General features: G+C 45.8%; 1 protein-coding gene and 1 non-coding gene across 2 annotated transcripts; both read right to left on the reverse strand.

The window, feature by feature from the left end:
• Positions 1-47,706: 47,706 nt before the first annotated feature.
• On the reverse strand, positions 47,707-238,192 carry LOC115088564 (putative nuclease HARBI1). The gene is made up of 4 exons (XM_029596821.1): positions 238,145-238,192; positions 48,466-49,120; positions 48,127-48,320; positions 47,707-47,763 (listed from the first exon to the last, which is right to left on the reverse strand). Exons 1-4 carry the CDS (start codon positions 238,190-238,192, stop codon positions 47,707-47,709), a joined length of 954 nt encoding a protein of 317 aa, XP_029452681.1.
• On the reverse strand, positions 138,308-138,379 carry TRNAY-GUA. The gene has a single exon. It is a non-coding gene; the product is annotated as a tRNA-Tyr (tRNA).
• Positions 238,193-288,358: the final 50,166 nt, after the last annotated feature.

Below are 288,358 nucleotides of genomic sequence, written 5' to 3' on the forward strand. Positions count from 1 at the left end.
CCACTGACAGCAGGATTTTTTGTTTTCTCTTGAGCCCTTGGCTCGCGGTATGACTTAACGCCAGCTCCGGGGCTGGTGTGAAGTTTGCCACTTTAACGAGTGTGAGTTGGGTGCTGGGGTTTTTTTCTGTATTGGGGGCAATAACTAATAGCTTCATCTACATGGCATTTACATGTGATGAGCGCTATTAGCTACACACTTGTTTCAGCACGCGTTTTTGACCTGCTAACTGCATTGGGAGTTATTCTAACACATCCAAAATGCATGTCCAACCACACATGAAGCTGTGTGCTTGGCTGAGCACACTATATTACATCGGCCTGAGAGGGAGTAGATACTGGGGAAGTGGCTGGGGGAGTGGGCAAACAACTGGGGAGAGAAATGCTGGGGGAGGTGGGCAAGTGGCAGGAGGAGTGGATGCTGGAGAAGGAGGGGGAAAAATCAGGAGATAGTTGCTGGAGAAGGGAAAGGAAAGAGAGAGGGGCCATACAGTGGGGAGAAGCAAAAAGCAAAAGGGGGTGATTGGTGGGAGGCAGATGATGGAGGAAGGGGGAAAACAACAGGGGGACAGATGGTAGGGAAAGAGGGTAACAGGCAGGGTGCAGATGCTGGGGAAGAAAGGTGAGGCAGGGGTTAGATGCTGAGGAAAGTGGGAAAGCAGGGGGATAAATGCTGAATGGAAGGGGGAAAGAGGCAGAAGGATAGATGCTGGGAGAGAGGAGTAAGAATGGATGCTGAGGAAGAGAAATGAAGGATTGATGGACACAAGGGGAAAAATGAGAGACAAATGGCTGAGGGATGATGTAGAGGCAGAGCAAATGGGAGATAAAGGAATGGAAGGGTAGGAGGGAGAATAATAACTTGAAGGAAGAGACATGAGTTCAAGATGAGGAGATGGACGCTGGGGAAGAGTCAAGGAGGAGATGGGGAAAAGGAAGAGAAATGGAATGTTGATGGAGGTAAGGGGTAAGAAATGTGAAGGAATAGGGAAGGAGAGATGATAGGGATGAGGTGGAGGGGAAGGGAGACTGTTATAATTAGTGAGGTTTGGGTGGATCCTTTGACCCTGTGGCAGCTGACCACGCCCACAGGGGGCAGTCCCATGAGGGGCCACAGGTCAGGCTCAGCTGAGGACACACAAACACAGAGAGATTGATCTTTATTTAAACAATGTTGTGTAGCCACCAGAGGTGGCAGTGATGAGTAGTTGAAGTAGCCTGGCTGGACTAGTATCCCTCAGGCACTGGAACAGCGACTCCTCCGGTAGCAGTGCTGTAGTAGAAAGAACTGAGAATAACGAGTACAGTGGAATATGAACAAAACCCCAGTATGGAGAACCCCAGGATAGGGAGAGCAGGCCCTCGAGGAGCGAGTACCTGATCCCTGAGAGTTGAGAGGCTTGAAGGTGATGTACTCACACAGCGGTTCCACGTAGGAGATGGCACTAAGGCTGGAACGGAGGCAGGCCCTCGAGGAACGAGTACCTGGTTCCAGGGAAAGCTCTGAGGTGGAGATGGTAGTACTCACTGGTGTTGAAGATAGCGAATCCTTCCAGGCAGAAGAGAAGGTAGGAGCAGGCAGCGAATCAGGGAACATGGGCCCTCGAGGAGCGAGTACCGGTTTCCTGATAGTGACCTGAAAAGCAAGTGAGGCCCCCGAGGAGCGGGTACCCCGTTAGCGTTAAGAGTCCAATGAAGATTGGAGGCAGAGTAGCTGGGTACGGAGAGTGAATCCCATCCATAGAATCCCCTTGCTAACTCAAAGGCTAGCAAACATCGTAGGCTTTAAATATCCGGGCAGCGTGAAGTCATCACAGGGGGGACGCCCCTGAGGTTCGCACCAAGTAGGAAATAAGAGTGAGGGTCATGCAGCGCGTGCGCCCTAAGGTACAGATGGAGCATGGCAGGAGGCAGCGCCCAAGCCGGTCCGGGGACGTTGGAGAAGACAGCAGACAGACGCCGCGGCAGCCAGGCGTCCATTAACAGCAAGAGGAGGAGCAAAAGGAGAGAGGTAGGAGGAGAGCAGCCGTCAGGAAGGGATGGTTGCAACAGAGACAAAGTAAAGGAATGCAAGTATAGGAGGGAGGAAAATGTGTTATGTTTGCTGGTTGTGGCGGCTTACTGCAACTGGCTGAACTCACCACAGTCTTCCCCGATGCTTCTGGGCTGATGACTGTACAGCTTCCCTGGGCACACACGTGTGCTGCATGGCGCCTCTTGAAGGCCATGCTGCGGGAATCCCCTCAGTGGGTGCCTCCTGATGGTGTCATGCAGCTGGGTATTTATACCAGCCTTAACTGCTCTTCCTTGCCTCAGCAATGGATCCCCTGCATTGCGGCTGTGCCTCGTCCAGCCTTGTCTCCTACAGCCTTGCCTCATCCAGCCTTGTTTCATCCAGCTTTCTAGCCTTCCCTCACCCTGTCTTGTCTTGTTCCTGCTCCTGTCCTGTCTTTGTTTCCTTGCCTTGTCTCTCTACCTTGTCCTCGGAGTCTTGTCTTGCTTTGTTTGTATTGTCCTGTCTTGTTCTTTCATGTCTTTTCTGTCTTGACCTGTCTCTTTGGTTCCGACCTTAGCATTGGACTCGACCATCCCTTGTTTGTCGCCTGGACCTGACCTTGCCTTGAATCTAGGGCTGTTTCTGGACTCTGTCTTAAATTACTCTGGGAACTACTTAAGTCCTGTCAGCTCCCAGAACCCAAGGGCTCAACCTAGGTCAAGCAGTCCTATTACACAAGGGTGTTGGGCACCCTTGGAGATTCTTAGGGCTTACACACCCCTTCCCCTCCTAATTAATTTTCAGGCCCAAGGGTGCCCCCCCCCTCCCAGCCCTGAAATTTTAATAATTAAACTCAGCAATCATTAAGACTCCACCATCACCCATCCCAGAGCAATCCTCTAAAAACACATAAGTGGACATCAGGGAGCCAATATTGAAAAACCTGGAAAATGGATAATCTGACTAAAGTTAGCCCTTTCTCGGGCTTCCCTCCCTCCCCACCCAGCATCTGCATGCAGTGGTCGACACTCAGAGCCTCCTAAGAGACTTAGTCTGGGGGACATTTTACAATACAAAGTTGTGCATATACTGAGCAAAGAAAAGAGAGATGTAACACAGGGGTCGGGAACCTTTTTGGCTGAGAGAGCCATAAACGCCACATATTTTATTATTTATTTATTTATTTAAAAGCTCTTCTATACCATCGTTAAGTTAGATAACTGTCACAACGGTTTACAGCAAGGCACGATAATGAATAAAGTAAGTGGTATAGATTACAATTAATCAGCTGCCATCATAGTGCGGTAACAATTCACTTCAATAAACTATGTGTGTACATTAAGCTTGTCTGTAGGGAGCATATTAGACGGAAAGAATTTAACCTTAATATGCATTTGTAGGTTACAAATAACAATTTCCAGTTTGGTGCATCCTAATCAATCCTAATCAATTTTAAAATGTAATTCCGTGAGAGCCATACTAACTACAACCCCCCCACCCTCCTGAACCCCCCCAAGACCTACCAAATTAATTTACTACAACCCCCCCCACCCTCCTAACCCCCCCAAGACCTGCCAAAAGTCCCTGGTGGTCCAGCAGGGGTCCAGGGCTCGCAGACAAATCTTTAATAAAAAAGTAAAAATCTAACAAAACCCCCCACCCTCCTGACACCTCCCCAAGACCTCCAAAATTAATTTACTACCACCCTCCTGACGCCCCCAAGACCTCCAAATTTAATGTACTACCACTCTCCTGACACCCCCAAGACCTGCCAAAAGTCCCTGGTGGTCCAGCGGGGGTCCAGGAGCGGTCCGGGAGCGATCTCCTGGACTTGGGCTGTCAGCTGCCAGTAGTCAAAATGGCGCCGACGGCCCTTTGCCCTCACTATGTCACTGGGGTCAACCAATGGCAGTGGTAGCCCCTGTGACATAGTAAGGGCAAAGGGCGTCGGCTGCCAGTAATCAAAATGGTGTTGACGGCCCTTTGCCCTTACTATGTCACAGGGGCTACCACTGCCATTGGTCGACCCCAGTGACATAGTGAGGGCAAAGGGCCATCGGCCCCATTTTGACTACTGGCAGCTGACAGCCCAAGTCCAGGAGATCGCTCCCGAACCGCTCCTGGACCCCCGCTGGACCACCAGGGACTTTTGGCAGGTCTTGGGGGGTCAGGAGGGTGGGGGGTTGTAGTAAATTAATTTTGGAGGTCTTGGGGGGGGGCGTCAAGAGGGTGGGGGATTTTGTTAGATTTTTACTTTTTTATTAAAGATTTGTCTGCGATCCAGATGCAGCCATCAAAAGAGCCACATCTGGCTCGCGAGCCATAGGTTCCTGACCCCTGATGTAACAGATGTTAACTGATAGATTGATGCCACCTAGTGGCAGAGTTATATATTTCACTGTTTTCCACTTCCTGTTATTACTTTAACCTTGTGTATTGCTTGCTAGGTAACATATTACATCTGTTAACGAGCGGCCTTCAGGTGTCTTTATTTCTACTTATGAAACACTGCTCCTCAAGGCTTTCGGGCTCAAGGAAACAAGATCCAAAAACTTCGAAAGAGCAGCACCTGATCAGTGGAACACCCCCCACCCCCACAAGACACTAAGCAGTACTGCTGCCATCTAAAAACCTGGCTCTTCAGTCAGCCCAGCCACGGACTAAACATTTCATCCCTTGATCACTCATGTTAAGTCGTAGGCTGACAGACTTCAGACAGGCAGTGCTCTACACCTCTTATAAGCACTGAACAAAAAACTCCACCCCTATATATTGAGTCTTCATTCAGTGAAGCAGTTTGAAGGGCCTTCAACTGATTTTTTAAATCTATTTTTTTTTTATTTTAATTGTCTCCTTGAATTAATAATATTTTAACTGGTCTATCAAGTAAAACTTACCCTTCCTGTTACCTTTTTTCCCTATTTACTTTAAACGTGATAACGGAGTAGGGTAGATAATGGGGAGGAGCCGACTGTCATGGTACATGTAGGTACCAATGACACAGAAAGGAGCAGGAGGGAGGTTAAATTTAGGCTCTTAGGTAGGAAACTGAAATCCAGAAGCTTCAGGGTCGCATTCTCAGAAAATTTCCCCATTCCATGTGCAGGCCCCCCAGAGGCAGGCTGAGCTCCAGAGTCTCAATGCGTGGAAGAGGCGATGGTGCAGGGATTTATTGGGAAGCGGGGAACATTCTGGGGAAGGGGGAGCCCATTTAAACAGTATGGGCTCCACCTTAACTAGAATGAAACCAGGCTGCCAGCACTAACCTTTAATAAGGAGATAGAGCAGCTTTTGAACTAGATGTTGGGGGAAAGCTGAGAGTCGCTCAGAAGCGCATGGTTCAGGATGATGTATCTTTGAAGGATACTAATAAAACAGGGAAGTTATAGCATCCTGATAGAGAGGCTGCAATAAATATTAAAGCAGCCCAGGTGCCTTTAAGTAAAGAGCAGAACGATTCTAAATTATACTTGTCAACAAAAAACATACTTTGAAATGTCTGTTAGAAATCTAAAAAATAAGATGGGAGAGTTAGAATGTATAGCATTGAATGAAGAGGTAGATATAACTGGCATCTCAGAGACCTGGTGAAAGGAGGATAACCAATAAAACACTGTCATACCAGGGTACAAATTATATCGCAATGATACGTGGATCAAACTAGTGGAGGGGTGGCGCTATATGCTAAAGAGGGCATAGAGTCAAACGGGGTCAAAGTTCTTCAGGAAACAAAATGCACTGTAGAAGGGAATAGAATAACAGTGGGGGTATTCTACCATCCACCTGGCCAGAGTGAGCAGGCAGATGATGAAATGGTAACAGAAATTAGGGAAGCTTACAAAATTACTTATACCGTAATAGTGGGTGATTTCAATTATCCCAGTATTGACTGGGTAAATGTCCCATCAGGACATGCTAAGGAGGTAAAGTTTATAAATTAAATAAATAACTGCTTCATGGAGCAGCTGGTACAAGAACTGACAATGGTGGGAGAGGGCAAAAGCTTTCATTGCCAAGACTCTCTCAGCCTGCAACTGCTTCTTTTTCTTTTTTTTTTTTTAAAGTCCATGCCAACCAAGCCTACTGGACTGAAGGTTCTCTACTGAGGGAGAGACCAAACAGTATCACTTCAGGAGGCAAGTGATGCTGTATAATCATTTTGTATTCTGGTTATCTTCTGCTCTGTTTTTTTTTTTTTTTTACAAGCAATCCCCAGTAGAGATGTGCATGTCCACCATATGCTAGAGACGGAGAATACTGGTGGGCTGATGTCGAGGTCGGACTATATATCCGTGACGTCAGCTTCTTACTCCCTCTCCATCTGCTGGCAGAGGTGCAAAACCTATTGATGGGGATTAGCCTGCCTGAATGCAGAGGAAACATACTGTCTGAAACAATCTGTGAAAGTGTTATTTGTAATCTACACAAATCTGCTGACTTTTAGGGGGTCAAATAGTTTTGCAGGCCACTGTATTTAGAAATGATCTAGAGATGGGAACAATGAGTGAGGTGATCAAATTTGCTGATGATACAAAATTATCTAAAGCCATTAAATCACAAGAGGTTTGTGAGAGATTGCAGGAGAACCTTGTGAGACTGGGCATCCAAATGGCAGATGACATTTAATGTGGACAAGTGCAAAATGATGCACATAGGAAATAGCAACCTAAATTATAGCTACACAATGCAAGGCTCCACATTAGGAGTCACCATCCAGGAAAAGGATCTAAGGGCCAGATTTTAAATGCCCTGCGCGCCTATTTTGCATAGGCCGCCGGTGCGCGCACAGCCCCGGGACTTACGCACGTCCCGGGGCTTCGTAAAAGGGGCGGGAGAGGGGGCGTGTCCGGGGGTCAGGGGGCGATTCGGGGCGGGACCGGGGGCGTGGCGCCAGCCTGGGAGCGTGGTCGAGGCCTCTGGACCAGCCCCCGGGTCAGGTGATGGCGCGCCAGCAGCCTGCTGGCGCGCACAGATTTATATCTGCTTTCAGCAGGCGTAAATCTGCCAACAAAAGGTAGGGGAGGTTTAGACAGGGTCGGGGGGGGGGGGTGGGTTAGGTAGGGGAAGGGAGGAGAAGGTGCAGGGGAGTGGAGCGGAGCTCAAAGGAAACAGGCAGCGCGCGCCGGACTCGGCGCGCGCAGGTTGCACAAATGTGCACCCCCTTGTGCGCGCTGACCCCGGATTTTATAAGATACACGCGGGTGCGCGCATATCTTATAAAATCCAGCGTACTTTTGTTCGCGCCTGATGCGCGAACAAAAGTACGCGCTCGCGCAAATTTATAAAATCTGCCTCCCCGTGTGATTGGGGATAAATGTTGAAATCCTCTGCTCAATTGGCCTAATTTTAAAAGGCCACACATAAAAAATGGGTTACATGCGTGGCCGGGCCTTGTGCGTGTGTTGCGTTCGTGCCTATTCTTGCCCTCACTCCACCCTCTCTACCTTGTGGCGACTCCCTTCGGCTCTAACGGACAGATGTGGTCATGGCTTCTCTTCGCCATTTTCTTCCTGGAATCCCCAGGCTGGCATGATGCTATGGATTCGCCATGTTCCTGATGATGTAAGGGTGCGCGCGTGCGCTCCAGACTTTGTACCAGCAAGGGCGCGAACCTCGGGGGCGTCCCCCCGTAGTGACGTCATCCGCTTCCAACATAAAAGGTCTTTGATTGCTAATTCAATTTGAGTTAGCAAGGACTAGGGTAGGAACCCCTTCCTCGCAACTCTCGGGGAATCCTTTCTCTGCTGCTCTGCCTCTACAGACTCACCTAGGGGTACCTGCTCCTCGGGGGCCCCGCTCTTTCTCTTCTTGATTTCAGGTTGTTGGAAGGGATCCGGTACTTGCTCCTCGAGGGCCTACGTTCCCGAATACTCAGAAGACTCTTATTGCCTGGAGGCGATCGCAGGCGTGAACACAGTGAGTCCTATTGCAGACAGGAACCGGTACTCGCTCCACGAGGGCCCATGTTCCTAATTTCTAAGACTCCCTTCAGTCTAAGTCATTATCGCAGGTACGGAGATCGTGAGTTACCATTGCAGATTGCAGATAGGAATCGGTACTCTCTCCACGAGGGTCTATGATCCTAATACCTTTCTCAGACTCTCTTCTTCCTCAGAAAATATCGCATACTTATATCTTATGGATTATTATTACAGATTTACAGATAGGAACCGGCACTCGCTCCATGAGGGCCTATGTTCCTAAATCTCTCCTAGCTTCTCTTCTATTCCAGAAGCCATCCCATACACAGTTATTGTGAGTTCTATTTCAGACTGCCTATAGGAACCAGTATTCACCTGTGGCTCCTGTTCCTGAATACTGAAGACTCTCTGTTGCATAAGAAGACATTACAGATATCTACAAGTGTGAGTGTATCATCTACCACTGGTTGTATGTCCAGCATACCCTGTCTACTCACTACCTATAGTCTCTCCTTACAGCTTAGCAACTCAGAGATTGTGATTCCAGTATCTGAGGGACTTCAGCCCTGCCGAGCACATCAGCTCACTGCTGCCACCTCTGGTGGTTCTTCTTCCAGTCTAATAAAGAACTATCTGTGTTTGTCTCCATACTCCAGCCTAGCTGGTGGTCCCTCTCAGGATCTCCACTTGAGGGCGCTGTCATCTGCCATCGGCCCAGGGATTCACTATTTCTACTAAGTGTTACTCCTTACACTAATAGAGCGGTATCATCATCTGCCACTCTGTGGGAGCCAACCCACATCAGACCATATCAGATAGCCTACTCCCCGTGAGGATCATACAGGTTGCTGGCTCCTCTTTCTACAGGAACAAAGCATAATACTTTACCAACTCCTCCCTTCTGGGGGAGCAGAGCACTAACAGATTGCTAACCTCTCCTCCTACAGGAGCCAAGCCTATCAGATCACTCACTCTGCCCTCCTGGCGGGGTGAGCGCTAACAGATTGCTAACTCCGCCCTCCTGGCGGGGTGAGCGCTAACAGCGTGCCACGTGCATTTTAGAATGGGCCTGGCCATGCGTGTAACCCCTGTTATGTGCCAAAATGCTTGGCCCTGCAAAAGGGGCAGGGTGTGGGCATGATCTGGGTGGGGAGGGACGGGGCAAGGGGTGGGCCGGGATAGCACATTTAGCCGCTGTCCCAAAGAAGCGTGCGCCGGCTGGCTGCCGCCACGCGGAGATTACTTCTGCTACTGGGGAGCAGTATTAAAATAAAAAAATTAGGGATAAGTAGGGTTAGGTTAGGGGTCAGATAGGAGAGAGGAAGAGGTAGGAATGGTAGGGTTAGGGATACGAACGTTCCCTCCCAGTCCTGTTTTATTCTCCATTTCTTTTCTAATAATTCCTAGCATCCTATTTGCTTTCTTGGCTGCCACCGCACACACTGGGGGTCAATTTTAAAAGGAGCAAGCACATGTCCATGTGCGCACGGTTCCCGGAGCACGCGCATGGACGCGCCAATTGTATAACATGTGCACGTCGGCGGGAGGGAACTGGAGAGGCCCAATTGCATCACTGCGCGTAATTTTCTAATATCTCCCCCCCTGCATGTGGAGCAGGCCACCCGCCCACACATGCATGCGCGAACATGAAAATCTGGAACGCATGTGTGCGCGGGACCCGTATTTTATAACATGTCTGCGCCGACGCGCACATGTTATAAAATTGGTGCGTCCATGTGCGCGCTCCGGGAATCGCGCACACATGGACTTGCACTTGCTCCTTTTAAAATTGACCCCAGTGTGCGGAGGCAGCCAAGAAAGCAAATAGGATGCTAGGAATTATTAGAAAAGAAATGGAGAATAAAACAGAGAATATCATAATGCCTCTGTTTCGCTCCATTGTGAGACCATACCGTGAGCATTGTATGCAATTCTGGTCACTGCATCTCAATTTAGAGGAATTAGAAAAGGTACAGAAAAGGGAGACCAAAAATCATAAAAGTGATGGAACGATTCCCCTATGAGGAAAGGTTAAAGAGGTTAGGGCTCTTCAGCCTGGAGAAGAGATAACAGAAGGGAGATTTGATAGAGGTCTATAAAATAATGAATGGAGTAGAACAAGTAAACGTTAATCAGTTGTTTACTCTTTCAAAAAGTTCAAAAACTAAGGAATAGATAATGAAATTACTAGGTAATATATGTAAGACAAATAGGAAAAATATTTATTTATGCATTACACAGAAACATGGAAGTGAAGTGATGGCAGGAAAGGACCTTATGGCCCATCCAGTCTGCCCAGCAAGCTCTCATAGTTACCCGTTTCCCAAACTTATCACTTACTTAGTCCACCAAGGTCAGGGCTCTTGTTGGTTGCTGTTTGAGTCCAATTTCCTTCCCCCCCGCTCCCCTCCCCTGTTGAAGCAGATAGCAATGTTGGCGTTGCATCAGAAGCGTAGTTTCAGGCTTTTTGGTTAAAGGTAGTAACCGCCTCTCTCAGTATTATATAATTAAACTCTGGAATTTGTTGCCAGTAGATGTGATAACAGCTGTTAGTGCAGCTGGGTTTAAAATGGTTTGGACAAGTTCCTGGAAGAAAAATCCATAAATCATTATTAAGGTGAACTTGGGGAAATCCACTACTTATCCCTGAGATAAGCAGCAGCATGGAAGCTATTGACCTTTTGGGATCCTGTCAGGTACTTGTGACCTAGATTTGAAACAGGGTACTGGGCTTGATGGTTCTTTGATCTGATCCACTCTGGCAAATCTTATGTTCTTATGGAGTAATATTTAAAACTACTGTTAATATTTTGATCCAGCATGTAAAATATACCCTTTCATTTTCCTGTAATCCATGTGGATGCTTAGACATGAAAAGTGGAATAGAAATCCAAAATTGAATTAAATTTGCTTCTCCGTTGATGTGTGTTTGTGTCTCTTATTTTAAATCTAACTCTCTGTACTTCCATCCATCCATCCCATCCATTACAGTGACATTAGCTGAGTGCCTCAGACCATGGTGCTTTCTGGAACTTAGTATGGCGGCATTCTAAATCTCACCACTAGGTGTCAGTGTTGTTGCAAGGGCTGGGATTTCCTTCACATCTCTCTCCTGCCCCCAGGGTCTGTGAGTGCTGCCTCTGCAGCTTCCTCAGCTTCAGCCTATCTGGGGAGTAGAAGCCTGGCCTGGGATCTTCCCTATCGTGGCTGCAGGAGACACACTTTTCTTTCAAAGGTGCTTTTTGTATTTAAATGAACAATGATAAAAACAGATGGAGTGTGTTTAGAAGAATCCATGAATGATATGTGGCAGTGGGTTATTTCTCAAATTTTATTTTGATAATTTTAAGGTCTGTGGCTCCTGCCTGAGATGATTTCATAGCAACAAGAAGGGCAAGAGAATAGGTGCATGTAGAAATAGCTCATAAAACAAAACAATGAAATCACTCAACTTAAATATAAACAAAGAGGCATGAAATTAAAAGCAGGAGAAAAACAACCCAGAAAGCCATCTACACTGTAAAAAGACGTTCTCTGAGAAAGTCATAAAATATAATAGTATTTTTTTTTCTTCAGTTTGAGCTAGAGCATGGTTACAGGCTTGCTACGGGATTACCATAATAAAACAACGAGATGGAACAGTATTTATTTCTCTGGAGCACAGGGGCTGATGGGGTTTCCAAGAACAATGAGGGCGGGGTTAAGAGTGAGGATACCAGCAGGCTCCCTGTCAGCTGGGGAGGCTGTAAACCAGCCCTGGTTCCCCCTCCCCCTCCCCCACCCTACTAATAAAGCATAGGATAGGTGCAGAATACGAAGATGCAGGTGTTGTACGTACATGCGGTTAGGGAACAGTGACCACTGGTGGGCTCTTTGCTGCAGTGTGGAGTTCCCAGAATTCTTCCTGCTCTCCCCCACTTCCCTTAGGGTAAACAACTTCAGTCTTGAGGTCTTGTCTGAGCACCATCAATTCATAACAGCCAGGACCGACAAATATTGTGGGTTTTGTTTTTCTTTTATCAAAAGGTTTTGTTATAGAAAACTGTAACAGATGTAAAACTGACTGTCCAAGTGATAACTTGGAAAAAGAATGGTAGGGAGTAAGGGGGAGGCGACTGGAGACTAGAACACCATTTCTCATATAAGCAAGATGTGTTAGAAAAGGGGGCCGGGACATGCTCAGTATTAAGGAGAGCCTGCATAAATTTAGGTATTCCTCAAAATTATAAAAACAAAAATAGCTTAAAGCAATCCCTTCCAAACTCCTAGATAAGCAGAATGATTCCAAAAGCTTGGTGAGTCTCACTATGGTGCTGTTAAGTTCAGAGGCTCGGGTCCTGCAGGCCACTTTCTCCTGTATATCTTTCCCTTCATCTCAAATTAGATTGGAAATTGCTGGGGGACAGAGTGGTCATATCATCATGTTCTTTTAAATAATAAATCACACGGATGTGGACATCACTGTGTGAAAGTAAATATTATATATTTAAGTACACTAAATATATTGATTGAATTACTTCCTTACACCTTGATAGAATGGAGAGATTGAACCACATCTGCCCCAGTATTAAAGTGTCTCCATGCACCCAGCTAAAGCTCTGTCGTTTTTATTAAGTATATTTCCCACAGGGCAGAGATCTCGGGTAGGTCCTTTTTTCATTTTGACTGAAAGGATGGTCCACTCTTGGTTTTAATCTACTGCATGCATGAACTGCTTGTTCTGCTTTGTTGGGGGGTGAATGTGGGAGGAGGAGGGGGGAGAAAGGAAGAAGATCCCTTCTATCTTTCTGAGTATTATTTTTTTTTTTGCCCTTAACCTTTTTGACCACCTTTTTTTCCTCTTATTTACCTTTCTAACAGGCATTGCTAAGCACCTAACAGATTTGGGGCATGTGTCAACCAGCCCTTCCTTCACCCCAAGATTTTGATAATTAAACTTAATCACAATTGGCAACTTCCCCCTGCCCCACTCCAAGAACATGCTTTTTAATATTACATTTCTTTTCTACTTTCCCATGCAGCTTTCACCAGGGATTCAGCCTACATCACCTATGACAGGGAAACCAAACCACCCTGTTAGTTCAATCCCAACGGGAGCCCAATGGCTCTCTCCACAACCATGTCTTACCACCAAACTCCGTCCATGCAGATAAGATTCACTGACTGTTACAAACATTTCGCACCATTGTTGCATGGTGCTGGGCATACATGTCTGTGGCATTTGTAGACAGAAGGACCTTCAGTGCAACAAAAAAAAAACCCTGGCTAGTTTCAACTGTCTAGTAAAACTACCACTAAAATTATTCAGGAGCATCAATCAGTCCTTCTATGTGTGAGTGAAGTCTGGGGTCTATACAGGATTGGCCAGAATCTCAAAATAAACCCTGCACCTCAAGTTCTACAGCATCTCCAACAAAGAGTGCAGAGCAGAACAAGGACATTTCTTTTTATCAATCATCACATAAATAATCAAATTCTGGTGTCAACTCAGTAACAGCAACATAGGCTCCCTTCACTACCAGAAACATTATGAAATAATACAAAACCCTGCAAAAAATGTACTTAGACCTATAGCAAACTTGCCATATCATAACATGCTAACTGCCAAACTCAAACAGTAACAACCCTACTCATTAAAAGGCGACACTATAAATAATGAACGAGGCTCTAAAACACCATCACATTTAGAAAATGTCAGGCTTCTATGGATTCTTACATAGAAACTATCTCACCTTAGACACACATGCAGAACACAGACAGACCCTCACCAAATGCAGAATAAAGAGACCATAAAATATAAATAGAAATGTGCAAAGATCGAACTGGAAACCGCAACAGGTCAGACTCTGTATACAGTGCAACAGTGGAAAAATGGAAACATTACCATTCCTCAAAAAATATCAAACAATAAAATCAAGAAATATATGTAGCCCCTCTGCCAGCTGTGAGCTTGTAAAACAGGAGTCACACATGGTCCCAGGGAATAATCCTCTCTCTGTCCCATAGCTACAGGGGGTTGGATTCTTCTAAAGGGGGAGAGGAGTACTGCAAGGTCCAGATGTAGGATGACTATCTCTCTCTTAAGGAGTTTAGCTTCACTGTATGATGGAGGGATGTGAATGCCAAATAAATGCTATGGACTTTCAGGATGGTATCCAATCAAAACTTTATTGTTAAAATTCTTCAAAGCAATTTTATGGCACTATACACAGCAGTTCTTGACACAGTCAATTATTATCTCAATTCTCCAATTCTCTTTTATCTGTGTGTAACGGCTGGGCTGGTTTATCCCAAATAGTGGATCACTGATGGTAAACTTCCCTTGATAGTGTGGAATTTAGAGTAAGAAAAACCTTTTTCTTTGGGTCCTTAGAGGTCTCTATATTTGATGGATTGGCTATATGGAGAAGCACAATGGAAACATTTTAGATTTTGTAGAGCTTAGCAAGCATGTTGTGTTCTGAGTTGCTGTTATCTCAAGAAGTGAATGTACTGTCAGATTTTGTTTGGGCACATTGTAGTCAAAATATGGAGCGGGCTATATGCTGATTCAAAAGATGGGTTGTGCAATATTGCATCTGGCTTTGCAACTGACACCTAGCATGATATAATTGATGACACCTAGTATGTAAGAAAAATGAGTATGGTTTCAGTATTTGGACTTGGTAACAATGGGACAATAAATGATTGGCAGCAGACCCTAAATTAGGTCTGTAATTGGAAAAATTATGTGACAATAAGAATAATGATGTGATGTAAGGATGCTTGTCATCAGGGAATGAAGCATTGATTGGTTACATGCCCTGTTAATGAACGATATTAGAGATGAGCCCTGGGGGCTAAGAGGTTCAGATCGGATGGTTAGAGCAACTATGCCATAGCCATGTAGAATTTTATCTCTAATAAAGACAATGAAAGATGAAGTGTTATATTTTTTTTAAGTAGAATAACTATTAGTGAGTAGAAAATAAGATATGGAAAATAAGAGTTGCTTGGTGGAGATGTTTAAACTACCAGGCACTCCGGCAGCTGTGATTAGGCTGGGAGATTTTTTTTCTTTGTTTGGATTGTATATCCAACAATATTGAAAATAATCTTTGCAGCTGTTTGATTCACTTATCTATGTTACAAGTATCTCTCAAAGACAGGATAACTTTAAAACATGTGCAAGCACGTCCATACACACAACTATATGGATGCTCACGTGCACATGCACATGTATGTTATATCATGCACGCAAATGCACACACACACACTATATAATATTCATAAATCTACCCAAAAACATGTTCACTTATCAAAAAATGCGTGGCATGTATTTTAAACATAGCCGCATAAATTTTGATTTATCTGGCTAAGTGGTGACAAATATCATGTTAAGCAATGCTATGGTGACTTATGCAGCTAAGTAGAGCTGTTTAAGATTTATCCAGCTAAGTAAGATAGCCAGATAAGTAAAAGAAAAGTGCTACATAGGTGGATATGTAAGACAGATGGATAACTAGCATTTGAAGACTTATCTTACTTATCCGGCTATGTAGCACTTTTTAAGACTTATCTGGCTACATGGTGGCTTTGCCGCCACATAGGTGGATAAGTAAAAAATTATCCAGATAAGTGGCAGACATCTGTGATACATGTGTATTTGTGCTCCTAATTTTAATCATTTACACCAGGAAATTTAACTTGCATATTTTCCTTAGCACTTGGGTTTATGTGTGTAAATTATCAAATTTTATAATATGCATGCGTAAAGGAAATTACTGGTTAAACCAAATTAGTCCACCAGTTTAATCAGTCTATCTCTAGGTCATCAAGACTCCCCTGGTTCTTCAGCATACACTTCCCCCAATTTATCAAGACTCCTTACCCAGTCAGTATTTGTCTATAAAGACTATTTTGATTTACACCTGATAATTAGCCTAGACCTTGGCATTGGGACCAGGCCTTGAAATCTAGATTTTGTGTAGGCCTAAGCCGAAGTCGCAGTGACTTATCATGGCTTAGTCCTACCCAAGGCCTTGGTCTTGGCTTGAGCCTAGGCCTCGCTACAGGATCCCCCTCGGCCCAGGTAAATGGGAGCCGGGGAAGATCCTGGCCCCAACATTTTTGCAGGTGGGAGGGATGGGTGGTGGTGATGGGTGGCCTCAGAACACCCGTTTTTTTTAAATGCGTTTTTGGGGTGGTTTTTTTTTAAATGTTTATTTGTTTTTATAAACTAAAGAAAAATAAATAAACATTAAACGAAATGAAATTTGTGAAAAAAAACCCGCCCCCAATAGCGAAATTAAAAAACGAAAATAAATTTTTACCCCTGTGCATCCCTAATGAAATGTAGCTAGTTAGTAACTCTAAGAACCATGTCCCTCCCATCATAAATTTAAAAAATAAATAAAGTACTGCAATTTGCAATCAGAGAAGTCTTCTCCTAGCATAACAGGAAAAAGAACAAACATTTCCTGTGACAGAAAGAAAAAAGGAAGAGAAAACTTAACCATTAGAAGAAACATGAACCGGAAACTTGTCTTCCTCCTCTACATAAAGCTCCTTCTGACTCCTAATTCTATGGTTATCTAACAAACAAAATCTGTCAAAATAAGTAATTAGTGCTGAGAGAGTCTGGGGGTCTTTTAGTGCTGTGCTCAGCTGTCAGGATTTAGGGCTTTACTCCACACTGCAAGTTCTAATGTTTTGCAGTAAACACCTCTGGAAATGTCTTAATTGCAAAGTCAGCTAAAGGTTGCCCGCAAGCAATGCAGCATCTGTAGGCTGTAGCCCATGTGCCTCAGAACTAAGAAATGTATTTCTTAAATAGATTTCACTGCCTCTTTACTTTTTTTTCTCCTGAATTTAGTGCCAGACTGTCAGCATGGGAAACTGAAGGTCTCCATTTACCCAGTGGCAGCCGCAATGAAAGCTTCCCTCACACACACACAAGCAAAGGCATACACACCCCACCCCCATCCCCACATACCAGCACAGTAATATTTATAGTATCATAGAAGGGGACAGCAGAAAATGACCAAATGGCCCAGTCAGTCTGCCCAGTTAATCCTGTCTCCATTAAGGGTCTGTAAGGATCTACTGATAGATTTCCCTCCAGCCATACATCCTTACAATGGTGCTGTGAGCTGTTTTGGACTATCTGCCCAGTCCTCCTACTCAGTGCCCCTTGCTTCCCCCCCTGGTGGCCATTTTGTTTCCTCTTTGGATTTATATTTATACTGAGACAGGTTCATCAGTCAGTTGCCAGAGCTTGGTGCTACCGCTGGTCCTTGTACTCTGGCTCCATTCCTGTAATTGGAAGACTGCTTCATTTTCGAATTCCACTTTCTACACTTCTGCTTGCACTCCTTCCTGTGTTCGTGGACTCCTGGGTTTACCTGTTCCTTGTTCTGTTTCTGGCATCTCACTATTTGTCTGTGTCGGGGTTTCCCTCCTGTTTCCTATGCCTTATTTATTTATTTTATTTATTTATTTTGTGTTTTTCCATACCGTCATTCGCGATCTCACCAACCACCAACACCAGAAAGCTCAATCCAAAGGGAAGGTGGTTGGTCTAGGTGAAGGTCCCTCTACCATCGATAGCCTGGATTTTATTCTCTTGACATTAGAATCCTCATTTTTTGGGCAATTCATGGACAACAATTGTCACATCAAATTCTGTCCAACATTGACCCCACCATGTTGGCCACATGCCTGACAGCCCAGGATAAGGTTTAAGGTTTATTGTTATTTATATACCGTTGTCTCAGCATAGCCTTCACAGTGGTTTACAATTCAAATAATTATACAATAAAATACAAACAATAATAAGGATAAAACAATAAATATACAGTCAAATTACAAGCGATTATAAAATAAAACAGAGTTAAAAGAAAAAGTAACTAAAACCTATTAGCTATTAAAATCTATAAAATATCTATAAATATTAAACCAATAAGATACTAAAAACATAACCTTACGTTTCCAGTATTAAAGGTTTAAAATGAAGCATCCTATAGGTGTTAGGTTTATACGCATGCCTGTTTCTCATTTTCAGTATAGGCCGAATTAAATAGCCATGTTTTTAGTTCTGCTTTAAATTTGCTTTTTTCCTGTTGCATCCTTAGTTGAGCTGGAAGTGTATTCCACAATTTCGCTCCTGCTATCAACAAGCATCTGGAGCAGCTGAACCAACATCTGTTAAGCCTTCAGAAGCAGGTCAGTGCACTTACTCGAAACCTTCTTCCCAGGCCCCTGGATCACGGTGCTTTTCAATATATATATAAATGATCTGGAAAGGAATAGGGCGAGTGAGGTTATCAAATTTGCGGATGATAAGAACATAAGAACATGCCATACTGGGTCAGACCAAGGGTCCATCAAGCCCAGCATCCTGTTTCCAACAGAGGCCAAACCAGGCCACAAGAACCTGGCAGTACCCCGAAAACTAAGTCTATGCCATGTTACTGTTGTTAGTAATAGCAGTGGCTATTTTCTAAGTCAACTTAATTAGTACTAGCAGGTAATGGACTTCTCCTCCAAGAACTTATCCAATCCTGTTTTAAACACAGCTATACTAACCACCAATTATTCAGAGTGGTTAAATCACAAGCGGATTGTGATACATTACAGGAGCACCTTGTAAGACTGGAAGATTGGGCTTCCAAATGGCAGATGAAATTTAGTGTGGGAAAGTGCAAGGTGTTGCATATAAGGAAAAACAACCCTTGCTGTAGTTACACAATGTTGGGTTCCATATTGGGAGCTACTACCCAGGAAAAAGATCTAGGCATCATAATAGATAATACTTTAAAATCGTCGGCTCAGTGTGCTGCAGCAGTTGAAAAAGCAAACAGAATATTAAGAATTATTAGGAAGGGAATGGTTAATAAATGCAAAATGTCATAATGCCTCTATATTGCTCCATGGTGAGACCGCACCTTGAATTCTGTGTACAATTCTGGTTGCCGCATCTCAAAAAAGATATAGTTGCGATGGAGAAGGTACAGAGAAGGGCAACCAAAATGATAAAGGGGATGGAACAGCTCCCCTATGAGGAAAGGCTGAAGAGGTTATGGCTGTTCAGCTTGGAGAAGAGACGGCTGAGGGGGGATATGATAGAGGTCTTTAAGATCATGAGAGGTCTTGAACGAGCAGATGTGAATCGGCTATTTACACTTTCGAATAATAGAAGGACCAGGGGGCATTCCAAGAAGTTAGCAAGTAGCACATTTAAGACTAATCGGAGAAAATTCTTTTTCACTCAACGCACAATAAAGCTCTGGAATTTGTTGCCAGAGGATGTGGTTAGTGCAGTTAGTGTAGCTGGGTTCAAAAAAGGTTTGGATAAGTTCTTGGAGGAAAAGTCAATTAACTGCTATTAATCAAGTTTACTTAGGGAATAGCCACTGCTATTAATTGCATCAGTAGCATGGGTTCTTCTTAGTGTTTGGGTAATTGCCAGGTTCTTGTGGCCTGGGTTTGGCCTCTGTTGGAAACAGGATGCTGGGCTTGATGGACCCTTGGTCTGACCCAGCATGGCAATTTATTATGTTCTTATGTTCTTAAGGGGCTCCTTCTACTCCTATACCTCTTGAAGCTACAGAGGGAGCCTGGGTGAAAACCTCTTTGCATTTTTCTGGAGATCCAAAAGTCTGTTGGAGCTTTCTGAATCAGTGCTTTATAATCTTTATGCTGCAGGTAAGTTCAAGGTGGCATATATAATTTTGCTACTGACTGGGGAGGCTCTGGCCTGGGCCTCCCCACTCTGGGAAAAACAAAACCCCTTGACTACAGAGTGCGATGTCTTTGTCTCAATTTCAAATGCATTTTTGATGATTATAGTTGCCTGATTTAAGCCCCTACCTCCCTTTTCCACTTGAAGCAAAGGACCTGAACTGTAGGGCAGTACGCTGTATTGTTTTGCATGGTTGCCATAGTGAAAGGCTGGAATGATGAGGCTTTTGTCGCAGCCTTCTGGAATGGACTGATGGATCATTTTAAGGATGAATTATCTTCCTGGAATTCGCCTTCTAACCTGGATTCTTTGGTCTCCTTGTATCTATGCCTGGATGCCCATATTTGTGACGACAATTAGAGCTCCAGCCCTCCACCATGCGCGCGACACTTCATACAGTTCTGCAGGCCAGTCCGATTCCCCTACTCGAGGAGCCTATAGAACTGGGCTGTATTGGCTTTCTTCTTTCCCAAATGGAGAAAGCCCGCAGGAAGCACCTGGGGCTTTGCCTTTATAATGCTGATCCTGGACACTTTGTTAGAATTTGGCCACGGAAGCCTAGATCTGGTCACTATCCATCACTGGTCTCATTGGAGCAGATTCCACTGAACCTTGTTGAGGTATCCCTCAGTCATGTAGCTCAGCGTCTCTCGGTCTCTCTGTGCTGGCCAGCAGAATCAGCAGAGACTTTCGCCCTCATCAGCTCTGGAGCAGCAGGCAATTTAATTAGTCTGGATTTTGTCCGCCTACATGGAATTCTTATCCAACCTAATCCAGCACCAATCTCTGTCATCAACATTGATGGGTGGCCCCTGAACCAGGAAGGGGTACAATAAACCACAGTAGACTGGGTGTGTGGCACTCTTCCAAGGCTAGCTTGACTGCTAGCAACTCGAGGTCACTGATGGTATAATTCTTCTCTGCTGGAGAGAATTTATTTGAAAAATAGGAGTAAGTCCCAGGAATACCATTGGGGTTACGCTGTAGAAGGACAGTGCCTACCCCAAAGGCATCTGCTTCCAGAATGAATGGTTGAGATGGATCTGGATGATGTAAGCAGTTATCAAACATGAACTCCTCCTTCAGCTGAGCAAAGGCCTGAATAGTATCTGAGGTCCCATTCTTGGTGTCTGAATTCTTTCTTGTGAGGGCTATGAGTGGGGCTGACAAGGTGAAGTACACAGGGATAAATTGCCTGTAGTAGTTTGTGAATCCCGGGAAGCATTGTAGTGCCTTGGAAGTGTCCAGCCTTGCCTTCCAATCCCACCTTGTCCAGCCTTGCCTTTCAGTCCAGTCTCATACAGCCTTGCCTTCCAGCTTAGCCTTGTCTTCCTTATTCATTTGTCCAGTATCCACTGTGTGTCCATGTCCATCCTTGGCCTGATGCTCCGGATCTTGAATTCTTACTTGGACCTGATGATGATTACCTACTGCCTGGACTTGACCTTGTGCTTGGATTTGACCTTGATTGTCTGCCACCTGGACCTGACCCCTTGCTTGGCTCTAACTATTCTTGCCTGCTGCCTGCCCCAACCTTAGCCGTTCTCTGACTCTCTTAAGTCTGCTGTTTACACAGTCTTTGGTGTGTTTCTGGATTCTTTGTAAGTTGAATTGGTTACCTGTGTCTGAACGCATCGAATTTAAAATCAGCATGACGGTGTTTAAACTTCTTAATGCAGATACTTCTCATTGGTCAAATGCATTGTTATGCATTTACAAACCCACTAGAGGTCTTAGATCATCTCAACTAAATTTCGGGCCGATACAGTACAGTGCACTCCGGTGGAGCGCACTGTTAGCCCGCGTTTGAATGCGCGTTTTCGATGCGCTATCTTTACCCCTTATTCAGTAAGGGGTCAAAAACACGTGTCCAACCCACCCCCCTCCCGAAACTAATAGCGCCCGCAACATGCAAATGCATGTTGATGGCCCTATTAGTTATTTCCGCACGATTCGGTAAGTAAAATGGGATATTCAGTGGGACAGGCCCGGCAGAGCTTAATCTGTCGGCGGCTGTAAATGAGAAAAGGCCAGGAAGAAGAGAGGTGGGTCGCCAGCGGAGCTCAACCCGCCAGCATCCAAAAATGAGGAAAGGCTCTGGCACTTTTCCCTGTTAGCTGTATGCATGTGCTCACAGGTATCTGGCACTCTCTTCTCAATAGCAAGAGGGCTGGCTGGGCCGAAGGAAAGAACAGCCCGCGGGTCCATGGTGGAGCTCATTCCACCATGGTGTGAACTTAAGGGAGCAGAAGGCTGACAGGGCCATGGTGGAGCTCATCCCATCCCACCACAGCTCAAAGTGAAAAAGAGGATGGAAGTGGATCTCATCCTACCGTGGCCTTGGGAAATATTAGAACATATTTTAATTACTGGATTTTTTTTTATGCATCAGATGTTTTGAAATATTTTATTGTGTTGAGGAAATTTTTTATATTCTATTTGTTAACTGGTTTGAAATATTTATTCTTTTTATGACTATGATTTTACTATTATGATTGATGTTTTATATTTCTTGATTTTATTATTTAATGTTTTATGAAGAATGGTAATGTTTCTGTTTTTCCATTGTTGATCTGCTTATAGAGGCTGGCTTGTTGTGGGTTCCAGTTCAGTTCTTCTCAGCATGTTTCTATATATACTTTCTTGTATCTTTATTCTGTATTTGGTCAGGATCTGTCTGTGTTCTCCATGTGTGACCACGTCAGGGCCGGGCTCATTTTTCAAAATGGCGTTGAGCTGACCTTGCCCCAGCCATGTGACTGGTGTTAAGATCCGGGCATCGGATCGCGGCCAAGTGGGGGACCTTTTTTTTGTGTTTTATAATCGTGGGGGGGGGGGGGGGTTGCCATCATTATCACTTGGGGGCTGGGGGCCGTCGCAGTCCCTTGGGGGGGGGGGGGGTTCGGGAACAGGGCCACATTTTACTTTTGTGCTTTGGGGAGAGGGGGAAGGGGAGGCCCGGGCCATTGCCGTATAAGTCTTTTTCTTATTTTTTTACATTTTGGAGGAGTCGGAGCTGCCTCGATTGGCGGCCCCGGGATGAGACGGGGGGGGGGGGGGGGGGGGGGGGGTCAGCACTGATCCCCACCCAGCTTCCCCATTTGCAGCGATTCCCTTTTTCCCTGCTGATTTAAATGTGCGGCAGAAGCCTTGGGACCCACATCAGGGTCCCGGCCCACCCGCCGCACATTTAACACATTTCAAATAGGTGCTGTTATTTTATTGCTGCTGATCACCTTCTTGGTCAGCTGCGATAAAATATTTACATTAAATTGATTAGTAATGACCTTCGTTGCATGCATTAGCGTTATCCATGCATATCGCATACCAAGAAGGTCATTGGAATAGGGGAGTGCATCTGAGCGGGGAGATGCAAAATATTGTGTATATCACCCGATATAACATCCGTTAGAGCACTACCGCAGCTTGATGAGTCACCCCCTTAGATGGCTTTGAATATGGAACTCCAAAGGCTAGGTGTGATCCTCAAGGCTGAGCTAGCTGTCTCCAAGCATTCATTTACACAACTGAGAAATCTCTGCCAGCTCCGCTCACTCTTTGGACGGGCTGATTTCACATCAGCTATCCATTTCCGTATTGATTATTGTAATGCACTTTACATAGGATTTCCTGAAGAAATTACCCAGTAACTATAATTAATCCATAATGTGGCAGCTCATCTGTTAGCAGGCTCTAGATTCGGGGATAATATTACACTGATCCAAAGGGACTAACCATACAATAGCTTCTGACTGTTTTCAGTATACAATCTGAGGGGCCGAGCGCACTGTTTAACCCGCTGTCAGACGCGGGTTAAATAGGCGTTAATCCACCCCCTAATGCAATAGGGGGATTAGTGCCTATTTAACACGCGTCCGACGTGGAGTGAATGAGTTAGCGCTCGTCACATGCAAATGCGGCTATTACTCATTCATTCCAAATGCAAAAAAATAAATGTGCGGTCTCAGACACACATTTATCGCTCAGATATTAACGCCTGCCTGGAGCAGGCATTAATAGCCGAGTGCACTGAAAAAAAGTACAGAAAAGCAGAAAAAACTGCTTTTCTGTACTTTTTTTAAAGTTAAAAAACAAAAAGAAAAAAAAAACTCTGCCGGCCGCTTTGAAGACCGACGCAGATATGCTCGGCATCGGTTTTCATAACCGGCTGACTGCAGTTATGAAAACCACGCTGAGTTTATCAGCATCAGTGTTCATAACCAGCAGACCGCTGGTAACCACGGGGTCGCATTAGCAAGGAGGCGCTAGGGTTGCTAGTGCAACCCCCTAATTTATTTATTATTGGCTAATTTGTTTATTATTCCACTAAGAAAGCAAATTTTATTGCATCGGCCCGTGAGATCCTATCAGTCCTTAAAGCTTGCTGTTACCTTGGCCCTTGATACCTTAAGGACCAGGCAGTTATTGTCTTAGGTTCCAGCCTGGTCTCTGAGATTAGAGTCTGAAGCTCTTCTTTGTGTTCCTTCTCGGAGAGAAATACAATTAATGACGCAACACGCATGGGGTTTCTCTGATAAAACTTCATGCTTTTGATACTAGTTACCGAGAGATTTTTATTTAACAGTAAAATTGACTTTTAGACATTTACTTAAAACTTGGCTATTTCAGCAGGCTTTTATCTTATTGTGAATGTCTTTTATTTGGTTTTATTATTTATTCTGATTAATTTTTAATGATGCTTTTAATAATTATTTGTGTTTTAATGTTCTGAAGATTTGAGTACTGTCATTGGATGATTGATTCTTGCTTTCAGGATTTTATTGTTCTGTAAGGTTTTAGATTATTTACGAGTATTACTGTATATACAGTATGTATTATTTTAATGTATTCTTTTGTTGAGCTTACACTGGAAAGGCAAGTAATAAATCAAATAAAGTAAGAAGAGTGGGCTGTTTACAACACTGCAGCCTTCCAACCCTTTTCCTATCACAGTCATAGAATATGGCAGCTAATAAGAACCATTATGCCATCCAACCTTCCCCACCTCCATCCCAGTGCAATGCGACAGACCTAGCTGATTCCCCAGCCTCACAGTGTGAGTGTGTGTGTATGTGTGTGCGCATGTGTGTGAACATAAGAAGTGCCATACTGAGTCAGACCAAGGGCCATTGAACCCAAAGTCCTATCTCTGATAGTGGCCAGTCTGGGTTACAAGTACCCGACAGATGCCAAAAAGTATGTGTATTACTTCTCTCTCACTCCTAGGGATAGTAATAGCTTTCTTTAGTCTATTAATTTATATATTCTGCTTTTTCAGCACTTCAGAGTGGATTACATTCAGGTACTATAGGTATTTCCCTAGCCCCCAGAGGGTTTACAGTCTAAGGCCTATATTTATTTACTAAGCCACGTTATGGCTATAAAATGTATTAAACAGCATTTATCGTGCAATATGGCCATATTGTGGGGATATCACGTGATATTCACGATATTGTGTGATTTTTAGATCTCAAATACACCCCTATTTCTATGCATGAATTTTGCAAAATCATGCAAAGCAGCTAACGCATAACTAATTCTATGCAAATAAAATAATGCAGCTTACTTAGGGAAAGTCAGCCCTGTTATTTTATCATGTTGGAAGGACGTATAGATGTTTTACCATGGGAACATTAGGATGTTAGCGCTGATCCCAATGATCCCTCGGTAAAATTTAAACATCGAGGCCCAAATTACACCCCTCCAACTAGTAAAAATGCCCCCTGGGGGGGGGGTGTCTATCGAGACCCCTACTTAACTCCCCACTGCCTGTCAAGGCATCACAGACCCTCAAAATAAAAAAATAAACGCACAAAGTTGCATGGTGATGCCCCGCCCCTTCACAAACCCCTCCCCTTTGTCAGAGATCCTTTCCCAAGCCCAACAAATTACCTTCCCATAAACCCCCCTGGCTTCTGCCCCCTCTAGTCTCCCCCTTCCCAAAATTCATATAATCACTGGTGCCTAGTGAACTCCCCCTCTCCGTCTCCCTCCTTACATAAAAAGTGGGCCTGCTGGTCTAGGAGAACCCCACAGGTTCCCCCCTACCTATAAGAAGGCTCATTGGTGGTATGGGGTCAGCCCGGAGTGCCCCCTAGTTCTGGGCTGGGCAAACACCATCTTCCAAAATGGCATCAACCGGCCTTTGGCCCTATTACAGGATAATACTGTCTTATGGACTTTTTCCTCTAGGAACTTGTCCAAACCTCTTTTAAACTCTGATATTCTAGTCGCCTTGACCACAAACACTTCCAACGGATTTTCCAGTGGGTTGTGCGCTGAGGGGTAGATTTTATAAACTTACACGCACGCGCGTACTTTTGTTCGCACACCAGGCGCGAACAAGATATGTGCACCCCCTTGCGCGCTCCGAGCCCTATGCGCGCTGCCCATTCCCTCCCCCCCCCCCCCCCCCCCCGCACCTTCCCCTCCCTTCCCCTACCTAACCCACCCCCCGGCCCTATCTAAACCCCCCCCTACCGTTGTCGGCAGAGTTACGCCTGCCCGAAGCAGGCATAACTCTGCGAGTGTCAGCGGGCTGCTGGCGCACCATCACCCGACCCGGGGGCTGGTCCGGAGGCCTCGACCACGCCCCCGGGCCGGCGTCACGCCTCCGACACGCCTCCCGCCCCGAAATTCGCGCTGCCCACCCAGCACGCCCCCGACATGCCCCCCTTGCGAATCCCGGGGACTTACGCACATCCCGGGGCTTGCGCGCGCCGCCGAGCCTATGCAAAATAGGTTCGGCACGCGCAGGGGGCTTTTAAAAGGGTTACGCGCATAAGTTATGCGCGTAACCCTTTTAAAATCCGGCCCTGAGTGCAAAAATACTTTCGATGATTGGTTTTAAATATACTGATTATTAGTTTTATGGAGTGTCCCCTTATTTTAGTATTATTTGAAAGGGTAAATAACCATCCTTTCTTTACCCATTCCACCCCATGCATGATTTTATAAACTTCTATCATGTTGCGTCTCAACCATTTCTTTTCCAAGCTGAAGAGCTCTAACCTGTTTAGCCTCTCATCATAGGGGAGCCATTCCATCCCCTTTGTCATTATGTTACCCTCCTCTGCACCTTTTCTAGTTCCACTAAGGGTTTGTTTTTATTGAGAAGGGCGACCAGAATTGCACACAAGAAGTCTGATTTTCAAAAAGCATTTACTTGAGTAAAACTGGGATTTATTTGAGTAAATGCACTTTACTCAAGTAAGTGGGCTTTTGAAAATTGCTACAATAGTAGTTACATTTACGCGTGTAACCCCTTTTGAAAATTACCCCCCCCCCCCCGTGTGTTTCACCATTTTGTTTTGGATCATTCCTAACATTCCATTGGCTTTTTTGACTGCTGCTGCACACTGAGCTGGGGATTTCAGTGTTTCATCCACAAGGACTCCTAGATCTTTTTTCCTGGATGGTGATTCCAAATGCAAAACCCAGCACTTTGTACTTGTATTTGGGATTATTTTCCCTATGTGCAGCACTTTGCACTTTTCCAGATTCAATTTCATCTTCCATTCAGATGTCCAGTTGCTTAGTCTCACAAGGACCTTCTATAGTTCCTCACAATTCACTGATGTTTTAACTTTGAATAATTTTGCATCATAATTTTATGTCATCTGCAGATTTGATTACCTCACTCGTTCCCTTTTCCAGGTCATTTACAAACACGTTAAACAGCACAAGTCCCAGTCCAGATCCCATCTCCATCTGAAAAACTGGCTATTTAATCCTGCCCTTTATTTCCTAAGTTTTAACCAGTTAGCAATCCACAATAAATTAAAATTCAGGAAATAGACAGTAGAACTACATGGTCAGTTTTCCAAATGGAGAAAGGTCATTAGTGGAATGCCACAGGAATCGGTACTGGGACTTGTGCTGCTTAAGCTTCTCTCATTCACACACACACATACACACAGCACACAATCCCACCACTGCACAGGCGTAGGTGTAGTGTGTAGTTTGATTATGTAATTTGTGGTAACAAGAGATAGGGAAGTCAGACTGGTTAAAATGTTGTAAACTTTAAGGTTCCCTGAGCAGGGGTAAAGATAACTTTCAAGACCCTTTGCATTGAAAACATTCAAATCCCAGTTCAAATTAACTGTGTACAGCAGTGATAATAATAGCACTGACAAGTGTTAGTGTTATGGGTCCCGGCCGAGGCAGACAGGGGCGGATTGTGGGAAAATAGTGGCCCGGGGGATTTTTCTCCATACTGGCCCATGGGTACCAAATTACACATACAATTTGGTGAGTCACCAAATACAGAATAAAGGGATCATAAAATATACACAGAAATGCACAGACAAACTGAACTGGAAATCTCAACAAGTTAGACTGTATGTAATGCAGCAATGGAAAAACAGAAAATACCATCATTCCTCATAAAACATCAAACAATAAAATCAAGAACTATAAAACATGAATCACAATTGTTGTGTTCTGTGGCTGTGGACGGCCACAGCCGCGGTCCCCTACCTCACCCACGGTGGCGACCCGCCGCGGCAGCTTCAAGGGAAGCTGCTGAGTCCATGCCCGTCGCTCTGGCGCGGGCCCTGAGGATGGCCGCCGGGTGAGGAGCCGTCCCTGCTCCTCCCTCGCGGCATCAGGCAGCCTTTCCTCTGCGAGAAAATCCAAGATGGCCACTGCCATCTTAGGCATGAGGCCACGCCTCCTTGCTAGATTTAAAGGGACCTTGTCCCTTTAATTACCTACAGCTGTTTCCAATGAGCCAGAGTACAGGAAGTATTTAAGGAGGCTTCCTCTGCTCATTCCTTGACTTGGCAACGTCCTTCCAGCTTTGTTTGAGTCTGATTGCTTCGGTGAGTCTTCTTGTGTTTCGGACTCTTGCTTCTTGGTTCCTGTCTCGTCTTAGTGATTCCTGGTTCCTAACTTCAGATTGGCAAGCGGTGATTCCTGGTGTGTGACTTCGGACTGGCAAGCGGTGATTCCTGGTGTGTGACTTCAGATTGGCAAGCGGTGATTCCTGGTGTGTGACTTCGAACTGGCAAGCGGTGATTCCTAGTGTGTGACTTCGGACTGGCAAGCGGTGATTCCTGGTGTGTGACTTCAGATTGGCAAGCGGTGATTCCTGGTGTGTGACTTCGAACTGGCAAGCGGTGATTCCTGGTGTGTGACTTCGGACTGGCAAGCGGGGATACCTTGGTGTGTGACCTCGGACTGGTAAGTGACGACCCTCTGGCACTTGACCTTGAACTTCTTCTTGACTACCGTCTCCAAGGGCCCGCCTAAGTCCCAGCGGCCCGGGTCCCTACGGGTTCCTCCTGGGGGTACTGGGGGCTTCCAGGGGTGAAGCTCCAGTCAGCCCTTGCACCGATCTCTCGACTCCTTGACCTTTCAAAGGTCCACCTAAGTCCCAGCGGTCCGGGTCCCTACGGGCTCCTTCTGGGGGGACCGCAGGCTTCCAATGGCAAAGACACAGTTCCTCTCCTTGATGTCACGACTCTTCATCCGCCTCCACAGTCGCCTCAGTCTCAAGTGCCAAGGGTCAGCTGGTCGCATCTTCTGCTCTGCCTTGCCACCCGATGGGAGAACCTACGGATCCACCTCCTCAGGTATACCATCCTCCCGCCGGTCCAAGGGTTCACAAGCCTGAGCATAACAATAGGAAAATCATACTAAAAATATATATTTCAAAACTGCTGATGAATAGAACCTCCAGTAATTTAACTCCCTAACACCAATAAAATATTTCAAAAACAGCAGACATCAAATAATATTCAATAATTAAAACTAATAAGGATAGAAAAAAATCCCCAGTTCTCCATACCTGGGAACTTTTAATTCCAGTCACCTTGAGATGGTCATGAATTAGTTGTTCTCTAGCACACATCACCCTCATATGCTCACTCATGCATACACACAGTCTCCCTCTCTCACGGATGTGCTTGCTTGCTCTGACACAGATGCTTACTAACACACATGCTGTCACTCATGGCCTTATGCATGCTTTCACACACATGCTGACTCATTCAGTCTCCCTCACACACATGCTCACTGACACATTTGCCCTGTCACACTCCCACATGTTCAGTGGCACACAAACTCTGACTCATCCATCCAGTCACGCTCATACACATGTTCAGACTTATGCACACTCAGACATGCTGTCATTCTCTCCCTTGCACACATGCTCACTGACACACTTGCACTCTTAACGCTCACACATGCTGACATACATACCCTCACTGCCTCATACATTCAGTCATGCTCACTTATGTTTGCTTTTCTCCCCCTCTGTCTGTGAATAAGTAAAAAAACATTTTTACTTACATTGGTGGTCAGGGAAAATCCAGGCAGGGCCCAAGAGAGGAGAGTCTGTGGGCTTTAGAGCAGTGGTTCTCAACCTTTTTTCTGTCGGGATACACCTGACAGATGGTTCTGATATGCATGACACACTGAACACATGATCATCATAGGGCTAAATGTAAAAGTACAGTTTGCATCCACAGGAACCCCCCTGACCCACAATTATGGGTGTAAAGCAGAATTATGACATTCCCCGTATAACTCACCTTACAAAAAATATATTCTGGTTCTAGTGTCATCTCAGTAACAGCAACACAAACTACCATTCTCAATAGCCCTACTTATGAAAAGACAGCAGTTTATCACTAATGCATGTCCTCTTGAGAAAATACAACAAATAAGACTGATACTGTAAAATACCTCACCTTGGTCACATACACAGAACTGACCTAACATACTACCAGGATCTGCAGTAATGTACATAAACTAATCCGCACACAGTTACACCTGTAATATGGAATGCACTCAAACAGGAGCAACCCTACCTATGAAAAGGCAACACTACAAATATTAAATCAGGCCCTAAAAACCAATACACCTCCTATTAGGAAAACAGAACTAGCCAAGCAGCAGTAGATCCCAACACAGAAATAATTGTATAACTAAACTAATAAGCAGAATAAATGTTTCACAACAACTATGAACAGAATAATATCCAACAATTAAAAACTCATAAAAATTATTTAAAATTCTCCAATCACCAATAAAATATTTCAAAACTCCTCTTCCATGCAGGCCCTAGCACACACCAGAAGCAACAGTAGTGGCTGAAGCTCTGTACTCATGGTGCTCTTCTTTAGGGCACACAACCAATCTCTCTGTCTCTAACACACACACATACCAGTTACACCCCCATGACCAGTTTCTGTCTTTCACACACCAATCATCTCCTGACCAGTCTTTCTCTTACATATACACCAGTCACCTTCCCAATCAGTCTCTCTCTCTCAAGCACACACACACACACATACAGGCTTCCTACTCGCATGTTCTATCTTACATATACAGGCTTCTCACACATACATTCTCACACATATATTCTCTCACTTACAGATGGGCTAGCTGGCTGTCTCTCTCTCATTTCCTTGCCCCCCCCCCGCCCCGAGCACAAATGGTAGCTGCAGCAGCCTCCCCCTCTAGTCCCTGCATGCCAAGAAAGAAGATTCCTATCGGCCACAGGAGGCTAATTCTGCTGACTCATGTGCCGATTTCTGGCTGCTTCTGATTTTGCTTCGGGTCCACGCTACTGCTCAGGGCCGCCGCGGCCGCCGCTATTTTTTCGTGCAGCATGGCTCTTTCTTCTTCCCGCGCACCCCACTGCGCATCACTTCCTGTTCCGGGCCAGGGGGGCAGGTGCAGGAAGAAGAAAAGGCCCAGTCGCAGTTGCCAGCCTCCACTAACACTGCTGCTGTTCCCATCCGGGCTTGAACGTGCTGATAACCCGGGTGGCAATGGCAGCAGTGGAAGATTGTTCCTCTAGCTCGGTGAGGGAAGAGGGAGGAAGAGCAGCGGGAGACCGATAGCACATGACACACCGGTTGAGAAGCGCTGCTTTAGAGGGAGGGGGTGGCCATTTGGTGTGGGAAGGCCCGAGGTCTATTAAGCCACGTGAGCCCTGAAGCTGTTTGGTTTTATATGTATTTTTGCTGTGGCTTGAGAAAGAAAGGAGCCTGCCGCAGAGGAAAGCTGTGGGAGCTGGGAGGCAGGCATTTAGCCCGTGGTGAGGCAGCAGCAGCAGGAAGTGTGCTGGCTGCCTCCCGCCGGCAAAAATGCAAGCGGGGCAGGCACGAATGGAGGCGGCGGGGCCTCAGTGATGATGGGGCACGGGAGAAGTGCGGCAAAAAGGCCCATGAAACCAGGGCTGGTGCCGCGGAGAAAATACAAAAGCAGCACTTAAGCGGATGGCTGCTGTTGGTTACTGCGACCAACACCTATCACATGATTGGGGTGACCGGCCCACTGGGGCTTGCCCGAAGCCCCGATAAGCCAATCCGCCCCTGGCGGCAGACCACGACCGGCCCCCCCTCCCTTCCCGCTGCGAGCCGGCATTCCTCCCGGTTGGTGCGGTGCTCCCCGCTCCGAGGTCGACCGACTGCGGCCTCCCATGCGGCTTGAACGCCACCATCCTGCTCTCTGCGGAGCTCTCCCTAGGCTCCGCCTCTTAAAGGGACCGCGGCGGGAAACTTTGGCCCAGCCCCGACCGATAACATCAGGACTGAGGGGTATTTAAACCCTGCCTCAGTCCTCAGTTCTTTGCCTTAGCAACAGGTTGACTCCTCAGAGTGCTAATTGCTGCGTTCCTTTGCCTCCTGGTTCCTGTCTGCAGTTCCTGATCCAGTTCCTGATCCAGCTCCTGATCCAACTCCTAGCCCGTGCTCCTTTCCTCGTACTCCAGTTCCTGAGTTCCTCTTCGGCTTGATCTCCCGATACCGATCCCTGGCTTGCTTCTCGTCTTCGCTCATCTGCTGCCTGTCTCGACCCCTGGTCTGGTTTCCTCGTCTCTACTTGCCTGCTGCCTGCCCCGGACCCTCGGATCGGACTCTCGTTCTGCTTCTCTGCTACCAGCCCAGACCTGGACTCCTGAACTTGTCTTCGTCTTTCTGCTCCTGCTTCGCCGCGGCAACCCGCACCTAAGACCTGCCGGCCCCAGTACCCAAGGGCTCAACCTGCGGGGAACAAGGGCTGGCATTGGTGAAGCTCCAGCTGGGTTGACCTCACCTTCACCACCTACCAGCGACGGAAGCCACTGAGGGCCATCCCTCTGTGGTGGCGCTAACATCTGTCCCGGTCCAAGGGTCCACAACCATAACAGTTAGAGTCACTATGCAGTAAAATACGCTGGAAGCTTTGGTGGTTTTCAACAGTATTTTTACTGATATGTTGTAAAACAATGAAAAGTGACTTCTCAAAGTCTTATTAAAGTTAAGATGGTAAAGCCAACTGTTTTGGTTTTTAATCTGATGGTTCTCCCATCCCACTGGTATAGGGCAAGTTAATGCTTTCCCTATCAATGATGGTGAAATATTAATGGTGAAGTCCATTTTACACAGTCATATATCTCCTACCTCCTCCATATAATATTCTCCTCTAAACTCATGTCCTCCTCACAGTACCTGACTGGCACCAGTTATTCTCCTTTTTCCCCGTTTAGTATCAAAGTGATACTCCTGTTACTCCTCTTTTCCAGCTCTTCAGTAGATGTTCAGGTGCCCTGTTAGGGTCCATTCCAACTCCTTTCTCCCTTCTCTCCTCCTCCCCTGGATGGCTATAAGTCATCCCCTATAGATGCTCACGATGCACAGGTTCATTTCAATGAAAAGACCTCTCCCTTTGATGTTAAAGCAGCAGAGAAAACAAATTAATTGAGTCCCTAGGTAATGAGTACTCAGAAATCAAAAAGCCAATTGAAAAATTGGAAGAGAGGATGGGGAAGGTGGAAAGAAACTCCCACATCCAAAATAAAAAACTCCATGGAGGCATCAAATTTAAACCACAGGGAAAATCAGAGGACAGCTACGGCATGGTGCCTCGGGAACAGGAAACAGAAGAATCCACACCCTAAGATGGTGGTCTGGTTTCATACTCTCTTCCAAATGGGGAACTACCTACCCACACTATTACTTTGCTTCCTCCATACACAAAAGGTACATCCTGAATAGTTCCAAGTAGGAATCTAACCATAGATGGAGGTGATGCCCGTTCCCAAAGATAACATATTCCTATCACTAAACTGAAAATAAAATGCTTTTTTTTCTACTTCTGTTGTCTGGACATTATAGGCCCTAACCTAACATCCACCTTCCACAAGAACGATAACAGGAATTTGGCAGACCAAACATAACATCACCCCCCACTCCCTCTTTATATTTTCTTTTATCTTTTATTAAAATTTGTTAATCGCTTTTGCTATGCGCACTAAGGGGGTCATTTTGTAAGGCTTATCACATGCGATAGCTTGCTAGGGGTGGAGTCCGGGCAGCGAGGGGAGGAGTCGGGCGGACTCTGCAATGTCTTTGCTGGCAGCGATAAGATAAGACACGTTATCATGCCAGTAGTGTGCCCAATAGCGCCACCTTTCACGTGGCGCTATTGGGTGCGAAAGCCAGCAACGATAACACCGCGGTGGTGTGATAGCTGCTGGCTTTTGCAGCCCACCCCCCGCCCTCGCAGGATTCACCATACTGCAAAAGAATGGTGAATCCAGGCCTAAGCGAGGTACTACAGAAATGAAATCACAGGCTCACTCTGGGGCTGATGTAATAAGGCATGCTAATGTTAGTGCAAGTTTTTACTTCTGTTTAACCTGCATTTTTCAGCAGTAAGTTATCACTGGTATTTAACGGGGGTTTTAACCTAAAAAATGTGCGTTAAAACAGGAGTAAAAACCAACATTAAAGGAAAGGCTTACACGAGGACTTGGAACTTGGAAGGACTCAGACGAGGACTTGGAACTTGAATGAGATGAGACAAGGATTCTTGGAACTTGGACGAGAACACTTGGAACTTGGAAGGAGCGAGGACAAAGACTTCAGGATACTCGGAGACTTAGACAGGCACTGCCCCTCAGGGCACCCTACACAACCGACGTGGGCTGGTCGTGGACCACCCTGTCCCACTGTGCGCCTTACACAACCTAAGGAGGCTGGTCGCAGACCATGTGGAGAGTGGAACATGCACAGGACTGAGGCTCAGGATGAAGGAGGAATCCAGGCAGTGCTCGGAGACAGATCCAACTGGAAGAGGGCTCCAGCCACCAGAGATGGGCAGCGGATCGATACAGATTTACTCCCAGGAAAGATCAGCTGGAGATGAGGTCCGGGGCGAGGCAAAGCTGAACCCAGAGCTAGGAACTGATGGTACTTCAGGATCAGGATTTGATGAAGAACATCAGGATCGAGACTTGGAACTCGGAACATCAAGATCATGACTTAGAACTCGGGGCATAGAACATCAGGACTGGAACGTAGGACATCAGATACAAAAGGACACTGGTACCTTGGGACATCCAGACATTTGGATATCTATGGCATCTGGACATCAGGGACCTCTAGAGAGGAGACCACAGGGACGTCTGGAATATGACGGATGAAGACATCAAAGGACAGAGACTTCTGGACATCTGAAGACAAGGAGAGCTGGATGTCTGGAAACACGGAGATGGGATCCGACGAGAGACCAGAACGTGGAACGAAGACGACGAAGGAGGTTCAGGAACCATGGACGAAGACAAGGAGTACCAATGAGGAACAGAGTGCCTTGAAGAAGTGAAGAGGGATCACAGAGGAGTCCTGGAATGAAGAGCTGGAAATTAAGATCCAGGAGTAGTCCGACTCCATGACCAACTCCTTGCAAAGGTGAAGACTGAGTGAAGGAAGGCCGTCTTTATAGGGCTGTAGAGGAAATGACTAAAGGACGTCAGCAGGAGGAGTCTAGGAAGACAGCTCACTGCTGGCCCTTTAAATGAAGAGAGGAGGCGCGGCCGTGTGCCTAGGAAAAGGCAGGACCTTGGAGAGCGACATCCTACTGCAGGAAGAGGAAGAAGGACTTGACGTCAGTAGCTCCCTGCCGCGAAGAACGAAGATGATGGTGGCTCCCAGGCCGCATGAAGAGGAGCTCTGGAGAGGCCTCCAGGCTGCGGAAGAGGACCCGGTCGATGGTGGCCTCCGGGCTGTGGAAGAGGAGCTCAGGGTGACCTCCAGGCCTAGCCGCAGGGAGATGGCGGTGTTCAGCGGCTACCTCCAGGCCGCGGAAGGAGGAGTGGTGGCGACGGCTCCCAGGTCGCATGGGAGGCCTGGCTGGCGGCAGCTTGTGCCACGTGGAGGTGCGCTGTTGGCGGCGGCCTCCTGGCCATGAAGAAGACGGAGAAGTCAGTGGCAGCATCCTGCCATGGGAAGCAGCGAAACTGGCGGCGGCCTCCAAGCTGCGAGGGAACTTCGGCTTTGGAAGGCTGGCAGCGGAGAGGTAAGAGGCTGCTTGTGAGACTAGCTCACAAGCAGAATCATAACAGCAATCCCCACCCCATGCACTGATATAAGTCGGGGTGCTTTTAAGTCTAACATTCAACAGCTTGTAGACTTTAGAGATGAGTCCCCTAGATTTAAATGGGGCAGAGCAAAAGCCCTCGAACAGAGATTTTTCCAAGTATAAATGATCTTTTATGTTGTTGCTCATACAAAAATGATGCACCTGTTGATATGCTAGGAACTGAGGTTGATAATTGATGTATCGAACATAGGGACTCAAAGGACAATATAGTATCACCCCCCCCCCCCCCCCCCCAAATTTGTTCACAGCGACTCAGGCCTCGAGATCTCCATGCTGGGAAGGAGAGTGCCGAAGTGCTAAGTAAAAAGGTGTTTTTATGAAATAGATTTGTCAGATGGTAGAAGGCCTTATTGCCTAATTTCCCCTTCCATTTTTTCCAAATATTCAATGTATTTCTCGTAGTTGGAAGCATGTGGTGGCATGCCCTCCATGTCTTCCTGGCTTGCCAGGAAGACATGGAGGGCATGCCACCACATGCTTCTAAAGGCATCTCGGGCATTTGTGATTGCTCTATGATTGCCCAATGTTTTACCTCCTCGACATTATGCCACACTATCAAGGCTGTCATCTGGGCCGCTACATATTCATTCACATTTCTGGTGGCCATGTTATACTATTTCTGTGCCCTCAGTATGGAAATGTCTAGCTGCTTCTTTCACACTTGGTCACAGAAATAGAATTATTCTGGCCCACAGAAATGTGAGTTTACGCCACCTCGGATCCAGAAGCTTAATTTCCAGTGTAAGCTCTCAGGGCGGGCACCTGCAGCTGAACAGTACACTGGCACTTTGCATCCCAACTTTGACCTATTCTAACTTTAGATGCCCATCTCAGGGAGCTTACACTTTGTTCAGCTAGCTGCAAGTGCCCACTCCAAAAGAGCAAAATCTTGCATCCAAGGCCATTTTGACAAGGAATGGCAAGTAAAATAAAAGAATAGGCTCGCTGGGAAATAAAAGAAAAGCTCTATGTGACGTCATCTACATCTAGATGAGCAAAGCATGGGCTGGCTGGGTGGGCACCAACAGCTGAACAGTGCACACTTTAGCACTACGTGTACATGTGCTGTCCAGCCGTTCAGGAAAAGAAAGGAAACCTGTGACCGGTGCCTGCCTCAGAGAGCTCACACTGGAAATTTAACTTCTGGGTCTGAGGTGGGATAAACTCACATTTCTGGTGGTCAATATTGTCTAATGTTGTACCCAGTGTGGTACTCCACCAGAAACCCAGGAAAGACTGAAATTTCCAATGTAAGTTCTCTTGTGCCAGAACTACAGCTGAACAATGTGTAAACTCTCTGGGACAAGCACTTACCGCTGAACAATACGCCAAAGTCAGGATGCTCAACAATAAAGGGCATACTGTTCAGCTGCAGGTGCTTTCTCCAGAGAGCTTATGTTTTGCTAAGCGCTAGGTGCAGGCCCCAGAGAGCTTACACTAGAAATGGAATGTCTGAGGTGGAGTTAATTCACAATTCTGGTGGCCAATGTCACCCTATTGCTGTGCCCAGTGTGGCAGAAACAGCTAGACAGTGCCACATGGGCACAGCAATTGAGTATCATGGCAAGCCAGAAATATGAATTAAGTTTTATTCCACCTCAAGCCAAGGAGTTAAAAAAAACACAGCAGTAAGGAGGTAAGTGCTTGATGTTGGAAGGAATGTGGCCAAAATGGCCTTGCCTGAGAGACTGGCACGGCCATCCCGACTTGGGCTCCGTCTCGCATATATGGCCATTTGGGCAAGGCATGCCAAGTGAGATCATAGGATAAGCTCTCTGGAATAGGCAACTACAGCCATTAGGGATACACTTTGTAACAGCAGATGATTCACTACTTTCAAGCTGTAGGTGCCCTCTCTGGAGAGTTACGCTTTGATTTCACTTGGCATGCCTTGCCCACATGGCCTTGCATGTGAGATTGTACCCAAGTCGGGATTCCCAGTGCCAATCTCGCATGCAAGGCCATTTTGGTCACACTCCTTCCAACCTTAAGCATTTACCTCCTTACTCTTGTTTTAAAGCACTGTTCTGCATTAGTTCTGCGGATTTTTCAGGTTAACTCAGATTTTAGCACTTTTTTTCATTTAGCACGCTTTTTTACTCCTGTTTGATTAGCATCCCATTAGCTTACTGTATCCCACAAGAACCTCTGTTTTTAACGTGCGCATTAAATAAATCCCGTACTAAAATGTAACTCTGATTTCAATGCGGGTTTTGTTACAGTGGCCTCAATAAGAATTCACTAGAAAGCACAGCGAGAGCAGGAAGAAGCAAATCTCCTCTTTAGAAAAAATAGTTGATCTTCTGTCAAAATTCAGTACAAGTCCTTTGCAACAGAAGATGACTCACTTACTCCCTTCAGAAGCTGAAACCACTGCTAAAAGACTTTCAGTAATCCTGTCGCCCTTACCAGATTCTCCATGATCCTCCCAGGGGCCTCGGAGAAGATTATGGTGCTCTCTCCCTCCACACTGGAACACTTTGGATTCAGTCCTACACCTTGATTTAAGCTAAGTCTCCTCCCCCCCCCCCCCCCCCCCCCACTCTGCCCCCTACTGCACCACCTTGTACTCTCTTACATGAGCAGGAGTGACATCACCAAATCTTAAAGGTACAACTTTCCATTCACTCTTGCACGCTGACTCACGACACGGACTCCATGGTCAATATAGTCACATAGGCCGAGACAAAGCAAGGACTATTTGGGACCAGTGTTACCTGTGTAAAGGCTGTCTCTGCCTCACTAAAGAGTAAAAACATTCTCTCGCTCAGAGAGTGGTGCATTCCTGGACAGCCCTGCTGGAGGTGGAGGGAGTGTGTTTCTGCTAGTAGTGTGATGCAAAGATCCTTTTGAGATAGTGACTAGATCTTTCCCAGGAGAGGAGCAAAGGAGTTCCCCCTAGTAGTTGAAGGGAGAGAAAGAGATCTTTTCCTGATGGCAGAAAGGAAAGGAAACAGAAAGTTTGTTTTCCCTGAATGGAGAAAGAGGATCTGGAAGGGCAGGGTCAATACAAGGGTATTAGGTGCCTTATGTGAATCCGGTTTGTTTATTTAATTTATATGTATGTTTATTTGATTTATATTTATATCTCCTTGAGACCGTCTTCGCCGCACCCTCCCGCTATACACTACCTCCTCTGCCGGGGCTCAAACGACCCAGTCAGGGCGTGAGCCGGCTCCCTTCGACAGAATTAGTGAGTCGTGCAGAGGAGGCGTTTCTCCCGGCAACAACTGAGAAACAAGGGAGAGAAGGAAAGAAGACGGAGAACCAGCTATTGTGTATTTCCCTGTTTTATAGTAACTGCTACGTTTTTCGTTCCGCACCTGTTAATGTTTTTATTGTATCTTCTTTTTACACCCCTTTGTTAATTGTAAACCGGCATGATGTGATACCTATCGCAAATGCCGGTATAGAAAAACACAAAATAAAATAAAATAAATAAATATTCTGCTTTTTAGTTACTTCAAAGCGGATTACATTCAGGTTCTGTAGGTATTTCTCTGTCCCCAGTGGGCTCACAATCTAGCGGGCCGATACAGTAAGGACGCGTAAAAAAAAGCGTGGCAGTGCCGGGCGCCCTCGCATTTGATGCGCGCACATTTTGGTTCACAAGCCGCTCGATTCAGTATTCAAATTAGACGCAAATCCAAGCGGCGGTAAACGAGCGTCCAAGGCGCGCCTATGAAGCGGTAGGCATTCGCAATACATTTTACTGTATAGAGCGGTATACAGCGCCTATACAGTATCCAGGGTGCACATACCTGTCATTTCAAATGTCATTTCAAATGTCATTCCAGCAGGTAAGTGGATGGTTCTTTTCTACAGAGACCCCTCATGGACACTGGGGCCGCAGCCCTGAGCATCCGGTCGTCCTTGATCGGAAGCAACCCCCAACCTTCCACGTTCTGGCGCTTAAGGACATGCAAGGACGTCTGGGCGTCTGTGAAGAGAGACGGGAACGCTGCCTTCCAACATCCATGGCTGCTGCCTTGAGCGCCTGGCCAGACGTCCAAGTACGGGGCCTCCGAGCATGGACGCCTGAAAAGAGACGGGAACGCTGCCTTCCAACGTCCATGGCTGCTGCCTTGAGCGCCCGGCCGGACGTCCAAGGTCGGGGCCTCCGAGCATGGATGCCCGAAAAGAGACGGGAACGCTGCCTTCCAACGTCCATGGCTGCTGCCTTGAGCGCCCTGCCGGACGTCCAAGGTCGGGGCCTCTGAGCATGGACACCTGCAAAGAGACGGGAACGTTGCCTTCCAACGCCCATGGCTGCTGCCTTGAGCACCCGGCCAGACGTCAAAGTACGGGGCCTCCGAGCATGGACGCCCGAAAAGAGACGGGAACGCTGCCTTCCAACGTCCATGGCTGCTGCCTTGAGCACCCGCCCGGACATCCAAGGCCGGGGCTTCCGTTCATGGATGTTGATGGACATTCCTGCCTCTTTCTGGACGTCTATGACTGAAAGGGCCCACTGTCTTTACAGAAGTCTGCAAGCTCTGCATGTGCTCCTCTTCTGTTTGGTTGATTTTCCCTTTGGATTCCATTTGTTATACTCTGCATGTGCTCCTCTTCTGTTTGGTAGATTTTCCCTTTGTATTCCATGTGCTCCTCTTCTGTTTGGGTGATTTTCCCTTTTAATTCCATGTGCTCTTCTTCTGTTTGGTTGATTCTCCCTTTGTATTCCATGTGCTCCTCTTCTGTTTGGTTGATTCTCCCTTTGTATTCCGTCTGTATGCTCTGCATGTGCTCCTCATCCTTGGCAGTCATTCTGTTCTTGATTATTGCCACAGAAGTTTATCGCCACAGTTTATTGCCACAGAAGTTTAATGCAATAAATTTTTGAAATGAAACTTGTACCAATTTTTAAACTCAAAGATAAATATAACTATTTTAACTATTTTCAAAAGGTTGGAAAATTATATACAATTTTTGTATATGAGGGCATGGGGAAATTGACCGGCTAAGTGAGCAGTTAGAGTGGAATCACTTCTCCACAGGATGAACACAATGAACAGATGCTCCAGGAAATGAGTTTCATGCGAGCTGACATCAATGCTGGGATGTCTTCTCAAACGATTTTGATTAGAGAAATGATGACAGAATTGATCAATGCCATTCGAGATGTCGCCTCGGCCTTTCGTTCCATTAACCTGCCTTAAATTTTTTAGATAAAAGTTTGTTTGGTTCATTGCCTGACATATCATTTTAATGTGTCATCCCACCCCTCATTTCATGTAAAAAATATTTTTAAAAAATGTCAATAAAGCAACTCAGTCGATATTCAATATTCAAAGTGAAAACAAATATATTCTCAAACTATTTACAAAAACACGTCTCTGTATTATTTACAACTGTTGCCAGACATTGCCAAGCATTTTTTTTTACATTTATATATATATATATATATATTTACATATGGGATGGGATGGGAATGGGAAAGTAAAGGGAAGGGAAGGGACCACGCCATGGGGGAAGAGGAGGCTCATCATCATTGATGTTGCTCTGACAGTGGCCGTCCCGCAGGAGCCTGCGCCATGACCAGCAAGGATTGTGCTCCGGCCATCGTGCGCAGGAGTTCGATGATCTCCTGCTGGCCATGGCGCAGGTCGTGCAGGATGGTCACCGCCTGCACGGTCAGTCCCACCAGATCATTCAGGCTGTTGGACACCTGGCGCTGGAGAGACAGCACAGCATCCAGACGTGCCTCAAGGGCAGGGGGCACTTCCCTGGCTGCTGTGCTGGCCCCCCCCTGGATGATCTGGAGAGACCGGGTTGACAACATCAATAATGATGTCGTCCTCATCCCCCATGGCTGGTGGGGCAGGAGAGATGGGGGCAGGAGAGACAGCGGGGGGGGGGGGGGGGCGGAATCATTGGCGCTGGAAGGGTAGGAGAGATGGGGGGGGTGGAGAGACAGGGGGTGGAGAGACGGGGAGGGGGTGGGAAAATCATTATTGGTGGCTCGCCCCCCATGGCTGGTCGGGCCGGAGAGAAGGGCGGTGGGAGAATTATATGCGCCGGCTGATTGCGTTCCTCCTCTTCCGATGTATCTGAAAAGATAAAAAGCAAAAGCGTTACTGCTGTCGCACACGCAAAGATACAGAATGGTAGGAAGGAGAACTTTCTTATATCCATTTTAAACAAGACATCCCCTCTTGCATTACCATAAGCATGACATTTAAAATTCAAATGTGAGCGGGGTGCCAAATGGCATAAAACATCCATATACTTTTACATGGACTAAACTATTATAGGCTCACCTCGGTGTTCTGGTGCCGGGGAAGGCGGAGGAGCAGATTCAGAGGTGGTCTCTGAAAACAGAAATAGGAAAGTTTCACTGCCAACCATGCAAAGATTCAGAATGGTACAAATGATACATTTCTTATAGCCATTGTTACAGAACACCTCGCCACTTGCATGTTAACCATGACATTTCAATTGCTGACAGCACATACCTTCTGCCGCTCTGCGGTGGGCCCGCAGGTCCCGCAGGTAGCCAGGATCCTCCCGCCTAATCCTTCTTGCCCTCTTTATCAATGCCTCAACCTGGTGAGAATAAAACACAAATAGGAAAGATAAGTTAATATAAAAGCTTGACTTTGATTTACAGGCTAAAAGCTAGTCTAACCAAACATGTCACAGTGTATCTTTGCTGACCCCTAGCAATACAGAACATGAACAAATTACATTTTACTTGTTTTCTCCCTGTTACCAAACAAATATAAGCTGTGTCATTCCTTATAAGCAACATATACCTGAACTTGACAAACCACAACAGAGGCCTAAGAACTTACCTCCCTTGGGAAGGACGACTGGCCATTGAATTCCGCCCTGAGCGCCCGCCAGGCCTCGTCGGCCGGATCCTGGTCCCGCGGACGCCCAGGGCGAAAGTAAAGATGTCGTTCGTCCACCACGATTAAAGTGGCCAGCATCCGGACGTCCCCCTCCGTGAAATTCGGCAGTCTGCCACGCGGCATCTTCATACACCTGCTAAAGAAAAAAAATGGCCGTCCGGGTGTTGCGTGCCATGTGCAAGCGCCCTGACACCTGCTCCCTGCATTCCTTGAGGCATCCCTTTGGTTCCGCCATGTGCGTACTGCTACCCACTTTTCTGGGCGCTGAAGGCTGAAGCCTAGAATTAGGTATCCCTTTGGTTCCGCCATATGCGTACTACTACCCACTTTTCTGGGCGCTGAAGGCTGAAGCCTAGAATTAGGTATCCCTTTGGTTCCGCCATATGCGTACTGCTACCCACTTTTCTGGGCGCTGAAGGCTGAAGCCTAGAATTAAGGCGTCCCTATGGTTCCGCCATTTCCCTACAGCTACCAACTTTTCTGTTCACTTAGGCTCGGGCGCTCAAGGATCAAGCCTAGAATTGGGCATCCCTTTGGTTCCGCCATGTGCGTACTGCAACAAACTTTTCAGGTGCTCAAGGCTGAAGCCTAGAATTAAGGCGTCCCTATGGTTCTGCCATTTCCCTACAGCTACCAACTTTTCTGTTCGCTTAGGCTCGGGCGCTCAAGGATCAAGCCTAGAATTGGGCATCCCTTTGGTTCCGCCATGTGCGAACTGCAACAAACTTTTCAGGCGCTCAAGTCTGAAGCCTAGAATTAAGGCGTCCCTATGGTTCCGCCATTTCCCTACAGCTACCAACTTTTCTATTCGCTTAGGCTCAGGCGCTCAAGGATCAAGCCTAGAATTGGGCATCCCTCTGGTTCCGCCATGGACGTACTGCAACAAACTTTTCAGGCGCTCAAGGTGGTGGCCCCTCCGCCGCAGGCCATGGACGTTGGAAAGTTACATGGCCGGCAAATATGGACGTTCCCGCCTTTTCTTGCCACCCTCCATGTCTGTATTGCTAGCAACATTTCTCGGCGCTCAAGGCTGAAGCCTAGAATTAAGCGTTCCTTCGGTTCCGCCATGTCCTTGCTTCTACAAACATTTCTGGCGCTCAAGGCTGAAGCCTAGAATTAGGCGTCCCTTCGGTTCCGCCATGTCCCTACTGCTACAAATTTTTCAGGCGCTCAAGGCTGAACATGGATGTTCCCACCTTTTTTCCCGCCTTTTTGGAGCTGCTGTTTCCCATTTGTGACATCATCACAGCGTCATAATCCTACCATGGACTTGTATAGAAGTCGCTTCTCTGAATGAAAAAGTCCCTTTCAAATTCGTTTTGGCCTAGGACAGACCGTGTACAACGGATCCTTCGGATATCTATTGGGAGATCGGCAAGGCTTTCAGTAGGTAGGCATAGCAATGCACGCTTCTTTCTTTCCAACAGGTACCACAAGACCACCAGGATTCATGGACGCTGAGGCCACCACGCTATCCACTTTCGAACGTTCAACCAACCTTTCCAGCGCTCAAGGCAGCCAATCTTCCAACCTTTGTGATAGTCCGGAAAAGTTGGTAAGCTAGACCATCATGTACGCTCAAGCCTAGAATTAGGCGTCCCTTGGGTTACTCCATGTCCTGATGCTACTGACTTTTCTGTGCGCTTAGGCTAGGGCGCTCAAGGATCAAGCCTAGAATTGGGCGTCCCTTTGGTTCCGCCACAGGCCACAGACATCGGAAGGTTACATGGCTGGCGAACATGGACATTCCCGCCTATTTCTCGCTACCCTTTATGGCCTCGACATCCATGGTGGCAGATCTGTTTTTAATTTTCCTGTTTGCAATATATGTTCCACTCTTCTTTCCAGTAATTATTTTTTTGATGTTCATGATTTTCACTGTGACTGTTAGCTGTAGATGTGCCCCTCTTCTTAGCGGTTATTCTGTTTTTGATGTTTATTATTTTCACTGATATCTGTAGATGTGACCCTCTTCTTAGCGGTTATTCCGTTTTTGATGTTTATTATTTTCACTGTAATCTGTATATGTGACCCTCTTCTTTGCGGTTATTCTGTTTTTGATGTTCCTGATTGTCACTGTGACTGTTGGCTGTATATGTGCCCCTCTTCTTCCAGGGTTTAGACTCTTGGCTGTATGCTCTCCATATTCCCCTGTTCCTTTCCTGTCATTCTTTTGTTAATTTTCATCACAGTCATTAACCCCTTTTCCCCTTTTTATTTTCTCCAATTCAGACAATGATGCCCGGAAAACATTGATTGCACGGGTAGAGGTGGAATCCGGAGACCGGCAATCAGTACTGGAAGGCACTTCAGGCTTTTGCTTGATGCTGTACATGGGCCTCTATAGTTTCTAGTATATTTTATTTATACAGATTTTGTTAATTTCCATCATGCTGTCTTCCCATTCATTAATCAACGGTTATTTTTTTTACCGTTCAGGTATTAATATGCCGGCAAAACGCACAATCGCTGAGGTTGAGGAGCATGCCGTTGAGCATGAACAACAGGAAGGCACAACCGCAAGCCAGCCATTCAAAACGCGAACCCATAACACTCGCTTTACGGTTGAAGAGAATGAATTATTGTGCCGTGCCGTCTGCGAGAAATATAAAGTTCTTTTCCAGTCCATATATATATCTTTTTTATTTTGTTTTGTCCTCCGGATTGAAAATTTGGCTACACTTAACACATGATTCCATGAGCCAAATGTTTGGAGTATGATGACGGAACTGGTATAAAGTCCGATGCACTCCTCCTAGCTTATAGAATGACTGCAACCTTTTTCTCTATCTTTATCCACAGATAGAGTGGATGATGGCGATGTTACCAGTGAGGAATCCATTCCCACGCCAGATGATTTCATGTTCCCGATGTCGAGCGCTGACTCCCCCTGCCAACACATGTCAACAGATGTGTCTTCTATCAGCCAACCACCAGAAGCATCGGTACCCCTGGCACAGGAGGATTCAGCACCCCTGGAAACATTTCTTGATTTGCAACCATCTCAGCTACAGACTGACGCTCCACCAGTACTGGAAATGGTGTCAGTAGCGCAGGACCTAGAACTGGCACTTTTTGCCTGAGCGAGCAATTTTTGAGTGGAATAACCTTGCTGCAGGATCAACATAATGAACTCCTCCTCCAGGAAGTGCGGTTGATGCGATCTGACCTCAACGCTGGGATGACTGCTCAAGCAAATGCGATTCGAGAAATGATGGTGGAATTGATCTGCGCAATTTGAGAAAATGCCTCAACTTATCATTCCGTTAACCAATCGTAAAATTTTCAATAAAAGTTCTTTTTGGCAATTTACCTACGTATCGTTTAATGTCACATCCCGCACTGAATATGTCCAAAAAAAGGTTAAGTAATCAAAGTTGACAATATTACAACATAGCAGAACAGCTATTTTTTTTAATAGTTATAGATTTATACATAGGGAATAGGATTGGGTACGGCAAGGGAAGAGACCATGCAGTACGGGGGGGGATAAGAGCATCATCGTAATTGCGGTTTGGCAGTGACGAGACCAGGTTGATAACGTTAATGTCGATGTCACCCCATCCCCTATGTCAGGTATGAAGGTACAGATGGGGGCAGTAGAGACGGGGGTGGGGGGGGAATCCTTGGCACTGGAGGGGTGCTCCACATGCAAGAGTATAAAATACAAGGAAAGACAAGAATGTTGTATACAATGGGTAGACACACTTTATTGATGTTATACTTCACGAAATGTAAATGGAACCTTAAAAAACAGAACACAATTAATTAGTTATTGCTGGGAAAAGCTTTGATATCACTGGGCAACAAATTTTCACAAAAGTCATGTTACGGAAATGAAATTAGTCAATTCTTATAAATTTCCATGTGCTAAACATGAATGTGACTGTGAAAATGCAAAATTGGCTCTAGTTTTTTTGTAATATGCAATAATATAATTACATCTTGAACTGTATGCCAATAGTAGGAGACCTACGGTTAACACCGTTTGAAAAATGAAGTAATAAACTATGTCTTAGATTTCTTTGCTTGTCTCTTGTACACCTGTTCGGGAGCATCTCTGAGGAGTGTCCAGCATGAATATTTCAAATGCTCACCCTTTCTGACTGGGCTTCAAATAGTACATTGCTGACGTCAGCTTACTCGGCAGCAGCATGGCAGTAGAACTGCATTGCATCAGAAAATGATGTAATAAACTCTGGATGATGTGTGCATGATGGTATTATGCAATATGATGCAATATTACATCGTTCTAGGCTTATTTACAGTCCTACTGGATAAATTTACATGACTAAACATAGAAAGTGAACTATATTAAATATCTTCAAAACGAGAGCCAATAAAAACTTTTCATGGTCATATTCGTGTTCAGCACATCAATATACTACAGAGTAGGACCTTTTTAGGTCAGTAACACTTTCATTGTTGCCCAGTGTATTCATACAAGAAAAGAAAAATGTCGGTTAAATGTTTATAAACTTTATATCGATTTAACACTTCAAGGAATATAAATGCAACCATAAAAAAATGAAGACAATAAATATTTTGGTTGCGGGAAAAGGCCTAGATGTTCATACCAGAAGAAAGAAAGAATTTTAGGTTACAATGGGTTGACAAAGTTTTTAGATTTTATACTTCAAGAAATCCCATAAAAAACAGAAGACAATGAATAATATTTTGCTTGCTGGAAAAGGCCTAGATGTTCATACAAGAGGAAAGAAAGAAAATTAGGTTACAATGGGTTGACAAAGTTTTTACATTTTATACTTCAAGAAATACTATAAAAAAAACAGAAGACAATGAAAACGTTTGTGATTGTAAAGGGTTTGATGAGGGGTCATCTTGCTGGGAAATGTTCTGAGGGGTGGATTGTTAGATGGATGCACCTCAGCTTCTGAAACAAAAACAAGACAAGAGTAAATAGGCCGTACAGGCAGAGAAATGATTAATATCTAGAATTAATCAGAGCGATGAACTATAATGAAAGCGCCATATCAGTATGGGGACCTGGAGACAGGAGTGGTGTTATAAGACAGAATAAGAGCAGTTAGGAAAATGAATGTATGACATTTAATAACTTACAAGTGAAATAACTTTCGATGATCCTTCGTCGGACTTCATGACCCCGTGCAGTGTTGTCCGCTTCAGCTGCCGGTTCCACAGGCGGATCTGGTGGCAAGTTTTCGACTACCTCTGCATCCACACCATATCTTTGACAAATGTTGTGTAGCATGCAGCAGGCAATAATTATGCTCACCACCTTTTCTGCACTGTACTGTAGGGCTTCCCCTGAGCGAGCCAGACATCGGAAACGCCCCTTCAGAACTCCAAAAGTGTGCTCAATCACGTTTCTGGTGCTGCCATGAGCCTCATTGTAGCGTTTTTCGGCTGCTGTGCGCGGGGACTGGAGTGGTGTTAGCAACCAGGGCTTACAGCCATAGCCGCCATCACCTACAGGATCAATAATCCGGAATGCATCAAAAACAACTTTGCAGTGCCTAACATCATAAACATTATTGTATACCGAACATCCCGAACATCCCCAGACCTGAACACATGATAGATAGAATCACAGGCAGTAGCCATTGTCACTTACCAAGTAGCCAACCTTCACCATACTTTCCCTCTGGGAATTGGGTCCCCAGAGCTGAATGTGCGAGAATGTAGGTGTCATGGCAGTTCCCAGGATACTTCGCTACATTTAGAATCTGAAGGTGTGCATCGCAAACGACTTGCACATTCATCGAATGGAAGTGCTTGCGATTCCAGAACGCACTCTCTTCCTCCGACCTGGGGGTAAACGCAATATGAGTGCAGTCGATAGCACCCAACACGTTCGGCATCCCCACAATACCCATGAACCCACTGCAGATCTGTTGCAGCTCCGCTGGATCCGTAGGATAGACGATGTACTTCCTCATCCGCTTCATGATGGCCTTCAACACCTGTGACACATGCCATGAAATGGAGGCCTGTGTCATACCTGCAACTACACTCACGGGGTTTTGAAAACTTCCGATACCAAAAAAATTTAAGGCACAGAGAAGTTTTGTCAATCCTGGCATAGCATGGTGGCGATTGGCCAGGAGGTCTAGGTCGCAGCGCAGATCTTCATAGAAGAATAAGACTGCCCGTGAGTTCAGCCGGTAGGTTCGGAGAACATCTCGCTTACACATGCCAGAGTTGTCCGTGTGCGAATGAAACGTCCTGGCTTGCCGATGGCCTGGCCAGCCGATGGCACGGTGCTCTGCCTGCATGGAATACAATAGAGGCAAACACAAGAAATTCAAATTAATTGATGAACACATATAAATCGTTTAACAGCACATACATGGATATGCAACACTGTGGATTCTCGTGTGCACATAGATTTACTAGCAGGGCTAATAGAAAAAATTTCCCAGTACATACATGGATCTGCAACACTGTGGATTCTCAAGTTTGTATTCTTAAATGAGCTATGCGTTCTTAAGCATAACAAGCCCTTAATCCTAAATTTATTTTTATCAACAACACAATCATGTACATATGTTATTTCCTATAACCTATTGTTATATCCTATAACCTTTTGTTCCATGTACTACTGTTATAATATGTAATAATTGTTTTTTGGTTACCATGTTATAATGTAAAATAGGGCGGATCCCGCCCTATTCTCTTGGTTATCTGGAAACCGATGTGATATCTCGATTGAATGTCGGTATATAAAAGAAATAAATAATAATAATAATAATATTACTATTCATAAATGAGCTATGCGTACTTATTTAAGCGTTTACTACAATCAGCAGCCTCAGGGATGCCTAATTCTAGATGCAGGAGGAATGTTCCGTATAGGCATTCGCTGTCCCTCCCCCCCGCGAGCCTCAGGACGCCTAGCAGACGCCGGATGAAGGCCTGACGCGGCTCCCATCTCTCCGGCGTCCGTAGAGGCATCAATGTCCGGAGCCTCAGAGACACCCAGAGATGGATGGTACAGTTGAACCCAAACAGAACACATACCTCCTCCGGTCTTGCTGCTGGGTTCTCCAGTTGGCTGGATTCTCCTTGCTGCTGGGCTCCCCTGTTGCCCTCTCCAATTTGCCGAGCATTTCGAGCATTTCTCATTCGAGTATTTGTCATTCTGCTTCTCAACCGAATGAAAAATAGCGCCAGAGCTAATATCTGCATGTTGTCCATGGCGCTGTCCGGTACGAAGCTGACTGAACACCACACTAACGCCAGGGTCAGGGTAGGTGGTAAATATTGAGGTTAAAGACGCGGTAAATAAGTGGGTTAAAAAGGCGATAATTTGGGCGCACGTTACTGTATCGGGGGGAATAGCTAATCCGATCATTAACATATCATATACATGCGGCGGGCGGTAATGGATACGCGTCTTTTTCGGCGAGCGCTAAGGACGCGTAAAAGCCGATACTGAATCGCGGGTCCGTCTTACGCGCTCAAAACGTGCGTCCAAAGCGGGTTAAAAAATGGGCAACCACGGCCGCGCTTTACTGTATCGGCCCATAAATTTGTACCTGAGGCAATAGAAGGTGAATTGGCTTATCTAAGATCAGCCTTGCACTTCCCCCTTCCCCCACACCATATTTCCTAGCACACAGTGCTCCCTCCTTTGGCAGTGGTGGCTCCTCCCTCAGATCAACTGAGTGGCAGAAGCCTCTGCTGCTGCTCCCCACGTCTCTGTATGTGCTGTGCTGGCACCACAAGCATGCTCAAAACCTGCAATCTGGCACTTCCTGCCGCTGATCTCCCAATGCATGAAATCTGCATGAGTTTTGAACCAGCTCACAGTGCAGCACAGAACATACAGAGAGAAGTGGGGGAGCAGCGGCACGGGCTCCTGCTGCCCTGGCTGCTGGCAGCTTCTCCAATCTCTTTGGCTGGTAGGACCTGGAGATCCCCAGGATTTGCTTATTTATTTGGATTTGTTAGCTGCCTTTTTCGATTGAGAAAGTCGCCCTAGCTACGCTGCTCAGTCCTGCTGGCGGGGTTGGGGGATCCCCACCAGTCATGCTGCTTGGCCTGGCGGGTCCTTCTGCAGTTCTTTGGCTGGCAGCCCCAGTGCAACATTTCTGCCATCCTCCAAGTGCCGGCGCTCCGGCTCCCTGCCTAGCTCACATAATGGCAGGGCTGGCCCTGTGGAGAGGTTTCCCTTCTGTGATTTGAGGCCAGATAAATCTGTGCTAGGCAGCAGCAGCATGACTCTACATCAGCTTGCCTGATGAGTTCAGATGTGTTTGCCTGTGGACCAAACTCCTGGATCTAGCCAGCTCAGGAACTGTAGGTAAGCTGCATGTGGGAGATCGTATCCTTTGGCAACCAGTATATATTTTTTTAACTTTATATTTATTAAATTTCACCATATAATACAAGACCAAGATTGTTAAGCAGGAAAAGCTGAGATTTCACATTGCAGAAAAAGGGAAAAATACAAAAGGGGAAACAGGAAAAATGACTAAATCTCAGATTTTAGACCACAACCAAAACTGAGAGGGAAGGAGAAGAGAGAGAGAAAAAAAAGAAAAGATATGAAAGGACAAATACAGAAGAAATGAGCTAGAAGTATTGACATGAATGACTAGGCGGGGCACAAGAAAAAATATTCTCAGCCGTTCCTGGCCACATCCATGGAAACATTGTTAAAGCTCTTCCATGTCTAGCAAAGAACAAAGTTATTCAGGTTCAAAGAGAACACAGTCAGCTTGAGCAGATGAAGCTAAGCACTGTCAGGAAATACGCAAAAAGAAAGAGGCCCCCGAGAGACCTAGTTTCCGATCGCATAGGTAGAAATCCTTTCCTCCTTTCCCCGAGTAGATTTAGTCCCATCAGGAAAAAAAATCCCGTGGATTCTTGATAAACGTTTTGAAAATACAAACATTGTCCACATCTTGCCTGAACACAAAAGAAACCGGCAGTGGCCCTGTTGGATTCCACAATCCCAATATTCTCAAAAGCAGGAAAAATTCAAGTCTGCGTTAAAGCTTGAGCTGGTTTCCCAGGCATATCAAGACGCGACAGAGAGCTTCTCTCCACTGAAAGATACAATTAGGATGTAAATCGTTTTTTGACGATTTAAAACAATCGTCAGATATATTTTAAATTGTCAAATATCGTTAGAGCCGCGATACAATAACAATTCCCCCGATTTATCGTCAAAAAATCGTAAATCGGGGGAGGGGGGAGGGGGGAGGGCGGGAAAACCGGCACACCAAAACAACCCTAAAACCGCTCCCGGACCCCCGCTGGACTTTTGGCAAGTCTTGTGGGGGTCAGGAGGCCCCCCCAAGCTGGCCAAAAGTCCTGGGGGTCCAGCGGGGGTCCGGGAGCGATCTCCTGCACTCGGGACGTCGGGTGTCAGGAACCAAAATGGCGCCGGCGCTACCTTTGCCCTGTCATATGGTAAGGGCAAAGGGCCACCGGCGCCATTTCTATTAATGCAGCCGTGGCCCGAGAGCGGGAGATCACAGGAGATCACGCTGGGACCCCCCCACTGGACCCCAGGTAATTTAAAACATTTGGGGGGGGTTCGGGATGGTGGGGGATTTGTTTTAAAGGTTCGGGGTGGGTTTTAGGGTTTTTTTGGTGTGCCGGTTTTCCCGCCCTCCCCCGATTTACGATTTTTAACGATTTTTAAAAAAAACCAAACATGACGATCAGATGTCCCTCCCCCCCCCCAGCCAAAATCGATCGTTAAGACGATCGATCACACGATTCACATCCCTAGATACAATACATCTTGTTTACTGGGGGAATTTCCTCCGCAGGCATTAAAAAACTTCCATTAAGTATTTTTGAAAGGAGATAAAGAGGCAAACTTTGGAGAAATTGAGAAAAATGCACATTAAATTGACAGGCTTGATTCTTGATAGGTTCTAAATGCCTATGAATTAATGTCTTATCCTTAAGCAAAGGAATGTTAAATGTTTTATTCTTTTAAGTCCTTCCTTCATTTTCTGAATTCTCCCCTTGATATCCCTGATTTCTGCTTCTTGTTTTCCAGCAAGGGCTGTAACAGACTCATTCAATAGCACATCTTTCCTCCACACGCGACCGTGCCTTCTCAATTGCTGGTCCCACACTCTGGAACTCCCTGCCGCCCATCCTACGTCTTGAACCATGCACGATCAAATTCAAAAAGCACCTAAAAACTTGGTTATTTAAACGCGCTTATCCAGAATAGATCCAAATGAGCATATCTTGAATAGATCTTCCCCTGTCAGCCCAAAAGCCCCTCACAATGTGACCATTACATGCCCTTATGTTAAGGTTTCTTTTTTGCTTTTGTTTATCTATATTTCCATACTGCATCTTGTTGATCCCCCTCCAGGTTTCTCCTCCCTGTTAATATGTATTTTCCAAGCTCAAATGTTTGAATGTAAACCGGTATGATGTCCCCACTAATAAATAAATAAGTTTATCATTAGAAGAGGTGATTAACACAGAATCCAGTCTAACCAAGACTGCCCAGGTGGTATCTGAAGTAAACATGGCGATGGTGGTGGTGGTGGTGTTGGTGGGGGGGGGGGGGGGGGGGGGGAGGCTGGGGTGTTTCACCAGGGGAGAAAGGGACTACAATCTTGAAGCATTGGGAGAGCCTGAATATCCACACCAGCAGAGACCTCTAAACGCTCTTCCCTCTGCACAGCCACTTCCAAATGATCCAAGCTTTCTGGGGTCTCCACAAATACTGAAGTCCTGTTTTTTCCTTCAGCCCCTGCTACACTCCCAGCAACTCAAATCTCAGCCTCATCACCTCAGGCAGAGGCAGACGTGATACTCAGATGTAACAGCCTGAAAGATGGAGGTAGAGAGCGAGGAGAGTAGATGACATCTCCAGCCGAGGAAGGTTCTTCCACACCAACCTCGGCAACAGGCCTTCCTTCAAAAGTCCCAAGGCCCTCTCCAGGTAGATGTCCAACTTCTGCTGAATCAAAGGTGTCGAAGAAGCAGCGGGTAAAACTCTAACTTTGTCCTTTTGTTTAGCAGGCATATGAGCAAAAGGTAATAACTTGGCAAAGGTAAGATTATTCACAAGAAAAAGAGCAGACAAGCAGGATGTCATCCATAGTTATGCCACCATCTTGATTCCACTCCCTTCTGGCACTTGGGAAGAGAGTTAAGATCCCTAGAATGGTTGACAAAAGATACCATTCTCCAATTTCTCCTAAAGTAAAAGAATGGGCAACAAACGTTTGGAGATTATTTAGCAGAAACTCTTCCTTGTTCATGTAGTGTGTACATTGCATTTATAGAAAGACATTTATGGAAATCTTGCCCTCTCTAGAATATAACAGCAGAAGAACTGAATGGTCTATTGTAAATGTTTATCTACTATCTATCTCTAAGTAAAAAGAAGAAGGTGTTGGGAACAATAACCATGTGGGTTGTTTTTTATTTGTGAAATACACCAAATTTAAAGGTTATTTGTTGATGTACAGTATTTATTTATTTTCAACTATTTATATCCTTCAATGACCAGAATCTGTTCTGGGCGCGTTCCAATAAAACATGAACAATATATAATACAAACAGCATAAAACAAATATCCAAATCATAAAATACAAGGTAAAGACCGCCCCCCCCCCCCCCCACCACCACCACCAGAGGGTCTTGAAGAGGAATATTTCCTCCCCAATAGATAAGAAGAGCCGCTGTGTCTGCCTCATGTCTAACAATGAGCCAGGGTTACATACACAAAACTTTATTTGTTACATGAAAGGTCTCTAATTTCTAACTTAACTCTAAACTCCCATTTTAATGTAAAAATACACCCCAGCCCCCCCCCCCCCCGGCCACTTTCCACCAACCCTGTTCAGTACATGAGAAACCGTCTCGCCGGTGCCTATCATCTGGCACTTTCTTCCTAGCACTCAGCGATGCAAGTCATGCGCCTTTGAGACGTCTTTCTGTGTTCTGACCGTCCATCCAGGTGACAGGAGGGAGGGAGGGGATGCCGCAGTCTGTCACCACACACATGTAACTCAAAGTCACAGGCGCACTTCATTTCTAGCTGACAAAGTCTTTGGATTGGATTCATGTATCAGCTCCTGACACCCCCAACCCCCCCCAACCCCCGGCTCTGAGTGACAGCTCCGTCTGCTCTACTCCAAACCTTCTCTTGTAACTCCTTGGGCAGCCTGTCAGGCCCCCATCAGACCCAGGAGAGCTCACAGGTTTATCAATGAGCATTCAGAAAGGAGGAAGTTGAAAACACCCTTGCAATGTCCTTGTACCAATCCCTGCAGCCCTGAAAGGTGAGAGTCCTTTCCCTACATCCCTCCACCCCCACAATCAACTATCCACCTACGTTATAAGCTCTTCTAGGAAGGGACCTGACACTTCCTCCCCCCCCCCCCCGTTTTGCACCTCTTTGCTTTGAACAACTCTGCTGTGCCCCTGTTTTCTGCTTCCCTTTACCAGTACGGCTCTGTGTACAGAGAGGGCCCGCTATAACGTACCGCCGCGTCGCAATATCAACACCAACGGTTTCTGCTCAATTAAAACCACTGTTGAAAATGCCAAACTGCCTCTTATGCCACCCAGTTCATCTGTAACCCACAGAGCCAAGGTGAGAAAAATGAGGCCGCCTCAATTAGTCATAATGTAATGTATTTCCACTCGGAAGCATGCTATTCAGGGAAAAAAACCTATATAATTACCAGCAGCCATGGCAAGACAGGTAGCTTGCCTTAATTGGCTGTTTACTTAGTTTACAAGTGTGAAAATCCCCCACAAAGCAGTGTCTAAACCATCTAATTGCATATTTGACATTTTCATCTACAAGGGGGAAGGGGAGAAAAACAATGCAACCGAGTAACAGCTTCCTCCTCCTCCTCGTCCGTCGAAATCCAACCTCATTGGCTGTTAGGAAAAAAAACCAAAACCTCTCTATTCCTCACAGTCCTTTATTAAAGGAAATGAATCCAAAAATTCACCTTGCAGAAGAATTATTACTTTTGCTGAGTATGAGATACTTGGAATTGTTTAATGGGATATGTGCAAAGGAAAATTAGTACCCTAATAACCAAGCCCACTGCAGCCAGATAATAAGTATAACAAAAAATAGCTGCAAGCATGTCTCAGTTTTTTTTTTAAATTTAATTTGGTCTTCTTCTATAGACTTTTTTTTTATTGCTTTATTTTTTTTATATATATACTTTTATTTATTGTTTTAGGACCCTCATTTAAAAGCAGCCGAGCAATGTGCTTTCAGTCAATTGGTCCTAATGCATTATTATGCATTAAAAATGGCCCTAATCTACAGCAACCATAATTTTTGTAGTGAACTGCAATAGGGGATCATGTCACTGATTTCCTTTGCAAAATTGCAAACACTTATCTTGTGTTGCTAAAAACACTTGATCCCCAAAATCCAATCATCATTATCCCAATTGACTGGAAGTACAATGTTCTTCAGGCGCCTTTATATAAGGATCCTAAAACAATAAATAATATTATACAAAAAGATAAAACAAAAAAAAGCTATATAAGAAGAGCAAATTAAATAAATTGAGGAGTGCTTAACAGATATGTATATATAAATAAATATATATATATATATATATATATATATATATATTTTTTTTTTTTTTTTTTTTTTTGTGTGCGTAAATTCATCCCATACTTTTTTTTGGTTGGGGGGGGGGGGGAGATTCTTGGATTCTGAATTAATGCTAATTCAGAACAATTCAAAAAGGGTGGAGAAGAGGGCAAGAGATACGAGTAAAGCAATGGCTAAGGAGGAAATGGAAGGAGGAAGGAAGCGTGTTAAATCTGATCCTAGTACTGAGAGAGGTTGATAGCCATCGGAAGAATAAAAGAGATGCAGCCATCGTGGATTTGGGAAGATGTTGGTTTGAATTGCATGTGACACAAATAAAGCTCTTTCTCCTCGCCTTTCTCTCCCTCTCCTCAGATAGCCCTCCATCCGTTTCCCCTCTCCTTTCCCTTCCCCCTCCTCCTTTCTTTACTCTATTTCCCCTCTCGAGCATTTCCACCGGTGCGTTCTCCTCTCCCTGGCCACCTCCACCCCTGTGCCTTGGCGCTGGAGGCACAGACACACACTGCTCCCCCTTTTTTGACTTGCTAATTCTGCTCTCCAGCTGTCGTATCAAAGGTCTGCTGGCTGTCAGGGAGCTGGAGATCCCTCTAGGCTGTCCCCAGAGGAGGCTGTCATTTACCCGGGAACCTCTCTCACCTTCCCAGAGACAGACAGCTGCAGAGAGACTACAGGCCAAGTGTACAGGAACTGGGGGGTTATTTTTTTCTCTTTAGCATTTTCTGGTTTCTTTTACTTTCAAACTCAAAGGAGCATCAACCTTGAAAGACATAAAACATCTTTGTATGTACAACTGCCAAATGGAAACAAACATCTTTCTGTAATATCTCTGGCTTATTAAAGTCACTATGGATACAGAGTCATTCTAAACAATAAAACCTCACCAGAGGATCTCTGGTTTATAGTCACTCCTAAGGATATAGACTTGTTCCATCCAGTGACACATTAATAAAACAGCCTTGGCTTATAAAAAGTCACTATGGATATGGAGTCATCATTATAACCAATCAGACTTCATTGGAACATATCTAAAAGTGAAAAGATCTGTATCCCTCCCTCTGCCCATCCCCTGAGCCATCCAGCCCAGAGGAAAAGAAAAACGAGCGTTATCTTTTTACGTGAGTGCTTTGATAACCTAGGGTGCAGGTAGGCAACTCCGGTCCTAGAGTACCACAAACAGATTCAAGTTTCAGGATATCCACAATGAATATGCATGCATTGCCTCTATTGTATGCAAATATATCTCATGCATATTCAATATGGATATCCTGAAGGCCAGTACCTGTTTGTGACTCTCCGGTACCAGAGTTGCCTAGCACTGACCTTGACCTATGGCATATTAGCAACTAATGAAAAAGAGCTTTATTTTTGGTTGGGTGCATTAACTAAACACTAGGCTGAGGAGCTACAGATTATTCTCTGGGTCTGTTAATACAGGGATGCTCAAACCGGTCCTTGGGGGCTCTCCCAGCAAGTTCTGGTTTCAGAATATCTCTAATGTACGTGCATGAATTTATTTTCATGCAATGCTTCCCATGTATGCAAGTATTTCTCGTGCATATGCATTAGGGGTCTCCTGAAAACCTGACTGGCTGAGATGGGGCCTGAAGACCAGTGTGAGCACCTCTGTAAAGCAGATAAGATTCATGGTAGTTAGCTGTATTAATAGGGTCCCTTTCACAGAATGAAGGAAGTTTCAAAGTCCAATAACCTGCGGGAAATTACACAACATGGATACAAATTTTTTTTTTTTATATTGTGTGTTTTATGGATTGACGTGGTTAAAAAAGAGTGATACAAGTTGATGGTATCTCAGATTTAAATCAGAAAATATTTCTGGCCTGGTACATTTTCTTTCTTCTCTTTCTGTTTCTCCTTGACAATGTCTGGCTCCTTATTCTCTTCCCAGCTGTCTCTCACCCAGGATCAGCTACAGCATGAACACTATGGGGTGGCCTCTGCAGTCCTCTATCTCCCATCCTGCAGCTTGATCCCCGGACCACTTCTCTCGCCCTCATTCGCTTCCTTTTCCCCGACTCAGTCCCTGAACTACACCTCCCTGTCCACCGTGATCCTTGGTCCCCCCCCTCCCCTTCTATTCATTTTTTTTCACTTGCCTGATGGATTTAGCTAAGCCTGATTCTCCCAGAGGACTTTTCACTCTACCAACAACAGAGCTAACCGTCCAAGCACATACACAGTTGCTGGGACTCTGAAAGAGCCACAGCCCACCTCTGAGTCCTCTCCCTGTTGACACAGCCCACCTCTGAGTCCTCTCCCTGTTGACGCATGCTTCCGGTCACGCAGGAAGTGGCCAATGCTAGTACGCAAGGGGAGAAGGAGGTGGGGGCCATTGCACATGCTCCTTCTTGGTGCCTCCCCTCTCTTCGCACCTCGGGCAAGCGAGAGCAACCCCCGAAGCCTCCCTTGCCAGGCTGACAGCATTCCCCCCCCCCCCCCCAATATTCCCTCTAAGGATCAGGTTGCAGTCTGCAAACATTTGCAAAGAATTTTGGTTTCATTATCTTGTTAGCATTATTTTATTTGATACAAGAACCTATCAATTTTATGCTCACAGCACCCCAGTTCTTAGAGCCGGGGTGAGCAAACTGGGGGGGGGCAGGCCAGGCCACCCAGGGGGGCTTGACCAATCCTGAAGGGGGGCACACTGGTTTCCTAATCAGAAAAGAAAAAATGGCTATGCTTTTGAATCACAGTGTCATGGAGGCACTGCAAGCACATGAAGGAGGAAGCTGCCAGGATGTAGTGTTTAGGTATCCAATCATGCAACGGCTTATTCAGTCATCTCTTCCGTATGGCCAGGGAGAGAAGCTGCTTCTTCTGTGGCAGGGCCAGGTAGATTGCTGCTTACTCTGTGGCAGAACTGGATATGGGAACAGCTACTGTGGGGTTCTATACTTCAGGAAGACTTACCCCCCTCAGGCCTCAGCCCAGGAGGAGTTCCTACTACTGCTGGGCTCCTACCCAAGAAGAGAGGTTGCAGCTAAGAATGCACAGGGGAAGAAAAGGTATTTTTGTTTTTGGTTCATTTCCGGGAAGTTTTTTTCCCTCCACAGAATTTGGCTCAGGGATTGTTTGATTTGTTTCATTCGTGATAAAAAAAAAAAAGGAATCAAACAATAAAAAATAAAAAAAAGCCCAAAACAATCAGAAAATAAAAACAAGACTTCCCGGGGCCTTCCACCTGCCCACCTAGAAAAATGCCGGGGCCAGGATCTACCCTGGCCCCCACTTACCCGGTCCGGTAGGGATCTGCCGGTGAGGTCTAGGCCCACACCTCAGCTGGACCCAGGCCTGAAGCCTGAGCCTCGGATGGAGCCTGGACCCAGGCCTGATGCTGCGACCTGGTCTGGAGTCCGGGTCCCAATGCCTGAACCTCGGCCTAGGATCATAGAAACATAGAAATGACGGCAGAAGAAGACCAAACGGCCCATCCAGTCTGCCCAGCAAGCTTTCACACTTTTTTTTTCTCCTCACATACTTATCTGTTTCTCTTGGCTCTTAATAACCTTTTTTATTCTATTTCCCTTCTACCCCCGCCATTAATGTAGAGAGCAGTTCTGGAACTGCATCTAAGTGAAATAGGTTAATTAGTTAGGGGTATTAACCACCGCATTAAGCAAGCTACACCCATGCTTATCTGTTTATCCAGACTATGTAATTCAGTCCTTGTTTGTTGTTGCCTGAATATAGATCCACCTTTCTTCATTCTCCCCTGTCGTTGAAGTTGAGAGCCATGCTGGCTATGCTTTGAGAGTGAAGTATCAGTCTTGCTCCCCTGCTGTTGAAGCAGAGAGCTATGCTGGATATGCGTGAAGTGTCAAACTTTCTCCCCTGAAGCAGAGAGCTATGCTGGATATGCATGAAGTGTCAGACTTTCTCCCCTGAAGCAGAGAGCTATGCTGGATATGCGTGAAGTGTCAAACTTTCTCCCCTGCCGTTGAAGCAGAGAGCTATGCTGGATATACGTGAAGTGTCAGACTTTCTCCTCTGAAGCAGAGAGCTATGCTGGATATGCGTGAAGTGTCAGACTTTCTCCCCTGAAGCAGAGAGCTATGCTGGATATGCGTGAAGTGTCAGACTTTCTCCCCTGCCATTGTTCAGGCCCAGGCCCGGAGCCCAGGCCTCGTAGTTGCTCCCGCGTCGTCCTGTTCTTCTCTTATGTTGTCGTCCACTGGGGTTGCGCTGGAGTTAATTAACTCTGGAGCATTCACCCCAATGGATGGTGCCATTTTGATGTATAGATCAAATCTATACATCAAATCTGCCCAACTACAACCAAAACCATACAACCTACTCTAGACAATAGGAAACCTTGGTTTACACCCGAACTTAAATCCCTTAAACAATCTCTCAGAAAAAAAGAACAAAGCTGGAGAAAAAACCCAACCACCTCTACACATGCCATCTACAAATCCCTCCTCAACAACTACAGGAATACAATCCTTAGAACAAAGAAAGAATTCTACGGAAAAAAAATACACCACTTTATATTCGACTCAAAGGCTCTCTTCTCATACGTCTCCTCTTTAACTAAACCATCTCCGCCTACTATCCCAGACCACCAAGCCCTCAACAAAGCAAACGAACTAGCCAACTACTTCAAATCAAAAATCACTAACCTTACCCAATCAATCACATCCAGCAACTTTACTCTAACTCACCACCTCACATCCTGGCCGCAACAAACCACAAGCCTGGATTCATTCGAGCTCACTTCTTCACTGGAGATTGAAAACACACTCAAAAAATTCAAACCTTCCTCCCACCCATCAGACCCAATACCAACAAATCTCCTCATCGCCATACCAAGCACCATCTCAAAACCAATTGCAGAAATTATCAACACATCCCTTTCTCAAGGTTTAGTTCCTAACCAGTTAAAATTGGCAATACTTAAACCATTACTAAAGAAACCAAACGCTTGCCCATCAGACCCAGCTAACTTTAGACCCATCGCAAACTTACCACTTATCGCCAAACTGATGGAAAAAATTGTCAACAAGCAACTGTCAGATTACTTGGAAGATCATAACATTCTATCCCCAGCTCAATTTGGATTCCGAAAACGACTAAACACCGAATCTCTCTTACTATCTCTCACTGACACAATCCTCGTTAATATGGAGCATAAACAATCATACCTGCTTATTCTTCTAGATCTTTCCGCTGCATTTGACACGGTAAAACACTCCACTCTAATAGACCAACTAGCCAACATAGGGATCAAAGGCACAGCCCTTAGTTGGTTCCATTCCTTCTTAAGCAACAGATTCTACAAAGTAAGGATAAACAACAAAGAATCGCATCCAATCTTGACAGAGCAAGGAGTCCCACAAGGATCATCACTTTCACCCACCCTCTTCAATATTTACCTCCTCCCTCTCTGCCATCTACTCTCAAACCTTAAGCTCACCTATTACCTATATGCAGACGACATACAAATCCTCCTTCCGATTACAGAATCCCTTCAAAAAACCATCACTTACTGGAACGAATGCCTACAGCCCATCAAAAACCTAATCTCAAGCCTCAACTTAGTAGTGAATGCTAATAAAACCGAAATGCTCATTGTCTCCCAGGATCCACGCACAATCTCTTCCAGCCTTTCTCTACCAAACACAAACAACTCATTCTCATCTGACGTCAGAGACCTTGGAGCATGGCTTGATAATCATCTAAACCTAAAAAAGTTCGTAAACAATACCACAAAGGACTGCTTTTACAAACTGCAAGTCCTCAAAAAACTTAAACCCCTCCTTCACTTCTTCGACTTCAGGCTAGTACTACAATCCATCATTCTCTCTAAGCTAGACTATTGCAATTCCCTGCTACTTGGTATACCCGCCAACACCATCAAACCATTACAGATGGTTCAGAATTCAGCGGCTAGAATTCTAACTAGCACTAACAAAAAAGATCATATCACCCCAATCCTCCGGAACTTACATTGGCTACCCATTAAACAAAGGATACTCTATAAGGTACTCACTATCATCCATAAAGCGACAAACAAACTAGCTCCCATCACATTAAGCTCGCAACTACAACTACACACTTCCTCCAGACCAATCAGAAGCGCATACAGAGGAACACTGCTTGCTCCACAAATAAAATCATCATTGAGCAAACGAGCGCTATCTTCAGCAGGCCCACACCTATGGAACACGCTTCCCCCAGATCTTAGACTAGAACCCAGTCATCAAGAATTCAAAAAAAGACTGAAGACTTTTCTCTTCCAACAAGCTTTCCCAGACGCTTAAGTGACAGACAGACTCCCTAATTACTAAGTATCCTAATTACCCTAATTATGGTCACTGTATCCAGTACTAATTCTAAAATATCTACAACTGGACAATTATCTTTGAGATCAAAAATTTACTTTATTTCATATATATTTGGCATTGCTTATATTTATATTTATTGCTACGTTAAATAGTTATACTGCTTATATAATATATTATATTTCTTTACTTATTACTATTTATTACCAGTTAAACTATTATTTCTTTATTTAGCTCTATGTTAAATTGTCAACCAGTTATACTGTTCCATATGTTCTACTGTTCCATGTAAAGCTCAGCTCTCTGTTGAGCAGTTCTTCGTTTTATGTAAACCGGAGTGATTTGTAGTCCCTACAAGAACTTCGGTATATAAAAATTAAAAATAAATAAATAAATAAATATAGCATTGTATGGCATTGCCATACATCAAAATGGTGCCATCCACTGGGGTAAATACGACAGGGTTAATTAACTCTGAAGCAACCCCAGCATACGGCATCAGAAGAGAAAAAGAGGACAATGTGGGAGCAGCTGGAGGCCTGGGCATGACACCAGGCCGAGGCCCAGGTCCCACATTTGGCCTGGGACTGAGCCGAGACCCTGGCGTTGGGACTCAGCCTCTGGGTCAGGTCACGGCATTGGGCCAGGGTCTAGGCCACAGCCCGGTCTTGCCATTGGATACCAATGGATCAGGTAGGACCTCAGTGTGTTGTGTCTGTCTTCTGTCTGGAGGTGGGATGCCTATGTTTTTCTGTCTAGGTGTGGTATATTTTCATCACTATTAGGGTTTGGGTTTATTTCTCTTTGTGGGGTGTCTATCTTTCATTGTCTGTCTGGGTATGGGTAACTATGTCAATTTGTGTGTGGGGTCTCTGTTTCAGTATTTGTTTCGCTCTCTGTCAGTCTGGGTGTGAAGTGTCTGTGTTTATCTGTGTATGAGGTATATGTTTCTCCCTGTCTGTCTGGGTGTGGGGTGTTTGCGTGTGTGTGTGAACTTACTACTTTCAGCAACTTGAAGAGAAACAAAATGGGGACTTTGAGTCACTGGTTGGCAGTTTGGTTGTCTAGTGATTACCCTTCACATATGTGTGTGTGTGTATATGTATATATACATACTGTTTATACTAACCCATCTTGGGGGGCCCCAACCATTTGCATGAATAGAAGGGGGACCATAGCTCACCCCTGCCTTAGAGGGAACATTGGTAGCAGCATGCACACAAACTTTCTCACATACACAAACACACTTGCATATTCACTTTCATACTCTTTCTCACATATACATGCTCCTTCTCACAAACACACACACACACACACACAGGGCCGGCGCGTCCATTAGGTGAACCTCGGCGGTTGCCTAGGGCGCCGAGCCGTAGGGGGCGCCGAACAGCAGCCACACGGTGCCACAAGCGGGGCCTATCCCACTCACGGCAAAGAGAAATAGAGACTGTGTGCACACAGTCGGCGCCGAAACAGGTAGGGGGCACAACGGGGAGGGGGCCAGCAGTGTGTGTGCAGGGCCGGTGCAAGGGTATTGGGCCTAGGGCCCAATACCCTTGCACCGGCCCTGCACATACACACACACACACACACTCTCATTCCTTTCATTTGCTCCACACCAGACTCTCAGGCACATGCACACTCACTCAGTTCTCCTCCTCTTCCACACACACATTCATCTCAGTAACTGCAATCCCTTCACTACCAAACACTTTGAGAAGTAACACAAACCCCTGCAAGCAAAAAAGAAAAAGACACCTAGAAGCTACTATAGAACACTATCTCAGACTCAAACAGCAACAGCCTTGTCTACGACACGGCAGCAAGGCAAATATTATACCATACCCTAGATCACTAATACACCATCTGCTGGGGTTAACAGAATAAGCCAAACTGCTACAAAGCCCTACAGAAAAACTACATGCCAGCAGAAATACTGCCCCTCAGTTACACAAGCAGAACACAGACAGACTCTTATCTAATACAGAATAAGGGACTACAAATTACAAACAGAAACATACAGACAAAAATAAAATAGAAAGTCTGAAAAACCAGACTCGGAAGAGTGGAATAAAGAACAAATACAAATATGTAATGCACATTCCCGTAGATAACATATGCTAATCACTAAAAATTCAAAATATTTCTTTTTTTACCTTAGTTGTCTGATCTTATTTTCTAATCGGTTAGTCTCGGGCTTTTTTTTTCCATGTTCGCTTTCTTGGTCTTTTCCCAATTCCTTTTGCAGGGTCTCTTTTTTTTCCTTTCTGTTCTTCTCTCTCCACCTGTCTTCTTCCCTTCCTCCCTCAAACAAACACTCAGGCTCTCATTCTCATACGCTGTCTCTCTCTCTTTCATACAAACACACACACGTTCTCACTCTCACATGCTCTCTCACACACAGGCCCTCTTGCTGTCTCACACACAGGCTCTCTCTCAAACACACAGGCTCTTGCATGCTCTCTCTTTCACACACACATACACACACATGCATATACACACATACTGGCTCCCACTCCTACATGCTGTCACACACACACACACACACAACTTTTTCATATGCTGTCTCTCTCATACATACACACTGGTTCTCTTTCACATGCTGTCTCACACACACACAGGCTCTCACTGTCACATGCTGGCTCTCTCACACACACAGGCTCTTATTCTCACATGCTTTCCCACACAAACACACATGCCATCTCTCACACACACATGGCTCTCTCCCATATGCTGTCTCACTTGCACACATGCACACACAGGCTTTCACTTTCACATGTTGTCTCTCACACACACAGGTTCTCAACTCACGCTCACACTCACACACACACATACACACACACACACACATTCTCTCTCTCTCCCCAGGGTCTCAGCCTCCCTCAACCCTCTGGGCCTCTTCTTCTTGGGCTGCCGCAAGATAGGATCTGTGGCAGCCCTACCTCAAACACTGTTCCTTTTCTGCACATGGGCCTCCTCCTTCCTACCCATGGGGCTCTGGCAACTTTTTTCTTCCGGGGCCGCGCAGGCATAAAGAAGGAGGAGAACCAGGAATTTTGGGGCCTCTTCTTTTCTTCGGGCCATGGTAGAATGGGTTCCCCCATGACCCCACCAGTCTTTCTGCGCAGGGGTGTAAAAGCTGTGTGCAGCTGCGAGAAAAGTTGTGCCACGCGCATGTGCAGCTTAGAGAGAACAGTGCTTCCGACCCCCCTTTTTTTTTCTCACTGCTGATCACCACTCAGCATTGTGCAAGAATATGGCAAGCTCTGCAGTTGATTTGGACAGGTTTATTTTATTTCTTTGTTTTCAGTTCTTTAGGCCAGGCATACCAGGTACCTGATCTTAGTTAAGCTGGCACAGTGACTGGAAAAGGGTTTAAAGTCAGTATCTTGGCTCCAAGATTGAAGTAGTATCGCAACACCAAAAGATGCAGGGCCACCTTTGGCGGCCCCTCCCCCCACGAGCTTAAATAGTCTACAGACCAGTCTGCACTCTCTTCTGCAAAGCACCACCACACTAGCACGCCTGCTCCTGCAACAAAGCTACCAGATTTTTGTCAGCCAAATCTGGGATGCTAGCGAGTGTGATGAGGGAACAGTTTATAGGAGATTTGGGGAAGACTCCTCCAGGAAAGTTTGACCAATCTAGACTCAAAATATGTAATGTTCTAATACCTAATGAAAACAGATTTTTTTTTTTACTAAAGAAATATTAGTGACCCAGTTTCTCATGCTGTCTATGTTTTGCCAGGATTGAAAAGGGACTGCAAAAAAATGTCAAGTCAGCCCATTTTATTTATTTATTTATTTATTTAAAACTCTTCTATGCCGTCATTAAGTTAATTCACCATCACAATGGTTCACAGAAAGGCACAATAAGAAAAAACTACAATTGGTATAGATTACAAATTAAACATGTGCCAATATAGAATGGTAACATATTTTAATAATAGAAACTGTGTGTTAAATAAAGCTTATATGTCGGTTAGAAAACTGTAAAGCGGTTCAAATCTATGTTAATGTATTTGGAGATATAAAAGAAAGAACTAATTGCTTGGTGCGGCCTTATCTATCGACTGTTTTCCTCCTTCTCTTTGTCTTTATAAAAAGCTTGTTTAAAAAGCCAGGTTTTCAGACTAGTTTTAAATAGTTTCAAATTTCTCTGCAGCCTTATTTCGAGTGGCATGGAGCTCCATAGAACAGGTCCAGCCAGCGACAGTGCTCTCTCCCTTACCTGAGTGAGGCATGCGGATTTAACAGAAGGAACAGTTAGTAGGGCCTTATTAGCAGATCTCAGGTTTCTGTGTGGAATATGTACGCTCAATGCTGTATTAAGCCAGTCGGCCTTTTCATCCTGGATTAGTTTATGAATTATACACAGTGCCTTGTATTGTATTCTTTGTTCAATTGGAAGCCAGTGTAGTTCAGCAAGTGTTCCTGTGATGTGGTCTCTTCTTCTTTTGCCTGTCAAAATCCTAGCAGCAGAATTTTGCAATATTTGGAGTGGTCTAATGGTAACTTAAGGTAGCCCTAATAGCAGAGAATTACAGTGGTCTGTGCTCGCGAATATCATTGCCTGTAGAACTGCACGAAAATTGTTCAGCGTTAGCAGGGGTTTTAGTCTTCTGAGGGCCATTAGTTTGGCGTATCCTTCTTTTAATTTCTGTGAAATGAGTTGTTTCATGTTTAGCTCAGGGTCAATTATTACCCCTAGATTCCATACTTTTATTGATAACTCCACGGTTAGATTATTTTTGATTGCAATTGTAGGTTGTACAGGGTGTATACTTTTTCGTTCTAGGTGTAAGAATTCAGTTTTATCAATGTTTATTACGAGTTCCATTTGATTTAGGAGCTGTTTGATTATTTCAAGATACATATTGGCTAGCTTCATTGTTTCTTCAATAGTGTTTACTATTTTTATATACCGACATTTGATCTGAGATATCACATTGGTTTACATTCAGGTACTGTAGGTATTTCCCTATTCCCAGAGGGCTTACAATCTAATGGGCCGATACAGTAAAGTCCGCACTCTCCTGTGCGCGTGATTCAGAATTCAAATTAGGGCCGGCGGTAAAAAGAGGCGCTAGGGACATTAGCGCGTCCCTCAAGCCTCTTTTTGGACAGGAGTGGCGGCTGTCAGCGGGTTTGACAGCCGACGCTCAATTTTGCCGGCGTCGGTTCTCAAACCCGCCGACAGCCACGGGTTCGGAAACCGGACGCCGGCAAAATTGAGCGTCCGGTTTTCGAGCCGCGGGCCAACTTCAAATTTTTTTTTTTTAAATTTTTTGTAACTTTCGGGACCTCCGACTTAATATCGCCATGATATTAAGTCAGAGGGTGCACAGAAAAGCAGTCTTTATCGATGTTTATTATAAGTTTCATGTGAGTTAATAGTTGTTTGATTGCCGAGAGGTATGTGGCTGTTTTTTTGTCGGTTTCTTCCAATGAGTTTTGAATTGGTATCAGTAATTGAATGTCGTCAGCGTAGAGGAAGTGGGTCAGGTCTGGTTCTTTTAGGAGAAGACATAGTGATAGTAAGTATATGTTGAAGAGGGTTGCAGATAGGGCAGAACGTTCGGGGACTCCTGTGTTTAGGTAAATTCTTTGGGGAAGGTATTGTTGATTGTAACTTGGTAGCTTCTGTTAGCTAGGTATGGTGAGAACCATCGTAGGGTTTTATCAGATAGTCCTATTTCTGTGAGGCGGTCCAGGAGGATAGTGTGGTTTACTGTGTCAAATGCTGCTGACCGGTCTAAAAGGATGAGTAGGTATTTTTGTCCGGTATCAAAACCTCTAAGCATGGTGTCATTCAGTGAGAGTAGCAGTGTTTCACTGCTGTGGTTTTTTCTGAAGCCAAATTGTGTCAGATATAGGATGTTGTTTGTTTCCAGATGGTCGGTAAGTTGAGTGTGTACAACTTTTTCTATGATTTTGGCTATGAGTGGTAGGTTTGAGATGGGGCGGTAGTTTAGTGGGTTGTCCGGGTCTAGATTGTTCTTTTTTAGGATAGGCTTAATTATTGTGGATTTGAGGCAATTGGGGTAGTTTAATTCTATAAGAGATAGGTTTACAATGTCTGTTAGAGTTCTAGTTATGGTGGTTTCGATTACTTTGAGGGTTGGTGTCAGAATGTTGTTGAGGGGGTGTGTGGCTGGGTTCAGTTTTTTGATGATTGTTTGTATTTCAAGGGTGGATGCTGGATCCACCCTTGACCAGGTTGGGGTTTCTTTTCGTTCAATCATGATGCTTTGGGTGTTATTGTTGAGATTCTTGCTTATTAGATTAGTAATTTTGTTATTAAAGAATTTGGTGAATTCGTTACATTCGTTTTTGGTGCATGGTGTTTTTTGTTTGTTGGATGTTTTTGTGAGGTTTTGTACTATGGAGAATAGCATTTTGGGGTTGTATTGGAATCTATTGATTTTTTTTAGAAGACTTCCTTTTTGGTGTTGTTGATTAGATTTCTGTAGTGAGCTAAGTAGCTTCGATATGCCGTGAGTAGGATTGTTGATTTGTTCTTTCGCCATGCTTTTTCTTTTTTCCGGAGTTGGCGTTTGGCAGCTCTGATGCTGTTGTTGTACCATTGATTTAGATGATATGGATTTTTTATTGTTTTTGTGATAGTGGGATTTATGTTATCTGCAATTGTTTTGGTAATCTTGAGCCATGAGTTTGTGGCATTTTCGGAGTTGGATAGATCGATTTTTGTTAGTTCTATTTGTAGTTTTTCTTGGAGAGTTTCTGTGTTGAAGGGGGGTCGGTATGTCATTGTCATAAGGGTGTTTTGTGGAATTATGAGGTTGGGGTTAATGGTTATGATGGATTGGATGAGGTGGTGATCTGACCATGGGATTTTGGTTATGTTTGTGTTGTAGGTTAGCCATGTGTCAGTGTTAATGAAGATGAGGTCTAAGGTGTGTCCAGCTTTGTGAGTAGGGTCTTTGATGATTTGTTTTAGTTGTAGAGTTGAGAGAGCATCGATGATTGTCTGGCATGTAGTTGACTGCGGGATGGTATCCATGTGGATGTTGAAGTCACCTAGGATGATAATAGGTTTTTTTTGTGAGATACTGTCATGATAAATTCAATTAATGGAGAGCAGTTGTGGTTTAGTGCTCCGGGTTGGGGGGGGACGGGGGGACGGACAGGAAACCAGCCAGATTTATAGATTTTTGGAGTCAAACAGTATGTTTTCGTAGGATGAGCATACCTTTGGGGGGGGGGGGGGGTAGTTTTAATCGGAGGTCTTTTTTGGCGATTAGCATTAGGCCTCCTCCTGTTTTTTTGGTCTGGGTATTGAGAAAGTATCATAAGTAGGGTTGTCAATTTGATTTATTAGTACGGAGTCGATGTTTTTGATCCATGTTTCTGTTATTGCGATGAACACTGGATTTGAGTCGGTGAGGAGGTCAGTGATTATTGGTATTTTCTTCACTATTGATTGTGCATTGAATAGGAAGAAGGAGAGTAGTATGTAGTTTGTATATTGATTCGTGGTGTTGTTTTTGATGTTGATGAACTGGCGTTCATGTTTTTCTTTTGTTTTTGGGGGTGTGGGTTTTGGTAGAGTTTGTGTGTGTTTTTTTTTCTTGTGGTTGAGTTTTTCCAGGGGATTTGGGAGGGAGCTGTTTGCCATCTTAGGTGGTTGGTTGGGAGGTTGGTAAAATGCTTTAGAGGTTGTGTTTTAAGGTTCGCACTAAGGGGCACACAAAGGGGAGTGCCCCTTTGTGTCACCCCTTCGGCGCGTGATGCCTCCAGTCGGCGTCTTGAATTTAAATTCCCTTCTTTTGCTGCTTCCAATGACGAGGGTGTGGGGGCATGTCTGGGTGCCATCGGGCGAAGGGTTGCTCCGAGGTTCACTGGGTTGGGTCGGTCAGGAACCGGTGAGCAGAGGCCTGGAGCCTCTGGGTCCCTCGGTGCAGGTATCAGCTGCTCCTTGCCTGGTTGGGGTGTTCGGCTTCCTCCGGTCGGCATCTCGAATTTAAATCCCCCCTCTTTCGCCGCTTCCGATGATGCGGGTGTGGGGGCATGTCTGGGTGCCGTCGGGGAAGGGGTTGCTCCGAGGTCCGCTGGGTTGGGTCGGTCAGGAGCCGGTGAGTAGTGCAGGCAAGACACTCTTGCTCCTTCTGTTTGTGTCGCTCACTCGTCCTTACCGGGAACGAGGCAATAGAATCAGACTCTCTCAGTGAGTTAAACATATCGAGTTTAGCTTTCTGAGAGTTAAACATATCGGTGAGTGGCTCCACAATAGTAGAAGCAAATCTCCGATAGTACTCTCCAGTGAAGCCATCCAACCCCGGTGCCTTGCCTGGTTTTAAATTCTTTATAGCAAGAAGAACTTCCGCTGTAGTAATTGGTTCTTCTAAAAATAGCTGTTGTTCTGGAGAAAGTTCCAGTAGGACCACTAGGTCCAAGTATTCACTAATTCTAGAAGCTTGGATTGATGCATCTTGGGAGTATAGCTCAGTATAAAAATCGGAGAAGCACCTGTGAATGCCCTCAGATGTAGTCTCCAGAGTACCTTGTGAGTTGTTAGTCTTAGCCACTAAGGTCTGGGCTCAAGCTGCCTTTAAACTCCATGCAAGGTGATGCCCTGCCTTATTGCCCCCCTCAAAATATTTTTGTTTGAGCATATTTAATTGATGACTGACATAGGCATCGTCCAGTGACCTCAGTAAATCTTTTGCCCATAAAAGACGCGTGTAAGTTAGAGAGGAGTTGGTGGAAACATGTTTTTGGATCAGCCAGGCAATGTCCACTAATATTGCTGTTCTTTTGCTCTCCCGCTCCCTGTTGCAGAAAGCTGCCCTTGCAATTAATAGCCCTCGAACAATGACTTTGGAGCACTCCCAAAGCATCAAGGCAGACATACCATCTGTCTTGTTGAGATGAAAATACTCCCGTATGTGTAAATCCAGCTGTTTAGTAAAATCAGCATCTTTCAGTAGACTATCGTTAAGGCGCCAGGTGCGAAGACCGCCATCTATATCCTTAAGGGACACCTCTACCCAAATAGGTGCATGGTCTGACCATGTTATGCTTTCTATACCCACCTTACCTACCAGATTTTGGTATGTATGTCAATAAAAATATAATCGATAAGGGAGTAGTTATTATGTGGTTGAGAGAAGTGCGTATAGGACCTAGATTTTGGGTATCTCTGCCGCCATATGTCAACTAGGTTCCAGCAGGTTAAGAAGGATTGCCATGCTTTACGCCACCCGATTGTGCTGTCTGCGATTTCCATGAGTTGTCAAGCTTTGGGTCCCTGGTAATGTTAAAATCTCCCCCCAGAATAATTTCCCCTTCTGCGTGATTAGATAACAGGTGATCAATAGCATCCAAAAAGGATGACTGATTTGCATTACGAAAATTCACATTAACTAATGTAATAATGCGGGTACCCACCCTTAATTTAAGCAGAAGATATCTACCTAGTGGATCTAGAACCTGATGTAATGTGTCGTGTACTAGAGAATTGGATATAAGAATCCCTACACCTGCAAACCGGGAGGTTTTAGTGCTGGCGGCCAATAAGAGTGGTGAAAAGAGGGAAAGGTTAATAAATGCTCATAGTGCTTCCTAATATGCGTCTCCTGGATAAAAGCAATAGTGGCTTGCTGGGACTACAATTCCTTTTTAAGCATCAACTGCTTTCTCGGAGTGTTCAGCCCTTTCACATTTAAGGATATCAACTTAGAAGCCATCATATATTTGTAAATACCAACTCTATAATATTGTGGGATAGTGATAGTGAGTCCCAGTGCTCCCCTGTTTCCGTCCTTCATAAACACGAAAACACAAGTGTTGTCCCTGATTGGGTAATTTGTGCCAATTGTTTCCCAAGAGGCGAACTGTGAAATCCCTGTTGCCAACCCGATATTTCTTAATGCATTCCACCATTCCCTACGGAATACCAACCTCTGAGAGGCTTCAACTATACCCGGTGTGTGAGGAGCCCCCAGCAATGAGGTCCCCCCCTTTAAACCTTATGAAATATCATATGATAACAAAAAAATATACCATATTGCAAAAGTATATAAACCCCAGTAGAATTAACTGAATAGGTTCATCTGTAAGCCATACGTTCCAAAGTAACTTGCATCCTTCAGATGATGATTCTGTGAGAATCGTGTCCACACTTCAATGCTATCTGCAAAGTTGTTGGTAGTGGAATTAGAGAGGATACCTGATTGTCAACCCTGATCCAACACCGTGGAGCGGGCGTCTTCCAATTGTCTGCGGAGCCGCCGTCCTCCCTTTCCCGCTCTGTGCCATCTAGGCATTGTATCCTTTTAAGGCGGTGCAGTGGCCATCTTAGGGACTTGGAAGGTTACTTGTAAATGGGCCTTTTGGAATGCCTCTGCAGCTTCCTGTAATGTTTTTATATGATAAGTCACTCCTTGAACTTGGAGTTGTAGGCCAAATGGATATGTCCAGCGATAATGAATGCCACCATCACGCAGAGAGGCAGTAACTTCACGTAAATCGTAGCAACGTTTAAGTGTTGCAGGCACCAGGTCCTGATAAATGGCTAATGAGTGAGAGTTCCATAGAATTTCACGCTGCTTTCTGGCTCATACACCTGTGTTTTCTGTGTAAAACTATGAAAACAAATTATGATGTCCCGTGGCCTCTGGTCCCTGCGCTGCCTCAAGGCCCGGTGGGCTCGTTCAAGCCTGATTTCGGGTGAGTCTGAAGCATTATTATTTTGTTCTGTGTCACCTACACTTAAGATGGAGGCACATATTTGCTGTGCTATGTTGCGAGCGTCAGCATACTCTGTGCTGTCCTGTGCTCCACGAATCCTCAAATTACACCTTCTATTTCTATTTTCAAGATCCTCTATTTTTCAGAGAGGACTGACAGTTCAGTAGTGAGTTGTGTATGTTGTGCAGCCAGGCTATTTATGGTCTCACCATGGCCATCTACTCGGTTATCTACTTCATCAACGCGGGCTCCCAGAGCTGCTAAATCTTCTTTAATATCTGCTATGGAATCCATGAGATCCGTTTTGTGCTGCTTCAGGTCGGCTCGAATTTCCAGAAACCAACCTCTTATTTCCTCACTCGACAGCGCCTCTCCGGCAGATATCAGGCTGGGGGGGGGGGGGGGGGGAGCTCCGGCTGCATCAGCTTGTGAACCAGCGGTTTCTAAATTTAGGCCGGTCTGTTCACCGTCCTCGGGCCTAATGTCCGCATTCGATTTGCCATACGAAAATTGTTCAAGGTCCTCCATCTTCCTTTTTGACGACATTTCACAAAGCAAATTGTAGGTGAAGAAGTTTGTGAGAATTTGAGAGGAGAAATCGGGGTAAAAGTGCTGTTTTTATGGTATTTATGCATGTGGGGGACAGAGCTCAGCGCTCAGACGTCCTCTCCCATTGGCCGCGGTATAGCACTCCCACACTCTTTCTGCTTGTGCTTTCTTTTCTGGCTTTCAGTGGGGAGTAATCATTTATAACCTCTACTATTTTGCCAGTTTTTTCATATACTCCCACCCATAGAGCAACATATGTGAAATCGCTCTTAATGACAAGTATCTCACAGGGGGGCCCATTTAAAAACATTTAGGTATTGCTTTCTTATATGTCTAAACACGTTCTATAAACTTCCTACACAGTAGCAAAATCCATTTCAGTTTGAGTTAAAATAATGTAGGAAGCAGTCTAGCAGCAATATGAGGGCTATCCAGTCTTCTGCAGTGAGTGCCACATGTACGGTTATCTTCCAGTTGGTGAGAGGTGTGCACCGGTGCAAAGAGCTCCTTGCATTCAGAGATTGAGGAGGGTCTCTGGAAGCTAGAGTGGCTGACCTGGAGGAAGTGAGACAGACAGAGAAGTACGCAGAGGAGACCTTCAGGGACAGAGTAGAGCAGTTCCACCTCCATTTATTTATTTATTTATTTAAAGATTTTTATATACCAACATACACTCTGAGTATCACATCGGTTTACATAAAACATGAACTTGGCATAGTAGCGCTTTACAGGGAACTAGTCACATAAACAGGTAACTTGCAAAAGAATAAATATGAACACAGAAACTTAGCTTAAAGCGATTAACGTGAGCTTAAATTACAGTATTTACATGCTGTTGCTGGCAGCACCTGTGCTGTGTTGGAAGAGCAAGCTCATCAGGAACTGATGGAGACAGAGAGGTATAGATGAGACCTTCAGAGCCATAGTAGAGCTGTCTCATCTCCATTCTGGCAGCCTCTGTACTGCTTTGAAGGATCAAGGACCCCAGAAAGGAGAACACCGCCTTTCAGTAGCAGGAACTGTTCTTGTGTAATGGAAGTATTTCTGACTACTCTGGCTGAGGGTATATTTAAAGGTTAGGCTGCAGTGGATCTCGAGTTCACACGCAAACACCGACTAGTTTGAAAGCCACAGGCCAAACGCTAAGTGAAATCATATTTACTGTTTTTCACTGTAAAATGCTAAAAAAAAAATGCTTACAAACAGGCAAGAATCTGAGAATTGTAGAGCCAGTTGTTCCCAGATGGGAAAGTAAGTAATTAAGTAATACTAAAGTCTGAGAGAGTGAAGGCCACACCAGCTGTTCTAGGAACTGATAAGAGTACACAGCAAGGGAGGAGACATTGCTTCTATACCAAGCAAATTGCAAGTTTAAGAACTGAACTGAATGCCCATGATAGCACTGACTGATCCCTTGGAAAATGTAATATTTATATATATCCAGTAATTTTTATTATCTGCAACTAACTCTTCTGTATTATCTGATTTTATTTATTCTCTGTTCTAACCTCTTATTGCTTAATAAACCTACCAAAAATAACTGTAACTATGATGTACTGAGTCAGAGAGTGTGTGTGACTATTTGTGTGGGGAATAAGCTCCTGGGTTCAAGCCCTCAGATATAATCCCAGTAATTGTGTGTGTTTATATTGGGTAAGCCCCCTGAGACAGTCCTGTGTACATGCAGGTGACAAACCCCTCAGGTAACTCCCAGTTAGATTAGCCCCCAGGTTAAAACCCCCAGGAAAAATGCCAGTGTGCACAGTTGGACCCCAGAACAATGAGGCATGCCCTCCAGGTGAGACTGCATCTACAGGGGGGTGTATCCAGGAGGCCAGGGATAGGACTGCCACGGTGACTCAGTCATTGGGGATATAGATATTTGGATAGCTGGTGTCCAGGAGGATCGCTTCATAACTTGCCTGCCAGGCAGGGCCGGTGCTAGCGTTTCTTCTACCATGTGTGAACAATTACTCTACTGCTCTCCCACACGTGTTCTGTTCTGTTTTTTTTTTTCTACAGAATTTTTGTTGTTTTCCCAATAATAACCAAAACACAATATAAACTGTCAGTCTCACACTCTGTCTTAGACCCCCTTCCCTGCCGAAAAAAGCCCTTCTCCCTCTGGCAATCCAAACGTTCAAAACTGACATACCCCTGCCTGAACCTATCTTACCTCATCTGCAGGTCTAAAATGCCTAAATTGTGCAGAAGTGATCCCCAGGTATTCCTGCCAAACCTACCAGTACATAAAAATGACACCAGCTGGATCCTATAGCATGCACTGTTGTGATGTCACCCAGAAAACCCTGCAAAGAAAACAGCTCTTGGGACCCATATGGTATTAGATTTATTGTAATGTAGGTATGGGTTTGGCCTTCAGAAAGCCTTGAGTAAACAGAATGACAATAACAATATAGCAAACTTACCAAAAAAGTACTAACTGCCCACACTCAAACAGGAATAACCCTATCTATGACAAGGCAACACGGCAAATATTACACCAGGCCCTAAAATGCCTCCTATTAGGAATGCAGAACACAGACACATCAAACACCCAGTAATTAAAATTAATAAGGATGGAAACATTCCCTGCTCTCCATATCCGAAAAATGTTGATATCCCGAGCTTGTTGTTAATTAGTGAGGATGACATAAACTTTCTTCACACATACACATAAAATTAAGATTTGCCATAGTGGGTCAAACCAAAGATCCATCAATTCCAGTATCCTGTTTCCAACAGTGGCCATGGCCAATCCAAGTCACAAGTACCAGGCAGGATCCCAAAAGGTTGATAGATTCCATGCTGCTTATCCCAGGTATAAGCAGTAGATTTCCCCAAGTCCACCTTAATAATGATTTATGGACTCTTCCAGAAACTTGATTAAAGCTTTTTTTAAATCCAGCTACAATAATAGTTTTCACCCCATCCTCCAGCTTTTTTGAATGTCCCTAGTCTTTGTACTTTTTGAAAGATAAACAACTGATTCACATTTATCTGTTCCACTCCACTCACTATTTTATTACTTCTACATTATGTCCCCTCAATCAACTCTTCTCCAAGCTGAAAAACCCGAACATCTTTAGCCTTTTCTCATAGGGGAATCGTTCTATCCCCTTTATCATTTTGGTCACCCTTCTCTGAACCTTTTCTAATTCTGTTTTGTCTTTTTTGAGATGCAGTGACCAATATTCAAAATGTGATCACAGCATGGAGAAATACAGAGGCATTATGATATTCTCTATTTTATTCTCCATTTCTTTCCTAATAATTCCTAGCATTGTATTTGCTTTCTTGAGCGTCACTGCACACTGAGCAGAGGATTTCAACATAATATCCATGATAGATCCTTTTCCTGGGTGATAACTCCTAAAGTAGAACCTTGCATTGTATAACTATAATTTGGGTTGTTTTTCCCTACATACATCACTTTGCACTTGTCCACATTAAATGTCAACTGGCATTTAGATGCCCAGTCTCCCAGTCTTGCAAAGTCATCTTGCAATTTCTCACAATCTTCTTGTGATTGAATAATTTTGTATCATCAGCAAATTTGATCATACACACACAAACACACAACCGAGGCAGGCTCCCATTCAGACACAGACACAAATGCACGCACACACACACAACCTAGGCAGGCTTCTATTCACACCCACATACACAACCTAGGCAGACTTTCATTCAGACACACATACAACCCAAGCAGGCTCCCATTCACACGCATACACACACAACCCAGACAGGCTCCCATTCACACATACATACAACCCAGGCAGACTTCCATTCACACACACACATACTGGCACAGCACTGCTTCCATTCCTCTTCTTACAAGGCTCCCTGCCTTGCTCAAAACTTCTGTTGCTGCTTCTACTTTTTTTCTCTTCTGGCCAGTCCCTGTGCATGATAAGTGCTTCTCGTAGGTCCCTGGTCTGAAGGCCATTTTGCCTATCCTGCTGATGCAGCCCCTGCTGCTCTCAGCCATTGGCTGGGAAGCGGGCCAGCGCCAGCAAAGCAGAAGATGAACTGGCTGGAGACAAAGAAATCTGCTCAGAGTTGTTCTGCGATGCTACTCTGACCTCACATATTGCCTAGATTGGATTTTAGAGAGTGCTGGGAAGAAGTTGGCTGTCATAGTCCATATAGGTATTAATTGCATAGGAAGATGTAAAATGGAGGTTCTAGAGGCTAAATTTAGGCTTCAATATAGTAAACTAAAATCCAGAATCTCCAGGATAGTGTTCTAAGAAATGCTTCCAGTTGCACATGCAGGAATCCAGAGGCAGGTTGATGGAGTTCCAGGGTCTCAATGCACAGATGAGAAAGTAGTACAGGGAGGATGGCTTTAGATTCATTAGGAATTAGGGAATTTTTTGGGAAAGTAAGAGCCTATTCTGGTGGGATGGGCTCCACCTTAACTAAAGCGGAACCCAGCTGTTGGCAAATTAAAATGGAAATAGAGCAGCTTTTAAACTACACTATGGGGGAAAGCTGTCATATAGACGTACATGGCTCAGAGCAGGGTATCTAAAAAGGATAACTTTAAATAAGAAAAATTAGGATATCCTGATCATTAGGGATGTGAATCGGGTGCCTGATCGTTCCTGCTTTCGGGATCATCTAGCCGTGGGAAAATCTCGTTTTCCTGCGGATCCCCGTTTTTTTTTTTTTAGTGAAAAATCGTTTTTCGGGTTAGTGCGCATTAACGGGAGTGCACACTAATGGGAGTTAGCGTGCGCTAACAAAAATAGCAAAAAGTAACAAAAAATAACAAAAATAAACGTTTTTTTGTTAGCGCGCGCTAACCCAAAAACCGATTTTTATGAAAATTCGGGGGGAAAAGTGATTGTTTCTTTTTTTTACCCGATATAGTAATGAATTTAGAAATATTGTACGATATTTCAATTCGTTAGAAAAATGATTCACATCCCTAATGATTATGAGGATGTGGAAAAACTAATTCCAAATTATCTGAATCAACTACTTATAAGAGGGGTGTGGAAAATAATACTTTTAGATATCTGTGTGCAAATGCCATAAATCTGAAAAATAACATGGGAGAGCTACAGTGTATGGCTTTAGATGAAGAAATTGACATAGGTATCTCAGTGACCTCCTGGTGGCAGTTCATATGTTCATATACTGTGTATGCAACTCACTCCTCCTGGGCCTGCCAGCCAACACCATCAAACCACTTCAGATGGTCCAGAACGCGACAGCCAGAATTCTCACTAACACCAAAAAATGGGATCACATCACCACTATCCTCCAAAATCTTCACTGGCTGCCCATAAAATTTAGGATACAATTTAAATCCCTCATGATGATTCACAAGGCTCTTCACAACATCTCCCCCCTCAACCTATCCTTCCAACTACAGCAACACGTCTCCAATAGACCGATCAGAAGTGCATACCAGAACATGCTTCACACCCAGCCAACAAAAACCTCATTGAGGAAACGAGCTCTGTCCACTGCAGGTCCCCATCTTTGGAACCTGCTCCCACCGGACCTCCGCCAAGAACCATGCCTTCCGACATTCAAAAAGAAGCTAAAGACTTGGCTATTCACTCAAGCTTTCCCTGAGAGCTAAAATCTGGTGAAGCGACAGACGATATACCTACCTCTGTACATATGTTCCTGATTTATGGTTCCTGATTTATGGTTCACAGTTACATTTAATTGAGTTTATGAAAGTTCTCTTTTAATAGTTTTCCTGTATACTTGTGTTAATGTATTCTGCCTTGAGGCGACTGTTTTAATGTATTTCCGCCCTGGAGGCGTCTGTTCAGTTCCTTGTAAACCGGTGCGATATGTATTCTTTACAGGAACATCGGTATATAAAAATTAAAAATAAATAAATAAATAAATGTTAATTAAGTTTACTGACGTTTATTTGTAATTCAAACAGTTTTGAAACCTGTTCTCTGCTTGTTATCTATTTGTACGAAGTTAACCTTGTTATTTGTATCCTCTTGTTCGATGTAATTTCCAACTTTGGTTCTATGTAAACCGACATGATATGTACTAGTACATGAACATTGGTATATAAAAAGCTTTAAATAAATAAATAAATAAATAAAATGTTAATGAAAGTATTTTGTCATTGGTTGTGGTTCAGGGAAGGATGTTCTACACTCTCTTCCCATGGTAGATGCTTTTCTTGGGGCCCTAGGTAGAGTGAAGATTATGAATTTTTTTTTTTTTGCTTCCACATTTACTCCTACTCCCAACCACTGCTTCCCCAGTCACATCTGCTCAGCTCTCTGGTAACAGCCAATTGTTTGCTTGTGACATCATCAGTCAGAGATGTTTGGCAACTGTCTGATGATCTCAGGATCATTTGTAAACCACTGTGAATTTTGCAGACTCCGGGAATAAGAAAGCAGCCCAAAATTATATATCACACCTTGTGTCGTCTCTTTTAAAACCAAACTGCCCTCAGAAGTCAGCATTCAGCTATTGCTCAAAACCCTGTAAAACTTTTGAGACCTCCATTTACAGAAAACAGAATTCGTTAGTTTAAACTCCAGAGAGGGAGGTAGGCAAAGGCCATGGTATTTTTATTTGCATTGTGGTGGAATTCATTAAACAGCATAGCACATGCAGCTCTAAAAATAAACCAAGCAATTAAAGCTTGCATACAATCCAATTAAGCTTTGCAAACAGATGTATAACTTTATACCCTATTTTTTTAAACTGATGTGCAATTAACATTTACAGTAATATTAAGTAGACAGGACTGTGTGTGTCAGTGAGGGTATGGTGTCTGTGCGTTTGTGTATATTGGTCTTTGTCTGTGTGTTCATACAGATCTCTCTGTGTATTTGACAAGAAATACTTTCTTCATTTTTTCTGGTGCCTCCTCAGCTTTTTCAGCCCCTGAGTTCTGCATGTTGTAGAATATGAGATGGATCCAGCAGATATTAACCAAATTTTATTATGTATACCAGGTGGGACCTGCACAGCCAGAAAAGATAAAAGACAAGAACAAGAATCAAGAGAGTGCCTTGCACAGAAACATAACACTGGTATCCCCAGGTGACCTAATCATTCAGTTGCAGGGGATTAAGGTCTCTGCAGGCCCCTGTGCTCAAATGATGCCTCTGAAGGCTGTACATCAGTCTTTGTCCTTGAGTCAAGATCACATGATGGTAGATCTGAACGAGTGAGCATGTCCCAAGTGATTTTAATTTGCATTTATTATGATTTTAATTATGTGTTGAATTTGTATAATTTAGGAATGTTCCAGTGTATTCCGCTTTGAATAATTGTAATAGATACTGTGGATATAAGAACAAACAACAAATAAATAAAGGAGGAATTGGTGCCTTTGGGGCAACAATATTCTCAGCATTAGGAACGTCCACAATCTCATGAGACATTCCAGTGTTTGAGGACTAGCGGCCTCTCAGTTGATCAAGGTGGCAACACCAGATCTGTCTATCAGTGGTCTGGACCTTGTATGACAGAAGTCCAGTGATCTCAACGATGGAGTCAGGAACTCACTTTAGTCCAGCCCAGAACCTCTAGCAAACACAGGGTCTCGCAAATTAAATGAGCACAAGGTGGATGAGTCCAGGGAGGAGTCTAGCTCCTGTTCCAGTTTGAGTTGTAATTCCGCAGTAAGGTCAGTATTGAGATGGACTAAACATGCCTTCAGGTGGTGTCCCATAGGCAGTTCTGCCAGACTGACAGTTTGACATGGCGTGACATTTAAGATGAGAAATTGGGCAAGCATAGTAGGCCAATCTCCTTCAATGCTTCTTTTTAATGCATCTTTTGTTGACCGAACCATTCGTTTTGCCAGGCTGTTTGCCTGGGGTCAGTGAGATGCAGTGATGACAACCCTAATGAGGTTTCTTTGTATAAAATCCTTGAAGTCATCAAATGTGAAAGCAGACCCATTATCTAGCATTATCATGTCTGGTAGCCCATGAGTTGCAAACAGATGTCGAATCATTGTAATTGTTGCATCTCAAAGAAGAACATTTATTTATTTATTTATTTTTAGATTTTTATATACCGGTGTTCCTATATGAAATAAAGATCACATCGGTTTACATTGAAACAGAACATGAAAATTGCCAAAAGGCATTACATAGAACAAGGTTATGAAACTTGGAACAGTGTACATAAGTTCAAAATTTAACAATAACGTTGTAACATTGATGACCAAAAGATAAAGGAGAAAAAAAAAAAAGACTTAAACAATTAAGTTGACAGGTCTTATTGAGCATAAAAATTATAACGTATAAGTGAGAAAGTCTCAAGTGTCCTGCAGCAAGAGATTAGATACCGAAGTAGGTAGTGGTATGGAAAATGGGGGTTTGTGAAGAAGATATGTTCTTGCTGGTTGGAGGGGAAAAAATGATGATCATGGTCCTGGAAAAGCTTGGCTAAAGAACCAGGTTTTAAGTTTTTTTTTGAATGAAGAGTGGCAGAACTCAAGCCGAATGTCTGGTGGGAGCGCATTCCATTGAATGGGGCCTGCTGTAGATATGGCACGTTTATGATGCGAGGATTTTGTTGAAGGTACATAGAGTGTGCCTTTATATGCTCCTCTGATGGGTCTAGAGGAGGAGTGAGGGCGTAGTTGGTTACATAATTGAAGAGGAGAGATAGTGTGAATGGATTTATGAATTACGGTGAGACTTTATATAGGATCCTTTGCTTTATAGGCAGCCAGTGGAGGAGCTTGAGAATGGGGGTGATGTGATCTCTTTTATTCGTATTGGTAAGGATTCTGGCTGCAGAGTTCTGTAGCATTTGGAGGGGTTTGATGGATGAATATGGAAGGCCAAAGAGAAGCGAATTGCAATAGTCGACTTTTGATAGAATAATGGCTTGTAGGACCATCCGAAAATCGTTGAAATAAAGAAGAGGCTTCAATTTTTTTAAGACTTGTAACTTATAAAAACAGTCTTTGGTGGTTGTGCTTATGAATTTTTTAAAATTGAGCTGATTGTCTAGCATGATACCTAGATCTCGAACATGTGGTGAGTGATTTAATATGGGAGTGGATGAGTTGAGTAGGTCAGCTGGGTTTAGAAGTTTGATGTTGATGTCTTGATTGATGATTAGGATCTCAGTTTTGTTGTTGTTAAGAATGAGGCAAAGGCTGGAGAGAAGATGATTGATCTGTTGCAAACAATTGTTCCAGTGAGCCAAGGTTTTTTGTAAGGATTCTGAGATTGGGATGAGTATCTGGATGTCATCCGCGTAGAGATAGTGAGTTAGGTTTAGTTTAGTAAGTAGATGACATAGAGGTAAGAGGTAAATGTTGAAGAGGGTAGGGGAAAGGGAGGAACCCTGAGGGACCCCCCGGTTGGAAGGGATCGGTTGTGATTCTTTGTTGTTAATCTTTACTTTGAATTGTCTATTTGCTAGGAAGGATTTGAACCAGCTGAAGACTGTTCCTTTAATGCCTATATCTGCCAGACATTTTAATAGAGATGAATGGTTGACAGTGTCAAAGGCTGCAGAGAGATCTAGTAGTATCAAAAGATGTGGTTGTTTTTTGTCCATATTAGATAGAATAGAATCGGTAAGAGAGATAAGGAGAGATTCAGTGCTTAACGATTTCCGAAAGCCATACTGGGAAGATACAAGAATGTTGTTTTCTTCCAAATATTCAGATAGTTGTTTATTGACTATCTTTTCCATAATTTTGGTGATCAATGGCAGATTAGCTATTGGGCGGAAGTTAGCTGGATCTGTGGTTGGAAGGTTAGGTTTTTAAGTAGAGGTTTGAGAATGGCTAATTTAAGTTGGTCAGGAACTAGACCCTGGGAGAGAGAGCAGTTAATGATGTCTGCAATTGGTTTTGATATGGAGTTTCTTATTGCGATGAGAAGGTTAGTAGGAATTGTGTCTAAGGGATGAGATGACGGTTTCATTTTTTTAAGTATGTTTTCTATCTCAAGTGCTGAAGTGGTCTCGAAAGTTTCCAGCGTTGTATTTAGTTGAGGTGAGGTAATGTGAGGGAAAGGGGGATATGAAAAAGATGATGAGAAAGAGATAGTCAGTTTGTCAATTTTATCCTTAAAGTATTCTGCTAGTTCTGATGCTTTGTTGAGTGCTTGATCATCAGGAATGGTAGGAGATGATGGTTTAGTGAGAGCTGAAACGTAGGAGAAAAGTGCTTTTGAATCAAATATGAAATGATGTATTTTTTTTGAGAAAAAATCTCTCTTTGTTCTCAGTATGGTGATCCTATAAGCATTGAGGGAGGTTTTATAAATAGCTAATGTTGTGGGGGATGGGTTTCTCCTCCAAGTGTGTTCTTTATTTCTTAGCTCTTGTTTAAGCAGCTTCAGTTCTGGGGTGAACCAGGGTTTCCTGTTGTCTGGCGAAGGTTGTACTACTTTTGTGATGGAAGGGCAGGTAATGTCTGCGATCTTTTTGGTGATGTTGCATCATGAGGTGGTGGCTGTAGATGCGTTGGAGAGATCGAGATGTGATAACATATCACAAGGACATTCTTTCCTTGAAATGGATTCTGTGTAGTCAATGTAAATCTTTGATCACAGTTTTAGTCACTTTCCAAAAGAAAGTGAGGACTTTTGGTGGTTGTGTTTAGACATCTGGCATGTGTCTCACTCCTTGACAACCCTTTCTTTATCAGCATCTATACCAGGCCACCATTGCCTTCACATGCACAACTCCAGAATGTGCACAGATTCCCCAAAAGAGACATCCCTTATGAGCTAGAAGTTCATGCTGTTTGCTTAAAAATAGTCTGAATTGCTTAGGCAGTTTACCGGTTGACCATCCTGATCCCATCCACACCCAGTTCCGAACATGGGCCAGGATAGGGTCCTTTGCAATCAGCCTCGCTATCTGAGCATCCTGGAGGGGAATATCAGGAAGAGTTTCTAGCATCAAACCTTCAGCCAGAGTCGGAACAACAAAGTCTGGTACCCTTTAGCAATAGGCAGCACAAGCCATCAGTATTGGAAATTATTGTACCAGGCATGTAAACCAATGTGTGGTCCCACATCAAATTCATGAATGTGACCAACAGTGGCCATAATTGTAGGTAAATGCGTTGCTTTGATGTCTAAGCTCGACTCTCCTCTGAATGCTGGGTGATCATGCTGGACTTGCCGATCAGGAACTGCACACTCCTGTTGCCTGGGTACAACAGTAGCAGGAAGCCATGCCTGTTGCCAGGAAATGGTGTAGAATATTAGCTGGAGCCAGCAGATATTAACCAATTTTTATTATGTGTACCAGCACCCATCTAGGTGGGAGATGCACAGCCAGAAAAGATAAAAGATGGGAATAAGGACCAAGAGAGTGCCTAGCACAGAACCTGAACAACTCGAGACCCACTTCTGCATATATAACATCTGTAATAATAAACCTCATTTGGGTTCACTTCTCTGTGCCACAAGGGGGAGCTAAAGTTAGTAGGAAGTCAGCTTGGAGGAAGACTAGAGTGTTCCTCCCAGTCTGATTAGATGGGCTAGGAAAGGACCAGGCTGCACAGGCCCCTTGCCAAAGGAGTAAGCGCTGGAATTCTGTGGCTGTAGTTTTTAAGTTTTCACATCCAAAGAAAAGCTCCAACACAGAGCAATATAGGGGACGGTGGGTCTCATTCACCAGGGAAGTTGCAGGTGGGGCCTTAGCTGGGGCTACAGAAGTAAACCTAGAGACAGGCTAAAGAAGAGGTAGGACCAGGCCTCTACAGGGGCCTGAGGAGTGACCCCGATTATAGACTCCTACTAGAAAAGGCAGCCTCAATCTGTGTGTAAGGCAGCTCAGGCCTTACTAGAAGGTGTAGTAGTGTTTTTTTTAACGTGGGGAAGTTTCCAGAGTTTGGGATGTTCCTAGAGGTATGCACAAGGTGTGGAGTGACGTCCTTCCCCAAAAGGGGATGGATTGAGAGGAAGTCATAAAAAGCGCTTCCACAAGCACTTGGGAGAAGTTGCTGTTTTGGAGTTACTAGGGAGCAGTGTAGCTGTGGCTGAGACTCTCACGAGTCAAGGGCCTGGAGTGGAAAGTGAAACAGACTGATTCTTGTAGCCTGATAAAGGAACTGGATTGCTTCTGAGGATTCCTGCGAATTGGAAGCCTGGGTGTATCCAGGAAGCTAAGGAAGGGTTCCTTTTCATATTGGGCTCTTTCTGCCTTAGAAACCCACAATTGGACTAAAGATTTGTTGGTGAAAAGAAGGATTGCCAGATCTTGGGATCTGTACGCGACCAACCCCTCGGTTCGTCACTAGATGGCCCCAGGTCCCATATCATCTGGACTAGTAATATCATGGGATGTCTATTCTCATTCAGTCTCTCCACTGAGCTGACTGTGATTGGATCTCCGTGGGGCATAGGTGGAGTTAGAGGTAGATAGAGTGTGAGTTCAGTTTTGAGTTAGGTTTTGAGGAGTAAGGACAGAGCCGCAGCTAGCCCATGGCCAATGTGGCCACGGCCATAAGTGCCAACCACCAGAGGCGCTATTGCGTAGGAAACACTGGCCTCCTCCTGCACCAGCAATGAGGAGCACAGCAGCCTACGGGGGCTGCAAAACACTTCAGCATCTTCCTCCCTTTTCCTACCTCGGCAGTGAAGATCAGCGCGGTCCCATCCTCCTCCTTCCTCTCCCCGCACCAGCAATAAAGAGCACTTAGAGCGAACTGGCCCACTGGGTTGCAAAAAGCATCGGCCTCCTTCGCTCTCTCCCAGCCCTGGCAGTGAAGATAAGCTCAGCCAATAGGTCCGCAAATAGCATCGGTTTCCTTCTCCCTCTCCCAGCTCTGGCAATGAGAAACCGCTCAACCCGCACCCCACGGGGCCTCAACGGCCTCTCCTCGTTCCCCCCTGCCCCAGCTGTGAGGAAAGGTGCAGCCTGTGTAATATCGCAGGAAGCATCGTCCTTTCTTTCTCGCCCCCATGGTGAGAAGTAGCATGGCCCAAGAAGCACTGAGCTCCCTTCAAATGCCCCAGCCCCCTCCCCATAGTCAGAAGTAGGAGCAGCAAACCTGGAGTATAGAAGAAAGAGGAGGTCTGGTGAGCCCGAAGGGCTGAGGAGGAGACTGCTGCTGTTACCCCATTGCTTCCAGAGGTGAAGATAAAGAGTATCTGTTTGTGTGTGTGTGAGAGAGAGCATATGAGCCTGTGTGTATGATTGCACATGTGAGAGAGGGTAAATGTGTGTGCATGATTGAGCTTGTGAGAGAGTATATATGCATGCGTGTATGGCTGAGCATGTTAGAGAGTGCATATGAGCATATGTGTGTATGATTGCGCATGTGAGGGAGCATATGAGCATGTGTATTATTGTGCAGGTGAGAGAAGGTAAACGAGTGTGTATGACTGAGCAAGTGAGAGAGAGTGAACAAGCATGTATGTGTGAATGAGCAAGTGAGAGACAGTGAACAAGTAGGTGGGTATTACTAAGCATACAAAAGAGAGCAAATAAGTGTGTGTGTGTGTGTGTGTGTATATGATTCAGCATGTGAGAGAGAGCAACTGAGTATGTATGTATGATTGAGCGTGTAAGAGATAGCGAACGACTGTGTGTGTATGTGTGTTTGTGAGTGTGTATGGTTGATCATATATGCAATAATCTTCTCCCCTCTCCCTGCTAATCCATGACCATCTCAGGACATCTGGAAATCAAAATTTCCCAGGTATGGGCAGCAGGAGATTTAGTTTTAAATATTGGGTGTTTGATGTTTCAGTTGTTTTGAAATATTTTATTAGCATTTAGAAAAGTTTCATTTGAATACCTCCCCTTGTGTGAACAAGGGGAGGTATCTGCTAGCATGTAGTTTCTGTGTAGGGATCTATAGCAGCCTGGCTTATTCTGTTTTCCTAATAGGAGGTGTATTGGTGTTTTAGGGCCTGGTGTAATATTTACTGTGTTGTCTTTTCATAGGTAGATTGTTACTGTTTGAGTGCTCTCAGGGCCAAGCCTACAACCAACACATGTTACAATAAGCCTAAAACCATATGGGTTCCAAATGTGTTTTTTTTTTGCAGGGTTTTCTGGTTGGCATCACAACACTGCATGCAAATATAAAATACATGTTGTTGTGATATGTGTACCTTAGAATGTCCTTGTTCATGTAAAGTCTGGCATTATGAATGCATAATTTTTAATTGTGTGTGGGGAGGGTGTGACTGGGAGGGGGGGGGGTGTGACACTTAGAGGTTGGATTGGGGGTCCATGATTGCAGGGTTCTGAAGGGAGCCCTGGTACATGGCCCCCAGCCCAGGACTGACACTGGAATGCCTGGAAGGGATATAAAATAAGGGGAAAAAAGACCCCTGGTGGTTGTAAATGAAGGCTCACGGTGCCAGGATCTGTGTACTGGTTCCAATTGACCTGGAAGCCCAAAGGAGCAGAAGGAAACTGCTGGGTCAAAAGAAAACTCAGAGCCCCCTCCATGTAACAGAGTCTCTCAGCTCTCTTGGCCATAAGCACCAAATGGCCTGGTTATAGCTCTGAGTAAGGAGTGCTCTTTCTTTTCTCCCTGCTGAGTTGGGCCTACTAATCCAGCTTGGTGTTTTTCTTACATTTAGAGGAGATCCCTTCTTAGTACACTCCCTGTCTGAGGAGGTCTGCCTCTTTTTTTGTTGAGAGTTAAGGTTTTTGTAGATTTTGATCCAGTTTTGATAAGTTTGCTTATTCTGGAGAACACCCTGTGCCTTGGGAAAGGAGCAACCCCCCCAATCCTGAGAGCAGGGGCTGGAGACTTGTGAGCAACCCACTGCACTCTCTAGAGGAAGTAAGACCAGTGACAGCACTACCCAGTGTGAGACTTTTCGGACAGAGACTTTTGGATTTTTCCTTTTTCGTTAGTGTGGAGGTTTTATCCCACCCCTCTGCACAACCTGGTGAAGGAAATAGAGAGTTGTGAGCTGAACTGGAACATCTGGCCTCTCCATCAAGGATACATCAAGCCTCGGGAGACTCCCAACCGGATCAGGACACAGGCTGTGGGCTTCAGACTGAATTTTGGACTCAGGTGGGATCTTTTCACGGTGTGGGGCCCCTCCGGCGGAGCGCACTGTTAACCCGCGATTGGACGCGCTAGCTTTACCCCTTATTCAATAAGCGGTAACAGCACGTCCAAAACGCGCGTCCAACCCCCCGAACCTAATAGCGCCCGCAACATGCAAATGCATGTTGATGGCCCTATTAGGTATTCCCGCGCAATACAGTAAGTAAAATGTGCAGCCAAGCCGCACATTTTACTTTCAGAAATTAGCGCCTACCCAAAGGTAGGCGCTAATTTCTCTGGGCACCGGGAAAGTGCACAGAAAAGCAGTTATTGGATTCTGTGTGGTTGGTTTTCAGTCGGAGTGTGGTCTGAATGAGTTTGTGGTCCGACCACGGAATGCTGGTGGTTGTGGGTGGGCTGTTGGTGGGAGAAATTTTGTCACTAATAAATATGAGGTCAAGGGTGTGGCCTGATTTCTGGGTGGGTGAGTCGATGATTTGATTGAAACCCATTGCAGTCATGGTTTCTAGGAGGAGTTTGCATGGAGGTGGGAGGGGAGTGGCATCGATGTGGAGGTTGAAATCTCCTAGGATGATTGCAGGTAGGTCCATGTTGATTTGGGAGGAGATTGTTTCTATGAGGGTGGCTAAGTTGAGATCCAGGCATTTTGGCAGGGCGTATAGCAGGATTATCTGGAGGTTTTTTATTTAAAGAGGCCTATTTCCAGAGGAGTTGATGTGTTGATGGGGTGGCATGTGAATTTGAATTTTTTAAGGGCCAAGAGGAGTAGGCTGCCTCCTTTTTTTTTCGGTCTAGGTAGAGAAAAGATATTGTATGTTGAATGGGGAAGTTGGTTGATTAGTGCTGTGTCTGATTTTTTGAGCCAGGATTCGGTGATGCAGAGGATGTCTGGGTGGTTGTCAATTAGGAGGTCGTGTAGGATGGGGATTTTCTTGGAGATGGATTGGGCATTTATGAGAAACAGTGTTAAGATTGAGAGAGTTGCCATGAGGGTGTCGGGGTTGGTGGGGATGGTTGTGAGGCATCGTGGGAGACGGGGAAGGTTGTGTTTTATGTGTGGGATGCAGTTGCAGTTTGGTGGAGGCAGTTTGAAGTGGGAATACATGGTGTGGCTGGGGGGGGGGGCAGGCTTGGTGTGTGGAGGTTCTGTGATGGTAGTGCCCCTCAATATTTGTCTTGGTGTGGAGGGGGGAGGGCTAGCTGGGAAATTTGGGTGGTAAGTTCGGATAAGAGGAGTTCATGGCTTCAGAGGTGAAGATTTAGTTGAGAGTAGCTGGGAGGAGGAGGCAGTCTAAACAAATGTCCCAAATATTTTTCAACTATTTTTTTCTGCAAATAAAATATATTTTCAAATAAAGTCCAACAAACTTATCTTTCAAGGTAACGTCAATTGGATCTGATTTTGCAAAGACACCTTTTATACTTCGTTTCAGCCCAACACGGGACTGTGTTTCGAGCTTCTGGTTGGAACGCCACTTTGTAACTATGCCAACCTTATTCTGAGACTGTACCCAGATGAAGAACGATGGTTCGAAATACTGACCCCTGTGGTGGAGCTGGATAAAACACCTGGAAAGTAGTAAAAACTGATTTGGACAAAACTGTGAGTACAATAGTGTAAACTACTGATGCCCGAGAGTGGAAGAGACTGTAACCATTGTTTTTTCTTGGAATATATGCTGATTTTCTGCTACCTTTTTTCTAGTCTGTGATTACTTTGGGATTTTTAATAAATCTTTCTACCTGCTTGGAACAAGACTTTTATTGTGGACCTATGATTTTTCCTTGAGTGAGTACAAATATTCCTTTGGGCCTCCCAGCTCGTACTGGTCCCCGCTGGACTGGACTGGTTATTCTGGGACTGCAGAAATGTCTCTCCCAACCGTGCAGCTACCAAAGGTGACTCCTGATGAAGGTGGGGGGTGGCGGTGTACATGTCTTATTTATGTATTTTTAAGTCTTACTTATTGAATATACTGCCCTTCAGACACTCAAAGCCGATTGCACTAAGATGGCTGTACATAGAGCTTGGGAGGAAAAGGCTTGGGGCTGCATGGAGCCAGCCGAGGATGCTGCAGGGCAATGCAAGCTCTGACATTTTGAACTGGGGAGTGATTGGGAGTCAAGAATCAGTCTGCTAAAGAAAATAGCTACCATTTTGGAATGGGGGCTAGTTTGTGACACTCAAGACAAAATTTTGGGGCTACAGGAGAAGGGTCATCAGATGACCAGCATGTTCAGGGCTCAGAGGTATATCTGTATTAGCCAGGTGAGGCTGGACAGTAGAAGTGGTGTGATGGGATGGAGGAGAGGGGCAGGTAGAAACAGGGTAGCAGAATGCTTTTTGGTTGGGGGAGCAAACTAAGCAAGCTCTTCCCACTCCCTCTCTGTCCCCATGGCCCCCCAAGATCCCTCTCTTTCTCCTCTCACACCCTTTCTCTCTTGCCCTGCCCCACCCATGCCCTCTCTCTTTCTCTCTCTTCCCCGTCATACCCCCTCTCTCCCTTTCTCCCCTACTATGATCCCCCTTCTCTCTTTCCATGTTGATCACATCCTCCTTCTGCCTAGCCTGACTACTGCTATGAACCATTTGGTTATGCAGAGTCTCCTGTGGTACAAAGCAGTGGTCGGGCCCAGAGTTGCATTCGTGCAGGATGCAGCCGATGCACCACTGCTCACCTCCTCCTCCTTTGGCCAAATTTCTATCTGCCTGCCCGACATATTTGGGCCATGGGCCATGGCCCCTATGGCCAACCCCATTCCAACACCTATGGATAGCAGCAGGTCTCAGGCAGGAGCAGCAGGCCTAATGTGAGGACATGTGGGGCTGGGAAGCAGGGAAGCCCTGGACAGGGCTGTCAAATGTCAATAAAAGATAAAGCACATTTGCTTACCTGTAACAGGTGTTCTCCGAGGACAGCAGGATGTTAGTCCTCACACATGGGTGACATCATGGATGGAGCCCGGAATGTAAGTTTGATCTCAAAGATTCTAGAACTCAAAAACATGCCCTACTGAGCACGTGCAGCTGCAGTCATCACCCTGCCCCCAAGGCAGAGTCCCTCATTTCATGATATAGCTAATACATGGAGAAACCAACTCCCAGGGGAGGCAGGAGGGTTTCATGAGGACTAACATCCTGCTGTCCTCAGAGAACACCTGTTACAGGTAAGTAACTCTGCTTTCTCTGAGAACAAGCAGGATGGTAGTCCTCACACGAGTGAATCCCTGGCTATAGGCTGCCCGAGCAGGACAAAGTGGGAAACCGCACAGTGCTGAAGCACTACCTCTCTCCTTTGCCTGTGAGACAGCCAATCCACCAGGGGTCCAGGCTGGAGAAGAGTTGGATTCTACAAAGAAAAACCATAGAACAGACTGAGACACAAACCCTCATGCATAGCAGGGGTGCCTAAGACAGAGAAGTGATGCGAGTGCAAGCAGAAGCAAACTCCGCATCACGGAAAAACAGTACAAGCAGGGTTCCTGATAAGTAACCCCTGACAACAGTAGGTCTAGAACCTCCTGGATACAGGAAGAACCTAGGATGTAGACATGAGAAAGACTCTTGGACGAAGACTGCACAGTTTCCGATGGTGTTAAAAGACAACCGAAAAACAAACTGGGGCCCGAGAGCCCCACAGGGAGAGAAACTGCAGTCCACTGACAGCCGATGGACTGAATGTCTCTGCAGAAGAGTGCCCGGGTTTGGCTGGTAGGCATAATGGGCAGAGAAACCCCAAGCAACGCTTGGAAGAACAAACAGCAAACCAAGGCAGTGCCTGGTACAGACACTGCGTGCCGAAGCATCAGACCTAGCTGACTATGCAGTACAGCGTTAAGGGTTTCAGGGGATGAAGGGCAATCCCCAAAACAGATCTGTAGCCCAAAACTCCCAAGCAGGGAGATGATATAGGCCTGAAGCTCACCCAAGAGCACCTGTCAAGAACAGGTTTATCTATCCTGTCCACAAGATAGCACAGGGGAGCAGAAAAGCCCTTTTGGCAACCTAGAGAAATGAGAAAAGCTAAAGGCACTATTGCCCAGAGCATGACGAAAACATATGGAAAAAAACACGAGTGCCTTAGCTTGTCCTCCCCTCCTCCTGGCAATTAAACCAGAAGTGAGAAGGGAGCGAAGTATAAAAGAACGCAGACTGGTGGACTGCTGGGGACAAGCATAAGTCGCCAGGTCATATATCAACCCCAAGCAAACAACTCCCTGCTGAATCCAGCAGGGAGTTACCCACCAAGATAGAGGCCTCAGCCAGCTTGGAATAGCAGAAACTGAGAGCAAATGCCCCAGGGGAGAGATCCTGAAAGACTCCACTAGAAGACGGGAAAGCTGGGGAATCACGTGCGCAAACCCCAGTAGAATAGGATTTCATTACCGGCCCGGAAACCTGAAGGGCATCACGGTCATCTTGGAACAGATTGCCAAGCACTCGGCTAAGGTATCCATGAGTGCATATACTTCCCCCTAAGGAAGCAAGCGGTCCAACAATGGACAATTGTTGCTTGACCCAGGACTCCCCTGTCCGCAGACAGGGTGAACCCGAAAAAGGGCAAGAATAGCTTGCAAGCTACCGTAAGCAAAGAGCAGAGCCCCTATTGCAGGGTCACTTGGCCCTCAACTTCCTTAGCCACGGACATGGTGAAAGGGTGAAAAGCATGCGTGTCCATTTTATGGACTAGAACTCTCCTCACAGCGGGGGGTCTCACAGGCAAGAATGACTGGTGATAGCGGTCCCTAAGAAAAGACGTCCAGAGTCCTGAACAGGGGAAATCTTGGAGGGTCACTGGGGAGCAACACTGGATAGACTCCCTCGTGAATGGACCTGCTGCATCATAGAGTGACCGAGGGAGAGTGCTTCCACTTGACCGGTTCTCGGGTCTGGCGAGAAACTGAGAGCGAACACCAGCCAGAGCAGGCCATCCCTTCTCTGGGAATGGAGAAATGAGGAACACCCCTCGAAGGGGTGCACAGTTGGGCATCCAGAGAGGAACCCATAAGGGTTACCCTGGAACCCAGTCGAATCTCCCCTTCCAGAGGGGAGAGGAAAGCAACAGGATCAGTGCCTCCTGGTCCTGAAAGAACTTTCAACTCCCCAGAGGAGAATTGAGGCACAATCACCGATTGCTGCGATGCCGAAAGGACCAACCCATCACAGCCAGCCTCGGATGAGGGAGGTCTCCACCATAATCCAGGAAGGGGCCCCAGCGAAAACGGGCCAATGACTGCCTCTGCCATTGCTCGGCCTTGGCCTCCAAGGAGACACACTGATTCAAAGAATCAAGGCACTGGTTAAGAGAAAAACCCGTCAGGGACTGAGCCTCATGGGCTTCCCCACAAAAAAAGGAATTTTGGAAAAGGGAGAGGTTGAAAGACTCATTCCTCTGCTGAAGGAGGAGAGGATTCCTAAACCACTCTTTTGATGTCTTCTCCCCTCAGGGTCCAACCAGGAACGCAGTCCTGGGTCAGTCCTGTGGCTGTAGAACACAACCTGCTCTGTCCTTCTGGAGGGAAAAACGCGCACGCAGACACCCAGATGGCAGAAGGCAACTGAAGGAACGAGCCCTCTGCTGTAAAAACAGGCTGTTTGGTAGTCATGCAGTGGTATCCCATCCCACGGATGGTGGCACATGTATGATCCCATGCACCATGCCTGAGGGTAGAATCCCATGCCACAGTGAAGACAGAGCATACGTCTCCAGAGTCGGTGGCTACACGTTGCCCCACGACAAACCACAGAGTGTGTGATAATGCCCCCTCTGCCAGTGCTCCTGAGCCCTGTGCGATGCAGAATTGATGAGGAGGCTGAGACCATGACTGGACAATGGCAGAAACCTGGCATGGCTGAGGCTGCACAGACAGGGAAAATGCCATCTGCCATCTGCCATCTGCCATTGCCTGAGGCACTAGGAGTAGATGCCTAGCCTTTTCCGACCACACATGCTGCACACCAACTACATAGTAACTCCCAGCAGAGTAAAGAAGAATAGTGTGACAATGGCGTCCCTAGAACCACTAGTGCTCTGGGTGAGGCATGGTGTAGGATGGTCGTTTATGGCATTGCTCCTTCCAGTGCCTAATAATACTTCGAGAGGCAGGTCCTTGAAACTGTGTCAGGAATGGCTCACCTTCTATTCCCTCAGGGAATGACAGCAGCGAAGTCCCTTGCAACTGAAAGTGCCTGTGGGGGTCTGCGGTCATGTCCTTTGGCCTCCAACCACAGCCACCAGTGCCCAGAGTGCTGACGATGCCCTTAGTGCCCATGGCATTTTTACGCTCATCAACACAAAGCCACAAGGGCACCCAACGATTCTGTACCCAGGGCTTTGACGGCGCTTGACTGAACCATAAACAGTTCAACAACATATGGCACCATCCCTGGTGCCACAGGCACTCACGGACACCGACTGCTTGGTGGCCTCGATGGAGACTCCAGTGCCCGAAGGTATTAATGGACTGGCAGTACCAAGGAAGCCATGGGCATCTATAGGGAGAGGACCTGCAGCCCACACACCAATCACCGATGCCCATAGGGACCGATGACCTCCAGTGCCATCGATTATTCCCCTCGGCTCATTTAATTGTCCAAGGGCGTTGATGGTGTACACAATCTGGTGGGGCCTCCAGTGTCGAGATCATTGGCAGCCATGGTCCTATAGCTGTAGCCCATGAAGGGACAGCACAGAGCTCCTTAGTGTCTCATAGAGGACACCACCAAGGAGCCTCAAGGGCCCGGGACCATTGCGTTTGGATGCCCTAGCGTACCAGGGTGCCTTCAATAGCCCTGGCGGTTGATGGCCTCAGGGACGACCAGGGCACTCAATGGTGAACCCAGTGCCTGGTCGGTGGGGCTTGATGTAGTCGAGGTGGTAGCCAGAGGCATCGGTTACCCGAGGTCCTTCCCGATGGCTCCGCACCTCAAAGGCCTCAAGGGCATCAATGCGCAGCACCGCATCGTGATGGCATTGAGGCCATATTCTGTTCTGGCATCAAGGTAACGCACCGCAATGACCCAGTGGGTAGCCGCGGCATTGAGGCTAGGCACCTCAACATTATAGAGGGCTTGCTACCACTTCAACCTCGACAGCCTCGAGGGTGGCCATGCATGCACCTTGATGGAATCAAGGGCATTGATGGAATCGATGGCACTGCAGTGTCGAGCGCCTTGCTGCTGTCAAGAGCACTGCAGACAATGAGGGCAAAGCATTGATGGTACCGTGGATACCCTAGCATCGAGTGCAGTGAGGGCACCATGGTATCAATTGCACCAAGGGCACCGCGGCATCAAGTGCTTAAGGTCACTGCAGCATCAAAGGCACTGTGGCTTCGATGGTGCCATGGTGCCAAAAGCACCGCGGCTTCGATAGTGTCAAGGCAACGAGGACACTGCAACTTCGATGGCGCTGTGGCACCAAGCTACCGCAGTATCGACGACATTGCAGCATCAAGGGCAGCATGGCCTCGAGGCATCAATGGCATTGAGGGTGTTGATTTGCGTTGCTATTCTGCCACCTCGATATCCAAGCCAGTGCAGCGAGATTCTACTTCCACTGATGCTAATGGCACAGAAGGCTTCTACAGCATCATGGGCGGTCACGCACTTCAATGGTATCAAGGGTGTCCCTGCATCTCGACGGCATCTAGGTGACCATGGTGCTCAATGGTGGGCCTGGTCCCTGATGCAGTCCTGACACTGATGCATCAGACGAACGGTGCGCTGATCACAGATGTGCACAGGCAACCGTTACTAGGCATGGCACCGAGGTGCGGTGACAAGCTGCTAGCCAAGGCTCCTGCTCACCCTCATTCCCAAGGAGATTGCACTGCCAAAACTGGCAAGCAGGAGGGAAGCCTACGTCATCCAGGGCTCCCGCCCTGGGAGACTAGCTCCTTGGTATGTGGGGAGGATGAGCTCTCCCCACAGGAACAGCATGGTCCTCAATCCCTCCATCATCCGAATCCATTAATGCAGATCAACCGGTGAAACAAAATGGAACTCCGGCCCAGGTAGAACTCAGGTGAGTTCCCAGGCTCAGCTGCCTACATGGATCACTGACGGATTGCATAACTGCAGGAGCAGTTTTTCTTCTTCTTCTTTTTTTTTTTTTAAATACTATCAGACTCTGCCAGACTGCACAGGGGAACGCTCACCATGCGGCCAGCAGACAATTGGAAAGAGAGGAAACAGAGAAGAATTAAACTACCTTAAGGAAAGGAAACAGCTGCAGCTCTAGAAAAAATCACTTACAAGAACTGTGAAAAGAGAGCAAAGCTGAATACCGTGAGTATACGGCTTCCGCAATCACACGGCTCCGTGGATAAAACGAGACTGAGGGAATCTTCCTAGGGGGCAGGATGATGACTACAGCTTCACGTGCTCAGTAGGGCATGCTTGAAAGTTCTAAAATACTGTACTTCTGGATCAGGAATCACTGGACACAAGGAATAATGTCTAACAACTTCAGATTTATTTGCACAAGCTTAGAGATCACTACGCAGCAGTCCCCAGGAGGATTCCACTCTGCCGGTTCACTTACAAAACTGCTGGTACAGCTACTGAGAAATATCACTATCACAGACACTGCAGGGAGGCATGGACTGGACCCTTGCACTCTTAAAGGTGAATTTTAAAAGTCCAATGTGTGCATTAATTAGAGGATGAGCAATATGTCGGGCTCACGTGCACCGAGCGGATTTTAAAAGCTGCCGAGAGACGCGCGAATCTCCCGGAGCGAGCACATCTCAAAAGTTTTCAAAAAGGGGGCGGGGCGTAGGCATTTCAGGCCGTGAATCTGAGACTTGCCCGTAAATACTGACAATACCCTGCGCATGCTGAGGCCCCTGCTGCGTAACTTTACTGCTGTTATGGGTGATGTGTAAGGTATAAAATAAAGATAAATAGGCAGGGTTTTAAGGGTCGGGGATAACTGGGGGGGGGGGGAGTGAAGGATATTAAACAAGAGGGGTCTCTCAACTGGACGAACTGGAGACAAACTGGTAAAACTGGAAATGGCGTCGGCGCACACCCCTTTTAAAATCCCCCACTTAAACTTTGGTGCACCTATGAGAGCTATGTTATTAAATGGCCGCATCCCAGGGTGCGGGCCGATGAGTGTGCGCACATATGCGCCCCGAGTGCCGGTTTGAAAGTTATCTTCTCTCTGGGGATGATATTATAGACAACATCCCTCCTAGTAAAACAATTATACTGTTTCTTTTTATATGTTTATAATAGATTACTGAAATCAGCAACCAAAGAGCCTTAATGTTACATTTATTTATTTAACTTTTTTTTATATACTGACATTCGTTGGGAACATCACATCGGTTTCCATAGAACAAATAATGCAGCGTAACAGAGCTACATTCCAGGGTCTGATTTCACTAGTCTATAATCCTGCTGACATACGGTGCTTACCAATGGCCAGGGCCAGATTTAAGCTTTTGGCACCCATAGACAAGACCAGAGAGCAGGGGTGGGGGATGAGGGCCTCCTTTCTTCCCTCCACACCCCCCCCCCCGCCCCCATCCCGGAGATGAGAGAGCAGAGCGCTGCTGCCATACAGCCCTAAAGCAAACGGCAGCAGGTCTCTCTTCAACCTAGGTATTTGGCGCCCTCAAAATCTGGCAGCCTAGGTAATTGCCTATATTGTCTATCTATGCCCAAATCCGAGCCCTGCCACAAGTCATAACAAACAGGCCGATACAGTAAAGTCCGAGGGAGAGCAGGCGAATGCCCGCTCTCCTAGCGAGCGCACAGGACACTCTCCTGTGCGCGCGATTCTCTCCTGAGGCCCGGCGGTAAAAACGGGCAAAAGGAGGTGCTAGGGACACTAGCGCGTCGCTAGCGCCTCCTTTTGGACTAGAGCGGCGGCTGTCAGCGGGTTTGACAGCCGACACTCAATTTTGCCAGTGTCGGTTCTCGAGCCTGCTAACAGCCACGGGTTCAGAAACCGGACGCTGGCAAAATTGAGCGTCCGGTTTTCGACCCGACAGCCGCCGGCCGACTTCAAATTTTTTATTTTTTTTTTTACTTTTGGAAAGTTTCGGGACCCCCGACTTAATATCGCCATGATATTAGGTCGGAGGGTGCCCAGAAAAGCAGTAAAAACTTTCCCGGTGCCCGAAGAAATTAGCGCCTACCTTTGGGTAGGCGCTAATTTCTGAAAGTAAATTGTGCGGCTTGGCTGCACATTTTGTTTTCTGAATCGCGTGGGAATACCTAATAGGGCCATCAACATGCATTTGCATGTTGCGGGCGCTATTAGGTTCGGCGGATTGGACGCACGTTTTCGGCCCCTTACTGAATAAGGGGTAAGGGAAAACGCGCGTCCAGAGGGTACTGTATCGGCCTGAAGGTCTTCTCTCTCAGGAACTCTTATGATTTCTTTTATTGGCTATACAAGTTTGCACAACTGGTCCAGTATTAGATGCTTGGGTAAAATGTTACTGGCAGCTACAACTTCTGTTTCATATGGATCACAGTCCCAATGAGCCTCCTGCTCCAAGTGTTAACTTCAAATGACATGGACAATGCAGGTACAGCTGACCTTCCCATCTTTTCTCCACCGTTTGCGGTGCACATCCTGGCTCTCCATAGCTGGTTTCCTACTCCCATAGTATCACTTTCCTTCAGGCGTAATCACTCTGCAGTACCTCAGTTCATTCAAATCATTTTCACCATAGCTGGTTTCTGTCCTCTAGACATTTCCATGAATAACTTTTCCCTTTCTTTAAATGGTGTGCATTCCTGTCATATATTGTTTCTGTCTCCTTTGAAACTTTTCAGTTTGGTTCCTCAGATATCTCGGATATCAACACAGAGGCATTTCTGGGTAGTGTGTTTCTCAGCACTGCTCACTGACAGCTGTGGTGGTAGATTCCTGAGACTTAGCTATGCAAGATGTCAGTCTGTGTGAGAATGAATGGATAGTTTTGAAAATTCTGTTCAGTTGCCAAGAAAGCAAAGATAGTGCAAAACAGTGCGTACGGTACCCCCACTTCCAATCATGGAGCCATTGATCCTTCTTTCACCTACCTCCCTGCTTTTTTTTTTTTTTTTACTTGGGATTCACCGTTAACTTGTACATTATTCTGTAACAAACCAAAGAAAAGCAATTCAGTCCGATAAAGAACTAACAAAATTAGTAGCAACCTACTGTACAGAACCAACACACAATCCAACATCTTCATGCCACAAAATGGAAGTCTTTTTGTCATGGATTTGCCTGCCATGCAGCCCCTCCGTGCCCTGGTCTTGCCTGCCATGGTTCCTCCTCGCCTGCAGAGACCCTCAGTGAATGACACCACTAGGCTTGCCAAGCTCCTCGCTGCTCTTCCAGCACCCAAGCTCCAGCACCATTTGACCCTGCCTTGAACCTCCTTGCCTACTCATGTTGTCACCCTTAGCTCCATGATCTGCCCATCATTCCTTGCCTTGCCTTGTGGCCTTCGGACCTTCTTGCTCTTTGCCCTGTCTTGAGACCTTGTGGCCTACTCTGCCTTGTATCCTGCCTTCAGGCCTTCGGGGCTACTCTATCTTGCATCTTGTCCTGAGTCCTTTGGGCCTGCTCTGTCTTTTATCCTGCCTTGTGGACTTTCTGGGCCTTCTTATAGTCTTGTGCCTTCGGTCTTCTAAATTCTCTGTTCTATGTTACTCTTGTTCACCTTGTCTAAGTCCTGCCCTAGTCTGCCTTGTTCAGTCCTGGCCTGGTCTGTCTTGTCCAAGTTCTACCCTTATCTGGGCTTGTTGTGTAACACTGCAGTGAGTATTTTATAACATTGAATGACAAGTAGGGTACATTTGTGTAAAGTGATAATAATAAACATTTGTTTAGACACATTGAGTGATCTAGATAAACAATTTATATGAAAATAGCTATTTTTGTATGATGAGCATTATTCAAATATAATGCAATAATGTAATTGTATGCATGATATTGTGTATTTATGTTTTATGTTGTGTTTTATATGTTTTGCAGATACTGTGGAAGTTGCATTTATACAAAGATGTGGGGGTTGACCTGGTTTTAATTGGGTGTCTCCTGAAGAAGACGAGTGGGGTTGTTGAAACTAGGTCCTGGTTGGCTGTTGAGATTGTGGTTTTGGGTTTTTTTTAATGTATGTTTTAACATTGTGTGTACAGCAGTGTATTATGTGTTATGCAGTGTATAAAATAAAGTATTTGGAATTGATAACACCATTGTTTGGTATTTGGAGATCTTGTTGTACCCTGACCAGTCCAGCCCTTTTATTCTTGCTTTGCCGAGTCCTTCTCTGTACCTGTGCCCTCTGTACTTTGCCTTGCCTCAGTCAGTGTTCTTGTCAAGTTCCAGGTCCTGCTAAGTATCTAGCTTTGCCTGTACTCCATGTCCAGTCTTGTCTGCACCCCATGTCCAAGCCTTACCAGCTGATTCAAGCCTTGTGCTAATCCCAGCCTTGCCTGCTCAGCATTGCTTAATCTGGTACCGAACTGCACAGACTCACTATCATGTACTGCCGCCGCAAAGACCTACTGGCCTCCAGAACCCAAGGGCTCGACCTGCAGGAAAGGGGGCTGGCTAGGCGGAAGGCCGGCCCTTGCCTTGTCCAGAAGTCCTGCCTTGCAGTCCCCGTGGCACTCTTTCGGTGGGTTTACCTGATTCCAAAACCATGATACTTTTAGTCCACTATTTTCATTAGCCCAAGTTAAGGAAGCATTAAACATACTGGCTTGTCAGGTCTTCACCGAGACTCTTGTAGAATTATGCCCTAAAACTATCTGGCCCTGGGGGCGTGGGGGGTTCCTTTGAGAGTGTTACTTTTGTAATAACAGATGAGATTGCCTGTTCAGTACTAGTCGCATTCAGTTTCCAGACGTTTCCCATTTGAATTCCAAGGGATCAGCAGGGCAGGACAGAATGCTTCTCTAGTGGGACACTGGGGTCAGAATGCTCACAGAGTTCTTTTTATTCTACACGTCATGGAACAACTTTATTAATCCCCTAAGTATTATATATCAGTCTAACTCTTTGCTCACAGTGATAAAATGAACTTGCCTTGAATTTCTTAACCAGCCTGGCCAACATCCTCCCAGGTTTGTTACCAGATTTAGAACATGTACGTTTCTGGTAAAGCAGAGAGTAGCGTTTTGTTGCAGTAAAAAATTCAAAGGTGCCCAATTCACATCCAATATCTTCCAATTCTCTGGAATAATATTCTTGATGTGTGGATGCTGAAACAGTTGCAACAGCTTTGTCTCTTCACTTGAACATGTTAGCTGTTTTTTACTGCACTTACTCTCTTTATATACACAGCTGGCTGGAATTTGAATTGCATGGAAAGGAGAGGTACTGGTGGCAGCAGGAGATGCAGGTTAGAAGCTACTTGCATATTTGCGCTCAGGTGACAAAATTTTGGGAGCAGCAGCAAGCGTTCCCCTCCCCCCCCCCCCCCCCCCCCCCCCCAAAAAAAACCCAAACAAACCCCTGTGGCAGCGGCTGCCTGAATTTGCCTTTCAAATTGTAACACCAAAGGAATTCCCATACCCAGCCAGCAGAAAAACCTGAGGTGTCGTGGAACCTGCCAGCAACTGGAAGGCCCTGCAGTGGCACGGAACAATGATTCACTGACAGGGCTCCCACTCCCCCCCAGAAATAAGAAGGCCCTGCAGTGGCACAGAACAATGATGTGCTGATAGGGCTCCCAGTCCCCAATAGAAATAAAAAGGCCCTGCAGCGGCACAGAACAATGATGCGCTGACGGCTCCCATTCCCCACCAGAAATAGGAAGGCCTTGCAGAGGCACAGAACAATGATGCGCTGACAGGGCTCTCACTCCCCACCCGAAATAGGAAGGCCCTGCAGCGGCACAGAACAATGATGCGCTGACAAGGCTCTCACTCCCCATCAGAAATAGGAAGGCCCTGCAGTGGCAGAGAATAATGATGCACTGACAGGGCTCCCACTCCCCACCAGAAATAAGAAGGCCCTGCAGCGGCACAGAACAATGATGCACTGACGGCTCCCATTCCCCACCAGAAATAGGAAGGCCCTGCAGAGGCATAGAACAATGATGCACTGACAGGGCTCTCACTCCCCACCAGAAATAGGAAGGCCCTGCAGAGGCATAGAACAATGTTGCACTGACAGGGCTCTCACTCCCCACCAGAAATAGGAAGGCCCTGCAGCGGCACAGAACAATGATGCGCTGACGGCTCCCATTCCCCACCAGAAATAGGAAGGCCCTGCAGAGGCATAGAACAATGATGCACTGACAGGGCTCTCACTCCCCACCAGAAATAGGAAGGCCCTGCAGCGGCACAGAACAATGACGCGCTGACAGGGCTCTCACTCCCCACCAGAAATAGGAAGGCCCTGCAGCGGCACAGAACAATGACGCGCTGACAAGGCTCTCACTCCCCACCAGAAATAGGAAGGCCCTGCAGTGGCAGAGAACAATGATGCGCTGACAGGGCTCCCACTCCCCACCAGAAATAAGAAGGCCCTGCAGTGGCACAGAACAATGATGTGCTGATAAGGCTCCCAGTCCCCAACAGAAATAGGAAGGCCCTGCAGCGGCACAGAATGATGATGCACTGACAGGGCTCCCACTCCCCACCAGCAATAGGAAGGCCCTGCAGCGGCACAGAACAATGATGCGCTGACGGCTCCCATTCCCCACCAGAAATAGGAAGGCCCTGCAGCAGGACAGAACAATGATGCACTGACAGGGCTCTCACTCCCCACCAGAAATAGGAAGGCCCTGCAGCGGCACAGAACAATGATGCGCTGACAAGGCTCTCACTCCCCACCAGAAATAGGAAGGCCCTGCAGTGGCAGAGAACAATGATGCGCTGACAGGGCTCCCACTCCCCACCAGAAATAAGAAGGCCCTGCAGTGGCACAGAACAATGATGTGCTGATAGGGCTCCCAGTCCCCAACAGAAATAGGAAGGCCCTGCAGCGGCACAGAATAATGATGCACTGACAGGGCTCCCACTCCCCACCAGCAATAGGAAGGCCCTGCAGCGGCACAGAACAATGATGCGCCGACGGCTCCCATTCCCCACCAGAAATAGGAAGGCCCTGCAGCGGCACAGAACAATGATGCACTGACAGCTCCCATTCCCCACCAGAAATAGGAAGGCCCTGCAGCGGCACAGAACAATGATGCACTGACAAGGCTCTCACTCCCCACCAGAAATAGGAAGGCCCTGCAGCGGCATAGAACAATGATGCACTGACAGGGCTCCCACTCCCCACCAGAAATAGGAAGGCCCTGCAGCGGCATAAAACAATGATGCGGTGACAGGGCTCTCACTCCCCACCAGAAATAGGAAGGCCCTGGGGTAAAAGAAGAGGCCCTGAAGGACTGCCAGTATTCTCCCTACAGCCAGCAGCCAAAGAAGAGAGCCAAACAATCTGGACCTCTCTCTTTTCTTTGGTCACTGGCATTTCTCCTGCAGCCAGCAGCCAAAGAAAAGAGAGAGGTCCAGAGTACGTGACAGAGACTGTGAGAGAAAGTGACTGTCTTTGTATGTGAAAGACTGTAAGAAAGAGTGACTGCTTAAGTGTGTGACAGAGTGAGAGACTGACTGTATATGAGTGAGTGCCTGTGTGTATAAGAATGTCTGTGTGTATATGTGTTGGTGTGTGTGAGAGAGTGCCTGTGTACGTGTGTGAGAGAAAGAGTGCCTGTGCGTGTGTGTGCTGATGTATATGAGACAGTGCCTGTGTGTTGTCACAGATGTGAGCCCTTTGGCTGTAGCATAGTCGACGCAGCCTAGCAGATGTGGTAAATTTCAGGATTTCCAGCTTGAAACCCATAGTTAGGTTATGCTAACTGCCATCATTAAGAATAAGACTACGCTTTTAGGCCTAGCTAGTAACAGCTAAAGGCAGAAGTAATGAAAAGAACATAGCTACAGCATGCTAGAAAATTATATATTTATATAATCCTTAGTAGCCATGCGAATTACCATATATTGAGGTATTTAGAGCTGTTTGCTCCAAAAAGCTACCTATAATTTCTTAGGAGAAATGTAAGCTTATGCATAGGTATTAGTTATACTGAATCAGCTATAAGTTCTTGGAATTTGATGAATATTGATAAAATGTTGTACATATTCATGTATAGTATGAAATGCTGACTATGGATTTGTCCAAACCTTGTTATCAGTAAGAACATAAGAACATAAGAAATTGCCATGCTGGGTCAGACCAAGGGTCCATCAAGCCCAGCATCCTGTTTCCAACAGAGGCCAAACCAGGCCACAAGAACCTGGCAATTACCCAAACACCTAGAAGATCCCATGCTACTGATGCAATTAATAGCAGTGACTATTCCCCAAGTAAACTTGATTAATAGCAGTTAATGGACTTCTCTTCCAAGAACTTATCCAAACCTTTTTTGAACCCAGCTACACTAACTGCACTAACCACATCCTCTGGCAACAAATTCCAGAGATTTACTGTGCGTTGAGTGAAAAAGAATTTTCTCCGATTAGTCTTAAATGTGCTACTTGCTAACTTCATGGAATGCCCCCCTAGTCCTTCTATTATTCGAAAGTGTAAATAGCCGAGTCACATCTACTCGTTCAAGACCTCTCATGATCTTAAAGACCTCTATGATATCCCCCCTCAGCCGTCTCTTCTCCAAGCTGAACAGCCCTAACCTCTTCAGCCTTTCCTCATAGGGGAGCTGTTCCATCCCTTTTATCATTTTGGTTGCCCTTCTCTGTACCTTCTCCATTGCAACTATATCTTTTTTGAGATACGGCGACCAGAATTGTACACAGTATTCAAGGTGTGGTCTCACCATGGAGCGATATAGAGGCATTATGACATTTTCCGTTTTATTAACCATTCCCTTCCTAATAATTCCTAACATTTTATTTGCTTTTTTGACTGCTGCAGCACACTGAGCTGACGATTTCAATGTATTATCTACTATGACGCCTAGATCTCTTTCTTGGGTGGTAGCTCCTAATATGGAACCTAACATCGTGTAACTACAGCTAGGGTTATTTTTCCCTATATGCAACACCTTGCACTTGTCCACATTAAATTTCATCTGCCATTTGGATGCCCAATCTTCCAGTCTTGCAAGGTCCTCCTGTAATGTATCACAGTCTGCTTGTGATTTAACTACTCTGAATAATTTTGTATCATCTGCAAATTTGATAACGTCACTCATCGTATTCCTTTCCAGATCATTGATATATATATTGAAAAGCACCGGTCCAAGTACAGATCCCTGAGGCACTCCACTGTTTACCCTTTTCCACTGAGAAAATTGACCATTTAGTCCTACTCTCTGTTTCCTGTCTTTTAACCAGTTTGTAATCCACGAAAGGACATCGCCTCCTATCCCATGACTTTTTAGTTTTCGTAGAAGCCTCTCATGAGGGACTTTGTCAAACGCCTTCTGAAAATCCAAATACACTACATCTACCGGTTCACCTTTATCCACATGTTTATTAACCCCTTCAAAAAATGAAGCAGGTTTGTTAGGCAAGACTTCCCTTGGGTAAATCCATGTTGACTGTGTCCCATTAAATCATGTCTTTCTATATGCTCTACAATTTTGATCTTGAGGATAGTTTCCACTATTTTTCCAGGCACTGAAGTTAGGCTCACTGGTCTATAGTTACCCGGATCACCCCTGGAGCCTTTTTTAAATATTGGGGTTACATTGGCCACCCTCCAGTCTTCAGGTACAATGGATGATTTTAATGATAGGTTACAAATTTTAACTAATAGGTCAGAAATTTCATTTTTGAGTTCCTTTAGTACCCTGGGATGCATACCATCCGGTCCAGGTGACTTGCTACTCTTTAGTTTGTCAATCTGGCCTACTACATCTTCCAGGTTGACAGTGATTTCGTTCAGTTCGTCTGACTCATCACCCCTGAAAACCAACTCCGGAACTGGTATCTCCCCAACATCCTCACTAGTAAAAACGGAAGCAAAGAATTCATTTAGTCTTTCTGCAATAGCCTTATCTTCCCTAAGAGCCCCTTTAACCCCTCGGTCATCTAATGGTCCAACCGACTCCCTCACAGGTTTCTTGCTTTGGATATATTTAAAAAAGTTTTTATTATGAGGTTTTTGCCTCTATGGCCAACTTCATTTCAAATTCTCTCTTCGCTTGTTTTATCAATGTTTTACACTTAACTTGACAATGCTTATGTTTTATCCTATTTTCTTCAGATGGATCTTTCTTCCAATTTTTGAAGGATGATTTTTTGGCTAAAATAGCCTCTTTCACCTCACCTTTTAACCATGACGGTAATCGTTTTGCTTTCCTTCCACCTTTCTTAATGCGTGGAATACATATGGACTGCGCCTCTAGGATTGTATTTTTAAACAATGTCCAAGCCTGTTGAACACTTTTAACCTTTGCAGCTGCACCTTTCAGTTTTTTTCTGACTATTTTCCTCATTTTATCAAAGTTTCCCTTTTGAAAGTTTAGTGTTAGAGCTGCAGATTTACTTATTGTCCCCCTACCAGTTATTAGTTTAAATTTGATCATGTTATGATCACTGTTGCCAAGTGGCCCCACCACCGTTACCTCTCTCACCAAATCCTGTGTTCCACTAAGAATTAAATCTAAAATAGCTCCCTCTCTTGTTGGTTCCTGAACCAATTGCTCCATGAAACAATCATTTATTACATCCAGGAACTTTATATCTCTAGCAAGTCCTGATGTTACATTTACCCAGTCAATATTGGGGTAATTGAAATCTCCCATTATTATTGCACTGCCAAATTGGTTTGCTTCCCTGATTTCTCTTAGCATTTCATCATCTGTCTGACCATTTTGTCCAGGTGGACGGTAGTATACTCCTATCACTATACTCTTACCCAACACACATGGGATTTCTACCCATATAGATTCTACTGAGCATTTAGCATTTAGCAGTGTCTTAAGATCATTTATAAAATGTGAATTGTTGCTGCGCCACTCAGAGCTCTCATATTATGGGTTGCAGCTGATGGCCTGTTTTATCTGTCTGCCCATGATCAGATAATAAAATAAGAAAGTAAGCTAATTAAATCTGTTTCTTTAGTGATTACAAATTTTTCTTTAAAGCTTTTGAATTAGTACTACAGACAGACGTGTACAAAACCAGGCCAGGGGGGCCTCCTGGGTATGACCCATCTATGGGATTTTCCACACAGGCCCACGTTGACAGCAGGTGGACATGCTCTTACAAGGACTAGGTCTAGGGCTTCACCTACACCAGCCCCATTCCCCACAGGTTGAGCCTTGGATTCCAGGAGCCTGCAGAGCTTAGGCAAGGGTCCTGTAAGAAGTGGTCAGACGAAGATGAGTAGCAGGCTAAGATCAGGGTGGGCGTCAACGTCCAGGCTGAGGTCAGAGTAGGCGGAGTTCAGGCAGTGTTGAGGTCTAGGAAGAGATCAGGACAGGCAGTGATCCAAAGTGCAATCAGAGTCTGAGGCCAGGATCAGAACCAGAAGTCAGGCAGAGAAGGACAGACAAGACAAGGATTAGGCACAAGAGACCAAGACATGTCAGGAATGAACAGGGCAAGGTAAGGCAAGAAGCGGCGAGGCAAGGCACGGAGACAGCAAACAACACCCACTGAAAGAGCAGGAGGACCTGTTGCTAAGATGTCCGCTCATAATGAGGCTGGGGTTTAAATACCCAGCTGTGTGATGTCATCAGTGGGCGTCTGCAGTGCATATCTGCTGCACGGCCTTTAAGATGTGGTAAGCCTAAGGAGGCCTAGGGCAGGAGCGATATGGTGGTGTCCTAGCTGCGTTGGTGTCAGAGAATCTTGGGGGTAATTGCGACCTTTCACAGGGCCTTCCTGTGGCCAGTCAAATGTTTCATATGTGAGGGAGACTGTGTGAAAGAGTGACTGTATGTAATGTGTATGTGAGAGAGTGCCTCTGTGTGCATATGAATGCCTGCCTCTGTGTATGTGTGAGAGAGAATGCTTGCCTGTATGTATGTGTGCATGAGGACTGTGTGTGAGAGTGCTTGTATGTGTGTGTATGTATATGAAAGAGGTTACGTTTGTGTGCCTTCCTCCAACCTATGACAATCTCAGGGTGACTGGAAATTTAAAGTTCCCAGGTATGGAGAGTGGGGATTATTTTATTCTTATTAGTTTAATTATTGGATGTGATGTGTCTGCTGTTTTGAAATATTTTATTGGTGTTTGGTAATTTTTTAAACATTTTTATATGTGTTTTTAATTATTGGATGTAATTCTTTTTATCAGCTAATCTGACATTTTTTATTGGTATGGTTGATGTTTTATATTTCTTGATTGCATTTGATATTTGCACTACATACAGAGTCTGGCTTCTTGTAATTTTCAGTTCAGTTTTTATCTGCATGCTTCTAGGTATATTTTATGGTCTCTTTATTTTGCATTGAGCTGCTCCTGCTTGTACTCCCCTAACAGTTGCACCTGAGGTGGCCTCCTCATTAATTTTGCTGAGGCCCTGACCGCTCTCTCTGCAGTGGCAGAGAAAAATTGGGAGGGTAGGCCAGGCTACACAACACTGGGGAGGAGGGAGGCAGAGTGAATTTTGGATTGGGAAGTCAAATCATACTAGGGATTGGGGAGCATACAATACCAGAGATATGATCCCTTCTGGGATCAAGGGGGCGAGCAGAAGGGTTTGGTAGGGATTACTTTCCAGAGGTGGAGGGGAATGTGGGATGAGTTTTCTGAGTGTCGGGGGAGAGCTTTCTGGGTACTGAGAAGAGGGAATATCAGAGATTTGGTGGAAGGTAGATAACCAATGGGACAGTGCTATATCGGGGTAGAAATTATATTGCATTGATAGGGAGGATCAACTTGGTGGGGGTGTGGCACTTTAAGTCTGGGATGGTATAGAGTCCAACAGGATAAAGATCATACAAGAGACTAAATGCTCAGTAGAATCTATATGGGTAGAAATCATGTGTGTGTTGGGTAAGAGTATAGTGATAGGAGTATACTACCGTCCACTTGGACAAAATGGTCAGACAGATGATGAAATGCTAAGAGAAATCAGGGAAGCTGACTAATTTGGCAGTGCAGTAATAATGGGAGATTTCAATTACCCCAATAGTGACTGGGTAAATGTAACATCCGGACATGCTAGAGTCATAAAGTTCCTGGATGGAATAAATGACTGCTTCATGGAGCAATTGGTTCAGGAAAGGGAGCTATTTTAGATTTAATTCTTAGTGGAATGCAGGATTTGGTGAGAAAGGTAACGGTGGTGGGGCTATTTGACAATAGTGACCATAACATGATCCAATTTAAACTAATAACTAGAAGGGGGACAATAAGTAAATCTACAGCTCTAAAACTAAATTTTCAAAAGGGAAACTTTGATAAAATGAGGAAAATAGTTAGATAAAAACTGAAAGGTGCAGCTGCAAAGGTTAAAGTGTTCAACAGGCATGGACATTGTTTAAAAATACAATCTTAGATGTGCACACAAACGTATTCCACGCATTAAGAAAGGTGGAAGGAAGGCAAAACAATTACCGGCATGGTTAAAAGGTGAAGTGAAAGAGGCTATTTTAGCCAAAAAAAAATGCTTCAAAAATTGGAAGAAGGATCCATCTGAAGAAAATAGGAAAAAGCATAAGCATTGTCAAGATAAGTGTAAATCATTGATAAGACAGGCGAAGAGAGAATTTGAAATTAAGTTGGCTGTAGAGGCAAAAACTCATAATAAAAACTTTTAAAAATATATCCGAAGTAAGAAACCTGTGAGGGAGTTGGTTGGACCGTTTGATGACCGAGGGGTTAAAGGGGCTCTTAGGGAAGATAAGGCCATTGCAGAATGACCAAATGAATTATTTGCTTCTGTGTTTACCAATGAGGATGTTGGGTAGATACCAGTTCCAGAGATGGTTTTCAAAGGTGGTGAACCAAATCAAAAGGTGGTGAACCAAATCGCTGTGAACCTGGAAGATGTAGTAGGCCAGATTAGAAAAGAGTAGCAAATCACCTGGACCAGATGGTATGCATCCCAGGGTTCTGAAGGAACTAAAAAATGAAATTTCAGATCTATTAGTTAAAATCATCCATTGTATCTGAAGACTGGAGGGTGGCTAATGCAACCGCAATATTTAAAAAGGACTCCAGGGGCGATCCGGTGAACTATAGACCTGTGAGCCTGACTTCAGTGCCAGAAAAAAAAGTGGAAACTATTCTAAAGATCAAAATCACAGAACATATAGAAACACATGGTTTAATGGAACACAGTCAACATGGATTTACCCAAGGGAAGTCTTGCCTCACAAATCTGCTTCATTTTTTTGAAGGGGTTAATAAACATGTGGATAAAGGTGAACTGGTAGATGTAATATATTTGGATTTTAAAAGGCATTTAACAGAGTCCCTCATGAGAGGCTTCTAAGAAAACTAAAAAGTCATGGGATAGGAAGTGATGTCCTTTCATGGATTGCAAACTGGTTAAACGTCAGGAAACAGAGAGTAGGATTAAATGGTCAATTTTCTCAGTGGAAAAGGGTAAATAGTGGAGTGCCTTAGGGATCTGTACTTGGACTGGTGCTTTTCAATATATTTATAAATGATCTGGAAAGGAATACGATGAGCGAGGTTATCAAATTTTCAGATGATACAAAATTATTCAGAGTAGTTAAATCACAAGCGGATTTTAATAAATTACAGGAGGACCTTGCAAGACTGGAAGATTGGGCATCCAAATGGCAAACAAAATTTAATGTGGAAAAGGGCAAGGTGTTGCATATAGGGAAAAATAACCCATGCAGTACTTAAACGATGTTAGGTTCCATATTAGGACCTACCACACAGGAAAAAGATCTAGGCATCATAGTGGATAATACTTTAAAATCCTCGGCTCAGTGTGCTGCAGCAGTCAAAAAAGCAAACAGAATGTTAGGAATTATTAGGAAGGGAATAGTGAATAAATCAGAAAATGTCATAATGCCTCTGTATCGCTCCATGGTGTTACTGCACCTTGAGTACTGTGTACAGCTCTGGTCACCACATCTCAAAAAAGATATAGTTGCACTGGAGAAGGTACAGAGTAGGGTGACCAAAATGATAAAGAGAATAGAACAGCTCCCCTATGAGGAAAGACTGAAGAGGTTATTTATTTATTTATTTATTTATTTATTTATTTAACACTTTTTTATACCGACCTTCATAGTAATAACCATATCGGATCGGTTTACATAGAACAAGGGTATAACTGAAGCAATAAATAAAAGTAATTAATGAGAGAGGTGAATAAGGCAAAGTTACATTTAACAAGGAGTAAAAACTTGGGAAGCTTAAATAGCTGGAAGAAAGGTAAAGGCAGGAGGTAATTATAACATAATACAATAAAGAATTATGTTAGAATAAAGGTTAGGGCTGTTCAGCTTGGAAAAGGAGGTCTTTAAAATCATGAAAGGTCTTGAACGAGTAGACGTGAATCGGTTATTTACACTTTTGGATAATAGAAGGACTCAGGAACACTCCATGAAGTTAGCAAGTAGCACATTTAAAACTAACTGGAGAAAATTATTTTTCACTCAACGCACAACTAAGCTCTGGAATTTGTTGCCAGAGGATGTGGTTAGTGCAGTTAGTGTAGCTGGGTTTAAAAAAGGTTTGGATAAAATCTTGGAGGAGAAGTCCATTAACTGCTATTAATCAAGTTTACTTAGGGAATAGCCCCTGCTATTAATTGCATCAGTAGCATGGGATCTTCTTAGTGTTTGGGTAATTGTCAGGTTCTTGTGGCCTGGTTTGGCCACTGTTGGAAACAGGATGCTGGGCTTGATGGACCCTTGGTCTGACCCAGTATGGCAACTTCTTAAGTTCTTATGTTCTTACCTGGACTGGGGGGACCAAGAGATAGAGAGAAAGAGAGAGAGAGAGAGAAGGGGGGGACAGGTGAGAAAGAGGAGGGAGAGGAGGGGTAAAGGGTAAAGGGAGAAGGGAGAAGGAACAAGGATCAGCGAGAGGAGGATGGACATACCTGGGAAATCTCTGGGTTTGGCCTGGAGACTCCAGAATTGTAATGGAATTGCTGGGTCTCCAAACCAACACCGGAAAACTCTGTGTGCTACCGCAGAAGCAGCAGGTTCAGAAAGAAGCAGCATTGGGCCTGCGCCGCTGAAGGAGGAGGAGCCTTGAGCTGTGTGGGTGGGGAGGAAGAAGAGCGTCAGTCATAGCTGAAGAAGAAGAAGAAGGGTCAGGCCCACATAGCTGAAGCATCGAGCCACACTGGCTGGGAGGAAGAAGCAGCAGTAGCATCAGGCCTGTGCAGCTGAAGAGTGAGGCACATCATCGAAGGTGCAGTATACTTTTAGGGGGTCACTACTTTCTAACACTAACCTGGAAAATAGAGGGGGGGGCAGGTAATGCTTTCTCATAATAAATTGTGACTCAATAGACAAAGGCAAACAGCAGCAGTTAAAGCTTGGCACAAGCAAGGGCTGAAGCAAGGGAAAGGTAATAAGCTAAAAAGGGCATGCTTGGAGCATGCACAAAGATGCATTTCTGTCCCAGCAAATTCTGGCATTACTCTACTCTACTGGCGTATCTCTCATGTGAGGTTTTCGTGGATGAACTTGACTGAAATTTGGTAAGAGAGCTTGAACCTCAGAAAGAGTCTTTCTACCAAATTTCAGTCAAATTCATCCACGGCGAGGCCCCCACCTCGATACATGCATATGGACGGACAGGCACAGCAACCGCAGAGGACGCTCCGCACTGGTGAAATGTGCTTAAAACTGCTCATTACAGGTGTTGCACATTCTAGGACTCTGAAAGCATGGTGAGAGCGGGTGTAAGAGGAGCAGCCTGGGAAGTTGAGGCATGGCAGCTGGCGGAGTAAAGACAGAATGTGGAGGAAAGGAATGCAGACAAACAGGAGAATCATGAACCAGCAGGCTGCCAGAAAAGAGAGAATTTGGGATTGAGAACCGTAAGCAGGATGGGGACAGCGACTGAGTGAGCATGTCTGTGAGAGTGTGTGTGCTTGTGTAGGAGGAAGAGAAGTGAGTGTGAAAGAGAATGTGTGTGAGAGCGCATGGGCATGTGTGCGTGGAAGAGGGAGAGAAGTGAGTGAGTGAGCGAGTATGCCTATGAGAGAGCATGTATGTGGGAGAATGAGAGGAGTAAAAGGCTAAGAGCATGTGAGAATGTGTGAGAGAATGAGGAGTGAAAGAATGCGCATGTGTATGTGGGAGTGTGAACACGTGAGTGTGTTAGTGTGTGTACAAGAGTAAGTTCGTGCACATCTGGTCCCACCTGGCCTCCTGCCCCCTCTCCCGGCTAATCCACAGTAATCTCAGGGTGAGTGGAAATCATAAATTCCCAGGTTTGAGGATAGAGATGACTGGGAATGAGTGAAGGGGGTGGAAGGCAGGGAGAAGAGGAGATGGTGGAAGATGGAGAGGGACAGAAGGGGGATGTGAGGGACAGAAAGAGAGAGGACCCTGAATTGGTCGGGGGAAGACAAGAAATCCAGAAATATAATGTGGAAGGAAAGAGATGAGGCATGGGGGTGAGAGTTTAGGGGAAAGAGAGCAGGCAGTAATAAGAATAGGAAAGGAAGACAAGGAAGAAGAGAAGAATGGAGAGAAACAGGAAATGAGAGCAGAATGAGTCCGAGTGAAGGAGGGAGAAAGTATTAAAAGAGACAAAAAAGGAAAAGACAACTGAAACAGAAAAGAAAAGGGAAGAAAGGAGGACACCAGTGGAAGAACAAGTCAAAAGAGAGACACTCAGCCAGAAAATCAAGTGAGAGGCACCAAAGGTTGAAAACATTTATTGCCTGATATATAACATTAATTAACTCATCAGTGTAAAATATCCTGGGACCCAGTTAAAAGTCTTTGACCTGGATGTGTCTGCCACGCTGAATTTACATGTTAATAACAGCTGGATTTTGTTGGCTGATGTGGCTTTCTCTGGTGCATAATTAGTTCTCTTGTATGCAGCTCGTATCTGCCAGCCCTGAGGCTTTTCTATTGGTTCAGAAATATTTTGTGCCAGCAAAACAAAGAATGCGCTTTTAGGTATGCTTTGAGAGTTAGGTTACTACAATTTTCCATGGAAACAGACACACTGGACAATTTTCCACCCCCGCCCCTGCCCCGTGAACTGGCACTATGGAGAACAAGTGTCCTGGATTTGCCCACCCGAAATCTGGTAACCTTACTCTAATCCTGCCATACCAGTGCCTTGAAAGTGGTGTTCATTTCTGAAAAAACAAAGAGAAACCTGTGGGTCAGGGATGCCCGAGACGCCCCCTCTTTTCACAGGTCCTCCTATAATTTACCCTTCCCAAGAAGCCACTCACTGGGCCTGAGGGGAAAGGACTCTCCTTGGTACCAACATAAAAATATAACGCTTTCCAAACAAGAACTGATCTTTTCAAATTTAATAGAAAATGAAGTGTCCAGCATTTTTTCTGGAGAGATTTTTCTGTTGTGCAAAGCAATTCCGAATGGAATTCAGCAGGCCAAATAGATCCCTTAATTCAAATGTTCCAGCAATTGGTACTCAAAGACATTGAGAAACTTGAGAGTAATAAACCAAGGGTCTATTTTAAGGTAACTAAGGAAGAGAACGCTGCCTATAAAACACCTAGGGAGAAAAAAAGATATTGTTATATGACCTGCAGATAAACTGTTCATTCTGAACAGATCCAGTTATGTCAATGAAATTATTCACCAGCTTAAGGATTCGGCATGCGACCTGCCCTTAAAAGGAGATCCCACTGCAAGCTATTCAATAGGAGGTACAGGATTTAAGAAGGATTGGTGAAGCGGGGATGTTTTTAATTAGCAAAGAGATTAGCGTTTTAAATGTAGAACATACTGGGCCTGATAATTCAAAGCTGGCTGGATATGTAATTTAGCCAGATAAAAAGTTACAATGGATATTCAGCAGCACAGCTATGCCACTGAATATCCATGTACAAGCCGCTACTTAGTCAGATAAGTTACATCCGGCTAAGTTAAACCTGCTTTTTGGCAGGTAAAACATATCTAACAAGACTGAACCCAAATGTACGGTGATAGAATCAAACAATATATCAAAACGTTATAAAAGATGAGAAATAAGAATGACCAAACAACAACAGAGTCAAAGAGACATTGCAACTTTGCTTTAAGTCGCTCCAAAGCTGTTAACACTTGGTCTGGTGTATTTAATCATTGGCTTTTTTTTTTTTAGGTTAAAGTTTTTAAATTGCACTAAGAAGCACAGAGGCACTTATCTTTCTGTAAGCTCTTTGGGAGTTCGTGGCATATCACTTCAAAAGATAGTCCAACATTCACGTTTCATATGCTTCATCAGGGACTGAGACCGGATATTATATGCTTAATGGTTCTGGAACAATAAAAAGGTTATCAGTTTCTGTGCTCTGGACAAAAAAAAGTGCTCACTCAGAAAAAAACACAATTTCTACCTCTACCAGCCACAACCGGACTTTCACTGAATGCCCCATCAATATAACAACCGCTGCATGTTAACCTCATGCTATTTAAAGGATTACTATGAAGGAACGTCTACCACATGACCACTGGCAAACCCTGATTGATCAAAATTATAATTATGAATAGAATGGGAAATATAATCAGAATGAAGGAAAAGCTTTTATAATAAGGAGGTCCACTCAATCTGTTCATTAAGCCATGGGGGTGACACTGTGTTTAAGTGAAAAATCCACTGTTGTTCCTTGTAATTTAAAAATGAAACAGTGTCACTGCCACGTGGAGAAGGAATCAGTGAATCAATTACACCGCACTGAAGATCTTCAAACTTATGATTTTTAGAAATACAATGGTCCTTTGACTCTGTTGCTGTTTGGCCAAAGGAAGGTATAACTTACCCGCATAACTTATATGGCTTAGTAGCACCGCCCCGATCCAACCACTGCCCATCCACTATCTAGCCAGGTAAGTCCTACTTATTCGGCTACCGAACCCTGAATGCGCTTTGAATATCAGGCTCACTAATGTTCCTATTATTTATAGCCTCCCAAAAATACATGAATCCTTGAATAACTCCCCCTGGGCGTCTGATAGTACCAGGAATAGGATCAGTATTAGAACCATTCTCCATCTTTACAGATCATTTCTGTGATACTCCTTCGTATGATAAGAGATTCTTCCCACGTTAGTATTTTGGGGGTCCATAAACCGTGATCTCTCAAATCTGATATTAGTCACAGTAAATATCAAATCATTCTACACACATAGGGCCAGATTTTCAAAGCCTAAGCACTTAAATCCAGGTGGATTTATGCGCGTGGGGGGGGGGGGGGGGGTATGCGCGCCAGGCCTATTTTCAAAAGGCCCGGCGGCGCACATAAAGCCCCGGGACACGCATATGTCCCGGGGCTCGAAAAAAGGGGCGGGGTGTGGGCAGGGCGGGCGTATCCAGAGCCTCCAGGCACAGTGGCTATCTGCCACTGTGCCCAGGATCGCGGGCCGGCCATCGGCCGGCACTCGCAACTTATGCCTGCACAGAGGCGGGCGCAACTTATAAAATAAAGGTGGGGGGGGGGATTTAGGTAGGACTGGGGGGTTGGTTAGATAGGGGAAGGGTGATGAATAGTTTAGCAAGCTCTATGGCTGAAGGCAAGCCAGGGAGAGCCACGAAGTGAGCCATATTCGAGAAACGATCCACTGTAACCCAGATGGTATTGTTACCTCCAGAAAGAGGTAAGTCCATACAAAGTCTGAAGCAATGTGGGTCCAGGGCTCATCTGGTTCTGGCAAGGGATGAAGCAGGCCCCAAGGACGTCCAGGTGGAGGTATCTGTCTGGCACAATTGGAGCAAGATGCTATGTATGCAAAAGTGTCTTCCTTCATGATGGGCCACCAGTAGTACTTCTGTAGCTTTGCCAGCATTCTTCACTGACCGGGATGTCCAGCCAGTTTTGAATTGTGAACCCATACTAACAACTTCTTTCTTAGGTTGCAGGGTACAATGGTCTTGCCCGGAGGTATCGGATGTGTAGCTGATAGAATAACTCTCTTCGGGTCGATGATATGCTGGGGTTCATCAGGAATGTCTTCAGAGAGAAAGGAGCGAGATAGGGCATCCACTCTGACGTTCTTATCTCCAGGGCAGTATTTCAGCACAAAGTCAAATCTGTTGAAGAACAGGGACCATCTCACCTGTCTGTGGTTAAGGCGCTGGGCGTGATGGAGGTACTCCAGATTTTTGTGATGAGTGTAAACAGTGATCTGATGTTCTGCACCTTCAAGCCAGGGGCGCCATTCTTCGAATGCCATCTTTATTGCCAGTAGTTCTTTATTTCCAATGCTGTAATTCTTCTCCGCTGGTGAGAATAGTCGGGAGAAGAAAGAACATGGATGCAAGATTGTACAGTCACTGGTCTGGCTTAGCACGGCTCCTACGCCTACATCCGAGGCATCGACTTCCACAATGAAGGGCCGTGAAGGATCTGGATGGCGGAGACATGGCTTACTTGAGAAGGCGTATTTTAGTTTCTGAAATGCTGTCACAGCTTCCGTAGACCAGTTGGCGATGCTGGCACCTTTCTTAGTCATAGCTGTTAAGGGAACAGTCAGTGAAGAGTAATTCTTGATGAAGGTTCTGTAGTAGTTGGTAAATCCCAGAAATCATCTAAGAGCTTTTAGACCAGTGGATTGTGTCCATTTTTGAATACTCTCAAGCTTTTGAGGGTCCATCTGGAAACCTTTGTTCGAAACAATGTACCCTAAGAAGGGCACAGATTCCTTGTGGAATTCGCATTTAGACAACTTGGCATATAAGCGGTTCTCGCGAAGCCTCTGCAGCACTCTTTTGACATCCTCCAGGTGGGTGTTCATGTCCTGGGAAAATATCAAGATGTCGTCTAAGTACACAATGACACATTGGTAGAGTAGATCATGCAGAATGTCGTTCATCATGTTTTGGAAGACAGCTGGGGCATTGCACATGCCAAAGGGCATCACTAGGTATTCAAAGTGTTCATCCCTGGTATTAAAAGCCGTCTTCCATTCATCGCCAGAGAGGATGCGAACCAGATTATAGGCTCCTTAAAGATTGATCTGGGAGAAAATCTTGGCTCCCTGTAGTATATTAAATAGCTCCGAGATGAGTGATAAGGGATAGTGGTCCTTCACAGTGATCTCGTTTAGACCTCTATAGTCAATGCATGGACGTAATGTTCCTTCCTTCTTCCCTACGAAGAAGAAGCCTGTGCTGGCAGGAGACCTGGAGGGTCTTATGAAGCCTTTCTGAAGATTCTCCTGGATGTACTCTGACATCGCTTTATTTTCTACTATGGAGAGAGGATAAACCCTTCCTTTGGGTGGTTCTGTGTTAGGCTTCAAGTTGATGGTGCAGTCGTATGATCTGTGTAGAGGGAATACATCAGCAGCTTCTTTGGAAAATACATCTTGAAAAGATGCATATTGAGGCGGTAACCCAGGCAACAGCGGGGTAGTTGGCATGCAGGGTATAGGAGAGACTTCCATCAGTCATTTGCCATGACAATCTGGACCCCAACGTGAAAGCTCCAATGTGGCCCAGTTGAATTGTGGCATATGTTTCTGCAGCCTCTGTAGCCCCAGTAGCAAGGGGTGCATGGCCTTCTCTAGCACAAAGAAGGAAATAGTCTCTGTATGAAGAGCACTAGTACATAAGCTCACTGGTTCAGTGAGTAGGGTTACTTCACCCGGTAAGGGCTCCCCATGAATAGAAGACAGGAGTAGTGAAGACGTCATGGTAGTGGTGGGGATTCGCAAATGTTCCACTAGACGTTTCAAAATGAAATTTCCCCCTGCCCCGGAATCCACCAAGGCAAGAGTCTGGTATTCTAGAGGTCCACAAATTAAAGATACAGGAAGAGAGAGTGGAGGAGAGGGTACACTTAGACCTAAGAAGAGCCCTCCCACAGGACTTAGGTCTGCCAGTTTCCTGGACATATAGGGCATGTTTGAACAGTATTACCAGCTTGTCCACAATACATGCATAGTCGCAAACTCTTTCATGTTCTTCTCTCTTTAGAGGTCAAATGACTGCGGCCTAATTGCATTGGTACTTCTTCGCCAGCAACAGGACCAGAGGGTATAGGCCTGGGTACAGGCTTGACTCGAGTCTCTCCCTGAAGTGGTCTTCTGGGACTCTTGCCCTCTTGAACTTGTCATGAAGTCGGTGGTCAATCCATGTTGCCAACTTCATTAGTTCAGCTAAGGTCTCAGGCATCTCTCGAGCCGCCAGCTCATCTTTTAACCAGTAATTCAGGTCTTCAAAGAAGAGGGTCTTCAGGCATCTAGGGTCCCAATGTAATTCTGAAGCCAATGTCTTGAATTCTATGGTGAAGTCTGGCAAAGGTTTATTACCTTGCTTGAGTTGAACCAACGTAGATCCTGCTGTCATATACTGGGCAGGGTCATCGAATACTGATCTGAACAGTTCAAGGAACCCGGTAAGATCATTCAGGATAGGGTCATTGCGCTCCCACAGTGGAGAGGCCCAAGCCAATGCTCTTCCGTCCAGATAAGAAAGGATATAAGTGGTCTTGGCATAAGCTGTAGGGAAATGATTAGGTTGCAGAGAAAAGTGCATGCAACATTGATTGATAAATCATCTACATTTCCAAACTTCTCCTGAGAAGTGTGTTGGAGCAGATAGAGGTACAGTTGTCTTGACTGTCACTTCTGGCGGTGTAACTTCTTTACCTATGGTGGTCGGTGTATTCATCTGTGTGTGCAACTGATTAAAGGCAGTCGTCAAATTATCCAGGGAGTTCTGTTGTTCGGAGATTCGCCGGGCCAGGCCTGGAATGGCCTGCAATGCGGTGAGCTAGCCGAATCCGTGGAGTTAGCAATTTGTTATGGTTTTGAGGTGTTGGAGTGGATTCACGGGCACTGCGGAGATGGCCATGCCCACGGGGAGGAGCCCCGTGAGGAACCGCAGTACTAGGCTAGACTTGAGACACGCAAACACAGAAGATTTGTCTTTTATTAGAGATGTGAATCGGAACCGGAATCGGTTCAGATTCCGGTTCCGATTCACATGTGGGGTTTTTTTCATCAGGCCCGATCGCGGTTTTGTTTATCGGCTGTGCCCGAGCCAATAAACAAAAAACCCACCCCAACCCTTTAAAACTAATACCTTAGCTTCCCCCACCCTCCCGATCCCCCAAAAAACTTTTTACAGGTACCTGGTGGTCCAGTGGTGGTCCCTGGAGCAATCTCCCGCTCCCGGGCCGTCGGCTGCCACTACATCAAAATGGCGCCGATGGCCCTTTGCCCTTACCATGTGACAGGGTATCCGTGCCATTGGCCGGACCCTGTCACATGGTAGGAGCACTGGATGGCTCCCGAGGGCAGGAGATCACTCCCGGACCCCCGCTGGACCACCAGGGGCTTTTGGCAAGTCTTGGGGGACCCTCCTGACCCCCACAAGACTTGCCAAAAGTCCAGCGGGGGTCCGGGAGCAACCTCCTGCACTCGGACCGTCAGCTGCCAGTATTCAAAATGGCGCTGATAGCCTTTGCCCTTACTATGTCACAGGGCTACCAGTGCCATTGGTCAGCCCCTGTCACATGGTAGGCGCCGGCCATCCAGTGCTCCTACCATGTGACAGGGTCCGGCCAATGGCACAGATACCCTGTCACATGGTAAGGGCAAAGGGCCATCGGCGCCATTTTGATTAGTGGCAGCCGACGACCCGGGAGCGGGAGATCACTCCAGGGACCCCCACTGGACCACCAGGTACCTGTAAAAAGTTTTTTGGGGGGTCGGGAGGGTGGGGGAAGCTAAGGGATTAGTTTTAAAGGGTCGGGGTGGATTTAGGGGTTATTTTTGTGTGCCGTTTTTCCCGCCCTCCCCCAAAACAATAAGAGAACTCCCACGATCAATATCGTGGGGTTTTCCTATCGTTTTGGGGGAGCCCCTGATTTCTGACGATTTTGAAAATATCGTCCGATATTTTCAATCGTCCGAAGCCCGATTCACATCCCTATCTTTTATTATACAGCTGGATGATACCACCAGAGGTGGCAGTAGTGAGGTGATCCAGTAAGAGCAGTCCAGGGATCCTCGGCAGAGGAGACCCGTCTCACAAAGGCAGATGTTACCAGCACATGAAGGATGCAAGTTCCCAGTGTAGAACTGTAGATGAGACAGACTGACAAAGTTAGATTACTCACTCACTAAGATGGTAGCTGTATAGTTGGAAATCCCAGCAGGCAGAAGTAGTTGGTTGCAGGCACCAAAGTAGGGAGAGCAGGCCCTCGAGGAGTGAGTACCTGGTCCCAGAGAGGTACCTGAAATAAAGCAAAGGGCCCCCGAGGAGCGGGTGCCCAGGTAAGAAGAAATACCAACAAGAGAACTCGCTGGTGTACCCGAGGGATCTGTGGCACTCTTCAGTATATACCTCATTCCTCTCTGTCATCTTCTTGTGTAGCTTGGTTTCACATATAAAATGTATGCAGATGACATACAGTTTCTCTTCCTGCTGTACTCTTCATTGTCTGCACTCGGACCGTCGGCTGCCAGTATTCAAAATGGCATGCGCGCGTGTGCACCCTAGGAGGCCCTCAGGAGAAACATGGCAGATAGCCTTGCCATAGCCGTTCCAGGGACGCCGGAGAGAGCGGCAAGCAGACGTGGTGGTAGCCATCTTCCCAAGGCTAGGGGGGAGAGCAGAGAGAAAAGTGAGGCACAGAGGTCGAAGCCATCTGAGACCGACGGACACAACACTAGGACCCTGGAGGACTCATCCTCCACCCCCCCCCCACCCCCCCAACCTCCATCAGTAAAAGAACCAGGCTCTCAGAAAAGAGACTGTGTGAAAAGGTTCAAGCTAACTATGGGTGCCACGGAGAACATAAATTACTTTATGGACCCATCGATAGCAAGGGATTACCCGAAAATGGGTTATATTTCCATACGTAATTGCCAGCACTCAACCAGTAACAACCCTACCTATGAAAAAGCAACACTGCAAACCCTAAAATATCAATAGATCTCCTATTAGGAAAACAAAACAAGTCAGATTTCCAGTCGTCCTGAGATTGTCTAAAAACCTCCAAACCCACTTTAATTACACTATAAACTTTATATAACATTTTTTTGAATTAATCTAAAAACTTATCATAGAATGTTCTCCAATTCTTTTTTAAGCTAATTAGTATGTAAAATTGAGATTGTGATCACAATGGCCTGCTGATGTTGGCCAGCATTTCGCATAAGCTGCTTCAGAACTGACTGCACTGCACATTCTTGAACATGAAATTTAGCAACTGCTCTCAAAACACACACACACACACACACAAACTCTCTCATAGGCAGTCTCCTACTGGCATAAATACTAGTCTCTCACTCTCTCTCTCACACACGCAGGCACTCATATAAGCATACTCATACACATAGGCACTTATTGAAATACACTCATACATACAAGCACTCTCTCAGGCAGGCACACACACAGGCACTCACACTCATGTGAACAGGCTCACTTTCACTCACACACCCACTCTCTCACTCTCACACACACATTCAGGCATTCTCACCCACAGGTGCTCTCACTCACACAAACACAAAACCCACTGACTAGAAAAGGGGTAGGCAACCTGTTTAAAGTGGTGTGTTAAGATTTAAATCAGGGGTAGGTAACTTTGGTCCTTGAGTGCCACAAGCCGGTTGGCACCATGATCTGCCAGATTCCTTTCACACAACTCTTAAATATTAATTTTTATATTTTTAGTTAAAATATCAAAGAGTTATGTAAAAATATGATTGAAACCGATATGTTTTTCATCACGAAAAACAAAATTATAAAAAGGAGCAGTGTGAACCACGTGGTTCTAAGCACACCATTCGGGCCCTGGCAGGGGAGAAGGGAGGTAGTGCCTGAGGACCTGCAAGGCTCCATCCTCTTCCTGTTTTAGGATAGCAGTGGGTAAGTCATGGGATCCGGAAGGAATGGGGGAGCTGGCCTACTTTTACCAATCAGTAGGGGGGTCTCACGCTGAGACCCCCCTCCTGATGCAACAAATCATGTTCTTGAGTGCCACAGGTTGCTGACCCCTATGAGACAGGGTGAGCCAGCTACTGCAGCAGGGGTGGGGTTTTTTTTCAGGGGGAGATATATTTGCTAGTGCTATCACTTACAAAATTCTGCTGCCTGAAGCGGCCGCCATACCTGTCTTATTATAGAACCACCCCTGAAGGGGACAGCAGTGGGCATGAATTCAGCTACGGAGTGGAGGAATAGCCTAGTGGTTAGAGCAGTGGGCAATGAACCAAGAGTCCAGGGTTTGAGTCCTGCTGTCACTCCTTGTGACACTTTACTGTCCATTGCCTCAAGTACAAACTTAAGATTGTAAAACCCTCTAGGGATAGAGAAATACCTACAGTATCTGAATGTAATCCACTTTGAAACAGTGTGAAAAGCAGAATATAAATATAACCAACCTTCATATATTTAATTTTGATGGGTTGTTTTTGAGTCTTCATCTGTTTGAAGGAAAAATTGTTTTATGCAACAGATATATAGATGAAATTTTACTTTTATAGAATGGTAATTTGGACAATTTTTCAACTTTCTATAATTGGCTATGAACTTAAAATTTCAGATTAATAGCAGTAAGAAAAACATAGAAACATAGAAATGACTACAGAAAAAGACCAAATGATCCACCCAGTCGGCCCAGCAAGCTTATGCCAGTATCTGCTGCACTGTACAGGTTACCCCCATGCTTATCAGTTTACCAAACCGCAAAAGTCAGGGCCCTCGGATGCTGTTTGAATCCAATTTCCCTTAACCGTTGCTGTGAAAGCAGAGAGCATTGTTGGAGTTGCATCAAAAGCATTGGGCTTAGTGATTCAGGGTAGTAAGTGCTGCATCAGCAAGTTATCCCCATGTTTATTTGTTCCCCAAACCGTAAAAGTCAAGGCCCTCATTGGTTGCTGCCTGAATCCAATTCACCACTGAAGCAGAGCGCAATGATAGAGCTGCATTAACAGTATCAAGGCTTTTTTGTTAAGGGTAGCAACTGCCACACCAGCAAGTTACCCCCAGTTATCCCCATGCATTCTTTTCTTCATTTCCACCCTCTAGCCTTTAGGGATCCACAGTGTTTATCCCATGCCCTTCTGAATTCCTTGACTGTTTTTGTCTTCACCACCTCTTCCATAAGATTTCTGTTTTAGACATTTTAATCAAAAAGGATAAGAAAGATTTTTCAATTACAGTATACTGAAAACAGACTGACTAATAAATTATTGCATTTTTAATGCCAACATAGGGCACATTTTAGCATGGGTTTTATTTTGGACTTTTAAACTAGATGATGGGGGGGGGGGGGGGGGGGGAAAGCTAACAATCACTCAGAAGCGCATGGTTCAGAATTATGTATCTTGAAGGATACTAAGGGAACAGGGTAATTAGGGCATCCCAGTAGAGAGGTTGCAATAAATGCCAAAGATTCTGAATTGCCCCTGTCAACTAATGTTAATACAAAAAAAAAATATTCTTTGAAATGTCTGTATACAAATGCTAGAAATATAAAAAATAAGATGGGAGAGTTAGAGTGTATAGCATCGCCTGAAGAGGTAGATACAATTGGCATCCCAGAGACCTGGTGGAAGGAGGATAACCAATGAGACACTGTGATACCAGGGTACAAATTATATTGGTTTGGAGAAAAAATATTTACAGCTAAATTTTAAATCCCTGTGTGCGGGAAAACGAGGGTTACACATGTGGCCGGGCCTTGCACGTGCTGCGCGCATTTTAAAAGAGGCCCGGCCGTGAGTGTAACCCCTATTACACGCAGAAGAACCAGGCTTCTATCAAGGGGTGGTCCCGGGGGTGGGGAGGGGCGGTCCCGGGGGGGGGGGGGGGTGTGAGGCAGAGCTGGATGCCACCAGTACAACAGCCATTTACCGCTCTGCTGGCATAAGTTCTGAAATAAAGAAAATAACAAAAGGTAGGGACTTCAAAGGGGTCAGGGAAGAGAGGGGAAGAAGGAGGGAGGGTAGGTAGGGGGGTAGGAAAGTTCCCTCCAAATCTACTCCTTAATTGGAGCAAGGTACAGAGAAGGGCAACCAAAATGATAAAGAGGATGGAACAGCTCCCCTATGAGGAAAGGCTGAAGAGGTTAGGGCTGTTCAGCTTGGAGAAGAGACGGCTGAGGGGGGATATGATAGAGGTGTTTAAAATCATGAGAGGTCTTGAACGAGTAGATGTGACTCGGTTATTTACACTTTCGAATAATAGAAGGACTAGGGGGCACTCCATGAAGTTAGCAAGTAGCACATTTAAGACTAATCGGAGAAAATTATTTTTCACTCAACGCACAATAAAGCTCTGGAATTTGTTGCCAGAAGAGGTGGTTAGTGCAGTTAGTGTAACTGGGTTCAAAAAAGGATTGGATAAGTTCTTGGAGGAGAAGTCCATTAATGGCTATTAATCAATTATACTTAGGGAATAGCCACTGCTATTAATTGCATTAGTAGCATGGGATCTTCTTAGTGTTTGGGTAATTGCCAGGTTATTGTGGCCTGGTTTTGGCCTCTGTTGGAAACAGGATGCTGGGCTTGATGGACCCTTGGTCTGACCCAGCATGGCAATTTCTTATGTTCTTATGTTCTTATGCACACTTATCTTTGATTGCCGGGTAATACGTTTTGAGAGCAGCGCTTGTGAACGCTAGGTAGAACTGTGACACAATTTTGGTAAACTGAACTAGTGCAACACACATGGACATACAAGAGGTCAAAGTCAAAGTCATTGATTTAAAACAGGTTAAAGATAAAAGTTGTTAATACTTACCTGGAGAATGCCAGAATTGTCTGAAGAGCCTATAATAACAAATTAACACAAAGAATCAGATTCCTTGAATTAAAGTTGAAATTAAACATTTGGGGCCAGATTTTGTAACCTATGCATGGGTGTATAATTGTGCATGCAACACGGTGCGCACAAATCTATGCCCGGTTTTATAACATGCGCGCCCAGCTGCGCGCATGTTATAAAATCCGGGGTCGTCGCGCACAAGGAGGTGCACACTTGTGCACCTTGCACGCGCTGAGCCCTAGGGGAGCCCTGATGGCTTTCCCCGTTCCCTCCGAGGCCGCTCCGAATTCGGAGAGGTCTCGGAGGGAACTTTCCTCCTGACCCCCACCACCTTCCCCTCCCTTCCCCTATCTATCCTGCCCCCCAGCCCTATCTAAAAAACCCCCACCCGAGTGCCGGCACGCGATCCCCCGGCCCAGCGGTGATGGCGAGGCCTCTGGCCACTCCCACACACCGCCCCGCCCCTCCCCGCCCATGCCCCACCCATTTTTTCAAGCCCCGGGACATACGCGTGTCCCGGGGCTTGCACGCGTCGCCGAGCCTATGCAAAATAGGCTCAGCACACGCAGGAGGGGTTTTAAAAGGTTACGCGCGTATATTACACGCGTAACCCTTTTAAAATCCGCCCCTTGTTCTCTTCAAGAAGTAACTACCTGAGAAAATACTTATCTGATGATATCTTGGTAAGAAGTAATTCTTGTACAGGAACAGGTTTCTATTCCAAACTGTGTTAAGAATTAGAGCGAGTCACATATGAAAAATTGTTTTGTGCACCTGAAGTAAATTATTTCATAAGTGAACTTATTGACATTATTGAAAGGTAGGTTTGTTCAATAATTACATTTGTTTGTAGAAGTGAAGAACCTAGAAAATTATCCATTTGCCAGCAAAATAAAATCCTTTAATTTATTTATAAAAGTGCTTCTGAAATCATTTTTCTATTTTGATTTATTTTCTGGTGAAGGTACTCTGGGTGTGCAAACTATCTCCATACCATCTTTAAAAGCGGAAACCACAAAAGCCTTACCATCTGGCTACACATGTGACAGTACCCGAGATAGTTTGGTGGCCAAGGGTGTTTACAGATAGGATGGATCAAATTGGTGGAGGGTGGCACTATATATTAAAGAGATCATTGAGTCAAATAGGATAAAAGTTCCTCAGGAAACAAAATGCAATGTTGAATCTTTATGGATAGAAATTCCAGGTGAATTAACTAACACCCCCTTGCGCGCCAAGCCCTGCGCGCGCTGCCCGCTCCCTCCGACCGCGTCACACCCCCGACACGCCCACCCCAAGAAAGCCCCGGACTTATGCGTGTCCCGGGGCTTTGCGCGCGCCAGAAGCCTATGCAATATAGGCTCGGCCCGCACAGGGTCGTTTTAGAAGGGTTACGCGCGTATCTTATAAAATATGGCATACTTTTGTTCGCGCCTGGTGCATGAACAAAAGTACGCGCATGCGCTGTGTTTTAAAATGTACCCAGCAAGGAGCAACTGCAAAGGTTAAAAGGTGAATTTTTAAATTGGTGTGCTGGCGCACATGTGCGCATGTTTGTCAGCTTAAGCCCAGGAATGTGGCTATTTTATAACATATGCGTGTATATGCAGGCATGTTATAAAAATAGTCTGTCTACAATTAACTAACCCCAATCTTTGAGGAACTTATCATTCACAATTTCTAGAAAATGTGAATGATAGGTTCCTCTAAGATTGGGGTTACTGAATTGTAGATTTACTTTGAGAGGATTTATAAGCTTAAGGATTATAATAATTTGTGAGTTTATTACGAAATTTTATAAAAATAGCCTGGCCATATGAACGTGTGCTGAATTTTAAGTGGGCACATGATTTATTTATTTATTTTTATTTTATTTAAATTCTTTTACTATACCGATACTCAAGACGAGGCCTTATCGTACCGGTTTACAATAGAACAGGGGAAACCAATAAACAACTAAGTAGAATGTAAAGTTACATTAAACAGGGAGCGAAAACATGGGAGATGGAAGACAGGAAAGATTTTAAACTATAACAACTGGAGAGTGATAAAATAATCAACGAAAAACAATATATATTTTTGTGTGCACAATAATGATTGTGCGTGTAAATCCTGCTTCTACCATGAAAGTGGGGGGATTTTAAAAGGGACGCGTGCTGACGCATTTCCCAGTTTTATCAGTTCTTTCCCAGTTCATACAGTTACCAGATAGGTCCTCCTACCCACCCTGGTTTGATAGCCTGTATACATCCCAGTTACCCTAGACCCTTTAAACCCCTCTGAAATGACTCATTATTTTTTCTTGGACTTACACGCAATCCATAGCAGAAGTAACGTTATGCAGCAGGGGGTCTCGGCACAAGCCAGATTGCATAAGTATTTATGGGCAAATTTCTGGTTAAAGTTCCGAAATGCCCATGTACTTCCCATACCCCGCCCAGACTATGCCCACCCTTCGCCCCCTTTTGAGAAGTTCCAAGATGTGCATACAGCAGCATTTATGCACATATCTGGTGGCTTTTAAAATCTGCTCAGCATGTGCAAGCCCGACATAGTTGTGCATCCCTTAATTAATGCGTGCGTCAGGTTTTTTAAAATTCATCTTTAATAGTTTAGATCAGGCATGGACATTATTTAAAAATACTATCTTAGAAGCCCAGACCAGATGTATTTCACACATTAGAAAATGTGAAAGGAAACTTAAGTGCACGCTCGGGCCCAGGTGACGCGCTCCGGGTGACGCGTGCCGAAGGAGTGCGCCAAAGGGACCCACCCCTTTGTGCAGCACCCCTTCATGCAAACCTAGTGTACAACCTATACCCCTACCGCTCTCTTTGCCACAATCTATCAAGAATGGCAAACTCCCAGATTCCAGCATACTATGGAAGCAGCACCAAAATGGACCAAAACACGAAAGCTCCACCGAAAGAAACATGGAAAAAAAAACAAAAACAAAAAGTGAGTACAACCAAACTTATACTCCACACAACAATATCAAGCTCTATAGCAACTACATAGTTCTTTCATTCATACTGATCAACACTCATTCCATAGTAAAGAAAATTCCCATATTCAACGACCTACTCACGACACAAAACCAGATTTCATAGCAATCACAGAAACATGGATAAGAAACATGGATAAAAAACACGGACTCCGTCTTAATCAACCAAATCAATCACCTTACATACAAAACTTTCTCAATCCCCAGACCAAAAAAGAAAGGGGGAGGACTGATGTTAATCATCAAAGCAAACCTACAGATGAAATTAGTTCCAACCAACATCTGTTCACCCCTGGAAATTGCACTATTTGACTCACCAAAACTACAAATCTGTCTAGTATACTGCCCCCTGGTTCTCTAGACCGAAATTGCTCCCCACTAATCGAATTCTTTATGGCCAACCTAACCCTAAGCAAGCCCCTCATCATTTTAGGAGACTTCAACATCCACATGGACACCCTCCCCCACTCTCTCATATATGCAACAATAACAGACGCTCTAACAACTCTAAGATTAAAACAAGTCATTGATGGCCCAACTCATAAAGCAGGTCACACCTTAGACCTTTTCTTTATTAACACAGACTTCTGGCCCACACACCATACAAACATAACAAAAATACACTGGTCAGATCACTCATTAATCCAGTCATACCTGACTCACAATGCAAAACTTACATCAGAGAATACCTCACCGATGTTGATCACATACTGACCGCCATTCAATATGGAAGTGCTGCTAGAAAAACTACTACCTGAACTAACAAATATTAACCTATCCAGCGCTGAAAATGCCACAACCTCCTGGCTCAACATTACTAAAACAATCTCGGACAAGATAAACCCCACTATTAATAAGGCAATAAAAAACCCAAAACATCAGAATCAATGGTACAACGACTCTATCAGATCTGCCAAACGAGAACTCAGAAGAAAAGAGAAGGCCTGGCACAAGAACAAAACAACTCCTCTACTTAACACTTACCGAACATACTTAGCACACTACAAAAAACTTCTACACAATACAAAAAAGGAACTCTACTCACATAAAATTAATAAATTCCAACATAACCCTAGAATTCTCTTCACCATTGTCCAAAATCTCATGTAACCCCCAAATGATCAGAAAACACAACTCCACAAGAACAAAAGCAATGAATTTACTGAATTCTTTGACAAGAAAATCAACAACCTAATCAACAACAACCTCAACGGCAACACCCAAATCATCAAAATGCATAACAATCAAACCCCAAGCTGGCCCAAATTCGACGAAGCCTCATCTCTGGAAATACAATCAATCATCAAAAAAATGAATCCAGCAAATCACCCCATCGACAGCATACCTATGCCAACGATCAAAGCTATAGAAGCTAGTGAAGCATCAATAACCAAAACTATAACCAACATAGTTAACCTATCCCTCATAGAAGGAAACTACCCGGACTCATTAAAATCAGCTGTTGTCAAACCCATTTTAAAGAAGACCAACCTAGACCCAAACAACCCACTAAACTATCGACCCGTATCTAACCTACCCTTCATCGCCAAAATCATTGAAAAGATCGTCCACTCTCAACTATCCAAACACCTAGAAAAGAACAATATCCTATTCCCCACACAATTTGGTTTCAGGAAATATTGAGCACTGAAACACTACTCCTCTCTCTAAACGACACTGTGCTCAGAGGCTTCGAAAATGGCCAAAGCTACCTATTAGTTCTCCTAGACCTATCAGCTACATCCGATACCATAAACCACACAATCCTTATGGATCGACTGACTGAAATAGGATTAACTGAGAAAACTTTGCAATGGTTCTTATCCTACCTATCACACAGAAACTACAGGTATTAATAAATAATACCCTCTCGAAGAAAATAAACCTAAGCACTGGTGTTCCCCAAGGCTCTGCACTATCTGCAACCCTTTTCAACATATACCTTCTCTCGCTTTGTCACCTTCTATCTGACCTAAGGCTTACCCACTTTCTATATGCGGACGACTTCCAAATGCTAATCCCAATCCAAAATACTCTGGAAGAAACCTACAAAAAATAGCCTCACATTTCTCCAAAATAAAACAACTATTAACCAACATGAAACTCATAATAAACATTGAAAAGACTGAAATAATTCTCCTGGATAGGAAAAACACACCATGACCCCTACCACCGCTCAACATAGAGAACCAGAAGACAGCAATCTCCCCGGTCTCACATGCTTGTAATTTAGGAGTAATCGTCGACAAGGAATTATCCTTCAAGAAACACATCACGAATAAAATTAAGGAAGGATACTACAAACTACTTTATACTATGACGATTAAAACCGTTCCTTACTCCAGATGACTTCAGAACAGTCCAACTACTCATCTTTTCCAACCTGGATTATTGCAACTCCCTATTATTTGGATTACCACTCTCCACCATCTGCCCACTACAAATCTTACAAAACACTGCCGCCAGAATCATTCACAGGAACAAAAAAGCATGATCATATTATGCCAATTCTCATAGCTTTACATTGGTTCCCAATAAAACATCGAATAGATTACAAAATATTGACACTACTGCACAAAACAACATACGAAGAACAAACCAACTGGTTAAGTAAAATTATAAAAATACACACACCTCAAAGAAACCTCCGCTCAACCAACAAAGGCCTTCTGAAAATTCCACCTACGCACTCCAAACAACTAACCTCAACCAGTGAAAGAGCCATATCCCTTGGCAGCCCCAAACTCTGGAACACCCTCCCAACGGAACTAAGAACTTAACCAGACCTATAAACCTTCAAAAAAGAAATTAAAACCTGGATGTTCACCAAAGCCTACCAAAACACCCAATGACTCATACTCGCCCTCCCCAAAATATAACACAAATCTGGACTAAAACTTCCTTGCCCCTGCCCTATTAGCCTTCATTCAGAACCCCACCATGTTCCCCTTGCTACGTTAAGAATATCCCCCTCAATTTTAATAATACTTTAAATGAACGCTGTATATATAAATGATCACTATGGGCCTCATTTTCTAAAGTATTGCAGGCCTGCGATACTTTAGGGAGTGAGGGGCAGGGGGCCGAAACGGGGGGCGGGCTTGCACTGGCCAGCAGTGATCGCACCGTTGCGGTGCGATCGCTGCCGGTTTCGCACCCAATAGCGTCACCATAGAAGGTGTAGCTATTGGGCGCGAACTTGGACGCAAAAAGGGCCTTACCTTTTCGTCGTCCACGGCGTCTTCACGGAGTCGGCCCCGGTGACGCCCCAACTCCTCCTCTTCCGGGGCCGACTCCGCCCCCATTTTGGTATCACGTGCAATCCGGGTGGAAAATGAGGCCCTATATGTATAAATGAACGCTCTTTGTATATCAATGCATCTACTAACCTTCTAATGCTTTATCCATCGAATACGAGTTAATCAAAATGAATATGATATTATTCCCCATCCTAAGCTCTTAACATCTTACCCATTGAAACTTGTAAACCATTGTGATGGCGAAACCGAATGACGGTATATAAAACTCGATAAATAAATAAATAAATAAATAAATCTAAATGACTACTGGCATGGTTAAAAGATGAGATGAGAGAGGCTATAATAGGTAAAAGAACAGAAATGGAAATGGGATCCAAATGAAGAAACAGAATAAGCACTGGCAAATCAGTACAAAGAATTGATAAGGAAGGCAAAGAGAGAATTTGAAAAGAAGCTTGCCAAGGAAGCAAAAACTCATAATAAAACCTTTTTCTGGTACATTCAAGGTAAAAATCCTGCGAGGGAATCAGTTGGACCATTAGATGATCAAGGGTTAAAAGGGGCACTTAGGGATGACAAAGCCATAGCAGAGAGACTAAATGAATTATTTGCTTCAATATTCACTGAGGAAGATGTAAGAGATATACCCATGCCAGAAATGATATTCAAAGATGATGATTTAGCGAAACTGAAACAAATCTCAGTGAACCTGGAAGATGTACTAGGGCAAATTTACAAACTAAAGAATAGCAAATCATCTGGACCAGATGGTATATGTCCCAAAATGCTGAAAGAACTGAGAAATGAAATGCAGACCTGCTATTGGAAATCTGTAAACTATCATTAACATTGTCTATGGTACCTGAAGACTAGAGGGTTGCTAATGTAATGCCAATTTTTAAAAATGGATCAAGAGGTGATACAGGAAACTACAGATCAGTGAGTCTGATATCTGTGCTAGGCAAAATGGTAGAAACTATCATAAATAACAAAATTGATGAATATATAGTGTCATATATGCCTGTGCAGCCACATAAGAAAAACATTGCCGGAGCTGCACGGGCAGGAAGGAAGAGGAGCATTGGCCGCATGCAGAAGAGAAGCAGAATTTATGGGCTGCCGCGAATCCCATGTCGCAGGCAGTCCGAGAAGATCAGGGCCACCACAGAGCCTATCCTGCGGTGACCCGCGAAGAGGAGGCCCAGAGGTGAGAGAGAGGCTTAGGGCCTGTAGTGTGTGTGTGTGTGTATGAGAGTGAGTTGAGAGACTGTGGGGCAGATTTTATAACCTGGTGGGCAACCTACATTTATGCACGCTACCCGGCGTGCACAAATGTACGCCCAATTTTATAATATGCATGCGCAGCCACGCACATGTTATAAAATCCGGGGTTGGTACGCGAAAGGGGGTGCACACTTGTGCACCTTGCGCGCGCCAAGCCCTAGGGGAGTCCTGATGGCTTTTCCCGTTCCCTCCGAGGCCGCTCCAAATTGCTCCAAATCGGAGTGGCCTCGGAGGAAACTTTCCTTCCGCTCCCCACCACTTTCCCCTCCCTTCCCCTATCTAACCCACCCCCAGCCCTACCTAAATCCCCCCCTACCTTTATTTCAGGAGTTACGCCTGCCTCTGGCAGGCATAACTTGCGCACACCGGCCGGCTGCCAGCGCACCATCCCCCGGCACGGCCGCTGTGCCAGAGGACTCAGGAATACACCCATACCGCCCCCGGATCGGCGCCCCGCCCCCTTTTCAAAGCCCCGGGACATATGCGTGTCCTGGGGCTTGTGTACGTCGCCGAGCCTATGCAAAATAGGCTTGGCGCGTGCAGGAGCAGGTTTTCGGGGTTACGTGCGTAACCCTTTGAAAATCTGCCCCTGTGTTTGTGTGAAAGTTGAAAGATTATATGTGTGTGTGTGTGTCTGTGTATGAGAGTGAGTTGAGAGATTGTGTGTGTGTGCAAGAGTGAGTTGAGAGACTGTGTGTGTGGGAGTGAGGACCTGAATGTTTGGAGTGACAGCATATGAGAGCCTCTGTGTGTGTGTAAGAGAGCAGCATGTGGCAGTGAGAGCCTGTGTTTGAGCAAGACAGCATGTGGGAATGAGAGAGCCAGTGTGTGTGAGTGGGACAGCATGTGCAAGAGAGACAGTGTACATGTATGTGAGTATGAGAATCTGTGTGTGTGTGTATATGTGTAAGAGAGACAGCATGTAAGAATAGGGCCTGTGTATGTGTGAGAGAGAAAACATCTGAGAAAGAGACTCTGACTGTGTGTTTGAGGGAAGAAGACCGATGGAGAGAAAAGAAATAGAAAAAAAGACCCTGTAAAAGGAACTGGCAAAAAAAACAAGAAAGGGAAGGTGGAAAGAAAAGCCTGTGACCAACCGATTAGAAAACTAAGATCAGACAGCAAAGGTGAAAAAAATAATTAAATTTTAGTAATTGTAATTGGCATAAGTAATCTTTGGGAATGTGAAAGAGCAGCACTTTTGCTATGCTGATCTCACAACGCATGAGATCAGCTTGAAGGAATCGGAAGCCCGCAAATGTTTAATACCACGGGGCCTGCACAGAGGAGGCAGCAGAATGGGCTTCAGTGCCAATAGCAGCGATCTGCGCCTCCCCAATAGTCATGCGGCAGCAGTGACAGCGGCAGCAGAGGAATGAGAGAGGCTCTGAGGTTGCTGGAAAAAGAAAGAAAGGGGTCTGCCTTCAGTATGTATTTTAGTATGATGAGCTGTAAGGGAAACATCCAAGCTCCATTGTTTGGGGGAATTTCAGTGGATGCAGAGTTACAGAACTCTGCAAGATTTATATTGACATTCTGTCCCTTCCGATATACATTCCAGACTTCACTCTCATAGCCATATAGAATCAGTTGAATGAGACTATCAAATAATTTTATAGTGTGAAACTGGCCAGCTTTTTAAAATTACGCAGAAGACTCTTTGGACTTTCTTATTAAGACTTTTTTCAATAGCCAATTTTAAAGCAGGGGGCCATGCTATAGAGGTGGGTGTGATAAGGAAATGTCATTTTGGCTCCTCCCCCCACCCCAAATTCTTCTGTCTAGAGACGCCACTGATTTTCTATGGCCTTAAGCATTAGTACAAGAAGGATTGGAGGAGGGGGCACTGGAGAGTCACATAAATGCATTGGTCCCTGGGCGCTGGAGACCCTTGATACGTCATGCATGTAGATAGTCATAGTTTAATGGGACAAAGCCAACATGGAGCCAAGAGAAATCTTGCCTCACCAATTTGCTACATTTTGTTGGAGGGCATAAATAAACATATGGATAAAGGCGAGCCAGTAGAATTTGATTTTAAAAGCGTTGCTCATGCAAAAACAGCCACATATGCGTGCAAGTGGGCCTCACGAATTTTAAGAAGCCGGGAACGATGCGCGTTCAGAATAAGGAGGCAGAACATGGGTGTTCCGGGGGCCAAGACTGACACACATAACCACAAATTTTGCAAAGACAACATGTGCATTTTGCCTACAAAACTTTGCTACTGCTCCTCATGAGGAGAGAGAGAGAGAGAGAGAACCCTTCTGTATAGGGTCAGTCTGATATTCTATAGGTACCACTCTAGCGGGACACTTTGGATCGGGGTGAGTTTTCGGGGGGGGGGGGGGGGTGTTATTACAGACAGAAGTATTCATAGTAAAACTGACATCAGTAAAGACTTATAGCCCTTATAAGTGATGATAAGGAGATTTGTACACCTCAGGTAGCACTGCAGTATACAGTCAATTTTACTATGAATACCCCCAACCCACCTCCCGAAAACCCACCCTGATTCAAAGTGCCACTCTAGAGTGGTACCTATAAATAGAGTATTAGACTGACCCTATAGAGAAGTGCTCACTCTTTCTCGCACAAGATATGTGTGTAGAGGCTGTAGAAGTACATGCGGTGACAGTATTTTAAATGTTATGCGAGTACTTTATATAATGAGGAGTGTTTATGGGTGCACTTGCATTCCTTTTAAAATTTACCAGATAGTGTATCTGGATTTCCAGAAAGTATTTGACAAAATCCCTCATGAAAGATTTCTTAGGAAATTAAAATGTCATGGGATAGGGGGCAGTGTTCTATTGTGGATTGCCAACTCATTAAAAGATAGACAACAGAGAGTAAGGTTAAATGGTAAATTTTCCCAGTGGAAGAAGATGAATAGTGGATCCCACCAGGAACCTGTTCTGGGGCCACTGCTTTCAATATATTTATAAATGACCTGGAAATGGGAACAACAAGTGAGGTGATCAGATTTGTTGATGACATAAAATTATTCAAAGTGGTTAAATCACAAGAGGATTATGAGAAATTGCAAGACGACCTTGCAAAACTGAGAGACTGGGCATGCAAATGGAAAATGAAATTTAATGTGGACAAGTGATGCATTTAGAGAAGAGTATTCCAAATTATAGCTGTATGATGCAAGATTCCACATTAGAAGGCATCAGGAAAAGGATCTAGGTGTATTCATTGATAAGTTGAAATCTTCTGCTTAGTGTAGTGTGCAGAAGCAGTTAAGAAAACAAATAGAATGCTAGGAATTATTAGGAAAGGAATTGAGAATAAAACAGAGAATATCATAATGCCTCTGTATTGCTCCATGGTGCAACCTCATCTTGAGTACTATGTGCATGTTGCAGCCCTGCCCACGCTTTACGTGGACAGGGCCTTACCTCCACAGCCTTATGCAGCCACCGACACTGCTCTTCATGGCCCGGAGGCCACAACTGAAGCCAGGGCCTTGCCTCAGGCGGCCGACACCGGGTGCTCCCACGGCCTGGCTGTCATCTTGCCAGCATGGCAGGAGCCATGCCAGTCTTTGCCTCGCCTGGAAGCCACCTCCCTCGTCAGGGCCTGTCTGCGGCCCGGCCTTCTCCTCCCCGATGCAGCAGGACATTGTCAACATTATTGGGGCCTGCCCGGAGGCCCAGCTTCCTCCACTCCATCTCCTCCCTGCACAGCAGCAAGGACACCACTGTCCAGGGTTCTGGACTTCCTGTTTCCTGCTCCTCCTAGGGGGCAGGCCCACAGCTCTCTTCCCTTCTTAAGGGGACAGAGAGGTGTGGTCCTCCAGGCAGCTCCTCCCAGGGAGTTGCCCTCTCAGAGGGTCTTGCTTAAGAACATGCCAAACTGGGTCAGACCAATGGTCCATCAAGCCCAGCATCCTGTTTCTAACAGTGGCCAATCCAGGCCATAAGAACCTGGCAAGTACCCATAACTTAATAAACTATGGTACAAAAGGAAACACCTGGATTTGAACCAGGGACCTCTTGATCTACAGTCAAATGCTCTACCACTGAGCTATGCTCCTTCATTCCACCTTTGTCTTTGCATTGATCCAGATGCTCCTGAAGCTGTTTCTTCAGCCTGATGTTTGTTCCTGAGTCCAGATCCTGATGTCTGTTCCTGAGTCCGGGTCCTGATGTCTATTCCAAGTCGGATGTCCGTGAGTCCAGCTCCTGATGTCTGTTCCAAGTCCGGATGCCCGTGAGTCCAGATCCTGGTGTCTGTTCCAAGTCTGGATGTCCGTGATCCAAGATCCGGATGTCTGTTCCAAGATGTTCCATGTTCCAAGTCCTGTAGTCTGCTCCAAGTCCTGCAGTCCATTCCAAGATGATTCATGTTCCACGTCCTGCAGTCCATTCTAAGTCCTGCAGTCCTTTCCAAGATGTTCCATGTTCCAAGTCCTGCAGTCTGTTCCAAGTCATGCAGTCCATTCCAAGTTCTGCAATCAGCTTCAAGATGTCCATGTTCCAAGATTTCCCAAGATGTTCCCAGTTGCAAGATGTTCCTAGTTCCAAGATGTCTGTGAGTCCTCAGCCAGTGATGTTCCTTGTTCCCCTTCTGATGTTGTCCCGGTCCTAATGCTCCAAGTCCAGTGGGACCCGTGCCTCTGGAGATTCCCTGCTTTTACTCCGAGTTTCCTAGCTCCAAGTTTTTATCTGTTCCCAAGTTCCGACTCCGGAGGATCTGAGGGGTTTCCACTAACCTGCGCTATGAGACTTCCTGAGCTCACCCCACACCCCTCGTGGTCCGTGACCAGCCCTCGGCTGTGTAGGGCGCATAGGAGACAGTGTGGTCCATGACCAGCCCCAAGTGCTGTAGGGCCCTGAGGGTCTTGCTCATCCCCGCCTGTTCTTCGTCTCATCCCCTTTATTCTTTGTCTGAGTCTTCAGTGTGGTCTGGCCCAGCCCCACATGCTGTGTAGGGCACCTGAGGGACTCGCCTTCCTCATCCTAGTCCACGTCTCCAAGTCTTCGTTCCAAGTCTTCATCTCCTCATCTCCACGTTCCAAGTCTTCATCTCGTCATCTCCACATTCCAAGTCTATGTTCCAGTTCCAAGTCTACATTCCATGTCGTACTTCTTGAGAGTCCCTAGCTCCATGTCATACTCCTTGAGAGTCCCTAGCTCCATGTTGTACTCCTTGAGAGTTCCAAGTTCCAAGCTCTTCTCTGACTCTTTGTGCTCTAAGCATTCCTGAACTTTCCTATGTTCCAAGTTCCTAGTCCTAGCCCTGTGTTCCAAGCTCCATGCAGCTCTGCTCCTGTGCCGCCCATCCTGCACACACACCTCACCATGGGTGCAACTCATATCTCTACCTGAGCCGTTCTATGGCCCAAGGGCTCTGCTCTCCTATGAGCTAAGTGAAGCATGCCGAACCCATTGGCCCCTGAAGTGACCATCAGTCCCTGAAGGCTGCACTCGCAACAGTGCAGTTCTGGTCACATCTCATAAAAGATATAGGAGAATTAGAAAAGGTACAGAGAAGGGCAACCAAAATGATAAAGGTGATGGAACGATTCCCCTAAGAGGCAAGGCTAAACAGTTTAGGACTCTTCAGCTTGGAGAAGATATGCTGAAGGGAGATATGATAGAGGTCTATAAAATAACAAGTGCAGTGGAGTGAGTAAACTTTAATCAGTTGTTTACTCTTTCACAAAGTACAAAGACCAGGGGACACACAATGAAATTACTAGGTAATACATTTAAAACTAATAAGAAAAAATATTTTTTTTACTCAGTGCATAATTAAACTCTGGTGAGCCCTCTCAAGGGCCAAACTGTAAGATAGAACTGAGTCGGATCCTCATGAAGAAACCGCCCCTGCTGCAACAGATCCCTGTGCGGCAAAAGATGAAGGGCATTCTCTACCAAGCTCCTCCGCAGATCTGCATACAGAGGATGCCTGGGCCAATCTGGAGCCACCAGGAGTACCAGCCCCCTGTGGACATTGATTCTGCAAATAAGCCTGCCCACTAAGGGCCATGGAGTAAAGGCATAAAGCAATTTGTCTTCCAGCCAGACCTGTACGAGAGCATCAATGCCCAGAGACCACAGATCTCTCCTGCAACTAAAGAAGCAAGGAACCTTTACATTGTGAGAAGTTGGCAGCAGGTCTAGAGATGGAAGGCCCAAGTGATCCACTATCAGCTGAAAAGCCTCGGTGTACAACACCTACTTGTGGGGCTCTGACTCTCCCTGCTGAAAAAGGCTGCCCTTACTTTATCCTTTCTGGTGATGTGGGAGGCCGAGATCATCTGTAGATGTCCTTCTGCCCATTCCATAAGTTGTTATACTTCCTACGACACTTGCTGGCTCTTGGTTCCTCCCTGGCGATTGATGTAGGCCACCATTGTCGTGTTGTCTGACATCACGCGGCCACTCGACCCTGTAGTCTACAGCTGAACTGCAAGCACACCAACCGAACCGCTCAGGCTTCCAGGAGACTAATGTTCCAGAGGGCCTCTTCGGTGGTCCAACATCCCTGGGCCATCAGTTCCTGACAGTGAGCTCCCCACCCCTGGAGACTCACATCTGTTGTGAGAACCAACCAATTCAGGGAGAACAAGGACACTCCTCATCCCAGATGAGCCTCCTGCAACAACCACTGGAGGTGATTTCCATCAGCAAGTGGAGACAAAGCAAATAGTCTTGAGATTGTGGGTTCCAAGGAGACAGCAGTGAGCGCTGAAGGATGCATATGCGCCCTTTGCCCAAGGCACCACTTCCAGGGTAGCTTCCATCAAACCAAGCACCTGCAGATAGCTCCACACTGTTGGGCATATAGCGTTCACCAACTAACGCACCTGGGACATCAACTTTTGGATCTGTGTGGTAGGCAGAAAAACCTTGCCCAGCCTCGTGTTGAAGTGAACTCCCAGATATTCGCTGGAGAAGTCTGGAGACTGCTTTTGGCCAGGTTCACCACCCAGCAGAGCTCCTGCAGCAAGGAGATTACCTTGTTGGTCACCAGGTTGCTCTCTTCCAAAGACTTGGCCTGAATCAGCCAGGATCCCATCTCTTCTCAAGGCTACCACTATGACCACCATAACCTTGGAAAACATTCTGGGGGCGGTGGCCAGACCAAAGGGCAGCACCTGGAATTGATACTGGTGACCCAGCACTGCAAAGCGCAGAAAACATTGGTGCTCCAAATGGATGGGAATATGTAGGTAGTTCTCAGACAGATCCAGGGAAGTCAGAAATTCTCCCATCTGCATGGCTGTTATCACGGAGCTCAAGGTTTCCATGCGAAAATGAGTCACCCGCAGATGACAGTTGACACTCTTGAGGTTCAGAATGGGATGAAAAGAACCTTCTTTCTTGGGCAGCTCAGAATAGATGGAATAGCACCCTGTATTTTCCTGAGACATAGGCACGGGAACCAGAACCCGCAGCTGGAGGAGCCACAGAAGCACAGACTCCACTGCCTGCTTCTTCCATGGGGAGTGGCAAGGAGAAACCATGAACACGTCCCAAGGAATGCTGCAAAATTCCAATGCATAGCCTTCCTGTATCACTTCCAGAACCCATTGATCCGACGTGATCTCGACCCACCTTCAAGGACTGGGAAATCAGGGCTGGAAGTTCATCTCTATAAAAGAAATGTAACATAGTTCGAAACGGCTCCATACCAGGAGGAATTTCCCCATCTTCCAATGAATCAGGATTCGCCTCATCATTCAGCCATCCAGGTCCCCACCAGGGATACCTGTGGAGAACTGAGGCACACCACAGCGCTTAACCATAGGATTGGAAGAGGGAGGGGCCACTGGCTGAGGGTCTGACCTAACAGGAGAGGGCGAAGCAGAGGACTGCGCCTGAACAAAGGCCTGTAAATCCTGAAAAACTCCACCAAAGAAAAAACAGTTGGATCCAGGCCAAACCCCGAAGGTACTGGAGTGGGCCCAACTGAACTGCCATCTCCTGTGGAGGAACCAGTCAAGGGAGTACCAAGATATTGCGCATTTCAAGCCAAAGCCATCATCAGAATGGGAGGATCCAGGCTTAGCAAAATCTGAGGAAGAAAACTCTCCCTGAGCAGTGCTGACAAATGTTTGAAGTCAGGTCAGGCTTCTTGTTTACTGGCTCCATGAGCAGAGGTAACTGTGCATTCAAATGGCTCGCGCTTAAAAAATTTGTGCGCAGAAAATCAAGGCTCCCTGGAATGAAGCGCAGCAAGGCTCACACACTACTAGTGCACCCAGCTGAAGTGATTCACCATGCCCAAAAAAGTTGTGTGCACAAAAGTTACACCTAGCAGGGCACATACAACGCGTGGACAGAGCCAACACACCAACATCTGTAGAGGGCAGTAAGGCACGCACAGGAGCACGTGAAAAACACTGCCGTGGCTTACCATGTGGTGCGCTGAGAAAAGCCTACCACGGGACCTAGCCCACTGGAGCCACTCAACCTGCCAGGCTGCCCAGATCCCTAACCCCAACAGGAGTGGGAATGAAGTCGGAATGATGCACCGAGCACGAAGACTGAAGGAAGGCCTAGAAACCATCTATCTGTCTCTGTAAGTAATTCTCCTTTTTTTTTTTTTTTAAACTTTCCGGAGCTCAGCACTTATCAGCTGAGTACAGAGATGGTCTCTGGCTATGAGAGGAGAGGGCATGTTCCGTCATTGTCATGCTCGGCCTCCTGCACCTACTGCCTTTCAGCTGCACACGCAGCAAAGTCCACCAGCTACCGGACCAAGGCACACCTCTGAGGGACAACAGAAATCACCTCAGGAATTTCTCAACTGAGGGAGGGAACTTTAAGTATCATTGCAGGAGAGTGGGGCTTTCATTTCTCAATGTAAAATTCTCCTTCTAAAATTCACAGCCATCCCCATAGGGAGATGCACATCCACCATCTGCTGGAGATGGAGAATACTGGCAGGCTGGGGTCACTGCAGGAGTATATACACTGTGACATCAGCTTGCTCTATCTCCATCTGCTGGCAGGGCAGCATAACCCACTGGTCCTGAGTCCATCTGTCTACACGCTATGAAATATTAATTGAAACGTGCAGATAAAAACTGAACTGGAAATCACAAGAAGCCAAACTCTGTATGCAATGCAAACACAATCAAGAAATATAAAACATTAAACATACCAATAAAAAGAATGTCAAATCCGCTGATAAATTCATCCAATTTAAAATACGTATAAAAATGTTTAAAATATTACCAAACACTAATAAAAAATTTCAAAACAGCAGACACATCACATACAATAATTAAAACTAACAAGGATAAAATAAAAATCACCCACACTCCATAACTGGGAACTTTAATTTCCAGTCCTCCTGAAACTGTCATAGTTTGGAGGAGGGCGCACAAACTTTAACCTCTCTCACACACAAATATACAGGTACTCAAACACGCATACACGTGCACAGGCACTCTCTTTCTTGAATACTCACATACACATATGCACACACAAAACCCCTCTAATACACACACATACCCCTACCACTCTCATACCACACACACGCGCACACACACCACCCACTGATATACATAAACACACCCCACCACTCTCTCATACACACATACACACCCTTACCCACCCACCCTCTCATATACACACAAACACACACACTAATACAGACACATACCCTCTCATACAGAGACCAATCCATACCCCCTCCCTTTCATACATATACAAACCCACTTATACACACCCCACACATCCTCTCATACAGTCACACACCTTCTCTTACAGACATCAACCCACTCCCACCCTCCCTCTCATACACACACCCACCCACCCTTTCAATAACAGCTTTGAATACGCTCCCAGTGCTGGCATTGAGGGGGGAGCTACAGGGAGGGAGGGAGGGGTCCAAGTGCCATATCCTGAAGGAGAAAATGGAGGGAGGCAGGGGGCCAATTGCATGCTGAGGAATGGGGAAAATGGAGCGGGAGAGAGTTCTTGTGGGAGGGAGGGGGAGAGAGGCAGCAAATAGCTGCTAGAGGCGGAGAAGGGAAAAGGGGAATGATGAACAGGCAAGAGAAATGGGTGCTGGGGGAAGGTTGCAGGAGGGTTAATGCTGGAAAAGGAGAAGGGGGGTGATGCTGGAGAAGAGAGTAATCCAGTGTTGGTGGTAGCAAAGGGCAAGAGCAGGAAAGGAGGGAGCCATACCCCACCCCCTCTGCTCATTTGGAAAAGTTAATGTGTGCACAACAGTGGTGCTAGGCTGGGCAAAGGATAGGTAGAGACTGAGAGAGAGAGAGATGCTGCTGGGCAGGAGATGGGAGACAGAGAGAAAGGAGATATTAATCGGAGCCGGACCGTTGAAAGGTGCCAAGCCAGCAGGTGCCGCGCGCCGAAGGGGGCGCAACAAAGGGGCGCTACCCTTTGTGCACCCCTTTGTGCAACCCTTAGTTCTAACCATTCCCTTGTTTTTATCTCCCTTGTTAACAATTTCCATGTTTATTATTGTTCAATGTATTGACAAAGGAAAAGCTTGATTTCCCGCATTTTTTGTTGGAATGTAAAACCGATGTGATATGTAAAATCGAACACCGGTATATAAAAATAAATAAATAAATAAATAAATAAATAAATAAATACTGCCAGGCAGCGGGGGCATGCTCACAAGAGAGTGGGGGAGAAACAGGGGGGGGGGTATGCTGCTGGAGAGGGGGATAGGGAGAGGGGGAATGCTAGAAAGATAGTGGGGGAATAGAGGGAGGCTCCTGTACTGGAGTATCACTGTCCATGGAGGAAGCACTGAGCCAGGGCCGCTGCCTCCCGCCATTCGGAGAGTACTGGAGCTGCTGCTAAATAGGTGAGTTGGGCGGAGGTCAAAGACTTGCCCACAGTGCAGAGTACCCTTGCACTTCACACTGGTGAATTACAAGAATGTTTGTTACATGCATTTTGCTGTATTCTCCTGTGGCATCTTCAACAGCTGAGAGCCAGTACAAGTGCTCCTGAATCTCCAGCAAAACTCCATCAGAGCTCTGTCAGGCCTTGAAAGAATTGTGAAGGATGAATCGCTCCACAGCATTACCCTCCCGCTCGAGGAAGCAATGAATCAAGGGACACATCTAGCAGCTCCCACTGGGCGCTGACAGCAGAAGCATCACTGCCCCATCACCAGCGCTTCATGCTAACTGCCCTCAGTCTCTCGCTGTGCCGCAGTCTGCTCTTTACTTTTCATAAAGCGTTGTGATCATAAATATTCAGTATCAGAGGCGCCCAAACGATCTAGGGAAAAAGCTAAACTCCACATAAATGACCTATTTTAAAACTCCACAAGGCTGAGGAAAGCTAATCACACATGAGCGAGTTTACTGGAGACCCAGGAAGGTCTCGGAAGGAGGCGGAACCAGTGCTTAGGCATTCTTTGCTTGCCTGCGGAATGAAAATGCAGCTTCCTTGGACTGCTTAGCATGCAGATGCATGAATGGCTTAACTTTCATTCCTATCCCCCTGTTCATCCTCCTCCTGACCTCCTGATTCTAATGTGAAAGGTTCCACGTTCTGGAAATTTGGTAATTAAATTCCTGTCCTGCCCCGACTCCTCTGTGTCTCATGTTCTGCTACCTTTCATTCAAATGGCAGAAACAGTTAAGCATGTGGAGCGTGAAAGGCTGGCACCTAGAGGCCAGAAGAGGAACAGCCACAGAAGAGGCATGGGGCGAGCTGCATTTCGTCCTGCGTCACGCAGTCGCTTTCAGTGATCGGGCCGAGGAGGGAGGGGATGCGAGGGAATCACAGGATGGGAAGTAACGCGCTTCTCAGTGTTCAGAAGCTTTGAGAAGTATAATTTTGTGCGGAACCATTGGGGAGGTGCGACGTATGCCCCAGGAGGACAACCAGGAAGGAGGGGTTGTCATGAGGACGGTTTCGTAGCGCCAGTCAGCTGCTTGAAACACGGCTTGGTGGTGCAGATGCATTAAGGGAAAAGAAAACACATGTTTCAGCTGCCCTGAGCGCGTGCCTCTCCTGCTCAGCCCACCGCAGCTCTACTCCGCGTTGCGGCTCCTGCTCCTCTCTTGGCTCCTCCCTCGCTACGCTTTAGGCAGGGCTGCTGCTGCCGAAGAGTCCCGTTTCCCGACTTGCACAACCGTGACATTTTGTCTTTGCAGTCTGATTGCACAGTGCCTTTCGATCCACTGCAGCCAGAGACCCCCGCTCCGGACATACAGAGAGCCCTCTGAGTATCCAAGAAACTTGGAACCCATATGGTATTTTGCCTATTGTAAAATGTTGGATGTAGGCTTAGCTCTCTCATACTAAAACAGCCCTAACTGCTAGCACTCAAAGTAACAACCCTACCTTTGAAAAGGCAACACTGTAAATATTACACCAGGACCTAAACACCAGTACACCTCCTATCTGGAAAACATAACAAGTCAAGCTGCTATAGATCCCTATAGAGAAACCACATGCTAACGGGATACTTCACCTCAAGTCATATATGCATAACACAGACAGACCCTCAGACAATAAAGAATAATCAAAAATGTGCAGCCAAAAACTGAACTATAAATCCCAACAAGCCAGACTCTGTATAGAATGCTACAATGGAAAAACAGAAACATCACCGCTCCTCAGAAAACCTCAAACAAATAAAGAAATATGAATCAATCATAACAGTAAAATCGTACTAATAAAAGAATATTTCTAAGCTGACCAACAGAATAATTGTTACTAACACATGTTCATACTTGCACTTCCCACAAGCTCTTGCGCACTAATACACACACATGCACCTTCCGTCTCTCCCACATGCTCTCTTCTACATAACACACACATACATACATGCTCTCCCTTCCCATACGATTTTACACATACATGGACACACACATGCTCTCTCTTTCCTCCACATGATCTCACAACATATGTTCTCTCTCTCCCTCATGATTTCACATACCCATATTCTCTCTCTTCCTCACATGATCTCACATACACATGGTGTCTCTTTCCCCCATGATCTCACACACGCATACTCTCCCCCCTCATGATCTCATGCACATGCATGCTCTCCCCCACCTGATCTCTCACACATATATACATGCACTCTCTCCCCACAGTCACACACACACACACACACATGCTCTCTCTCCATGATCTCACATATGTACACATGCTCTCCCACATGATTATACATGCATGCTCTCTCCCTGCTTGCTATCATAAGCTCACACACTCATACATGCCTCTCACATGCTTACACACACTCATACATTCATTCACGCATGCTCACACACTCTTTTTTTTTTAATTCTCCCCAGAACATGGAGGCAGCAGAAGCAGCTTTCTTCTTGGGTCACTATGTCATCAGGAGATCTCCTCCCTCTTGGCAGTGGAGTGACCGCAGCTCCTCTCTTTGATCGTGTGGCCCAGCTCCTGCTCCTTTCTCTTCAGCTGTGAGGCTTGGCCCCTGCTCCTCCTGTCGACCACACAGCCTGGCTGTGTGGTCGACAGGAGGAGTGGGGCACCAGTGGAGCTGGTACTCCGCTGCTCTTCGAGCACATGGCCAAGCTGGCTGGTGCTCTGCTGCTCTTCAGCCAGGAGAGTCTAATGATGCTACTCCTGCTTCTATAATCCAGATGGGCCTAGTTACAACCTTAGATTAATGTCTTTCAGCCCCGCGGATCCCATATCTGTTACTCCTTTCAGCTGCAACAGTCTGGCTTCCTTCCCACCTACGCAGGCCCACAACTCATTTCTTCTAGCTCCCACGGACGGGAAGAAAGAGGCCTGATCACTGTGGCCCTGCTGCTGCCACCAGTGTTGCTTCCAGCATTCTGAGCAGGGACAATGGAAGCAGAAGGCCGTCTCCCCCAAACCTGTGGCACTATAGATGGTCGCCTAGTGTTTCCACCGGCCCTGTCTGGCTTGTTGCGGTTTCCAGTTCAGTTTTTGCTCAATGTGTGAGACAGAGGAAGCGTGTGTGTATATGAGAGAGAGACAGAGGAAGTATGTAGGGGGTGACAGTGGGAAAGACAGAGGAAGCATGTGTGGGTGTTTCTCACACACACACACATATACTCCCTATGTCTATCTCTTGTGTATATATGTGTGTGTGACAGAGGGAACCTATTGTGTGTGTGTGTGTGTGCGCGCACTTGTGCATGAGTGGCTCCAGTCTACAAAAATCTCAGGATGACAGGTATGGGGGGAGGGGGGGATTTTTCAAACCCAAATTAGTTTTAATTATTAGGCATTATTTGATGTGTCTGAAATATTTGAAATATTTTGTCAATGTTCAAAAAATTTTAAAATTATATATGTGGGGGATGCCAAGGCAAATATCTGCTCTGAGTGCAAAATACTTTAGATATGTCACTGTGTGAAGCAGAAATTGTTAATATCTACGATCTTATTTAACCAAGCAGGTGGAAGATCGGTGCTGAAAGAATCAGCTGATTTTGTTGGAGACTCCAGTACATTGGCTGGACTTTGCAAATACTGGAATCTTAACGTTGCCATAGGCCCTCTAGCAGTCTTTTCAAGGAACAACCTGGCTCTTAACTCCTCGCTAAAGCATTTCTATGAAAGGAGCAAATTCATTGAGGTAGAACCTAGGAAATTGTCATGCTTGGTGGACTGTGAACCTGTCCCACGGCCTGCTGCTATTACCTCCAGTCAGGGCCCATCCTTGCAGCCTCCTGATGGCACACCAGACCCTCCCGACCGAGACATGGCCGCCTGTCACAGCGCAGTTAAGCTGACCCCGATGCTGATGCTGGTCCTGCTGCAGAGCCTCCCTATGTGCACGTGTCGCCAGCTTGCCAGGATTTAAAGGTCCTGCAGTGGGAAATTCTCTGCGGCACCCCCTGATGACATCATGGGTCCTCCAGTACAAAGAGCCTGCCTGGACACCCTTCCAATGCCTCGGCAATAGGTTGACTCCATTGGAGAAGTGCTTTGCCTCTGCATTCCTGATCCTTGCTTCCTGGCTCCTGGTTCCACTGTGTGTCCTTCCTGAGACTGTTCCTAGTTCCTGGCAGTCTGGTTAGCCTTCTGAGGTCTTCATCATCAATCTCCCCTTCGTCTGTCTTCAGCGTCTCATTTTGCTCCTGTGGCCCCTCGTCCTCCTTTCTCCTGTTTGTTCCTCGTCTCATCAGATTGGACTTCTGGTTTGACTTTGGATTGGACTTAGACACTGCTTGACCTCTGCCTGCCTCTCATCACTGCTTGCTCACCATTACTGATTGAACTCTGCCTGCCCTGACCACTGCCTGAATCGCGATACTCAGTAAACTTCACCCATCTTTGACCATAGTCTGTACTTGTCTCCTTTTGCCTGTCCTGATCACTGCTTGTCCTGACTCCGCTTTTTCCATGCTGGCCTGCAACCTCTTCTATGCAATGGATCTTCACCTCCATAGAGGCCCGCGCCTAAGTCCAGCTGGCCCTGGCACCCAAGGGCTCAACCTAAGGGGAACCAGGGTTGGTATTGGTGAAACTCCAGTTAGGATTCTGCTCCAGCCAGCTCCGTCTGCCAACAGTGGGGACCTGCAGGACTCCTCCCTGCATATTGCACCTACTCCACCTTGGCCTAAGGGTCCACCTTCGCAACAGATTGCTAAGGCCACAGATCTGGTGGATGCCTCAGGCCTCCAGGCCTAGCCCAGAAAATCCTGCAGCAGCAGCAGTTTCTTGAACTCCTGGCGGGCTCCTTGGAGTGACTCAGCGCCTGCCTGGATGCAATGGCAGCTTCAGGTGCTTCCTCGCCTCCAGCAGCTACTGCTGCATCTCCAGCTGGTCCTATTCCACCCTTGATCTATTTTCCGCCTTCTCCACGTTATGCCAAGGACCTGAAATAGTGCTGAGGGTTCTTGAACCAATGCTTTATGCACTTTTCTCTTCAGCTGACACTGTTTCCCACTGATTCTGTCAAGACTACCTTCCTGCTCTCTCTACTGGATGGGAAGGTCTTGGCCTGGACTTCTCCCTTGTGAGAGCGAGCAGAATCCTTTCTGTAGGATCTGCAACAGTTCATCTGGGCCTTCAAGCTGGTCTTCAATGAGCCAAGCCGGTTGGCCGCAGTGGGTTCAGACCTACTTCACGTATGCCATGGCAATCGGCCCTTAATGGACTTTACAATAGAGTTCCGAACCACTGCCATGGAGCTGAACCGAGGAGAGGACAGCCTCTGCAGTATTTTCATGGAGGGGGGTGTCTTCATGGATCAAGAACGAGCTAGCTGCTCGCAAGCTCCCTGATTCCTTGGATGGTCTCATCGATTTGGCTGAGAGAATTGACCTCCAGCAATGTGCTTGGGAATTCCGCCCACCCTGCAGACTACTTGCACTAGCCCCCCGATTTCAGCATCCTCTCTATTCGCCACTGATGTCAGCTCCCATTCAGTCACATCCAGAGGAACCAATACAACTTGGTCAAGGGCGCCTTACCCCCAAAGAGAGGCTCCACCGATGTCATCTGGGACTTTGTTTCTACTATGCCAGGAGTGGGCACAGTAGAAACAATGCCCACAGTGCCCACAGAGGCTGTGAAATTACAAAGCTTAGGATCTGGTGGAGAGGTGATCCTAGGCTTCACAACTCCAACTCCTTAACTAACACTCCCAGTGACCATTATGGTAGACAATAGTGTTACGCTTGCTATCCGTGGCAGACCCATGTCATGGCCCCACCTTCCTACAGTGACTCCAGCTCCTGGTTCCTTCTTGCTGGCAGCAGTGGGCCGTCAGCTCTGTCCTCATGCCTCCCCCGGAGCCTCCAGCCCAGCTGCAGTCCCTGGCATTCCCAGTCCAGCCACCACGTCCATTACTTCTTGTCGGGCCTCTCTGCATGGCCTGCAGAGAGACTCTGCTACTCAGCGCCGCGCCCCTCCCTAGGCGCGCATGCATCACTAAGGTTTAAGTAGGGACCGTGGCAGGAACCTAGCCGCGGCCCCGGATGATGACATCAGCGGAGCTTCAGTATTTAAGCGCAGGCTCCACTCCCTAGCTTTCCCTTTCCAACAGGTTTCCTCACTGGTCGAATACCCGTTGCCTTCTAGAGATTAGTCTCACTCCTGCGTTCCTGTTCCTCGTTTGTTCCTGGTTCCTGTCTTGCTCCATACCTCGGATTGCCTACATGGACTTGACTCTGCTTTGCCTGACCACGCCTTTGACTCTCTCCAAGCCTGGACCTCTGCTTCGCCTGACCACGCCATTGACTCTCTCCAAGCCCGGATCTCTGCTTCACCTGACCACACCGTTGCCTCTCTCCAGACCCGGCCCTCTGCTTCGCCTGACCATGCCATTGACTCTCTCCAAGCCTGGCCCTCTGCTTTGCCTGACCACGCCATTGACTCTCTCCAGACCCAGACCTTTGCTTCGCCTGACTCGCTGTTGCCTATCTCCAGACCCAGACCTCTGCTTCGCTTGACTACTCTGTTGCCTATCTCCAGACCCAGACCTCTGCTTCGCTTGACTATCTCCATGATCATCCTCAGCCTTGCTTGCCTCTGCCTCCGGATTGCCACCAGCCCAGACTCAAGCCTGTTCCTTGACGCTTCTCCAGCTCACATCCTGGACTTGTTCTATTCAGGCTTCGTCCTGCTCTTGCTCGGGCGCCCCCTGTCTGCCTCCATTCCTTTGGTACACGAGTCTCCGGGACCTTACCTTGTCCAGTATAAGACTGTGCCATCTTTCACTTGCTGTCTCTGGGCTGAACCCAATCTCTACAGCAACAACATACAGAGGCCCATCTAAGTCCAGCCGGTCCCGGCACCCAAAGGCTCAACCCGCAGGGAATGAGGGCTGGTATTGGTGAAGCTCCAGTTGGCCTCTGTCCATCAGCCCACTCCACTTGCTGAGGGTGGGGACCCATAGGTCCCTACCTACGGGTTGCATCAACCCCACCTTGGCCCAAGGGTCTACCTCTGGCGCAACAACCAGGAGTTCCCTACGGTAGTCTTGGTCGATTCCATTACCAGGGGAAACTTCATTATGAAAGCCCTCATTGACCACTTGCATCTTCCCACGCTTTTCCGGAGGACACCCCTTATCATTTCATCCATTCATGGGAACCCTTTACTCAGGCGGATTACTCTGACCACAGCACCCTTGCGTGTACACACGGGCGTTCTGCATGACCTTGCCTCTCACCACTGGGATATATGTCTAGTCCTCCAGAGACTGCGAGACAACAAGCTGTATGCGAAGCCAGAAAAGTGTCTTTTTGACAAAGAGTCTCCCCTTCCTGGGATACATTGTGTCCAGCAAGGCCTTCCACATAAGATCAAAAGTACCCAAGACTGGCAGCAACCCATTGGGCTATGTGCCCTGCAAAGATTCTTACCAGCACTTCATTCCAAGTACTCTAAGATTGCGGCCCCTCTTATGGCTCTTACCTGCAACACTAAGGTATGGACTCCAGAAGCCATTGTCACTTTCCAAGAGTTGAAGGATGCCTTCCTACAAAAACGCTGTCTCCACCATCCTGATCCCACTCGACCCTTCACAGTTGAAGTAGATGCATCCACTCTGGGAGTAGGGGCAGTCTTGAGTCAACACTCAGATAAAGGTGCTGTCCACCTATACTCCTCCTTTTCTACAAAATGCTGTCCTGTGGAGTGCAACTATGGGATCAGCGACAGAGAACTACTGACCATTATGCTTGCACCCAAGGAGTGGCATCACTGGCTCAAAGGAGCTCATCATTGCATTACTATTTACCCTGATCAGAAAAACTTGGAACATCTCCATCATGCACAACGGTTGAATGCTCGCCAGGCCTGCTGGTCTCTATTTTTTGCATGTTTTGACTTCAAGTTAAAATATCAACAGCCACCAAGAACATTTTAGCAGGCATCCTATTTTGGTCCTTCCTGGCAGAGGACACTCCAGAGCCTCCCAGATATATTATTGATCCAGCCCAGATTCTTCTGGCCACCACCATGACCGCCCCACCAGGGAAGATGTTTTTTCCACGCTAACTCAGAGAAGAAGTGTTAAAGTGGTTCCACGACTCCAGTGTCACAGGTCACCATGGAAAGGACTGAACTCTTGTGATGCTCCAGCAGTACAACTGGTGGCTTCAGATGCAGACAGATGTCCGGGCCTATGTGGACTCTTTTCCCACCTGCGCACAGGATGACCCTGGGGGTTGTTACAGCCATTGCCAGCCCCCAGGGAACCCTGGATCCATTTGTCTACCGACTTTGTGGTGAATCTCCCTCTCTTGAATGGCTGCACAATCATTTGAGTCGTAGTCGACTGTTTCTCAAAGATAGCTCATTTTATCCCGCTTCCTGGCCTTCCCATGGCCCCGGAGTTGGCTCAATGATTCACTCACCCCATCTTTCACCTGCACGGCCTGCCCAAACAAATTGTCTCTGACCGTGGGGCTCAGTTTAAGGCCAAGTACTGGCGTTTCCTCTGTAAAAAATTTTACATTTCCTTGGACTATATAATGGCATACCACCAAGCCAATGGCCAGTCTGAATGGACCAATAGAACACTGAAAAGCTTTCTTAGAGCTTATGCAAATGACTGTCAAGATAATTGGGTCTCTCTCCTTCTGTAGGTGTTTTCCCACAACTCTCATATCAGCACCTCTACGAGGTCATCTACCTTTCAAATTGTTTATGGGAGACAGCCGTCACCTTTGCCTATCCATTGACCGTTCCTTCGCCTGCGGCTCAATTGACAGCTCAGGAGTTCCAAGAACTCTGGATCCGCACAAAGAAAATGTTTCAGAAAGTGGCTGAGAGTGCCAGAAAATTATGGATGTACACCGTAGGCCAGCACCATAATTTAAGCCAGGGGAAAAGGTCTGACTTAGCACCTGTCACATCCGGCTCCAGATGCCTTCTATGCAGCTTGCCCCCCCAGTACATCAGGCCATTCCTGATCCTGCGCCAACTGGGCCCAGTGACTTACCAGTTACTGTTACCAGCATCCCTAGGAATCCACAACGTATTCCATGTTTCACTTCTGAAGCCTTTGATTCTCTCCTGGCCCTCCAGGAAACCACTGTAACCTCAAGAAATTTCTACTGAAGACGATGTCATCTATCAGGTGAAAGAGGTTCTGAACATCAAACGATGTTGCATGAGATGGGAATACCTTATCTCCTGGGAGGGATATGGTCCGGAGGAAAACCCATGGGAACCTGCTTCCAACATTTTGGACAAGAGCCTCCTCAAGGAATTTCACGCCACACACCCCAAGAATCCTAAATCCTCTGGGGTGGGGGGGGGGGGTGTTTAGAGGAGGGGGTACTATTGTGCTCAGTGGACCGCAGGCCCATCCTGCAGCCCGCCGCTCTTACCTCCAAACCAGCCCAATCCTTGCAGCCTCCCGATGGTGCAGCAGAGCCTTCTGGCTGAGACGTGGCCACCCGCCGCAGCTTAGCTAGGCCGACTCTGATGCTGGTCCTTTCTGCAGAACCTCCCTAGGTGCGTGTGTGCCCAACTTGCCAGGATTTAAAGGGCCTGAGAGAAATTCTCTGTGGTGCCCTCTGATGACATCACAGGTCTTCTAGTGTGAAGAGCCTGTCTGGACATCCCTCCAACACCTCGGCAACAGATCGACTCCATTGAAGAAGTGTTTTGCCTCTGCATTCCTGGTTCCTGATCCTTGTTTCCTGGTTCCGCTGTGTGTCCTTCCTGAGTTCCTGTATCCTGTTCCTGGCAGTCTGGTTAGTCTTCTGAGTTCTTCTCTTTGTGGTCAGTCTCCCCTTTGTCTGTCTTCAGCATCTCATTTTGCTCCTGTAGTCCCTCGACCTCCTTTATCCTCTTCGTTCCTCGTCTCATCGGATTGGACTTCTGGTTTGACTTTGGATTGAACCTCGATGCTGCTTGACCTCCACCTGCCTCTGACCACTGCCTGCTCACTGTTACAGATTGAACTCAGCCTGCCCTGACCACTGCCTGAACCATGACACTGAGTGAACTCTGTCTGTACCTGTCTCCGTTTGCCTGCTGCCTGACCCGACCGCTGCTTGTCTTGACTCCGTTTTCTCCACGCTGTCCTGCAACCTCTTCTACGCGACGGAGCTTCACCTCCCCAGAGGCCCGTGCCTAAGTCCAATCGGCCCCAGCACCGGAGGGCTCAGCCTAAGGGGAACGAGGGCTGGTATTGGTGATGCTCCAGTTGAAAATTACACTATGTGTTTCTATAGAGAGAGATATATTTGTATATAGACACATATATATAAATATATATACTGTATAGTCAAGAATGTGTATATGGGTCTGCGTATATAATATATATTTCTGTTCTTGTATGTATTAGGGTGGCTTAAAAATGACTTGTAATTGTTATAATTAAGTGATGGAAAAGAACTTTGCGCAAACTCATTATTTCCTTTCCATCTGAAAAATGTGCTGAAGTTTTTATTTCAGGTACATTTTGTTGTGGTTATTTGTTTTATAGGAATTCAGATAATTAATTTGTTCGTCACAGGACCTGGGGGTGGGGGGAGGAAGACTCTTTGCCTCCCCCAGAAACCTCAGACAGATCATTTCAAAGGAAGCAGCGCAGGCAGAATGAATCAACCCGTGCTTTGTATTCATTCTTCTGCCGTTAATACCCGGACTAATAAAAGCCGATAATTATTCAGATGTGGGTTGTGGTAAAACAGCAAAAAAAAAAAAGCGTTCTCTGTATATTATCCGTCGCTTCCCCCTTCTCCCCCCACCCCCAGCTCCGTACACCCAAACGCATTTTTCATTTCCTTCCTTTCTCGGAGATTTGGGGTGGGGGGTGGTGGTGGAGAGGGAGGTTTTATTCAATTATTCATCACATTCAGAATGCAATAACGGAAAACAGAAAGCCTGCGTGAAATCTGATACAGTTTTTTCCAAGCGCAGCCCGATCCTGTCGGGCACACTGATGCAATCCCTTCCACTTAAGTCAAGCGGTTGCCCCTCCCCCTTCCCACCACATTGGAGCTGGAGATTTATTTTATTTTATTTTATTTTTTTTAACACTGCGGTGGCACATCTCAACAGCATCCCCGCTCCTTCTAGCTTTCACTGAAGCACTTGTATGAGGCGGCTCTGTGCTGCTGCATGGATTTATTACCAAAGCACATTCTACAAACCTGTTAGCTTCCAACTTGGTGGCCGTCTGGAAAGCTGCCTATAATGCAACAGCTTGCCCAGTGGTCACTTTCTTGCCCCTTTTAACCTATAAAATGGGATCGGCCTAATGCAGACTATTGCTTTGATATAAGGCAACAATACTGAGTATTTTCTATGGCAGCTGCAGCAGCAGTGTGCAGAGCTGCACACAACATGTAGCGCAGAGGTACAATGTCCCTTCCCCAGAGAGCTTACCAAGTAGATTTGAGAACAGGGTGATTAAGTGACTTGCTGAAAGTCACGTGGTGTGATGAAAAGGAGGGTATCAAATTGGGTTTTTCCCTTCTCACAGCTTCAAAGCAACTACTGCCTTGCCTCTCCTCCATCCTGTGGGCAGCAGTGGGCAGTGGCATTTTTGTCCAACTGGCAGTGGCACAACAAGTTGGAGGGGCCGTGGAAGGCGGACATGCTGTCTTCAGCTGCTACTCATCTCTTTCTGCTTAACATTCAGCTGCCACCATCACTGTGAAATGTCTACAAATATTTAGATAATCAGAGACCTGGTGCTTCCGTGCTGTTTGTCATTAGTCCTGGACCTTATTGAAGAGGCTGAAGAACATGTGAAGCTTGGCGGGCATCGATCAGAACAAACAAGAATTGAAATGAGCTGGCATTCCTGGGAGAGCTTGATAATCGCAGGGCTGCTGCAGCAGGAAATATGCAAGGCTGGGAAGGGAGTTGTAGATACAGGAAGACACTTTCATCTACATTTTTTTTTTCCTCTGGATCTGAAAAGGTCCAAAGCCAAGATGCATTTCTTTCGTTCCTATATACTTATAGCTGAGTTTACAGAAAACTCTTCTCTTTTTTTTTTTTTTATGATTACAATTAGACAGTAGCCAGGGCTGAAGCCTTGAAATTGATGCAGCTGCTCACAAGTTTCAAACTTGTGCTAATAATTCAACCCTTTTCAGTGGGTGATAATTACAAGATTATGCTAGCAGCAACAGCAGGAGAAATAAATTAGAAAGCAATATCTGTAAATATTATTTCAATGAAGGGACCAGGAGGTCTGGTGGACCGGGACTCTAACTAGAGAAAGCCACAATAGCTGAGGAGATCAAGGAGAGCGCCGTGCCCTTCAGGGTATTGAGGGCTTGGACACAGCCAAAGGGAGAAACACCCCCTTACTGTCCACTCTTCTTTAACCCCTGAGACAGTAAAGTCTCTGCTGGCGCAAGGAGACCTTGAGATCCCGATCCAGAGTCTGAGCTTCCGTGCAAAAGCATGGCTAGGAACTTCAAAGTCGCAGACCAAGGGCAAATGGGACTTGCGTCCCTTCGGTCTTCCCCGCTCCTTCCCCCCCCCCCCCCCCCCCCAAGATTTTGCTAATTGAATTCAACAATCATGATCAGCATCCTTCACCCACAAGGCAAACCTGTAAGAGCCCCAGGAGGACATTAGTGTTACTGAGATGAAGGAATTGTGGCAGGAAGCGGGTCCCTTTCCTATAACCCATGGGATGAGGCCTTCTTTGGCATGGCAGAGTTACCTGCATGCTGAGCGAGTGGGAGGGCCGTTCCCTTCCTGTAGCTCCTCTCAGCAGCAGCTGGTGGGCCCACTAGGAACGTGAGTGCAATCTATTGTCCCCAAAATTGATGAGAAGTTGGAAACATAATTAAACTCTCTTGTGATTCACTATTTCTGCTGTGTTTCTCGGTGAAGATAAATATGTTGGTGAACTTTCCCCGAGAATAGTATCAATAAACTGGGAAATGCAGTGAGAAGTAGATAGCTGGGTAATCCCTGTGATGTCTCCCCGGTGGTCTGGAAACTGCCTGTAACTAAGAAGTCTAGGGCAGTGTTTACTTTGGCATCCATGAGCAAAGCATGGCTTTCCTGTGTTGGACTCTCTAAAGCCCCTTTTATTTCCTGGCAGAGATGTAAATTAGTTTGTTTGTCGGATCTACAGTCTGATGAATGAATACTGCTCCTCAGATAACCCCAAAAACCTGAGTCTGGGCCTGTAGCTCCCTTCTGAAGCATATAGTAATTTTCTCTTTCTTGGCTGCTTCTACCTCCTCTGCCTGGCATGGTTAAAAACCCACACACGAGGAAAAATCATAGTGGGAACAGGCAAGGCACCAAAGCAAAAAAAAAGCTACTAAACCAATGCCTGCGTGACCAAGAAGAAACTGTTTTTCCTTCCCTGCATAAATATATAGTACAAAATTATGCATGATGTGGGGAGATGTCAGGTGTGCCTGGCCTGCTGCATACATGAAGTACATGCATTTTGAGTCAGCCTGCCCCCTCCCCCAACTGCCCCAAAAGTGCCCATTTACTGGGCACACCAGGTTGTCTGGCGAGAGAAAGTACATGCAATATTTCAGCTAGCATTTTTCCTGGGTTTCAGGCAAGTACACACTCACAAAACTCATTTTTACCCACAGTCAACCTTATCTATGCTTTTGATTACTGGCCCCAAAAGGACTAGATTGACTGCAGTAAGCATTTGATCTGGTCCTTTAGAGATACTGTAGATATTCAAACTGTTGCTCAGTAGTGAAGTTAACCCAATTTTAACCAGTTAACTTTGTTCAGATATTGAGCAGGAGCTAACCAGTTAAAGTTGCAGCTGAATATCTGGTTAAATCTAATTGCACAAAACTTGTGGTGTTAGTTTTAGGCCAGCTCCATGTGGCTGGAGTTGACCTCAAAAACCGTAGCCAATTAGCACAGAATGTCACACTAACCGGCTAAAGGGCCAATGTAGTGGTACGATTATTGCAGGGAAAACTACCGCAGGATTTAATATACTGTGCAGTACACTTTAGTAAATCTCACTGTAGTTTTCCACGCATTACCCATCAGGATCTTTATGTGTTCCCAGCTCTCACAACCTGCTATGGTGGCCCCGTATCTTGGGGGGGTCACCATTTTTTAAAAAGGCTGTCCAGCCCCAGAACCCCAAGTAATGAAATTCCTGGGGGGGAGGGGTCTAGTGGGACCCCCCCCACACACACTCCTAACTCCCATCCTGAGCCCTCGAGCGGCAAAAAGTAAAAAAAAAAATTCAGTCCCTTGGCCCCATCCCCCAGTAAGCATGCCCCACCCCCTTTTGCCAACAAGTGCCTCCCTACCCTTGCATCCCCTCTTCAACCATCTGGGACCCCCAAAACTTACTTTAAACCCCTAGTGATGTAGTGATGTCAGGAGAGTGCGCTACAAGCCTCCTGCCTCATTGGCTCCATTTTCAAAATGTTGCTGGCTGCCCCCAGGCACTCTTTTGCCCCTAAAAGTAAGTTTATGGAGGCTCCTGGGGAGTTGTCCAGAGGAATTAGGAGGCTTTGTGTACAAGGGGGTGGGGATTTCTTCCTGGAGGGGCAGGGCTGAGGGGGGGGGGCTGTATTTTCTGGGAGAGGGGATACCAGTAGACCCCCAGGGATTTCTTTACTTGGGACTGGAGGGTTTCTGGGTCTGGGCGGCCCCTTCAGACTCAGAAACTTCAGGATGTGCGTTAGCATTCTGATGCTCCTGGAGGAAGTTATCTATGCCTCTGTAGTTAACTTTCCAGGAGTAGTGCACTACTCATTTGCATTGGAATAGCTGCCTTGCGTGTACTGGCATGCAAAGCAGCTAAATTCTATACCCACCGTGTGCCGACTTTTGCAATTTGAAAGTTCTGCACGTTGTTCCAATTTTCCTGCACTAATGTGTTTTAATACACAGTAAATGCTTCTTACCGCCCATTAACGCATTAGTGTAGCTTAGTAAATGACCCTTAAATTTGAAACCCCCTCCCTTGCTCCTTTTTTTTTTGTTCAGCTAAATCTGTGCACACAGCTGTTTTGTATGAACATGGGGAGGTGGGAAAGAAATTTTAACCAGTTAGAGTTAGGGAGTTAAAAAGCCAATTTTCTTGGCATAAAATAGCGATCTCTGGCCTGGATTTATCAAAATGCAGTAAGTATCACATGCAATTGCAAAAGGGGTGTGGTTTATGCAAAAATTTAGTTTATTGTAATTTGTGCTAATTACCTATGTGAAGAGCTAAGTTAGTGCACATTGTGATAACATTATCTGAATTTGTGATAGGTGTCAGACCTGTTGTATTTCCTGCATATGACCACTGGGTGGACAGAGAGGGAGAGAGAGAGAACGCACCTGGCCATAATGTCATCCCCATAGGTAGGTATTTGTATCCCTATGGTAGGCCCACCTAGTAACTCGAGGTGGGGTTTAGTATGAGTGTAGGGGGTTAGGGGCCACTTTGACATTTCTATGTGACACGTACGAACAGAACAGTGGTCTCTTGTGAAGATTTGATGACCTTCGGAGTGAGGAAACTCACTCCAAGATGAGATTTGGGCAATGTTCTCTCAACCTAGCTTGATGGACTCTCTACCTGGGTAACATGGTGCTATCGCATGCGTTAACAGGGCTTTTTGCATGCAATAAGCCCTTAACGCATGCGAAAACGCCTTATCGCATTTTGATAAATGACCCCCCTCTGTTTCAGTCCTGGAGCAGTCTCTGTCCAAGGTGCTGAAGACAGCTGCTCTATTCCTTCAGTGCTCTTCACTTTGCACGTGCGTGAGTGACTCTCTTTTAAGTGTGATATTGATAATCTGCTGGAGCATAGGCAGAGCTCTTGGTCTCCTGTGGCAGGTTTGGGGCGAATGCTGTGGCAATGTATGAGAATTCTGTGCTGCAGTCTTAGTGGCTGATGCAATATAAAGCGCGGAAAGCGGGTGCTGAAAAGTCAGCACCCGCTTTTCTAAAGTGCGAATGGCACCCGCAAGGGGGGCGCCATTGCAATACCCAAATTAGGGGGTTGCGCTAGTAAGGACCCTAGTGCAACCAACCCTAGTGCCTCCTTGCTAACGTGACCTCGCCGCAGCTGCCGGTTATGAAGACCGACACCAGTAAACTCGGCGTCGGTTTTCATAACCGGCCGTCTGCCAGTAATGAAAGTGGACGCTGATAAACTCAGTATCCGTTTTCATTACTGGCAGATGGCCATTTATGAAAACTGACGCCGAGTTTACCGGCGTCAGTCTTCATAACTCGGTACTCTGCCGAGTTATTTATTTTTTTTATTTTTACTTAAGAAAAGAAGTTCAGAAAAGCAGTTTGTTCTGCTTTTCTGACTTTCTTTACCTGCGCTCAGCTATTAACGCCTGCTCCAGGCAGGCATTAATAGTTGAGCGATAAATGTGCATCTGAGACGCACATTTATTTTTTTGCATGTGGAGTGAATGAGTAATAGCCTCATTCACATGCATTTGCATGTGATGAGCGGGACGCACATTAAAAAGGTGCTATACCCCCTATTGCATTAGGAGGTGGATTAGCTCCTATTTAACCCGCATCAGAGTGCGGGTTATACAATGCGCTCGGCTGAGCGCCCTGTATTGCATCGGCCCCTTAGTATGTGGCAATTCCGTGATACATTTACATTAATTTGCATATGCAAGTTCCCCCAAATTTTTATTGAAAGGTCAACTTGTTACAATCGTTCCTTTAAAATAAAATAATTCTCAACCTATGTCAATTTTTCATATTTTTTTCAATTCCATCCTCAATTTTTTTGTTATTTTATCTCACTTCTTTTCCTTTTATTTCTCTTCTCCTGCTTCACTTTCAGTAACATTTCTCCCTACCTTAAATGCCTCCCGCTCTCTCCTATTTACTTTCCATTCCTCTCATGCCTCTATCCTTGCCAAGCTGGAGCCCATCTCTCACCAATCTCTCCTCTGCCTCCTATTCAGTCTTTCAACCCTCACTTCACTCGCCTCTCCATTTCTTTCCATCCTCACTCACACTTCTCCTTCTCTCCCTCTCCCCTTTTTCACTACTCTCACCCTTTACTTTTCCCCATCATTTTTCTCCATCCTACAATAATTTTCTTGTCTATTTCCATCCCGTCTTACCCCCTCTCCCTCGTATCCCTTTTCCCCACTCTACTCTCCCGCTCCCCCCCCCTTCTGCACTAACTTTTCTTTTCCTTTTCTTTGCGTCCTCATTCTCATCCCTCTTTCTCCACCCTTTACATTTTCATATTCCTTCCCTCACCCCGCTTCCTCGCTCTTACCTTCACCTTCATCAGATTCCTGTGAGGGGTAACAAAAAAAAAAAAAAAGTGGCAGTGCAACTCAGTTTACAGGGTCGGTGGGGAGTGGGGTGGGGGTGGGGGGTAATAGAATCAGACTTGCTTCTGACTTGGGTGCAAAGGAAAATAAAAGCAGGGGCCAGTTTGAAATGATAGGTTTTTAAGAAGGCGGCATCCTGGCTGTGCTGTGCAGGGAGACAGAAAAAAAAAGCAGCAGGCCCCAGATCAACGAGGTTGGTTTCCTACGATTCTGTGGGAAAGGGCAGATTGCCGAGGCAGCAGAAACATCCGAAGCCAGGAGCACCGAACAGAAAAGATTGAAAACATCTTCCTTAACAGATTCAAATTCATCGTGAATAGGGACTTTCATTTTTGGTTTTTATTGTTCTTTATTTTCCAGAGAATTTATTGGTATTTTGCTATGGCAAGAACAAAAACAGAGAGAAAATCAATTGAAAAAAAAACCCAACTAATTTTTCCAGGTAAATATCGGAATTTGTTGTGGTGGAAAGAAGCCAGGACAATAAAACAATATTAAGCAGATTCTCCGCTCACCAGTATATCCAGCTCCTGCCTAGCATATCCCTCTCAGCGCCCCCCACCACCCTACTACTGAGCATCTCCCTCTCCCACCCCTCCACCCCACCGTGCACTGCAACAGCATTCAGCCTTTACCGGTGGTGGCTCCAGGCTTCTCCTCTCTCCATCAGCAGCGCTCTTCCTGAGGCTCCCGCGCCCTGCAGCACTGCACTTCTGTTTTTCTGCAGGGCCAGGGAGCCTGCCAGGAAGTGCTTCTGGCGAACAGGTGCTGTTTCAAATGCATTCACGGCACCAGGCACTTTGGCTGCTTGAGAAGTGAGGCAGCTTTGTATCCAAGTCAGGCTTTGGCCCATACTGGCTTCCACTGGCTGGAGGCCTTGGAAACACTGCATCTGCAGCTCTGCAACAGTTTGTTTTTTTTAATCAGCCTAAAATAAGGGTGGATCTCGGTTTGAACAGATTGTCACCTTTGGAAAAATCCAGGAATTTATGGGTGAAAATAGGTTTAAATTGAAAACAAGGGACCCTAAAGATGAAGCACCACCTGATGATGTCATTAAGCAGCAGTGCCAACAGGAAGGCTCTGGGGAAAGGAAACAGGCCCAGCACTACCATGTGTGCAAACTGTGCAATTGCATGCAGTGGCACACCTAGGAGGGTGCTGGTGGTGTTGAAAAGAGGCAGAGGCCCAGTAGGGATGCCACAGCTGAAACAAATGAAGGAGCAAGAGAAGCCCTGCCAAGACTACCATCAAAGACCATCCCACCAGCAACCAAAGAAACAAAAATGAGAAGCCTCGGCAGGAGTGAGAGAGTGTGTGTGTGAGGGGGAGAATCAGCACATTTTATTATATATATGTGTATGCATGCATGCGTGTGCAAGACAGAGAGGGAACATGTTCAAGAGTGTATGTGTGTGTTTAAGAGAGGGAGCACGTGTGCGTGAGCATGAATTTTTAAGAGAGAGAGTGTGTGAGTAAACATATGTGTGAGAAAGAGAGGAGGAGTGTGTAAGCATTAATGTGTAAAAGAGAGCGAGTGTGTGTGATCAGAACCATAGCCAGGCAGTTTGGCACCCATGGCCAAGTGAACACGTGTGTTCTTACCCTGCACAAATCATGAAACCATGAGCTGGTAGACCATTTTTTAAAAAATTTAAAATACTATTATTTATAATCTATAAGTAGACACATATGTCTTTGGTTGCAAAAATGTGACCCTTAGGTCTATATGGGTGTGATCCACAACCCCTACCCAACTAATTACTAACCTCTATCTTGTTAAGCAGTAGGAGCTGAAAAAGAAGTGTGTGCCTACGTCAGAGTGGAGTTAGGGGGAATTCACTGTTTCTTTTACAAACTTTTATGAAGTTTTGGGAAATGGATACCTCACTGGTTTAATAATTCCTGTTATCAAAATTACTATAAACTATTTTGAATAAGTAATTTTTGAATGATTCTGTCACTGCCCTGGAGGCTCTATACCACTGGCCCCCCCTTTATATAACTCTTATACCTGGCAGTGCAGGAGAAGCCTACACAACTACTGATGGTCCCCACCCTGCCCTCTTGAGCTTTTCTCTTTCCTCCCACTACTTGACCATGTTTGCAGTGGCACCTAGGGAAGAGGCTGTTACGATTCCTGCCCGCGAAGCTACCACCTCTTCAGTAGCTGCCAGTGCTGGAGCCGTCTCACGGCAATCACGGCCTGAACCGCCATGCTGCCGACCTCCAACATGGCCTAGGGCCACTGCTGCCGATGCCCTCCAGTTCCTTGTGTGGTCTGGAGCCGCCACCGGCTTGTCTCCACTAAGGGGCCATCCTAGCTGTTGCCTGCGTCTTTCCTCCATCTGCTTCGCAGCATGTGCCACTGCGAGGCCCTGCTCCTCCGTGTGCCTGGGCGCCGCTGTCCAAGGTGCTTCCTCTTCTTGCTTCCTGCTCTTGGTGCCGGCACGCGCATCTTCACTACATTTAAAGGGCCCGCGACCGGATATGCCCTGGGCCCCACCTGATGACAACTTCCCACTTCAGCCCTATAAAAGGGTTCTTCTTCAGTACTCCTGGCCTTTGGATTGGGTTCCACAGTTGTTTATGCTTCATGACCGGTCCAGGTTCTCCGTGGTCTTCTCCTGCTTTGACGGCTTCGTCTTCATGTTCCTGATGTCCTTCGTCCGTGCTTCCAGATGTCTTCACATTCCTGATGCCCTTCGTCCATGCCTCCAGACATTGTCATGTTCCTGATGTCCTTCATCCGTGTCTCCAGTTGTCTTCATGTTCCTGATGCCCTTCGTCCATGACTCCAGATGTCTTCAGGTTCCTGATGTCCTTTGTCCGTATGTCCAGATGTCTCCATGTTCTTGAAGTTCGCTGTTCCTTCCTGACGCCTTGCCTTCACCTCTGCCTCCATGCCTTAGTTCCTTGATGTCCACTTTCCTGGCGTGCCGTTGTCGTGGTCCGCGACCAACCCATGGGCAGGCTGTGTAGGGTGCCTCATGGCACAAGGCCATCTTCTCCTGCGCAGTGCAAGCCTCTGGAAGACTTCTGCTTGAGTCCTAAGTCTTGAATCCTGAGTTGTCTTTGAATCCTTGAGAATCCTGAGCTTGTATCTTGTCCCAGTCTTCGGAGCGCCTTGCATTTGCATCCATCCACACCAAAGACTCTGTTCGAACCTGCTCCGCTCCAGCATGGTCCGTGACCAGTCCCGCGGGTGGACTGTGTAGGGCGCGCCCTGGTGCAGGCCTCTTCAGTATCTTTGCCATGTTCCAGTATCAGCTTTCATTATCTCTCCTATAGTCTGCTTTGAGCCCAGCATGGTCTGTGACCAGTCCCGTGGGTGGACTATGTAGGGCGCGCTGCATCGCAGTCTCAACCCAGAACTTTGATCCTATGCCTTGAGCCTACGTCTACAGTGTCCTCGCCTGAGTCTTTGTCCAAAGTCTTCCATGTTCCAAGGACGCCATCTGCCCTCGTCCTCTGTCTGGCTTGCTGCCTTTTGCCGTTACCCAGCGGCAGGTCTGAAAAGGCTTGGAATGGTCGGAGGACCGTTCATTGATCATCATTGCGTTGATGGTCATCCTGGGGCGTGCAGGTCCGGTAGAGGGTCAGACCTTCCGTCTCGTCTTCGCTCCAGTCTTGTCTTCTCCTTGTTACCCATCCTTGCACCAGCTCACCTCCCGCGGTGTGTCTTGGGGCTCCTCCCTGAGTCTTGCTGTGGTCCAGGGGCTCACATCTCCTGTTTCAGAAACGACCGCGCTTCCATGCTCGTAACAGTAACCGAAGGCCTCCAAGCCCTCGGTTCGTTACAGTAGCCGAAGACCACGCTCATAACAGAGGCCATATTTGCCATAGGCATGCTACGGCTCTATTCATAAGAGATAATAAAAATGTGTTACAATGTGTGTGCATATGAAAGAGGAGAAAGTTTGTATGATCCCCCTCCCCTCACTAATACACAACAATCTCACAGTGACTGGAAATCCAAAGTTCTCAGGTATATAGAAACATAGAAACATAGAAATGACGGCAGAAGAAGACCAAATGGCCCATCCAGTCTGCCCAGCAAGCTTCCCTCATTTCTTCTCCCATACTTATCTGTTTCTCTTAGCTCTTGGTTCTAATTCCCTTCCACCCCCGCCATTAATGTAGAGAGCGGTGGAGGAGCTGCATCCAAGTGAAATATCTAGCTTGATTAGTTAGAGGTAGTAGGAGTAGTAACCGCCGCAATAAGCAAGCTACACCCATGCTTATTTGTTTTTACCCAGATTATGTTATACAGCCCTTATTGGTTGTTTATCTTCTCCCCTGCCGTTGAAGCAGGGAGCTATGCTGGATATGCGTGAGGTATCAGTTTTTTTCTTCTCCCCTGCCGTTGAAGCAGAGAGCTATGCTGGATATGCATCGAAAGTGAAGTATCAGGCACATTTGGTTTGGGGTAGTAACCGCCGTGACAAGCCAGCTACTCCCCGCTTTGTGAGTGTGAATCCTTTTTTCTTCTCCCCTGCCGTTGAAGTTATGCTGGATATGCGTGAAGTATCAGTTTTTCTTTTCCCCTGCCGTTGAAGCAGAGAGCTATGCTGGAAATTCGTGATGTATCAGTCTTTCTCCGATGCCGTTGAAGTAGAGAGCCATGCTGGATATGCGTCGAGAGTGAAGTATCAGGTACATTTGGTTTGGGGTAGTAACCGCCGTAACAAGCCAGCTACTCCCCGCTTTGTGAGTGCGAACCCTTTTTTCTTCTCCCCTGCCGTTTAAGCAGAGAGCTCTGCTGGATGTGTGAAGTAACAGTTTTTCTTTTCCCCTGCTGTTGAAGCAGAGAACTATGCTGGATATGCATTGAAAGTGAAGTATAAGAATGGAGTGATCAAGCTAGTTGAAAGGCATCAGGAATAGAGGAAGGTGGAGGTAGTAATTTGGATATTTGGTTTGGGGTAGTAACCGCCGTAACAAGCCAGCTACTCCCGTCATTGTGAGTGCAAATCCTTTTTTCCACATTTCCTCTTGCTGTTGAATCTTAGAGTGATGTTGGAGTCACAGTAACCATGTGTATGTTTATTGACTAAGGGTATTGTCTCCAGGCAGTAGCCATCATTCTGGCGAGTCACCCACTCTTCATTGGCGGCCTCTTGACTTTATGGATCCACAGTGTTTATCCCACGCCCCTTTGAAGTCCTTCACAGTTCTGGTCTTCACCACTTCCTCCGGAAGGGCATTCCAGGCATCCACCACCCTCTCCGTGAAGAAATACTTCCTGACATTGGTTCTGAATCTTCCTCCCTGGAGCTTCAAATCGTGACCCCTGGTTCTGCTGATTTTTTTCTTATGGTAAAGGTTTGTCGTTGCCTTTGGATCATTAAAACCTTTCAAGTATCTGAAAGTCTGTATCATATCACCTCTGCTCCTCCTTTCCTCCAGGGTGTACATATTTAGATTCTTCAATCTCTCCTCGTACATCATGCGATGAAGATCCTCCACCTTCCTGGTCACCCTTCTCTGTACCGCTTCCATCTTGTCTTTGTCTTTTTGTAGATACGGTCTCCAGAACTGAACACAGTACTCCAGGTGAGGCCTCACCAAGGACCTGTACAAGGGAATAATCACTTCCCTTTTCTTACTCGATATTCCTCTCTCTATGCAGCCCAGCATTCTTCTGGCTTTTGCTATCGCCTTGTCGCATTGTTTCGCAGACTTCATATCATTAGACACTATCACCCCAAGGTCCCTCTCCTGCTCCGTGCACGTCAGCCTTTCCCCCCCCATCGAATACAGTTCATTCGGATTTCCGCTCCCCATATGCATGACTTTGCACTTCTTGGCAGCAGATTTCCTAAAGCCTTATTAGTTTTAATTATTGGGTATTATTGGATGTGTCTGCAGTTTTGAAATATTTATTCTTTTTATTTGTATGGTTTTACTATTATGATCGATGTTTTATAATTTCTTGTTTTTATTGTTTGTTGTTTTATGAGGAACAGTGATATATTAGGGCCTGGTGTCATATCTGTAGTGTTGCCTTTTTATAAATAGGATTGTTACTGTTTGCGTATTGGCTGTTAGTGCTGTTTCGGGATGGGAAGTTTACTATATTTTAATTGTAATTGAGTTTACTCATGGACTTCTGAGGTCCAACAAAGAAATTAACTCACCATTAAAAATAAACATATCAATTTTTATGGAAAAAGGAGATCATTATCCCTACAAGCTTTTATTGGCAACTTCTGATCAATAGTAGCTTCTTCGTTATAATCATCAGTCTCCTATATTTTCTTATTTTGATGTGTAAACATATAAAATGTGAATCAACATTGAACAGTACTTATCTTTTGTGAACCAGATCACCCAACACTGGCTAAGTGTTTTGCATATCTGTATTAGGGTTACTTCTCATATCCTTCTCAAGGCGTTTTGTTTTTTTTCCACATCTGAGCAGGTCCATTAAAAACTCAGCATCTCTGAACTTCAAGCATGTGCACACAGAATGATATCATGTAAATATAATATCCATGCCGCAGGAAGTAAAAACTGTAATTTGAGTGTTCTTTTTCATTTTATTTATTTATTTATAGTTTTTCTATACCGACGTTCGTTTGCACATCACATCGGTTTACAAGTAACAGAAAGATAAACATTGTAAAAAAGAATGAAATTTCTGATCTATTAGTTAAAATTTGTAACCTATCATTAAAATCATCCATTGTACCTGAAGACTGGAGGGTGGCCAATGTAACTCCAATATTTAAAAAAGGCTCTAGGGACGATCCGGGTAACTATAGACCAGTGAGCCTGACTTCAGTGCCGGGAAAAATAGTGGAAACTATTCTCAAGATCAAAATCGTAGAGCATATAGAAAGACATGGTTTAATGGAACATAGTCAACATGGATTTACCCAAGGGAAGTCTTGCCTAACAAATCTGCTTCATTTTTTTGAAGGGGTTAATAAACATGTGGATAAAGGAGAACCGGTAGATGTAGTGTATTTGGATTTTCAGAAGGCGTTTGACAAAGTCCCTCAGGAGAGGCTTCTACGAAAACTAAAAAGTCATGGGATAGGAGGCAATGTCCTTTCATGGATTACAAACTGTTTAAAAGACAGGAAACAGAGAGTAGGATTAAATGGTCAATTTTCTCAGTGGAAAAGGGTAAACAGTGGAGTGCCTCAGGGATCTGTACTTGGACTGGTGCTTTTCAATATATATATATATATATATATATATATATATAAATGATCTGGAAAAGAATACGATGAGTGAGGTTATCATATTTGCGGATGACACAAAATTATTCAGAGTAGTTAATCACAAGCGGAATATGAAAATAATTTACATCTCAATGTTATAGGAGGAAGTGAGGGATAGGGGTGGATACTAATGAGATAGTTAGGGGAGGTAAAAGGTGAGTAGGGTGTACATTTCAATTGCATTTTTATGTATATAGTGACAAACTAAGGTGGAACAGGAGAGAAACTTTGTACAAGATTTATATCTAAGGATGCTTTGTGGTGGATGGAGTTATGGGAAAGCCTGAATGAAAAGCCAGGTTTTTTGTTTTTTGTTTTTTTTTTAAAGTTTGTGTGCTGGTTTCAAGTCTGAAATCAGTGGGTATTGAGTTCCAGATCGAAGGGCCGGCAAGTGAAAGTGCCCGATCTCTAGTGGCATTGTGGGTTCGTTTAGGTGAGGGAATGTGTATAGTTCAATTAGGGGGGAGGCATTGCTTTTAAGAAGACCGGGGGGAGGGGGGTTGTATACTAGGCAGACTTGAAGTTGAGAGGATTTAATGAAACCAATTTCAAATCTAAGTGCGGTGTGAGTGGTCTGAAGAGTAAGTTTGAGTTCTTTTCATGCAAAATCTGTTATTATAAATACATATGTAACACCCCCCCGGAGGAGAGGCTACCTTCCCAGCCCTGGGGAGCACAGAACCACTCATACAGCGAGGGGGATACTCAGGTTCTGTGGACTAGGGGCAGAAATAATCCTGCAGGACCACCAAGAGGGTTTCATATGCTCCGAAAAAAAAAAAAAAAGTCCATCTGAAGAATGTGTTCTAACCAAAAAGAGTTTACTAGAAGCAAAAGTTAAATCCAAAAGATTAAAAAAAAAACTGATTCTTATAGTTTTCTAAATTTTTGTAACTCAGTAGATAGCAGAATAAATCAGACACAGTTTTTAGGTGCTCCCACGCTATTCACAAATCAATTCCTCGTACCCCTTGAAGAGATCAGGCAAGGGAAACTTGTACCTGGGCTCCTGAAAGGTTCTTCTTCCCCAAATAACCCCCAAAGTGAAGGCATCCCCTTTCTCCCAGTTCAACTTGATGGTGAAAACAGTCCCCTGGACAAGCTCCCAATCCTGAATCCTGGCGATAGCCCCCCTCCCGGATGAGCTTCCTCCCTCAGGCAGGCAGAAGACGCACACTGTTACAAACTTAGGAAAAGGAATGACTGCTGCCTTTCATTTACTGCAGCTCTGGAAGAGCAGAGCCGCCCTCTGCTGCCTCTCCTAAACTCCCTCATCTAAGATTCCGCCCTAGCGACTCATGAGGGCCACCAATGTTCCCTCTAAGGACTGGGTTGCTGTGTGCAACATTTTTGGTTTCATTACCCTGTGAGCACGACTTTCTTCGATGCAAAAAGCCTATCAATGTTATGGTCACAGCAACCCTTTCAGGAAACATTGGTAGCAGCATGCACACTCGTACTCTTTCATATGCATTTGTGCTTATTCTCACAAAAACACACACACACACTCACTCTCATTCCTCTCATTCACTCCCCAGACTCTCAGGCACACGCAAACACACTCAGTTCTCCTCCTCTGCACATGCACTCATCTCAGTAACTGCAAACCCTTCACTGCCAAACATTTTGAGAATTAGCACAAATCCCTCTCAAGACTCAAACAGTAGTAGACTTATTTATGGCATGGCAGTAATGCAATAATTATACCATGCCCTAGAACACTAATGCACCAACTACTGGGGTTAATAGATCAAAGCCCTACAGAAAAACTACATGCCAGCAGAAATATTGCACATCAGTTACACGTGCAGAACACAGACAGATCCTTACATAATACAGAATAAGGGACTATAAAAACATGCAGTGTGTGAACATGAATAAAGTTGTGCGCAGCCGCGCACATGTACAGTTTAGGGGGAAAAGTGACTCCTGCATACTGACCTACCCCCTTTGGAGGATGGACCCTCTTGTCACTCAGATAGACCCATTTGCTAGAAAAGTTTTAGTATTAAAACACAGTACATGCTTAAACCTATAATAAGGCCTAACCTGCCTCATATGTAATTTGTAATTGTATGAAGAGAGGGCCATTGGGGGTGGCAGGGCATGATGCAATGCTGTAATGTTCACCTATGGTAACCTAATACCCATGCACTGGTCTTGATTTGAAAAACAAGAAAAAAATGAAAAAAGTGTTTAAAAAAAACCAAAACAAACAAACAAAAAACTGATTGAAGAGGGGGCAGCACAGTAATTGTTTGCATAAGGTAGCAAAAAAGCTAGACCAGCCTTGGGTGGAAGGAGCATCAGAGGAGTACCTTAAGGTAGGGGGATGGATGGTAATGATGCTGAGGGGTATCTATCTTGTCAGTGCCAGGTGGGATTTGTTAATATGCTGTGGGGGTGAGGGTGGGAGAGGATGTGCTGAGGTGGGAGGTGGGGAATAGATCCAATGGTGCAGAGAAAACAGCCCTTTCCCTTCAGACTGGTTAGCATGGTGGACTGCAGGACAGCTAGCAGGTAGATGCTTTACTTTTTGTGTTAACATCTATGCTAATACCATGCACATGCTATCGAGGGTGATTTCTGGCATGCATTTGGTAAAATATTATTGCATGGCACATTACATTTTTATCAACACGAATGCTAAAATGTTTTTTTTTTGTGTGTAGGCCCTTAGATATGCCTTGAGGTCCTTCTCTGCCCTTCTCGCTAGTTCTGCCTAAACTGAAACCGACCCTGAATTAGAGCGCTGTGCAGTCTGTCAGGATTTAAGAGTGTTAACTCACTGCAGTTCACTCACAAATTCCTAAAGGGTTTCCAGGCTTTTCTTCCACGGGTAGGCAGCACCTGGGGAAGATTTTGCATTTCAGTCAATTCATAACAATTATTTATATCCAAAAGATAGAATGCTGGTATTGTTTTCCAATTTAGCTTTTTTTTTCTTTTAAATAGATTTGCCTCTACCAGAAGATATTAATGGCAGTGAGGGGTGGGAAGAGCCCTTAAAGCACAAATTCTGAGTAAGACCTCAGAAAGATTGGCCAGGAGATACAGTGCTCATTTCTGTTTGTGGGATGATTGACCAATTTTGTTTAAATTGTATTATTCCTGACGTTTTGTTTGTGTTTTATCAAAAAATTCTCTCTTACGTGATGATGTATTACAGCCGCCGTTTCCACTGTGTTTTCCCAAATAAAAAGTTAAAAGAATTAAAAGAAGGACTGGCCAGGAATGGCCTTCTGGTATAACCAGAGAGACGTTCCCGAATAAACTCATGGACTACCTGCGCCCCTTGCAAACGCGGTAATAACAGTGACGAGCAGAAGAGCGGAACCCCAGCGACAGCCGCAAGGACTGAGGCCTGGGCTGCATCTCTGGACCGGAGCACGTGGGAGCACCCTCTACCTTTCTAAACCTCAGAAAATGTATCTGCCAGGATTCCTGCTCCTGACCATCCCGGAGGAACGCTTTAAGTGTGCAGTTCCTTTGGGCTTCTCAACTGATTATTTCTTCAGCTGAAAGAAATTAAAAAAAGAAAAGAAATTCATTTCCATTTGTACCATCTGTGTTACCAAGAGCATGAAAAGTCCTCCAAGCGTAATCCTCCGGCAGATAAACTGCTCGGGCTGTAAATTTTCGAACGGTGAGCCTCAAGGTTCATTTGCAATTGTTTTTTGGTTTTTTTTTTTTTCTCTTGCTCTCTTTTTCTTGATGTAATGGAACCCGACAGCACAGTTTCTACAATAACAGATTGAGATTATCGAGGCGGGGAATTCTGTGTTCGTAATGCACTGAGAATTTGTTTTAGAAGAAATACAAAAAGATACACCATAAGATTAAATTCAAATGGTATTTTTTTGTTAGTTTTTTTTTTTTTTAATGTTTTTGCAGCAGATCTCAAGAGAAAAACAGTTCTGTTTGGAAGAAAACCTCTCTGCCTGCTGGTAAGATACAATACACCGAGTTCTTATTGGAATGTTTTGACTCCAGCTGTAGCTTCTGGGTAGCTGAGCTCACCTGCTCCTGTTCAAATATTTGCTTACAGTGTCAGCTACCATCTTGCAGCCAGCAGCACAGGCTTCATTTCAACTCCCTGTTCTCTAATCAGTTTCTACCATGGATGTAACCAGAACAGATTTTTTTTTGGGGGGGGGGGGGGGGGGAGGAACCGAAGGTTAACATGGGTAGTAACCTTGGCCAGCCCCCCGCCCCACCTCCATTCCATGTGGGTCTTCATGTCAGTGGCTACAAAACCCTTTTAATTTCTGGCAACACTATCTCCTGTCTCTTCACTGTCTCCCTAGCCTGTCTCTGCTGTTTCTCACTCTTCTTCCTCAGTGGTTAAAGTTAAGGGCCATCCATAAATGACATCACACTGGATCCAAGATAGTGCCGTAGAGCAGATCGTGGGAGCCACGGCGGTTTTCCTTTCCTGACCTGCTGATGCCGCATACAGCCCGGAAGCGTAGGGCTAAGGAGAGGGCTGACCCCACAGTCCTCTTGGGAACCCCCATTTCGGGCCCCATGGATGCCCACATTCAGCGAGTGAGCAGATCGGATGTGCAGTCCTTGGGGGAGGCGGCTGGAGGAGAGTTACCGCCCCGGACCTATCGACATCTTTGTCCCCGATCTACATGGCTCCACCGGCAAACCCGGCTGCCTTCAGAGCCCAGGCCGAGCCAGCATGGGGGGGTATGTTGAGGATGCTGATGCCCTGCAACTACGTGTAGGGCTGCAATGCCCTGGAAAGCCTGGAGGAGAAGCTGGAGACGGTCCCATTGTGGGTAGTGCTGGCTCGCTGAAGGAAGGAGGATTTCAGAACCAGACTGAGCAAGTTCCTATTTTAGATTCAAGTCCTCTGAACCAATTTTTCCATGCCTACCCTGGTAAGACCAAATTTAATTACTCTTGATACAATTTGGGAGGCTATTGCAAATTTGGGGACTTCCATGGCACTGCAACTCAATCCTATAGTGGATAAAGTTAACAACATTGTTGAGCACGGCCTCGAAAGGCCTTGCATTCTGTTGAGAGCGGCCTCCAAAGGCCTTGCATTCTGTTGAGAACGGGGTGTTTAGTGTGCCCTTGGGCCTCAGCTCGGGCCCAGACCTTCAGGGCTGAGCCAAGGGTTGACGGTGGCTCCGCATGGCTTTCCCTCTGCCAGGCCGGCAAGCTCCCAAGGCCAACATCCGAGGATGTTGGAAGTTGAATGGTCCTCCGACCATTCCGAGCCCTTTCGGACCTGCTGCAAACAGCATGGAGCAGCAGGCCTGGCCTGAGGTTGAGGGCAGACGGCCTTGACATGAAGACATGACAGTGATTGATGCGACGGCATCTTGACGAAGACACTGGGTTGATGCAACGGCATCCTTGGACGAAGACACGGGGTTGATGCAACGGCATCCTTGGACGAAGACACAGGGCTGATGCAACGGCATCCATGATGAAGACACATGGCTGATGCAACGGCATCCATGACAAAGACACGTGGCTGATGCAACGGCATCCATGAAGAAGAAACATGGCTGATGGAACGGCATCCATAACAAAGAACTTGACATCCAAATAGGCAAAACACAAGGCATGGACATTGGCACTGTCTCTCAGGGTGCCCTACTCAGGCCACCCGCGGGACTGAGTCATGGACCACCCTGTCCCACTGCGCACCCTACACAGCCCATGCAGGCTGGTCATGGACCACGAGGAGAACGGGACAGCGCAGGAAAGATCCAGGACATGACAGCTCGAGAGCGCAGGACACCAGTCCACCTGCAGGCCACTCCAACCCGGGAAAGACGTCGTCCGAGAGAGTCTGACCCACAGGACCAGAAGGCTCAGGAGCGTAGAAGACGAGACGCAGGAACACACATCAGGACGTGGAGGAACATAGCGAGACATCACAACATGGACCGGGACCTCAGGCGGAACACCAAGACATGAAGACATGGAAGAAGGCAGACGAGACGAGGAGCTCCACAAAGACAGAAGACCTTACAAGGCTCTGGCAGGCAGGAGCCTCCAGAGTGAAGTCACCACGATGCAAGGCGAAGAACAGACTGACGGGGCAGCCCTTGATAGGGCTGAAGCAGGAAGCAGTCAGAGAGGTGGAGCCAGCACATTTCCGGTGCCTGGCCCTTTAAATCTTGAAGAGAGGCGTGCACTGGCGCCTAAGGAGAGGAAACAGGGGCTGTGCAGGACCATGGCCAACGGCCTGCACAGTGTCTGTGGCCAGACACTGGCAGGGTCTGAGGAGCAGGCCCTGACGTCGGCAGCGGCTCCAGCCGCTGCAGGGAGCCCCGGGGGCGGCTCCAGCCGCCGGATGGCACCGGGGCTTGCGGCCTAGCGCCGCGAAGATGGAAGGTAGCGTCGGGGGCGGTCCCAGCCCCGAGGGAGAAGCCGGAAGGCCGCGGCTCTGACCGCAGAGCCAATGGAGATCCAGGGCGGCCTCCGGGCTGCAAGGACAGTAACAGACCGCGGCTCTAGCCGCGTGATGAAGGCCCGACGGTGGCATCCATGCCGCGTCGGGGACAGGAGCAGCATGGGGTGAGTGAGCCTGCTTGCGGGGAGACCCGCGGGCAGTGCGTTCATAACAGTACCCCCTCCTCAAAGCCCCCCTCCTCAAACCTCCTATCAACAGTTCGAGGAAAAGGGTATCAGTCCATACCGGATGGAGGTATTCGAGGGTCCAAAAAGTGCAAGCTGGTAACTCTGGGGACAGTATGAACAGAACAAGCAAAAGCAGCAGAAACACAAAAGACAAACCACAGGAAACCAGACAAAAGAACCAGACAAAACATAACACACAGCAGAAAAGGTGAACAACAAACAAAAACAAACAGCACAACCAACAAAACCCACAGCAGCCACACAGCGCAACCAAACAACCAACACAGCGCAACCAAACATACAGCAGCCGCACACGCAACCAAACCAACACAACACACGGCACAAACACACCAACACCACGCCACCAATCACACATACAGCAGCCACACACGCAAGCAAACCAACCCTAGCACACAAACAACAGCATACAGCAGCAACACACACAACCATAGCCGCAAACAAACGCAACCACAACCAACAACACAGCACAACCAAACCTAGTGCACATACAACATTCAACAACAACAACACAGACAACCACAGCCACACACAACAGCGACAATCAACAAGGAGCCAAACAAAACAATCACAACAAAAACGAGCCACACAAAACTGCACAAACAAACAAACAGAACACAGCATAAACAAAACAGCACAAACAAGCGCAACCAACCAACACACCGTGCAACCAACCACACACAGTGCCAACCATACAGCACAACGCATACAAACAGCACAAACAATACCAAACAAAACAGACAGCACAAACAATACAAAACAAAACAGACAGCACAACCTACAAACAACAAACCAACACATACACGCGCCACAAACATGCGCACCAACAAACCGCACAAACAAGCGCAACCAACCACACCCACAGCACAGACAAACGATCAAACAACCAACAACGCAACCAACCATACAGCACAACGCATACAAATGGCACACACAATACAAAACAAAACAGACATCACAAACAATACAAAACAGACATCACAACAATACAAAACAGACAGCACAAACAAAACAAGACAAACAAGCAACAAGCAAGAACCAACAAGAAGCACCAAGAAACACCAAGAAGACCTGGGGAGGGAACCCAGGGCGGGCAAAGAAAAACCAGCAAAACCAGTAGGGGTGCAGGCGCCTCCTGCAGGTCGTAAAACCCCAACCTGGCAACATGATGACAAAAAGGTCTGGATGCAGGCACATCCTGCAGGTCGTTACAAAAAGAAATCCAGACAGCTGGCGCCTCCAGCAGGTCGTAACTATGGCAAACTGGCACCTCCAGTAGGTCGTATACATAAAAAAAAATCCTGAAAAAATGTTTCCGATCCCATAACAGTCCAGGAACATGGACAAGACTCTGGCACAAGGCGGATCCATCAGCGGGGCACCACCGTCGGGCACATGGCCTTGCATTCTGTTGATTGTGGCCTCAAAAGGCCTTGCATTCTGTTGAGAATGGGGTGTTTAGTGTGCCCTTGGGCCTCAGCTCGGGCCCAGACCTTCAGGGCCGAGCCAAGGTTTGACGGTGGCTCCGCATGGCTGACGGTCTTACCCTCTGCCAGGCCAGCAAGCTCCCAAGGCCAACATCCGAGGATGTTGGAAGTTGAATGGTCCTCCGACCATTCTGAGCCCTTTCAGACCTGCTGCGAACAGCATGGAGCAGCAGGCCTGGCCTGAGGTTGACATGAAGACATGACAGTGATTGATGCGACGGCATCTTGACGAAGACACTGGGTTGATGCAACGGCATCCTTGGACGAAGACACAGGGCTGATGCAACGGCATCCATGACGAAGACACATGGCTGATGGAACGGCATCCATGACAAAAAACTTGACATCCAAATAGGCAAAACACAAGGCATGGACATTGGCACTGTCTCTCAGGGCGCCCTACTCAGGCCACCCGTGGGACTGAGTCGCGGACCACCCTGTTCCACTGTGCGCCCTACACAGCCCATGCAGTCTGGTCACGGACCACGAGGAGAACGGGACAGCGCAGGAAAGATCCAGGACATGATGGCTCGAGAGCACAGGACACCAGTCCACCTGCAGGCCACTCCAACCCGGGAAAGATGTCGTCCGAGGAAGTCCAACCCACAGGACCAGAAGGCTCAGGAGCGTAGAAGACGAGACGCAGGAACACACATCAGGACGTGGAGGAACATAGCGAGACATCACAACATGGACCGGGACCTCAGGCGGAACACCAAGACATGAAGACATGGAAGAAGGCAGACGAGACGAGGAGCTCCACGAAGACAGAAGACCTTACAAGGCTCTGGCAGGCAGGAGCCTCCAGAGTGAAGTCACCACGATGCAAGGTGAAGAACAGACTGACGGAGCAGCCCTTTATAGGGCTGAAGTAGGAAGCAGTCACAGAGGTGGGGCTAGCACATTTCTGGTGCCTGGCCCTTTAAATCTTGAAGAGAGGCGCGTGCCGGCGCCTAAGGAGAGGAAACAGGGGCTGTGCAGGACCATGGTCAGCGGCCTGCACAGCGTCTGTGTGTCAGACGCTGGCAGTGGCTCCAGCCGCTGCGGGGAGCCCCGGGGGCGGCTCCAGCCGCTGGATGGCACTGGGGCTTGCGGCCTAGCACCGCGAAGATGGAAGGTTGCGTTGGGGGCGGTCCCAGCCCCGAGGGAGAAGCTGGAAGGCCGCGGCTCCGACCGCGGAGCCAATGGAGATCCGGGGCGGCCTCCGGGCCGCGAGGACAGTAACAGACCGCGGCTCCAGCCGCGTGATGAAGGCCCGACGGCGGCGTCCATGCCGCGTTGGGGACAGGAGCAGCATGGGGAGAGTGAGCCTGCTCACGGGGAGACCCGCGGGCAGTGCGTTCATAACAAACATTCAAGCTAGAGTTGTCTTACTAGAAAACTCTAAAATATCTCTTTCAAAAGAAATTGTGGATTTAAAGAAAGATACATTAAAATTGAAGCCTACTCAGGTTCTGCTCATAAAGGAGAATCAACAGCTTCAAATTAAAATTAAGAATTTGGAAAATGCTATGCAAGGGAAGAATCTCTGTTTCATTAATTTTCCAAAACTTCCAGACATATTGGCGAAGGATATGTTCAGAAAATATCTTTTGGAAATTCTCAAAGTCCCAGAGACTGCAATACCACCATTATCCAAGTCATACTATCTGCCACCATATAAGAAACAAGAGATTTAAGAGAATCAAAATGGTGTTCAGGAGATGGACTCTTTAATTCCCAACCTGGATGTATCTCAGTTATTGGACAGTTATCTGACAGTGCCCTGGTACAAGCGGCCACAACGATGGTCACATTTGCATTAGAACCTGATCGTGACTGGGTTTTGAGGTTATTCTTTAAACATCATTCGGAAATATTCTTTCATCTAAATGTTAGGGTCTATCCAGATGTTTCCCAGCAAATGCAAAAGAGGAGACAACAATTTCTTTTGTTGAGACTTAGAGTTTTGAAGATAGGGCTTCTTTTGTTCTGAAATATCCTTGCAAACGTAATGTAAAATATAAGGGCCTTTCATATGTTTTCTTTTCCCCTCTTCAATTAACTTTTTTCCTTAGTGATAAACCAACATTGTAAGTAGTGGGATATGATTTAGTTCAGTCTGTTTTGACTCCTGAATGATGTGTGCCCTATACAATGTATTATAGGGATGTGAATCGTTTTTGAACGATTAAAATTATCGTCAGATAATTTTAAAATCGTCCAAAATCATTAGAGTGCACGATACAATACAAATGCCCCCGATTTATCGTCAGGGGCATTTGTATTGTATCGTTAAATAGGGCGCGAGAAAACCGGCACACCAAAAAAACCTTAAAACCCACCCCCAAACCTTTAAAACAAATTCCCCACCCTCCCGAACCCCCCCAAAATGTTTTAAATTACCTGGGGTCCAGTGGGGGGTCCCGATGCGATCTCCCTCTTTCTCTGGCCATGGCTGCGTTGAGAAATGGCACCCGTGGCCCTTTGCCCTTATCATGTGACAGGGCAAAGGTAGCGCCGGCACCATTTTGGTTCCTGGCTCCCGACATCACGTGTGCAGGAGATCGCCCACGGACCCCCGCTGGACTCCAAGGAAAATTTTGGCCAGCTTGGGGGGGCCTCCTGACCCCCACAAGACTTGCCAAAAGTCCAGCGGGGGTCCGGAACGACCTCCTGCGTCGAATCGTTTTTGTCTATGGCCGCCGCCATTTTGCGGCGGCCATTTTGAAAAATGGCGCCGGCTGAAGACAACACGATTCTATTGAGGGGGCCGTTCCGGACCGCCACCGTTCTGGACCACCGCCGGATCCCCAGGTAATTTAAAGCATTGGGGGGGGGGGGGGGTTCGGGAGGGTGGGGGATTTAATTTAAAGGGTCGGGGTGGGTTTTAGGGGGGTTTAGTGTGCCGGCTCACGATTTTAACGATTTTTCACGATAGTTTACAAACGCAAACGGCAACAATACGATTCCCTCCCCCTCCCAGCCGAAATCGATCGTTAAGACGATCGAGGACACGATTCACATCTCTAGTAACCAAAGAGGGACCTGATTTCTACGGTTTGTGAAATCGATAAGTATGGAGATGACCTGTACAGCACAGCAGCTACTACTATAAGCTTGCTGGGCAGACTGGATGGAGCATTTGGTCCTTTTCTGCCATCATTTCTATGTTTCTATGTAATACCCCCACCCCACCCCCGGAGCGTGATGTCATTTACAGATGGCTCCTTAACTATTCTTCATAAGTGTTAATCTTTCAGGCTGGGGAAGAGCAATTATGTAAATGGGCCTCCACCCAGCCCAGGCATTCCTGAACTTTGAAGGGGCTGAGAGGAGGGGGAGAGTTAAATAATTATTTGTCAAAAGTATACAAATACTTACAGGTCGATGCCAGTGCACAGCTCAACACATGATTAAACGCACGTTTTAGATGCACGTCCATAACTCCTGATGCAAAATGGGGGTTAGCGTGTCCAAACCACATGTCCAATTGAGCACATAGGTAATAGCGCTCATCACATGTAAATTCATGTTGATGAGGCTATTACCTATTTCCCCCAATGCAAAAAAAAAAAAATGTGCGCCCGATGAGCACATTTTAACTTGCAAAAGTTAACGCCTGCCCGGAGCTTTTCTGTTCCTTTTTTCGGTTCCTCTGACTTAATATCGTTGCGATATTAAGTCAGAGGAACCGAAATAGGAGAATTAAAAAAAAAGAAAAGTGTGCCGGTGGTCAGGTTAGGAAAAGGGACGCTCATAAAATTGAGCGTCCATTTTCCTAACCCGCTGACAGCCACCTCTCCTGGGCGCCCGTTGCCGGTGAGGTGCTAGGGGCGCACAATTTCCTCTACCACCTCCTTTTTTAATATTACATCGGGCATCCAGGAGAGGCATATCGGCGTGGGTTAAGGAAGTGGGCACTCAATCATGAGCGCCCGTTTAACGCGCGCTGATATTGCATCGGCCTGTTTGATGGCCTTAAACTTTTACTTGCCTAGTCCTAGTGCAGTGGGGTTCCCATTCAAGTTAGCCTCCTTGAAAGCGCAGGTGATCACCGATTGGCAGTGATTCCAATACCTCCAGACCCTCTAGCTCCTGCACTTTTAAGGGGCTGATTCAGATGGGACATGACCCTGCTGCCAGAGGGGTGGGGGCCTGAGCCAAAAGTGAAGGGGGCACATGCCCCCTGAGCCCACCTGGGCTGCACTTCTATTCTGTAGAGAAATGACTACAACCTAAATAAATGAATAAAACCTCTGGGTTGCCGATTTGTATGGCTGTTCTCTGTACTCTCCGGTTCAGCTCCTTCCTGCTCATCAGAAGATCAGCTGTCATCTCTAGGCAAGAACTGCGTTGAGCTTTTTACTACATTGTCACTCTGAGTGAAACTTAATAATTAACCAATAAACTGATAGAAAACAATCGCATTCAGGCAACTTGAAAATCTTGTGCCTGGGACACAATCTGAGCGGAGAAGAACAATTTTTAAGTTAACATCAAACTGAGGTTCCAGGAGCAATGGTCAATAGAGGGAGATATTTTCCTAACCAGCGAGAGAAGCAGGAGGGGGTAGAAAGAAAGTATCTGACTGGGAGGTCAGCAATGTCTTTTGCGCTATGACCGATTTAGGGGTAAACCACTTCATCACATACTGATTGATATTCATTCCATGCTCCTGGTCCAGTGGTTAACCACTGCCTGTACGCAGTGACCATCCTACAAGCGGGCAGTCACAGCCATTGCGTTATCACAGTAGAATTAGCTGTTCCCAGCCACAGTCACCAACCTGAGTCACAATAGTAAAGTTAAAAAAAAAAAAAAAAAAAAAAGCATCAGCGATTCCTAAGTATTGGTCAGCGCCATCACCAAACCACAGGTCACGCATTCCAAAGCAGGGATACGGTGCAATCTAAACTGCTTAATGGAGCATAATTACATGAGAATGGCATATGAGAACTTGACTTGGAGATGGATAACAAAGAGAGGGGACAGTGACAATGGAGAATAAAGGTTACATTAAATTAGGACCCCCCCTTAGGTAGTTGATTTTCCACCGGAGAGTCCTTGGCAATGAGAACTGGACTGGAAATAGGAACAATGAATGACAAAGAATACCGGGAAGTGGAGTTTTCCCTCAAGCTTGGCCCAGGCTCTTTTCCTCCCAATAAATGTAAGCAGTTAATACAAGCTCTCACTTATCTGATCTAGAAATATGTAAGGCTTTGAACCTACTGATAACCTTTAATAATGTGCTGGTGAATCAGAAAGCTCTGCTATGAATCTTGCTGTTCGTGTGAGTACACCGAATGCCATGTTCAGCACAGCCCAAGGGACTGCAGTCTAAGGGCAATACTGGTAGAACCCTGGAGCTCAATATTCAAAGCCATTTAGACAGTTATCCATCTAAATGGCAGTTTCGAATATTCCCCGTTCTTATCTGGCTAAAAGCAACCAGAGATAAAATTGGATAATATTGGCCTTTGGAAAACTGCATGCATCAAGAACCCCCAAACCAATCTCCTGGTTCTCAGAGGACCTAAAACACCTAAAAAGAACTGGCAGGAAACTGGTAAGAAAGTGGCAGAAATCTAAATCCTGTACAGATTACACCGAATGCAGGAGACAGGCAAACTACAGAAAATTCATATTGAAAGCAAAAAGAGAATACTACTCAAATGCAATTAACCAATTAGAAAGCACACCCAGAGAACTATTCTATACCATAACCAAATTCCCAAAAATCGCACACGGTCTTCCCTCCTCCCTCACAATTAAGTCCTACTGTAACAAACTAGCTTCATTCTTCGTGGGGAAAAAATTACACACATCCAATCTGAGACAGAAAAGGAAATAACAGGTAATCCATCATGGACTCAGCATTCAATGCCAACTCGCCCCCATCCCAGACCAACATGGACTCCCTGCTTGCCACTCACGCAGCCACCATATCACCAGAAGACGTTTGCCAAGTCCAGACTCACACTGTACACCATATCCAAACTATCACCAACTCATCACTTGCAGAAGTCCACTTCCCGGACTACCTGAATAGAGCAATAGTAGAGCCTACAATGAAAAAACCCAAACTGGATCCAAGTCACCTTAACAACTACCGCCCATTCTCAATGCTAATGCAATTCTCTGAACATCTGGTCATCACAAATGCCCTAGATGCCCATCAGTCTGGCTTCCAGCGATATCAAAACAATAATAATAAGCCAGATGGATGACTTTTGAAACTGTCTAGACTGAGAGCAGTCAGCCCTACTAATATTCCTTGACCTATCCGCAGCCTTTGACACAGTAGACCACAAACTCCTCAGTACACACCTAAAGGACCTAGTTATATCAGAATCTGCCCTTGCATGATTCTCCTCCTTTATTATTATAATATTTATAAACCATTGTGATGGAACCTCTATAAATGATGGTATATAAAATGTTATAAATAAATAAATAGCTCTCTGAATATCAGGTGCTCTCTTGTGGGGTCCCATAGGGCACCATTTTATCACCCACCCTCTTTAACATCTATATGGCCCCTTTGGACAAACTTATCAGGGACCACCAAATCATGTACTACTCTTAGGCTGACAACATCCAATTACTGCTCCCACCTACTGAACAAGGTGGCCTGTTGGCTACAACAAAGCCAGCTAAATCTGAACCCCCAATAAGACAGAAATGTTGTGGATAGGGAAGCACAAACCTACCCAGCCTCACCCCAAAGTGATTCTGGATGGAATAATATTGATTCCCAAACCAGAGCGTGGGCTTCATCTTGGATTCCAAATTAACCATCAAACCTCAGATCCAAACGGTGACCAAAATAGCCTTCTTCCAATTCCATCAGGAATGCCACCTCTGCCCCCTCCTGGACAAGTGTGCCATCATAATTGCTGTCCAAGCATTTGTAATCTCCTAGTTAGATTATTGCACTTAACTGCCACCTTCAACTCATACAGAATGCAGCTGCTTGCCTGCTAATGAATGCAAGAAAATGTAACCACATAACTTCGATTTTAAAAATTTTACACTGGTTCCCCCATCCTCTACCGCACTAAATTCAAATCCACCAATGGCCTACAAAGCTCTCATGTGTCAAGCACCAACCTACACACCGACTCACTTCTTGTGCTCCTTAACTCAGGCTCGCTAGCTACACCCTCCCCAAAACAAAACAACTTAACAGCACAAGGAAGAGAACCTGCATGGGGTCAGACCCAATACAATGGAGCTATCTCCCTCCCACCCCTTACATTAGTCTGGCCCCAGAGCTCTTATCCTTTAGAAGGCTGGTGAAACGTTGTTTGAGACTGCTTTTGGCATCAGCCAAGGGATATAAGGCCTATATATAATCTGAACTGTGTACAGAACAACACTGTACTAACTCAATTTGTCTACCCGCCTAGTAGGGGTGTGCAGGGGTAAAAAATGTGTTTTGTTTTGTTTTTGGGAGGGCAGTACTGCCCCTCACACAGGCTCCCTCTGTCCCTCCTTCTCTCACACAGACACACACATGCTCCCTCTCAATAGTACACATACACACACCCTCATACAGGGTCCCTCACTCTCTTGTGCACACACATACCCTCATACAGGGCCCTCTTTTTCACACATACACCCTCACACAGGCTCCCTCTGTCTCTCCCTCTATCACGCACCCCTTCACACAGGCTCTGTCTCACACATACACAATCCCTTCACACAGGCCAGCACCCTCACATACACATGATCCCTTTTTCATACACATCAGCTCCCAATCTCTCACACACATACACACTCCTTCACAATCTCCTCATATAGGCTCCCTCTCTCTGGCACTCACACTCAAGCATCTCCCCCCCCCCCCCCCCCCCCCCCCCCCGCTCTCTCACCTCCCATGCTCTCTCTCACACCCTCCTACTCACGCCTGCTCTCTCTGTCACCCTCCCCTCCCCGACACCCCTCTCACCTTCCCTCTCCCTTATCTCTTATCCTCCCCTCCCACTCCCATAGACCCTTCCCTCCCCCACACCCCCTCCCTCCCCCTCCTCTCTCACACCCTGTCCCCTCCCCCACATCTTCTCCCTCCCTTCTCTCACCCTTCCCTCTCCTCTCTCACAGCCCCTCCCCTCCCCTCGCTCACACCCCCTCCCCTCTCTCACACCCCTCTCCCTCTCCTCTCACACACACACATTCACTCTCACCGGGGCCTTCATCTTCACCATGAGTGGAGCGCACTCCGTTTGTGGCACACGGGGGCCTTCATCTTCACCGCAAATAGCACACTGGGGCCTTCATCTTCGCTGCGAATGGTGCACTGGGGCCTTCCTCATTGTGCGCTCCATTCGTGGCATGCCAGGGTCTCCTCTGCCATTTTCTGCACAGAATTTGATTATTCTGCGCAGAAAATGGCAATTCTGCACAGGAGGAAATTCTGCACTCCGCAGTAGCGCAGAATTCCCCCAGGACTAAATATAGTAACATAGTGAATGACAATAGGCTACCCCCAAGTAGAAATGTAAACTTTAGATGTAATTGGTAGAGTTACCTCGTTTGTTCATTTCCATTCTCTAGCCAGCAGGGATCCTCCGTGTTTGTCCCACGCCGGTTTGAAATCCATTCTCTCTTCCTCAGAGCAGGTCATCTACTTCAGGGATACTGCCCTACAGAAAGTCTGAAGTTCCCATAAACGGAATCCAGGAATTGATACTTCTCAGTCCCTGCAAGAAAAAAGAAACAAAGAACATACCACACGACATGGCAACAACAAAAAGTAGAGAAATGTCCCTTCAGGCCAAAGGGCCCTTAACTCCTGAGCATTTTGCAGCTGGCAAGGAAATGAAGATAGTTTTGGGTTTTTTTTTGGGACAATCTCAGGAATTCCAGCACCGTACCATGCCAGATCTGGGATAGTCACAATAGTTGCTTCAGGCAAGATTCTGGTAATAACAATTAAAGACAATCAATCCATGAATTAAATAATGTGCAAAAACTCAATTATTGAAACCTGAAGGACCTCATACCCAATAATGCCTAACATAATGACAGGAGTTATCTAGCTGAACCTCATGTTCAATTTAATCATAGGTCCTGTAGACTCAAGGTTCCAAAATGTCCATACAGTGCATTAATCAACTGGAAAACTTGAAAAAAAAAAGTCCACTTATCTTGCTGCGAACATTCACAGCTCCCTGTGCTGTCAAGAAATCATCAAGCAATACACAGCTTCACCAAACGGGATTGCATTTCAAAACATACATCTTTTTCAGAGGGCCATCGTATATCTATGCATCTGAGTGTGGCCCTATGGCATCCATCATTGAAAACGGCTGGATATTACTGTAATATTGGTAGCTGCAAGGGGTAGCGAGTGACTCTTCTGCAGTCCTGGAATTGGGAAAACAAATAAAACCAATCCAACACCAGAGTTCAACTAATTGGGGGGCCAGAAAAATCTGGGAGACCCAAGGGGAGACTCACAACAACAAACAAGGTCCACACCACAGCTGCAGTTCCAAGGCAAGCAAAAAATTATTGTAAAGTCCAAAAAAGCAATTGTAAAAATCAAACAAAATCTCAGGATACAGTCCAACTAAAGAAAAAAAGAAATAGAGAAGAAGAAAACTGGTATAACATTCACTTATTGGCTCCAATCAGTAGAGTTCTCAAGACAGAATTCATGTCAGATGTTGTTCCACTTCTTTCTTCAGTTTACCCAAGGTTATTAGGTTTAAGGCTCCCAAATATAATTCTTTCCAATTTCATTGTGGGCTTCCTCAACCAAAACAACCTCCTTTCTCTCTCAAGAGGTCTAATCCCTCTGGATGGCTCTTCAGTGATCCTGGCAAAACCCCTCCTGGGCTCTTCCAGTGATGCAACACTTCTCAGACCATGCAAGCTTCAGCTCTGTTTCTCCGCTCTACAGAAACCTCAGCTAAGAGCCCTGTACACTTCCCTATCTCTTTTCAGCTTTTTCTCATCAAGACCCATGTACTGCATGCTGAAGCACTATTTATATATTAAGCCATCCCCAGCAAGGGAAAACGCCTTTCCTCTTGATAAATGCTTGAGCAAAACTCACTGAGCTTTTCTTGAACTTCCTCTACAGAGAAAAAGGGCCTAAACTCTGCCATGCTTCTCTTAGTGAACGTAGACAGGGTTACATATTGGGTGCATTAGGACAGGGAAGAGCAAATGTAACAATGGATCAAGGGTAACTTAAAAAAAATGGAAACATACCATTTACCAGCATCATTGAACTAGGAGCATTTTATTCCTACTTCTCCTTTGTGTAGATTGAGGACCTCAAGAAGAAGGCACAAGAGTTGTACCTCAAGGAGGGGAAGTGGTTAGACTAACTGGGCCAGATTTTTAAACCTACGCGAGGGCGTAGATATGTGTGCACAACCCGGCGTGCACAAATCTACGCCCGATTTTATAACATGCCCGTGCAGCTGCACGCATGTTATAAAATCTGGGGTCGGCCCACGCAAGGGGTGCACACTTGTGCGCGTCGAGCCGTGCAGCCTTCCTCCGTTCCCTCCAAGGCTGCTCTGAAATCGGAGTGGCCTCGGAGGAAACTTTCCTTCTGCCCCCCCCCTTCCCCTCCCATTCCCTACCTAACCCGCTCCCCAGCCCTACCTAAAAATCCCCCCTTACCATTATCTGCTAAGATGCGCCTGCCTCCAGGCAGGCGTAGGTTACGTACGCCAGCCGACAGCCGGCCTGCGATCCCAGGCACAGCTGCAAATGGCTGCTGTGCCTGGGGGCTCCGGCCCTGCAAAATAGGCTCAGCGCGCACAGGAGGGATTTAAAAGGGTTACGCACGTATATTACTCTCGTAACCCTTTTAAAATCCACCCCACTGTGTGCCAGGCAATAAGAGGCCGGAGGTAAATTCCCTAAATGTCTATCAGGGAGATATCAACAAAATCCATCTATTTCCTATTTCCATCACAGGTCCCACTATTGCTCTGCCACTCAACAATACCCTGCCTCTGTCAATAGCTGCAAGAATCCCTCTTGCATATTAACTTCTTCTTACTAAAATCCCTGGTTCATGGCCTGCCATGTCATGAACACAACTGTGAATGCACTTACAGGCCAACTTTAAAATTAACTAGGGTGTTCCAACCTACTGCTAATACCTTTAACAGGAAACGTCTATGCCTCCCTTCCAGCACGGGCTCTTTGCCTTATGGCTGTATCATAGTCGATGATGGAATCCAACACATACCACCCAGCCATTCCTCACCTTCTCTCTGCTAACACCAGCTCTCCTCCCCATTAGAGGCCTACTAATCTCCACACGGCTCCCAGCTGGAAATACCTTCATCACTGTGCTAACAACTATATCTCTGGAAGCTTCACATGCCAATGGAGGTCAGCCTATCAGTACAGCATTTCCTCCTGGGCCCCTCTCTTTTACAAATAGACAAAAGGAGTATTGAACATCTTTCTCATTAAAGCTCACAGCTTTGAGCTATCAGGGACTTCTAGTTGTTATCATTACCTCTTCTCCACACCCATCTGCAACCCTTATAATGGAGAAGGACCCACACAAAGCAACCCAGAGTTAAAGTGGGTCGGAACTGTCAGTTCCCTCAGCTGATTCCCATCCATACGTAAATAATATAACTGAGATGTTAAAAGAGAAAATCAGCGATGTGAAGACTTGCCCCCCCCCCCCCCCCCCCCCCCCACGTCATGACGACCAGCCAGCGGCGACCCGATTAACGGCACAATTACACCAGGCGTCGCGTGCCGGGTGTGCTCCCCTTCATGCTAACCTTTGTGCTCCTTCTAATATAATTATGTTTATGTTAATAATTTAACTTTTATTAATGTTATTTAGCTTTTTGCTTTGTTTAAAATTATTTCATTATTGATGTTTAAATGTATTAGACTAAGGAATTTTACTTCCTGCTCATTCTGTTTCATTGTAAACCGGTTTGATATGCATTTTATGCAGGAAAATCGGTATAAAAAAACTTAAAATAAATAAATAAATAAATAAATAATACTATATGCAGTATGTAGGGTAGTACAGCAAAGGAGACCCTTTCTAGAAATGAACACCCAGATGTTTCCTAATACACAAGGCCCATACACTAACAAAGGAGAGTGTTTAGTGGTGATTGAAGGGCCTCACCCTCTCTAATTAATTACCAGCCACAGAGATGAAGAGCTAAAGCCAACAAAAGATGGGAAAAAGCTGCAGATAATTAGTAATTTATCCATACATGCTTTGATTTCCTTACAACCAATATTGAATTTATTGGCCAACTCTACATGCTGATTATCAGGAAAAAATACACGTATACCACTTATAAAAAAAGCACATATATAATATAAATAAGGACTTTAATGTTCAATTTGTATTTTGCCTGTGAATTTCAATGTTAAAACAAAATAGAAATCCATTGAAAAATGACTTTTCCCCTGATTCTTCTCCTATGTGTTATAACAAAGTCATTTTTCCATTTTTCTTTTGTTACAACATTGAAATTCCCAGGCAAAATAAAATGAAAACTGAAAATGAAATGTCCCTAAATTTAAATATATTCATGTATAGATTCTGTGCCAAAAAATGCTATCTATGAAAGTACGTGCATTTTTTTATGTGCGGAAATCCTGCCCCTGTATATGCATTTTTGCATCGCCTTTAGTATGAATCAGAGCAGAGCTCTTAGCCTATCTTTCTAACTGCACCAGCTTGGAGAAAGGGAACTTCTGTTTAGGAAATGTAATTCCAGGCACTGGAGGTAGACATTCTTGTCAAGGAGGCAGGGGCGGATTGGCTTATCGGGGGATCGGGCATCCCCCGGTGGGCCGATCACTCCAGTCACATGGTCTGCCGTGCGCGGCCGTGACAGAGCCACGCTCGGCAGACCACGTGACCTGTCCAGGGCCGGTCTGGGTGGCGAATACGCGGGCCGGTCCGACGTCGTGAGTCCACTGCCGCAAGAAGGTCACGAAGGTCCAGGACATCTTGTATGGGAAGGCGTCCAGGAAGAGGGATCCTAAAGAAAGGAGCAGACCTGGGAGAAAACCCATCATAGACTGAATGCTATCTTCCACAAAAGTGTTCAGGACCTCAGTCACAAGTGGTGAGACCTTAAACACAAGGGCAAGAACAAACAGGCCAGCATGTTTAAGGGATTAGTGAGCTGGACTATTCATGCTCTCAAGGGCAACATGGTGAGCAGTCTTTGTAAGAAAGGTATATACAGTTTTTGAATATATATTATACATATTTATCTTTCTCTCTCTCTCTCTCTCTCTCTCTATATATATATATATGAGTATGCATGATACATTTGCATATATGGAATCTCTATGATATGAAAATTTATCTCATACATATTCATTGTGGATGTCCTGAAAACCCAACTGACTGTGGGGTCCCCAGGACAAGTTTGGGAAGCCCTGCTGTAGAGCGTGGCCCATTTATCTGTGCTCCATGCCTGTAAGGAAGGTCCAGTAGGTGAGAAGAGAGAAGGCCACATAGAAAGCATTATTAATGATTTGTGTATTTTATCTTCTTACAGGATTCTAACATGCTAGGTCCCAGTGGCATTGGAAGGCCAAGGAGGCATGTACAAGTGCTGCAGGACATTTCTGCAGAGTCTGCAATCGATACAGAGGAGCCTGAAAGGGATGTGGCAACTGATGAGGATCACACCCAGCCTTTGTTGCAGGATGAGCCCATGCCAACTATCTACTGTGGATAATTTGGGAGAAGATGTCAAAGAAGACAGAGAAACGGAAGGGACTAGCTTTTCTCCAAGAGCTGATGAGAGCTAGCTTTGCTCCAAGAGCAGAGTGCCTCATGCTGCTCCAAAATGATAGAGTGGCAGATTTGCAGGTAGTAAAAAAGAAATAGATGCCTGACGTCCGTCAATTAAAATTTATTTCGAAGGAGATGATATTAAAACACATTAAAAAGCCCGACTCAGGCCGAGTTTCGCTCCTGTCTTGGAGCTGCTTCAGGGGCTTAATGTGCTTTATATGGGTTATATTGTTCAGCTTGAGGGAAGAGGATGGCACTTTTTCCTCATTCAGATTTGCAGAATCATAGAATGCAATGTCTAGGAACAGCTGATATTAGAATGAGAACATGAATCATAATGTACAGCTTAATGAAGTGGGATGAAACTCTTTTTGCTCTTACTGTCAGTTTTACAATATTAGATGTGCTGTACAACATGAAGTGATGTCTTTTTTTCTATAAAACCGGTTATATGCTAATGATGAATTGTCTGTAGTTATTTCTTTGATAAAACCGACGAGGTATCAGCTGCTATAAGTTCCCTCTGGACTTATGCTGCTTCACGATATCCATGTCTGTGCAGCGTGCTGTGTTCACTCTCCACGCTGGAAATCGAAATGAGGAAAAAGTGCCATCCTCTTCCCTCAAGCTGAACAGTATAACCCATATAAAGCACATTAAGCCCTTGAAGCAGCTCCAAGACAGGAGCGAAACTCGGCCTGAGTCGGGCTTTTTTAACGTGTTTTAATATCATCTCCTTCGAAATAAATTTTAATTGACGGACGACAGGCATCTATTTCTTTTTTATTTCCTCACGGCTTTTATAGATCGCCTACCTTTTTGTTTTGTGGGCTAGACCTGCAGGTAGGCCTGAGGCTGGACATACAGAGCCTCAAGTGGTGCAGAAAGAGATGCAGGGTGTAAAAGCGGAGATGCAGGGTCTCGGTCATGTGTTGCTGGAGGAATTGCAGTCCATGACATCTGTGTGGAGGGAGATGCTACAGAGGATGCCTCCATGCCAGTTGCAGCCAGCATGCAATGGTCACTGGCAGCTGTAGAGCCCCTGAGTGCAGCAACCCCTTTCATTCGCACCATCATTAGTATGGTATGTTCCTCTGTCTGTTGTAGTTCTGCCAGCCTGGTGGGAGGCTTCCTCTGTGTATCCAATACCACCAACAATGCTGGATCCTCCTCCTATAGCTTCACCATCCCAAATTATATCTCCTCCACCAATACTTCTACCTCTTCAGAGGAAGCCTACCCATCTCAGATGACACAGGTGGGGGACATCATCCTCTGTGGCATGGGGATGGCTTCATCATGTATACCAATTGGAGAGGCCCACCAATACTGTAAGGCCTTCATCTTCTCACCACCTCAAACCCCTCCCTCCCCCCCCCCCAAACACTAGCTCTCAGGAGCCTGTCTCCCCTCCTGAGCCCTATTTCAGCTATCACCGCCTGCCACTGCCTTTAGTGTCCATGGCTTCGAACATCATTACGAGTAATGACTTACATCACTGCACAGAAGAACCAGACTTGGTGCTAGCTGTCCAGTGATAAATTTTTAAGTTTGGCAATGCCATGCCACTCTGCCTCTTAGACATGCATAACTGAACAAAACTGATACGTGCTTGTTTATGATTCCAAATGAATTTTGTCATACAGGTGTGAAGGTCATCAAACACTTTCAAGAGAATATTACATGGGAAATGGTGAAACAAATATAAGAGCTTAGGTAATATATTCATTTTTAGTAAATGTATTTGCCTAGCCCAAGAAACAGGAATGTCTGCCCAATCCAGTGAGTTTTTCTTAATCTTACCAATAAGTCCTGCAAAGTTATGTGTATAATGCCCAGCCCAGTGCTTGGGGATTTATATATCTAGATATTTGAACCCCTCAGTCAGCACCCTAAAGGCACTCAGTCTGGAAGACAAACTTTTCCACGCCAAGATTTATCCACCCCAAGATTCATCCACCCCAAGATTCATCTACCCCAAGATTTATCAGATTTATCCCAATTAATCCTGTAACATGCAACGTTCCCGTACTGATGTAAAAGTCCCAGCAGTGCAGGAGCAGAAGACCTCAATGGGATAAGATAAATTAGTACATTGTCAGCATAAAGAAAAATTTTGTGCTCAATACTTTCAATCTGTACCCAGTGAATATCAAGGTAGAGACGGATCACTGAAGCTAGAGGTTCAATAGCTAGGTTGATAAGCAATGGCAAAAGGGGACAATCCTGCCTGGTACTGCAGGCTATAGAGAAAAAAGGAGAAAGGGAGCCATTGATCAATAGCCGAGCTCTAGGGTTAGCACACATAGCTTGAATCCAGTTAAGAAACTGATCAGGCAAACCTACATGCTGCAAGAACGCAAATAGAAATGACCAAGATATCCTGTTGAAGGCCTTTTTCATGTCCAAAGACAAAACAACCCCCGAGAAACCCCAACATTTAGCCAGATAAACAATATTAACAATCATCTGGTGTTAAAAGTTGAGACTTACATTTTCACAAAACTGGTCTGGTCCCTATGTACTAGGGAAGGAAGAACTGACTCAAGATGAAGCTGCAAAACATTAGCCAATATTTTCAGATTGTAATTAAGATGTGAAATAGGCCTGTAAGTCCCACACTCTGAGGAGTCAAGCCTAGACTAATGGATAAGAGATATTGTAACGTCAGATAGTCCCCATGCCAACATCCGGACTCCCAGCAAAATTGTACACAGGTACTAAAAAGGGAACAACCTCCAGCAGATAACTTAATGGCATTCTGTACCTCAAGTGAGATGATAGGAGCTGCCAACACCTCCCCCTGAACAGCAGATACCCGAGGAACCCGATAGTCTCCAAGAACTGAGTGATATTAGCAGGAGAGGCAGGAGTTGGATCAGTATATAATTGAGAAAAATATTGCAAGAAGGCCTGCTCAATACCCTTGGGACTGGTCAAATCCTCACCCCGCTCTCCCTTAACTGCAAAATAGACTTCCCTGTAGGGATGTGAATCGTTTTTTGACGATTTAAAATATCGTCCGATATATTTTAAATCGTCAAAAATCGTTAGAGGCAATATTTAATAGGAATTCCCCCGATTTATCGTCAAAAATCGTAAATCGGGGGAAGGGGGAGGGGAAGGGGGAGGGTGGGAAAACCGGCACACTAAAACAACCCTAAAACCCACCCCGACCCTTTAAAATAAATCCCCCACCCTCCCGAACCCCCCCAAAATGCCTTAAATTACCTGGGGTCCAGTGGGGGGGTCCCGGTGTGATCTTTTACTCTCGGGCCTCCGGTGTGTTGTGGAAATGGCGCCGGCGCTACCTTTGCCCTGTCATATGACAGGGCAAAGGTAGCGCTGGCGCCATTTTGTTTTTTGTCCCCTGACATCAGGAGCGTACGAGATCGCTCCCGGACCCCCGCTGGACCCCCAGGGACTTTTGGCCAGCTTGGGGGGGCCTCCTGACCCCCACAAGACTTGCCAAAAGTCCAGCGGGGGTCCGGGAACAACCTCCGTTTTGCCGTACAAAATGGCGCCGGCCATACAGCGTATGGCCGGCGCCATTTTGTACGGCAAAACGACGTCAGGAGTGTAGGAGATCGCTCCCGGACCCCCGCTGGACCCCCAGGGACTTTTGGCCAGCTTGGGGGGCTCCATAAAGTCCTGAATAAAGGCTTCTGCTCCAGCAGTACTGCCATCAGATTCTCAGAGTCACTCTCTTCTCTGAGGCCTCAGACCGCTGCTGTGATTTCATGGCAACTTTAGAATGTTTAGAGCATTTATCGGCCCATAACTCTGGGATCGATCGCTTACACGTTTTCTTAGTAGATGACATGTTGGCGGAAGAAGGGTAAATGCAGCGGTAACCAGATTAATGAAGGCAGCAAAATTGGGAGCTAAGCCAACATGCACCTCGTTCCTTCAGCGCATAACCGGAATCCACACAAATCATCTTTGTCTTGTAAATAAATGTACCTTCACCTTTCAAAAATTCTTTGAATCAGAGTGTTCTTTTACTTTTCAGCCTGCCAGTGAGTCTGGCAATGTACTGTATCTCCTACAATTCCCCCTTACTTATATACCTCCTTTTGCTCCTCCTCTGCTTCTTCATCATTGGGCCATGTAAGCTGAGCATCTTGACCCGCTGGAGAGGATAGGCCTTGCCTTTTGGCCAAGTTATGACGCATGCAGTAGGCTAGAAATATCTCACAGACCTTTGTTGGGTTGTTGAGAAGAAGTCCGACTGATCTGTCCAGGCAGTGGAAATGTGTTTTTGAGTAGACCGAAGGTTCTCTTGATGACTGCCCTGGTCTGCTGGCGGGCCATGTTGTAATGGATATCTGCTGCAGTCTGTGGGTAAGCAAGCAGGATCATTAGCCAGGTTTTGAGGAGATATCCTCTATCACCTGTTGGGGAGAAGGCAGATGAGAGCAGTGTGAGATATCCCAAGATGGCAGGCAGTGAAGCTCTCCTCTGGTAGAGGCTGGCGTAAGCCTCCTGGTCCAAAGTGGTAAGATTACCTAAATACAGAGGAGAGAAAAGGACAGAGGTTCGTTTCTAGGTGGTTATAGTGAGAGCAGCATACCTACCTAGAAGCCAGCTCCCAGTGTTGAGACCTTCATATATTCCTGACTGTGAGAGGATGTAGCTCTCATGCCAGGATCTCAGAAACCTGGGCACTTTATCCATAATGATCCCCCTGACATTGCAGACACCTGCATGTTGAGGGGAGTGGAAGCTCTTGTGATTGTGGAAGGTGGCCTTGCTGTCGGCAAGTGCCCTTAAAGGGATGTGAATGCAGTTGATAACCCAAGAACAGAGGGAAAATGTGCAATCCGGTAGAAATCAGTCATGATTCTTGCTGTTGCTGTCTTCTCTGAGGGAAAGATATACAGTGATGTGTATTCCTGAGAAATGAAGCCAGAAACTGGTTGATGCATATGCAGGTGGCTGACTGGCTTAGTCCTGCCATGATCCCTTAACTTTTGGAGTTAGGCTCCTAAATTGGCACCTTTCGAAAATGTATTAGAGCTGAGTGCCTACATTTAGGCTCCTAGTTTCATTAGATTCCTAAATGTAGGTGCCTACAAATTAGGTAGCTACAGGGGCAGAATTAGGCAGCATAGTACTGATTTTCAGAACAAGGCACCTAACTTCAGGAATTTTCATAGGAGGCTATTTTCAGCTCATTCCAGGTGAAATGAACTGAAAATGGCCTCATTTGTTGTAATTTTTTGAGTTCATAAAAAAAAATTAATGCACATCCTTAGAGGGAAGGGAGTGGGCCATTTTTCAGACAGTGATGTGCTCCATCATTTGCAAAAACAATATTCTCAACCTCTCAGCATTTTGGCAGCCGGGTAAAACTTTCCTGGCGTGTCTGGTTCAGGGGAGGCTGGTACTAGGTCTTGGGACCCTGTTCATCACTCAAAGTATTAGAAACAGGAAAACCCCAGCATAGCAGGTGCTGACCCCTTGATGCCTTCCCCCAGTAAGGTGTCATGCCTGCACAAATGGCACACGTTCATGGAGCAGATGGGGTGGTGTTTTCTATCACTGTCCTGAGGCAAGAGACAGGCAGTATCAAAAGTGGTGCCACGGATCATTAGGGAAATGATGTGGGATTTAAGCGGCTGCTGCGCCTCTTAGCCCTAAATTATTTATTTATTTAAAAAGCTTTTTTATGCCGTCATTCATAGTTACATCATAACGGTGTACAATATGTTTACATCTATAAGATATTCACATACTCAAATACACAGTAAAATATAAAATAACCTTAAAACATCTAAAATACAAATCACATAATATAGAACTTAAAATCTTATTAGAATTATTCGAAGGGTTAGCTGCAAAACATTTGTTCAAACATCTAAAAATACAAATCACATAAAATAAAACTTAAATCATATTAATAATTATTCTAAGGGTTGGCTGCAAAAGCTTGTTCAAAGAGCCAAGTCTTCAGTCATCCAGGATAACATTTAGTAGGCGGGTGATCCCTACTCTGTGTATTCAGCGCTGCCCTGTACCTCTTCTGGTTCAGTATCCTGCTGTTGTTGTTGTTGTCACTCTTACTGCTGCTGCCTGGCCTGCTCCTGCCACCCTTACCCCCTCTTGATTCCACTGGAATGTTTTAGCCCCCCTTCCTCCCAAAAAAAGAAAAAAATCCTCTCTCCTCTCCTGCTCCTCTCTGGATGCCTCAGGATCTTGTCACTGCTTTTGCAGCTCCTGCCTAGCCTGCTTCCTTGCCTTGCCGCTGTCTTAATTCAGCGCCCTGCTGTTTTGTCACCACACTTCTTACGGTCTTACCCTTCACTTTACACCTTGGAGTTTTCATGCCACGCTGCTCGCTGACATACCCCCTTACTCTACGCCTTGGGGGTCTTCATGCCACAGGTGTGCACTTTATCTTTCTTTTGATGCCTTAAGGAGTTCATTCCACTGTGTGTGCTGTTTCTCACCTGTTTTGGTGCTTTGGGATGTTCACGTGGCTATTGGCAACCCTTTGCCTCTCTCATGGTCACTTGGGCTTTTCATGTCACTATTGAAGTGTTCGTGCCACCCTTGGTATCTTGGGGTGCTGTTGCCTCTGTTGCTGATGCTTGCCGGGAAGTTTCATAATACTTGGATGAAAAACCTCAGAGAGTCAAAAAAAAAAAAATAGGATGCATGGCTTCTCCCATTGACTTTGTTTCAATTAAAGAGAAAAAAATAATGAAACAAAAGATCTTCTGATCTGAACCAAATAAATCAAAACTTCCAGCATTTACTGACGCAGACAAGTCAGTAAATGCTGGAAGAGTGTCTCCTGTAGGTCGGCATTGATATACATTGGCAGAGAGGTGTATATTCATCTCAGTACTGGCATAGGAGGGAGTGATGCAGGGCAGGACTGACGTGCATTGACAGAGCTGTGTGTGGGGGTCTCAGTACTGGCATAGCAGGGGATGATGCAGGGCAGGACTGACGTGCATTGACAGAGCTGTGTGTGGGGGTCTCAGTACTGGCATAGTAAGGGGTGATGCAGGGCAGGACTGACGTGCATTGACAGAGCTGTGTGTGTGGGGGTCTCAGTACTGTCATAGCAGGGGGTGATGCAGGGCAGGACTAACGTGCATTGACAGAGCTGTGTGTGGGGGTCTCAGTACTGGCATAGCAGGGGATGATGCAGGGCAAGACTGACTTGCATTGACAGAGCTGTGTGTGGGGGTCTCAGTTCTGGCATAGCAGGGGGTGATGCAGGGCAGGACTAAGGTGTATTGAGAGAGCTGTGTGTGGGGGTCTCAGTTCTGGCATAGCAGGGGGTGATGCAGGGCAGGACTGTGTATGAATGCTTAGTACAAACAAAATATAAACGAGAGGCTGGAAAAGGAGCAGTGCTGGAAAATCACAGGCACCACATCGTATGGCAACTTCTTTGTGGAGCACTAGGGGGTGTGTTCTGTCCACAGAAAGCAAAACGTCACGTTGCTTATGGGTTTTGCCCAGTCTCCAGGTAAATAAAAAAAGCGCCAGAGGCAGCACCTGCCACCTGTCTCTCATTAAGTCCCCTCAAGTAGGCCAACATGATGCTCTGGGTGCTCTCTGGTGGGCTTCCTGCTGACATCACTTGTCAGAGCAGACTTGCTACTGAGCACCACTGCCCCACAGCTAGGAGCTAATCACTCACTTGCTTGTACAGGCTTCCAGCTTAGCTGCAGGAGATAGAAGCGTGTAGAGGAAAGTGTGCTTAAATATTTCATCTGATTTCCTAGAGTCGGATCATCCCCTCAGCCCCTTAAGCTCCCAGAACAGAGCTGGGATTATGTGTTTACCTATGCAGACTTTAAGACATTACAACATTTAACTTGGTTCGCTACATCATTAACCCAATGGTGGGAAAAAAAAATAAATACAGCGCCCACTGGATGGTGGGGAGCGGGTTGTCCAGGGCCATAGCTCTGTGCTGTAACATTAACAACTACACTTTACTGTCACCGGGCGTCTGAGGCATTGCATCAGCTTGTAGGAGCTCTGTATATCTCATCCTGCACATAATGAAAAGCTGTCTTTTTAATGCCCCTCAGACAGGGTTTAAAGTAAAACAGCCTAAAAGGCAAAACTTTCCTTATCAAAGCAGGGCAAGGTGGCTCTGATACTCTTGGTCAGGTCAGAAAAGACGATGACAAGCAACTATTTCATTTCATGTTTTTACATTTGTTCATTGCCTAACAAAGAGCTTAAGGTTACGTACATAGTAATAAGTACAATGTTACAATAAAATATAAAAACAAATACGTATAATATATAGCAGAAACTACATATAATGAAGGTAACTTTCAATAGCCTGCCTAAGTCAGCATGTACGCATATATAGAGGAAGATTTTAAAAAGAAGCACGTGCAACCTATATGTGCGCGCACTACCCGGCGCACGCATATGTAAGCCCGATTTTATAACATGCACGCGCAGGCGTGCAAATGTTATCAAATCCGGGGTCGGCGCACACAAGGGGGTGCACAATTGTGCACCTTGTGCGTGCTGAGCCGCGCTGCTTCCTCCGTTCCCTCCCAGGCCTGGAAGGGAACTTCCCTTCCCCCTAACCTAACCTTCCCACCCCTTCCCCTAACCTTTCCCCCCCCCCCCCAGTAACCCTACTCTAAACCCCCCCTGACTCTTGTCTTACCTTTTGTGCCCGCCTCCGGGCAGGCGCAAGTTGCGAGTGCCAGCAGCCTGCCGACACGCGATCCTCCGACACAGTGGCAAAGGCCGCCATGTCGGTGGCCTCTGTCCCTGCCCCCACTCTGCCCCCGGACTGCCCCGGACCGTCCCTGCCCCCGGACCGCCCCTTTTGTAAAGCCCCGGGACTTACACGCATCCCGTGGCTTTATGTGCATCGCCAGGCCTTTTTAAAATAGGCCCGGTGCGCGTAACCCTTTTAAAATCCAGCCTTCAAGTTGGTGAGACCAAAGTTACAGAAATGTTTTCCAAACTGCAAAGGGAGCCACATGTTTTATATAATAGCATGTATTTTCTTCCTTGAAAGTACATGAATATATTTGTAATGCAGAAACATGCATTTTTTGCCTACCTATTTCATAAGGTATGTACATATATTTTATGCACATAATTGTAATGTGTGAGTATTAACCCTGAGTTATATTTTTCTTTTTATGGAGAGGAATGTGTTATACGTTCAGCTTATGAAAATGCTTATTTGTGCGTATGCAGCAGTTCTCCAACACCTCCACCAGTTCATCCTAACCTCCCCCACCACTTAACCCAGACTCCACCCAAAAACTGCAGAGAAAAGTCAAGTGCAATTTCAATTCCGTGACTTTAATTAGCAAGTGAAAAGGCGTATGGGTGAGTTCGGTAATGAATGCATGGCTCAGTAGGGACAGACAAAATTTAACGATTGTCTCTCTTAGGTCTCTACTTGGTTTAAGACACAGAAGATGAAATTAAATAGTGACAAGTCTATGGCTCTCTGGATAAGTAACTTGGAACCATCAGCTAATTTATATACATCCTTGGCTGTGACTGATCTATAGATGTGTCACGCCCTTCGTGAAATTTCAGCTGTGCCACTAGTCTGAAACAGCCTACCAGATGAATTATACTTGCAACGGCATTGTTTGATATTTTGAAAGGTCTTGAAAACTTGGCTGTTTAACAAGTTTTATGCATAAGACTTTATGAGTGATTGAGGAGACAATCCTGTTTGGCTGCGGTAGAGGAGGAACCAGTAGGCATGCGGGAAGTATTTTTATGTTGTAAGGGAAGGGTTAGTCTCTCTAAGAGAATGTTTATATTTTTGTAATTTTATGTTTTTATGGAATCTACATTGTATTATTTATATTGGTTATATTTGTATTTTATATGTTATTTATACATCGCCTTGAATTGTTTTAAGACAAGGTGATACATACAGTAAACGTAAATAAATAACCAAATGAGCAAATACCACATACAAAATACTAACTTGTGCATGAACTTCCAAACACCACCCTGGAATGCCTCTAAACCATACCTTTTTTTTGCTTTCACATTTATGTGCAACACTACTAATGTGTGCATACTGGGCTCATGCAAAATACTAGTTACATGTGTACATGCTGCTTACACGCATAACTTTCAATTCTGCATGAATAAACATTTTGAAAATTTACCCTAAGTGACATTAAAGCTATGCCTGTGGATGGGGACAGTCCTGTCCTAGTAGTAATTCATAGTGTGGCTCTTCAGAGAGTATTCTCGTGGTACAACCTTTATTTTAATATGGGCCACTTTGTAAATGTGGATCCTCCTACTGTCCAAAACTTTCACCTACTGGTCTGCCAGATAAACCTGTGGCTATATGACTTCTGCACAGATTAGGCTGTGCATACAGCCAGAGTTTAGCAAAGCCAATTTTTGTTTCTTCTATTTGTAATTGTGGATTTACAAGTTATGATACTTAAAGGTAAGGGCTTGCTTTATTTTTAGGCATCTTGTGATGATATGTCCCTTTTCCTTGCAATAACACTGCAATTCCCTTTTTGAAGTTTCCTGAAAATTTTGTAACAATTTAACAAGGCTGCTACTTTATTGCTAATATTTGGTGCTGTTTTGCTCCCATCTCCTACTCTATCCCCTCAAAAACAAAAGGCACATATTTCTGTCTAAATGGACATTCTTCCAGCCAACCATGCTTCAGTTCCTGTCGGTGCTGGTAAACTTGTTCATTCATTTAGGACAGTGGAACCTGTTTCATCACAGGGCAGACAAGGTGGATGTGAAATTTTATCCTGTGTGAAGGTTTACAGAGTCTGGTCAAATTCACCTAAATCAGAGAGATTCTGTTTTGATGTTCTGCTTTGGGTCATTTTCAAGATTTATAAGTTTAAAGGCCAGCCCTATGCTCCTGTGCCAGAGCTGTGGCATTCAAATCAGAACCCCAGGCAGAGGGGAAGTACCAGCAGTGGCCAGGCTAGATGGGAGGAGGAGAGGAATTAAGCTAGTCACAAATCCTGGTTCATGACACCACTCTAGCCTCAGCTGGAAGCTCAAAGGAGCAAGAAAAGAGCACAAAAAAGTATTCCCAAACTCGTTTTATTCTTCTTAGCAGTTCTATTCACTTTTCTCCTCTTTCTCCTCTTTCTATTCTTGTATTCACTCCTTCTGTTTTCTGCCTTTCCTTTACAGGACATTATCACCAAGCTATCCAGAATAAATTTGGATGAATATACAAAAAGAGAAACTACCTGGCCAGTTAGTTTCTCTAAGAAAGTTTGCTAAAAGATAGATAGCACAAAGTACACAGTGCCCATATAGCTTGCATCTGTAATATCTGTGGGTGGACTATGCTCTGGAAAGTATGTGTATATTTGCAAATTTAGAAGTGAATTTGAAAAGCCGGGTGCGGGCAAAGATCGGAAGATGACATGTGCGCACATATAGGACATGCGCATGCCCACCCAATTGTGAAAGCCGCCGACGTGCACGCACATTTTCTGATACGTGAATCTCTCACTTTGAGCGAAAACGGGGCACGACGTGGGTGGGCCGTGGGCATTCCAGGGTGGAACCAAGAGCTGTGCACACAAGTACCTACGTGTCTGGGCACGCACCCAGGTCCAGGGCCGCGTAACTTTATGTCTGCTATGGAGGAAGTGAAAGTTTAGGAGGAAAAAAAGATACAGGCACCTGTGAGGGGTTTGAGGGTTCTGGGGTAGCTGGGAGGAGCACAGGCTAAAGAACCAGAGCGGTTTGGGAAGACCTAAGCTTGGAAGACTGCGCGAACTGGTGGATGTACTGGTGAAACTGGTCATGGCATGGCCACGGGCGTGATCTAAAATCTCCTCCAATTGCAGGGCTCGGCTGGGCACACCCACTTGCAAGACTGGGCGCGCGCATTCGCGGCAATTTTATAACATACGCGCTCGCGCGTATTTTGTAACATTTTCTATTATAACACCTCATTTTTTCAGTAATCTTTCTACATTTCTTGGAAGCTGGAAACTGGGCCAGACTCCTGGGAACCCTGCCCCCTCCATCTGTCCCTTGAGGGGTGTTTGTGTGTGTGTGTGCCTATATATGTACGTAGCACCCTGTAGGCACATTTATTTATTTAGAATTTATAGACTGCCCATCTGAAATTCTAGGTGTACATGTGCCCACACGCCCATTTGAAAGTTACCAACCCTATATACAATGCATATTTTCCCTCTTCCTCCCACCCCAGGCTCCCTGCAGAAGCAGCCATTTTTTCAGCAGCTATAATTCAGTCCCCTCAAGGGGAGATAATATTCTAAACCAAGACCCCACCTATCTATGGCCTGCGGGCTGGATCTGGCCCATGCAGCTCTGTTTTTTTGGCCTGCCACATTTTTTTCTTTGGGTGGCTGGATCTGGCCCACAGCAGACGTTTTTAATTTTCCCATCCCCACCTTCAGGATCAGCAGTAGAAAGGCTGAATGAGTTTCCCCGGGACCTGCCAGCAGAAGACCAAGAGGCAAGGTGATGAGAAGGAGGGGGTAACCTAGTGAGCAGGAAAGGGGGGGGGGGGGGAATGAATGTGAGGGAGGGGACAGGTGAGAGTGAAGAGAGGGAAGGGAAGGTGGTATGTGAGAGAGGGAGAAAAGGGAGAGGAGAGGAGTGTGAGAGTGACAGAGGTGAGGGGAGGGAAGGGAGTGTGCATTATGTACATGTGACGGAAACTTAATTTCTGTCCCTTAGCCACCTTTCCTTTCGTTTTACACTAAGAGGCTGCTATCATCTTTTGGAGACCATCCCTAAGGTTTTCCCACCCATGCCTGCTGGGATTGGTCCAGCTCAGGCTTTATAACCTGGTGTCTGAACATGAGCAGTGGGGCTGTTTGTATTCTTCTTTTGAGAAAGGAAGGAGAGTAGCTGATGGAGAAGCCAAGAAGGTCCCCTGCCTGTATTTTGGGGTTTTGATGATGTTCTGGCCCTACGAGTGGCCTCCTGGTTCTGAGGGGGTCATGACTTGTGCCAGAAGAGTTTGAAGAGTGGATTTTGGGGTTTTGAAGAGAGTGGGTTCTGTGTTTGATCTGCTGCCATGCTGGGAGGGCTCTTACCCCCCTGCCTTAGTGGACTGGGCTGTGGCTCTGTGCCTGTGTACACTGCTTGTCCCTGCACTCTGAGAAAGCAGGGCTAGCAGTGTCCCACAAGTAGGAACTGATTTTGGAGAGCACTTATCTGGGGGCTCTGCCTGTGAGAGGGAGGGAGATTATTTCCCACCATCATCTCCCCAGCTTTGGAGAAGAGTTTTTGTTTTTTTCTTTTTTCTTTCCCCCCCATTGGGAAAGGATTCTGGACACTGACTCAGAGGTTGAGAAAAGAGAGGGAATTTATATCACTTGGGAGTTTTCATTGCCCTTTGTATTTTGATGCTTTTGCTATTTCTGGGCTGGCCCTTAGATTTAAGTGACAGTAAATTTTGTTTTGAACACCACTCCAAGCCTGTTTCTCCGGTGTGAGATCCCGCCTTCTGAGAGTGACTTCCTTGAGCACTGTGAGAGAGGTGAGAGACTGAAAGAGGGTTCCCTGTCCACTCCGCCTGCCTTGGGCCCCGGAGGTTAAGCCTCCCTTCTCCCCCTCCCCCCCCATGAAGAGAACCCATGCCCTGGGGTTTGAAAAGATTGTTACAAGAGAGCTGGGACTCAGACCCGGGACTGTGTCCCCTGCACCAGTTTGGCTATAACACCGAAGCAGGGGGCTACATACAAACATCGGCACGCATGCACACACCCACCCCTCAAGGAGCAGATGGAAGGGGCAGGGCTCCCAGGAGTGTGGCACACTTGCCAACTTCCAAGAAATGTAGAAACATCATTACTGAAAAAATGAGGTGTTATAATAGAAAACAATACTATAATCTTTTAAAACAGTTATCCATCAACATATTGTTTCTAATTGAATATTTTTTGTTTTGTTTTATATTTTATTTTCTACAAAAGCTGGTACTATCAGATGTTTACTTGTGCTACATAAAAGTTATCTATTGCCTCTTGTCCTCAATGGGCTTCAGGCAAAATCAATGCTGCCATGTTTGTGAATCTTAGGCTATGAGTAAGATGAATTTGACCCCAGATGAAAACATTTGAGACGTGGAAACATGGTCCACGTCGGGGGGGGGGGGGGGGGGGTATTTTAACAGCATCATTTAAAGGGTGATCCCATGGAAGGGGGAAGCACCTGCTGAGATAAGATCTAAGTGGCAAAATACAAGATAAGCTGAGGGACGCTTGGCCACATTACCTATAACAACTTCTGAAGCTGCATCACAGTGAAAATGTTAAAGCTAATAAATGATTTGATTATGTGTGCGTCAGCTGGTTTTGCCTGAAGCCCATTGCAGGCAAGAGGCAATAGATTATTTTTATCAGGCACAAGTAAACATCTGGTACTAGCGTTTGTAAAAAAAAAATATAAAATAAAAAAATATTCAATTAGAAATAAGATGTTGATGGATAACATTTTTTTTTAAAAGATTATAGTGCGTATTTTCTATTAACATTTCACTTTTTGATAGTCTACATCAGGAGGTGCACGGCTTTTGCTTTATCCAAGTGTCATTTTATTACTGACACCTTTGAGAACCTTGCCCCCCCCTGCTTTTCCCCCTTCCAGCGTTTCAAAATCAATGAAAGGGCCAAACATGATATGCACCCCCCCCCCCCCCAACTGTTTGCAACAGCAAAATCCGAAGGGGACCCCTTCCCCCCCTCCCTCAGCAAAATCTGAAGGGGAAGCCCCGCCCTGTCAAGTGATATTAAAAGTCTTACGTGGGCCTTCCTCTGAAAAGTTTGGGGATCCTAAACCCGTTGATCCTAGCCAGCTCCCTCATACATCGTTTTGAAAAGTGCCCTCCGTATTCCTGTCTTTTATTTCCTCATTCTTTCCTGTCATCTTCCCTTGCCCTTGTCTCGTCATTCCTTTTCTCTCTCTCTCTTTTCCTTTCCCGCGCCCCCTCCCCCTATCATCTCTAGCTCGCATCAAACAGCCGGACTATCGCATTTACAACTTCTTTTTGATAGTTTTCCTCTTCCCTGGCGCCCCCTCCCATGACTCCTTTTTATTCTAACGACACAGCCTTAATGTGAGGACGTTAGGTGTAAAAGGATCTCGGGGCTGGCGATGTGCAGGGCGTTCGGCACCTGATCATGGAGGCTCTCCATCCAGACAGAACATTAAACAGATGGCTGAACAGATCAAAGTGAGGCAGCGGAGGGACAGCTGCTCCCTCAACAGACAGGATTTACATTATTCAGTGTTTTAAAGGTGAAGGAGAACATGGACGTGGTCACTCTGCAGAATTTCATTCCTCCAAAAAAAATGCAGAGAGTTCTTGAAAGCTAATAAGCAACCCCAGCCCTGGTTAGACCATGTGATCTGCACCATTGCCTTCGACTGACCATCTACTACAGATTGCCATAAAGTGGCCACTGCCAGTGTGCAGATGAGCAAAGTATTATCCCCGAAAGATTAAAAAAAAATGGGAAAACCCTTTTACAAAGCTGCCAAGTTATCCAGTTCCAGGAGGGAGATTTTAAACCAGTCCTGGATTTCTACTAACCCCCAACCTAATGCATTATATGATCTGCTGCACGGATTTTAATGGGTAGAGTCAGGGATTAAAAACACCCTGCTCTGGGGTGTAGCTTGAAAACAAGATTGGCCAAAAGGTCTCCCTCCTGGATCTGGGTAACTTAGAAGCTCTGCCTTTAGCACACTGGACACTTTTAAGGTTATGGCACCCACATGCTCAGTTTCTTTGGATGGGGTGGAATGGTTTCAGTCAAAAGTTAGGAAAGATGAGGTCCAATAATTAATGGCAGCTGAAAGGTTGCATTCTCAGAAATGCTCCCCAGTCCTCATGCAGGACCCCAGAGGCAGGCTAAGCTCCAGAGTCTCAATACATGGATGATGCAGGGAAGAGGGTTTTAGATTTGTTAGGTGCCAGGAAACATTCTGGGGAAGGGAGAAGCTATTCCAACAGGACGGGCTCCACTTTAACCAGAGTGAAACCAGGCTGTTGGTGCTGTCTTTTGCATAGAGTAGCATTTTAAACTGGACCATGGGGGAAAGCAGACAAAAGATTAGAAGTGCATGATTCAGAAGGAAGCATCTTCCAAGGATACTTGTGAAACAGGGAAGTTCGAATATCCCAGTAAATAGGTTGTAATTAAGGCTAAAGTAGCCCAGACAGATGTAGTCAAAGAGCACACAAATGTGAATATACTACTGACTATATTTTTTTGCTAATAAGGTGGCTGTGAATACAAAATGAAAGTGAAAATAAAATACATACTATAAAATGTTTGCATGTGAATGCCAGAAGTGTGAATAGCAAGACCGGTGAGTTAGAATATATAGCATTATATGAAAATACAGACATTATAGGCATTTCAGAGGCATGGTGGAAAGAGGATAACCAATGGGACACTGTGATACCAGGGTATAAATTATATCAATATGATAAGGCAGAACAAATTGGTGGGGAGGTGACACTATATGTAAAAGTTGACAGAGTCAAGCATGATAAAAATATTGCAGGAAACAAAATGCACTGTGGGCTTATAGATAGAAATTTCATGTGTGACAGGTAAGAACATAGCACTTGGGTGATGGCTGCCAGCCATCTGGCCAAGATGAAGAAAGACTTTGAAATGCTAGCTGAAATTAAAAAAGCAAATACATTTGGCAACACAATTATGAGAGATTTCAGTTACCCCAGCACTGATTGGGTCAATGTTTCATCAGGATATGCTAGAAAGGTTAAATTTCTAGATTCCATAAATGACTGCTTCAATGAGCAACTGGTCCTAGACCCGATGAGAGGGTCAACTACTTCAGATCTGTGGAAAGCATGATCTTGTACAAAAGGGTTACTGTGGTGGGAGCATTAAGCAATAGTGATCATAATGCAATCAAATTTGACATCATCACTGGAGGGAGGACATTAAGTAAAACTACTGCTGTATCATGTAATTTTAAAAAGAGAGACCATGATAGAATGAAAAAAAAAGACAAGAGGTGGGTGGCACCTTATGGACCAACCTATTTGTTGAGGCATGAGCTTTCAAGGATAGAGTCCACTTCATCAGAGTCATAAATTGTTTAATCTATATGGTGCCACCCACCTCTTGTCATTTTTGCTACACTAGACTACCATGGCTAGCCTTCTGAAGATATGATAGCATGAAGAAATTAGTTATAAAAAACAAAAAGGAGCAGTGGCAAAGGTTAAAGTTTACATGAGGCGTGGATATTGTTTAAAAATACCATTTTGGAAGCCCAGATAAAATGTATTCCATTCATTAAAAAAGGTCAAAGGAAGACCAAATGACTGCCAGGATGGTTAAATGGGTAGAGTAAATGAGGCAGTTAAAGCAGTCCCACATTATGAAAATAGGCAAGAGCATAAGCACTGACAAGTGAGATGTAAAACAGTAATATGACAGGTCAAGAGAGGATTTGAGAAGAAGCTTGCCAGTGAGGCAGAAGGTAATAATAAAACCTTTTTCTAGTATATTTGAAGCAAAAAGCCCATGAGGGAATCAGTGGGACCACTAGATGATCAAGGGGCAAAAAGGTGCTCAAGGAGGACAAGAAAATAGCAGAAAAACTGAATGAATTCTTTATTGGTCTTTAGTGAGGAGGATGTTGGAAACATATTCCCACCTAGAACATTCTTTAATGGTGAAGATTCTAAGCAACTAAAACAAAATCTGTGACAATGGAGGATGTAATAAATCATATTACATCCTAAAGATTAACAAATCACTGGAACTGGATGGCATCCATCCCAAAGTTCTAAAAGAACTAAAATATGAAATGACTAACCTGTTACTAGTAATCTGTAACCTATCCCACAAACTCATGTTAGGAGACTTCAACTCCCATGCAGAAATCCCTCCCAGAAGTAAAACAGCTACATTTCAATGTAACATGGAGGATCTCGGACTTACCTAACTAATTACTGTACATACACACAAAAATGGTCACTCTTTTGACTTAATCTTTCATTTCACAAACAATCTAGATCCCAACACAATATCAGTGGATCCAGACCACTACCTAGTCCAGATCACCATTCTAATATTATTATATTACCATCTCGCCCCTCCAAAACCTATCCTCCATTATAAGTGAAAGTATAACAAAATCTCAACATATCGGTAAATATAACTATTTCAGATCCACTTGAACTCCTAGTCCAACAATGGTACAACAAATTCACCTCAGCTATGAATTCCCTAGCTCTTCTCAAGCCAACCAGACAACCTAGAAACACCCCATGGGTCCACAAGGGCCTGCTTCTCCTCAAGCAGCAATCCTGTCAATTGGAATTAGCATGGCAGAAACACAAAACAGATAACAACCTGTACCATTGCAAGGAACACTCAATAAAATATAAAGCAGCTATTCATCAGGTAAAAAACAAATCATGTCTTTAAACAACTAGAGTTATCTATGAACCATTCTGGTAAACCTTTTGAACAAAAATCTCCAACTCAGAATCTGAAATACCTGAAAACACTACAGGAGACCACACAGCAGAAGACGTTGCTGAATTTGTCCAAGATAAAATTCAAGCTACATGCACCTCTTTTGATGCATCTCCCTCCACCTCCCCTAATATAAATACCCCCACTTCTCCACTGGCAGGGTCACCTCAACCCTCTCCATACAGTATTCCACTGTCTGACTTCAGAACTATCACTCCCCAGAAGGTGGAGAAAATCCTCCAAATAATCAGTCGATCCCCTAAGCCCGTTAGAAACAATCTCCCCCCCCCCCCCGACCACGACCAATTTATCTGCAACCTGAAGCAGGACCTAGCCCCCACGGCTTTCCTCCTTGAACAATGCCATCTTATCTCAAAGCTTCCTACCAAATTAACTAAAAAGGCCCTGATTAAAAAATTGTTGACCACTGCCATCCAGTCTCCAGCCTCCCGTTTCTATTCAAAACTAGTAGAAAAAGTGGTTTACTTTCCTCAACTTTCTTGAAGACAGCAATATCCTGCACCTTCACCAATCTGACTTCAGGAAAAGCTATGGAGCTGAATCAGTCATCACCAACAGTATTTATCTTAATACAGACCAAGGGGATGACTCTATCCTAGTTCTATTAGATTTTTCTGCTGCATTTGACACAGCCATCGACTTCTGATCCAGTGCTTAAAAAACATTGGCATTAAAAAGACACTGCCTTTAAATGGTTTGAGTCTTTCTTTTTACAACAGAGCACAAACTGTCTCATAGGGTCAACAAACCATCCATCCCAAAAGACCTCAATTAAAGAGTGCCACAAGGCTATGTTCTCTCCCTGATCCTCTTCAATATCTACATTTCACCAGTCCATGACTATCCAATCTTTTGACATTGAATGCCATCTATCTGTGGATGACATTCAACTTTGTGTCAAAATAGGATCCAAGCAAGCCTATATTATTGCTCATCTTAATAACTGCCTAAATGCAGTAGGCCATTGGTTCAGCAACCACAAACAAACTAAAGCCCTCTAAATTTGAACTCCTTTGGCTAAGCCACTGCGGTCTGTTATGGTTTTGAGGTGTTTGGGTGGATTCTTGGGTGCTGTGGAAGATGACCACTCCCACGGGGAGAAACCCCATGAGGAGCCACAGCACTGGGCTAGACTCAGGAAGCACAAACATAGAGTTTTGTCTTTTATTGTACAGCTGATATGTTCCACCAGAGGTGGCAGTAGTGAGGTGATCCAGAGGTAGCAGTCCAGGGACCCTTGGCAGAGGGAACACGTCTCACCATGTTGGTATAGGGAGATCCGGTGAAGGTTTTCCAGCACGGCAAGCTGTAGATGAGACAGACTGAAAATTAGATTACTCATTAGATGGCAGCTGTAAGGTTGGCGATTCCACCAGGCAGAAGTAGATGGTAACAGGCACCGAGGCAGGGAGAGCAGGCCCTCGAGGAGCGAGTACCTGATCCCAGTAAGGCACCTGAAAGAAAGCAAAGGGCCCCTGAGGAGCGGGTACCCAGGTTAGAGAATACCCCGAAGGGCAGAGAGAGGGCTTCCAGTGGCAGCTAGGAAGCGGCAGAGTAGCGTAGACCATAGGCTTTCCATCCATTCACGATCCAAGTCCGAGTCCTTGCTAACTCAATTAGCTAGCAAGTAAGGGCAGGCTAAATACCAGGATGGTGTGACGTCACTCGGGGGGGGGGGGGGGGGGGCGAGGTTCGCGCCATAGCTGGAATAAAGACGTGGGTAGCACACGCACCCTAGGAGGCCCTTAGGAGAAACATGGCATGAGGCAATGCCATAGCCATTCCGGGGATGCCGGAGAGAGCAGCTTGCAGACGCAGCGGTGGCCATCTTCCCAAGGCTAACAGGGAGAGCAGAGAAAAAGGTGAGGCACAAGGGTCAAAACCGTCTAAGACCGACGGACGCAACAGTACCCCCCTTCAAAGGGCCCCCTCCAGACCTTCTACTTGGTCTTGGTTTCTGAGGATGCGTTCTTGGAATTGTTGAAGCATCTCTTTATCCATGATATTAGCCAAAGGTTCCCAAGAGTTTCTTCAGGTCCATATCCCTCCCATGACAGGAGGTATTCCCATACTCTGCCTCTTTTCCTCACATCAAGGGTTGCGTCTACTTTGTATTCGATATTTTCTTCTGTATCTATAGGTGTTGGTTCCGGTGTCTTGGAGGAGAACTCACTAAGGACTAGCGGTTTCAATAGTGAGACATGGAATGCATTATGAATCTTCATTGCTGGTGGAAGTTTTAGACTGTAGGTAAGAGTACCTAGTCGTCGGAGAATGGGAAAGGGTCAAACAAAGCGTGGAGAAAAATGAGCTGATGGTAGCTTGAGTCTTAGGTGTTTTGTAGAAAGCCAGACTTTGTCACCAGGCTTGAATTCTGGAGCCTTGCAGTGGTGAGCATCATAGCCTTTCTTTGCTCTTAGTCCTGCTTTACATAGTATCTCTATAGTTCTAATCCATAGTTGTTGGATATCTTTGGCAGTAGATTGGGCTGCCAGGGATGACACTGAGAGTGGAAGTGGTAAGGGTGGTGATGGAAGTCGTCCGTAAACCACTTCAAATGGTGTTGATCCAGTTGATGTTGCTGGATGAGAGTTGATGGAGAATTCAGCCCAGGGCAACAGTTCAGCCCAGTCATTTTGGCGTGTACCCACGTAGGCACAAATGAACTGCTTGAGTGTGCTATTCATTCTCTCCGTTTGCCCGTTTGACTGAGGATGGTATGCAGAGTTGAAGTCGAGATAGATATCAAACTTCTTGCACAATGCTTTCCAGAACATCACTGTAAATTGGGCTCCTCTGTCAGAGACGATGTGCTTTGGCATGCCGTGTAGGCGAAAGATGTGGGTGATGAAAAGCTTTGCAAGCTCAATGGCTGTGGGCAAGCCAGGGAGAGCCACGAAGTGAGCCATCTTTGAGAAACGATCCACTGTTACCCAGATGGTATTGTTACCTCCCGAGGGTGGTAAGTCTACCAAAAAGTCTGAGCAATGTGAGTCCAGGGCTCGTCTGGCACTGACAAGGGTTGGAGTAGTCCCCAAGGACGTCCGGACGGCGGTTTCTGTCTGGCACAATTGGAACAAGAAGCAATGTAGGAGAACGTGTCTTCCTTCATGATGGGCCACCAGTAGTACTTCTGTAGTTTAGCCAGAGTTCTGCGTAGACCAGGGTGTCCAGCCAGTTTTGAATCATGAGCTCATGCTAACAGCTTTTTCCTTAGGTTCTTGGGAACATTGGTCTTACCCGCAGGTACTGGGTGCGTAGCTGACAAGATAACTCTTTTCAGGTCGATGATATGTTGGGGTTCATCAGGTACATCCTCAGAGAGAAATGAGCGAGATAGAGCATCTGCTCTGACGTTCTTATCTCCAGGGCGGTATTTCAGCATAAAGTCAAATCTGTTAAAGAACAGGGACCATCTCGCCTGCCTATGGTTTAGGTGCTGTGCGTGACAGAGGTACTCCAGATTTTTATGATCTGTAAAAACAATGATCTGATGTTGTGCACCTTCAAGCCAAGGATGCCACTCCTCGAATGCCATCTTTATTGCCAGTAGTTCTTTATCCCCTATGCCGTAGTTCTTCTCCGCTGGTGAGAAGCATCGGGAGAAAAAAGAACATGGGTGCAAGGTCTTAGAGTCACCGGACTGGCTTAGCACAGCCTCTACGCCTACGTCTGAGGCATTGACCGCTATGATGAAGGGCCGGGTCGGATCCGGGTGTTGGAGGCAAGGTTTGCTCGAGAAGGCGTCTTTCAGTTTCTGGAATGCTGTTACTGCCTCCGTAGACCAATTGGCAATGTTGGCACCTTTCTTGGTCATTGCAGTAAGCGGAACGGTTAGTGAGGAGTAGTTCTTGATGAATGTTCTGTAGTATTTGGTAAGACCCAGAAATTGTCTAAGAGCCTTTAGACCTGTGGGTTGTGTCCATTTCTGAATGCTCTCCAGCTTCTGTGAGTCCATCTGGAAACCTTGATTGGAAACAATGTACCCTAAGAAAAGCACTGATTCCTTGTGGAACTCGCACTTTGACAACTTGGTGTATAGGCGGTTCTCGCGGAGTCTTTGCAGCACCCTTTTGACATCCTCCAGATGAGTGTTCATATCTTGGGAGAATATTAAGATGTCATCCAAGTACACAACGACACATTTGTAGAGTAGATCTCGCAGAATGTCGTTCATCATGTTTTGGAAGACAGCCGGGGCATTGCACAGGCCGAAAGGCATCACTAGATATTCAAAGTGTCCATCCCAGGTATTGAAGGCTGTCTTCCATTCATCGCCAGAGCAAATGCGAACAAGGTTATAGGCTCCATTGAGGTCAAGCTTGGAGAAAATCTTGGCTCCCTGTAGTCTATCAAATAGCTCCGAGATGAGTGGTAAGGGATAGCGGTCTTTCACAGTGATCTTGTTTAGACCTCTGTAGTCAATGCATGAACGCAATGTTCCATCCTTCTTCTCCACAAAGAAGAAGCCTGCGCCAGCAAGAGACTTGGAGGGCCTTATGAAGCCTTTCTGAAGGTTTTCCTGTATGTATTCAGACATAGCTTTATTTTCTACCACGGAGAGAGGGTAAACCCTTCCTTTGGGTGGTTCAGTGCTAGGCTTCAAATTGATGGCGCAGTCGTAGGACCTGTGTGGAGGTAGTACGTCTGCTGCTTCTTTGGAAAACACATCTTGAAAAGATGCATACTGAGGTGGCAACCCAGGCATCAATGGGGTAGTTGGCATGCAGGGTATAGGAGAAACCTCCATCAGACATTTACCATGGCAATCTGGATCCCAATGTGAAAGCTCCAGAGTGGCCCAATTGAATTGCGGCATATGCTGCTGCAGCCACGGTAGCCCCCAGTATTACAGGGTGCATGGCCTTCTCTAGTACAAAGAAGGAGATAGTCTCTGAATGGAGAGCACTGGTCCGCAAACCCACTGGTTTGGTGAGCTGGGTTACTTCACCCGGTAAGGGCTCTCCGTGAATTGAAGATAGGAGTAATGGAGACATCATAGTGGTGGTGGGAATCCGCAAGTGCTCCACTAATCGTTGCAATATGAAGTTGCCCCCTGCCCCTGAGTCCACTAGGGCAAGAGACTCGTATTCTAAGGGATCGCAGATTAAGGATACAGGAAGAGAGAGTGGAGGAGAGGGTGTAGTTAGACCTAAGAAGAGTCCTTCCGTTGGATTTAGGTCTGCCAGTTTCCCGGACATATAGGGCATGTTTGCACAGCATGGCCAGCTTGTCCACAATACATGCATAGTCCCAACCTCTTCTGCGTTCTTCTCTCTTTGGACGTCAGGTGACTGCGGCCTAGTTGCATTGGTTCTTCTTCGCCCGCAACTGGACCTGGGTGTAGACTTAAGTTGAGTTACACCCTGAAGGGGTCTTCTGGGAGTCTTGGTGTCTTGAACCTTGTCACGAAGTCGGGGATTAATCCTTGTAGCCAACTTCACCAGTTCAGCCAAGGTCTCAGGCATCTCATGAGCTGCCAGCTCATCTTTCAAACGAGAGTTCAGTCCTACAAAGAAGAGGGTCCTCAGGCATTTAGGGTCCCAATGTAATTCAATCGCCAGTGTCTTGAATTCTATGGCGAAGTCTGATAAAGGTTTATTACCTTGCTTCAGGTGAACCAACGAAGATCCTGCAGTTGTGTTCCTGGCAGGGTCATCAAAAACTGATCTGAACAGTTCAAGGAACCCGGCAAGATCATGTAGGATAGGATCATCGTGCTCCCACAGCGAAGAGGCCCAAACCAACGCTCTTCCGTCTAGATAAGACAAGATGTAGGTGGTCTTGGCATAAGCTGTAGGGAAATGATTAGGTTGCAGGGAAAAGTGCATGCAACACTGGTTGATAAATCCTCTACATTTCCAAACTTCCCCTGAGAAGCGTGTTGGAGCAGATAGAGGTACAATTGTTTTGACCGTCACTTCTGGTGGTGTAACTTCTTTACCTGTGGTGGTTGGTGAATTCATCTGTGCGTGCAGCTGGTTGAATGCAGCAGTCAAATTCTCTGTTCGGAGATTCATTGGGCCAGGCCTGGAATGGCGTGCAATGCGGTGAGCTGAGCCAAATCCATGGCGTTAGCAATCTGTTATGGTTTTGAGGTGTTTGGGTGGATTCTTGGGTGCTGTGGAAGATGACCATGCCCACAGGGAGGAGCCCGTGAGGAGCCACAGCTCTGGGCTAGACTCAGGACACACAAACACAGAGTTTTGTCTTTTATTGTATAGCTGATGTGTTCCACCAGAGGTGGCAGTAGTGAGGTGATCCAGAGGTAGCAGTCCAGGGACCCTCGGCAGAGGGAACCCATCTCACCACGATGGTATAGGGAGATCCAGTGAAGGTTTCCCAGCATGGCAAGCTGTAGATGAGACAGATTATTCATTAGATGGTAGCTGTAAGGTTGGCGATTCCACCAGGCAGAAGTAGATGGTAACAGTCACTGAGGCAGGGAGAGCAGGCCCTTGAGGAGCGAGTACCTGATCCCAGTAAGGCACCTGAATGAAAGCAAAGGGCCACAGAGGAGTGGGTACCCAGGTTAGAGAATACCCCGAAGGGCAGAGAGAGGGCTTCCAGCGGCAGCTAGGAAGCAGCAGAGTAGCGTAGACCGGAGACTTTCCATCCATTCATGATCCAAGTCCGAGTCCTTGCTAACTAGATTAGCTAGCAGGCTAAATACCCGGATGGCGTGACGTCACTCGGGGGGGCCGCCCCCAAGGTTCACGGCATAGCTGGAATAAAGACGTGGGTAGCGTGCGCATGCGCACCCTAGGAGGCCCTTAGGAGAAACATGGCATGAGGCAACGCAATAGCCATTCCAGGGATGCCGGAGAGAGCAGTTTGCAGACGTGGCGGAGGCCATCTTCCCAAGGCTAGTGGGGAGAGCAGAGAAAAAGGTGAGGCAGAAGGGTCGAAGCCATCTGAGACAGACAGACGCAACACGGTCATCCCCTGTTTTCTCTACCTTCATTGTCAGGAATCCCCCTTCATCCTAAGAATCAGTAAAATTCAAAGGTAATAAGAGCTTGCTTCATGTATCTATGTCAGATCCACCAATTATGATACTTCTTAGATCAGAACAACCTAGTCAACATAATTCATGCACTAACCACCAGCTAGACTATTGTAACTCTACTAAATCTCTCAGTACAACTTCTGCAAATTGCTGCAGCCAGAATCTTGATAGGGGCCAAAGCAGTGATAGAAACCAAGATTAAATTCAAAATCCTTTGCTTTGTCTTTAAATGTGTAAAACAAACAGACTCCTGAATACCTCTCCTGTCTTCTACAGCCCAGAGAACTCCAATCCTCCCAAAAGGCCTCTCTCATCTACCACCCCTCTAACTTCTGTGACACTAACCCAATGAGTTTTCACCTATTATACACTCAAAATCTAGAAAAAGGTACCACTACCCCTTCTCTGTGAGCCATTCTACCTCACTTTCTGGAAGAAAGCAAAGGGCATGGCTATTCAATCAGGCCTTCCTCCAATTTGATTGCTAGTGAGGTAGAAATATCCACTATATCTGAGACTGATTCAATGGTAATTGCACATGACTTTTCATCAAATGTGTCACTTTCATACCTATAAGTCTATCCTTATTGATTGTAATCCATTTTCAGACCATTTTGGTAAAAAGTGAAATATCAAATGTTTGGAAAGTTTGAAGCAGCCACAATACCTGGACACTGGAAGGTGGCCAATGTGACATCAATTTTTGAAAAGGGTTCCAGGGGTGATCCAGGAAACTATAGACTGGCGAGCATGAGGTTGATGCTGGCAAAATGGAAGAAGTCATTCTTCAAAACAAAATCATTGGCCATATAGAAAGATATGGGGTAATGAGGAAGAGTTAATGATTTTAGCAAAGAGAAGTCTTGCCTTACCAAGCTATTAGATTTGTTTTGAAGGTGTAAATAAACATGTAAATAAAGGAGAGCCAATTAATATAGTGTTTGGATTTTCAGAAGGCATTTGACAAAGTACTCCCATAGAGACTTCTCAGGAAATTAAAAATTCATGGAATAGGAAGGAATGTCCTATTGTGGATTGGTAACTGATTAAAAGGAAATGGAGGATAGAACTAAATAAAATAATCAGTTTTCCAAATGGAGAAAGATCATTAGTGGAGTATCATAAGGATCGTGCTGAGGCATGTGCTGTTTAACATTCATGAATGTTAAAAGAGGCCGCTCCTGCTGCTGCTTGCAGGACTGCCGGGATAAAAGATTTGCCTTCTCTTGCGCTGACATCTCTCTGCCTCACTATCCATCTGAGGCCACTCCTGCTGCTGCTCAACACCGGTTTTCCACCCCGTGAGGCCCAGGAATTACCGTGCCATGCCATTCCCCCCTCAGCTGCTGTCGACCCCCTTGACGTCATCAAAGTGCGCTGAGGGGGTCATAAGCACGGCTCTGGGCTACTGGCGCTGTGTGCCACGCACCAAAGGAGCACGACAAAGGGGCTGCCCCTTTGTACACCCCTTCGTACAGCCCCGAGGGAAAGAGATAATCTGTACAATGGTAACTAACACCTTTTCAAACTTTATGATTCCAGTTTGCAACTACAATGGAAAATACAGCAAGAAATCATCTACAATGAGAAGGATAAACCACCTCACAAGAGAAGTCAGAAACTGTAATAAGCACAGTTTAGTTAATATCCCCTCCAATAACATTTTATCTATAAGTAACTGTCTCTTTCTCTTGTTCTTTTTGATCAATGTGCAACCACTTACAAAGAAATCAGATGTTATCTCTGATTTATTACATGATCATTGCCCGGATTTTGTTGCCATAACAGAATCATGGCTGAAAAATACAGACTCAGTAATTACGAACCAAATTGCTAATGGGAGCTATGACACTTTCTCTGTACCTAGGCCGCAACGTAGAGGCCTAGGTACAGAGATAATGCTCATTGATAAAAAGAAGTTAGGTTTGAAAGTTATACCAATAAGTCAGATACAGAACCACGAAATCGCACTGTTTGAAGCAAACAACCTCCAGATCTGCCTGCTTTACTGTCCACCAGGTTTATTAGAATTGAATATATCCCCTGTTGTAGAATTCTTTGTCTCTAATCTCGATCCAAACAAACCTTCTATTATACTTGGTGATTTTAATCTTCAGGCTGATAAGGATCCATGTTCCATGGCGTGTCATACTCTCATTGAAGCTCTCTCCGCCCTTGGATATAATTTACTCAGTAGGGAAACAACTCATAAGACAGGCCATGCCTTAGATTTAATTTTTAACAATACTAATATGACAACCACCTCAACTATGAGTATAACCCCGGTCCCATGGTCAGATCACTTTCTGATCCATTCAGAAATTACTTTTAAAATTATGCCAGCTTCACAACCATACGGCACATTTCATTTTAAATACAGACCATCATTTAAAACCGAGGAATTAAATAATGAGCTTATAGATAAATTGATGGGCATTAACATAACAACCGGAAGTAAAGCAGTCGAATCATGGTTAGAAATAACCTCAGAAATTGCAGATAGAACTAATCCCAGTAAAACTAAAAAACTGACAGACAAAGGAAAAGAAAACCCTGGTACAATGAACAAATTAGGGAGGCTAAGAAAGTTTTAAGAAAGGAAGTAAAAACCTGGAGGAAGAATAAGACAATTGAAGCGATAAGCAACTATCGATCTTTTCTAGCCCATTATAAAAAATTGATCAATAACGTTAAAAAAGACAACTATGAGAAGAAAATTCAAAAATTCTCCATCAATCAGAAAACCCACTTCAACATTGTGAGTAAATTAACTGCAGTTTCCTCCCATAATAGATTAGAGCTCAAAGAAGATAGATGTAATGAAATTGCTTATTTTTTTAAAGATAAAATAGATAAATTATTGAAAAATCTAGATGGAGCAAAACAATATGTGATAACCCTCTGTGAAAAAGATCTGGTCAAATGGTCAAATCTTGAAGAAACATCGACTGATGAGGTAGATAAAAGAACACAATTTTCATTGAATTAGCTCTGACACTTGTTTTTGACTAACTTTTGACATCTGAATCAAAAGATGACCCCGGCTTTTCTCTATCACGTCAACTTTTTAAGGTACAGGATACCCTCCCTTTGTCCCAAACATCATACAAAATGTACATACAAAGGAAATAAAAGAAAAAAATTACCTGAATATACTGTTTATTTTAGAGTTATTTTATTCATACAAAGGTTATATATTGTTACTGTAAGTCAAATTTTGTACAAGTAGTAAAGTTCTGCTACCAAACATACATATTAAGGTAAAAATTTATGCTTATAGCTTTTCCGGCAGTGTTCAATCTGCGGACAATCTCACCTGATGCTCCAACAATAGTCAGCCATTATATGTACATCCCATCTACCCTGATACCGTGCCTCCATGACCTTCAAATCTTGGTGGAATCGTTCACCTTGCTCATCACTGACTGCACCAAGGTTTTTCGGGAAGTCAGCAAAATGGCTATGCAGAAAATGCACCTTGATGCTCATGTTGCAACGAAGCATTTTGAAGCTCTCCAAGAGTTTCTGGACAATTTTGGTGTAATTCTATGCTCGTGTATTTCCAAGAAAGTCCTCGACAAGGTTTTTGAATGACAACCAAGCATTCTTTTGGAGTTCTGACATTGTCCCGATGAAATGTTCATCTTTAATGAGCTGCCGAATCTGTGGACCGTCAAACACACTGGCCTTTATTTTTTCAAATGACAGACTAGGAAATGCCAAAATGAGATACATGAAACAGTCTCCTTCATTTGACAAAGCTTTAACAAATTGCTTCATGACACCCAGTTTTATGTGCAGAGGTGGGAATATAATGTTTGGATCACCAGGTTTGAGGTCAGATCCTGGAGGCCAATTCGACTGCACCCAATGTTTCTCACGAGCTCTGCCGTCCCACATACACAGAAAACAGGGATATTTGGTGTATCCGCGTTGCTGACCAGGAAGGAAGCAGACCATTTTAAGGTCAACACAGATGATCCAATTGTGCTTGTGATATTGCAACAGATCAATGACTCTCTTTATGTCTTCATAGTCTTCACGAAAACAAACTGAATGGCCAATTGGGACTGCACCAAATAAATTGACATTGTGGAGGAAGACACACTTCAAGCTCTGCTTTGAGCTATCGATGTGTTGCGGTCTCCACCGCTTCCCCTCTATCTGCTCTGCTTTGTGCTCACCTCCAGTGGTGGAAACGCCGCTCCCGCGGTCCCGCTAGGCCTTCAGGGCGTCCGCCATTGCCAGATCATCACTCTGCTGCCACGCGCAGTATGGACGCATGGCCACCGGAAGTCTGGCCCCGCCTGGGTTAACGACGCCACACCCCAAGCCTGATTTAACCGGCGATCGCCTGCCTTCACATTGCCTTGCAACGAGGGTCGCTACTGTTAGTAGTTCTTAGTTGCGCTTCGTCTGTTCCTGACTCCGCTTCTGCCTGCCATTGACCTCAGCTTGTTCCTGACTCCGCTTCTGCCTGCCGCCTGCCACTGACCTCAGCGTGTGCCCGACTCCGCTTCTGCTTGCCGCCAGCCTTTGACTCCAGCTTGTTCCTGATTCCGCTTCTCATTGCCGCCAGCTTCCGACCCTTGCCGGCTCCTGATACTGCTTCTACTGGCTGCCAGCCTGACTGGGGTTCGTCTCCGTTCCTACTCACCATCCGTTCCAGCTCTGTTGCCCGCTACAGACTCCAGTCCTGCTTTCAGCGTGCTACAGTCTACAATACGCTACAGACTCTGCCCCGGTTCTCTCTGCTCTGCTTCACTGCAAACTACAGACCCCGGGCTTACTCACAGACTGTTTCTATTCACAGCAAGCTAGAGACTCTATCTGGTCTTCTACCGCCCCGCTCACGCCGGGCCTTCCAGCTCACCGTTACTGGACTCTGTGGTTTACTCCTTGCCCAGGCCTTCTTTCTATAGAGACTGTTACTGTGCTCCTAAGTCCCAAGGTTCTAGGACCCTAAGGGCTCCTCCGGGGGGGTTCCTGGTTCCCGGGTGAAGACCTTTGCCTGTGGCTCCGCCTCCCGACCTACTCTGCCTTCAGGGTAGTTCGGCTCAAGGGTTCACACCTGGACTGCAGCTTCTCAGACTGCAACATGATGAACAGTCACCATGCAGTTGCATTATAGATTGGAATTCCCAATTCCTCCATTAAACCATGTATGTTATGGCAATAGACAAAGCCACCGTCACTTCGAAAGTACTGCAGAAATGCACTTTCTCTTGATCGAAAGTAGGATACCTGCGCTCCTTTTTCAAACAAGTTTTTCTCGTGCAGTCTTGCTGCTAGGAGTTCTGAAGTCTTTTTGGATAGACCCAAATCTCATGCCAAATCATTCAACTCATGCTGATCAAATCCCTTATGAACTGAGTCATCTTCAATTTCAAAATCCTCATCGTTGCTGTCACTTAGTTCTTCACCATACTCCTGTTTTTTGAAAGAGGGTACTTCAATGAAAACTGGCACTGGGATTTCAGCTGAATGAGGCACTGGGCGTATAGCTGATGGTAGACTAGGATACTCTATTTTACATTTATTTTTCTTGTTATATCCTGACGTTTTCACTATACAAAAGTAACAGTCACTTGACTGACCTCTGGGCTCTCGCCAAACCATAAGTATATCAAATAGCAATTTATCACGTGTTCCCTTACCTTCTCTCTGCTGCCCCGCAGCCTGGAGGCCACAGTCCCTGGTCTTCCTTGCGGCTGGAGCCGCTTCTTGGTCTGCCCTCTGCGGCTTGAGAGCTGCCGACAATGCTGGGCCTGTTCCTCGGCCCCGCCCTGCTCTTTGGTGTTAGCAGCAGCATGGTTGCTGGCCATGGTCCTGCACAACTTCCTGCTTCCTGTTCCTAAGGCACGGGCCGCGCCTCTTCACAAGATTTAAAGGGCCCACGGCCGGATATGCCCCGGGCCCCACCTGATGACTGTTTCCTGTCTCAGCCCTATAAAAGGGCTTCTCCAACACTTCTGCCTTGCCTTGCATTGGAGTTACTTGCTCCTGGAAGTCTCGTCTTCCAGTGCTCCATCAGGTTTTCATTCTTCATTGGAGCTCCATGTCTCGTCGTGCTTCCTGAGTCTTCGTTGCTTCCTGTAGCTTCCTGATGTTCCATGTCTTCATGTCCTGAGGTTCCTAGTCCAGGCTTCCTGAGGTTCCACTTCCTGATGTTCCAGGCTTCCTGATGTTCCACTTCCCGATGTTCCAGGCTTCCTGATGTTTCCGAGATTCTGCCCTCCTTCGCTTATTTCAAGTCTTCCTGACCCTCCAGCTTCTCTGGTTCTTCAGATGACACATTACTTCTTCATTGGAGTCTCGTCTCTGCTGGATTCTCTTCTTGTGTTTCCGAGTCCTTTTGACTCTCCAGCTCCTGTGGTTCTCCAGATGACACCTGGCCTTGTCATTGGAGTTTCGTCTCAGCTGGATTCCCTTCCTGCGCTTGTCCAGCTCTCCGCGTGGTCCATGACCAGCCTCTTCAGGAGTTGTAGGGCATGCAGTGGGACAGGGTGGTCCACGACCAGCCCATTGGGTCCGCCCGTGTAGGTGGGCTGTGTAGGGCGCCCTGAGAGACAGGGCGCCCTACACAGCGGCAGGTCCGAAAGGACTGGGAACGGTCGGTGGACTGTTCATATACCAATATAATGTTGTTGGTCTTCCAGAAGCATGCAGGTCCGGCAGAGGGTCAGACTTTGTCTTCGCCCATGCTGGGACATGCTTCGCCAACCCTCAGTGCTGGCTTGGATTCGTCTGGGGTCATGCCGAGGTCCAAGGGCACACTATTCTCTCAAGTTGGGATCGCTCTCCTAGTGGTCCTTAACATAACAGAATGCAAGGCCTTTCAAGGCATAACACAACACCCTTCGTCCACATCCGTAAACTCTCGACACACTGCTTGCACACCTTGTGATGGGCCCAAGACTTATCTTGATCACCAAGTTTCACTTTAAAATATGCAAAATAGGCTTGCCTGACAAATGCGCTGATGTTTGTCCTTTGACTGGGAATGGTGAAATTGCCACAGATATAACAAAATGAATCAGGGTTGTTTAGGCACTTTCGATGAGAAATAGCAGAGGCAGACATGATCTGAATGAAAGGAAATAAGTATGTATGTAAATAAAAAAATTAATTCTGCTAACTCCTTGTAAACAGACAAGAACTCGGACTACATTTCGGAATACGATTCACTATATAGAGCGGCACACAACCTCTCACCACACTGTCTCATGTGTAACTGAATAGCCTAGACAAGTATTAACCTGTTGCTAGTCTCCAAGTCTCCTCCCCCACCCCTCCCCACTCAAGGGAGGTTTGCTCTCAGCCAATAGGAGAGCACTAGTGCTTCCCTCGATCCAGGCTCGAACCAGCCTAGAATGGTCGCACTAAGGGGGTCATTTATCAAAGTACTATATGGGTAACATCAAGCAAGTTGAGAGAACATTGCACAAATCTCATCTTTGGGTGAATTTCCTCACTCCGAAGGTCATCAAATATTTGTACGTCACACTCTGAATGTCAAAGTGACCCCTAACCCCTACACTAATTGTGCTGGCTCAGTAAGAAACACCCAGGGTTCCCTCTTCCACACAGCTAACTTTTCTTCCCAATCAGTCTTCAGGCAAAGATCTTTTAAGTTTGAAATTATTTATTGTACAGATAATTTTCCATTACTTACAATTGTCGCATTCCAAAGTATATGCCCCAGGCAGAGATCTTTGTAGCTGGAGATAGGCAGGAGAAGGGAATGGAGTTTCTTGGGATTCAGGGTGAGAAGACAAAGGGTTCTGAAGCTGATTAATCTTTAGAATTAAAGCGGTAAGAAGAAATGTAAAAAAGCTAATTGTATTACAGAGGTTGCAGGCACTTCTAGCTTTGAAGCAGCATGGCTGAGACTAAGTCTTGAAGATTGATTACAAGAAACATCCCCACAAGCTGGGGCTAGAGGGCGAGATCCAATGGTAGCAAGCCTAGGATTCATGTGACACTGGGGGGAGCATGAAGGGCAGTCCCTTGAGCCAATAAGGCACTCAAGAAGACTCAAGCCAGATAGAGAGGGCATACAGACTCCTCCCAAGTGAGAGAAAGCAAAGGATGAAGGGAACTTCTCTTAAGGGCAAGCTCCCTTAAAGGCAAGGCTCACAGGTTTTTATCGTGGGTTACAAATATGGACTGCACTAGACACAGTTAAACTGCAATGTATATACAGATGCCAACATGTACCAACTGCTGGGGACAGAACACTAATACTTAAACCTCACCTCGAGTAACTAGGTGGACCTCCTATAGAGGTATAAATACCTACCTAGTATAAGGACCTTATAGCTAGGTGCTCTCTCTCTCTTTCTCTCTCCCCCCCCCCCCCCCCAGTGCTGGTAGGCTATGCTCTATCTCCCCTAGCACACGATAGAAGAAAACTAACTGCAGTTTTGAAATCAGCATGCCTATTAAGTCTAAAACAGCTGAAAAATCGAACTCAACAGGAATCATGTTAAAAATTGTTACCCAGTGTCTGCTAAAAATGCTGAACCCAGCAAATCATCCATTGGACGCCATTCCAATTGTGGAAATGAAATTGCTAGCACAGAGAATCACACCAACTATTACATACATTATTAACAAGTCACTTAGTGAAGGCCATCTCCCAGACTTACTAACAGGCGCAATTATCAGACCCATCTTAAAAAACAAAAAATTGGATCCTTCCGTTCCTAATAATTATGGACCAGTGTCGAATCTTTCCTTTTTATCAAAACTGATAGAAAAAATAGTACATAGACAGTTATCACTACACTTGGACACAAATGACATACTTTATCCTTCACAATTTGGTTTTAGACATAATTTTAGCACTGAAACTTTACTTCTCTCTCTATCTGATACAGTTTTACAACGGGCAAACATATTTATTAATTTTATTAGATCTTTAAGCAATTCGATACTGTAAACAATGTGATTTTACTTCAAAGACTATCAGAAATAGGTCTAACAGAGAATACGTTAAAAAGGTTCACATCCTACCTGAATAACCGGTTTTATCAAGTACAAATTAATAATACCACATCTGATAAAATGAAACTTAATACTAGTGTCCCCCAAGGATCAGTTTTATCAAACTCGTTATTCAACATCTATATGTTACCATTATGTCATCTATTATCCGGACTCGGGCTAACCCACTATCTATATGCGGACAACATCCAAATCTTGTTACCAATCCAGGACACAATTGAAAAAGCTTATGAAACTATGGCAATGTATCTGAGAGTGATTAAACAATTACTCACACAAATGAAGTTAGTACTGAACATTGACAAAACTGAAATCATTTTTTTAGAAAGAAAAATTTCCCCCAGAAGTTCAAGATTAATAACACTTCAAGATAACACCACCTTTACATTGGCAGAACAAATTAGGGATTTAGGAGTCATAATTGATCCAGAACTGTGCTTTAAAAAACACATAGCAACTAAAGTAAGGGAAGGTTATGCTAAACTAATGATACTGAAACGCCTGAATCCCTTATTATCTCAAAATGATTTCTGCACAGTCCTGCAAGCATTAATCTTTGCAAGCACTGACTACTGTAACGCCCTCCTTTTAGGTCTCCCAGCCTCTTCCATTTGGCTTTTACAGGTCTTGCAAAATGCAGCAGCAAGAATCTTAACAGGCAGAAGAAAGAGGGACCACATCACCCCTATCCTGACAGAACTACATTGGCAACCCATTGAACACTCTGCATTCTACACAAACTCATACATGGAGAGCAAGTGGACTGGCTAAATACAGCTATTAGTAGAGATGTGAATCGTGTGATCGATCGTCTTAACGATCGATTTCGGCTGGGGGGGGGGAGGGAATCTTATCGTCGCGGTTTTGTTTTTTAAAATATCGTGTAAATCGTAAATCGTACGATTTGCCATACGTACAAATATCGTGTAAATCGTAAATCGTACGATTTGCCATACGTGCCGTACGGCAAAACGATTCGAGTTTAGGAGGTCGTTCCCGGACCCCCGCTGGACTTTTGGCAAGTCTTGTGGGGGTCAGGAGGCCCCCCCAAGCTGGCCAAAAGTCCCTGGGAGTCCAGCGGGGGTCCGGGAGCGATCTCCTACGCTCCTGACGTCGGGGGACAAAAAACAAAATGGCGCCGGCGCTACCTTTGCCCTGCTGTCATATGACAGGGCAAAGGTAGCGCCGGCGCCATTTCTACAACGCACTGGAGGCCCGAGAGTAAAAGATCACACCGGGACCCTCCCTCTGGACCCCAGGTAATTTAAGGCATTTTGGGGGGGTTCGGGAGGGTGGGGGATTTATTTTAAAGGGTCGGGGTGGGTTTTAGGGTTGATTTAGTGTGCCGGTTTTCCCGCCCTCCCCCTTCCCCTCCCCCTTCCCCCGATTTACGATTTTTGACGATAAATCGGGGGAATTCCTATTAAATATCGCCTCTAATGATTTTTGACGATTTAAAATATATCGGACGATATTTTAAATAGTCAAAAAACGATTCACATCCCTAGCTATTAGGTTGCAAGTACCTCAAAGAAATTTGCGATCTGCCAATAAGGGTCTTCTTTCATTACCTTCAGTTTAGTCAGCACATTTGTTGCGTTCGTGCCTCTTCTCGCCCCTCGTTCCACCCTCTCTACCTGGGATGTGACTCCCTTTGGCTCTGACGGACAGATGCAGCCGTGGCTTCTCTCCGCCTCTTGGTCCCGGTGTCCCCGGGCTGGCCTGACGCTACTGATCTGCCATGTTCCTGATGACGTAAGGGTGCGCGCGCGCTCCAGACTTTGTACCAGCAAGAGCGCGTATCTCGGGGGCGTCCCCCCGTAGTGACGTCATCCATTTGCACTTTAAAAGGTCTTTGTTTGCTAACCTCTAACGAGTTAGCAAGGAACTCCAATAGGACTTGCTTCGGCAGTCCACGATACTTGCAACAACGATCTGAGTCAGCGACGGGAAATCTTCCTCACTGCTCGGCCTTTTCAAACTTACCAGGAGTACCCGCTCTATGGGGCTCCGCTCTCTCTTCTTGATTTCAGATTGCCAGTACTCTCAGAAGACTCCTTTGCCTGGAAGCGATCGCGGACATGAACACAGTGAGTTCTATTGCACATAGGAATCGGTACTCGCTCCACGAGGGCCTACATTAGGGATGTGCAGAGGGACGCCATACATTGCATTTGGGACTCATATTCGTCGGGGGGCAGATACGTTGCATTCGGCAAGGGGGCCCCCCGATATGTTTATCTGTTAATTCCTATTCGTTTCCCCGCTAAAATTAAATTAACTACAACCCCCACCCTCCTGAACCCCCCCAAGACTTACCAAAACTCCCTGGTTCTTCCAGCGGGGGGTCCGGAAGCCATCCCCTGTACTCACACCCTCGGCTGCCGGTTTCAAAATGTCACCGATAGTCTTTGACCTACTATGTCACAGGGGCTACCGGTGCCATTGGTCAGCCCCTGTCACATGGCCATCAGCGCCATCTTGTGCTCCTACCATGTGACAGGGGCTGGCCAATGGCACCGGTAGCCCCTGTGACATAGTAAGGGCAAAGGCTATCGGCACCATTTTGAATACTGGCAGCCGACGGCCGGAGTGCAGGAGGTTGCTCCTGGACCCCCGCTGGACTTTTGGCAAGTCTTGTGGGGGTCAGGAGGGTCCCCCAAGACTTGCCAAAAGTCCCTGGTGGTCCAGCGGGGGTCCAGGAGCGATCTCCTGCACTCGGGCCGTCGGCTGCCAGTATTCAAAATGGTGCCGATAGCCTTTGCCCTTACTATGTCACAGGGGCTACTGGTGCCATTGGTCAGCCCCTGTCACATGGTAGGAGCACAAGATGGTGCTGATGGCCATGTGACAGGGGCTGACCAATGGCACCAGTAGCCCCTGTGACATAGTAGGTCAAAGGCTATCGGTGCCATTTTGAAACCGGCAGCCGAGGGTGTGAGTGCAGGGGATGGCTCCCGGACCCCTCGCTGGACGACCAGGGAGTTTTGGTAAGTCTTGGGAGGGGGGGGGTCAGGAGGGTGGGGGGTTTGTTTAAATTGGCTCCTTTAGGTGGCCGAATAATTCAGCGAAGATTCGTTGTACTCGTGGGGAATCGCGACACGTTTTGCTTCCCCACGAATACAACGAATAGGGCCCTATATGTTGCGGATTCCCAATTCGTAGGGAACGAATGCACACCCCTAGCCTACATTCCTACAGCTCTGAAGACTCCCTTCCATCCAAGACGTTATTGCAGGTACGGAGATCAAGAGTTACATTGGCAAGATTGCAGATAGGACCTGGTAGTCGCTCCACGAGGGCCCATGTTCCTAGAATCTTTTACAGATTCTCTTCTACTCTAGAAGCCATTTCATATACAGCAATTGTGAGTTCTTATTACAGACTGATGTGGGAGCCAGTGCTCGCCTACGGCTCCTGTTCCTGCATGTACTGAAGACTCTCTGTAGCATAGAGACCATTGCAGACATCTACTATTGTGAGTGTGCCATCTTGTATCCAGTATACCCTGTCTACTCACTACTTCTAGTCTCTCTCTACAGCTCAGCGACCCAGAGATTATATTCCAGTATCAGAAGGACTTCAGCCTTGCCGAACACAGCGACTCTCTACTGCCACCTCTGGTGGTCCAGCTTCTAGTCTAATAAAGAACTATTATGTTTATCTCATATTCTAGCCTACCTGGTGGTTCCTCTCAGGATCTCCTCCTGGGGGCGCTGTCATCTGCCATCGGCCCAGGGATTCACCATTTCCTCCAAGTGGTCATTCCTTTCACTACTATCACTCTGTGGGAGCCAACCACTACTGACCAGTCACACCGCTCACGGAAGTATTATATAGATAGCTACTCCTCTTTTTTGAGACTTGCCAGCAGCTTATATATAACAGATTGCTACTCCGTAGCAGAGGCATGATAGATTGCTATCTCAATAGCGAAGGACAATATACCTATTGTTAGCTCCTCTCCTCAGCAGATTATCATTGTACAGATTGCTAACTCCTCTTCCTTGGAGAGTTGATCCATAATAGATTGCTACCTCCTTTCCTTACAGGAGCATCTACAGCAGTTCGCTAACAGATCTACAGATAGCTAATTCCTCCCTTCTGAAGGAGCAGGTCATGTCATATCGCTACTCCTCCCCCTTTCAGGAGAACAGCAGAACAGATTGCTAACTCCGCCCTCCTGGCGGGGTAAACGATAACAGATTGCTAACTCCTCCCCTCTGGAGGAGGAGAGCATAACAGATTGCTAACTCCTCCCCTCTGGAGGAGGAGAGCATAACAACATTTGAATCAAGTCAGGGAGAGAGCTGTGTCACTAGCAGGACCCAAACTTTGGAACACATTACCAACGAATCTGAGGCTAGAAACTGATTGTTTAAACGCAACCTAAAAACCTGGCTTATCGACAAAGCATATACAATGTGAATTAGAGCGTTTATTTTTTACTTTTATGCTTTTTAGGGCCTTTTATTTTCAATATTAATGTTTATCTTAGTGATTAAGTTATTGATGTTCTTAGTAGCCATTTTAATTCTAATATTAATGTACATTTTAGGGTTAAGTTTTTGATTTTCTTATATTCATTTTAGTTATTATTTAAAATTATTGTTATTTTTACAAAGTTGTTTTTATGATTGTATTTGCTATTTTATTTACTTCTATGATTTGTAAACCGTTACGATGGCTTGTCTTAGTGACGGTATAGAAAACTCAATAAATAAGTAAATAATAAGTAAGGAGATCAAATTTGCAGATGACAGAAAATTGTTCCATCTGTGGACTCTTGGGCTGAGGCAGGATTGGCACAACCTGCAGGAAAGAGTCCTGCAGGTTCCCACCATTGACAGGTAGACTCGAGCTTCACCTATACCAGCTCTCGCTCCCCTCGGGTTGAGCCTTTGGGTGCCGGGGCCGGCAGGTCTTAGGTGAGGTCTTTGCTGATGGCAGAGGATTGTAGATTGGTGGAGGTCAGATGGGTCTAAGGTCCGGGCAATGATCAAAGGCAGGTGGTGGTTAGGCAATGGTTGGAGGTGGGCAGTGGTAAGATGTATGCAGGAACAGGCAGTGGGCATAGGTGGGCAGTGGTCAAGCATGTCAGAGATCAGGCCAAGGTCAGTACCAGGTATCCATCCGAAGGAGAAGATAAGGGACATATAAGCAGGGCAGGAAGGCCAGGCAAGAACAGCAGGAACAAGACTGGAGACAAACAGATGAAGACAGAAGGCAAACTGGACACGACTGAAGACAAGCTGGACTGAAGAACTGAAGACAAAGATGCTGGAAGCAACATGTTTTACTGTATAGTTGGTGGACCTGTTGCTGAGGCGATAAGGGCAGGAGTGAGTGAGCCCTTTATAGGGCTTAGCATGCGATATCATCATCCAACATCACAGGGCTTTTCCCACCACTGGCCCTTTAAATGAGGTAAGGTCTGGTGCACAACAACTGAGGTTGACATCATCTTACCACGCAATGAGTCGACGGTGTCTTGCCACGTTGGAATGTGGCAGGCCACATGGCACACGGGCAGTATATCAGGAGCAGGAAAAGGAGGCCCAGATGGAGAGGTGAGTGTGGTAGTCTGCTGCCACCAAACATAAAAATTATTCAAACTTGTTAAAACTGCAGATTGTGAGGTATAGCAGAGGGATCTTGTGAGCCTAGGAGATTGGGTAACTGAACAGCAGATAAAGTTTACGTTGGAAAAGTGCAAAATGATGCACAAGGAAAAAAAAATCTCAACTACAGATACATAATGTTGGGATCTGTATTGGAATCAGCACCCAGGGAAAAGACCTTGGAGTCCATGTGGACATTACGTTGAAATTTTCAGCTCAATGTGAGGCGGCGATCAAAAAAGCAATCAGAATGTTATAAATGATCCAAAAAGTGTTGTTATGTTTGCCAGCTCGCAGGACGACCCTGTGAGCCGATGCACTCACCCGACACCGCCTGACTGGCCCGGCATTGCTGCTCCACACGGCCAACGATGCTGCCGCTCCACGTGGCTGGGAATGCCACCATTTTCTTCCTCTGGCCTGCCCTGGCACTTAAAGACCCCGCGATGGGAAACCAGTCCTCTGGCACTCCCTGATGACATTACACGTATAGATATTTAAACCCTGGCTGTGCAACACCAAGGTGCCTCACCGATGGGTAGACTACCTCCCGGTAGTTTGAGTTGCTTCTTCAGAGTCCTTTCTTTGCCTTGCCATCCTTGTCTTCAGCCTCATTCAGCCTTGCTTTTCCTTCCTTGTCTCCCATCTGCCTACTCTTGGATTGATTCTCAATATCGACCATAGCCTGTATCCTGACCATCCTTATCTGCCGACCGCCTCAACCATAGCCCATGACCTGACCATCCTTCCTTGCTACTAGCCCTGACCACAGCCTGATATCAGAACCTCTCTTTATTCTTCTCCAGAGACTGTCACCTAAGACCTGCCGGCCCTCAGAACCCAAAGGCTCAACCCAAGGGAAAACGGGCTAGTAATGGTGAAGCTCCAGCTCAGTCTCTGCATCATCTTCTCTGTCAGTTGGTAGTGAAGACCTACTGGTCCTTCTCAGTAGGTAGCATCAACCTCACTCCATCACAAGGGTCCACAACTCTAACAAAAAGGAATGCAGAACAAAATAGAAAATATCATATCGCCACTTTATTGAGCCACAGTGCAACTGAACCTTGAGTATTGTGTACTGTTCTGGTTGCTCTATCTCAAAAAAAGCATAGCAGAACTAGAAAAAGTGCAGAGGAGGGAGATAAAAATTATAAAGGATATAGAACAGCTTTCTTATGATGAGAGGCTACGCAGGCCAGGGCTCTTCGGCTTGGAAAAGAGATGACAGAAAGGGGACATAACAGAAGTTTCTTAAAATCATGAGTAGAGTGGAATAGGTAAATATAGGATAATTATTTACCTTTTTAAATAATACTAAAACAAGGGGACAGTCCATGAAGCTAACAATCAGCAGGTTTAAAATAAATGATAAAAATAACTTTTACACCCAGTGCACAATCAAGCTGTGGAATCTGTTGCCAGAGGGCCTGGTCAAGGTGATTAGCATAGTGATATTTAAAAGAGGTTTGGACAAGTTCCTGAAGAAAAAGCCCATAACACATTATTAGCCAGGTAGACTAAAGAAAGCTATTGCTAGCCCTGGAAGGGAGTAATAAGAAATAGATCTACTTTATGGGATCTGCCAGGTACTTATGACCTGGAATGGCCACTGTCGGAGACAAGATCCTGGGCTCGATGGACCTTGGTCTAACCCAACATGGCATTTCTTATGTTCCTATGAGAGTACAGCTCTATTCTCAACTTGAGCTGTCCCTCTTTGAGTAAATAGAGACTAGAAATAATGCTGAAATAGCACTCAAGGTCCCTAGTGGGAAAAAGATCTGCATGGTTCTTATAGTGCCATCTAGTGACTGACCCAAAGAATAGCAGTAGAGATAGGATGCTACATGTAGTGAAGCTGAAGGGAGTCACTGCACGCGGGAGAAGCTGTGGGAGAATACTGGGTCTGTTCAAAGAGAGATCAAAAGGAAGGCGAGAGGCCTTGCAGGTAGATAAGTCAAAAACAAAGAAATAAAACCCTCAGTTCAGGCACAGATTTACATTCTGGGCACCTATAGACAGTGAGGCAGCAGGTGGAATCCCCCCCAAATTATCATAAGTTGAGGGGTATTGGAGAGTGGTCAACTTCCTTCACCCCTCCCCTCCCTGAAGTCATCAGAAGTTCAGGGAGTTCTGAAGGGGAAGAGGCAAAGGATTCCAGACTGCCTCATCCGTTTCCTCTCCTCTCTAGTCCTCCCCTGTATTTCCAAGCTGCTTGCTGGAGCAGCAGCTTTCCAGCCCAGCAGCAGCAGCCACAATTTTGAAAAATAAACTCAGCGCAGGACCTCTAGCTGCCAGGGGCATGCTCAAGGTCCTGTGGTGCCCCACACCCTGCTTCCACATGGATTTCCTTTTACTATGGAAGGGGAAGGGGACACCATAGGGCCTTGAGCACATGACGGGCAGCTGGAGGCCCCATGTTGAATTTCCTTTTTAAAGTTGTTGCTGCTGATGATGGATGTAAGTGCTGCCAGCTCAGAGGCAGGCCCGGATTGAGGCATGGGACCAGGGCCGGTGCAAGGGGATTGGGCGCCCTAGGCACCTTCAACCTTGTGCCCCCCCCCCCCAATCGCAGCCCTGACTCCCCCCCCCCAAAAAAAGAAAACTCACAAATCACCTAGTGGTCTAGCGGGGGGCCCAGGATCTATCTGCCACCCCCGGGTCGTCAGCTGCCACTAATCGAAATGGCGCCGGTGGCCTTCAGCCCCTGCCATGTGACAGCGGCTACCGGTGCCATTGGTTGGCCCCTGTCACATGGTAGGGGCTAAAGACCACCGGTGCCATTTTGGTTAGTGGCAGCCGAAGACCCGGGAGCCGCAGATCGTTCCCAGGACGTCTGCTGGACCACCAGGGGGGCGTCTGGAGGGTGGCACTGGGGGGGGGGGGCGCAGGGTAAGGCGGAGGCTGACAGAATTTTGAAAGGGTACTTTTTGCCCTTTCAAAATTCTGCCGCCTGCCACGGCGCCCCCTAAGTCTCGGCGCCCTAGGCACAGGCCTAGCTCGCCTAGTGGTTCCTCCGGTCCTGCATGGGACTGGTGGCAACGCTCCAGCACCTATTAAAATCTGGCGCCGGAGCAAGTTGCCTGTGTTGTCGATACCTAATTCCGGACCTGCCCCAATTAAATTAACGATCTATAAAAATCTAAACTACGGATACATGTAACCTTATTCCACCAGTCAAGTAGGGCTTAGTGGCTCACTTGGGAGTGCTAGGGCCAAATTGTGACTGATGTTTCCATTTATTTCCTGACAGGGAGGAAAGTTATAGTCTTTAGTCTTTCAAGGCCCTTAGGCTATTAGAGGGGCTTTTTATACCTCTCTGGGAAATTACTACACAGCACACAGGCAGCTGTTCAAAAGTAAATCTTTACTGGGGGCAGTTGATGCAGACAGATTAGCAAAACAGAGGTACTAACCCTAAATACCCCTCTGCCTCAGTTGACAACCTAAAACTGATGCTCAGTGGTACCCTTCCCCCTTGAAATAAAATCTGAAGTCCGCAGCCTTGGCATCCTCGTGGACTTCAATGGACCCACAAATCACAGTTGCCAAGAATGCCTTCAACCACCTTTGACAGCTGAAATGGGTAATGCCATACCTGGAGAAAGATAACCTGGCCATCTTGACCTATGCATATGTCCTATCCTAGCTGGACTGCTGCAACACCCTATGCATAGGTCTCCCACAAAAAAACTCCTCTCTCTTTTAAAGCTACTGCAGAACGCTGTTGATATTGTCCAGCAGCAGCTTCCTAGATCACATCACCCCCAGTTCTCACTGGCTATCAATACTATACTGGGCCCATATTGCACGCTTGGAGGAGTGGACCCTGGGACTGCTGACTGACAGGGCTGAGGCACGGTACAGAATCGTGGGGCAGAGATGTGGTCGGGCAGGCAAGGTTGAGGCAGGCAGAGTCTGTTCAGAAGCAGGAGACAAGCAAGGGATCAGGGCAGGCAGCAGATGGAAGCAAGATCAGGAACTAGGCCGTGTCTCAGTCGGTAGTCAGAATCGGGAACAGCCAGTCGCAGAGGAACAAAGAAACAGAACCTGTTATTTAGTCTCCTGCTCAGAGGTGTGAGCTGCCTTTTATCATACAGCAGTGTTGATGACATCAGTCTGTGCCACAGGAAATCCAGGGCGCTGGCCCTATAAAGCTGGTGAGATGCTTTGAGCCCTTACTCAGAGCAGCAGAGGTGCAGGATGCCAGGAGCCATACTGAGAGGCACCAACAGATTGTAGGACACAGCACTGGGCCCGGGATCATGAGGTGCAGGACACCAACCGTGGTGCACTACCCTGTGCTCAGCATGTTACAGCCCAATTCAAAGCCCTCTGCATTGCCTGCAGATCACGGCCCGCGCCATCTTTAAAAATGGCGCGGGCCATCCAGTGCTCCTACCATGTGACAGGGGCCGGCCAATGGCACGGATACCCTGTCACATGGTAAAGGCAAAGGGCCATCGGTGCCATTTTTATTAGTGGCAGCCGACGGCCTGAGAGCGGGGGATCACTCCCGGCGCCCCCACTGGACCACTAGGTAATTTTAAAACGTTTTTTGGGGGGGGGGTCGGGAGGGTGGGGGAGGCTAAGGGGTCAGTTTTAAAGGGTCAGGGTGGGTTTTTTTTTATCGGGCCATCGGCGCCATTTTTATTAGTGGCAGCCGACGGCCCGAGAGCGGGATATCGGTCCCAGGGCTTCCACTGGACCACAAGGTGATTTTAAAACGTTTTGGGGGGGTTTGGGAGGGTGGGGGAAGGTAAGGGATTAGTTTTAAAGGGTCGGGTGGGTTTAGAGGTTGTTTTGGTGTGCCGGTTTCCGCCCCCCCCCCCCCAAATAACTCCCGTTAGTGGACACAAACCCGATTAATAATTTTTCACAATAAATCAGGGGAATTTCTATTGTATCGCACTCTTTAACAATTTTTGACGATTTTAAAAATATTGGACGATATTTTAAATCGTCAAAAAACGATTCACATCCCTAATCCATACCTATAAATGCTTATTCTCCCAGTTCATCCTCACGCTCTGGAACTCTCTTCCAATAGAGGGTTATGAATTTTAATTTGATATTGTACAATAAAATGTGATTTTACTGAACTTATTTGGTTATCTATTCACTCATTTTATTTATTTAATATTTGTTTTTTTTATACTGCTGTGTTTCCATAACCCTAAAAGGGATACAGTGGGATTGGAGTTGCGTTCCGTTTGGGAATTTGATCTATTTTGAGCAGAGCTGTAGCCAGGCAATTTGGTGCCTATGGCCAAGTGAAAATCTGCACCCTCCCCCTTTACACAATACATGACACCATGAGCTGGGAGATTCTGTTCAATGTTTGTACAGCAAGGCCCATGGCCAGTGCAAGGGTATTAGGTGCCCTAGGAAACCTTTACAGCCTTGCACCCCCCCCCCCCCCCAATCACACCTGCCTCACACACAATTAAAAATTATGCATTTATAAAAACAGATTTAACATGATAATGGACATTCAAAACATAGTCTTCTGAGGTAAAAATATCACTTACAATATATAGATTATATTTGCATGCACTGCTGAGGTGCCAACCAGAAAACCCAGAGATGCTTTGGAACTCATATGGTATTAGCCTTACCGTAATGCATCTTGGGCATGGGCATCATCCTCAGAGAGCCACTCAAACAGCAACAACCCTACCCATGAAAGTTAATACTATAAATACTATACCAGACCAAAAATAGTAATAAACCCCTTATTAGGAAAACAGATCAATCCAAGCTGCTATAGAACCCTACATACAGGCCGATACAGTACCGATGCGTAAAATAAAGTGCGGCAGTGTCCAGCACCCACTCATTTGCCGCACGCACATTTTGATTTACAATCCGCTCGATTCAGTATTCAAATTAGATGCAAATCCAAGCGGTGCCAAAGGCGAGTCTATCGCGCAGTAGGCGCTCCTATCCATTTTATTGTATAGGACGTTATAGAACTCCCATACAGTATCCAGGGTGCGCTGCTTCCATACCATAAATGTCATTTCAATGGAGCAGGAAATGTCATTTTTAAAATGTTACGAAAATGTAACAAATTCCAAACTTTTCATCGATCTGGAAACTTATCCCGTTGTTCCCCCTTTGTGACATCATTGCCGCGTCATAATCCTACCTTGGACGTGTATATAAGTCGCATCGCCAAGTAAGAAAGTCCCTTTGTATTTGGTTCGGGCCAGACAGAGCGGTTACAGCGGTACCTTTGGATATCTTTCGGAAGATTGGCATCGCTTTCAGCAGGTAAGAGGCATACTAATGGACGCTTGGACACGGCATGGACACCGGGAGTCATGTACACTCAAAGGCTGCTGCCTGAGCACCCGTACGTCCATGATTGGAGGCCCCGCTACCTTCCACGTCCGGGTGCTCATGGACGTCTGGGTGCTCAGGGTGGCCATGGACGTTGGAAGGTAGTGAGGCCTGCCTCAGACCACGCCATGGACGTTCCTGCCTCTTTCCAGACGTCCATGATCGGAGGTCCCGCCACCTTCCACATCCAGGTGCTCAAGGCCATGGACGTTGCAAGGTAGCGGGGGCCTTCGACCATGGACGTTCCCACCTCTTTCCGACCAACGTCCATGGCATGGTTGGAGGCAGGCCTTGCAACCCGGATGTTCATGATCGGAGGCCCCGCTACCAATCCTTTCCAGATGCTCAAGGCAGTGGCCTTGGACGTTGGAAGGTAGTGAGGCCTGCCTCAGACCACACCATGGACGTTCCCGCCTCTTTCTGGACGTCTATGGTCGGAGGCCCCGCTAACTTCCGACATCCATGGCCGCTGCCCTGAGCGTCCAAAAAGGATCGGTAGCGGGGCCTTCTACATGGATATTCCCGCCTCTTTCAGACCGACATCCTTCGGTCGTGGGACCGTCCATTGTGTCATTTTTTCTTTCATTTTGCTGATTTGACTCTTTGATGTATGCTCTCCATGTGCTCCTCTTCCTTTGAAGTCATTCTTTGGTTTTGCAGATTTTGACTCTTTGCTGTTTGCTCTCCACATGTGCTCCTCTTCTGTTTTGTTGATTTTGACTCTTTACTGTATGCTCTGCATGTGCTCCTCTTCCTTTGGGGTCATTCTGTTCTTTATTATCTCTCCATTCATTAATCCCTTTCCTCCAGTTTTTTCTCCTATTCAGACAATCATGCCAGGAAAACATCCATATTTGAAAAAAACCTCTTGAAGTGAGAAAAAACAAATCATATATATCTTTCTGCACACAGAAGCTTTCAGCTCATATGGGTTATCCGGTACATTTCCTGGAACCCAGTGCATTATGATGGTTGCTGTAAATCTGCAGTAAATCTGTTTCCATATGTCCCACATTCAGTGAGAAATTAGTACATGTGTATAGGAAAACATCCATTGCGCGGGTAGAGGCAGAGTCCGGAGATCAGCAACCACTGGAAGTCACTAGTTCAGGCTCTTGCTTGATGCTGTCGTCTATGGGCCCCTCTTGTTTCTGGTTAACAATTTTTTTCATTTATTCTGCTTTTGTCTATTTCCGTCATACTGTCTCTACATTCATTAATCCCTATTCTTCTTTTTTTTCCCATTCAGGCATTATGATGGCTGGAAAACATTTTATTGCGCATGTCGAGGCAGAGCACAGTGAACATCAACAGCTGGAAGGCACAAGTTCTAGCCAGCTGTCCAAAAAGTGAACCCGTAACGCTCGCTTCATGGATGAAGAAAAAGAGTTACTGTGCCATGCTGTCTGTGACAAATATAAAATTCTCTTCCAGTCCAAGGTTTCAGGCTCCACAAAGAAACGGATTTGGGGAAGATCGCACAGGATGTGAGCTCCCTTTCTGAGTCACGCTTAGGGACGTAAAACAGGTACAGCGCGACACTAGAAAAGAGGTGAAAGAAAAGGCTGCCAAAATTGACGCGGCAGCAAAGAGGACCAGTGGAGGGCCACCTTGTCATATTGTGTTGACACCTGTGGAGGAGCTGGTTCTCAGTACTGTGAGGCCAGAGGTCATCGTCAGCGTGCACACACAGTTCGGCGCTGACACAGGAGCAAGTCGAGGTATGCATAAACATATATCTTGTTTGCACTGCATGTTGACTTTTGGGTTCATGAGGGATAAACTGACAACTCTAACTGCAACCTCTTTCTCCATCTTTCTCCACAGATCGAGTGAACGATGGTGACGTAACTAGCGACAAATCCATTCCCACGCCTGACGAATTTGTATTCCCCATATCGAATGCGGACTCCCCCAGCCAACACATCTCCACAGAGGAAGTGGTCACACTTAATCTGTTCGATGATGTGTCTCCTGAGAGCCAACAACCTGAGGCATCTGCACCCCTGGAACCATTTGTAACACAACCTGAGGCATCTGTCGCCATGGAACCATTTCTAGTGCCAGAACCATCTCTGCTACAGGCTGCTGGTCCACCGGCACAGGAAATGGCCTAAGTATCACAGGACCTGGAACAGGCATTATTCGGAATTGATGACCTAAGTGAGCAGTTTATGATTGGAATCACCTCTCAACAGGATCAACACAATGACTTGATGCTTCAGGAAATGAGGTTGATCCGATCCGACATCAATGGTGCGCTGGCTTCTCACACGATTTTGATGAAGGAAATGATGACAGAATTGATCGGTGCATTAGAGATGTTGCCTCAGCTTTTCATTCCATTAACCAATAATTTTTAAATAAACATTTTTTTGTCCATAAACAGATGTTTCTTTTTTATGTGGCATGCCACTCCTCACAACACACAATAATTTCATTCAATAACTATTCAAAATAAATTGGTTAAATGAAACTCATATAATTTTAACATTCCAAAAAAATATATATATTTTAACTATTTACAGACATTATTTATGAAAAAAAAATATTTTGAATAATGGGATGGGGATGGAAAGGGAAGGGACCATGCCATGGGGGAAGAGGAGGATCATCGTCATTGATCGGACGGTGCCTGTCCCGCAGGATCCCGCACCATGACGAGCAGGGATTGTGCTCCTGCCATTGTGCGCAGGAGCTCTACGTTCTCCTGCTGGCCATGGCACAGGTCGTGCAGGATGGTCACCGCCTGCACTGCCAGTCCCTCCTGGACATCCAGGCTGTGGATCAACCGTACCTGGAGAGCCAGCACAGCATCCAGGCGTCCCTCAAGGGCTGAGGGCCCTTCCCCGGCTGCTGCGCTGGCCTCTGGCCTTCGACCCGCACCTGGATGCTCCAGAGAAACTGGGTTGACAACGTCAATGATGATGTCTTCCTCATCTCTCATGGCTGGTGAGGCAGGAGAGATGGGGGGTGGCAAAACAACAAAGGGTGGCTCAGCAATTGGGGGTGGCTCCTTGCCTTCCTCCTCTGCCGATGTGTCTGAAAAGAGAAAAAGCGAAAGCGTTACTGCTGTCGCGCATGCAAACATCCAGAACGGTAGGAAGGATAACTTGCTTATAGCCATTTTTAAACAAGACCCTCACCTCTAGCATTACCATAAGCATGACATTTAAAAATGCAAATGTGAGCGGCATGCCACACGGCATAGAACATCCATATACGTTTCCAAGGCCGATAATATTAGAGATGTGAATCGGAACCGGAATCGGTTCTGATTCCGGTTCCGATTCACATCGTGGGGTTTTTTTCATCCGGCCCGATTGCGGTTTTGTTTATCGGCTGCGTCTTCACCGTACATCCCCTCTGGGAAATGGGACCCTATAGATGAAATTTCCAGAATGTAGGCGTCATGGCATTTCCCAGGATACTTCGCTACAACATTTAGAATCCGAATGTGTGCATCGCAAACGACTTGAACATTCATTGAATGGAAGTGCTTGCAATTCCGTAACGAACTCTCTTCCTCTGACCTGGGAGTAAACGCAATATGGGTGCAGTCTATAGCATCCAACACATTAGGCATCCCTGCAATACCCATGAACCCACTGCGGATCTGTTGCAGCTCCACTGGATCCATAGGATACACGATGTACTTCCTCATCTGCTTCATCATGGCCTTCAAGACCTGTGCCAGATGCCATGAGAAGGAGGCCTGTGTCATACCCGCAATGACACTCATGGAGGTTTGAAAACTTCTAGTACCAAAAAAATTTAAGGCACCAAGAAGTTTCGTCAACCCTGGCACAGCATGGTGGCGATTGGCAAGGGGCTCAAGGTCACAGCACAAATCTTCAGAGAGGAACAGGATTGCCCATGAACTCAGCCAGTAGGTTCGAACTACATCTCGCTCGGACATGCCAAAGAGAGTTGTCCGTGGGCGAATGATACATCCAGTTCTGCCGATGGCCCGTCCTGATCTACCTGTGCACGGATGACTCTGTCCCGCTGTGCCTGCGTGAAAAACAACACAAGAAAATCAGCATAACCTAATACATCTTGATTATTCATTTAACAAATATAGAAGCGGAGCCTCAGGGATGCCTAATTCTAGACGCCGAAGGAAGGTCGGGTGCAGCGTCCTTCTCCCGGTGTCTGTACTGGCATCTCTGTCTCCGCTGGACCTGCGGAGCCCCAGAGACACCTAATTCTAGGCGCCAGAGGAAGGTCGGGTGCAGCGTCCTTCTCCCGGCATCCATACAGGTGTCCGAGTCTCTGCTGGACCTGCGGAGCCTCAGAGACGCCCAGACAGAAAAATGCTACCGTTGGATATTCCAAAACAACACATATACATACCTCCTCCGGTCTTTGTGCTGGGTTCTCCTGTTGGCTGTTGTGTCCAATAGGCCTTCTAGAATTCGCTCGCAGAGCATTTCTTAATCTCGTTCTCACCCATAGAAAAAAGATCGCCAAAGCCAATATATACATGTAATCCATGACGCTGTCCGATGCTGTCCGTTGGATATTCACTGACTGTCAAGAGCACAGCACCACACTAATGCCAGGTTCAGGGTAGGCGGTAAAAATAGAGGGTAAAGACGCAGAAAATGTGCAGGTTAAAGACGTGCTACTTTGGGCACGGGTTACGGTATTGAGGGGAATAGCTAATCCAGTCATTAAATACCATTAACATACCATCTACATGCGGCAGGCACTAATTGTAATGTGTCGTTTTCAGCATACGCTAAGGACGCGTTAGAGCATATACTGAATCGTGAGTCCGTCTTACGGGTCTAAAATGCACATCTAATTCGCGTTCAAAAGTGCGCAAGCCCGGCCGCGCTTTACTGTATTGGCCCGATAGAAACTACACACTAATGGAATAACTCACTTCGGTCACACATGGAAAACACAGATAGACCCTCAAATACAGAATAAAGAGACCATACAGTATAAACAGAAATATACAGACAAAAACTGAACTGGAAACTGCAACAAGCCAAATTCTGTATGCACTGCAACAACATAAAAAATGAAACATTACCATTCCTCATAAAACAAAATTAGTAAAACCATACCAATAAGAAGAAGAATTAAAAACAATTAATTAATCAACCTAATAAATGAAGGTTGACCGACGTGCCGCAAATGCGCAGTAGAGAGCAGCTCTACTGCGCATGTGCGGGCGAGCACGTCGGTCTTAGGCAGCGTAAGGAATAAAAAAACATGGCGGCGGCGGGTGGCAGTGGCAGCGGCGGCGGCAGCGGGTGGTGGCGGTGGTGGCGGCAGCGGCAGCAGCGGCAGCGGTAGCGGCAGCGGGCGGCAGCGGTGGCAGTGGGCGGCAGCGGCGGCGGCGGCAGCGGCCAGAGGCGAGGGAGGGAGGAGAGAGAGGGAGGAGGGAGAGAGGGAGGGAGAGAGTGGGAGGGATGGAGAGAGGGAGAGGGAGGGACTGAGTGAGAGGGAGGGAGGGATTGAGTGAGGGGGAGGGACTGAGTGAGAGAGATGGGGGGAGGGAGAATGAGGGAGAGGTGAGAGACAGGGATGTGAGTAAGTGGAAGGGGGAGAGGGAGAATGAGGGAGAGGTGAGAGACAGGGATGTGAGTAAGTGGAAGGGTAAGAAGTTGTGGAGCAGAGAAAAAGGGAGTGGAGGAGGGCTGAGAGGGTGGGGAGTGACTGAGGGAAGGGGAGAGAGGTGGGAGTGACTGAGGGAAGGGGAGGGAGGTGAGAGTGAGGGGAAGAAGGCAGTGGGAGACAGAGGGTGAGTAAGACTGAGTGGAGGAAAGGGGAGGAGTGAACGAGGGGAAGGGGGAGAGAGGGAGAAAAAGTGTAGAAGGGTGCTGTGTTAGAAAATGGACTGAAAACAAAATGTAATGTAGCCCGTTTTAACGGGCTTAACGGCTTGTAGAAATATAAACAAACAGGGAAAATCCTTCAAAGAGTGCCTTATAGTTACTGGGTAGAAGAAGAAGAAAAAAAACCCCAAACCCTAGTGTGTGAATATTGTGTATTAACTGTGATTTTGTTTGGGATTTCTGGACTATTTTCGGTACGGATGCTACCAGATCCACATGTATTCATTGCAAGGTTTATTTATGTAGTAAAAGGATTTATTACTCACTCCCCTGCCAGAGCACTCAGAGCAAGGTACAGGAGCTAGAATGAATTATATCTGTGATGTAGACAAGTACAGCAGAAAGATGTGATCTATATATACCTTACAATGCAGTACATATCACACAAGACAATATTCTACGTGCCAGAGGTATATTAGTCACATAGTAAATGATGGCAGGTAAAGATCAAAAAGGTCCATCTAATCTGCTGCTGCCATGTGCACTGTTTTCCCACTTACTTAGGCTGTGCTGACCACGCTGTTGATTTTGACGAGGCCGTGCTGCTTTCTCTTTTGCTGAGGACCCGCCGGCCACACTGCTCTCCTAGGGAATTGGCAGCGGTAGCGGCGCCTATGGCCATGGCCATATTGGCCATAGGCACCCTGGGCTCTGATTTTGGGTAAGCATGCATAAACTCACTGCTGGGCAGATTAGATGGACCTTTTTGATCTTTACCTGTCGTCATTTACTATGTGACTAATATACCTCCGGCACGTAGACAAGTACAGCAGGAAGATGTGATCTATATATACCTTACAATGCAGTACATATCACACATATCATATCTACTGCATTGTATCATATCTACTGCATTGTAAGGTATATATAGATCACATCTTCCTGCTGTACTTGTCTACATCACAGATATAATTCTTTCTGGCTCCTGTACCTTGCTCTGAGTGCTCTGGCAGGGGAGTGAGTAATAAATCCTTTTAATACATAAATAAACCTTGCAATGAATACATGTGGATCTGGTAGCATCCGTACCGAAAATAGTGCAGAAATCCCAAACAAAATCACAGTTAATATTCAGACACTAGGGTTTTGTTTTTTTCCTTCATCTTCTACCTAGTAATTATAAGGCACTCTTTGGAGGGCTTTCCCTGTTTGCAACCTGTGACAAAACTCTTCATTCAGTCAGAAAACTGGAAATTCTTCCTAAGAAATTTCAGATGAGCCTCTGCTGACAATCATTTCAACGGCAACTCTGCAGCAGTGTTGCTCACTTGGCAGCCCTTCTTCCTTGACTTCAAACAGCAACTCCACTTCTCTAGGCCAGGAGGCCCCAAACTACAGATCATAGGCCAGATCCAGCTCACGAAGCCCAGTTTTCCAGCCATCGTGCTTTTTGTTTCGGTGGCCAGCTAAGGCCCACAGAAGATTTTTTTTTTCACCCCCCCCCCCCCCCACCCTCAGGCGCAGCAGCAGCAGAAAGGATGAGAGGGTTTCCCAGGCCCCGCCAGTGGTAGAAGAGCTGCCAGACCGCAGCCTTTGAAAAAGCCGCTGGTGAGGAGGCCAAGCCCCACCTGCAGAAGATCAAGAGGCCAGCTGAGGAGGGAGAGAGTCAGTGAGAAGGAAAGGAGTGGGAGGGAGGAGGTGGGTGATAGTGAAGGGAGGGGATGTATGAAAGAGGGGAAGGGAGTGGGGTCACATGATGGGTATTGGTAAAGGTAAGAATGAAGAGAGGTAGGGGAGAGGATGTGTGTGAGAGTTGGGGTGAATGGGAGGGGAGTGTGTGTGTGTGTGAGAGAGGGAGGAAGGAGAGTGGTGGTAAAGCTAAGCGTGAAGAGAGGGAAGGGAGTGGGAGTGAAAGGGAAGGGAGAGAGGTGAATGGAAGGGGAAGGGATGTCTGAGAGGGAGAGGTCAAAGTAAGAGGGAAGGAGAGAGGAGGACAAGAAAGTGAGGGGAGGAGGTATGTGTGAGAGAGGAGAGGCAGTAAAAGAATGAAGAGATGGAAGGGAGTGAGGGGGAGGGGTGAAAGTAAGAGGGAAGGAAGGGATGGGAAGGGGTGAGTGGAAGAAGAGGGGTGACAGTAAGTGAAGGGAGGGAGTGGAGTAAGAAGAATGGGAGGGTGAGTGGAAGGGGAGGAAGTGAAAGTAAGAATGCAGGTAGGGACTGAGAAGGAAGAAATGGGTGAGTGGGAGGGGAGGGAAAGCGATGTGTGATAGAGGGGAGAAGGGGAGTAACAGGGAGGGGAGGGGATGGAGTATGCTATAGGTTCATATATAGGCTCACACAGATAAACACACACATGTACCCCCTACACCTCATTGGCAGATTACCAGCTTTCAAGAAATTTAAAACTATTACACTTTTGAGAACTCTGCCTTCTGTTTGTCACATTTTCCAGCATTTCAGATAAACGAAAGAGGCAAACCTGATGTGTGCCCCTCCTCACCACAGCAAAACCGAAGAGGGACTTCCACCCTGACTCATACCCCCACCCACCCTCCCCCCATCCCCCAATCAGCCTCTCTGGCCTTCCTCTGAAAAGTTAGGGGGGCCCCTGCTCTGGGCACTCTTGAACGAAACGAAGGAGTATGGGAAGAACTCCTCTTTCACCAGCTCTAGCCTCTGCTCCTCTCTGTTGTTTCCAAGACCTCCTGGACCCAAGCTGCTTCCAGATCTTGGGGACTCGAGTGCTCCTCCCTTGGGCCTCAGCCACCTTTCTAGGACAGAAAACTGGAAGCAAAATAAAACACGAGCCAAAGTGGGTTCCTGAAGTTTGTGAAATCACAATCACAATCACAATCCTATATATATATACATTTTGTTTAAATGTAAACTGATGTGATATGTAAAATCGAACACCGGTATATAAAAGTAAATAAATAAAAGTAAAAAAATAAATAAGACATCTCTACTAGGGAGCGTCAGAGAACACTACAAGCCCCACTTATCATATAGGGCCACTGATGCAACTAGTAAGGGACACTTTGGTGACAGATTTACATACAAATGCATGGTAAACATATAGGGGCAGATTTTCAAAGGGGTACGAGCGTAAGATACATGCGTACCCCCCGAAAACCTGCCCCAAGCTCCCCCAGCGCGCGCCGAGCCTATGTTGAATAGGCTCGACGGTGCGCGCAAGCCCCGGGACGCGCATAAGTCCTGGGGCTTTTCTGGGGGGCGAGTCGGGGGCGTGTCGCAGCGGCGCGTCATCCGGGGGCGGGGCTGCAGGTGTGGTTTCGGCCCGGGGGTGTTTCCGGGGCATGGCCGAGGGCTCCGAAACTGCTCCCGGGCCGGGGAATGATGCGCCGGCGGCCGGCCAGCGCAGGTGAAAATTTTATAATAAAGATAGGGGGGGGGTTAGATAGGGCTGGGGGGTGGGTTAGGTAGGGGAAGGGAGGGGAAGGTGGGGGGAGGCGGAAGGGAACGGGCAGCGCGTGTAGGGCTCGGCGCGCGCAAGGTGCACAAATGTTCACCCCCTTGCGCGCGCCGACCCCGGATTTTAAAAGATACACGCGGCTAGGCGCGTATCTATTAAAATCCGGCGTACTCTTGTTTGCGCGGACAAAAGTACGCGCTCGCGTATTTTTTTGAAATCTGCTCCATACTGTATGAATATAAACATACAGACACATGCACATGAATGTAGTCCTAAACGCTCATGCACAACATCTTTGAATTTCTTTTTATATTGATCCAATATAATAGTATTAGAACTCTGCACAATTAAGGAAGTGAATACATGCAGACACATAGCTATATATATATATATATATATATATAGTCTGTCTCGCATTAATTATCTTAGAGGTCAAGTGCATTTCCAGATCCCAGGCTGTAGTGCACCAGGAGACTCGTAGCCTCCAGCCTCTTCCTACCTTGGTTTCTCCTCTTCCTTAAATACTGCGCTCAGCTGCCCTAGGACATACCACACGCTCACTACGAGCCTTCCACCGGCCAGACTGCCACGGGAAGAAGGGAGAGCTCTGAGGCACTATTGCCTATTACTGAACAGATGTCCAGGTTAAACGGCTGACAGCTCTCAAGAGAGCGATCGCTGGGCTTTTTATTGACTGCGCCGGCGGAGGGTGGATGTTTGAATTGGTGGTGGGGGGGGGGGGGGGGATTAGAGAATCTGTAGCAGCCATTTACCTATACAATAATGATCCATGCCTCCTGCTTCCCTCACCTGCCACCACTGAGTCACACTGCATGCAGAAGTCATCACCGTGCGGGCGTCTCCGAGGATGGGTTGATGCATGCCCATTTTTATTCATGCGTAATGCATTTCGAAAAAGAGAAAGATGAATCACGGGAGAGGCGGGGAAGTTTGCCAGGAGAACTTTAGGGTCTGATTTGCCAAGGCTTTTCTCCCATGCTGTGTCTAGGGGGGAAAAAATGCTCAGTAAATGAGGCCCTTACTTTGAAAACCAGCTAAACCTGCAAAATTCTATTCCAGATAAATCTGGGTGAAACTATTCACCTGGTGATAATGAAAGGAGTGTCCTGTGGCACCTGACCTACAACAGACCTCTTCGCTTGGAGCACACAAGCTGCGGAGACCTCATAGCCACCTGCTCCAGATGTCTTCCCCCAACCTCTTTTTAAAAAATGATGTTTTCTTCAGGACCAATACGGCTGCTAAAACACTGCATTACTTTTTTTTTTTTTTTTAAATATTAGTTTTAGAGCTGCTGGAAGCTCCTTCTGAGCCTGCAAAAAAAAACACACACACACACAGGGTCAAGGCAATCCAGGCATGGGGGAAAGGCATCAGCTAAGCCTCCTGGCCTGGCTCACAGCTGCCCCCAGTTGGGAGCTGCCTCTGTCTTCTGCCTCCCTCATTAACACACTGAGCAATTGCTAGCCAGAGACCCAACCTGATATTTCACAAACAATGCCAGCAGGGTCAGAGGGGTCATCAGTCTTTCTAATTAAAGAGTAAATTGACTGCGATTAATTGAATAATTATGAGACAGCAAAAAGGAATTGAATAACAGATTGTTTGAAGAAAATGTGTCCGCCGGACGCTCTGCGTGAGGTGCTCCCATGGCTCTGCTGGAGGCTGCCCTGCAAGGTTTGCGCATGCCTGGCTCTCATCAGGGAGCCATCAGGCACGACTTGCAGTATTTTCACCTGCTTATGGCTCCCACATTTCAACCGTGGAGCTAGGCGCTTGAGGCATGAAAGAAGAATGCAGCTCCTCCGCCAACTTCCAGGTGTTGTTGTAAGGGCAGCCCTTGATTCTCACTTCCCAGAAGGCTTGTTGTGAGCGGTACTTCAGCAGCACTGCCATCCCTAGTAGGGAATGCAGCCAAGGTCTCCTGCTTGGCAGCACAGACAGAGTATTAAGAATTAAGCCAGGATATTTTTGCATTATTTGCCTGCCATGAGCACTAGAGATATTCAGGGACTAGCAGAGTGAAACAGCAATATTTAGATAGTTCAAGGGAGATCTCAAATACATAAAATAAACTGAATAATTTCTTTTGAGAATACAATGGCATCATTTTATCATTAACTCCTAATTTTAGCAAAATGCTTTACTTTGATATCTTCCCCAAAAGACTGAGAAACATGAAAAACATGTACTAGATAGGTACTTCAGGAGTTAAAGATCATCCCCAACATTTCTATCCCTTTTGTCTCACTGATTAACACACCATAGAGAATAAAGATCATCCCCAGGTGTTTCTATCCCTTCTATCTCACTGTAGCACATACTGCAAACATAGTAATATAGCTATGACAGCAAATAAAGACCAAATGGTCCATCCACTCTGCCCATCAATGCATAGTTAAACTCTGGAATTCATTGCCAGAGGATGTGGTTACAGCAGTTAGTGTAATTGGGTTTAAAAAAGGTTTGGATACGTTCCTAGAGGAAAAATCCATAAAATGCTATTAGGGTAATTAATAAGCAATAGTAGCTTGTGATTTATCTGTTTGGGTACTTGCCAGGCACTTGTGACTTTGATTGGCCACGGTTGGACACAGGATAGTGGGTTTGATGGACCCTTGGTCTGACCCAGTATGGCATATCTTATGTTCTTATGCCTATGGTAGTAACTGCCGTTCTGTGCAGGATACCCCATGTCTTCCATTAAGGGTAGTCTCTGCCATTGTGTGCAGGTTATGCTCATGAGCCCCTTCCTTCATTTCTATCTTGTAGCCGCTAGGGATCTGGAGTGTTTATCCCATGCCCTTTTAAATTCATTTACTGTTTTCGTCCTCACTACTTCTTCTGGGAGGGCATTCCAGGCATCTACCACCCTCTGTGTGAAGAAATATTTCTTGTTGTTGGCTCTGAGTTGTCCTCCCTGGAGTTTCATTTTGTGATCCTCTAGTACTTGTTTGCTTTCCAATAGAAAACATTCAAAGTTCATGCATCATTAATGCAGGTATCTGAAGGTCTGTATCATATCTCCCCAGCACCTCCTCTCCTCCAGGGTGTACATATTTATATCTTTCAGCCACTTCTCATTAAACTTTTGATAAAGGCCCCACACCATTTTGGTCGCCCTTCTCTGGACCACCTCTGTCCTTTCTCTATCCTTTCTGAGAAATGGGCTCCAGAACTGACCACAATACTCAAGGTGAGGCCTCACCCAAGGACCTGTACAAGGGCATTATCACCTCCTTTTTCTTACTGGTTATTCCTCTCTTTGTGGCTCAGTATTCTTCTGGCTTTAGCTATCATATTGTCACATAGTGTCCAGTGATCTGAAGGCGGTGAAGCAATCACCACAAGGTCCTTTTCCCAGTCTGTGCACAATAGCCTTTCACCCCACATCACATACAGCTCTTTTGGATCACTGCATCCCAGATGCATGACTCTGCACTTCTTGGCATTGAATCTTAGCTGCCAAACTTTTGACTACTCTTCAAGTTCTCTTAAACCACTTTTCATTCTCTCTACTTCTTCTGATGTGTCCACTCTGTTGCAGATCTTAGTATCATCCTCAAATAGACAAACTTTACCTTCCATCGACTGTAAGTAAGTTTAGGGTGCAGAGATCTGTCTGCTACAGGACACTTCCAGTTTACCTTCTACTTTACTTCACAATCCTAAGTTCAGGAAAAATACATTGTGTTCTCCTCAGAAATAAACTTTTATTTATTACATTTGGCAGGATTTAGCATTGAGAAGATAACAATTCTTATCTCTAATATCCTGGCCACTAAGCACCAATTTACCCTAAGAAAGTTCTGTACATGGGTGGTTTCACACATTCCATAAACCTTAGCCTGCTTAATATATTAATACTTATGGCTAACTTACTTACCCCGGTCCCAACTTCAGGCGATCTCCCTGTTTACCTCTGAAGCAGGCTGCGGCTGGAGAGCTGGAAAATGTGGGCGGGGAGGAGACTTGCTTCTGGTCTGGTCTGGTACTGGCAGAGCTAGTGGCTGTCTGGGGGCTTGCTTCTGGGTCCCTACTGGCAGAGCTGTCAGGCTGCTCTTGGCTCCCCATCCCCTCATGCTCATTACCACCATCAGACCCTGGGCAGGGACTCTCTGGTCTCCTGGCCACACTTTAGTCTTCTTTTTCCTCGACAGCAGGGGCTGCTGGCCTGCTTTGGGTCTTCTCTTTATTTCAGGGTTGCTCTCTTCTCCTTATTTGCCCCCAGTCTTATACTTTCCAGCTGATAAATATGCATAAGCACATGCATAATCACATGGTGGGTGGAGGGTCTTTGCCACACTGCAGGTCTTTTCCCCCTCCCTGTTTCTTCAGGGAGGGGGGACCTACCACGTCTTGGACCAAGACCATATGCCAAGCTGTTATGCTACAGTCAGCATTTTCTCCATCTCAGACTGCCCCCTTTCTTCCAAGAATCGGGGTCCTTCTGACCTTTGGACTCCCTTGGCCAGACCTTGACTTTTATTTATGAGCTTAAGTGACTGCATTGTCCCTCTGCCTTGGTTTTATTTATGCAGGAGCATACAAACAGGCAGGTCTTGATAGTATCCTTCAGTGTAAAGTTCTCATCTGGGCAAAGGTTCTCTCCTTTAGTTGTGACAGTGTTCTGGCCTGTCAGTGTATTGGGCTGCATTCTTCTTGGCTATTATGATTCATATTTGGTGCTTTCAATGGTAAAGCATGGGATATCTCCCTACACCCCTCTGCAATGTCGCTCATGAAGATATTGAACAGAACCAGTCCCAAAACTGATCCTTGATTCACTCAACACCATTCTATTATCAGAGCAGGTTCCGTTTACCATTACACATTGTTTCCTGTCAGTCGACCTGTTACTAATCCACTTCACTACCTTGGCACCCACTTCCAAGCTTCTCATTTTATTCATGAGCTTCATATGAGAGACCATATCAAAGCATTGCAGAAATCCAAGTAAATCACATCAGGCACTTTTCCTTGATCCAGTTCTTTAGTCATCCAATCAAAAAAAAATCTGATTTGCCTGACAGGACCTTCCCATCATGAATCCATGCTGCCTCAGGTCCAGCAACCCACCAGATTATAGATAGTTTGCTATCCTTTCCTTCAGCAGTATCTCCATTCATTTTCCCCACCACCGAGGTGAGGATAACCAGCCTGTAGTTTCCAGCCTCCCCTCTACTACTGCTTTTGAGAAGCAAGGAATAAAGACCATTCCCAGGCATTCCTATCCCTTCTGTCTCACAGTATCACACACTGCAGGGAATAAAGACCATCCCCAGGCATTCCTATCCCTTCTGTCTCACAGTATCACACACTGCAGGGAATAAAGACCATCCCCAGGCATTTCTATCCCTTCTATCTCACTGTATCACACACTGCAGGGAATAAAGACCAACCCCAGGCATTCCTATCCCTTCTATCTCACTGTATCACACAATGCAGGGAATAAAGACTATCCCCAAGCATTCCTATCCCTTCTATCTCACTGTATCACACACTTCAGGGAATAAACACCATGCCCAGGCATTCCTATCCCTTCTATCTCACTGTATCACACACACTGCAGGGAATAAAAACCATCCCCAGGCATTCCTATCCCTTCTATCTCACTGTATCACACACCACAGGGAATAAAGACCATCCCCAGTCATTTCTATCCCTTCTATCTCACTGTATCGCATACCACAGGGAATAAAGACCATCCCCAGGCATTCCTATCCCTTCTATCTCACTGTATCACATACCGCAGGGAATAAAGACCATCCCCAGTCATTTCTATCCCTTCTATCTCACTGTGTCACACACTGCAGGGAATAAAGACCATCCCCAGGCATTTCTATCCCTTCTATCTCACTGTATCACACACTGCAGGGAATAAAGACCAACCCCAGGCATTCCTATCCCTTCTATCTCACTGTATCACACAATGCAGGGAATAAAGACTATCCCCAAGCATTCCTATCCCTTCTATCTCACTGTATCACACACTTCAGGGAATAAACACCATGCCCAGGCATTCCTATCCCTTCTATCTCACTGTATCATACACACTGCAGGGAATAAAGACCATCCCCAGGCATTCCTATCCCTTCTATCTCACTGTATCACACACCACAGGGAATAAAGACCATCCCCAGTCATTTCTATCCCTTCTATCTCACTGTATCGCATACCGCAGGGAATAAAGACCATCCCCAGGCATTCCTATCCCTTCTATCTCACTGTATCATACACTGCAGGGAATAAAGACCATCCCCAGGCATTCCTATCCCTTCTATCTCACTGTATCACACACCGCAGGGAATAAACACCATCCTCAGGCATTCCTATCCCTTCTATCTCACTATATCACACACTGCAGGGAATAAAGACCATCCCCAGGCATTCCTATCCCTTCTATCTCACTATATCACACACTGCAGGGAATAAAGACCATCCCTAGGCATTCCTATCCCTTCTATCTCACTGTATCACACACTGCAGGGTATAAAGACCATCCCCAGGCATTTCTATCCCTTCTATCTCACTGTATCACACAATGCAGGGAATAAAGACTATCCCCAGGCATTTCTATCCTTTCTATCTCACTATATTACACACTGCAGGGAATAAAGACCATACCCAGGCATTTCTATCCCTTCTATCTCACTGTATCACACAATGCAGGGAATAAAGACCATCCCCAGGCATTTATATCCCTTCTATCTCACTGTATCACACACTGCAGGGAATAAAGACCATCCCCAGGCATTCATATCCTTTCTATCTCACTGTATCGCACACTGCAGGGAATAAAGACCATCCCCAGCATTCCTATCCCTTCTATCACACTGTATCACACACTGCAGAGAATACAGACCATGCCCAGGCATTCCTATCCCTTCTATCTCACTGTATCGCATACCGCAGGGAATAAAGACCATCCCCAGTCATTTCTATCCCTTCTATCTCACTGTGTCACACACTGCAGGGAATAAAGACCATCCCCAGGCATTCCTATCCCTTCTATCTCACTGTATCACACACTTCAGGGAATAAACACCATGCCCAGGCATTCCTATCCCTTCTATCTCACTGTATCATACACTGCAGGGAATAAAGACCATCCCCAGGCATTCCTATCCCTTCTATCTCACTGTATCACACACTTCAGGGAATAAACACCATGCCCAGGCATTCATATCCTTTCTATCTCACTGTATCGCACACTGCAGGGAATAAAGACCATCCCCAGCATTCCTATCCCTTCTATCACACTGTATCACACACTGCAGAGAATACAGACCATGCCCAGGCATTCCTATCCCTTCTATCTCACTGTATCATACACTGCAGGGAATAAAGACCATCCCCAGGCATTCATATCCTTTCTATCTCACTGTATCGCACACTGCAGGGAATAAAGATCAACCCCAGGCATTTCTATCCCTTCTATCTCACTGTATCACACACTGCAAGGAATAAAGACCATCCCCAAGCATTTCTGTCCCTTCTATCTCACTGTTCACGCTGCAAGGAATAAAGGCCATTCCAGTTGAGAGTAATAGGAAATGGAGAAAAATATAGAGATAAGTAGAGATGACAGTGAAATAATCTGAGAGAGAGTAGTGACTGAATGAGCAGGAAAAATGTGTTGAAGCTCAAAAACTATAGACTAGGCAGATGAGAGAATTGATGGAGAAGTATGTAATGTTGAGGAAGGAGGCAGTGGTTTTCAAGCCTGGAGAAAGTTCTGTGGAGGAATTAAACAGGAGAAGGTAAGAATTAAAGAATAATAAAAGAAATGGAGCCTTAGGAAATAGAAAAAGAAAAAGAGTATTTAACTAATGAAAGATCGCTGTACAGAAGTGTCTGAATAACTAAAGATAACTGGAATTACTGGGATTAATTGAGAATCATCAAAAGAGACTTCCCTGCATGACAAAAGCAGGACTGGCTGAGGGGGAAATGGTGCCCCAGGTAAAAATCATTTATGCCACCTCCTATCCCGCCAGACATTCCCTGTCTTCCTTCATCTCCTCTCCTGTCATTATTGTCCATCCATTCTTTCCACACTTTCTCTAGGCATCCTCCCCCTCTCTCTCCCTCCTTCCTCTCTCCAGCATTCTCCCCTTTTCTCCCTCCTTCCATCCATCTGCTCTCCTCTCTCCTTCCCCCAACATTCTCTCATTCTTCTTCCCTTCTCTCCAGCTATTCCCTCCCCCTCATTCCCTCCCTCCAAGTATTCTCATCCTCCTTCCCCCACTTCCCTTCCTTTGTGGCATTCTCTCCTGCCTCCCTCCAGACATTCCCTCCCCCTTCATCCTGCCTACCCAGGCCAAGCTGCTCCATTCCCTCCATCCATCTCCAAGCCCCAGTTTAACCTACCGGCTCCCAAATCCCTGAATCCCTCATCTTCCTCCACAATCCAAATACTGTTCTCCCACCAACCGGTCTCCCATTCATCTCCCTTCCCCTCCATCAAGAGCTTCCAACAAGTCTCTTCTGTGTTTCTTAAAAGTAAAAAAAAAAAAAAAAAACCCACACACCACAAAACTCCCAACAGCAGATAACTGTATAATTTAAAAGGTTTTTCACTTTCATGTGGAGATTTCCTTTGAAGAATTTAGCTCACGTGGAAAATTTGAATGACCGAGGTCAGTATTTAAATGGTTTTCCAGCTAATTTTTGAAGATAGCCAGACAAACCCCCAGGTTTAAATTTCATCTCCTGCTCCCCGGCTAAATTTTGTTTGGGCAGATTTTTTCCTGGACAAAACTTACCTGAACAAAAGAAATAAAGGTGGTACTGGGGGCATTCCCAGGCAGCACTGCCCAGACCACCTTAGCTGAGTTCCTCTGTCCAGTAAACAGCAGTCGTAAAGTTACCTGGACCAGGCAACCTTAGGTTGGACATTCAGCTGGTGTGGCTTCAAGCTGAATATCCAGATAATGTTGACCACAATTATCTACCCAGACATGGCCAGCTGACTATTTAACCTCTATGAAAATTGTGTATACACACACACTATTGCGCCAGAGGTGGACCCCTAGGGCCGAGGTAGAGTTGACGCAACCCATAGGAAGGATCCTACGGGTCCCCATCATCGGCAGGCAGAGTGGGCTGATGGACGGAGGCCAGCTGGCGCTTCACCAATACCAGCCCTCGTTCCCCGTGGGTTGAGCCTTTGGGTACCAAGGCTGGCAGAACTTAGGTGGGCCTCCGTACGTCATCATCGACAGAAGGATTGAGGTCAGCCCAGAGGCATCAACAAAGGAGAGAGGAAGTCTGTCCTAGATGAGGCAGAGTCCCGGAGACCAGGGCGCCAAAGGAACAAGAGTCAGACAGGGGGTACCAGAGCAAGAGCAGGCCGAAGCCTGAGTAAGCCAAGTCCAGGACATAAACTGAAGAGGCGTCATAGGGCAAGCTTGAGTCAGGGCTAGCGGTGATCTGGAAGCAGTGGCAAGTAAGGCTGAGTTCAGAGCGAGGAGATAGTCAAACATAGTCAGGCAATGCAGAAGTCGTGGTTTGGCGAGAATCAGAAGCGTAGTCAGGCAATGCAGAGGTCTGGGTCTGGAGAGAGGCAACGGACTAGTCAGGCGATGCAGAGGTTGTGGCTCGGAGAGAATCAGTAGCATAGTCAGGCAATGCAGAGGTCATGGCTCGGAGAGAATCAGTAGCGTAGTCAGGCAATGCAGAGGTCGTGGCTCGGAGAGAATCCATAGTGTAGTCAGGCAATGCAGAGGTCGTGGCTCGGAGAGAATCAGTAGCATAGTCAGGCAAAGCAGAAGTCGTGGTTCGAAGTCAATCCGACGGGAAGAGAAATCAGGAACTTGAAGAATCACCAGGAGGCAACACAAAGTGAAAGAACCTGTTGCAAAGGCAAGCTCTGATTGTCAGAGTTTGCCTTAATAGGTCCTGGTGAACGACATCACCAGGATGGGCCGGCAGCCTCAGCACGCCGCAGGACCTTTAAATCAGACAGAGCGGCGCGCGCATGTGCCGAACCCGGAAGGAAGAGGCAGCTGGCGGTGGCGTATCTGCCGCGAGGCAGACCTGCGAGGGGAACGGCAGCGGCATCTCCACCATGCCACGATGCCAAGGGCCGCAGGCAGGGCCAAAGAAAGGAGGGCAGCACAGGAGGCGCTCCTTCTGTGTTGCGGGAGGGCCTGCGTTTGCTCCCGCGACAGCAGCGGCGGGAGGCAAGGAAAGCCGGCCACAAGTTCCATGGCCGGCCAATGTAATAGTGCCCCCTCCTCCAGGCCCCTCTTCTGAGGGTTTCATGGGCTGGGGTACTGAATGTTCTCAAAATCATGGGAATCATGGTGGCTGAGGCTCCATGGAATGTAAAGGGAAAGATATTCTGGAGTTGCTTAGGGCGCCGGCTGGAGCCGGAGTGAAACAATGTTTCCCCTTCCCTTGTTGCAGAAGAGCATATAGGTTCCGGATCTCATTTTCCTTAAAGGTCAAGAGGGACATGAATCCTGCCATGGCCCATTTATGCTTCTTAATGAGGGCTTTGCTTTCGGCCGTCTAAGTGTCAGTTGATCTTCCAGTTGGGCAAAGACTGCTCTCAGGACATCCCTTCGGAGGGAACTGGATCTGGTCTGGATTTCCTGAGATTTCTGGCAAGGAAGAAGGTTAGGAAGGGCAGTAGCCACTGTTAAGGACCGGGGAGACTCTCGATTCCAGACAGGATTCTGAACACTGCAGTCCCCACTGGATCAGATCGGTCATGGCCCAGACAAATTGAGGTTGATGCTTTCGTAGCCATGGTAGGCCCAGAAACTGTGTTCACTGCCGTAGGAAGAATATAAAAAAAAATAAGCTCTGAGTGATCCGGAGGAGAAGTCCCTATGAACCGAAGAGAGAGCCAATGGCAGAGTCAAAGAACATGTGGGAATTTGGTACTGGTCCATAAGTTTGGATAAAGTTTGCCCCAGCCCGGAGTCCACTAGGACCTGGGTAGAGAAACTGGTGAAGGACATTTCCACGGAGGCAGGCAGCAGAAATAAGGGTGAGGCCATGGTGAGGCCAAGAGCTATCGACTCAGGAGTCTCTCGACATGTGATTGCACCCTTCCTTGGGCATTGAGGTAATAGATGATCCAAATTCCCACAGTAGAGACAGAGTCCAGGTTGATGGCAATGAGATCTCTCTTCATCCGGAAGACGAACATGGCCCAACTGCATGGGTTCCTCTGAAGAGTTTCCGGAAGGCAGGGGGCGATCGCTAGAAAGGAGCGATTCCCTAGGGCGATTCTTCAGGGTATGTATGTATCATACACAAAATTGTATACGGTGACAAGACAGACTGGCTAAATTCAACCATTAGACTTCATATACCTCAACGTGAGTTAAGATCTTCCAACAAAGGTCTTCTTACAATACCCACGGTTAGATCCGCACACCTGAGCGAGGTCAGAGACCGTGCGATCTCAATCGCAGGACCAAAACTTTGGAACAGTCTACCACAAAATTAAAGACTTCAACCCAATCTGAGAAAATTTTAAAAAGATTTAAAGACATGGTGTTTTCAGCAAGCATATGGGATTAATTCACAAGACACAGGTTGAGATTCAGGCTACGAATTAAAGATCTTATGTCTTTTGCTCTTACTGTTTCGTTTACTGCTTCTTTTAAGTAATGAATTTAGATATCTTTTAGTTGCATTTTTATTTTTATTTTTTTATTGAAAGGTTTTATGTATTTTTATTCAAATCTAACTTTTCATTTATATTAATAACATGTAAACCGTGGAGATAGAAACTTGTTTTTCTGTATAACAGTATAGAAAAGTTGCACAAATAAATAAATAAATAAATAAATAGAGCTGCTCCTGTACCTTGGAGGCCAGGCCTGGGATAGCCTGGAGGGCACACGGCTCTGCCGCGTCCATGGCCTTTGCAACCTATTGCGCCGGAGGTGGACCCTAGGGCCAAGGTGGGGTTGACGCAACCCATAGGAAGGACCCTATGGGTCCCCACTGCCGGCAGGCAGAGTTGGCTGATGGATGGAGGCCGGCTGGCGCTTCACCAATACCAGCCCTTGTTCTCCGCAGGTTGAGTCTTTGGGTACCAAGGCTGGCTGGACTTTGGAGGGCCTCCATACGTTGTCATCGACAGAAGGATCGAGGTCAGCCCAGAGGCAGCAACAAAGGAGAGAAGAAGTCCGTCCTGGACGAGGTGGAGTCCCGGAGACCCGGGCACCAAAGGAAGAAGAGTCAGACAGGGCACGCCTCAGCAAGGGCAGGCCAAAGCCTGAGTAAGCTAAGTCCAGGACATAAACTGAAGAGGCGTCGTTGGGCAAGCTTGAGTCAGGTCTGGCAGCAATCTGGATGCGGTGGCAAGCAAGGCTGAGGTCATAGCGAGGAGATAGTCAAACGTAGTCAGGCAATGCAGAGGTCTTGGCTTGGAGAGAATCAGTAGAGTAGTCAGGCAATGCAGAGGTCTGAGTCTGGAGAGAGGCAACGGAGTAGTGAGGCGATGCAGAGGTCGTGGCTCTGAGAGAATCAGTAGCGTAGTCAGGCAATGCAGAGGTCATAGTTCGAAGTCAATCCGACGGGAAGGAAAATCAGGAACTTGAAGAATCACCAGGAGGCAACACGAAACAAGAGAACTTGTTGCAAAGGCAAGCTCTGACTGTCAGAGTTTGCCTTAAATAGTTCCTGGTGAATGACGTCACCAGGACGGGCCAGCAGCCTCAGCAAGCCGCGGGCCCTTTAAATCAGGCAGAGAGGAGCGCACACACGCCTGGAGAACCCACAAGGAAGAGGCAGCCAGCGGCAGCGTATCTGCCATGAGGCAGACCCGCGAGGGGAACGGCAGCGGTGTTTCCACCACGCCACGATGCCGAGGGCCGCAGGCAGGTCCGCAGAGAGGAGGGCAGCGCAGGAGGTGCTCCTTCTGCATTGCGGAGGGGCCTGCGTTTGCTCCAGGAACGGCAGCGGCGGGAGATAAGCCGATGTAACACACACACACACATATACTAGAGAAACCCAAAGACATACACACACACACTCATACACACACACACACACACACGAGAGCAACCCAAAAATCATTTGCAGCTAACTTGGACCTACGAGCATATCCATAGCTTATCCCCTCTCCTGCTGCTCAGCAAGTTTGCGTAGCACCATAGGTGACAGCGAGGTATAATGTGCTCCATAGAACCTGCAGGTAGTCAGACTGGCAACAATTTGGAGGACACCACACCGCTTTCATGTCCTGGTCATTGCTTTTAACGTGGTTGCTCCTTCTTCTTGGGTGCCGACACCTATTATATTTGTTCTGCATCCATGCAGTGTAAACAGCTCATTGGCAAACTGTGCAGCTGTGGATAAAAATGAGAGGTGCCAGCACCAACAAAGAGGAGCAGCCAAGTCAGACCCTCTAAAGCTAACATTTGCCTGAGCTGCCTCTCCCGTGCCAGGTGCATGCCCAGACAGCACTGCCGCTGCCCAGCCCAATGGGTGATGCCAGTGGTGGCCCTTGTCTCCTCGCACCCAGGACAACTGCCAGCCCTATACAAAAGGGTGCATTGAGCTAAAAGCAGGAAATGGGCTGGGAGGGTATAGGGTAGGACAGGTGGAATTAAAGTCCAAACAAAAGAGAAATTCAGGGGTTTCTCTCTTGTTTTCACTTTTGTAAGACAGGTTTGACCTGCAGCCACCAATTAAACTGGGCTGTTAGCACCTATACTTAGTAGGCTGCTCAGCCTAACAATATTTATATACAAACAGGCCCCAGCCCTCATACAGAGGATCTCACTAATTCATACGCCGCAGGGGGAAAAGAACATCTCCAGGCATTTCCAGCTCTTCTTTCTCACTGGGTCAGACGCTGCAGGGAATAAACACCATCCCCAGACGTATCTATCTCTTCTATCTCACCGTGTGACAAGCCACTGGGAATACAGACCATACCCCAGTCTTTCTTCTATCTCTGCTCCAAGATGGTGAATACATGGAGGAGAAAAATTTTCAATAGAATTCCATGGGAGCCGCGCAGGTAAAATCAGCATGTGTGAGCGTCATCAGCATGTACATGTGTATCTATTTTGAAAACCCCGAGAGCACGCATGCCCCGGCAGTGTCGCGTGCAAATGTGAACATGGATAAAAGGGAGTGGGGTTTAGGGGGTATTCTAGGGCAGGGTTCGTAAGCGTGCTCCTCAAGCTGCTGTTTTGCATGCGCTTGGCGCTCATACATTTCCAAACTTGTCCGTGTACTTTTACACCCGCTAACTGAATCGTGCATTTGAGATCGCACTTGACTACTGTCTTCAGCTTTTGGGTGGGAGGTCTGAGTGAGCTGGTGGGGAGTTCAGTGTGAACAGATGAAAGACTGTGTGAACTGCTGGCGGTATCGGCAAACTGGTAATTCCTAAGGACAGGTGCAAGCATTTTCCAAAGTGGAGTCCATGCATATGATGTAAATAAAATATGCCTCCGTGTTTCATTCTGGGTTAATGTGTGCAAATTGTTACAATTATTATACGTACTAAATCGATATGCCTCTTTTTTTATAAAATGGGTGGAGAAAGTATTCACATATTCCAAATGTACTGAAGTATGTGCTCCCACTACATGGCTTATAAAATACTGGCTTAAATCTCCAAGGGTTCACATATGTGTGCAAATGGTGTACCGCAGGCAGTTTTGAAAGTTGGGCTTGTAGATTATTTTTCAGGTGCTTCTTAGAGTTTTTCTAAGTTCCATGAATTATTTGCAAACAGAGGTGGGCTCTAATGCCTCTGGGGCAGATGTTCAAACAAAACTGAGCTCCAAAATGTAAGCCCTTAAGTTAGGTACCTATTTTCCGCTGAACTTAGGAGCCAAAGTTTTCGGCTGAAAATTCCACCGACATTTAGGGTCTTAAATTTAGGCCTGCGATTCATTTTCCTAGATTTAGGCTGCTAAGTTAGGTGCCTAGTTCTGATTATCAGTTCCCTCTCTAATGCTGCCGCTGTAGCCCTAATACATTTTAAATAGGGCCTAACTGCAAAAGTCAGGAGCCTAAACCCTTTGAAAATGTATCCTTATAAAATAACAAATGACCAAATTAGGTAAATAGTATTTCTGCTCATGAAATCTGTGTTTACAGAATTACTGGTATTTTTCCACTCTAGTTTTATCTTCCTCCTGACCTCTAGCTTATTTTTTATTTTATTTCTTGTGATCTGAGGATAGAGTGTGAAACTCTGCACTTCATGGTAATCCTTTGTTTTAAAACTTCACAAAACCAAGCTGCCCCCATCCATCTCAGGCAAGGGATGGTGCTCGTCTGCTAATGATTCCTTGTCTTTATAACAGTTTATACTCCCATGGGAGTGACCTACCTAAAGTAGTGAAGACTAATGTGGAGCCTAACGGAGGAGCCAGTTAAGGAGGAAAATTATTTTATTCTCATAATGGAAACAATTTTCAAAGGGTATTTTTTTTTCTGCAAGTAAAAAAACTGTGTGAAGCCCACTAGTCATCACCATGGCATTGAAAGAGAAAACTTCTAGCAATGGGAGCTTCCATGGGAGACATTGCCATTTTGAGTGCTAGTGAGGGTCCATCCCCTAAAGACTGGGTCACATTCCAGAGATTAGATCAGTGACTCAAATTTCCAATCAGAGGAGTTGGAAAGAGATGAGTTCTAAGCAGCAATGGGCTGTGGCTGTCCGTGGCTCCAGGAGGAGAGAAAGTTCTTTGGCTATCTTTGGAGTAGAGTCGGCAGGAGATGCACGGATAGGGGGAGTTCACCCAGGGGACCAGGTCACCAACTAGGTAGTGTGCTACTATTTCTTTCTTTTTTTAATTTACTCTTTATTAATTTTTTGCATTTTACATCAAGAAACGTTCTTGACATTAAATAAGTATACATTCCAAATAAAGATAAAGAAAATAACAACATATTCATAATACTCTTTACAAAAATAGATAGGATAGGTATACTTCTAAGTCCACAATATAGATTCCAAGTATTTTTACTTTAATTCTAATTTCGGGTTAGCCCTCAAAACAATTGGGAAAAAAGAAGTGGATTATTCAAAGATAGCACTTTAATGGGGTTATACCTATATCATAAGGGAGTGTAATCTCAGACTCATCTAAGGTATCCAGAAAATAAAGTGCCATCTATCCTCGATTTATTTATTTATTTATTTATTGATTGTTTTTGTTATACCGAGTTTCATGACTGGCATCACATCAACCCGGTTTACAATTAACAATGTGTGAAAAGCATAAGGTAACGTGATAACATTATTCCCAATAGAACTGTGAACTTTAAATACAGAGAATCAATTGAAGGGTGTGAGAAAGTTACAATAAAACAATAAAACAGGGAAAAATAACTTGGAGCTGGAAGAGGGGAGAGATTGAACAATGCAATATTTACATTTCAGCCAATTAGTGTAGTAGTATAGCAGAGTGAATAAATAAGCCTATGTGAATAAATGAGACGGTACATAAATATGAAACGGTAAAAATAAGTAACCAAGAGAATAAATATGACACAGTAGTGAATGATAATGATAAGATAAAACACAGCAGTAATGATGTATCAGACAGAAACTGTTTTAATTGGGAGGGACAATAGAAAAAAAAAAAGAGTTCTCTCTATATGTAATGTAACATTTACAAGGAAATAGGAGTCTGAAAATGGCTCCAATCTGTAAGACCAGAGGTCTAAGTAAGAGGAACTGTTTCCTTTTCTTTTGTGTTGTTTTGGAAACGTCCGGATATATCCTGACTAACATTTTCATAAAAGGTACCATTCGATGTTTAAAAAATAACTTTAACAACCATTCCTTATCTGATTCTAAGGAAAACTTAATAATCAAAGTTGCTGGTTGTGCTAGGTCTTCGTTCAATGTTTCAAGTATCTCAGTGATATTTAAACCTTCCACTGCTACTACTTCCCTTGATGGAACTTCAATAGGTTCTTTAACATTACCATTACTCTGTTTTACTCCATCTAAGATGTCTTCTATCTTTTTTTTTTTAACAGATATATAAAATCCCCGTACCAACGGTGGGGATAAGATCTTCTTTCACCTTCAGCACTTCAGTTACATATCTGTTAAACATCTCCCTAGGTAAAATATGTGGAAGTCTAGGAAAATTTACCAAACGGAGATTTCTCCCTTTCAAGACATTCTCCATATTTTCCAATGTATTCAATAGTATCACATTATCTTTAACCAAAAGAACATGTTTATCCTTGTTAGAGTTCAATAATACTCTCAATTCAGAGCTTTGTTGGTTCAAATCATTAGCCGTACTTTTCAAAGTTTTTATCCTCACTTCATGATCTTCTAATTTAGCTGTTACTGGCTCCAATTGCTTTATAATCAGGTTCCCCAGACCCTCAATTGCCTCCCACAATGCTTCTAATGTTGTTTGAGTGGGTTTCTTTAATGAAAAGTTTGTACTTATCTTAGAAGGTGTTGAGGTAATACCAGATGTAGTTGTTCTGAATATTCCTTCGTCTGAGCTGCTGTTACTCACTTCATGCCTATCAGATCTTACTTCCAAGCTCTCTCCTCCTGGGTACGGAATCCCTGTCAGGCTTACAACATCTGCATCATCAGCCGACGTGGCCTCCTGTTTCCCATCCGGGTTTCTTAGCTTGGCTGGATTCACTGGCGCTTCCCTTAGCATCGGGGATAATGTTGTTTCCAAGTCAGGCAGGGAACACATCCCCTCCTCTATAGTTCCCTGCCTCTGCGACTCCACATCTGATGCTTGAACCCCACGGATCACGTGGCTATCCATTGGGCCAGTCCTAGGTGAGTCAGGGATAACCCCAGGGTTGGCTTTCTACCTGGTCCATCTTTTCCTAGCTGAATAGGGCATTTAAATTCCACAACACTAGGAAATGCACCATGTTTCCTGTGCAATCTATATCCCACTACTTACTTGGATCCAATGGAGGTTTCCAGGTGTTAGAGAAGAGTAATTTACAAATTGAAGAGGCCCAGGTCAGGAGAATCAAAACAAGAAGAATAACTTTAATATAGCTAAGTTGTACCAAAGTTGTGACAAAGCCGTTTGCCCCTTTGGCGTGCGTGGCTTCGGCAGCGCGCCGGCATCGACTGCGTACCGCAGCAGGGTAGATTTTATAATCCCTCAGCGTCGCTTACCGCTGACAACACAGTGGGAGTTCCTGACTGAGACCACTGTCGGGGCCGCTCAGAACCTGTCGTTCCCCCGGTAAGGCCTTCTGTCTCACTCTCACTGCTCTCACAGTTCTCCTTCTCTTGTGCCACCTCAAAAGTTAAATGCAGCAGGGTAGATTTTATAATCCCTCATCGTCGCTTACCGCTGAAGTCACAGTGGGAATTCCCAACTGAGACCACCGTCGGGGCTGCTCAGAGCCTATCATACCCCCGGTAAGGCCTTCTGTCCCACTCTCACAGTTGTCCTTCTCTTGTGCCACCTCAGTGTACTACTATTTCTGAGTGCAGAGAGAGGAGGTTCTTATTCCCTAGTGGGGTTTCCCTGGTGGAGAATGGGGGAGGGGGGCACAACCTTTACCCTTCTGCTCATCTTCTGCAAGAAGCTGTTTTACATTTATGAACTGTCTTTTTGTAATCCTGGGCTGCTTATTTTTGGATTTAACAAGCTTTACCTTTGCTTGTTGTATGGACTTTCTTTTTGGAAGGACTGTATGCAATTCCCTACGTCTCCTGAATTAGCCTATGTACCACAGTGGAAACCAGAATTCCAGAGCTGCACCAAGCTGAGGAGTGCTTAGCAGCGTCTAAAGTGTGGCTCCTTGTAAAACAGGGGGTTTTACCTGTACAACCCATGAGGGGATCATACTCCCACGGTGAAAAGTATGTGCAGTATCTACAGCAAGGGATCAAAAGGACAGTGCTGGGGATGCCATTAGGCTCCGGCAGGTGAAAAATGTGCAGGGGAATTTCTGCCCCTGGCTTTACCTTGCACACTTTACACCTCTATGAGGGGCAAAGAATCCCTGTTGCACCAACCCGCTGCAGGAATTTCACAAGGAAACCAAATGGGTAGTTTCCCTTTGAGAATCAGCTTGCAGGTCTGCAGATTCCACAAGCACCCCAGGGAGATGGGAAACTGACCTGGCTGAGATAAGGAAACATTATTGAACAACTTTCCAAGTCACATCTTTAGGCTTCACTCCTTAGAGCAGTACATGGACCTTGAGTAGTGCTATAGAAGTGATAAATGGAATCAGAAAGCATACAGAAAAACTAATCGAGGAGTCAGAAAGATAGCTTTCAAAGCAATTTATGCAAGTAAAAGTGTTTTACCCACGTTAATCGTCTGTCTGAAAATTGTTCTTACTGCATGTGGCTAAAAGTCTGTGCAGTGTTTCACTGCGCGTGTAACTATAGTGCACTGAGAGGAGGCGTTCCTGGGGACATGTTCAGACTGGGGTAGGCATTGTACGCTCATGGATTTGCATTTTCAGATCTTCATACGTCCTTTTCCAGCAACATGCTACCCGCAGAAAAAGCAGGAGAAAAAGAGTGTACACACTTTATACTCACAGCAAGTTTAAAAGGGAAAATAGGTGCCCACTTTGTATCCACGGCAAGTTTAAAAGTGAAAATAACTGCACATGCTGTATTCACAGCAAGCTTAAAAGTGAAAGTAGGTGCCCATTCTGTATCCTTAGCAAAAGTAGGAAGCATAGGAGAAAGGAGGACATACCAGCTCTTCACTGATTGTCTGCCTGTCTCCCTGCCTCAAACAGGCTGATTCTGTAAAAAGTGCAGGAGAGCCGGCGCTACATGTTGAGCGCCCACTCTCTCGCCACGAATTGTGCATCCAGGCACCTCTCCTGGGCATGCGATTCTCTATTTAAATGAGGTGTTGCACTAATAAGGAGGCTCTAGGGACAATAGCACATCCCTAGTGCCTCCTTATTAGTGGGAGAGGTGGCTGTCAATGGGTCTGACAACCGACGCTCAATATTACCGGCTTTGATTTTCGACCCCACTGACAGCCACGGGTTAGGAAAACGGGTGCCAGTAAAATTGAGCGTCTGTTTTTCTAACCCGCTGATCAGCAGGCAGACTTTTTTTTTTTTGCTAGGATATTTTTCGCTAGGATATTAAGTCGGAGAGTGTACAGAAAAGCAGTATTTTCTGCTTTTCTGTACATTTTTCTGGGTTGCTTAGTTTTTAATGCCTGCAGGCGTTAATTTCTGAGAGTAAAATATGCAGCTTGGCTGCACATTTTATTTTCAATATACCGGGTGACTAATAGGCTCAAAAACATGCATTTGCATGTGATGAATGCTATTAGTTTTCTGGGGGTTGGCTGCGTATTTTCGAAATGGTATTACCCCTTACAGTATAAGAGGTAATAAATGCGCGTTGAAAATGCATAGCCAAACAGGTGCTAAATGGTGCACTCGGCCTGAAAGTGTGGCGGTCATTGGCATCTGACGTCACTCCCTGTCATCGAATGTCTGTAAAAGATCTGGTGCTGTGGTGTGCAGATGCTGGTGCACAGGTGAAGGCATGCGCCAAAGGAATGCTCCCTTAGATATAGTTTGTGAAGATCCTTTGTGAGTAATATTTCTCCTTCTCACCTTTAATTTGATTGCCTTCACGATTGTTAAATGAGAAAGAAATGTAAAAGGATTATCAAGACTCTCCCATCCAGGACTCCTAAGCCTTTCACCCGAGCCTTCAATTGAGGACTTCATGCTTCATTCAGCTATGGATTCTGAGCCATGAAAGCTTTTGGTGATTCATTCACCATGTTAGGTTTACCAGCTGTCAATTTGAGCCCTGAATCACAATCTCCCCCCACAGTAGGGGCTAATATTAAGGCGAGCTCTGCAGCTGAGCTCACATCTACCTGCGATGTTGTTGTAGGTCCTTCTGGAGATGGGCAGGTGCATGCTCATTTGGAGTTAGTACATAAACAATCCTCTGAAGGGAGGGCAGTTTCTTCCAGCCCTCCTGGAATTTTTAACCCTTTGGGTGCAAAACCAGTCTAATTATACTGGAGACCTTGTAGAGCGCTATAAGGGGTTTTGAGCAGTCCCTAACCAGTAGGGTAAATAACAACTTATCCTCTATGAGTGAATTACAAACTCAAGTTGTTAGGATTTGTAAGTATGTGGGCCCTGTGGCCGAGGTGAGAGGTGGTACTGCCCAGGGGAGGAGTCCCGCTGAGCCTCACCATTGGGAGGCAGAGTCTCGGCTGCGGGATGATATACAGCAGATGAATAGGTGAAGAAAGTGAGGGTGACCCCCAGGAGGTGGGCCACGGAGCGACAGCGCAGATGTTGATGTCAGACTCAGGTTGAAGACTGGAGTCAGGCAATAGCTGCGGCACTACCCGAGAAGTGGGGGTGCCGGGAAGTAGTTACAGTCACTGTAGTTATATTGGGTCCATAAAGATGGTACACAAGAGGGTTCCTTGGTGGGAGGTCATGGTAGTGGTCCGCAGAGCGGGGTACACTGGCGAGGGTTCTTCTAGATATCGCAGCGCAGGGTAGACCCGGAGGTGGCTCCTCTCATCAATCACGGCAATGGTTCACAGAGCGGGGTACACCGGAGAGGGTTCCCACGTAGATATCACAACAGGGGTCCACAGCGCGATACTCACAGTGTCTTGAAGACAAAGTAGTAGTTCCGTAGAAAGCATCGGGAGCAAGGTAGGCAGAAGTCCGGGTGAAAGGCCCTCCGAGAAGCGGATAGCCAAGAGATGAGGAAGGGCCCCCGAGGAGTGGGTATCCGAAAGTCTCACACCACGGAAGAAGGAACCGGAACAACGCTCGCCAGCTGTCTGGGCTGGCGAGCTTAAGTATCAGAGTTGAGTGACGTCATCTGATGGGGATGCCCCCGAGATTCCCGCCGACATGGTTAAAGCAGGTCGGGGAGCGTGCATGCCTAGGGAACCCCGAGGGTAAGATGGTGGTCGGCAGCTTCCATGCTGCTCAGGTAGGCCCGGGGACAGAGGCCGGAAGGCCGATGGTAGCTGGCAGAGGCCGTAAGTTCACCCAACGGAGCCAAGGCAGCAAAAAGAGAGGTGAGCAGTAGCAGTCGCAGCCGTCTGCGGCCGAGGAGCTTAACACAAATCAGTTTGCAGTAACAGACAAATCAATATCACAAGTATTTGGAGATACAGAATTGTGATGCTGTGATGGTTCAACATTTTAAAAAATTTGAATCGTAAAATACAGATGCTTGAGAATCATTCCAGAAGATTAAACCTCCAGTTTCTAAATTTTCCTAAAATGTCAATGATTGCTCAGTTGGAGATGTTGAAAAACTTTTATGTTGAGTTTCTCAAAGTCCTGGTTGGTCTCATTCCCCCAGTAACTTTTTACCTGGCATCATGGAGCTCTGGAACCAATACTGGGGCTGCAGAATTATCTATCGATATTGATGATTTGTTAGCTTTCAGAATTCACATACAGGTCGATACTGTAAGACCGCGGGAGAGCGGACAAACGCCCGCTCTCCCGGCGCGCGCACCGGCCCCTCGCCGGTGCGGGCGATTCAGTATTTAAATGAGGTGACGCGGGAAAAACGGGGAAAAGGAGGCGCTAGGGACACTAGCGCGTCCCTAGCGCCTCCTTTTTGTCAGGAGCGGCGGCTGTCAGCGGGTTTGATAGCCGACGCTCAATTTTGCCGGCGTCGGTTCTCGAGCCCGCTGACAGCCACGGGCTCGGAAACCGGATGCCGGCAAAATTGAGCGTCCGGTTTTCGGCCCGACAGCCGCGGGCAGAATTCAAATTTTTTTTTTTTTAACTTTTTTTTACTTTTGGGGACCTCCGACTTAATATCGCCATGATATTAAGTCGGAGAGTGCACAGAAAAGCAGTTTTTACTGCTTTTCTGTGCACTTTCCTGGCGCCTTAGAGTAAAATGTGCGGCTTGGCTGCACATTTTACTTACTGAATCGCGCGCGCATACCTAATAGGGCCATCAACATGCATTTGCATGTTGAGGGCGCTATTAGGTGCCGCGGGTGGGCCGCGTGTTTTCCTCCCCTTACTGAATAAGGGGTAAGGGAAAACACGCGTCCAGAGCAGGCTGACAGTGCGCTCCGACGGAGCACACTTTACTGTATCGACCTGATAAAGAGGTGCAGACGAGGGCAACATTACTGGTTACATATGCACTAGTACCAGATAAGCTGTGGTGGACTTTGAAAATGTTTTTTCGTTCTAAAGAAAGTTTGTTTCTTGGCTCTAGAATTGCAGTTTTTCCTGATGTTGCATATGAAACTCAATTGAGGAGGATATCTTTTTTTTTGGGAGGGGGGGGGGGGGGAAGCATAGAGTGTTGGCCTTGGGTGACACATTTATGCTTCAGGTTCCAGAAAAATGTTTGACTAAGCTGAATAATGCTAAATATGCTTTATTTGGATCCCAATTCATAGGAAGGTTTCCTTATTAATAGAGAAAGGCCGGTGACTGGTTCTCCCCAGCAAATGCCATTGTTTAGTGTTTGTTTCCCTTGTATTGAGGTCTATCAATGGATATGTTATTTTATGGTTGTGTTTCTGTATTTCCTTATTATAGTCCATGTATTGTGAAGATCAAATTTGCTTTGATTAATAAGACCGTAAAATTAATAAAACTAAAATATTTTTTAAAAAGTGAAAGTAGGTGCACACTCCTTACCCACAAGTTTAAAAGTGAGAATCGGTACCCACTCTTATTATCTGCAGCAAGTTTAAAAGTGAAAGAGATAGGTACTTTTGACCTGAAAACATGTGCAAAGTCTGTGAGGACAAGATAATGTGTGGTCTCTGTCCCAGTGCTGGCAGTCTGAAAATTGCCCCCTAGCTGTCCCCCTCCAAGTAGTAGTCCCCCTCCCAGCTGTCCCCCTCCCAGTTTCTCCCCTCCCAGAACACAGGTAGACTACATGATAGGACAAGGTCTCTGAGGAGCTTGGTCACATCTACTCAGCTCCAAATTAGTCTGGGGAACCAGTACCATAACTGGTTCTCTTCTGCCCCCGTCACCTGTCAGGTGGGTGATGCACTCAGCTGGGCCATCAGCAGCTGTTGCTCTCAACAACTTAACCCTGCAAGACTGCTCCCCCCCCCCACCGTTTATATCATTTCTGTGCGTTAAGTGTTTGCAGCTACCTGGAATTTCCAATCCACAAAACTATCAGTTTATTCAGAATGTTTCTTCAAAACCAACTCAGTCACTATCCATTTAGCCCATACTTTGTTTCCAGGCCAGAGAATGGGAGATATCCGCAGGGGCCCTGACCCTGCACTGTGACCACGACATTGTCCGTAAGGGAAACCAAGAGCAGCAGAATTACTTTATTCTAATGAAGATGCCAAAGAAAGAAAGAATGAGAAAATAAAAATAAGAATAAAGTGAAAGCACAGCACAGGCCATGCAGCTGGTCACAGCTGGAACAGCCAAGGCCGGTTCTCCTCCTGCTGGCCCTGGCAGGTTCTATTCTTACAGCTTCCTTCCAGCTTGTAATTGGAATTAAATTTGGACAGCGGTCCCCGAGAATATTTATTATCATGCTGGTATTGATCTGTCAGGGAGAACAGAAAACTGCTATTTCTGCTGATGTAGGGCATGGAGCGAATCTGATTATCCTAATGGAGCTTTCATGAGTTGAGATTTAAGTGCCAGGGCGTTAAATTTGTATTACCACCCCTTGCTGCCTAAATACTGCTCCCCTTCCGTTAGCATAAAGCAACATGCTCAAAAGCCTATCACACCAACATTACAGTGCTGTGATTCATTCCTTGCCTGGAAGAGGGGGAGGAAATAACAGAGTACAGCTCTGCCTGAATCCTACACCACTTCCCGGTGGGTGACAAGGGAGAGGAATACTGGCAGGACTCGAAAAAGAACAGCTGCTCGCTTTCAAGGAGTAGAAGGGACAGTGGGAAAAATTGTAATATGCCTAGCAAATTGTGCAGTGCAATGCAGGTAGGCTGTAACTAGTGGTGCACAAGGGTAAAAAAATTCATTTCGTTTTATAATTTCGTTATTGAGGAGTTTTTTCCACGGATTTCATTTTGTTTAATGTTTATTTCATTTTCTTTGATTTACAAACCAAAATAAACATTAAATAAAAATACCCCAAAACTGCATTAAGAAAAAAACCAGGGCCTCCTTAGGCCCTCATCCCCATCACCCATCTTAGGGCCAGGATTCTCCCTGGCACCCTGTCCAAGGGGGATCCGCTGAAGAGGCTAGGCCCAGGCTGAAGCTTCGGCCTTGCATAGGCCGATGTCATAGTAGGTTGCTGCAACCTCAACCTAGGCCCTATGCAGTTTATTTAAACTGCCATACACCAAAATGATGTCCTCCGCTGAAGAGGGAGGTACCAGAGTTAATAAACTTCAGCGTGTCCCCAACAGATGCTGTCATTTTAAAGAAGAAGAGAGAAGAGGATGATGCAAGAGCCCTGGGTTCTGATTTCTGGGCCTGGGCCTTGGTCTAGGCTGAGACCCAGGTGTCGGGACTCAGCCTCTGGGCCAGGCCCTGGTGTTGGGCTTGGGTCTGCACTGAGGCTCAGCATCGGCACCTAGCTTCTGTGGCCTTTCCTCATAAGGGAGTCATTCTATGCTCTTTATCATTTTGGTCACCATTCTCTGTACCTTTTTCAGTTCAGCTATATCTTTTTTGAGATACAGTGACCAGAACTACAGACATTACTCTAGGGGCAGTTACACAATGGAGCAATACAGAGGTATTGACATTCTCTCCTCTATTTTCTATTCCTTTACTAAAAATTCCTAACATTCTGGGCTGGATTTATCAAAATGTGATAAGTATTGCATGCGATAGCAAAAGGGGCATGTTGTATGCTAATATACAGTTTATCACAATTTGCGCTAATTACCTATGCAAAGAGCTAAGTTAGCACAAATTGCGAAAGACTTTGCGATAAGTGTCATACCTGTTGTATTCAACCACTGGGGGACCATTGTGAAGATCTGATGGCCTTCGGAGTGAGGAAACTCACTCCAAGATGAGATTTGGGCAATGTTCTCTTGATGGACACTCTACCTGGGTAACATCAAGCTAGGTGGAGAGAACATTGCCCAAATCTCATCTTGGAGTGAGTTTCCTAACTCCGAAGGCCATCAAATCTTCACAAGAGACCACTGTTCTGTTTGTACGTCTCACATTGAATGTCAAAGTGGCCCTTAACCCCCTACACTAATACCTAAACCTCACCTCGAGTTACTAGGTGGGCCTATCATAGGGATACAAATACCTATTTAGGGATAGGGGACTATGACTAGTCTCTCTCTCCCCAGGAGCTTGAAATCCACTCAAACAGGCCTTTCTGGAGACATCACACAATGCAATAAAGTCTATACAATAGCATTTCACAGACTGGCAAACCCAGCCCACTCCCCACCCATAACTCCTCCTCTTTTTGAAATTTGCATCGCACCATACGATATGGTGCTATCGCATGCGATAAAGACATTTTACGCATGTGGTAAGGGCCTATCGCATGCGTTACGCATTAGCGCATTTTGATAAATGACCCCTCTGTTTGCTTTTTTGACTGCTGTCACATACTGAGCCAAGGATTACAAAGTATTTGTCCATGATGATGCTCAGATCCTTTTCCTGGGTGGTAACTCCTAATATGGAACTTAACATTGTATTGTTTCAGTGTGAGTTACTTTTCCCTATGTACATCACTTTGCACTTGTCCACATTATATTTCATCTGCCATTTGGATGCCTAGTTTCCCAAATTCGTAAGGTCCTCCTGTAATTTCTCTCAATGTGCTTGTTATTTAATAACTTGGAATAATTTTCTGTCATTTGCAGATTTGATCACCTCACCAGTCTAGTTCTTATGTTCTTATTCCCTTTCCCAGATCATTTATAAATATATTAAAAAGCACCAGTCCCAGTACAGATCCCTGAGGCATTCTGCTTTGACCTTTCTCCACTGAGAAAACTGACCATTTAGTCTTACTCTCTGTTTCCTGTCTTTTAACTAGTTTGCAATCCACAATAGGACATTGCCTTCTCTCCCATGACTTTTCAATTTTCTCAGGAGTCTCTCATGGGGCACTTTGTCAAATGTCTTTTGAAAATCCAAATACACTACATCCACCAGCTCACCATTATCCACATGTTTATCAACTCCTTCAAAAAAATGTAGTAGATCGGTGAGACAAGACTTCTGCTTGTGTAAATCCATTCTGGTGTGATTTTGTTCTTTAGAATAGTTTCTACGATTTTTCCCAGCACTAAAGTCAGACTCATTGGTCTATAGTTTCCTAGATCACTCCGGAGCCCTTTTTAAAGATCAGTATTACATTGGCCACACTCCAATCTTCAGGTACAATAGACAATTTTAATAATTAGGTTACAAATTACAAGTAAGAGATCTTTCAAAATTCTGGGATGTAAACCATCTGGTCCAAGTGATTTGCTACTCTTTACTTTGTCAATCTACTTTATTACATAGAAATATAGAAACAGAGAAATGATGACAGAAAAGGACCAAATGATCCACCCAATCTGCCCAACAAGCTTATGCCAGTATCTACTGCACTGTGCAGGTTACACCCATGCTTATCACTTTCCCAGACCGTAAAAGTCAGGGCCCTCGAATGCTGTTTGAATCTAAATCCCATTAACCATTGCCCTGGAAGCAGAGAGCAATGTTGGAGTTGCATCAAAAATATCAGGCTTAGTGATTAAGGGTAGTAAGCACCACATCAGCAAGCTATCCCCGTGTTTATTTGTTCTTCAAACCATAAAAGTTGGAGCCCTCGATAGTTGCTGTCTGAATCCAATTTCCCTTTTCCCACTGCCATTGAAGCAGAGAGCAATGATGGAGTTGCATTAAGAGGCTTATTTGTTAAGGGTAGCAGCTGCCACACCAGCAAGTTACCCCCATGCAATCTTTTCTTTATTTCCAATCTCAAGCCTTTAGGGATCCACAATGTTTATCACATGCCCCTTTGAATTCCTTCACTGTTTTCGTCTTCACCACCTCTTCCTGAAAGGCATTCCAGGCATTCACCACCCTCACCTTGAAGAAATATTTTCTGACATTGGCTCTGAGTCGTTCTCCCTGGAATTTCATTTCATGACCCCTAGTTCTATTAATTTCTTTCCAACAAAAAAGATTTGACAATTGTACATCATTAAAACCTTTCAGGTATCTGAAGTTTTGTACATTACTCCTCTGTACCTCCTCTCTTCTAGGCTATACCACATATTCATATCCTTCAGCCTCTCCTCATAAATCTTCCAATGCTGAACCCTTACCATTTTGGTCATTCTTCTTTGGACCACCTCTATCCTGTCTTTATTCTTTTTGAGATATGAGCACCAGTACTGAACACAGTACTCTAGATGAGGCCTCATCAAGGACCTGTACAAGTGCATTATCACCTCCATTTTTCTTATTGGTTATTCCTTTCTCTATGCAGCCCAGCATTCTTCTGGCTTTAGCTATCGAATTGTCCCATTGCTTCGCCGTCTTCAGATCATTAGACACTATCACCAAGGTCCCTCTCCCAGTCCGTACACATTAGTCTTTCACCGCTCATCACATATATCTCTTTTGGATTGCTGCACCCCATATGCATGACTCTATACTTCTTGGCATTGAATCCCAGCTGCCAAATCTTCAACCACTCTTCAAGCTTTCTTAAATCACTTTTCTTTCTCTCTACTCCTTCAGACATGTCCACTCTGTTGCAGATCTTAGTATCATCCGCAATTAGACAAACTTTACCTTCTATCCCTTCTGCCAGATCGCTCACAAAGTTATTGAACAGAGCCAGTCCCAAAACCGATCCCTGTGACACTCCACTTAACACCATTCTTTCTTTAGAGTCCACTGTAAGTCAACCAGTTTGCAATCCACGCTACTACCTAGGCACTCACTCCCAAGCTTCTCATTTTGTTCACGAGTCTCCTATGTGGGACCATATCAAAAGCTTTACTAAAATCCAAGTAAATCACATTGAGTGCTCTTCCCTGATCCAATTCTTTAGTCACCCAATCAAAAAAATCAATCAGATTTGTCTGACAGGGCCTTCCCCCAGTGGATCCATGCTGCCACAGGTCCAGCAACCCACCGGATTGTAGATCCGGTGGGTTGCTGGACCCGTGTTTGAACAGAGCCCTGCAAGGGTGGGAAAATGAACTATTGTAGATAGTTCATTATCCTTTCCTTTAGCAGAGTCTCCATTAATTTTCCCACCACTGAGGTGAGGCTAACTGGCCTGTAGTTTCCAGCCTCCTCTCTGCTCCCACTTTTGTGAAATGTAACCACCACCACCACCACCACCGCTCTTCTCCAATCTTGCAGCTCCACTCCCGTTTCCAAGGATCTATTGAACAGGTCCTTCAGCGCACCCGCCAGTATATCTCTAAGCTCCCTCAGTATCCTGGGATGTATCTCATCCAGCCCATGGCCTTGTCCACTTTCAGTTTTCCCAGCTCTTCCCATACATTCTCTTCTGTAAACGGAGTTTCATCTACTCCACCCCCATCCAGTGTCTTGTCAACTAGTGGCTGTCCTTCTCCAGGGTCTTTAGAGAACAACGATTTGTTTTAATTTTTCAGCCATTTCTTTGTCTCTCTCCATACATTGATCTTTGTCACTTTTCAATTTCACTATACCACTTTGGACCTTTCTCATTTTGTCTGTTATATCTGAAAAATGTTTTCACCTCGCTTTACCTCTTTGGCAATCCTGTCTTCCATCTGACTGTTTGCTTTCTTAATTTTTCTTCATCTCCCTAAGTTTCACCAGATATTCTTCCCTGTGTTCTTCTTTTTGGGAACCTTTATATTTCTTAAATGCTGTTCTTTTTGCCTTTATTTTTTAGCCACCTCCTTTCAGAACCAGATCAGTTTCTTATTTCTCTTACTTTTGTTTACTTTTTTATATAGATTTGTTGCTTTTGTAATTGCTCCTTTTAGGTTGGCCCACTATTGTTCCACCTCTCTCATTTTCTCCCAGTCTTCTAGTTCTACCTCCAGGTATGTCCCCATTTTGACAAAGTCTGTATTTTTTAAATTCAAAACTTGGGTCTTCGTGTGACCTCTCTGTATCCTATTTGCAATATCACACCATACCATTTAATGATTACTGGTTCTGAGGTGGGCACCCACCCAGGCATTAGATACTTTATCCCCATTAGTAAGCACCAGGTCGAATATAACTCCCTTCCTCGTGGGTTCCATTACCATTTGTTTGAACAGAGCCCCTTGCAGGGCATCCACTATCTCTCTACTTGTGGTAGATTCTGCAGAAGGAATTCTCCAGTCTCCGTCCAGCAGATTACAATCTCCAACAAGTAACACTTCTTTCCTACCTTTTGGATGTCTTTGACCAGATCTCTGTCTAGTTCTTCCGTTTGAGTCCAGTAAAAATGGATGCTCCATTATCTTTTTTTTAGGATGGTCCATAATGCTTCTTCTCTACCCCACATACCTTGTAGTTCAGTTGCTTGGATATTGTTTTTGACATAACGAGCTACTCCTCCCCCTTTTCTGTCCTTCCTTAACAAGTTATAGCCCTGTATGGCTGTATTCCAATCATGAGAATCTGTGAACCTTGTCTCCATAACAGCAACAATGTCTAAGTCTACCTCCACCATTAGGGCCTGCAAGTCTGGGATTTTATTGCCCATACTATGAGCTCTCCAGTTTTTCTCCCTTGATTTGATGCACTTCCTAATCAACTTTTTTGCTTTTTTGAGCTGATTTTGTTATTTTCTCCTCTCACTTCCTGTATCTTTCTGGTTTATCGTGATTTGTTTCAGTTCTTCTGAATCGTCACCATTAAGTACCATTTCCAACATGGTATCTCCCCAATATCCTCTTCAGTAAACAGCAAAGCAAATAATTAATTTAGTCTTTCTGCTATGGCCTGGCATTTCCTAAGTGCCATTTTAATTCCTCAATCATCTACCAGTTCAAACAATTTCCTCACAGACTTCCTGCATCACAAGATCAGCATAGAGCACGTACTAGCTGCAAGAATTTTGAATTCCGTAAGGTTGGCACACATGGTGGAGTAAGCGAATGAGCTCTCTCCCAGCAGAATTCTCTTCTTGGCTGCCGGTGGGATGGGGTCCACTGGCAGCCTCTTGGGCTTCTTCTTTCTTCGACTGCTGGTGGGAAGGGATCCATCAGCGGCCTCCCGACCTTTTCTTCATCCCGGATGCCGGTAGGGTGGAAACCACCGGCAGCCTTGCAGGCCACCTCCTGTCTTTTGTTGCCATTGGGAATAGGGTCCACCGGCAGTCTCCTGGGCCGCCGCCCTTCTTTGGCTGCTGCTCCACTGGCTGTGCATGTCTGGCAGCGCCGGGCCTCTTTTCTCGGGCCGCTGGGTAATGTTAAGTGGGTGGGCGATAGCTCAAAGTGGGCGGGTCATGGCCCACCCAGGCTCACCCTTGGCTACATCTCTGTATCTGAGATGATTATTCCTAGGTCTCTATCTTGCTTAACAGTTTCCAGGTCTTGTTCTTTCAAATGATACATAGTTAGTCGATCTTTGTGCCTCTGATACATGATTTTACACTTCTTAGCATTGAAGCTCATTTTCCAAGTCCTTGACCATTCTTCTAGTTTTTTGTCAAGTCCCCTTTCATTTTTTTCATTTCTTCTAGCATGCTCACTCTGTTACAGATTTTTCTATCTTCTGCAAACTCATTTTTTCCTCAACTTACTTGGCAATGTTGCTAATAAATATATTGAAAAGAACCGGTACTAGTGCTAAGCACTGGCGTACCCCACTGGTCATGTTATCTGGTTCTGAGTGAACGCCATGATCACCACTCTGCATTCTGCTGCCCAGCCAGTTTCCCACTCAATTAACAACTTTCTGTCCTGCTCCCACACTGTCCAGTTTGCTTACCGGTCCTCTCTGTGGAACAGTGGACAAAGGCTCTAGTGAAGTCCAGAAAGGCAATGTCCCTCAGTGATCACCCACTTTTGTTATTTCATTTTAAGAACTCAATCAAATTTGTTGTACAGGATCTTACCTTTGCGAAACCATGGTGTCTGAGGTCTTGTACTCTTTTTTCAAGGTTCTTTTTCCTTAGCATCATTTCCATATATAGCCCCTCTTCTAGTGGTTGCTAGGAAGGTGGTGAGGTGGGGGGTCACATTCAATCCTGGGGCTAAGTCCTGACAAAGTAATACCCAATTCTGGCATGGACTCTACAAATGGGGGAGGGCATTGTACAAAAGGTCTCTCTAGGGTCCAAGTTCAGTATGTAAGTCTAGTGGATATAAGTGCCAACAAATCAGACAGAACACTCAGGCTGGGTGATCCAGACACAATGCTTACGGTGTGACTTGCTCAGTTGTAACCAGCTGGAACAAAAAACATTTTCTCTTATTTACACTCTAAAATCTAACTCCAACAATCTGTGTAAGTGTCCCTTGGTATCAGGTCTAGGGTATCCTCTATTCCAGGGGACGGAAAGTAAGGCACCAAGCATGGAGTGGTATCTCCCAGCTTAAGTGGTTCTCCTCTTCCAAAACATCCCTGAGGACACTTCAGTCCTCTCAGTCCTTGTTCTTCCAGGGTAGAGACTCATGTGAGGGGTCTCCATACTCTCCTCTCTCCTTTACATGAAATCCTTGAAATTCCTGATACTCCTCTCAAATGATACAGTGAATCTCCCAGGCTGAAAGTCACAAAACTCCACAGCAGGGATAAAATCAAACCCTATCTTCTCCTCCTCCTCTCCTGGACAAAATGTAAGATGGGAGAGTTAGAGTGTATAGCAGCAAATGATGAGATTGACATAATTGGCATCACAGAGACCTGGTGGAAGGAGGATAACCAATGGGACAGTGCTATATCAGGGTACAAATTATATCGCAATGATAGGGAGGATCATCTTGGTGGGGGTGTGGCACTTTATGTCCGGGAGGGTATAGAGTCCAACAGGATAAAGATCATACAAGAGTCTAAATGCTCAGTAGAATCTATCTGGACTCGCCCTCAGATGGTTCAACTCCTTCCTCAACAACAGAAGCTTCAAGGTTAGAATTAATAACAAAGAATCCCCAAGTTTCAAATCAACTCTAGGCGTCCCCCAAGGCTCTTCTTTATCTCCTACCCTCTTCAATATCTACTTACTACCCCTCTGTCAGCTGCTCACAAACCTACATTTAATACACTACCTCTATGCAGATGACGTGCAGATCTTGATCCCTATAAAAGAATCCCTCCCAAAAACGCTTACCTACTGGGAAAATTGCCTTAAGTCCATCAACCGCCTCCTCACCAGCCTGAACCTGGTTCTCAATGCAGCCAAGACAGAAATCCTTCTTATCTCCCCTGACCACTCGGCCAATACCGATCAAACATTCCCTAACTCCCAGATCTCTCAAGCAAGAGACTTAGGCGTAATCCTAGATAATCATCTGAATTTAAAGAAATCAATCAACAATATCACTAAGGACTGTTTCTATAAGCTTCAAGTTCTGAAAAGACTCAAACCCCTTCTTCACTTCCAGGACTACAGAACCGTCCTCCAGTCAACGCTTTTCTCTAAAACTGACTACTGTAATGCTTTACTCTTGGGGCTCCCCATCTCCGCCACCAAACCACTACAGATGCTCCAGAACGCAGCAGTCAGAATCTTAACCAACACCAACCGGTTAGCTCATATCACCCCCATACTCCGAAACCTGCACTGGCTGCCAATAAAATACAGAATCCTACATAAAGCACTCACTATAATCCACAAAACCATCCACAATCAGCTCACACTAGACCTTCAGATCACTTTCAAACTCTACTCATCCGCAAGACCCATCAGAGAAGCATATAAAGGAACCCTACTAGTCCCACCAACTAAATCCACCCGCCTAACTTCCACCAAAGAACGTGCATTCTCCACAGCGGGCCCAGTTATTTGGAACAAATTGCCGACTGACCTAAGACTGGAACCCTGCCTTCTTACCTTCCGAAGAAAACTTAAGACTTGGCTTTTCCTCCAAGCCTTCCCCTAATTTCTAAAATGTCAATCCAGACTCAGCCCAACTGACGGGACGCACACACTAGTCCCAGTATTCTTCATATGTATTTAACCTCTAGTTAATTTCTGTCTTTCTACATCCTGGCTACTCTAGCCCCCAAGTTCAATCTCCTTGTTATATGCAACTTTGCTTTCGCCTTCTTGTTTGGTTATTTAGTTAGTCCCTAAGTTCCATATAAACCGGTTTGATATGAATCCCTTCATGAAGATCGGTATAGAAAAATGTTAAATAAATAAACAAACAAACAAACAAACAAATAAATAAATAAATGGTTAGAAATCCCATGTGTGTTGGATAAGAGTATAGTGATAGGAGTATACTACCATCCACCTGGATAAAAATGGTCAGACAGATGATGAAATACTAAGGGAAATCAGGGAAGCTAACCAATTTGGCAGTGCAATAATAATGGGAGATTTCAATTTCCCCAATATTGACTGGGTAAATGTAAGATCAGGATTTGCTAGAGACTTAAAGTTCCTGGATGTAATAAATGACTGCTTCATGGAGCAATTGGTTCAGGAACCAACAATAGAGGGAGCTATTTTAGATTTAATTCTTAGTGGAACGCTGGATTTGGTGAGAGAGGTAACGGTGGTGGGGCCACTTGGCAATAGTGGTCATAACATTATCAAATTTAAACTAATAACAGGAAGGGGGACAATAAGTAAATCTGCAGCTCTAACACTAAACTTTCAAAAGGGAAACTTTGATAACATGAGGAAAATAATTAGAAAAAAAACCTGAAAGGTGCAGTTGCAAAGGTTAAAAGTGTTCAACAGACATAGACATTGTTTAAAAATACAATCCTAGAGGCGCAGTCCATATATATTCCACACATTAAGAAAGGTGAAAGGAAGGCAAAACGATTACCATCATGGTTAAAAGGTGAGGTGAAAGAGGCTATTTTAGCCAAGAAAAACATCCTTCAAAAATTGGAAGAAGGATCCATCTGAAAAAAATAGGTTAAAACACAAGCATTGTCAAGTTAAGTGTAAAACATTGATAAGACAGGCGAAGAGAGAATTTGAAATGAAGTTGGCCATAGAGGCAAAAACTCATAATAAAAACTTTTTAAATATATCCAAAGCAAGAAACCTGTGAGGGAGTCGGTTGGACCATTAGATGAGAGAGGGGTTAAAGGGGCTCTTATTTATTTATTTATTTCAAGTCTTTTATATACCGAAGTATAGCAATCTGCCTTCACTCCGGTTTACATGAGAACAACTTAATATAATTTAAGCACATTAGAACAACTTATTCTAGTAAGAAAACATTAGAGTAAGCGGCTTAAAAATGAACAACTATTACATACTGGAAACGAACATTTTAACAAAGTACGAATTAACCATTTTTATGGGTGGAAGACCATAAGGTGTGTTCATCGTCGGGCATGGGGTGCATGTAGTTTTTGTGTACCGGTGTGACTGTTCTGAGGGAAGAGACCGAAATCGTTTGGTGGAGGGGACAAGATGTGTTATTGACTGATATTGTTCCGACAATAGGCGATCGTGGATGGTTGAATGATTGTAAAGGTGAGAGATGATAGTGGAGAGCATTCGAGGAGAATAGAGTGTGTCATGCACAGGAGTGGAATGAGTTAGGAGTTGCGTGTAGCTTAACCAACACCATCTCTGAAAGTTTGGTTGAAATACCATGTTTTGAGTTCCTTTTTAAAGGATTTGATGTCGCTAAGTGAGCTTAGGTAGTGTGGTAAGGAGTTCCATAGTTTGGGTCCTGCGATAGAGAATGCTCTGTTCCTCGTGTTGGTCAGCTTTGCTAATTTAAGAGATGGTATATCTAGATTCAGTTTACAGGTTGTTCTTGTTGTACGTTGCGCTTTGTGTTTCTGAATCATGTTATTGAGGGCGGAGTTGTCATCTTTGTAAATTGCATTGTGGACTATTGTTAAAGTTTTGAATTCAATTCTTTGTTCGATCGGTAGCCAGTGGAGACTTTTCAAAACAGGGGTGATATGTTCTGATTTCTTCTTGCCGGTTAGGATTCTGGCTGCGGCGTTTTGTAACAGTTGGAGTGGCTTTAGTGTGGATTTTGGGAGGCCGATCAGGAGTGAGTTGCAGTAATCGAGGCTGTTGAAAATAAGGAATTGCAGCATGGTTCGGAAATCTTGATAGTGGAGAAGTGGTTTTAGATGTTTCAGGATGTGAAGTTTATGAAAGCCTTCCTTCGTTTTAGTTGCTATGTTCTTTTTTAAGTTAAGTTCGTTGTCAATCCAGATGCCGAGGTCCTTTGTTGTGTTTTTCAGTTGGATGCTGATGTTATCAATTTGTAGGGAGTGTGTGGATGTTGTTAGACCTGAGTTGTTTCTTCCTATGAGGATGCATTCAGTTTTATTCATGTTGAGGCATAACTTTAGTTGGTTTAGCTTGTTTCTGATTGAGATTAGGTGGTTGGCTGTGGTGTTCAGTGCCTCTTCGATAGTGGTTGTTACAGGGATGAGTAGTTGAATGTCATCGGCATACATATAATATGTTATGCCAAGACTTGAGATGAAGTGGCAGAGTGGGAGTAGGTAGATATTAAAGAGGGTGGCAGATAGCATGGGATTTAATTAGTGTTTGTGTACTTGCCAGGTATTTGTAGCCTGTATTGGCCACTGTTGGAAACAGGATGCTGGGCTTGATGAACCCTTAGTCGACCCAGTATGGCAATTTCTTATGTTCTTATGTTCTTCTCCCATGGGAAGTGTTCTGCTACAACAACTATGTGGAAGTTCTTCTGGATCTTCACCTTTCCAAACAGTCATCAGTTGACATCTAAGGGTACCACTTCAAGTTCCACTATCTGTATCCTGTCCTGCAGCTAATATCATGAGTTGCGATCTCAAAGACCTATGGCTGAGAACATGTAACTTCCTGCAACTTCCAATTGATTCAAAAAACACTGGCATTGGCTGGCACCACAATTCAAGCCTGGGTAATTGGTATGGCTAAGCACCCGAAACCTACATCTCAAGATTCCCTCAACAAAGTTTGCACCTTGATTCATTGGGCCATTCCTTGTCCTTCAGCAGATAGGGGCAGCTGCCTACTAGCTGAGACTCCCACCCATGCTGAGGATCCACAATTGTTAGGATTTGTAAGTGTGTGGGCCAGAGTCTCGGCTGCAGGATGATATACAGCAGAGGTAGAGAAGGAGAAAGAGAGGGTGACCCCAGGAGGTGGGCCATGGAGTGACAGCGCTGATACTGACGTCAGACTCAGCTCGGATGACTTGAGTCAGCAATAGCTGCGGCATTACCCGAGGAACGGGGGTGCCGGGGAAAAGTTACAGTCACTGAAGTTACACTGGGTCCGTAGCGATGGTACACAAGAGGGTTCCTCGGTGGGAGATCACGGTAGTGGTCTGCAGAGTGGGGTACACCGGCGAGGGTTCCTCCAGCGATATCATGGCACGGGTCTGCAGAGCAGGGTAGACCCGGAGATGGCTCCTCTAATGAATCACGGCAATGGTCCGCAGAGCAGGGTACACCGGAGAGGATTCCCACATAGATATCACAACAGGGGTCCACAACGTGGTTACTCATAGCGACTGAAGACAAGTAGTAGTTCTGTAGAAGCGAGGCAAGCAGGCATCTGAGGAGTGGATAGCCAAGAGACGAGGAAGGGCCCCTGAGGAGCAGGTACCCAATAGTCTCACACCACGGAAGCAGGAACCAGAACAACGCTGAATTGAGAGTAGGTAGATACAGCAAAGTGAACTCGTTGCCAAGTCGCCAGCTGTCTGGGCTGGCGAGCTTAAATATCAAAGCTGAGTGACGTCATCTAATGGGGATGCCCCCGAGGTTCCCACCATGATGTGGTTAAAGCAGGTCGGGGAGTGCGTGCGCACACCTAGGGAACCCTGAGGGTAAGATGGCAGTCGGCAGCGTCCATGCTGCTCAGGTAGGCCTGGGAACGTAGGCCGGAAGGCCGGCGGTAGCTGGCAGAGGCCGCGAGTTTGCCCAACAGAGCCAACGCAGTAAAAAAGGAGGTGAGCAGCAGCAGTCACAGCCATCTGCGGCCGCGGAGCATAACAACAAGTATTTGATGCCTCACTCCTGCAACCCCTGATACTATTGTGGCCATCACATCGTACCCCCAACCCAGTGGAAGCAATATCTAAAACTGATACCAAATTCAAGGCACATGAAATTCTTGTCTCCAAGAGATGTCAAAATCGGCTCAAATTCTCATCTCTTGGAAAAGGTTCAGCTCTGAAGAAAACTCATGGGAGCCTACATCCAACCTCCAAGTACCTCAGATGGTTTGAGAATTCCACTAATGCTTCCCCAAGAAGCTTAAACCTATAGGCCTGTGGAAGGGGCTTAAAAGGGGAGGTACTGTAATGTGTCACCAGCTACAGGACAGCCCTGCAACCGGCCACACTCATCCTGGATGTTGCTGACCACTCTGACACCACCAAGAATAGCGACACCTCACTGGCCATACCACACTGTCCCCTAGGCACACGCATGCACCTGCTCCTCCTTTAAAGCCCCATGGCAGGAAGCAGAGATGCCATCATGCACAAATGACATCATGTGGCTGGGTATATAAGCCTCAGCTGCGCTCCTTAACCTCGCCTCAGCAACAGGTACTTTTGCACCTTGCAGTATGTGTTGCTTGTCCTGCTGTGTTCCTTGCCTTGCTCCTGCCGTGTTCTGTTCCTGTCTTGTCTCGTCCAGTCTGCCCTGCCTTGCTCCATCCCAGTCCCTCTCTTGTTTCCTAATATTGACCTCTGCTATGGACCTGGACTACTCTCTTGCCTGTTGCCTGTCATTGACCTCTGCTACAACCCAGACTACTTTCTTGCCTGCTGCCTGTCACTGACTTCTGCTACGGACCTTGACTATGCCTTGCTCGCTGCCTACCCTGACCCTCAGCCTGAACCTAGTAACTGTCTGATCGCTGCCTGCCCTGACCTTAGTCTGGCCCTGGACTCTCTCCTCCTGATCACACTGTGGAACACTCACCCCTAAGCCCTGCCAGCTCCTGGAACCTAAAGGCTCAACTTTCTGGGAACAGGGATGATGTAAGTGAAGGTTGAGCTCCGTCCCAGCCCAGGGCAGACCTGCCAGATGATGGCATAGGCCTAGTAGGTTAGTCTACTAGGCTGCGCCAACTACAGCACAGCACAAAGGCTCACTCAACCCAGAACAAAACTTCACAAAATCTACTAAACTTTCAAAGCACAGAGATGCCATTGTATGTGAATTGGAAAACATGGTTCTCTCTCTTCCTAGCCTTGCACAGGGCCAGGGTGCACCTCACACTGTATAGGACTAGAGGAACCAACAACACAGAATCAAAATCACTTACACATCAGAAATCACTGAGAAACACTCCACCAGTTTCACGTACTAACCTATTCAGCCAAGATCTGAGTCCAAATGACTAGGAATAGGAGAACCAGAAAAAAAAAAGATTATTTCAATATCTAAAACAAAATCCCACACTGATCCAAAGCGTCACATGTTCTTGAGCAGGCAAGAGCCCATCAATGCAGCAGCCTCCAGTTGAGGTGCTGAAGCAAAGTGGTATGTTCCTACTTCCTCACAGGTCCTAAATTAGAGCCAGTGTCTAGTGGAGATCCCCATGGAGTCCCTACACATAGTTTTGTCCACTACTGTAGCTGCCTGCCTCCTCCTTGTTTCCATTTTTGTGTATTAGGATTAAATCTGCTTTCCTCTAGTTCCTTGGAACCTCCCCTATCTTCATCGACACTGCACCTTCACAGTAACTGCACTGCAGATACACTGAGGATACACTGTAAGCACACTGCACAAATATTGTAATTATACTGCAGTTACACTGTTCACTACATCAGAGACATACTATAAGTACACTGCACACACACACTGTTCAATACCTTATACTTTAGGCATAATTCTCAATGCTTCACTGCAGTTACATTGCTTAATAGCTAATTGCACTGGAGCTGCTCTGTTATTATACTGTTCTGCCTCTGGGTTCCATAACCTATCTTCCATGAAACAGCTGGGACCTTGCAGAAGGGTTGAATGCTCCTGAAAATGTAAGCAGTGTATAGGCATGTAACATTAGCAAAACATCTGGCAGACAGCTATTTCAAAATTCATTATTAAATATGTTCATCTACATTTAATATGCTGCCTAACATCTAATCAACTTACTGTTGCTGCAGTATCAAATTACAGGGCTCTGAAACGCCTCAGCATTGTTCCTATTAGAGTGTATTAATAAGAATCAAATTGCTCATCTATTGCTTAAGTAATTTTGAGATAATTACAAGACAAGTCAATTTGTCTATACTGTAATTTTAAAACCTCAATAAATCGTCTCTGGAAAATCAATTTGTAAAGGATCAAGACATGAAAACTACTTTATAATATACACATTTGGATTGAAAAGTTAAACACAGCAATCATTATGCATCAAAAAGATAAAAATGATATATTTTTTGGCAACAGGATTAAAGATTATAAACATGACAAAAATCAAAGTTTGTAGAAAGACGCAACCAAACTCCCAAAATCTGTAACCATACTTGTTTGTATTTTGTAAGCACTTATTGATAACCTATGCCTTTTCTTTATAAAATAGGAAATACCAGGGTTCTTATTTTATGTAAAATGTACTCCCCTTCTGCCAGAAAGCTGTTATCAGTGTAAACATAAGAACATAAGATTTACCATCAAGCCCAAAGTAACCTCTACTCCATATTTTAATACACTTTTGAATAAAAATGGGCAGCCTAAGGGTATTCTGGGGTGGGGCAAACACACGTGTAAGTTGCTATTTTATATATAAACAATTTTTATTGGTATCCATATTGGAACAGCATAACAGTCAAAACACAATCTAGCACAACAGAACAGTTCCACAGATAGAAGCACTCGTTAAGCACAATGTGGTTCACAACCGGCAGCTTAGGAGCGCTATAGGCGTACCAAATTTTATCCCTCTAAAGTACACCCCCCCCCCTCCCTCCCTCCCCCCCCCCCATTCCTCCATGAGCAGATCATAGGGCAACTATCACCATATACAGAGA

Source organism: Rhinatrema bivittatum, chromosome 3 (genome assembly GCF_901001135.1).
Source record: "Rhinatrema bivittatum chromosome 3, aRhiBiv1.1, whole genome shotgun sequence".
Taxonomy (NCBI): Eukaryota; Metazoa; Chordata; class Amphibia; order Gymnophiona; family Rhinatrematidae; genus Rhinatrema; species Rhinatrema bivittatum.

Coding starts and splice junctions, on each gene's coding strand:
- LOC115088564 (XM_029596821.1), bottom strand. CDS start 238,192: ATGGCCACCCTGAGCACCCAGACGTCCATGAGCACCCGGACGTGGAAG. Junction 49,121..238,144: donor TGAGCACCCGGACGTGGAAG/GTAGCGGGGCCT, acceptor TATTCCATGCAG/GCAGAGCACCGTGCCATCGG. Junction 48,321..48,465: donor TGGTGAAGGTTGGCTACTTG/GTAAGTGACAAT, acceptor TTGATCCTGTAG/GTGATGGCGGCTATGGCTGT.